We start from the raw sequence: 269,028 nt of genomic DNA on the forward strand, positions 1-269,028 counted from the left end.
ACTCTTTGTGTCCCCATGAATCATAGCACGCCAAGCCTCCCTGTCCATCACCAACTCCCAGAGTTTACTCAAACTCATGTCCATCGAGTTAGTGATGCCATCCAGCCATCTCATACTCTGTCGTCCCCTTCTCCTGCCCTGATCCCTCCCAGCATCAGGGTCTTTTCCAATGAGTCAACTCTTCGCATGAGGTGACCAAAGTATTGGAGTTTCAGCTTCAGCATCAGTCCTTCCAATGAACACCCAGGACTGATCTCCTTTAGGATGGACTGGTTGGATCTCCTTGCAGTTCAAGGGACTCTCAAGAGTCTTCTCCAACACCACAGTTCAAAACCATCAATTCTTCAGCACTCAGCTTTCTTTATAGTCCAATTCTCACATCCATACATGATCACTGGAAAAACCATAGCCTTGACTAGACAGACCTTTGTTGGCAGAGTAATATCTCTGCTTTTTAATATGCTGTCTAGGTTGGTCATAACTTTCCTTCCAAGGAGTAAGCATCTTTTAATTTCATGGCTGCAATCACCATCTGCAGTGATTTTGGAACCCAAAAAATAAAGTCTGACAGTTTCCACTGTTTCCCCATCTATTTGCTATGAAGTGATGGGACCAGATGCCATGATCTTAGTTTTCTGAATGTTGAGCTCTAAATCAACTTTTTCACTCTCCTCTTTCACTCTCATCAAAAGGCTCTTTAGCTCCTCTTCACTTTCTGCCATAAGGGTGGTGTCATCTGCATATCTGAGGTTATTGATATTTCTCCCGGCAATCTTGATTCCAGCTTGTGCTTCTTCGAGCCCAGCGTTTCTCATGATGTACTCTGCATATAATTTAAATAAGCAGGGTGACGTTAGTGGTACTTTATTTTAGATATATAAACAATGAGGAAAAGGTATCAGAAGCCATAATTTCATCACCAAAGAAGTGTACAAAATGTTTCTAAAAACTAACATGTTCCAGTTGTTCAAACTCATTTGGAAATCTATCATTAGTTTGGTACTCTGATGCTTTTTGTCTAAAACATAACTTGGGGAGAGGGAATATTTTCAGAGAAATAAGTTATATTAAGTTATAAAACCCAGCAAAAATAAGAGTATGTGACTAGGGAGAATGTTGTTGCTCGTTTTTTTTTTTTTTTTTCACTAAAAAAATTACTGAGATATAACTTTTGCATAACTTTAAATAGAAGACAAAGTCAATCATCATGAGACTAAGAACATCTAGAGTAACTTAAAAAGAGTTTACTACAATAGGAAACAATCTTTTATGAATTCACACGTTATCTATGATAAATTTCTTATATATGGTAATAAATTTGTTATTCACAGTGAGTTTCTATACAATCTTTTGATCCATGAAATCCCACATCAAAGTTCTCAATTAAACAGACTTTTCACACTGCTGGTTCAAAATTCCACTTTCCAGATTCTAGACCTCTTCTTCCCACCCAAGGCCCCAACATACTCAGAATTTGAAAGTAGAGGCTTAGCTGTCTTGGGACTCAAAACCAATAAGCACAAGCCCTGTAATCTGAACTTTGAAACAAGCATCTTACATCAGAGTAAGAAAAAGTATAAGGTGCTGCAAATGACAAATGTTGGGAAAGATGTGGAGGAAAGGGAACCCTTTGTACACTGTTGGTAAGAGTGTAAATTGGCACAACCACTGTGGAAAATAGTATGGAGGTTTCTTTAAAAATAGGACTATTATTGTTGTCATTGTTCAGTCACTAATTCTTGTCTGACTCTTTGTGACCCCACAAACTGCAGCAGTCCAGGCTTCCCCATCCTTCACTGTCTCCCAGAGTTTGCTCAAACTCATGTCCATTGAGTCAATGATGCCATATGACCTAAAACTACAATATGACCTAGCAATTCCACTCCTGGGTATTTATCTAGGGAAAAAAAACCCACTCAAAAGTTAATTCCAAAAGATACATGCACTCCAGCATTCATAGCAGCACTATTATATACACAAGATATAGAAGCAATCTAATGGTCCATTGACATATGAATGAATAAAGAAAATGTGGTATATATAAGAAGAGAATATTACTCAGTCATAAAAAAAAGATGAAATTTTGCCATTTGCAACAACATGAATGGACTTGGAGGGCATTATGCTAAATGAAATGTCAGGTAGACAAAGACATACAATGTATGATATCATTTATGTATGAAATCTAAAATATATAAAAAACTAGTGAATGTAACAAAAAAGAAACAGACTCACAGATATGTTGAAAACAAATTCACATTTACCAGTGCAGAGAGGGAATGGAGGAGGGGCAAGGTGAGGGAGGGGATTAAGAGGTACAAGATATTATGTATAAAATAAATAAGCTACAAGGATATATAGTGCAACACAGGGAATATATTCAATATTATTTACTAACTGTTAAAGGAATATAAGCTTTAAAACTTTGAATTACTCTATTGTATCCCAGAAAGTTATACAATATTAAAATCAACCAGACCCCAATGAAGAAAGGCATTAGATGCTACATATGAACTTCTGAAAACAGGTCAGAGGAAAATACAATTCCTCTTAATAATAAAGATAATGATACAAGTAAATATATTTTATTATGTATTTTACCATTATCCATTTTTATGTCAGCAATTTCAGTGTGATTAAAACAAGGTTTTGGAACACCATTCTGACTTGCATCGTTCTGAGACAGAAGTTCTAGAATATTTCCCAAAATATTTTCCCATAAAAACCAGTCCTGCCTACAGCAAAATGGAGTATCCAAAGGAAAAATGGAAATATTGTGAAAAGTTAAAAGATCATGTATTGGACTTGTTATGACCAGCTGACATTTTGTGATAAAACTTACTAAACATATTAAATCAAGATGGGGATTGAAGGAAACATGCTTTAATTTACTTATTAGATAGACGTGGTTTCATTAGGAATCTATTTGAGTGCAGTTAATAGAATACACAATTGATGGTGTCTTAAGCTGTAAAAACATTTACTATTTACCCTACACTTCATTGACCAAAAGTGGCTCTCGTTCCAACAGAACTGCTTAACTTTCATCCATTTTAAAATGTATTTCCCAGATGTCTTTTTGGAAAATTTTTAAAGGATGGAGGTTTTGCTACTAAATGCCACTGTCAAATTGAGGTCCCTAGTCCCTACTAAGAGAATGAACAGGGTTTCCCAGCTGCCTGAATGATTTGCTTTTCGCAGAATGAACACAGGTTGGCTTCTTGAATTTGCTCCCAAACATTTACCTACTCTCTGAACAGCTTTTAATGGAGGCAGAGCTATGGCAGAAGAAACAGCCAGACAGACCTGGTCCCTGCCAAGAATTAATAGAGGACAAGCTGCTGGCTCCATCCTCCAAAATCAGCTCTAGAAAAACTACAGATGCTTGAGGAGAACAGAGATTGCATGAATCAATAACACAAAAAAAGATAAGATAAACCCAGAGTCTGATGTCCACCATAAACAGACTTGAGTGAGAGCTGGGTAGCTGAAGCCCAGGAATGAGAAGTGAGAGAATACATACATTAGTTGCTAAGTCCTGTCCGATTTTTTGTGATCCCATGAAACGTAGCCCGCCAGACTTCTCTGTCCATGGAATTCTCCAGGCAAGATGATTTGATTTACTTGATTTACTGGAGTGGGCTGCCATTCCCTTCTCCAGAGGATCTTCCCAACCCAGGGATCAAACCCAGGTCTACTGCACTGCAGGCGGATTCTTTACCATCTGAGCCACCTGGGATGTATTGAGAATAGGCTGTAGGAAAGCCTTTTAAATTCTGTTCTTGCCTCAGCTCAATTTGTCTTTAGAGACTCTTTTCTTGACTGTATATCACAGTTATCAGTAGCAATCACTGAGGCCATTTGTGATCACCAAGAGGAAATGTCAGAGCAGTGTACAAACCCAGCTAGGGTAGAGAATTTGGAAAAGAGATAGCCCTACCCATCCTCAACACTTCAAAGCACAGGGCTGTGGATTATAATCCTGGAGGCTGTCTTCTCTGATGCTACAAGAGATTCAAGATAGTGGATAACAGGGTGAACCATGAACTTCCAGATGTTCAATCTGGATTTAGAAAAGGTAAAAGAACCAGATCAAATTGTCAACATCTGCTAGATCATAGAAAAAGCAAGAGAGTTCCAGAAAAACATCTGTTTCTGCTTTATTGACTACATCAAAGCCTTTGACTGTGTGGATCACAACAAACTGTGGAAAATTCTTCAAGAGATGGGAATACCAGACCACCTGGCCTGCCTTCTGAGGAATCTGTATGCAGGTCAAGAAGCAACAGTTAGAATTGTTGCTAACATGGAAAAACAGACTGGTTCCAAATTGGGAACAGAATACATCAAGTTTGTATATTGTCAGCCTGCTTACTTCACTTATATGCAGAGTAAATCATGCGAAATGCCAGGCTGGATGAAGCACAAGCTGGAGTCAAGATGGCTGAGAGAAATATCAATAACCTCAGATATGCAGATGACACCACCCTTACGGCAGAAAGTGAAGAAGAATTAAAGAGTCTCTTGATGAAAGTGAAAGAGGAGAGTGAAAAAGTTGACTTAAAACCCAACATTCAGCAAACTAAGATCATGGCATCTGTTCCCATCACTTCACGGCAAATAGATGGGGCAACAATGGAAACAGTGACAGACTTTATTTTGGGAGGCTCCAAAAGCACTGCAGATGGTGACTGCAGACACAAAATTAAAAGACATTCCTTGGAAGAAAAACTATGCTCAACCTAGACAGCATGTCAAAAAGCTGAGCCTTTACTTTGCCAACAGAGGTCCATCTAGTCCAAGCTATGGTTTTTCAAGTAGTCATGTATGGGATGTGAGAGTTGGGCAATAAGAAAAGTTGAGCATCAAAAAATCAATGCTTTTCAACTGTGGTGTTGTAGAAAACTCTTGAGAATCCCTTGGACTGCAAGGAGATCCAACCAGTCAGTCCTAAAGGAAATCAGTCCTGAATATTCATTTGAAGGACTGATGCTGAAGCTGAAACTCCAATACTTTGGCCACCTGCTGGAAAGAGTTGACTCAGTTTAAAAGACCCCGATGCTGGGAAGGATTGAAGACAGGAGGAGAAGGGGATGACAGAGGATGAGTTGGTTGGATGGCATCACTAACTCAATGGACAAGAGTTTGAGTAAGCTCTGGGAGTTGGTGATGGACAGGGAGGCCAGGCATACTGCAGTCTATGTAGTTGCAAAGAGTTGGACATGACTGAGCTGCTGAACTTAACTGATTGAAACCGTCCACCTTGGCCAGGCAAGATAATAACCCCTGCATAAGACGTTTCAAAACAGGAAGTGTATGGAAGCATCAGTGGCTCAGTGTCCTACCCTTTGTGATCCCATGGATGGTAGCCTGCCAGGCTCCTTTGTACATGGATCTCTCCAGGCAATAATACTGGGGTGGGTTGCCATTCCCTTCTCCAAGGGATCTCCCTGATTTGCACCCAGGTCTCCTGCATTGCAGGCAGATTCTTTACCATCTCAGACACAAAAGAAGTCCCAGAGGATGGAGCAAGCGGGAATTATTAGTGAGGGCTCTATGGTTCCTGGGCTCCTCCCCTCTCCCCTTCCTAGTCTGCTACTACTGGCACTGACTAGGGACTTGCCTTCAGCCTCTCTCAATATTACCATAAAGAACAGCTGGTAACCCCAGAGGAGCAAGAACACACACGCTCAACATGATAAACAAGGCATCTGAGGAGTATAACATCTATTTTTTTAAGTGAACAAACTGGAAAACATACCATTTGAAGAAGAATCATTAGAACAAACAAAATTGTTTTAAATTAGGCATGATAGATATTCTTTAGGAGATAAGGGATAAAATGAAACAAGGACAGAAAAAAATTTTTAAATAGCCCAATGGAAATATTAGACATGAAGATAGAGCAGTCAAAATAAAGAATATAGTGGATCAGGGTAATAGCAGGCAGATACTTTAAAGATGACTTGCAAGAAAACTGAGATAAGGCAATTCCGCAAAAGGCAGCCAAAAGGATAAAATGAGAAAAACTTAGAGCTATGAAAGACTAAAGTAGAATTAGCAATATCAACATAAAGAGTCTTGAGAGGAGATGCAAGAAAAGCTTTAGACAAAATTCAACACCCAGTGCTTGCTCCAGCAGCACATATAGTGAAATTGAAATGAAACAGAGAAGATTAGCATGGCCCCATGTGCAAGGATGACATGCACATTTGTGAAGCATTCCATATTAAAAAAAAAAATTCAACACCTCTTTATGAAAAAAACTTTCCAAAAAGTGGACATAGAGGGAACATACCTCAACATAATGAAGGCCGTATATAACAAACCCACAGAAAACATTATTCTCAGTGGTGAAAAACTGAAAACATTTCCTCTAAGATAAGGAATAAGACAAGGGTGCCCATTCTCACCACTATTCAATATAGTTTTGAAAGTCCTAGTCAGGGAAATGAGAGAAGAAAAAGAAGTAAACAGAATCTAGATTGGAAAAGAAATGAAACTTTCACTGTTTGCAGATGACATGATACTATACATAGAAAACACTAAAGATGCCACCAGAAAGTTACTAGAGCTAATCCATGAATTCAGTAAAGTCACAGGATAGATACAAACAATACACAGAAATACCTTGCCTTCCTATACAATAACAATGAAAAATCAGAAAGAGAAATTAAGGAAACAATCCCATTCACTATTGAAGTAAAAAGAATAAAATACCTAGGAATAAACCTACCTAAGGAGACAAATCACCTATGTGCCAAAAACTGTAAGACACTAATGAAAGAAACCAAAGAAAGACACAAACAGATGAAGGGATATACCATGTTCTTAGATTGGAAGAATCAATGTTGTGACAATGTCTACTACCCAAAGCAATCTACAGATTCGATGCAATCTCTATCAAATTCCCAATGGCATTTTTCATAGAACTAGAGCAAAAAAAAGTTAGAATTTGTATAGAAACACAAAAGGCCCTAAATAACCAAAGCAATCTTGAGAAAGAAAAATGAGCTGGGAGAATCAACCTTCCTGACTTCAGACAATACTTGCAAAAATACAATAATTAAGACAGTATTGCACTGCACAAAAACAGAAACATAAATCAATGGATATAAATCCCAGATATAAATGCATGCACCTATGGGCACCTTATCTTTGACAAAGGAGGCAAGAATATACAATAGAGAAAAGACAGCCTCTTCAATAAGTGGTACTGGAAAACCGGACAGTGACATGCAAGAAAAATAAAATTAGAGCACTTCCTAACACCATACACACAAATACATTCAAGAAGATTAAAAACCTAAACATAAGGCCAGGAACAATAAGACTCTTGGAAGGAAACATAGGCAGATTACTCTTTGACGTGAATCGAAGCGAGATCTTCTTTGACCCACCTCCTAAAGTAATGGAAATAGAAACCAAAATAAATAAATGGGACCTAATTAAACTTAAAAGCCTTTGCACAGCAAAGGAAACTATAAACAAGATAAAAGACAACTCTCAGAATGGAAGAAAATAATTGTAAATGAAGCACTATATACAAGAAGTCCATGCAGCTCAATATCAGAAAAACAAACAACCTGATCAAAAAGTGAGTGGAAAACCTAAACTGACATTTCTCCAAAGAAGACTTACAGATGGCCAACAAACATATGAAAACATACTCAACATCTCTCACTATTAGAGAAATGCAAATCCAAATTACAATGAGGTATTACCTCACACCAGTCAGAATGGCCATAATTTAAAAATCTACAAACAATAAATACTGGAGGGGATGTGGAGAAAAGGGAACCCTCTGCACTGTTCATAGGGATGGAAACTGAGACAGCCACTATGGAAAACAGTATAGAGCTTCCTTTAAAAACTAGAAAAAGAACTACCACATGACCCAGCAAATCCACTACTGGGCATATAGGAAACCTGAGGAAACCATAATTGAAAAAGATACAGGTACTCCAATGTTCATTACAGCACTATTTGCAATAGCCAGGACACAGAAGCAAGCCAGATGTCCACGGACAGATGAATGGATAAAGAAGTTGTAGTATTAACATGGAGAAGGAAATGGCAACCCACTCCAGTGTTCTTGCCTGGAGAATCCCAGGGACGGGGGAGCCTGGTGGGCTTCCGTCTATGAGGTCGCACAGAGTCGGACACGACTGAAGCGACTTAGCAGCAGCAGCAGCGGCAGTATTAACATATACATGCAATGGAACATTAGCCATAAATGATATGAATTTGAGTCAGCTGTAGTGAGGTGGATGAACCTAGAGCCTGTTATACTGAGTAGAGTAAGTCAGAAAAAGAAAAACAGATATCATATATTGATGATTACATGTGTACTAATGAACCTACTTGCAGGGCAAGAATAGAGACACAGACCTAGCAAACAGACTTGTGGGGAACTCGTGGGGCTGCACCTCTGAAGGAAAATAACAAATGCTGAGGGCTGTGCTCAGCAGTTGGAAGGGGCTGCTGACTGGCTTCTTTCTCCAGGTGGGAACATAGAATGGGCTCCACAGCCAGTATGGCTCATTGTCTGGGAGTCAAAAATGGGCAGAACTGCTGATCAAGCTCCTTGTACAGATGGGGCCACCATCTCGGCTCTACAGATGGACAGAGCCACTGACAGTGATCAGTGCTCAGGCACCACTGCCAGCAGGAATGTAATCCACCACAATCTATAGGCTGATTGCTAGAGGCCCCTCCTTGCTGCTGTTTTTCTTTGTAGGGGTCCAGCCCCACCAGTTCTCAGGTGGTCCCTATGAGGCCAGACCAAAATGGGTCTCCTAGGAAGCACAGGGATAACTGGATGTCCACTTTAGGATCCTTGTAGCCCCTGAGAAACCATGGGCCCATGGGGTGGGGTGAGGCTTCTCCATGTGGAGCTGTGCCATCCTGCAGGAGGAACGAGGTAGTCAAAGTGAAAAATGTTTCTACTGCTCTTCTAATGCAGGCCTTGGTTTCTGTGGTCCATCACACTTAAGTCTCATCCCTGGGCTGTGAGATTTTCACAAAATATCTTGTCCATAGACTGTCGCTAGTTCATCTTTCTGTGAAGACAACTCAAACTGAAGATCACCTATTCTACCCTTTTGCTGATGGTCTATGTTTCATTAAGAATATCATAAATTTATTGAAAATACCAATAGCCATTCTTACCTATAGGTAAATCATACAGCTGTACTGTTTTGATTTGATAGGTATTTTAATGACTTTTTATACAAAAACTATCTCTTCAACACAGTCAGCAAAAACAAGACTGGGAGCTGACTGTAGCTCAGATCATGAACTCCTTATTGCCAAATTCAGACTTAAATTTAAGACAGTGGGGAAAACCACTAGACCATTCAGATATGACCAAAATCAAATCCCTTATGATTATATAGTGGTACAAAGAAATTGATTCAAGGGACTAGATCTGATAGACAGACTGCTTGATGAAATATGGACAGAGGTTCGTGACATTGTACAGGAGGCAGGGATCAAGACCATCACCAAGAAAAAAAATGCAAAAAAGCAAAATGGCTGTTTGAAGAGGCCTTACAAATAGCTGTGAAAAGAAGAGAATCGAAAGCAAAGGAGAAAGGAAAGATATACCCATTTGAATGCAGAGTTCCAAAGAATAACAAGGAGAAATAAGAAGCCTTCTTCAGTGATGAATGCAAAGAAATAGAGGAAAACAATAGAATGGGAAAGACTAGAGATCTCTTCAAGAAAATTACAGATACCAAGGGAATATTTCATTCAAAGATGGGCACAATAAAGGACAAAAATGGCATGGACCTAACAGAAGCAGAAGATATTAAGAAGAGGTGGCAAGAATACATAGAAGAACTGTACAAAAAAGATCTTCATGACCCAGATAATCACGATGGTATGATCACTCACCTAGAGCCAGACATCCTGGAATGTGAAGTCAAGTGGGCCTTAGGAAGCATCACTATGAATAAGAGGTGGCAAGAATACATAGAAGAACTGTACAAAAAAGATCTTCATGACCCAGATAATCACGATGGTGTGATCACTCACCTAGAGACAGACATCCTGGAATGTGAAGTCAAGTGGGCCTTAGGAAGCATCACTATGAATAAAGCTAGTGGAGGTGATGGAATTCCAGTTGAGCTATTTCAAATCCTAAAAGATGATGCTGTGAAACTGTTGCACTCAATATGACAGCAAATTTGGAAAACTCAGCAGTGACCACAGGATTGGAAAATGTTAGTTTTCATTCCAATCCCAAAGAAAGGCAATGCCAAAGAATGCTCAAACTACTGCACAATTGCACTCATGTCTCACGGTAACGAAGTGATGCTTAAAATTCTCCAAGCCAGGCTTCAGCAACACATGAACCAGGAACTTCCAAATGTTCAAGCTGGTTTTAGAAAAGGCAGAGGAACCAGAGATCAAATTGCCAACATCCGCTGGATGATCAAAAAAGCAAACGAGTTCCAGAAAAACACCTATTTCTGCTTTATTGACTATGCCAAAGCCTTTGACTGTGTGGATTCCAATAAAATAAATTTCAGAAAATTCTGAAAGAGATGGGAATATCAGACCACTGGACCTGACTCGAGAAATCTATATGCAGGTCAGGAAGCAACAGTTAGAGCTGGACAAGGAATAACAGACTGGTTCCAAATAGGAAAAGGAGTACGTCAAGGCTGTATATTGTCACCCAGTTTATTTAACTTATGTGCAGAGTACATCCAGAGAAGGCAATGGCAACCACTCCAGTGTTCTTGCTTAGAGAATACCAGGGACAGGGGAGCCTGGTGGGCTGCTGTCTATGGGGTCGCACAGAGTCGGCCACGACTGAAGCGACTTAGCAGCAGCAGAGCACATCATGAGAAACGCTGGGCTGGAGGAAGCACAAGCTGGAATCAAGATTGCTGGGAGAAATATCAATAACCTCAGATATGCAGATGACACCACCCTTATGGCAGAAAGTGAAGAAGAACTAAAGAGCCTCTTGATGAAAATGAGAGAGGAGAGTGAAAATGTTGGCTTAAAACTCAACATTCAGAAAACTAAGATCATAGCATCCGGTCCCATCACTTCATGGCAAATCGATGGGGAAACAGTGAAAATAGAGAGAGACTTTATTTATGGGGGCTCCAAAATCACTACAGGTGGTGACTGCAGTCATGAAATTAAAAGACGCTTACTCCTTGGAAGGAAGGTTATGACCAACCTAGCCAGCATATTAAAAAGCAGAGACATTACTTTGCCAACCAAGGTCTGTCTAGTCAAGGCTATGGTTTTTCCAGTGGTCATGTATGGATGTGAGAGTTGGACTATAAAGAAAGTTGAGCACCAAAGAATTGATGATTTTGAACTGTGGTGCTGGGAAAACTCTTGAGAGCCCCTTGGACTGCAAGGAGATGAAACCAGTCCATCCTAAAGGAAATCAGTCCTGCATAGTCATTGGAAGGACTGATGCTGAAGCTCCAATACTTTGGTCACCTGATGAAGAGCAGACTCACTGGAAAAGACCCTGATGCTGGGAAAGGTTGAAGGCAGGAGCAGAAGGGGATGACAGAGGATGAGATGGTTGGATGGCATCACCAACTTGATGGACATGAGTTTGGGTAAACTCTGGGAGTTAGTGATGGACAGGGAGACCTGGCATGCTGCAGTCCATGGGGTTGCAAAGTCAGACACAATTGAGTGACTGAACTGAACTGAACTGATCTTTTCAACAACTGTGCAATTCTTGTTATTTAGTCACTCACTCATGTTTAACTCTGCGACCCTATGGACCAGGACTGCCTGGCTTCCCTGTCCTTCACCATCTACCGGAGCTTGCTCAAACTCATATCCATTAAGTCAGTGATGCCATCCAGTCATCTCATCCTCTGTTATCCCCTTCTGTTCCTGCCTTCAACCTTTCCCAGCATCAGGGTCTTTTCCAGTGAGTCTGTTCTTTGCATCAGGTGACCAAAGTGTTGGAGCTTCAGCATCAGTCCTTCCAATGACTATGCAGGACTGATTTCCTTTAGTATTGACTGGTTTCATCTCCTTGCAGTACAAGGGACTCTCAAGAGTTTTCCCCAGCACCACAGTTCAAAATCATCAGTTCTTCAGTGCTCAGCTTTCTTTATGGTCCAACTCTCACATTCACACATGACTACTAGAAAAAACATAGCTTTGACTATACAGACCTTTGTCAGCAATGTCTCTGCTTTTTAATACACTGCCTAGGTTTGTCAGAGTTTTTCTTCCAAGAAGCTAGTGTCTTTTAATTTCATGGCTGCAGTCACCATCTGCAGTGATTTTGGAGCCCAAGAAAATAAAGTTTGTCACTGTTTCCATTGTTTCTCCATCTATTTGCCATCTAAGTGATGTGTAATTCTGCTGCTGCTAAGTCACTTCAGTCATGTCCGACTCTGTACAACCCCATAGACGGCAGCCTACCAGGCTCCTCCATCCATGGGATTTTTCCAGGCAAGAGTACTGGAGTGGGTTGCCATTTCCTTCTCCAGATGTGTAATTCTAGGTAAGTGCAATTACTAACTTTAGACATTTTATTATATAGAAGGGTAGCAATAGATAAATTAAATATTGGCTTGTTATGCTCATTCCACTTATTTCAACTCCACCCACTTTCCATCAGGTATGATCCAAGGAAATGAAATATGGAAGAGCAATTGAGAGGCACACGCTTTGTTTCCAGGCTGAATGTTATAGAGAGTTCAGCAGTCCTGACTAGGTCCCTGGAGTGACAATCCTGCTGACTCTGCTGTGGACTGACCCTGCTCACATTCTGGAAATATTTATCCACTAAAACACGTTCATCACCTTCTACCAAAATGGCTGCTGGAGGCCCAGGAGTGTATAATGTCTGGACTTTTTTCTTTTTATTCTAGTAACTTGGTTTCTAAGTAAAAGAGAAGGCAGTTTGCTAAGAAGTCATTCCATAACAAAGAAGCTTTATAAGTCCATTCACTCTACCCAGAAAAAAAGTGGAGCCTGTACTGAGATTAAATATCAGACCACATCCTCTGTCACATGGCATGGTATGGAGTAATGCCTGATCACTGGCACCAGATGATAACTCTGTGGAAAGAGTCAGTCATTTATCCGTTTAGGGGGAGTAATTAAAAAACCTAATGAAGCTAATTCTTCAAGAAAAAAGGCCAAAAAAAAAAGAAAAAAGAAAAAAGGCCAAAACCAATATATCCTGCCAGGCATACAAAGATGAATTCCTGATCCACCCTCCACCCACCCTCTACAGACACACACCCACATACACAAACACACACACACACACACACACCAGTCCATTAAGAAGGCTGTACCAGAACATGCTGCTGGCACAGTCCCCAAGCCACACAGCACAGAGCCCGGAAGGCACCAAAGTTTGGGAATGCCAAACCACATCCCAGGATTTTCTAGTTTATTCTCGTTTCTTTCTGCCCTTCAGGTGGAGGCCAAAAGAAGAACACTCTTTAGCTGAATGATGCTTCTCACTACCACTGCCAGGACAAATCAACTCTATCCCTCACCTGGGTGGGGAAAAAAATACATTTTTCCCTAAAGCTTATAGGGCGTTTGTGCTCCCTTGTAAAAAAAGATGAGGCAAAAATTAGGAAATCCTAATAAAATGAGTCAATGGCAATCTTAAGATCAACTTCATTCTCATTTCCTCAAATTTGTTTTTACAAAAATCCATACAATTTTTACATAAATCTTAAAACCCATACATTTATTTGGCAGGAAGAAATCCAAACCAGGAAATTTTACAAATAAGAAGTTCCCATTTTGAGGGGCATGGCCAGGACTTGAACCTACATGTTCTGACCACCTGTCCAGAATTTTTTCCACTTTACTATGTTGCTTTTCTGATAATGATGCATACAAATATTTTGAAGATAATTTTTAAAGAAAATCTCATTAAAATCATGTTTTAATTCACAACCAAATAATTTTGCTGAGCAATTATTTAATAGAACACATCTGTGTCTCCCTGTAAAGCCATCAGTGGTATTTACAGCCTTACTTAAATAAACACAGCAGGAATAAATGAAATTAACTAATTTCCTGCCTTGGATTTGTATTGTATAAGTCAAGTTTTTCCATGTATTTAGAAAAAAAATCAGTTTAATGCTTATTAACAGTGAGAAGCTAAGAAAAATGAAAATTTGTTTTCTTAAATATTGAAGGTATGTGTTATAGAGAAAGTAGAAAAGACCTGTTATCTAATAAATGTGATTACCTATGTCCAGAGACCCTCCATCTGAATTAGACATCATATCCCATCTTCATTTGTCATGCTGCTATCACAATTCACAGTGATGCCACTGTAAATGTTTTGACAGCAACTTTGCTCACTAAGCATTGTCATTGTTCTGTTTATTCATTGTGGTGGCTTTAAAAAAGAGAAGGAAGAGTAAACTGACTGCATCTACAAATGAAGCATTAGCCTTTCACTGTCTTCTATTGCAAATTCTTCTGTGAGCACACTTACCAAACCTAGTGTCTGTGCCAAGACAATAAACAGATAAAAAGGAAAACAATGGCCTGCAGCTGGGAAGAAGAGCAGAATCAATGTATGCTTTGACTTAGAAGCATGAGTTCTGATTAAAACAAATGATTTAAAGAAATCTTCAAGTTTGGCCACAAATTTCCCAGTATGCTTGGATTTGCCAACTTATGTCATCAATGAGGGTCTAAATTAAAGGAAAATTCCTGTATTGACTAGACAGCTGTCTATTCAATAATGAAAGCTGTTGGAAATTATCTTCTATCTCATATTCCCTATAAGCTCTTCCTATAAATGACTGAGCCATAATCAGCTCATCAATTAATGTGCTTCACAATGGCTTAAAAGGATGTCCTACTTTGTCTTAAAAAATGTTTTAACATGTCTGTTTACATGCACATACTATATTCTCTCTGTTTTTCTTGTTTCCTCTTACAAAGAGCTCACAGAATTACAGAGGCCCCTTGAGACCATCAGTCATCCAATTATGCCACTTGACTGTTAAGAAAACTGAGATAGAATCTTACACTTGGTCCATTTTTTGTTTGCTAACATTATATCGCTTTTACCCATTCTCATTACTAACCACAATAAGTTGTGATCATCCAGCAGTAACATAATAAGTACCATAATAAAAACAGCTCAAGTTTCATTACCCTACAAGAAATTATACTTAAGCAGTTCCAGCTCTTAACCAACTGGTCCAGTTCTAAAGAAATATTTAATAATAAAATTTTAACTCAACAAAATATTTGACTGTCTCCTTATAGCTAATTGCGATTGCATGTAATTCATTTGTTTATCTATTCAACCCACCACTTTTTGAGTACCAGGCAGTGTTCTAGGAACTGGCAACCATACTATGAACAAGAAAGTAGACCACTGGATAAGTAAATTAATAAAGGAATTTGTGTCTTTTCAACTAATGACAAAGACCACCTAAGCAACAATGCAACAGAAAGTGATTGCTTCAGAGATGTGGAGGATGGGACAACTTTAGGTTGAATGGACAGGGAAAGTCAGTCTTTCAGAGAAATTACCTTGAGCCTAGGCCTGAATGACAAAATGCAGGTAGGATGAACATTCCAACAAAGGAGGCAAAGTAGAGTGACCTATGAGATGGTATACATGCCCTTCTTTCTATGTAGCTCTTCAAACAGCTGGATGTGAAACAAACTCTCTGCCTCCAGGCCTGCTTCTGGGCAAAACTGGATGTAGGCAAAATTTGTCATTGGAATCTAACATCCTTTACCCACCCTCCTGAAGTCCTTCTACCTACCCTTTATTGATGCCTAAGGCTGTATCCCCAAATCACTCATCATCACCTTTCTCTTCCCACCAACCAGCAAGTCCTGCAGGTAAAGTTACACTGAAATGCAGGGCTTTTCAAACTACTCCAGTGAAAACCCCACTGCTGAGGGGCATGAATCCACATGTGGGGCTCAGCACATGTCTGGTCTGTGCTGTGTCCTTCAAGGCAGATATGGAAAATATAATAAAAAATATCTGGCTCTCCAGAAATGTAGAATCTAACCAGAAAGCTTCTATGTACAGACAACCATCAGAGAATCTCAGAAAGCTATTCCTTAACCGTGTAATAGAGACCCACACCATGGTTAAGTCGCATTAATAAGAGCTCCTTAAAAAGGAAGCATCATCACAGGTAGACAGTGGCTGTATTAACTTAGACATATTATTTTGATCATGTATTTTTCAGTTTTGCCTTCCTTCCTCAAAGATTAGAATCACATTTAATATTTCTCTATAATTTTAAGCTCCTCCAACCATGTTAAACATCCCAGAGGCTATTTCTTACTAACTAGATAATTTTGAGAAAAACTCTAACCTGCTATCATAATCAGGTTATCCAAGAACTTCATCAGTTTCATGTAAGAGCCATACTTGACTTTATTATCTCATTATCATTTTACCCCATTTTACAGAGACAGGAACTAAGACTTAGAGAAATCCCATGATGGTCTAAGATAAAGGCAGACTTGGATTTTGTGTTTTTTTAGTTTGTTTTTTACACCAAACTGAAGCATGACTGTTTGCAATTTATTTTTCTAGGTATAATATGTGCAATGTTGGCATAACGTCAGATAACCTTAAAAAACAGCTGTTAAGGGTGAGTAGGGGCAAATGCTTTATAAGATCTAACCAAGAAGCATTAGAATGAGACTTCAGAGGTAGATAGTCTGAGCTAGGAAGACTGGCAGACAGCATACACCATTCATAACATAATCTGAAGAGGCCAATTTTATCATTTTCCAACTTATTTTCAAACACCATTGAAATTATCACCCATAAACTGAAGGGCTACCAAACATAGCTAAAATGGGAAGTGTAACCACTAGCATGACACTTAACTGCCTCCACAATGTCATTATAGGATATGTGAGGTGGACTGTCTGATCAATTAATTCAATTCTAGCTCCATAATTGCATGGTCAGTCAGTTTAGCACAACTGAATGCAAGAAAGTTCCATTTGAAAAGAAAAGTAAAGGGGCTTCCCTGAGGGTTCTATGGTAAAGAAACTACCTGCCAACGCAGGAGACACTGGTTCGATCCCAAGTTGGATTACTGGTCCAGGAAGATCCCACAAGCAACTGAGCCCACACGCCAAAACTGCTGAGCCCTCAGTCTAGAATCCACGAGCCACAACTACTGAAGGCCGTACACTCTAGACCCCATGCTCTGCAGCAAGATGGGCCATGGAAATGAGAAGCCTGTGCAGCAGTGAAGACCCAACACAGCCAAAATTAAATAAATAAAAGTATAAGAAAAGAAAGGTATAAAATAAATGGCAACTGTGTTTTTCAAATGCATTAAATGTACCAGAAGTCAATACGCCAATAAGTGAATCATAAATACTTGAGATGTTAGGATTGTGCATGATCTACTTTTCCTCCTCCTTATTCTTTCTCTTCATAATTTTCTTTATTTTCTATGTTTTAATAATAGCCACATTACTATTATAATACAAACATGTTTTTAAACAAGAAAGGCTTAGTTGATGAGAACATGTGACAATAATAAGATCTCCAAGTTCAGTTGTTCTTTGAGACTCATAAAGCCCAGAATCATAGGAGGTGCCATTTTTTACCAGGAAGGCTGTTCATCTCAAGTCCATGTCCACTCTGGCCTCTAAGACAAGCTATTTGCTCAATTTCAAAGCTATCTGAGATATTTTGGTAAAAAAAAAAATATATATATATATATAAATGCAACAATTAATAAACTGGTACATGTTTGCTAAGTCACTTCACTCATGCCCAACTCTTTGCAACCCTTTGGACTGCAGCCCACCAGGCTCCTCTGTCCCTGGGATTCTCCAGGCAAGAACACTGGAGTGACTTGCCATGCCTTCCTCCAGGGGATCCTCCCAACCCAGGGATCGAACCTGAGTCTCTTATGTCTCCTGCATTGGCAGACAGGTTCTTTACCACTAGCACCACCTGGGAAGTCCAATGAACTGGTAATAAACTGTTCATGTGGAGAGCGTTAAGTGAAACTATTGAATCTGGCTGGTTGGGGAAGAGATTGAGGAAGAATAGACACTGAAGATGTAGCTGCATTCCCTGCAAGAGGTCAAGGGCTCTAAACAGCCCAGCATGAACCACGTGAATCATGCACTCCGAGCAGAGAATTGAAACTTGTTTACAAGTGCCTGGTAAGGAACTGGACTTTGAGAGAGCCTTTGATGAAACTTGGCTTGACTTTCTCAGGTCTGAGAGCATGGCATCTGGGGTTTGTTTACACAGATTGGGATAAGGAGCAATTTACATCTCAAATACATATTTGCTTTCAAAAGAATCAACTTCAGATGGTTTGGAGGTTTTATTTGAAGCCCCCGCCAGGGAAGCACTCGCATCCTTCAGTTCTGACTGTCACAAGGGCAGTGGTGTTTCCATAGGTGTTCCAGGGTCCTAGTATCCCAGGAGCCAAATATCATGCAGGGGATAGTTGCACACAACCAAGAATTGCTCTGCCCAAAATGCCAATGTCCTGAGTAAAATAAACCAGCCACAAAAAGACAAATACTTATGATGCCACTTCTACAGGATGCCGAGAGTAGTTAAACCCATGGCGACAGAAAGCAGAATGGTGGTTGCCAGGGAATAGCAATACAGAAGAATAAGGAGTTATTAGTGAAAGGTACAGAGTTTCACTCTTGCAGGATGAAGAGCTCGGGAGGTGGGCCGTGGTAACAGGTTTGCCACCATGTGAATGTATTTAATACCACTGAGCTGTAAACTTACAGTTAACACAGTAGATTTATGCTACATATATTTCACTGCAATTAAAAATAATTGTTAAAAATGCAGTGGCATCTCCAACTAAGACACATTAAATTTCAACCTAATCCTGAATCTATCAAAATGAACCTCAGAGCCAAAGAACAGGCTCTGTTATCTAGGTCACTCAGCACTGACCAGGGCTATAGTTCTAGCAGCTCATCCATGCAGGGCCCAGGGCCAAAGAGGTTAGTGTCCCATGAACACTAACCCTCCATTGCAGCTCACATTCTTGTGAGATACATGAAGAGACTTCATTCCTTTCAGTTTAAGAACTCAGAGAACATCTCATTTGGTTCCAAATGTTATTGTCTGTATAAAAATCTTTTTAAATTGTAAAACAGTGTATAAATAAGTTACTGTACTTCTTACTCAGTACAGACTCTCCATCCAATTCCTGGCAATTAAGACATTCTACCATGACCAGAATTGGAAGGGCTTTATCTGGCAGGGCCTAAGTTTCTCAGGACACAGTAGTTATACATTAAGGAGGAAAAAGACAATTCACTTTGCATGATGGCATGCACTATCAAAAATGTAGACTTTTACACATCATAAGGGAAAATATGATGCCTGCAGGAAAATGGGAAGATACTCAAACAGCAATTTCTAAAGAAATACAACTGGGCAGACAAATGTATGGGAATGTGTTCAACTTCATTAACAATCCAAAAAATGCTAATTAAATAATTAAGATATTTAGGTTCTTTGACAAGATTAGAAATGATGTCACTGGACTAGTAGCCCTCTTCTTCCCTTCCTCAGATGAAAACAGAGAATAAACTTGTTGACCAAGAAAACTCTTTGTTGAAATCATCATCTCACAGACTGCAAAGAGAGAAACAGGAAGGAGCATGTACTTTCCTATTCCTTCAGCCCCTAAAGTATATTGATCTGGAAACAGGAATAAAAATAATTCTATCCTGAACACAAAGACAAAACAGCCTGCATATTCTAAGACAAAAATAATAATAATAATAATAATAACTTTGTTTTCTGTAGGAGTTTAGACTATCCAGTGCCTGAGAATTAAAGCTTAATCTTGGGAGATCCCTGGGTACTTGCTGGGTTTCACAGGAGTAATGGGGAGAAAAATCAGCCCACTGCCTACCCATCACCCATCACAAAGGACCCGAGGCTGGAAAAAGGGGCTCCCCTCTCACCCTCAGCCTGCTGAAAGAGACTCAGGCGTCAAACCTTCAGAGAAAGAAAACCTTAACTTCTTTCTCACTACTTGCCCTTTGAACTCCAAGAAATTCAGATAGTAAAGAATCTTCCTGCAATGCAGGAGACCCAGGTTCAATCCCTGGGTTGGGAAGATCCCTTGGAGAAGGAAATGGCAATCCACTCCAGTATTCTTGCCTAGGGAATGCCATGAACAGAGAAGCCTGGCGAGCTACAGTTCATGGGGTCACAAAGAGTCAGACACGACTGAGCAGCTACACTTTCACTTTCACTAAGTACATTACTTTATTTCCCCCTTCCTTTGTTTAATTCCCTTTTTCAAATTGCCTGGGCCCGTTAACAAGGTTGCAGAAAACTAGTTTCATGGGTCTTGGGGAGACTGAGACACAAGATATATGGAAAGGGTCTCCACTGAAGTCTGGGGGTAGGTACAGGGGTAGGCAGCCCGATGAGGGGATCACATCCAAACGTTCCAGCCAATGGCAAGTGCCGGCGATTCTGCAAATCTCCTTTGGGTAGGAGCTAGGTCCTCTTCATGCCTGTGTTGTTCATCAATAGACCCAGTGCCTTATCTGTAAGCACAGCTCAGATCCACTTTCGTGGTAACTATCAAGTAACACTTTCCTTTAAATTATGTAAAAATTGACTCTTGTTTTCCTCCAGATATTCCCCTTCTAGCAAAGAACTCAGTAAATCATGATATTTATTTATTTTTTTTTTTTTTTATTTTTATTAGTTGGAGGCTAATTGCTTTACATCATTACAGTAGTTTTTGTTATACATTGAAATGAATTAGCCATGGATTTACATGTATTCCCCATCCCAGTCCCCCCTCCCACCTCCCTCTCCACCTAATCCCTCTGGGTCTTCCCAGTGCACCAGGCCCTAGCACTTGCCTCATGTACCCAACCTGGGCTGGTTATCTGTTTCACCCTAAATAATATACATGTTTCAATGCTGTTCTCTTGAAACATCCCACCCTCGCCTTCTCCCAGAGTCCACAAGTCTGTTCTATACAACTGAGTCTCTTTTTCTGTTTTGCATATAGGGTTATAATTACCATATTTCTAAAGTCCATATATATGTGTTAGTATACTGTAATGGTCTTTATCTTTCTGGCTTACTTCACTCTGTATAATGGGCTCCAGTTTCATCCATCTCATTAGAACTGAAATCATGATATTTAAAATACTCAGTGATGGGTTACAAATGGCCCTGGGGACAGAAGTGGGACAATCTCTTGAGACAAAAACATCCCATCCCCACTTCTCCTGGAGCGAACTACGCACAACCCAGTTTTAGTTGCGATACTTCACATCACTTATGGACTGTAAGGCTGCATTTCATTAGGAGATGGCTGGGAATTTATGTCAATCTGGATTCTGGTCAGGTTCTCAAAGCCAAGTGCTGACAGTGGATGAGACACTTCATGCCCAGCTCTCCTGGAATGAAAGAAAACAGCCTGTGTCTATAGAAAACAGGTGGACATTATTAACATGAGAGCCAAATATTCATTGGATAAAAAGTAACTTCTCTCCCTTCACAGGAGGCAGAAGATGAGCCTGTCAGGAAATGCTCTTTAAATCAGGGCTTAAAAAGTTGGAGAAGTTGCAAAATTCTCTTCATTACTATCACCTCCCTGGAGTCCACAAAACCATTTAACAATGACACAGTTAGTGGCTTTGGTGCCATTTGGTTTTGAGAAATAAGTGGAATCCCCTGATGTAATATTTTCCTTTATTTAAAACATTAGCTATTTGTCAAGAGTGCTGTCGTAGCACCAGATGTCTAGAACTACCTTCGGGATGGATCAGATCTCAGGCCAGAAGGGCATCTTTCAACTACTGAGAGGGAAAAACAGACATGCATTCCAATGCTCTGTGTCAGAACAGCTCAGGCATGCTAACAATCTTCCATGACATCTGCTATAACCACTCCCCTGTCACCTAATAAATGTTTGTCCTTTGACCCCACAGGCGACGTGCCGTCTCCCATCAGCAGCCATAAATGAGGAGAGAAGGAGATGAAGAGTATTCCTACATCCACAATCACAAGTTAGGATGGATAGACAGCAGGGCCAGTGGGATGCAAAAATCCCACCATGCATTTGTGATTGTGTGTGCATACTAAGTGGCTTCAGTTGTGTCCAACCCTGTGCAACCCTATGGACAATAGCCTTCCAGGTTCCTCTGTCCACAGGATTCTCCAGGCAAGAAAACTGGAGTGGATTGCCATGCCCTTCTCCAGAGGATCTTTCCAATGCAGGGATCGAAACTGTGTCTCTTACATCTACTGCTCTGTGGGATTTTTGCATGCCACTGACCCTGGCACCTATTCATTTTAATTACTGGAAATGTCTCAAAAACATGTTCTTTGTCCCGCTACCTCCTTGACCAGAATTATTGGAAGAGCCTCCCCAAAGTTCTATATCCACTCCAAATCAACTCACATACCACTTGTACTTTTATCTATAAAAAGAAAAAAGTTTACACAGTTTACTTCAACACTCTCCAGCTCAATAAGAAATAAGGTATTAACTAATTAAATAGACAGCAACAGTAAAAACACTACCTGTAGAGTCCGAATGCCTCACCACAATGCCCAGTCAAGCCCCACCCTGTCTCCTAAGTGCCTGCCCACAGATGCTGTGACTGGAACACAGAACTCACCTCGATGCAGCTGAACACGGACACAGTGGGGTTGGAATTGGGTCTCTTTAGGCAAATGGGACCACCTGGACTACCTGAAGTGGGACTGGGTCTCTTTAGGCATTGGTGGACTATTGCCTCAGTGAAGGTGAGGGTCTTCAGCAAGCCCGGCCTTGAGGAAAATGAGAGGCAAACAGGGAGCAGCCTGAGTAAGACTATGAGCTGCCTCGGCAGGAATGTGGGGCTTCCACTTTGAATTAAAGAATGAATGAGATATGGGGATGGGCTGAGCCAAACAAGGGGCCTCAAGGCACAGAGATAGCCTCAAGGCACAGCTGCAGAGCTGAACCTTAACCTTGCCCACCTGAGGGAAGTTGCAGTGGAAAGAGGCAGTTGTGCCGTGGGTGCTCCAGCAAAAGCTAGTGAACCTCAAAGGCAGAATGGGATGAGGATTCAGTCATAGGTTAGTACAGATTCTCATACACTCCTTTAGCCTGCTGTGTCTCAGCCATGTCTGCAAGGAAGCAGAGTTCTGTGTGCTGCTGAGAATTCTCAAGTTCTAGATCTAACTCTTCAGTGCCAGAACTAGGTGAGCCGCACGGGACAGGCTGCACAGAAAGTCATTATGTGATTCAAAGAAGGGAGCTATAGCAAAAGCAGCCAGTTTGTCAATGTGTCTGCAGTCACCCACTAGCAAGGGCTGGCAAGTGGATTTTACATGTAATCAATCACACATGAGTTTTTCCCGGTGTCTCAGCAGTAAAGAATTCACCTGCAATGCAGGAGACCTGGGTTTGATCCCTGGGTTGGGAAGATTCCCTGGAGGAGAGCATGGCAACCCACTCCAGTATTCTTGCCCAGTATTCAACCCACTTCAGTATTTAACCCACTCATATGAAGAGAGGAGCCTAGCAGGCCACGGTCCATAGGGTCGCAAAGACTCAGACACAACTGAAGCCAACTGAATATGCATGCACACACAGATGCAAGAGAAGCCTTCCCCAGGAGGGGGATTTTACAGGTCTAAGCAATTCCACATGAAGAGGTAGGGATACAGCCACTGGGGCACAGGACCAAAATGTCTGCACACAAGAGAGGATGGAAGGGCTGCCATCACTGCAAATTTCTAAACTTTGCAAGAAGACAGAAATGTCTCAGGTACCACTTTCTATGAGTGGAAACAAGGTGGATTTTTCCTCCAAACAACATGGGTGAGCAATTTCCACCAGTTGACCTTAAGTTCATTCACTGCTGTTTCTGGACAACTGGTATTAATCGGTATCCCAGAGAAACTAAAACCAAGTTTTTGTTCTTGTTTTTTGGTTGGTTGGTTAGCTGGTATTGTTTTGTTCCATCTAGTCTCCTTGCGTCAGATACTATTGGGTTTCTTCCATATTGGGAGCAGTGCTATGGGGCTCTATTGACCCGTTGGACTTGTTTCTAAAAGGAGGTTTGTCAGAGAGTTGGCATCAGAGTTTCTGAAGCTTGAAACAATTGTACTCATTCATGTGAGTGACACATAAGGTCTAGGTGTCTACACAGGGGCCAAGAACTTCTGAGACAGAGTCAAATGAGAAATGGGAAGGACTGTAGTTTCTTTATACTTTTGACTCACAAAGCCAAGATAATCTAATTTGGGACCTTAATATCTTGCAATATGGGTCTTTAATTTCAGGGAATTTTATAATTGCATAAATTTAAATTCATATTTTGGACATCTCTATATTGCTGTAGAAAGAACAAAATTAAGACCTGCTTTAGAAGCAAAGGATCTCTGCCGGGTTTTATTATTGGATATATTTAAAAGTCTTATTTAATTTCTCTGAAACATCAATAGATGATGATGACACACAGCTGGATAAAAGTTAGAATGGGAATAAGAACAGAAAATGATTTTCACTCTTGGACACAAAGTTTCTTTTTATTTAGTTAATATATTTTTTAACTGACTTCTATATCTTCCGGGTCACATTTTTATATTGCCCACCACCCATCCCAGAATAAAACCTTAAAGAGCAGCAGTTGGTCATAAGGGGTGGCTATGTGAAAGTGGGATTAGGACTATCCTGAAAGAGAGCAGAGAGTCTCAGTTAAAGGGGATAGCTATGCCCCCAATGGACCCTGAGTTTAATGGTTAAACCTACTGATCAAGGGGAACAGAAGGAAGAGGAATATTAGAAGGAACATTTCTCCACACTCTTGTTTCCTCCCAAGTGAAGGGAGCACCACTGGGCTGACACTTCTGACCCTCTGCTGCCCCGTCCCTCTCTCAAAGCAAGGGAGATGCAGTGACTTAGGGCAATGTGAGGGAGCATGCCCACTTCAGGCCTTTCCTCCTCCTAAAAATTAAGCCACCTGTGGACATCAACCACTGAGCTACTCCTACGAGAATAGGTTAGCGGAGCTTTAGGCTCTCACGCTAAGCTAGAATCTCGAATCCAGTCGTTCCTGGAAATGAAGATGGTACCTTGGTTTCTCGTGTTACTCCTCTGTTTATTTCCATTTGTTCAGCGCTAAGGGAGGGTGGTGGCCTCACTGTTTGCCAAAACCTCACAACTGCTCTAACATACCTGTCTGCTAAAGTCAGGCCTGTTATTGAGTCCCCTCTCCTTCTCCAGTTCAAGACTCAGCAGCTCCACAGATCCCTTCCTAAACATCCAATGTTTAGGAAACCACCCCCCAAAGGCCACTCCAGCATTAATATTAATGCGGGCCTATTTCACATGGCTTTATCTTATTTTTCCAGGATGTCTATTTCCTGAGCAACTGAAACCCTGCTTATATTTATTTGTAATTCCTTTAACTTTGTGGCACCCAACATAATGTATACCTGTTAGAAGCACTTGATAAATTATTAGATGAGTACTTTCTCTGCAATTCTCTGACATCTAAAAAAGGCTGAGCAGTTTCCTTTCTGTTTTATCAGAATACAATCATTTCAGAAATCTGAATGTTTGGGCTGCTGCTGCTAAGTCGCTTCAGTCATGTCCAACTCTGTGCTACCCCCATGGACAGCAGGCCACCAGGCTACAAAAGGCAAAATTGCTTAGGAGTGTATTGCTCTTTGTACTATGTGTAAATTGTGTGGAAAATTAATTATATATTTATACAAACTGAACCTCAGAAAAATTTTGGTGTTCATTTAGTACTTGTCAACTGAGCACCTACTAAGTACCTATCCCCAAGTAAAGCAGATACAAAGAAGAAAATTAGAGCCTGGCCCTCAGGGAGATCATCTTTGAGATGAGATCTCAAAGTGTGGCCTAAAGATGTCTCATCAGAATCCTCTGCTGGGACTTCCCTGGTGGTCCAGTGGCTAAGGCTTCGAGCTTCCAAGGCAAGGGAACTGGGTTCTAGTTCCCTGGTCAGGAAACTAGATCCCACATGCCACAACTAAGAGTTCAAAGTTGTAACTAAACATCCCACATGTTGCAAATGAGACCCGGCATAGCCAAATAAATAAATAATTTTTTTTTAAATCCCTGTTGTAAAACACACAGACTGCCAGGTATCAGGCTTTGCTGGATCAGGACTTCCTGGAGTGGGCCCAGTAACCTCTGAGTTCCCCAGATGTCCTCAGGCACCCTGAGAGCCACTGCCAAAGGGCAAGATGGAGATGAGTAAGTACTGTGATGGGGTTACGAACCCAGCACTGATCTGGACTGCTTTTCAGGAGAAGCAGAGAATCTTCTGGAGCAAAGTCATATCTGAGAAGAGATTGATAATGCACAATGAGTTAAATGAATGACAAAAGGGAAAAGTAGTTCTAGCAATCAATGGAGTTTTTTGTTTTGTTTTTGTTTTTTCTAATCTGCAGTGGTTCTTATTCCAGGGGGGGGGAAAATCACCCAACAGGATGTTGCTGGGGTTGCTGTGGCTGTTTTTAATACCTATTATGAACACATCCTTCCATTTAATTCACACAACAGCCCCTCAAAACAAGCAGAGCTAACATTATTAAACCTATTTTACAGATAAAGAAACAGAAGTGAATAGTTGGTCTAGTATCACACATCTGAAAATGCCAAAACTAGGATGAGAACTGAAGTACCTGTGTTCTGATCCCAATACTTGTGACTTGTATGGCATGCTATCCCTTAAAGAATTTATACCAACTTCAAAAACCACATTACCATCCAATCTCCTCTTCTCATTAAGGGTTCAAAGGGATTTATACATGCTAGATTATCTCTGATGTCCACCCAAGCACTAAAATTCCCCAGATCTGTGAAAAACTTTAAGCCTTGTTAAAGTAAGAGTTAAGGTCACCACTAATAGATTCATTCATGAGACACTGCCCTTAGTTTTCAAGCATGTGTTTATTTTCAGGCAAAAGCCATGGTCAAATTAGGAAACACCAGCTGGAAAAGAAAATCAAAAATTAATGTTAGATTCAAATAAGAATGCAGAGATAAAAGGAAGGACCACTATGACTATTGTGACATGACATGATGTCATATGAATATTATTTAAATACTAGTAAATTTTTAAAAGGAAACTCATAGAATTAGTTCTGGTTTTGAATCATTGGTTGCAGTTAAGACACAGCTTTTATTTTGACCTATTTCAATCTGACAAATGAATAATGTAAAAGACATGCCCAGCTTTGTCTTTCAAAGATCCTTGGTATTTGCCTCAGGTGTGAATATTTTAAATTTGTGTTCATTTTTAATTTTTAATAATTTTATTTGTTTCAATAAGATGGTCTTAAGATTGGGGGTGGGAGGAAGAAAGCAGGATAAGGCTTTCAATATGCCTTTTGTATCATTCAATATGCTTTCAACTTAACTAAAAACTTTGGCTCAGTTGATTTAATCAATAAGGAATTTATTATCTCACATAGTAAAAAGTCAAAATACAAAACAGTTCCAGGACTGATTGATTTAGCAGCTCACTGGCACCATAAAGATTCAGGCTCCTTCCCCTTTTTTGTTCAGCTATCTTCAGCAGAGTCACTTCAGCCACAAGCAAGTGGAAACCAGTTTCTAGGCACGATGTTTTTATCACAATGGCCAGACATAGACTGGAAACTGTTTCTTCTCATTTTATCAATGTGTTCAACTTTTCCCAGAAGCACTCCCACAAATTCCCTCTCATCTCATTGGCCAGAATTTTATCTGATCCCCTGCCTACAGCAATCACTAGCAAGAGGAAAGAGGCCACTGTGATTGCACTTGACTGATGGTTGTCACATGAGACTACAGATACCCACTTCATCATCACACCCTCTTACATCTCTCCACCCCCTGCTCACAAAGGGGATCTAGAAATATTTGGGAGCATTTTTATTCATCATGGTGATGGGAGGTGATTTAGACAATGAAGATCAGGGATGTTAAATGCCTTGCAGTGCCTGAAATAGTCCCACAAAATAAACAATTAACCTACCAAAAATGCTTAATATATCCACCACCCACCTTTGAAGATCACCGACATTGGACCCTGAGCTGGATATGGGTCCTGCCTTTTCTGAGGCGCATAATCCTGTGGTGGATGGATCCTTCAAGGACATCAGTGTTCTGCTGCTGAAGCAACTTTAGTTCCTGCTTTGCAGTGAAAGCAAGTGATACCTTTAAGAGAAGAATACTGGAAGCAAATTCTAGGTATTCTTTCCTGATGAACTCTTACACATCATGTCTTACAGAGATTTCACATGACTTTATATCAATCAGCACTTCAAACATGATACATGTTAGGAAAATCAATGTTCCAGTCAAACAAAATGGTGGAAGGAGAATACTTAGGGCATTTTTGGTAGGTTAATAATTTCCTGGGACTTTCATGGATTGCAGGCCATTTAACATACCTGGTCTTCATTGTCTAAATTCCAGACTATCTCTCATCACCATGACAGCTTGAAAATGCTCCTTCATACTTAGTCCCTTCTGTTTGGTCAAGAATGATAATTTCCAGTACCCTGCTTAGTTGTGAAATGGTATGTTATGCTTGTCCTTGAATTGCCACATGGAAAGTATATAGTTTATTTATTCATGAGTGCCAGCTTTATCCCATTAAAACAGCAAAGCACTATGAGAGGTTGGCCGTGGAATTTGGAATACATCTGCACTAGGCTGACGGACAACAGGGGCTGGGCTACATGGAAGCAGTGAGGTGGGGAAGCTACACCTGGCTGGCAGAACTAACACACCCTGTTCTGACTTACAGCGGGAGAGAACAGATCCTAATCTCTGCCAGTTCTGTTTGTTTTCCTTTTCTCCAACTTTTGTGTCCTTTGAGTTGAGCTCTGGGTAACAATGATGAAAGATTACAGTTGATGAAAATGAAGTCATATTGTCTTTAAATATTTAAAATCTGGTCAAGACATTTTTCTATGGTTCCAATGAATTGGACCAGGATAAGGGGGTGAAAGCAGAGACATTACTTTGCCAACAAAGGTCCGTCTGGTCAAGGCTATGGTTTTTCCAGTGGTCATGTAGGGATGTGAGAGTTGGACTGTGAAGAAAGCTGAGCGCTGAAGAATTGATGTTTTTGAACTGTGGTGTTGGAGAAGACTTTTTTTTTTTTTTAGTTCTACTATTTTATTGCTACCAACCCATCTCCCTCCACCCTCGTGCACACATGCTCAGTCATGTAATCCCATGGACTGCAGCCCACCAGGCTCCTCTGTCCATGGACTTTTCCAGGCAAGAATACTGGAGTGGGTTGCTATTTCCTTCTCCATGGAGAAGACTCTTGAGAGTCCCTTGGACTGCAAGGAGATCCAACCAGTCCATCCTAAAGGAGATCAGTCCTGGGTGTTCACTGGAAGGATTGATGCTGAAGCTGAAACTCCAATACTTTGGCCACCTCATGTGAAGAGCTGACTCATTGGAAGAGACCCTGATGCTGGTAGGGATTGGGGGCAGGAAGAGAAGGGGATGACAGAGGATGAGATGGCTGGAAGGCATCACCAACTCGATGGATATGAGTTTGAGTAAACTCCGGGAGTTGGTGATGGACAGGGAGGCCTGGCGTGCTGCAAATCATGTGGTCGCAGAGAGTCGGACACGACTGAGCGACTGAACTGAACTGAGCTAAGGGGGTGAAAACTATAAGGAGGTCATTTTCTAGCAGTCAAGAGTTTTCTGAAGATGGAAAGGTAAGCCTTAAGTAAGGGTGAGGATGTAGGTTTGGCAATCTTTGTTAAGACAGAGGTAAAGAATTTGGGGCTAGATGATCTTTAAAGTGCCAGAAGCCTTCTAGCCTAGTGATTAAGTGACTTAATGAAAAACTTATTGCAGGGAACCAATTCCCACTCCCCACTACCTGGTCCCATACTTCACAGTGGATTTCATCAGAGTTCTTCAGTCCAAATCCAAAAGATAATGCTAATTTATACCACTTTAAAAACCAGTACAAAAACAGAAATAGACCCATAGACATAGACCATAACCTCTTAAGGTTACCAAAGAAGAAAGGGGGGAGATAAATTAGGAGTTTGGGATTAACATATACACACTACTATATATAAAACAGACAAGCAATGAGGACTTACTGTATAGCACGGAGAACTATACTCAATATATCACAATTACCTATAAGAGAAAAGAATCAGAAAAAGTATATATATATATGTGTGTGTGTGTGTGTGTGTGTGTGTGTATACATATCTGAATCACCGTACTATAACCTGAAACTAACATGACATTATAAATCAACTATACTTTAATAAAATAAAGAACTAGTACATTGTGGTTGAACTGAAAGTTTTAGCTATATAAAGAGAAAGGGGATGCTTAGAACATCTTGCTCATATTAAACCAGTGTTCAAGTAACTTTCACTATTACATGATAAATACCTAACCGAATAATATGTTCAGAAAATTTTTCACAAATCAAATCCAAATTTGTTCAAACACTCTGCCTAGTGTAGACTTTGGGAACCAATCCAAAGATCTTCTGAATCACATGCACTTCCAAATTGTCTGTCTTTTATAGTCTTCAACAATTTTTGGCATCTCTGGTCATTTATTAAAAGCATCACCTCATATATTTGGAACACTCCCTTAGAAAGTTAGATATTTCACACCTCTACATAGCTATTGCAGATATATGTGATATTTCTTTTAAAATGATTAAGTGACTTTTTAGAGCTCCAGTTAGAAAAAGATGACATGAAAGTCATACTTACCTGGGATAGTTTTACCAACTACTTACAAATCCATTTATCCTTTTCTGTTTTAAGAGAGATAGAGTTTAAATAATATTCTTTTTCCTAAGTACTATACATTCATAAGTGTATTTAGGAAAAGTAGATGAGATTCATAAATTATTTATGAATAATTTAGTAAAAGTCCATTATATAATGCTTCAATAATACTCAAACTGAATTGGTGATTTAAAAAGAAGACTAAATTAAAATAAACCAGTCACAAAAAGACAAAGACGTTATGATTCCACTTACATGAGGTACCAAGAGCAGTCGTATTCACAGAAAGAAACTAGAATGGTGGTTTCCAGGTGCTGACGAATAGAGGAACGGGGAGTCCTTATTTAATGGATACCTGTATTCTCACAGAATGAAAGGGTTCTGGAGATTGCTTGCACAAAAATATGAATATGCTCAATATTGCTCACAGGTACACTTAAAAATAGTTAAAATGGTAAATATCATGTATATTTGACCACAATTAATAATTTATAAATTAAAAAAAGATAGAAATTCATTACTAACCTTGGCTACTGAAAAGGTATAGAAGCAATGTCACCCAAAAGCAGCGGGCACACTTGACACCCAGATCTTGTTTTCTAAATGCCATTTCTAATTAAAAGGAGAGAGGCTGACTTCAGGGAAAGTGTAACTGGAATCTGAAATATATTATTGTGCCAGCAAGCAAGGTAGGGCTGAAAAATTGATCAGTTAGTCAGCCAGTTCAGTCTCAGTCCAGTTCAGTTCAGTCGCTCAGTCGTGTCTGACTCTTTGCGACCCCATGAATAACAGCACGCCAGGCCTCCCTGTCCATCACAAACTCCCGGAGTCTACTCAAACCATGTCCATCGAGTCGGTGATGCCATCCAGCCATCTCATCCTCTGTCATCCCCTTCTCCTCCTGCCCCCAACCCCTCCCAGCATCAGGGTCTCTTCCAATGAGTCAACTCTTCGCATGAGGTGACCAAAGTATTGGAGTTTCAGCTTCAGCATCCGTCCTTCCAATGAACACCCAGGACTGATCTCCTTTAGGATGGACTGGTTGGATCTCCTTGCTGTCCAAGGGACTCTCAAGAGTCTTATCCAACACCACAGTTCAAAAACATCAATTCTTCAGTGCTCAGCTTTCTTCACAGTCCCACTCTCACATCCCTACATGACCACTGGAAAAACCATAGCCTTGACCAGACGGACCTTTGTGGACAAAGTAATGTCTCTGCTTTTTAATATGCTGTCTAGGTTGGTCATAACTTTCCTTCCAAGGAGTAAGCGTCTTTTAATTTCATGGCTGCAATCACCTTCTGCAGTGATTTTGGAGTCCCCCCAAAAAAAATTCTCTGTTTCCACTGTTTCCCCATCTATTTCCCATGAAGTGATGGGACTGGATGCCATGATCTTAGTTTTTTGAATGTTGAGTTTTGAGTCAACTTTTTCACTCTCCTCTTTCACTTTCATCAAGAGGCTTTTTAGTTCTTCTTCACTTTCTCCCATAAGGGTGGGGTCATCTGTGTATCTGAGGTTATTGATATTTTCCCAGCAATCTTGATTCCAGCTTGTGCTTCTTCCAGCCCAGCATTTTACATGATGTACTCTGCATATAAGTTAAATAAGCAGGGTGACAATATACGGCCTTGATGTACTCCTTTCCTAATTTGGAAACAGTCTGTTGTTCCACATCTGGTTCTAACATTGCTTCTTGACCTGCATACAGATTTCTCAGGAGGCAGGTAAGGTGGTCTGGTATTCCCATTTCTTTAATTTTCCATAGTTCATTGTGATCTACACAGTCAAAGGCTTTGGCATTTAAAAAAAAAAAAAAAGGCTTTGGCATAGTCAATGAAGCAGAAATATTTGTTTTTCTGGAACTCTCTTGCTTTTTCAATGATCCAAAGGATGTTGGCGATTTGATCTCTGGTTCCTCTGCCTTTTCTAAATCCAGTTTGAACCTCTGGAAGTTCACAGTTCACATACTGCTGAAGCCTGGCTTGGAGAATTTTGAGCAATACTTTGCTAGTGTATGAGATGAGTGCAAGTGTGCAGCAGTTTGAACATTCTTTGGCATTGCCTTTCTTTGGGATTGGAATGAAAACTGACTTTTTCCAGTCCTGTGGCCACTGCTGAGTTTTCCAAATTTGTGGGCATGCTGAGTGCAGCAAAATAGCTCAACTCGAATTCTATCACCTCCACTAACTTTGTCCATAGTGATACTTTGTCAGGCCCACTTTACTTCAGACTCCAGGATGTCTGGCTCTAGGTGAGTGATCACATCAATGTAGTTATCTGAGTCATGAAGATTTTTTTTTATATAGTTCTGTGTATTCTTGCTACCTCTTCTTAATATCTCCTGCTTCTGTTAGGTCCATACCATTTCTGTCCTTTATTGTGCCCATCTTTGCATGAAATATTCCCTTGGTATCTCTAATTTTCTTGACGAGATCACTAGTCTTTCTCAGTATGAAAAGGCAAAAGTATATGACATTGAAAGATGAACTCCCCAGGTCGGTAGGTGCCCAATATACTAGTGGAGAAGAAAGAATGAATGAGAAAGAATGAAGAGATGGAGCCAAAGTGAAAACAACACTCAGTGTGGATGTGACTGGTGAAAAGTAAAGTCCAATGCTGTAAAGAACAATTTTGCATAGGAACCTGGAGTGTTAGGTGCATGAAGCAAGATAAACTGGAACTGGTCAAACAGGAGATGGCAAGAGTGAACATCAGCATTTTAGGAATCAGTGAACTAAAATGGATGGTAATGGGTGAATTTAATTCAGATGACTATTATATCTACTACTGTGGGCAAGAATCCCTTAGAAGAAATGGAGTAGCTCTCATAGTCAACAAGAGTCTGAAATGCAGTACTTGGATGCAATCTCAAAAAAAATAGAATGATCTCTGTTCATTTCCAAGGCAAACCATTCAATATCAGAGTAAGCCAAGTCTATGCACCAACCAGTAACACTGAAGAAGCTGAAGTGGAATGGTTCTATGAAGACCTACAAGACCTTCTAGAACTAACACCCAAAAGAGATGTCCTTTTCATCATAGGGGACTGGAATACAAAAGTAGGAAGTCAAGCAACACCTGGAAAAACAGGCAAATTTGGTCTTGGAGTACGGAATGAAGAAAAGCAAAGGCTAACAGAGTTTTGCCAAGAGAACACACTGGTCATAGCAAACACCCTCTTCCAACAACACAAGAGAAGACTCTACACATGGACATCACCAGATGGTCAATACCAAAAATCAGATTGATTGTATTCTTTGTAGGCAAAGATGGAGAAGCTCTACATAGTCAGCAAAAACAAGAGCAGGAGCTGACTGTGGCTCAGATAACAAACTCCTTATTGCAAAATTCAGACTTAAATTGAAGAAATTAGGGAAAAACCTCTAGACTATTCAGGTATGACCAGAATCAAATCCCTTCCGACTGTACAGTGGAAATGACAAATAGATTCAAGGGATTAGATCTGATAGAGTGCCTGAAGAACTATGGACAGAGGTTCATGACATTGTACAGGAAGCAGTGATCAAGACCATCCTCCAGAAAAAGAAATGCAAAAACTGATGAGAAATTTTAAAAGGACACAGTAGCCTATCTAATAGTGCCCCCAGTGCCCAAACTTGTGGTGATTGTAACACCAACATGAATCTTGAAAACTATAGATTTTAGCACATTGAATACAAATAATGCATAACCTCATACTTCTACCAAAACAAGCAACAAATTAATTAGGAGAAATGTTCTTTAAAGTAGAAAGTCAACTAATAAATGTACCGGGAATTTGGAGCTAGAATGTTACTGTTTTCAATCTTTATACCAACAATTGTTTCAGGCAAGAACTCACTGGATGCTGGGTGCAATTTATTAATTGCAAAAAATGCAATGAAGAAATCTGGAGGAAACCACCCTGGCTTAGTTGAATATCATTAATAATAAAATATAATGGAAAATAATATGAAAAGAAAATATATTTATATATAACTGAATCTCTTTGCTGTATACCAGAAACTAACACATTTTAAATCAATTATACTTCCAAAAATTAAATTGATTTGTTTTAAAATGTATTACTTTTAATTAAAATTGACTAATTTTTGAATAATTTAGTAATGTAAAATAATAATATGACAAGCTGACATTAGATACTTCCTGTATAATTCAGTGAGGACACAGTACCACTTACACAGTAGTACTGCTGCCAAAGATGCATAATCTGAACAAAAATGCAGGTCAGACAAACCCAAATTGGATGATATTCTGCAAAATAACAGGTCTTTCTTCTCCTGAAATGTCAGTCATAAATGCCCTCAAAAAAAGCTGAAAATATTCCAGATTAAAGAAGATTTGAGACATATAGCATGCTATAAATGTTAATGTTGGCACAGTGGCAAATTTTGAATAAGGGCTATATTTAGATAATATAATGATTTTAACTCTTCTCAATTTGATTATACTTATTTTTAGGAACTATTGACTTTAGTAGGAAGTACAGAATAAAGCCTGAGCTTCATGCAAATGATTATATGCAAATATATATTGTGTAATATTTACATTATCAAGATAATTAACATATCCCTCACCTCACACAGTTAACATGATTTTCTGTGGTGACAACACTTGAGATATACTCTCTTAGCAAATTTCAAATCTATAAAATACATTCTGTTTTGAAATTTTTTAATTAGAATATTTAACAGAAAAATAAAAATAAGAAAATAACAGAATCAACAAATGCTTGTTTTCCATTCTTCTTTTCTTTCTTTATAACTTCTCTTTTAGTCGATCTACACCACTGGTTCTCATATGATGATTAAGGTTATGTAAAAAATTCCATGCTCTGAGAATTCTCCTGTGGTCCAACAGTTAGGGCTTCAAGTTCCAACTGCCAAGGGCCAGGGATCAATCCCTGGTCAGGAACCTGAGATTCTGTGAGCTGTACAGAGTGACCAAATATATATATATATATATATCTTGTTTTTAGGAGCAAAGAAAATAAGTAAACATGAAACATGTAGATGCATACACATTGAGAAAAGAAAGAAAGAAAATGGGCAAAGTGTTAAAAAATGGTGAAATTAGATGAACAGTTTGCATGAATTCATTTTTCTACTCTTGCAAGGTTTGAAATTTTTTCAAAATAACCTGGCCCCAAACACTGGAATTTGGGGGTAATAGACTGACAGTTTTGTTGTTTGCACAATTATAATCTGCATTGTACACACAAAGGATATGACTACCTTTTGTTAAATCTGTACTTCTAAATGTCAAAAAAAAGCGGGGGGGCGGGGTGGGCGGAACTGGGGTATAAATCAATTTTTGTCTAGTCTGTTTGAAACATGAATTCTATTTGCTTAAAATTAGGGCTTTACCCCTTTTTCTGTAAGTCTTTTGTGAGTCTGTGTAGAAATAGTTCTCTTTAAACCCCAGTGAAGTGCATTCTCTGGTACTAACTACAAATTTGGTTTCATATTCTACCTAGCAACCTGAATAAATTGAAATATCTCTGAAACAGAAAAAAGAAAGTTTAAAATTATAAAATCTGACAACAATGTCACAAATCTTAATGCAAGACCAAGCTTCTCATTCCTAAAATATGACTTTAAAATTTGTACATCTTGAGATGGACTTTCTAACAGCATTTTAAGAATATGATCACCACTTATCATTATTCTCCTTTATTGAAGTATGGTTGATTTACAGTGTTGTGCCAATCTCTGCCATACTGCAAAGTGACTCAATTATACACATACATACATTCTTTTTAAAATTCCTTTCCATTATGATTTATCACAGCATATTCAATATGATTTCCTGTGCTATACATCAGGACCTTGTTGTTTACCCATTCTAAATGTAATAGTTTGCATCTACCAACCCCAAACTCCCCATCCACCCCTCCCCTCCCCCAGCCTTGGCAACCACAGTCTTTTCCCTATGCCTATGAGTCTGTTTCTGCTTTGTAGATAGGTTCATTTGTGCTATAGTTTAAACTCCATATATAAGTGATATCATCTGATATTTGTCTTTCTCTTTCCAACTTACTTAGTGTGATAATCTCTAGTTGCACTCATGTTGCTGCAAGTAGAAGTATTTCATTCTTTTATGGTGGAATAGTATTCCATTATATATATGTACCACATCTTTATGTCAATGAACATTTAAGTCATTTCCAAGTTTTGGCTATTGTGAACAGTACTGCTATGAGAATAGGGCTGCATTATCTTTTTTAATTACAGTTTTATCTGGGTATATTCCCAAGAGTGGGATTGCTGGATCACATGGTAATTCTATTTTTAGTTTTCTGAGGAACCTCCATACTGTTTTCCATAGTGGCTCTACCAACTTAAATTCACACCAACAACATAGGAGGGTTCCATTTTCTCCACATCCTCTCCAGCATTTGTTATTTGTAGGCTTTTTAATGATGGCCATTCTGACCAGTGTGAGGCGGTTCCTCATTATAGTTTTGATTTGCATTTCTCTAATAATTAGTGATGTTGAGCATCTCTTCCTGTGTCTCCAGGCCATCTTTATGTCTTCTTTTTTTTTTTTATTTTAAGAAATGTCTAGTAAGATCTTCTGCCCATTTTCCAACTGGGTTATTTGTTTTTTGCTGTTGTTTTTTTTCTTCTTGTTCTTGAGTTGTGTGAATTCTTTGTATATTTTGGAGATTAAGCCTTTATCTGTCACATCATTTGCAAATATTTTCTCCCATTATGTAGGTTTTCTTTTCACTTTTTTAAATGGTGTCCTTTGTTATGCAAAAGCTTGTGAGTTTGATGAGGTTCCATTTTTTTTAATTTTTGTTTTTATTTTTATTGTCTTGGGATACTGATCTAGAAAACATTGGTGTGGTTTATTCGTTGTCTGAAAAGTGATGTCTTTGCTTTTTGATATGCTGTCTATATTTATCATAGCTTTCCCTCCAAGGAGCAAGTGTCTTAATTTCATGGCTTTAGTCACCATCTACAGTGATTTTCAAGCCCAAGAAAAGAAAATTTGTCACTGCTTCCACCTTTCCCCTTTCCATTTGCCATGAAGTGATGGGACCAGATGCCATGGTCTTAGTTTTCTGAATGTTGAGTTTTAAGCTAGCTTTTTCACTATCCTCTTTCATCTTCATCAAGAGGCTCTTTAGTTCCTCTTCACTTTCTGCCATTAGAGTGGTATCATCTGCATATCTGAGGTTATTGATATTTCTCCTGGAAATCTTGATTCCAGCTTATGATTCATCCAGCCCAGTATTTCACATGATATACTCTGCATATAAGTTAATATAAGCAAGGTAACAATATACAGCTTTGATGAAGTCTTTTCCAAATTTGGAACCAGTCCGTTGTTCCACATCTGGCTCTAACTGTTGCTTCTTGACCTGAATACAGGTTTCTCAGGAGGCAGGAAGGTGGTCTGGTATTCCCTTCTCTTTAAGAATTTTCCACAGTTTGTTGTGATCCACAGAAGACTTTAAAGACTTTAGCATAATCAATGAAGCAGAAGTAGATGTTTTACTGGAATTTCCTTGCTTTTTCTATGATCTAATAGATGTTGGCAATTTGATCTCTGCTCCTCTGCCTTTTCTCAATCCAGCTTGTACTTCCAGAAGTTCTCAATTCATGTACTGTTGAAGCCTAATTTGAAGGGTTTTGAGCATTCCTTTGCTGGCTCGATGGTGTAGTAGTTTGAACACTCTTGGACATTGCCTTTCTTTGGGATTAGAATGAAAACTGACCTTTCCAGTCTTGTGAGCACTCCTGAGTTTTCCAAATTTGCTGGCATATTGAGTGCAGCACTTTAACAGCATCATCTTTTAGGATTTGAAATAGCTTAATGGGAATTCCATCACCTCCACTAGCCTTGTTCATAGTAATGCTTCCTAAGGCCCACTTGACTTCGGACTCCAAAACGTCAGTCTCTAGGTGAGTGACCTCACCATCATGGTTATCTGGGTCATTAAGATCTTTTTTGTATAGTTTGTGTATTCTTACCATTTCTTTTTAACCTCTTCTGTTTCTGTTAGGTCCTTACCATTTTGTCCTTTATCATGCCCATCCTTGCATGATATTATTTCATATAAACTTTTAGATTATTTATTCTAGTTCTGTGAAAAATGTCATGGGTAATTTGATAGGGATCACATTGAATCTGTAGATTGCTTTCAATAGTATTGCTATTTTAACAATGTTAACTCTTCCAATCCAAGAGTATTTCTTTGAACCCTCTTTTATTTCTTTATTGATATTTTATTGTTCTCAGCATATAAGTCCTTGGTCAGTTTTGTTCCTATTTTATTTTTCTTGCAATTATTTTTTTAGGAAATTTTCTTCAGCTCTTTGGGTTTTTTGTTTTGTTTCATTTTTTGCTGAAGCTTTTTATTTTTTTTTTTTTTTTGTTTATTTATTTTAGTTGGAGGCTAATTACTTTACAATATTGTAGTGGGTTTTGCTTGCAATTTTAGAAGTTTTTTTTGTTTGTTTGTTTGTTTATTTTACATTCTTTTCCTGGTAATTCATTGCCAGTATAAAGGAATGCAACCAATTCTGAATGTTAATCTTGTATCCTGCTACTTTGCTAAATTCATTTATTAGATCTAGTAGTTTTAGTGTGGAGTCCTTAGAGTTTTTCTATACATAGTGTCATATCATCTACATATAGTGACAATTTTACCTCTTCCTTTCCAATTTTTATTTCTTTTTCTTGTCTGATTGCTGTGGCTAAAAAGTCTAATACTATTTTGAAGTGAAGTGATGAGAGTGGGCATCCTTATAACTATTCCAGATTTTAGTGGGAAGGTTTTAAATGTTTCATTATTCAGTATTATATTGGTTGTGGATTTGTTGTAAATAGCTTTAGTCATGTTAAGATATGTTTCCTCTATTCCCATTTTGGTAAAAGTTTTTATCACAAATGAATGTCGAATTTTTTTCAAATGCTTTTTTTTCATCTATTGAGATGATCATATGGTCTTTTACTTTCCTTGTTGTTAATGTAGTGTATTACATTGGTTGATTTGCATATGTTGAACCATCCTTGTGAACCTGGGATGAATCCCATTTGTTTGTGTTATATCATCTTTTTTTATGTGTTGTTGGATTTGGTTTGCTAATATTTTGTTGAGAATTTTTGCATCTATATTCATCAAAGATACTGGCTTGTAATATTCTATGTTGGTGGTATCTTTGTCTGATTTTGGTATCAGAGTGAGGTGGCTTCATTTGAGAGTGTTCCTTCCTCTTCAGTCTTTTGGAAGAGTTTGAGAAGAATCTGTGTAAGACCTTTGTATTCTGGGTAGAATTTATGATTCCACCTGGTCCCAGACTTTTGCTTGTATGAAGTTTTTTATTACAGATTCTATTTCACTTCCAGTGATCAGTCTATTCAAATTATCTATTTTTTCTTGATTTAGCTTTGGTGATCTATATGTTTCTAGAAAGTTGTCCATTTCTGCTAGGTTGGCAAATTTGTTGGCATATAATTGTTCATAGTATTCTCCTATGGGTTTTTTTGTGCTGTACTATCAGTTGGGATTTTTCATTTTTCATTTCTTATTTTTATTTATTTGGATCCTCTCTCTTATTTTATTGGTGATCCTGGCCAGAGGTTTGTCAGTTTTGTTTATGTTTCCTTATTCAGTTCAGTTCAGTTCCTCAGTCGTGTCCAACTCTTTGCAACTCCATGAACTGCAGTATGCCAGGCATCCCTTTCCATCACCAACTCCCAGAGTTTGCTCAAACTCATGTCCATTGAGTTGGTGATGCCATGCAACCATCTCATCTTCTGTAATCCCCTTCTCCTGCCTTCAATCTTTCCCAGCATCAGGGTGTTTTCTAAGGAGTCAGTTCTTTGCATCAGGTTTAAAAGTTTTTCTTGAAAAAAGATTATTTTATTATAAAATTATATTAAATATAATATTAAAATATTAAAATAAATTTATAATATTACTGTTTAGAGCAAATACTATATAATCTGTAGGATGTCCTTCCCAAAGTCAAAATTTATAGCTCTGGTTTTGTAGGATCCTAATTATACCTGTGATATACCTGTGATATAATTAACAAATGGTTCTCCAGTACACTCAGGAATTATGACAAAAACAGAAGTGATCTAGATAAAGATAAAGATATACTTCTGATAACATATGTAATGAAAATTTAACTTCAAAGGGAATTCTATGTAAAAACTACATGAGATGTTATAGGTGCCAAAAGAAAATTCAAATAATCACTCAAGTCTTTCAGACAGACTGAGCACTGGGGGTCACAAACTTAGTTCAGGGCTTTTCCCAGGGTATACCCTCCACATGTGCACACAAGGGCTTCTCCACCTCAGCACTGTGGATGTTTGGGGCCAGAAAATTCTTTACCATAGAGGACTGTCCGACATGTTATAGGATGCTTAGCAGCATCCCTGGCCTCTCCCCACTAGAAGCCAGTAGCATGTCCCTCCACCCTTCCCTAGTGACAACCAAAAATGTCTCCAGACATTGTCAAGTGTCCACTGGAGAGAAAGGCAAAAATCACCCCATTTGAGAACTGATGGTTTTAGACTGACTGACAAAAAAAAAAGAAGAGATAAGTGTTTGCTAATTCTACAATGTTCATGTCATGGTTTTATCTATTAAACATCTTAATTTTTTTATTTCAAAATAAAATATACAATAAAATATTACTCAACCCAAAAAATGGATAATGTTGGGTCATTTGCAGTGACATGGATGGACCTAGAGTCTGTCATACTTACTTCTTCTGAAGTAAGTCAGAAAGAGAAAAACAAATATTTTATATTAATACATATATGTAGAATCTAGAAAAATGGTACAGATGAACCTATTTGCAGGGCAGGAAAGAGATGCAGACACAGAAAGAGAACATGTAGACATGCCAGGAGTGGGAAGGGAGGGTGGGATGAACTGGAAGATTGGGATTTACATATATATCCTACCTTGTATAATGTAGATAACTAATGGGAACTTGCTCTAGAGCTCAGGGAGCTCAGCTCAGGGTTCTGCAATGACTTAAATGGGAGGGATAGAGAAATAGGAGGGAGGCCCAAGAAGGAGGAGATTATATGCATACATACAGCTGGTTCACTTTGTTATACAGCAGAAACCAACATGACATTGTAAAGCAACTATACCTTCAATAAATAAAAATATAGAGAATTGTAAAAATATTTTTTTAAAAACCCACATTGTATTGCAGACTTGAAATTTGCCAAGAGAGTATATCTCAAGTATTCTTACCACAAAAAAGAATAGCTATGTGAGGTGGAGTGGGTTGCCATTTCCAGCCCCAGGGGATCTTCCCAACCCAGGGGTCGAACCCGGGTCTCTTGCATTGCAAGCAGACGCTTTACCATCTGAGCCACCAGGGAAGTCTAAATTGTAAAAATATTTTTTAAAAAACCCACAATGTACTACAGACTTGAAATTTGCCAAGAAAGTATATCTCAAGTATTCTCACCACAAAAAAGATTAGCTATGTGAGGTGATAGTGTATTAATGAGCTTGACTGTGTAATCATTTTATAATGTATACACATATCAAAACATCACCTTGAAAACATAGCATTGTACACCTTTAAATATATACATTTATCACTTCAAATGTGTATATATATTTATCACAGTTTTTGTTTATCAACCATCCATCAATAAATCTGGGGGAAATTTTTCAGAACAGAAGTCAAATCTCTACAATTATTCAAAGTAGAATTGGTACATTGAAGCAAATGAAAACAACTTGAAGCTTTATAATCTTCCTAAACCACAGCCCTCATTCCATACTTCCCCTAATTTTAAAAAAAAAGTGATAGTTTCTAACAAAATAAGTTTAAAATCCTAGCCTTGCATTTGAGACTCCACACAATTTCACACCAACCTATCTTTCTAGGCTTATCCTTAAAAGCACCTGCTTGATCAAAGCTTCTTAGAAGGGGCCCTCAGGTATCATACTCAATTCCAAATCCCCAAAGCAGTAACTTTGCAGCCTAAAGTGGCTCTTACTCTCTTCTGGGTTGTGTAGGAAGTGTTGCAATTCCAGCAAGGGATAAAAATAATTACAGAGATGATCAAGAAATTAGCCAATCACATGATATTAATTTGAAGAGGTGGATTAAGTTCTGGTATTCATAAGTTTTGTAATCATTGTATTACTTTATGTATATTTCATTTTTAAAAGATGCTTTAAAATACCACACGTGATCTGATATAACAAGAATGTGAATTTTTCTTTTTTATTGGAATATAATTGCTTTACAATGTTGCGCTAGTTTCTGCTGTACAACATCATGAATCAGTCACATGTATCCATATATGCCCTCCTTCCTGAGCCTTCCTCCCACACTCCCATTCCATCAGTCTAGGTCATCACAGAGCTCCGGACTCCCTGTTAGCTAATTAGCTAATTAGCTCCCTGTGCTAATACATGAGCTTCCTGCTAGCTAGCTATTTTACACACGGTAGTGTATATATGTCAATGCTACTCTCTCAATTTTTCTCCTCCTTTCCTTCCCCCAGAGTAGGCCATGGCACCCCACTCCAGTACGCTTGCCTGGAAAATCCCATGGATGGATGAGCCTGGTGAGCTGCAGTCCATGGGGTCGCTAAGAGTCAGACACAACTGAGTGACTTCACTTTCACTTTTCACTTTCATGCATTGGAGAAGGAAATGGCAACCCACTCCAGTGTTCTTGCCTGGAGAATCTCAGGGACGGGGAGCCTGGTGAGCTGCGTCTATGGGGTCGCACAGAGTCAGACACGACTGAAGTGACTTAGCAGCAGCAGCAGCAGTTCCTTCCCCCATTGTGTCCACAAGTCCATTCTAAGCATCTGCATCTCATATCTATTCTTGCCCTCCAAATAGGTTCATCCATACCATTTTTCTAAATACCATATATATGTGTTAATATATGATTTTGTTTTTCTCTTTCTGACTTCACTCTACATGATAGGCTTTGGGTGAAATTTTTAAGCTTGCTTTACAATAGTTATTAGACATTTATACACCTGTTGCTGTAAATTTATATTTATATGATGGATTGTGCTTTTTAAGGGCTTCCCTGGTGGCTCAGAGGGTAAAGTGTCTGCCTGCAATGCAGGAGACCTGGGTTCGATCCCTGGGTCAGGAAGATCCCCTGGAGAAGGAAATGGCAACCCACTCCAGTATTCTTGCCTGGAGAATCCGATGGACAGAGGAGCCTGGTAGGCTACAGTCCACAGGGTCACAAAGAATCAGACATGACTGAGTAGCTTCACTCATTCACTCAGTCACTATAACATGCATATAAAAGGGAATTTTTAGGACCTCAAATTTTTCTGATTACATAATGCTTAACAGTACTTAACGATAAATAGATTCATCTTGTTATATTCACTTTCTCCTATATGTCACAGTCCAAACTGTCAGTATTAAGAGTTAAGTTACAAATGCTTAATGAAAATGCCAGCTTTACTAGAACTGCATCTAATCAATCTTCAAAGTTAATGGGCGAGGTGGCCCCAAGATGGTGGAGAAATAGGACGGGAAGACCACTTTCTCTCCCACAAATTCATCAAAAGATCATTCGAATGTTGAATAATTTCCACAAAACAACTTCTGAATGTTGGCAGAGGACATCAGGCACCCAGAAAGGCAGCCCATTCTCTTCGGAAGGAGGTAGGACAAAATATAAAAGACAAAAACAGAGACAAAAGATTTAGGGATGGAGACCCATCCTGGGGAGGGAGTCGTGAAGGAGAAGTTTCCACACAGTAGGAAACCCTCTCACAGGCGGGTCTGTGGGGAGTTTTGGAATCTCAGAGGGCAACATAACCGAGAAAGAAAGAAAAAAAAAAAAAAACCAGACCACAGAATACATGCCTAACTGCAACTGCCAGTAGAGAAGTAGCCCAGATGCTCTGGGCCACCAGCAAGCAGGGGCTAGTCAGGGAGGCACAGGCTGCATCATTGGTCCTTAGGGTAAGGACCAGGCCTGAATGCCCTGAGGACAACCAGAGGGAGCTAATGTGAGATAGCAACCCAAACCGCTGGATCACCAGAGAGACAGAAAAAAAAAGATCTTTCCCACGAAAGGCTCTAACGTGCAGCCTAGCATGCTCACAGAACAAAGGATTGAGCAAATACTATAGGAGAGCTAGCTGGATGCATATAGCGCCCCCCCGCCCCCCGCCCCAACCCCAGAGGCAGAGAGGCAGGCCTGTGATAACCAGAGCTGAAAGGCAAGGGGCTTCTGCAATCTAGGACACAGAGACGGCACTTCCACCAAACTGTGAGCAGACTCCCAGTTGCTAACTACATCTTTCTGGGATCCTGGATGGTTGACACCTGCCAGGAGTGTCACAGCCTGAAATCAGCTCCCCAGAGGAGACACACATCATGCCTGAGATGATGCTCTCACGGACATCTGGGAAACTGAGTGGCCGGGACTGGGGAGGTGATGAAGATGCACGGCCCACCTGGGATAGTGCATTTGCCAAGCACCCAGTCACCTGAGCTGCTTGGACCTGGGGAGGGCACAAAATGCCAGGCCCAACCGGGTCTGTGCCCTTGCAGAGCACCTGAGAACCTGAATGGCTTAGACCTGGGAAATGCACAAAATGCCAGGCCCACTTGGGACAGTAGCCCTTCAGAGCATGCAAGAGCCTGACCAGTGTAGACCTGGGAGGCACACACTGCCTTGGGTGTAGCAAACCCAGTGTGGGCCATACACTGCAAGCACTCCCCATGCAAAACAGTGATATTTGTTTGTAGTATCCCTCCCTCCCCAAAACACAGCTAAACAAGTGAGCCTAAATAAGTGACCACCTTCGCCCCCTTGTATCAGGGCAGAAATTAGACACTAGAGACTTGCAAACACGGAAAGCTGAAATAGACAAAGAAGAGGCAACTGCTCTGGAAGCGACAAGTACAACAGATTAAAATCCTGCAGTTAATATTGACTGTGCATTGGAGGGGGCCTATAGACCTTGAGAACAAGTACAAGCTGGAACAAGGAATTATCTGAAACTGAACTGACCCCACACTACCCACAACAGCTCCAAAGAAATTCCTAGATATATTTTTATTATCATTTTCAATTTTTTTAAAAAATTTAAGTTCTTGATTACTCCTTTAATTTTCATTTTTATAACCTACTATTACCTTGCAAAAAAAGACCCTATTTTTAAGACAAATGTCATTTTTTTTTATTTTTGTGATTGATTTTGTTTTGTGTATTTTATATTGTGTTTTTGAGAGTCAAACTTCTATTCTAGATTTTTAATCTTTGCATTTTGGTATTTGTTATCAATTTTGTACCTTTAAGAATCTAATTTTCAGGTTGAGGGAGGATCTAAGATGGTGGAGGAATAGGACTGGGAGACCATTTTCTCCCCAAAAATTCATCGAAAGAACATTTGAACACTGAGCAAACTCCACAAAACAACTTCTGATCGCTAGGAGAGGACATCAGGTGCCCAGAAAAGCAGCCCATTGTCTTCAGAAGGAGGTAGGACAAAATATAAAAGATAAAAAGAATCTAATTTTCAGTATCCATTTTCACTTAGGGGTATGGTTACTGTCTTGATTGCTCTCTCCCCTTTTGACTCTCCCTTTTCTCCCCCAGGTCACCTTTATCTCCTTCCTCCCCCTTCTCTTCTCTGCTCAACTCTGTGAATCGCCCTGGGAGTTCTGGGCTGTGGAGAAGAATTAGGGAACTGATTACTGGCTAGAATGCTCTATCCCCTTTTGACTCCTCCTCTTCTCCTCCTGGTCACCTATATCTCCCTCATCCCTCTTCCCTTCTCTATGTAACTCTGTGAATCTCTCAGGATGTGCTAGGCTATGGAGAGCACTTAGAGAATTGATTAATGGCTAGATTGCTCTCTCCCTTTTTGACTCCCCCTCTTCTTCTCCTAGTCACCTCTATCTCTCTCTTCTCTTCTCTGTGTAACTCTGTGAATCTCTCTGGGTGTCCCTCGCTGTGGAGAATTGTTTCACCATTAACCTAGATATTTTATTATCTGTGCTGTATGGATGGAGAAGTCTTGAGGCTACTGTAAGAGAAGGACTGAAAGCCAGAGGCAGGAGGCTTAACTCTAAAACTTGAGAACATCAGAGAACTCCTGATTCCAGGGAACATTAGGCAAGAGCTCACCCAACTCCATACCTACACTGAAACCAAGCTCCACCCAAGAGCCAACAAGTTCCAGAGCAAGACATACCACACTAATTCTCCAACAAAGTAGGAACACAATGCTGAGCATTAAAAGACAGGCTGCCCAAAGCCATGCCAAACCCATAGACACCCCAAAACTCACTAGTGGACACTTCATTGCACTCCAGAGAGAAGAGATCCAGCTCCACCCACCAGAACAGACACAAGCTCCCCAGCCAGGAAACCTTGACAAGTCTCTAGTCCAACCCCACCCACAGGGAGCAGATTCCACAACAGAGAGGAACCATGAGCTTCCAGTCTACAGAAACGGCACCCAAAACACATCAATGTCAACAGAATGAAAAGGCAGAGAAATATTCAGCATGTAAAGGAATATGATAAATACCCACCACACCAAACAAAAGAGGAGGAGATAGGGAGTCTACCTGAAAAAGAATTCAGAATAATGATAGTGAAGATGGTCCAAAATCTTGAAAACAAAACAGAGTTACAGATAAATAAACCAGAGACAAGGATTGAGAAAATGCAAGAAATGTTTAACAAAGACCTAGAAGAAATAAAGAGTCAATCAATAATGAATAATGCAATAACTAAGATTAAAAGCATTCTGGAGGGAACCAACAGGAGAATAACTGAGGCAAAAGAGAGCATAAGTGAAATGGAAGATAGAATGGTGGATATGAAAGAAGCAGAGAGGAAAAAAGAATTAAAAGAAATGAGGACAACCTCAGAAACCTCTGGGACAATGTTAATCACCCCAACATTTGACTCGTAGGTATCCCAAAAGAAAAATGAAAGGGCATGAGAAAATACTTGAGGAGATAATAGTTGAAAACTTCCCTAAAATGGGGAAGGATATAGCCACCCAAGTCCAAGAAACCCAGAAAGTCCCAAACAGGATAAACCCAAGGTGAAACACCTCAAGACACATATTAATCAAACTACTGAAGACCAAACACAAAGAGCAAATTTTAAAAGCAGCAAGGGAAAAGCAACAAAGAACACACAAGGGGAACCCCATAAGGATAACAGCTGATCTTTCAATAGAAACTCTTCAGGCCAGAAAGGAATGGCAGGATATACTTAAAGTGATGAAAGAGAAAAACCTACAACCAAGATTACTATACCCAGCAAGCATCTCATTCAGAAATGAAGGAGAAATCAAAAGTTTTATAGACAAGCAAAAGCTGAGAGAATATAGCACCACCAAACCACCTCTTCAACAAATGCTAAAGGATCTTCTCTAGACAGGAAGCAGAAAAGGTTTATAAAATCAAGCCCAAAACAACAAAGTAAATGGCAACAGGATCCTACTTATCAATAGTTACCTTAAATGTAAATGGGTTGAATGCCTCAACCAAAAGACAAAGACTGGCTGAATGGATACAAAACAAGACCCCATATATGCTGTCTACAAGGGACCACTTCAAACCAAGGGACACATACAGACTGAAAGTGAAGGACTGGGAAAAGATATTTCATGTGAATGGAGACCAAATATCAATACTCATATCTGATAAAATACACCTTGAAATAAAGACCATAAAAAGAGACAAAGAAGGACACTATATAATGATCAAAGGATCAATCCAAGAAGAAGATATAACAATTATAAATATATAGGCACCCAACATAGAAGCACCTCAATATGTAAGGCAAATGCTAACAAGTATGAAAGGGGAAATTAACAGTAACACAAAAATAGTGGGAAACTTTAATACTCCACTCACACCTATGGATAGATCAACCCAAACTAGCAAGAAAACACAAGCTTTAAATGACACAATGGACCAGATGGACCTAACTGATATCTATAGGGCATTTCACCACAAAACAATGAATTTCACCTTTTTCTCAAGTGCACACAGAATATTCTCCAGGATAGATCACATCCTGAGCCATAAATCTAGCCTTGGTAAATTTTTAAAAATTGAGATTATTTCAAGCATTTTTTCTGATCACAAAGTGGTTAGATTAGAAGTCAACTACAGGAAAAAACTATTAAAAATACAAACATACAGAAGCTAAACAATACGCTTCTGACTAGCCAACAAATCATGGAGGAAATCAAAAAGGAAATCAAAATATGCATAGAAACAAATGAAAAAAACACAGCAACCCAAAACCTATGGGATTCAATAAAAGCAGTATAAGAGGAAGGTTCATAGAATACAGGCTTTCCTCAAGAAACAAGAGTAATAGCAAATAAATGATCTAACTTTACACCTAAAGCAACTAGAAAAAGAAGAAATGAAGAACCCCAAAGTTAGTAGAAGGAAAGAAATCATAAAAATCAGAGTATTAATAAATGAAAAGGAAACAAAGGAGACTATGGCAAAAAATCAACAAAACTAAAAGCTAGTTATTTGAGAAGATAAATAAACTAGACAAACCATTAGCCAGACTCATCAAGAAAAAAAAGGGAGAATAATCAAATCAGTAAAATTAGAAATTAAAATGGAAAAATCACAACAGACAACACAGGAATATAAAGAATCATAAGAGACTACTATCAGAAACTATGTGCCAATAAGATGGACAACTTGGAAGAAATGGACAAATTCTTAGAAAAGTATAACCTTTCAAAACTGAACCAGGAAGAAACAGAAAATTTTAACAGGCCCATCACAAGGACAGAAATCTAAACTATAATCAAAAATCCTCTAACAAACAAAAGCCCGGGACCAGATGGCTTCACAGGTGAAATCTACCAAAAATTTAGAGAAGAGCTAACACCTATCCTACTCAAACCCTTCCAGAAAATTGCAGAGGAAGGTAAACTCCCAAACATATTCTATAAGACCACCATCACCCTAATACCAAAACCAGACAAAGATGCCACACACAAAAAAGAAAACTACAGGCCAATATCACTGATGAACATAGATGAAAAAATTCTCAACAAAATTCTAGCAAACAGAAATCCAACAATATATTCCAAAGATCATCCATCATGACCAAGTGGGCTTTATCCCAGGGATGCAAAGATTCTTCAATATTCTCAGATCAATTGATGTGATATATCACATTAACAAACTAAAGAATAAAAACCATATGATCATCTCAATAGATGCAGAGAAAGCCTTTAACAGCATTCAACATCCATTTATGATCAAAACTCTCCAGAAAGCAGGCATTGAAGGAACATACCTCAGCATAATAAAAGCCATATATGATAAACCCACAGCAAACATTATCCTCAATGGTGAAAAAAATGAAAGCATTTCCTGTAAAGTCAGGAACAAGGGTGCCCACTCTCACCACTCCTAGTCAACAAAGTTTTGGAAGTTTTAGCCACAGCAATCGGAGAAGAAAAAGAGATAAAAATAATCCAGATTGGAAAAGAAGAAGTAAAACTCTCACAGTTTGCAGGTGACATGATCCTCTACATAGAAAAACCTTAAAGACACCACCAGAAAATTACTAGAGTTAATCAATGAATATAGTAAAGTTTCAGGATATAAAATTAATGTACAGAAATCCCTTGCATCCTTATACACTAACAATGAGAAAACAGAAAGAGAAATTAAAGAAACAACCCCACTCACCATTGCAACAAAAAGAATGAAATACTTAGGAATAAATTTACCTAAAGAAACAAAAGACCTATATATAGAAATCTATAAAACACTGATGAAAGAAATCAAAGAGGACACAAACAGATGGAGAAATATATGTCATGTTCATGGATCAGAAGAATCAATATAGTGAAAATGAGTATACTACCCAGAGCAATCTATAGATTCAATGCAATCCCTATCAAGCTATCAACAGTATTTTTCACAAAACTAGAACAAATAATTTCACAGTTTGTATGGAAACACAAAAAACCTAGAACAGCCAAAGCAATCTTGAGAAAAAAGAATGGAACTGGAGGAATCAACCTGCCTGACTTCAGACTATACTACAAAGCTACAGTCATCAAGACAGTATGGTACTGGTGCATAGACAGAAATATAGATCAGTGGAACAAAATGGAAAGTCCAGAGATGAATTCACACACCTATGGACACCTTATCTTTGACAAAGGAGGCAAAAATATACAATGGAGAAAAAACAATCTCTTTAACAAGTGCTGGGAAAGCTGGTTGACCACCCGTAAAAGAATGAAACTAGAACACTTTCTAACATCATACACAAATATAAACTCAAGATGGATTAAAGATCTAAATGTAAGACCAGAAACTATAAAACTCCTAGAGGAAAGAATAGACAGAACACTGTCTGACATAAATCACAACAAGATCCTCTATAACTCCCTCCCAGAGTAATGGAAATAAAAGCAAAAATAAACAAATGGAACCTAATTAAATTTAAAAGCTTTTGCACAACAAAGGAAACTATAAGCAAGGTGAAAAGACAATCTTCAGAATGGGAGAAAATAATAGCAAATGAAACAACTGACAAAGAATTAATCTCCAATATAAACAAGCAGCTCATGCAGCTCAATACCAGAAAAATAAATGATCCAATCAAAAAATGAGCCAAAGAACTAAACAGACATTTCTCCAAAGAAGAAATACAGATGGCTAATAAACACATGAAAAGATGCCCAACATCATTCATTATCAGAGAAATACACATCAAAACCACAATAAGGCACCATCTCACACTGATCAGAATGACTGTCATCAAAAAGTCTACAAACAATAAATGCTAGAAAGGGTGTGGAGAAAAGGGAACCCTCTTAAACTGTTGGTGGGAATGCAAACTAGTACAGCCACTATGGAGAACAGTGTGGATATTCCTTAAAAAACAAAATAGAACTGCCAGACAACTCAGCAATCCCACTACTGGGCATATACACTGAGGAAACCAGAATTGAAAGAGACACGTGTACCCCAGTGTTCATCACAGCACTGTTTACAATAGCCAGGACATGGAAGCAACCTAGAAGTCCATTAGCAGACAAATGGAAAAGAAAGCTGTGGTACATATACACAATTGAATATTATTCAGCTATTGAAAAGAACATATTTGAGTCAATTCTAATGAGGTGGATGAAACTGGAGCCTATTATACAGAGTGAAGTCAGAAAGAAAAACACCAATACAGTATATTAGCGCATATGTATGGAATTTAGGAAGATGGTAATGATGACCCAGTATGCAAGACAGCAAAAGATACAGATGTAAAGAACAGACTTTTGGATTCTGAGAGAAGGTGAGGGTGGAATGATTTGACAGAATAGCATTGAAATATATATATTACCATATGTGAAACAGATGACCAATCCAAGTGCAATGTGTGAAACAGCAATCAAGTGGGTGCAATGGGACAACCCAGAGGGATGAGATGGGGAGGGTGGTGGGAGGAGGGTTCGGGTCAGGAGGACACATGCACACCGGTGGCTGATTCATGTCAATGTATGACAAAGACCACTACAACATTGTAATTAGCCATCAATTAAAATTAATTAATTTTAAAAAACAAAAATAGAATATACTGATCTATTACCTGCACTAATAAAATTAAACGTGCATTTAATTTCCAATTTTAGGGCATTAAATACAAATAACTACAAGACTGCTTCAGTACTGTCCTAATAGAATCTGGAAGACAAACAGCTTTGTGGGTCCTGACTACCAAAAATTCATTATCAAGTACTCATTATATGAAAAAAAAAAAAGATGTTGTGGAACAAATAGCTCAAGCATTTGAAAGAAATTTAAGGCTGTAACTCTTAATACTCTTCCTTCTTTTCATACTATTATATTAATAAATGACTAGTATTTGTTTAAAAAAAAAAGTTAATGGGCATCATTTCCTAGAGATGTAGAAAACCCACTTTATATAAGGCAGATGATTTCTCCAAAGATATTTGCCAAGCTTAGCACTCAATCAGAATTCACAGTTTTTATTTTTGTAACTAAGTTTAATTCTTTGATGTTATAGTTTGCCAATCTTTGGCCAATTTAGGACTTCCTAACTTCTGAATCATATTGAAGCATATTAAAAAGCAGAGACATTACTTTGCCAACAAAGGTCCGTCTGGTCAAGGCTATGGTTTTTCCAGTGGTCATGTATGGATGTGAGAATTGGACTGTGAAGAAAGCTAAGGCCGAAGAATTGATGCTTTTGAACTGTGGTGTTGGAGAAGACTCTTGAGAGTCCCTTGGACTGCAAGGAGATCCAACCAGTCCATCCTAAAGGAGGTAAGTCCTGGGTGTTCATTGGAAAGACTGATGCTGAAGCTGAAATTCCAATACTTTGGCCACCTCATGCAAAGAGTTGACTCATTGGAAAAGACCCTGTGCTGGGAGGGATTGGGGGCAGGAGGAGAAGGGGATGATAGAGGATGAGATGGCTGGATGGCAGCACTGACTCCATGGGCATGAGTTTGAGTAAACTCCAGGAGTTTGTGATGGACAGGGAGGCCTGGTGTGCTGCAATTCATGGGGTCACGAAGAGTCGGACACGACTGAGCGACTGAACTGAACTGAACTTCTGAATCAGACCCCAAAGAGGTCAAATTTAAATAATCAGGAAGAAGTCCATCATTCTTGGATCAAATATCTTGGGAAAAAAAATAACGTTTTGGGACCCCTGCCAACTCTGAGATTCTATGTTATGGGAAGGAAAAATAGAGGCATTATGTTTCCCCTTTAGGAGGAAGAGAACTTGATTAGAATTCTGAATTTCATCTCACCTTGAACATTTGAAAAGTTGAACTAATCCTCTAAAATTTTGGTCCATCATCCAACTATTGTAGTGTGTGCTATTTAGAAAAGGATAACTCATTTGGGAAATGGGACTGAAAGATTCCCTTTTCTATATAATAAAGATGGAAATAATTGCTCCAAAGTGGAAGACATTCTTTAATTTTGGCTTATGCTACTATAGAGTTTCTCATAATTGAAATGTGTATAACAATTCTATTTCTTACTTTTTCCACATAAAAAGTAGAGAAACTTCATAAAGTAGATGGGTAATAAAATTAGAATTAATGCACTCCAGGCAAAAACAATTATTTTACTTGCATTGGAGAACAAATTTCATTTCCAAAGTTCCAATTATTTAGAATAATTCACAATATTTCCCATTCTGATATCATTTGCAAGCTCTGGGGATTAAAGAGGCCAAATATAAATTTGACAAAGAATTTTTCCTGGAACTTAAAAGCATACATTCAGTACAATAAAATGAGACATAGCCAGAGAAGAATGAGATCAATTCAAGAGAAACAGCATGTGAGAGAATTTAAATAAGTTTTAAAGAATGTGACACCATATTATTTCATTTAAAAATATATGTATATGATTTCTCCCTTACTTATTCTGATATAACTGATATTATCCTTTAGAGGAAGAGAACTTCGTTAAAACTCTTGATTTTATCTCAACTTAAACATTTTAAAAATTGAACTCATTTGAAAATTGTATAATGGTCAGTTTGCTAATGGACAATGACTTGAATATTACAGAAATCCTCTTCATGAAAAATTTAAAAGAATTGAAAATAGAATTTGGAAAACATGCACCTGATAATGTTTGCCTTGATAACAACTTATGCACCCTTTTCCTTCTTAATACATGGAACTATGGGGCACATTATTTGTCTCTAGAAGCAACATCTAGATGCATTATGCTTTAACATAATTACTATAGGATTGTAACCATGCTTTAAAAGGTAAGTACTCCTCCAGTTTTGCAGCACTACTCATTGAAGAGGCTGTCTTTTATCCACTGTGTATTCTTGTCTCCTTTGTCAAAGATAATGTGTCTATCAATGTGTGAGTTTATATCTGGGCTTTTGTGCCAGTACCATAGTGTCTTGATGATTGTATCATTGTAGTATAGTTTGAAGCCAGCTCTGTTTTTCTTTCTCAAGATTGCTTTGCCTATCCAAAGTCTTTTGTGTTTCCATACAAATTGTGAACTTTTTCTGTGAAAAATACCATTGGTAGTTTGATAGAGATTGCATTTAATCTGTAGATTGCTTTGGGTAGTATAATTATTTTCACAAGATTGATTCTTCCAGTCCAAGAATATGGTATATCTCTTCATTTGTTTTGTGTGGTCTCTGATTTCTTTCACTGATGTCTTATTGCTTTCTACATATAGGTCTTTCACCTCTTTAGGTAGGTTTACTCCTAGGCACTTTATTCTTTTTGTTGCAATGGTGAATGGGGTTGTTTCCTTAATTTCTCTTTCTTATTTTTTATTGTTAGCATATAGGAATGCAAGTGATTTCTAAGTATCAATTTTATATCCTGTGACTTTACTGTGTTCATTGATTAATGCTTGTAACTTTCTAGTGGCATCTTTAGGGTTTTCTATATATGATATTGTGTCATCTGCAAATACTGAGAGTTACTTGTTCTTTCCCATCAGGATTCTTTTTATTTCTTTTTCTTCTCTGATTGCTGTGGCTAGGACTTTCAAAACTATGTTGAATGATAGTGGTAAGAACGGGCACCCTTGTCTTGTTCCTGCTCTTAGAGGAAATGCTTTCAGCAGTTTTTCACCATTGAAAATAATGTAAGGTAGATTTCCTATATCCCCTTTATAATTCCAGCTTATAGCAGCTTTAATGAAAATGAAGACTAAACTACCTATTGCCTGTCACATTCGTATTACCTTGAAAACTCACCCAATCTGCTAAGCAGAAACTAGTTAATTGGTGGTAGGTAGAAGGATAAAAGGAGAGTAAAAGGATTGAAAGGAAGAATATGGAAAGCATTTAAGCCAGGAATTTTAGACTTGGAAACACCAAATGACAATACTAGATTGGAACACAAAATCAGAAATATGCCCAAGCCTAGAGCAGAGATCTACAGGTACCCTAAAGTTGACTATGAAGGCCAATGACAGCTAATGCACACCAGTTCTGCATTCCATGTGCTGTCATTCATGCAGATCTCACAGGTGTCTTCACTTAACTAGAGTTTACCTTAAAAAAATTGTTTGGTAGTCTGATATTACCCATTCTCCTCACATTTCTTGCTCATGAAAGTCAACCGTCTATGATTGTTATTTCAACAGGGTAAAGTTTTGCCTCCCAGATTCATTGCTGGAAATTATAAGGCTAGTCTCTCCTCCTTCAGGAAATCACCCAAAAAAAACCTAGGAAAATGAGTAACAGAGAGTTAAGCTCCACGGTTAATAAAACTCAGGGACTTTTATAATTCCAGAACACAGTATGTGAGAATGGGCTGCCAAATACATTGAAAGTCTAACAGAGATTTGGGAAGATATCCAGCAAGGAGGTATTTAGCTAAAGATCTCAAACAAAGTTGTCAGAGGACAGGTCTCCCGGGCCAGTGTGACAACCTGAGAGGGTGGGAAGCCTGGGTCAAGGAGGAGAAGGGAAGGTAGGGGTAAAGAAGGAATTACTCAGATTTTCAGGAAGTTTTCAAAAGGTAGGGCAGAGTAGAATACATTATGGATAGCAATGTGGTTGACAGTCTCAAGTAGCTGGGAGAAGAGAAAACCTCAAAGAATTTACCCACACAACCCTGTATCATAAAGAACTTGTAGTGCAAAATTTCTACAAGCTTGAACCTTCTATAACACACGGTGCAGAAATAACTCTACTCATTTAAGATTGAATAAAGAAGAAATAGGGTTTCCCAGGTGGTATGAGTGATAAAGAACCCACTGCCAATGCAGGAGACATGAGATGCAGGTTCAATACTTGGATTGGGAAGATCCCCTGGAGGAGGGCATGGCATCCACTCCAGTATTCTCACTTGGAGAATTCCATGGACAGAGAAGCCTCTCAGGCTACAGTCCGTAGTCTCAAAGAATCAGATATAACTGAAGCGACTTAACACACAAGCATTCAATGAAGAAATAAAAAGGAATCATTGAATAAATGTCACTAAAATACAACCAAAATGTTTGTGGGCTAGGGAGGAAGGAGAGACTGGGGAAACAAATGGCGAAGAATACTCATAGAACAAATAAAAGCAAATTTTAAAACTTAACAAATAATTACTTCTGCAAAATAGAAGCTCAAAGCAAAGATGCAAGAGTTCAGGCAAGACGATCCTTACTAAAATTTCAAAAATGTGTTTTGCAAAAACTTAAAAATCCATCCTAAAATTTATATGGACTTGCAAGGGACCCTGAATAGCCAAAACCATCTTGAAACAGAAGAACAAAGCTGGAAGTCCACACGTTCTGATTTCAAACTTTAAAACTATGATACTAGCATAAACACAGACATTTAGACCAATGGAATAAAACATGGAGCCCAGAAATAAACCCTTACATATATGGTCAAATAATTTTCTACCATTGTGTCAAGATCACTCAATGACAAAAGGAGTCTTTTCAACAAATGATGTTGAATAAGCTGAGTATCCACATGCAAAGGAATGACCCTGGACTCTTACCTTACACCAAACACAAAAACTAACTCAAAATGGACCAAAGATTTCAATATAAAAGCTAAAACTATTAGAAAAAAAATAAGGAAAAAAACTTCATGATGCTGGCTTTGGCAATGATTTCTTAACTATGATACCAAAAGCACATTAACAAAAGCAAAAGAAGATAATATAGACTACATCAAAATTTTAAAATTTTTTGTATCAAAGGACACTGTCAATAGGGTGAAAAGGCAGCACATAGAATGGGATAAAATATTTGCAGATCACATATCTGATAAAGGGTTGATATCCAGAATATATGAAGGACTCGATGAGAGCAACAACAATTTTTAAATGAATAATTGAATAAGCATTTCTCCAAATAAGATATACTATAAGACAATAAACTCATGAAAATATGCTGAACATCACAAATCACTAGGGATCTGTAAATCAAAACCCAATGTGATTCTATTTCACATTCATTTGGATGGCTTTTGTAAAAATAACATAAAACAGTAAGTGTTGGCAAAGATGTGAAGAAATTGGAGCCTTTGGGTATTTCTGGTGGGAATGTAAAATGTTGAAGTTGCTGTGGAAAAACAATATGGCAGTTTCTCAAAAAACTAAACCTAGAATTCTCATACGATCTGGCAATTCCACTTCTGGGTATATACCAAAAGAATCGAAAGCAGGGATGCAAAAAGATATTTGTACACTCATGTTTATAGCAGCATTATACAAACAGCCAATAAGTGGAAGCAATTCAAGGGTCCTTAAATAGATGAAAAAATAAATGAAATGTGCTATATGCAATCAAGGAAATATTGCTTAGCCTTAAAAAGGAAGGAAACCTTGACACATGTTACAATGTGGATGAACAGACATTATGCTAAGGGAAATAAGCCAGTCACAAAAGGACAAATACTGTTGGTTTCACTTATATGAGGTACATAGAGTCATCATATTCATAAAGACAGAAAGTAGAATAATGGTTGCCAGGGGTTGGGGGCAGAGGAGAATGGGGAACTGTTAACGGGTACAGAGTTTCTGTTTAGGAAGATGAAAAAAGTCCTGGAGATGGAGGCTGGCAACGATCACACAACAATGTGAATGAGTTTAATGACATTGACTGAACCCATTAACAGTGGTTAAAATGGTAAACTTTATGTTCTATACATTGACCACATTAAAAAAGTGACCAGTTGTAAATGATGAGTTCAATCAACTAAGCAAAAAAGCAAAGGACCAATGCCAAGGGCAGAGTTACAAATGGTCCTATGAAATGGATTGACCAAATTGCAACTAGAGCACTTGAGAGAACCAAGAATTCCATCTCTGGGGTCTCCCTTATTCTTCCTCTTCAGTGAAGTCCTGATTTATATCTCCTCTGTTTGGGAGAATAGCCAACTGCCTAGAATCTCTTGGGCTCAGAGATTTGAGAAGGAACATATTGGCCCATATTTGCCCAATCAGCTGTGAAAGCAAAGACATGTGGTGTGAACTTGGCTATTCCCACTATCACTTGGGCTGGGGTGTTGGCGGGGAGACTGGGGGAGGGATGAAAGTTTATCAAAAAAGAAGCACTGTGAGCTGAACATGGGGATGTGCCCTGCAAGTCCACGTACAGATGTAACTTCTTTCGCCTTCTCAACTTCCTCTTTTTCTCTCCGCACCCCTTGCTCCAGGTGCAACCCACTTTCTTCAAGACTCTCAGACCTGCCATGCTCTCTGATCCACACACATGCCTTAAGTAAAGTGCTCTGCCCTGGGATGAATTTACCTGTCTCAGACCTCTTTTACCAAGGGTCCTGCCTCACCCTCTGCAACTTGAAGCAACTTGTTTGGCTGTTACAACACTGTAAGTTAGTACACTGTCCTTCAGGGATGACTTTGTTTCAGAGGCGTTTCTGGATATAATTAATACTTTATTTCTCTGGATATAATACTTTATTTCTCTATGCCATTAACAAGTATATAAGGCAGACACTCTTCTATACCCCTCAAATCGTGCCATGTGGAAAAAGTGACATTGGCAAGGGAGTTGAACAAACAATTCACAAAGATACTTGTAGGGCCCAAAAAAATGTTATAAATTTAAAGTTATATATGTATAAATAATTCTTACTGAAACCATCTACCATAGTCCTATATAAATTATGTTATTATAGTGAAAGAATAAGACTTCAAAGTAGTAAAACATCTATTATTAAATTAACTACCAAAAAAATGGTTTCCATAGAAAAAGAAACCAAAACAGTACAAATTGCATAGAGGAAAGAGTTTGAGCAAATCAAAGCCAGATGATGAAAGCTAAATACTAAAGAAAGAAAGAACGGTACACAGATGGCTCAAGAGCAGAACAGAATCAGCAAAACAAAACTCAGGGACACAGAGACCAAATTTATCCTGCTCCCAAGTTTTCAGGAAAGCTAACTAATTGGAAAGACATCCACCCTGAACTGCAAACTAGTCAACAAGGGCATTGATATAACTCACTGGCTAAGCACGTGGGCACCGGAGACAGTGTTGCCTTTGAAGAAGCTGTATAACATTGCGAAATGACTCAATAACTCTAAATTCATCTTTAAACTCAGGACCCTAATAGTACATTCATTTGATTGCTGGATGGATAAAGAGGTGATGTATGTAAAGGACTTTTCACATTTAGTTAAGTACTAAATAATATTTCAATAATCATTAGCTTCATTATTTGAAAATAGTGTTAATGAGTCAAATAAATTTGACACCCCAGGTCACATTATTCTTGAGTATGTATCAGAGTGATTTTTTTTTCATCCCCAGTTCTCACTGTATGGTTGCTCTCCCCAAACCAGTCACTTGTGTGTATGTAATCACACCAGAACCTAAGGGATGGTGAGTAAAATTTGCAGGATTTAATTTAGGTTCATAGGGCTCTGTGGAAGTCAGGTGGATGCTGGTAGGGGAAAGAGTTGTGAAGGGGTTAGGAGCCTGCACTCTGGAACCAGGCTGCTAGGACGTGAGTCAGGCTCTCTACCTCCTATCGTGTGATGCACACATAACCTCATCAGCATCTGCATCTGTAGACTGCTCCTATCTTAAAAGGCATATGGAAGGTTTACCTGCCATAAAACATGTGAAGAATCTAAAATGATGCTGACACATTGCAGGCAGTGAGCGATGTCAGCTGCGGCTCGGGGACATGCGCTGCTCCAGGGGGCTCCCTGCTGGAGCGAGTCTGGGAGAACAGACAGTACCACACAACGGTTTTCCTTTGCACAGAAACACATGGCGTCAATAATCTGTGATCATTAAGTAATCGTCATCAACATCTTGGTGTTTCTTTCCCAGGAAATAAAGTACACCAAGGAGGAGAAAATGGGACATCTAGCTATCCCTGCTCAGTGCCCTTTTGTCTGGAATTGAGATGACTTCCTTCTTTCATGTCTAACTAACAACAGAGAGGATTTTGCCCTTCAGTGTACTGTCCCAAGAGAGAGAATAAGGATGTGATGTCACCCAGCCCACCATTTCTTGGTGACAATGAAAGGACTCTCTCTCTCTCACACACACACACACACACACTCACTCCCTCTAAAGCACTCACTTTGTCAGACCCCCAGCCTTGACTGTGGGGCCAGCAGGAAAATCTATGTCAATCCCCTCAACCAATGACCCACACAGCTCAGGGTCCCCAAGTACTTGTAAGAATTCCTCTTTCCACACAGGGCTGCAGACCGCAATTTATGTCTAATATTGTTTAGCACTATCCTGAGTAGAAATAAAGAGTCGGTGCATGCATGCATGCATGCCAAGTCCTTTAGTCATGTCCGACTCTTTGTGACCCCATGGACTGTAGCCCACCAGGCTCCTCTGTCCATGGGATTCTCCAGGTAAGAATACTGGAGTGGATTGTCACGCTCTCCTCCAGGGGATATTCCTGACTCATAGATCGAACACATTGGCAGGTGGGTTCTTTATGAGTAGTGCCACCTGGGAAGCCCAAATAGCTGTTGACTATATCCTGCAAATTCTGCCTCACGGCAGAGGAACACTTGGCCAAGAAAGTGGAAACCTCCCCACCCTGGGCAGTGTCAGAACAACTTGGAGCCTGGAAACCTGAGCTTTAGCCCCACCCTGACTTCAACCCTGTGACTTTAGGGGCATCATTTGATCTCTCAGAACCAGTTTTGGTTTCCTCACCTAATTGGATGAGGGAGTCAATTCTGAGTTAATAATAAATAAAGATAAATCACCTACATGATCTCTGCATCCTAATACCTGAGATTTGAAAGAACTTTTTCAAGGAAGAAGATTTGAGGGTAGCTCACTGCAGCATTTTGTGGGGAAGGAAACATCACTGCCCCCTCTTTCCACATGTCCTGTTCTGAGTACCTGAGAGGACTCAGTCAACCTTCACAGTGGCAATGAACAAGGACTCTGGTGGAAACACAGGGCTAGACCTGTGACTCTGACATCCAAATTCCTGCTTTCAGTGTCTTGTATGTGAAAGCTATCACTTCCAAACTGCTTCACAAGGAGGCATTGTTCTCATCTGGAAGTTTAACTCTTCCTTAAATTCCCTCCAACTGAAATAAGGCCAAAGCATTTATAAACCACAAACATCTAAGGGAGAACAGGAGGAGAATAAATGGGCAACTAAGTATTCACTCCAGAGTAAATAGTGTGATTCCCTCATCTTCAGCCTCCTCTTTGCATCCCAGCCTTCCCTTCCTATCTGGGAGCACCATCAAGCATGTCCAAATGCCCCTAAGAGACCCGTCCCAAGAGACCACCACCAAAAGAAAGGCAGGAGTTCCCACCTCCTGATTTCTATCTTCCTGTCTGAGGACCCACAACTTGCCCCCAGGGAATGACAGCCACCTTTGAAGAAGAGATGTAACCCCTGGCTTCCCTGGTGGCTTAATCATAAAGAATCTACCTGCCAATGCAGGAGACATGGGTTCCATCCCTGAGTCAGGAAGAGATTCCCTGGAGTGGAAATGGCAACCCACTCCAGGATCCTTGCCTGGAAAATCCCATGGACAGAGGAGCCTAGCGGGCTACAGTCCACAGGGTTGCAAAAAGTCGGACACAATGAAGTGATTCAACAACAACCCCTGTCTGGAACTTTGCTCACCAGGAAAACCGTATCACAAACAAGCATTCACTTTAGAAAAAGGAAGAAGAATTGAGATCCATGGAGGGAGTGTCTCTCCATTACAATGTCAAACTTTCCTAATAGACAATCCTCCCAAATGAGAGGGGTTTCCTGGATCCCCATAAAACATTCTTATACAAATAAACTGGTCCATGATGAAGAAGGGTGGGACAGGGTGGGGCTGGATAGGGGGTGGTGGGCCTGGTGATGTAAGCAAAGACAGGCTTTGAGAAGCTCACCGGGCAACCAAACCTCCACTGATCAGTCCATTTTGCTATCTTTTCAGTTATATTTGTTCCTCTCCAGTTTTGATTACAAAAGAAGAAACATTAAGAGGAAAAACTATATTCAAGCACAAAGCAAAAGTCGGTGGGGAAATACAGTAATTAATATATGTTAGAAGATTAATAGAGACTCTTTGACTCCATCAGAAGATTAAAATTTCACAAATTCCAGGTCAAACTTGACTTGCTGTAACCTATTCCCTAAACAATACAAGCTGGGAAAAGGATAATAGAATATGGTAACAGTATTTCTTTCTAAACTGTGAAGGTTAATGAGCTCTCAGGTTTGGAAAAATCAGGATTTACATTTATAAAATCAAAAAGCAGCTCCCAGCCTGGATATATCTTTTACTCTAAAAAAATTTTTTTATTTATAAATTGTGTACACTACAAAATAAGCATCCTTCTATGGTAATAAATATAAAGGATATTTAAGTAACTTTATTATCTATTTGGAGAAGGAAATGGCAACCCACTCCAGAATTCTTGCCTGGAAAATCCCATGGACTGAGGATCCTCGTAGGCTACAGCCCATGGAGTCGCAAAGAGTCGGACATGACTGAGCAACTTCACTTCACTTCACTTCACTTCATTATCTATTTGCACAGAAAGTAGAAAAAAGATTCTCAGATCTCATTTCATTTAAGTACACATTTTTTAGAAAGAAGAAGAAAGAAATTCAGTTCAGTACAGTTCAGTCGCTCAGTCATGTCCGACTCTTTGCAACCCCATGAATCGCAGCACGCTAGGCCTCCCTGTCCATCACCAACTCCCGGAGCTTACTCAAACACATGTCCATCGAGTCAGTGATGCCATCCAACCACCTCATCCTCTGTCGTCCCCTTCTCCTCAGCCCCCAATCCTTCCCAGCATTAGGGTCTTTTCCAATGAATCAGCTCTTCGCATGAGGTGGCCAAAGTACTGGAGTTTCAGCTTCAGCATCAGTCCTTCCAATGAACACCCAGGACTTATCTCCTTCAGGATGGACTGGTTGGATCTCCTTGCAGTCCAAGGGACTCTCAAGAGTCTTCTCCAACACCACAATTCAAAAGCATCAATTCTTCGGCGCTCATCTTTCTTCACAGTCCAATTCTCACATCCATACATGACCACTGGAAAAACCATAGCTTTGACTAGACGGACCTTTGTTGGCAAAGTAATGTCTCTGTTTTTTAATATGCTATCTAGGTTGGTCATAACTTTCCTTCCAAGGAGTAAATGTCTTTTAATTTCATGGCTACAATCACCATCGGCAGTGATTTTGGAGCCCCAGAAAATAAAGTCTGACACTGTTTGCACTGTCTCCCCATCTATTTCCCATGAAGTGATGGGACTAGACGCCATGATATTAGTTTTCTGAATGTTAAGCCTCAAGCCAACTTTTTCACTATCCTCTTTCACTTTCATCAAGAGGCTTTTTTGTTCCTCTTCACTTTCTGCCATAAGGGTGGTATCATCTGCATATCTGAGGTTATTGATATTTCTCCAGACAGTCTTGATTCCAGCTTGTGCTTCCTCCAGCCCAGCATTTCTCATGATGTACTCTACATATAAGTCAAATAAGCAGGGTGACAATATACAGCCTTGACGTACTCGTTTTCCTATTTGGAACCAGTCTGTTGGTCCATGTCCAATTCTAACTGTTGCTTCCTGACCTGCTTACAGGTTTCTCAAGAGGCAGGTCAGGTGGCCTGGTATTCCCATCACTTTAAGAATTTTCCCATCTCTTTCACAAGGTTTATTGTGATCCACACAGTCAAAGGCTTTGTGTTAGTCAATAAAGCAGAAATAGATGTTTTTCTGGAACTCTCATGCTTTTTCGATGATCCAGCAGCTGTTGACAATTTGATCTCTGGTTCCTCTGCCTTTTCTAAAACCAGCTTGAACATCTGAAAGTTCATGGTTCACATATTGCTGAAGCCTGGCTTGGAGAATTTTGAGCATTACTTTATTAGCATGTGAGATGAGTGCAATTGTGTGATAGTTTGAGCATTCTTTGGCATTGCCTTTCTTTGGGATTGGAATGAAAACTGACCTTTTCCAGTCCTGTGGCCACTGCTGAGTTTTCCAAATTTGCTGGCATATTGAGTGCAGCACTTTCACAGCATCATCTTTCAGGGTTTGAAATAGCTCAACTGGAATTCCATCACATCCACTAGCTTTGTTCGTAGTGATGCTTTCTAAGGCCCACTTGACTTCACATTCCAGGATGTCTGTCTCTAGGTGAGTGATCACACCATCGTGATTATCTGGGTCATGAAGATCTTTTTTGTACAGTTCTTCTGTGTATCCTTGCCACCTCTTCTTAATATCTTCTGCTTCTGTTAGGTCCATACCATTTCTGTCCTTTATCGAGCCCATCTTTGCATAAAATGTTCTCTTGGTATCTCTAATTTTCTTGAAGAGATCTCTAGTCTTTCCCATTCTGTTGTTTTCCTCTATTTCTTTGCATTGATCGCTGAGGAAGGCTTTCTTATCTCTCCTTGCTATTCTTTGGAACTCTGCATTTGGATGAGAATATCTTTCCTTTTCTCCTTTGCTTTTCACTTCTCTTCTTTTCACAGCTATCTGTAAGGCCTCCTCAGACAACCATTTTGCTTTTTTGCATTTCTTTTCCATGGGGATGATCTTAATCCCTGTCTCCTGTACAATGTCACAAACCTCCGTCCATAGTTCATCCAGCTCTCTATCAGATCTAGTCCCTTAAATCTATTTCTCACTTCCACTGTATAGTCATAAGGAATTTGATTTACGTCATACCTGAATGATCTAGTGGTTTCCCCTACTTTCTTCAATTTAAGTCTGAATTTGGCAATAAGGAGTTCATGATCTGAGCCACAGTCAGCTCCCCGTCTTGTTTTTGCTGACTGTATAGAGCTTCTCCATCTTTAGCTGAACAGAATGTGGTCCACTGGAGAAGGGTATGGCAAACCACTTCAGTATTCTTGCCTTGAGAATCCCATGAACAGTATGAAAAGGCAAAATGATAGAATACTGAAAGAGGAACTCCCCGGGTCAGTAGGTGCTCAATATGCTACTGGAAATCAGTGGAGAAATAACTCCGGAAAGAATGAAGGGATGGAGCCAAAGCAAAAACAATACCCAGTTGTGGATGGGACTAGTGATAGAAGCAAGGTCCGATGCTATAAAGAGCAATATTGCATAGGAACCTGGAATATTAGGTCCATGAATCAAGGCAAATTGGAAGTGGTCAAACAGAAGATGGCAAGAGTGAACATCCGCATTCTAGGAATCAGCGAACTAAAATGGACTGGAATGGGTGAATTTAACTCAGATGACCATTATATCTACTACTGCAGGCAGGAATCCCTTAGAAGAAATGGAGTAGCCATCATGGTCAACAAAGAGTCCGAAATGCAGTACTTGGATGCAATCTCAAAAATGACAGAATGATTTCTGTTCATTTTCAAGGCAAACCATTCAATATCATGGCAATCCAAGCCTATGTCCCAACCAGTACCGCTGAAGAAGCTGAAGTTGAACAGTTCTATGAAGACCCACAAGACCTTTTAGAACTAACACCCAAAAAAGATGTCCTTTTCATTATAGGGGACTGGAATGCAAAAGTAGGAAGTCAGGAAACACCTGGAGTAACAGGCAAATTTGACCTTGGAGTACAGAATGAAGCAGGGCAAAGGCTAATATAGTTTTGCCAAGAGAACGCAATGGTCATAGCAAATACATTCTTCTAGCGACACAAGAAGAAAGAAAGATGGCGCTAAATTGTGTCTGACTCTTTCAACCCCATGAACTGTAGCCTGCTAGGTTCCTCTGTCCACGGGAATTGGACAATTGGGAGGCTTTCCTTTCCTCTAATCCTCTTCTGCCCCCTAGTGGCAATGTATTTTATGTACTTTTGTTCCAGCTTTATTGCTGCTGCTGCTGCTGCTAAATTGCTTCAGCTGTCGGACTCTGCGACCCCATAGACGGAAGCCCACCAGGCTCCCCCGTCCCTGGGATTCTGCAGCCTTTATTGAGGAACTGATAAATAAAAACTGCATGTATCAATATTTAAGACATGCAATCTGATGATTTATGTATACATTGTGAAGTAATTACCAAAGTCAACTTAATATGATTACCTTGTTTTTGGTGTGATGGGAATACAAGATTTATCCTTCAAAGTATACAGCATACTATATAAAACACACTTTGTATACAATATAAAGCATAATTTGTTTGTATAGCATGTACACAAACTTCAAGTATACAGTTCAGTATTAATTATAGTCATCGTGCTGTATATTAGATTTCCAGAAATTATTTATCTTACAAACTGAAAGTTTGTGCCCTTTGACCAACATCTCCCCATTTTCTCACCCCCACCCCCTGGAAACCACTGTTTCCTGGAAACCCTGGAAACTCTCTGGTGCTATGAGCTGTGTTTTTTGAGGTTTGGGAGGAGGGGGGTTGCATTTAAATATTTCACTGTTATATTTCCACCACCAGAGTAGAGTAGCTCTGGAGAGTTAGCTCGTTATTTTATGCCTATTATAAACCTTAAAATCAACTTGATAAACACATTTGACTATGTAATAAACTGCATGGTCATTTTAGAATTTAAATATTGTATATTAACTTACAATATCTCTACCTCAAATATTTTCCCTGGAAAACTCCAGAGAGAAATATTCTAGGAAAAGGACATTAACGTACTGGTCTAAAGGTTTGGAAAGCAGAGAATATCATGCCCTCTTCTACAATTCTAAATATGCATCATCATGTTAAAAATCAGTCCAACAGCAGTGACAGTTTTTGTGATTTCCTAGACTTTGGCGTTAACCACTCTTTGTATGTTAGACTTACTGGTTTCTGGTAAACTCACCTTGGGAAATGTCAGCATGCACGCTTTGTTTCCAACCCGTTGTTTGCTCCTGAGAATGGCTAAGAATTTCCTTCCTTGTTATTCTTCTTCCCTTATCACACTGATCATTCCCCACTGTATTAACTTCAGTTGTTTCACTTGAGGACTTGACACCAGGTTGCCAAGCTGATGCACACTCCCTACCTAGGACTGCAGCAGGCTCTCAAGATCAAATCTTGGAACACCATTCAGCAGTAAGAGGGATCAAACATACACAGGACAACATAGATGGTCTTATGGGCATTATACAAATGGGGGAATAAAAGACCACATGCTGTATGATTCCGTTTGCACTGCATTCTCAAGATGACAATTAGAGAGATGGAGACAGATAAGTGGTTGCCAGGGATGAAGGGAGGAGAGCTTCCCAGGGGCACTAATGTTAAAGAATCTGCCTTCCAATGCGGGAGACATAGGAGATGCAGGTTTGACCCCTGGGCTGGGGAGATCCCTAGAGAAGGAAATGGCAACCCACTCCAGTATTCTCGCCTGGAGAAACCCATTGACAGGAGCCTGGTGTATTACAGTCCATGGAGTTTCAAAATGTCAGACACAACTGAAGTGACTTAGCACAAGGGAGGAGACAAAAGCTGTGGCAACAAAACAGGGGAGGAGTTCCTTCGTGGTGATAAAAGGGACTTGTATGTTGCTTGTAATAGTAGTTATTCAGATCTACATGTATTAGTCCATTTGAGCTGCTCTAACAAAACACCACTGACGGAGTGGCTTATAAACAGCAAACATTTATTTTTCATAATTCTGGAGGCTAAAAGTTCCAAGATCAAGGCACCAGTAGGTCTGGTGGCTGGTAATGATCTCTGGGCTTCCCAGGTGGCTTAGTGGTAAACAATCTGCCTGTCAATGTAAACAATGAACCTGTCAACCTAGGTTCAATTCCTAGATCAGGAAGATTTCTTTGAGTAGGAAATGGCAACCCGCTTCAGAATTCTTGCTTGGAAATTCCATGGACAGAGGAGCCTGGCAGACTATAGTCCATGGCATCTCAAAGAGTCAGACACAATTGAGCACATACACCACACCAAAGAAATCTGCCACAAAGTCAGACACATTGGGCACAACCAGTGGTCTCGGGGGGTCTTGGCCTGCAGCAGCCTGAAGTGGGGCTTCAGTTCCCCCCAGAGGTTGAATCCAGGTTGCAGAGGTGAGGGTACCAAATCCTAACCACTAGACCAGTGGTCGGTGCCAAGTCCCTGGCCATTTGGTTTTGCAGAAAAGAAATCCCCACAACAGAAAGTAGTGAAACGTAAAGTGTTTATTTGCAGGAAAAAGAGTACAGTATGTATGGGGTCGCATAGAGTCAGACACGACTGAAGCGACATAGCATGCATGCATGTGTGGATAGACACATAAGCAATCTCAGAGGGAGAGTCCCTGAGTCACATGCTTGTGGCAGTTTAAATCACTTACATGGGCATTTCTTCCAGGTTTCCTTTGGCCAATCATTTTGATTTGCCTGGTTCACAGTCCATATTTGGTATATCTCAGGATCCTCCCATATGTGGGCATGCATCTCTTAGGCAAGATAGATTCTACCGCAGGGGCCTATGGGTAGAGCGTCTCTTGACATCACTCCCCTTTGACCTCCAAGGAGACTTTCTGGACTTTCAAAGAGGTCTCCTGACTGAGAATGAGAAATATGTGGTCTGGGTATAGCCAAACCTCACCTCTTAATTGTCCTGCTGTTTTCATCTAGGGGGTTTTGTCCACAAGGAATGAATCTACTATTGCTTTACCCTGGTGGGGGGCCATCTACCTCCTACCTCAGTTAAAGGCTGCTTCCTGGTTCACAGACGGCAGGTTTTTCTCTGTAACTTCACAGGGAGATGAGGGTATGGGAATCTCTTGGACCTCTGTGACAGGGCACTCATTCCTTATGACTAACCACCTCCCCCAGGCACTACCTCCAAATATCTTAGGGGTTAGGTTTCATAATAAGAATTCTGTGGGGACACATTTAGACCATGTACATGTGACAAAACATCCTAGAATTATACACAAAGACATAAGGAAATGAATGCATGTGAAAAGATCATGAAAACACAACCTGTCTAGTGAATTATGCTGTGCCATCCTGGCCTGCACAGGGCACTGCAGTCGCTGAGGAAGCCAGCAGAGAGGCACAGAAGACCTCTGCGTATGACCTCACAACTTCTTATGGGCCTATAATTATTTAAAAATAAAAAGGTTTTTAATCAAACTCCACACCAAGGATTTTGTTATTTGAATTCTATAAGAGAATAGAATTTGACACCCCAAAATATGTCTCTTTTGCACATTATTTTCAGTTGTTTATTTTCTAAGAAACAGTAAATGTGGACAGACCCTGATAACAAAGAATAAGTTACATTTTTGTAAGAAATATTTGCATTTACAAGAGAAATCTTTATCTGGTACCTCTGTACCAGAAAGAGGAAGATGACCAAGTCTCCAGAACGCTTATCAGTGGAGACGAAACTGACTCGAATCTGCATCACAACTTTATCCTTGCTGACTGTGCCTCTCCAGGTCGCCTCCTGTAACTGCCCCCATCCTCAACATGCTCTTTTGTCTTTAGCCAAGAGTGGTATTTCAGGTGAGGGTTTCAGCCATTCTGTTGAGTTAGTGAATTTTCCTGGGTCTTGCCTATGTATACATGCCACTAAACCTTTGTTTCACTGTCTCCTGTTAGTCTATTTCATGTCAATATAATTCTTAGACCACACAGAAGAATCTAGAATGGTAGAGGAAAATTTCTTTCTCCCCAACAATTCCCTTGGAGTTTTCTAAGTTCCTCTAGATTACAAAACAAAAAAGAAGAACCAAGAGTAGAGCACTGTGTAGGAATAATTAGATAACATATTGCTGCCATTCTTTGCATTGGTGAATTACTCTAGGGTCACACTGAAACGGGAATCTGAGTTCTTGTCTGCGGAGCCAAAGAATAGAACCCAGGAACATGCAGACGCTCATGGTTGCAAGCGAATAGGATTTATTAAACAGGAAGAAAGTACAAAGCTCTCAGTATAGATACTGAGAGGGGGTAAATAGTCCTCCCAAGGTGGGACTTGCAGCAGTTTTATATCCTTCCTTAAATCACATTATTTCTAACCAATCAATTTAAAGGTCAAGATACTTAACATCTTTAAGACTTCTTTGATCCTTGGATTAAGTCACCACCCTTTTTCATGCCCCCTGTCCATTTTATCAGATGTATGGATTTAAGATTAATGATCACCAGCTGTTTTTCCCTCATGCATATGGAGAATTTAATTACTGCCCTTGCCTGGATCTGAGTGCTGATAATTTATCAGACTAAAGACAAATTCCAGGGATTCAGGAAAATGGAGAAAGGTATTTACTGAAAATGAGACCAAGTTCTATACTGACTGCCTAGTATTTCTACCTCAATACTATGTATTGTTTCTGTTCACTGGGAATTCAATGAGATAAAATAATCCAAAATGGAATACCTGATACACATACACATACACTTTCTCTAGTCTTTTTTTTTTGTCTCAATAAGTGCCTCTCCTTCATTTCCTAGACTTTTTTTTAATTTTTAATTTGTACTGAAGTATAGCTTATTTATAATGCTTTAGGTGTACAGCAAAGTGATTCATATAGAGAGAGTCACCTATACATATATAGACACCTATATATATATATAGAGAGAGAGAGACCTATATATATTACAAGATATTGAAAATAGTCCCTGTGCTAAACAGCAGGTCCTTGTTGTTTATCTATTTTATATATAGTTGTGTGCATATGTTAATTCCAAACTCCTAACTTGTCTCCCCCAACCCTAGTTTTTTACTCTTTTCCTCACTTCCTACAGCCAATCTATTCTGAAGTCTTCCTGATAATACCCCCAAAATACCACATCTGCATTTTAAAAATATAGAAAGGGAAACAAGATCTCAAAGGAGACTGAGACAATGCATCTGACAGGTAGGAGAAAAATCAAGGGTGTGTGCAGACACAAAAGTTGAAGGAAAAAGAAGATTCAGATAGGAGAGTGGTCCACAGTATCAAATGCTACTAAAGATGTCAGGAAGAGAGGAAGGAGACAGTCCTCTAGACACAGAGATAAAGAAAGGAGCTGACCACTTTATTCAGAGTGGCCTTGATAGAGTAAGTCCAGGCTTCAGTGGTTTGAAGAACAGATGAGACGTAAGGAAGGATAGATAATAAATGCAGAATATTCTATCAAAAAGTTTGACTCTGAAGGAAGAAGAGATAATAATGGCTGACAGGGACACAAAGTTTTTAATATGTGCAAGCCTCAAGATATTTTAAAACTCTGGTAAAGAGTCATCATTACTTTTTTCACAATAGCTTTTGTTTTATAATTATTTTAATAGTCCAAAAGTTATTTAGTAATTAATAACTTGGAAAGCGCCAGTTGAAAGTAAACAGGACTTTCCAAGATGGTGGAGGAGTAGGAGGACGTGGAGCTTGCCTGTCTCCACAAACACATCAGGAAAATATCTACCAATGGAACATGTCTCACAGAGCACTGCTGAACGCTAGCAGATGTCAGACACCTTAAAGAGCAAGATCCCCACATAACGGGTAGAACAAAAGAAAGAAGAGAGGAAGCTGGATGGGACCTGTGCCCTCAGCAGGGAGCTGAAGGTGAGGAGAGGTTCCTGCATCTAGGGACGACCCCTCACAAACACAGATGTTAGATGGGACAGAAGGGGAGATTTGGGCATGAGGAAAATGCAGCGGAGAATGCAGCGGAGAATGCAGCAGGACAGAGTGAGGCCTATGCAAATAGTCCCTGCCACAGCCCTGTGTACCCCAGCCTAAGATGGGTGTCCACCCGCGCGGAAGGGTGGGGGTGGAGCTGGGTGCTGGAACGTGGGGTTTGGAGAGCAACCCGGGGAAAGGGACTGCTGTTGACCATGAGGAGACGGGAGTGAGGAGCTCCACAACCAGAAGTGCTCGTGGGGGAAGCCTGGACCTCTGTAGAAGCAAAGTGCCATTACTGAGAGACGTGCAAAGGGCAGGGCTCTCCTCATGCTCCGGCCCTTGCCTCCTTGGGCACATGGGAGGGCTCCCACTGGAGTTGACCCGTGGTCCCCCTCCATCGCTTCCTCCGCCCTGTCCCTACTCACTCTGATCCCCAACTGACAGGCTTTGGAGTTCCAGTCGCTACCCCAGCACCCTCCCACCTGGGCAGCCCTCCCGCCCCAATAGTCAACTTGGATGCTTCCTGCCTGATGGGCTTCTGTTCTCTAAGGGGATGGTCCCCACTGAGAGGTGGGGCTGAAACCACAGCTGAGCCGCAGGGGCCATGTGACTGTAAAAGAGCTGAAGTCTCTCCTCACAGCTGTGTCAACTGTGGAGCTACACCTCCGCTGAAGGCTTCCTAAATTTAGTGCCTGGGAAACATCTGAAAGATAACAAGTGCTCCTGCAGCTGGGAAAGTTCTGACTCTAGCAGCTGTGGGCTCTGTCGGCACGTAGACACGGGGGCTGGGCAGGGTGGAGTCTGAGCTGCCTCCGCAGCTCCCATAGCAGATCCAGGTGCCTGACTGCAGCAGTCCTAGGACCTGCCTCAGTGGCGCTGCATTGGCGGCCCGGTGAAAAAACGCCCGAGAGTCACCAGGGTCAACCGCCAGCATTCCCACGGTGAAGGTGAGGCCGGGAGCAGTGTCAGCAAGACTCTACTTTGTGAACCCACACAACAGAGCCCATTCACGCGGAACAGCCCCAGAGGAGGAACACGCAGCGGCTTCCCTCCCAATGGGAGCACTCCAATCCCACCTGCCTCCCACCACAGATCAGAAACACATCTAAGAAACAAATCTGGGGACGTCTGCTCCAGCAACTAGGGAACAGACCCCACCTCTGACAGGACAGAGAGAACCACAGAGCAAAAGGAGGCCCCGCTCAGTATCCAGGGCAGGCTCTGGTCACACCACCAGTCAACACCCCCTACCAAGGGAATAATGGCACAAGCCTCTGGACCAGCCTTACCCACCAGGAAGCAGACACCAGAAGTAAGAGGAACTATGATCCTGCAGCCAGCAGAAAGGAGACCACAAACACAGTAGTTAGACAAAATGAGACACCAACAAGTTGTTGTAGAGGAAGAGGCGAAGTAAAAAGCTACGAAGGACAAGTAAATGAGGAGGAGAGAGGCAATCTACCTGAGAAAGAATTCAGAGTAATGATAGGAAAGATGATCCAAGATGTCTAAAACAGAATAGAGGCCTGGATTGAGAGGATATAAGAAATGTTTACCAAAGACCTAGGAGAACTAAAGAACAAAAAAAGACATGAACTATAAAATAACTGAAATGAAAAATATACTAGAAGGAATAAATAGCAGAATAATTGAGGCAGAAGTGCAGATAAGTAAGCTGGAAGACAGGTTGGTAGAAATCACTAACACAGAATAGAATAAAGAAAGAATGAAAATAAAGGACAGTCTAAGAGACCTCAGGGACAACATTAAATGCACCAATATTCCAATTATAGGGGTCTCAGGAGAAGAAGAAAAAGAGGCAGGGCCTCAGAAAATAGCTGAAGAGATGATAGTCATAAACTCCCCTAGATTGGGCAAGGAAATAGTCACTCAAGTCCAGGAAATGCAGAGTCCCATACAGGATAAACCCAAGTAGGAACACACTGAGACATATAGTAGTCAAACTAACAAAAATTAAATACAAAGAAAAATATTAAAAACAACAAGAAAAAAAAAAAGCAACAAACAACATGGGGGGATTCCCCATAAGGTTATCAGCTGATTTTTTAGCAGAAACTCTGCAGGCCAGAAGGAAGTGGTATATTATATTTAAATAGATGAAAGGGAAAAACAGACAACCAAGAATATTCTACCCAGCAAGGCTCTCATTCAGATTTGACAGAGAAATCAAAAGCTTTATAGATGAGCAAAAGCTAAGAAAATTTAGCACCATCAGACCAACTTTGCAATGGATGCTAAAGGAAATTCTCCAGGCATCAGGGAGGAAAAGAAGCCAAAACTAGAAACAAGAAATAACAAATGGGAAAGCTCACTGGCAAAGGCAAACATACAGCAAAAGCAGGAAATCACCCATACACAAATATGATATCAGAACCAGCAACCATGAGAAGACACTACAAATGCAGAGAGTGGAATTGAAATTAAGACATCAGTGACTTAAAACAAACATATATATAAAACTTTATCAAAATCTCATGGGAATACTTCTTGAAAAATAACTCCTTTGGTTTTGTATAAATATATTTCTGGAAGTATGTTTTCTTCATTGTTTTAGTTTGACTAAAGCAAAAAAGGAGGCAGTTTTAAATCTTTTGATCAAGGTTACCCCATATCATTAAATAAAATTTTAAAAATCCACTGACTGTGGGTATTGAAGGATGGATTTTTTTAAATGGAGTATAATTGCTTCACAATGCTGCTAATTTCTGCTGAAAAACAAAGTGAATCAGCTATACGTGTGCAGCTCAAGGAGTCCCTCTTGAGCTTCCCTACCACGTATCCCCATCCCACCACTCTAGGGCATCACAGAGCACAGAGCTGAACTTCCTGTACTTTATAACAGGCTCCCAATTGTTGTTCAGTCACTCAGTCATGTCTGACTCCTTGCAACCACATGGACTGCCGCATGCCAGTCTTCACCATCCTTCACTATTTCCTGGAGTTTGCTCAGACTCACATCCATTGAATCAGTGATGCCATCCACAGTCTCAACCTCTGTCTCCTCCTTCTCCTCTTGCCCTCAATCTTTCCCCACATAGGGGTCCTTTCCAATGAGTTGGTACAGGTGGCCAAAGTATTGGAGCTTCAGCTTCAGTCCTTCCAATATATACTTAGGGTTGGTTTCCTTTAGGACTTACTTGTTTTATCTCATTGCAGTCCAAGGGACTCTCTCAAGAGTCTTCTCCAGCACCACAGTTTGAAAACATTAATTACTCAGCCAATTCTTCAGCTCAGCCTTCTTTATAGTTTAACTCTCACATCCATACATGATTACAGGAAAAACCACAGCTTTGACTATATGGACCTTTGTTGGCAAAGTGATGTCTCTGCTTTTGAATGTGCTGTTTAGGTTTTTTGTAGCTTTTCTTCCAAGGAGCAAGCATCTTTTAATTTCATGGCTGCAGTCACCATCCACAGTATTTCTGGAGCCCAAGAAAATTGTCTGTCACTGTTTCAATTGTCTCCCCATCTACTTGCCATGAGATGATGGAACTGGATGACATGATTTAGTTTTTTAAATACTGAGTTTTAAGGTTCCCACTAGCCATCTATTTTATACATGATAGTGTATACATGACAATCCTATATTATTGTTTCCTTACATCATTGTGAAAAATGAGGGCATTGTAATTCCAAGACAATGTGCTTATAATTGATCCCAGTGGTCATTAGATGGCTATTATTATAGAATTCAGCCTACAGAGGTCAAAAGTTAAAGGATTACACACATAATTTGACATATTGGTTTCCATTTTGTTTTCACATAAAGTCCTCCATTTTCATCCAGACTTTTAGTCATCAGTTACCATGATGTAAATAAAACACAGTGAATTTTACAAAATTTTTCACCATAAAGGGACTCAGTCTAGGTTCACATAATCTTTTTATGATGCCATGTACTATACTGTGTTTTTTTAAATGTACATTATGTAAAGAATGTAAAACTCAAAGGCAAAGAGTATAAATTTTTAGTAAAGTACTTCAATGACACACTGTCTGTGCTCAATAAATTTTAAATAACAAGTGAAAAAAAAATCTCATGGGAAATACAAACCAAAAAACTACAATAGATACAAACATAAAAAAGAAAAAGCAATCCAAACACAACACTAAAGATGGCAATCAAACCACAAGAGAAGAAAACAAAGAGGAAGGGAAGAATAAAGACCTACAGAAATAAACCCAAAACATTTAAGAAAAATGGCAATAGGAACATACATATCCATAATTATCCTAAAGGTAAATGGATTAAATTCTCCAATGAAAAGACAGACTGGCTGAATGAATACAAAAAAAAAAGACCCATACATATAAAGTGTCTATAAAACACCACTTCAGACCTAGGGACACATAGAGACTGAGAGTGAAGGGATAGAAAAAGATATTCCATGCAACTTGAAACAAAAGAAAGCTGGATAGCAATACTCACATCAGACAAAATAGACTTTAAAATGAAGACTGTTACAAGAGACAAGGAAGGACACTGCATAATGATCAAAGGATCAATAAAAGAAGAAGATATAACAATTATAAATATATATGCCTCCCAATATTGGAGCACCGCAATATATAAGGCAAATGCTAACAGTCAAAAGGGGGAAATCAACAGTGACACAGTAATAGTGGGGATCCTTAAACACCCCACTTACACCAGTAAACAGGTCACCTAGACAGAAAATCAATAAGGAAACACAAGCCTTAAATGACATATTAGACCAGTTAGACTTCAGTTCAGTTCAGTTCAGTTCAGTCACTCAGTCGTGTCCGACTCTTTGCAACCCCATGAATTGCAGCACGCCAGGCCTCCCTGTCCATCACCAACTCCCAGAGTTTACTCAAACTCATGCCCATCGAGTCGGTGATACCATCCAGCCATCTCATCCTCTGTCGTCCCCTTCTCCTCCTGCCCCCAATCCCTCCCAGCATCAGGGTCTTTTCCAATGAGTCAACTCTTTGCATGAGGTGGCCAAAGTACTGGAGTTTCAGCTACAGCAGCACTCCTTCCAATGAACACCCAGGACTGATCTCCTTCAGGATGGACTGGTTGGATCGCCTTGCAGTCCAAGGGACTCTCAAGAGTCTTCTCCAACACCACAGTTCAAAAGCATCCATTTTTCAGAGCTCAGTTTTCTTCACAGTCCAACTCTCACATCCATATATGACCACTGGAAAAACCATAGCCCTGACTAGAAGGACCTTTGTTGGCAAAGTAATGTCTCTGCTTTTTAACATGCTATCTAGGTTGGTCATAACTTTCCTTCCAAGGAGTAAGCATCTTTTAATTTCATGGCTGCAGTCACCATCTGCAGTGATTTTGGAGCCCAGAAAAATGAAGTTTGACATTGTTTCCACTGTCTCCCCATCTGTTTCCCATGAGGTGATGGGACCAGATGCCATGATCTTAGTTTTCTGAATGTTAAGCTTTAAGTCAACTTTTTCACTCTCCTCTTTCACTTTCATCAAGAGGCTTTTTAGTTCATCTTCACTTTCTGCCATAATGGTGGTGTCATCTGCATATCTAAGGTTATTGATATTTCTCCCGGCAATCTTGATTCCAGCTTGTGCTTCATCCAGCCCAGTGTTTCTCATGATGTACTCTGCATATAAGTTAAATAAGCAGGGTGACAATATACAGCCTTAACATACTCCTTTTCCTATTTGGAACCAGTCTGTTGTTCCATGTCCAGTTCTAACTGTTGCTTCCTGACCTGCAAACAGGTTTCTCAAGAGGCAGGTCAAGTGGTCTGGTATTCCCATCTCTTTCAGAATTTTCCACAGTTTATTGTGATCCACACAGTCAAAGGCTTTAGCGTAGTCAATAAAGCAGAAATAGATGTTTTTCTGAAACTCTCTTGCTTTTTCGATGATCCGGTGGATATTGTTAATTTGATCTCTGGTTCCTCTGCCTTTTCTAAAACCAGCTTGAACATCTGGAAGTTTTCGGTTCACATATTGCGGAAGTCTGGCTTGGAGAATTTTGAGCATTACTTTACTAGCATGTGAGATGGGTGCAATTGTGCGGTAATTTGAGCATTCTTTGGCATTGTCTTTCTTTGGGATTGGAATGAAAACTGACCTTTTCCAGTCCTGTGGTCCCTGCTGAGTTTTAAAAATTTGCTGGCATATTGAGTGCAGCACTTTCACAGCATCATCTTTCAGGATTTGAAATAGCTCAACTGGAATTCCATCACCTCCACTAGCTTTGTTCATAGTGATGCTTTCTAAGGCCCACTTGACTTCACATTCCAGGATGTCTGTCTCTAGGTGAGTGATCACACCATCGTGATTATCTGGGTCGTGAAGATCTTTTTTGTACAGTTCTTCTGTGTATTCTTGCCACCTCTTCTTAATATCTTCTGCTTCTGTTAGGTCCATACCATTTCAGTCTTTTATCAACTTAATTGCTATTTATAGAGCATTTCATCCAAAAGCAGCAGAATTCACTTTCTTCTCAGCTGAACACAGAACATTCTCCAGGACATATTACAAATCAAGCTTTGGTAAATTTAAGAATATTGAAATCATATCATCTTTTCCAACAACAACACAATGAGATTAGAAATCAATGACAGAAAAAAACATAAAAAACACAAACACATAGAGGCTAAAGAATACATTACCAAATAGCCAAGGGATCACTGAAGAAACCAAAGAGGAAATCATAAAATACCTAGGCACAAATGACAAAAAAAAACACGAAACAGCAAAACCTATGGTACATGGCAAAAACAGTTCTGAGATGGAAGTTTATAGCAATACAGTCTTCCCTCAAGAAACAAGATAAATCGCAAATAAACAAACGAACCTTACGACAATAGTGGTAAAAACCTTCCGGTCAATGCTGGAGACGTAAGAGGCACAGGTTCGATCCCTTGGTCAAGAAGATCCCCCGGAGGAGAGCACAACAACTCGCTCCAGTATGTTTGCCTAGAAAATCCCATGGACAGGGATCCTGATGGGCTATGGTCCATAAGGTCACAAAGAGACAGACATGACTGAAGTGACTTAGCATGCACAACCTAACACCTAAAGCAACCAGAGAAAGAAGAGCAAAACAATGTCAGAGTTAGTAAAAGGAGAGATATCATAAAGATCAGAGCAGAAATAAATGAAATAAAGAAAATAAAAAATTAATGAAACTAAAAGCTAGTTCTTTGAGAAAATAAACAAAGCTGATAAACCTTTAGCAAGAGTCACCAAGAAAAAAAGGAGAGGACTCAATTCAATAAAATCAGAAATGAAAAATGAGAAGTTACAGCTGTCACCACAGAAATGTAAAGTATCATAAGAGACTACTACAAACAATTTTACACCAATAAAATGGACAAACTTAGATGAAATAGACATATTCTTAGAAAGATACAAGCTTTCAAAACTGAACCAGGGAGAAATATTAAGAACAGACACAAGTACTGAAGTTGAAAATGTGATTAAGAAACTTTTAACAGGGACTTCTGGTGGTCCAGTGGCTAAGACTCTGGGCTCCCAAAGCAAAGGGCCCAGGTTTTATCCCTGCTGAAGGAACAAGATCACACATGCCACAGATAAGACCCAGCACAGTCAAATGAATGAATGAATGAATGAATAAAATTTTTAAAAAAAAAAAGAAATTTCCAACAAACAAAAGTCAAGAGCCAGATGGCTAAACAGTTGAAGTCTATCAAATGCTTAGAGAATAATTATCCTTGTGAATCTATCCTTGTGAATCTAACCTATCCTTGTGAATCTCTTCCAAAATTTGAAGAGAAATGAACACTCAAGGCCACCATCACCCTGATACTAAAATCAGGTAAAGATAATACAAAAAAAGAAAATTACAGGCCAACATCACTTGTGAACATAGAAGCAAAAATCCTCAACAAAATACTAGCAAACTGAATCTAACAATGCGGTAAAAGGATCATATGTCATAATCAAGTGGGATTTATCCTAGATGCAAAGATTCTTCAAAATATGCAAATCACTCAGTGTGATACACCATATTAACAAACTGAAAAATAAAAACTATATGATCATCTCAATAGATGCAGAAAGAGCTTTCAGAAAAATTCAGCACACGTTTATGGTGGAAAGTCTCCAGAAGTAGGCACAGAGGGAACCTACATCAACATAACAAAGGCCATATGTAACAAACCCACAGCAAATATTCTTCTCAATGGTGGAAACTGACAGCATTTCCTCTAAAGTCAAGAACAAGACAAGGATGTCCACTCTTACCACTATTATTCAACACAGTTTTGGAATTCCTAAAAACAGCAATCAAAGAAAAAGAAAGAAAAGGAATCCAAAATGGAAGAAGTAAAACTGTCACTGTTTGCAGGTGACATGAACCTATACATAGAAACCCTAAAGATGCTACCAGAAAACTTCTAGAGCTCACCAATGAATTTGGTAAAGTTGCAAGATAGAAAATTAATATACAGAAATGTCTTGCATTCTTATATCTAACAACAAAGGTCAGAAAGAGAAATCAAGGAAACAATTCCATTTACCATAGCATCAAAAAGAATAAAATACCTATGAATAAACCTACCTTAGGAGGCAAAGACCTATACTCAGAAAAGTATAAGATTATGATGAAAGGAATCAAAGGTGACACAAATAGATAGAAAGATAGAGCATTTTCTTGGTTTGGAAAAATCAATATTGTGAAAATTATTACACTACCCAAAGCAATCTACAGATTCGATGCAAACTAGCAATTGCATTTTTCACAAAATTAGAACAAAACATCTTACAATTTGTATGGAGACACAAAAGACCCCAAATAGCCAAAGGAATCTTCAGTTCTAGAAAAAGTGAAGCTGATGGAATCAGGCTCCCTGTCTTAAGACTATACTACAAAGCTACAGTCATCAAAATAGTATGGTACTGGCACAAAAACAGAAGTATTGATTAGTGGAACAGGCTAGAAAGTCCAGAATAAATCCACACACCTATGGTCACCTAGTCTATGACAAAGGAGGCAAGACAATACAATGGAGAAAAGACAGTCTCTTCAGTAAGTGATGCTGGGAAAACTGGATAGCTACATGTAAATAAGTGAAATTAGAATAATTCCTAATACCATACACAAAAATAAGCTCAAAATGGATTAAAGACCTAAATAAAAGGCCAGCTGCAATAAAACTCTTCGAGGAAAACATAGGCAGAACACTCTTTTACATAAATCAGAGCAAAATCTTTTTTGATCCACCTCCTAGAGTAATGAAAGTAAAAATAAAAATAAACAAATGGGACATAATTAAACTTAAAATCTTTTGCACAGCAAAGGAAACCATAAACAAAACAAAAAGACAACCCCTCAGGATGGGAGAAAGTATCTGCAAATGAAGTAACCAGTAATGGCTTTATGGAGAAAGTATCTGCAAATGAAGTAACCATTAATGGCTTTATCTCCCAAACAGTTTGTTCAGCTCAATATCAAAACATCAAAATGAATCAAAAAAATAAAATGGGCAGAAACCCTAAATAGACATTTCTCCGAGGAAGATACACAGATGACTAAAAAGCACATGAAAACAAGCTTATCATCACTAATTATCAGAGAAATGCAAATCAAAACCACTACAAGGTATCACTTCACACTGGTCCAAATGACCTTCACCAAAAATCTATAGACAATAAGTTGTGGAGAGGATGTGGAGAAAAGGAAGCCATCCTACAATGTTGGTGGGAATGTAAATCTGTACAGGCACTATGGAGATCAGTATGGAGTTTCCTTAAAAATTAAAACTAGAGCTACAATATGGTCCAGCAATCTCAGTCCTGGGCATATCTGTAAATTAAAATGATACATACACCTCAGTTTTCATTGCAGCACTATTTATAATAGCCAAGACAACCTAAATGTTGTAAACAACCTAAATGTATATCAACAGAGGAATGGATAAAGAAGATGTGGTACATAGAATATTACTCTATGGAATATTCCATATAGTAATCCCATAAATAATATGGAATATTACTTAACCTTAAAAAAGAATGAAATCATGCCATTTGCAGAAACATAGGTAGACCCAGAGATTTTCTTTCCGAGTGAAGTAAGTTATACACATAAGGATAAATATCATATGATATTGCTTATATGTGGAAGGTAAAAGAAAAGGTACAAAACAGGATTAGAGTTACAGATGTAGAAAACAAACTTATGGTTACTGGGGGTAACAAGATTGGGGACAGATAAATTTGGAGATGGGATGGACATATATGTGTTTCTATATATAAAATAGATAACTAATAGGGACCTAAATCAAATCCCTTATGACTATACAGAGGAAGTGAGAAAAGATTTAAGGGACTAGATCTGATAGACAGAGTGCCAGATGAACTATGGATGGAGGTTCGTGACATTGTACAGGAGACAGGAATCAAGACTATCCCCAAGAAAAAGAAATGCAAAAAAGCAAAATGGCTGTCTGAGAAGGGCTTACAAATAGCTGTGAAAATAAGAGAAGTGAAAAGAATAGGAGAAAGGGAAAGATATTCCCATTTGAATGCAGAGTGCCAAAGAATAGCAAGGAGAGATAAGAAAGCCTTCCTCAGCGATCAATGCAAAGAAATAGAGGAAAACAACAGAATGGGAAAGACTAGAGATCTCTTCAAGAAAATCAGAGATACCAAGAGAACATTTTATACAAAGATGGGCTCAACAAAGGACAGAAATGGTATGGACCTAACAGAAGCAGAAGATATTAAGAAGAGGTGGCAAGAATACACAGAAGAACTGTACAAAAAATATCTTCACGACCCAGATAATCACAATGGTGTGATCACTCACCTAGAGACAGACATCCTGGAATGTGAAGTCAAGTGGGCCTTAGAAAGCATCACTACGAACAAAGCTAGTGGATGTGATGGAATTCCAGTTGAGCTATTTCAAATCCTAAAAGATGATGCTGTGAAAGTGCTGCACTCAATATGCCAGCAAATTTGGAAAACTCAGCAGGGACCACAGGACTGGAAAAGGTCAGTTTTCATTCCAATCCCAAAGAAAGGCAATGCCAAAGAATGCTCAAACTACCGCACAATTGCACTCATCTCAAATGCTAGTAAAGTAATGCTCAAAATTCTCCAAGCCAGACTTCAGCAATATGTGAACCGAAAACTTCCAGATGTTCAAGCTGATTTTAGAAAAGGCAGAGGAACCAGAGATCAAATTGCCAATATCCACTGGATCATCGAAAAAGCAAGAGATTTCCAGAAAGACATTTATTTCTGCTTTATTGACTATGACAAAGCCTTTGACTGTGTGGATCACAATAAACTGTGGAAAATTCTGAAAGAGATGGGAATACCAGACCACCTGACCTGCCTCTTGAGAAATCTGTCTGCAGATCAGGAAGCAACAGTTAGAACTAGACATGGAACAACAGATTGGTTCCAAATAGGAAAAGGAATATGTCAAAGCTGTATATTGTCACCCTGCTTGATCAACTTATATGCAGAGTACATCATGAGAAACACTGGGTTGGAAGAAGCACAAGCTGGAAGCAAGACTGCCTGGAGAAATATCAATAACCTCAGATATGCAGATGACATCACCCTTATGGCAGAAAGTGAAGAGGAACTAAAAAGCCTCTCGATGAAAGTGAAAGAGGAGAGTGGAAAAGTTGGCTTGAAGCTCAACATTTAGAAAACTAAGATCATGGCATCTGGTCCCATCACTTCATGGCAAATAGATTGGGAGACAGTGGAAACAGTGGCTGACTTTTTTTTTCTGGGCTCCAAAATCACTGCAGATGGTGATTGCAGCCATGAAGTTAAAGGACGCTTACTCCTTGGAAGAAGAGTTATGACCAACCTAGACAGCACATTAAAAAGCAGAAACATTACTTTGCCAACAAAGGTCCATCTGGTCAACGCTTTGGTTTTTCCAGTAGTCATGTATGGATGTGAGAGTTGGACTGTGAAAAAAGCCAAGCGCAGAAGAATTGATGCTTTTGAGCTGTGGTGTTGGAGAAGACTCTTGAGAGTCCCTTGGACTGCAAGGAGATCCAGCCAGTCCATCCTAAAGGAGATCAATCCTAGGTGTACATTGGAAGGACTGATGTTGAAGCTGAGGCTCCAATACTTTGGCCACCTGATGCAAACAGCTGACTCATTGGAAAAGACCCTGATTCTGGGAAAGACTGAGGGCAGGAGGAGAGGGGGACAACAGAGGATGAGATGGTCAGATGGCATCACCAACTCAATGGACATGAGTTTGAGTAAATTCCAGGAGTTGGTGATGGACAGGGAGGCCTGGCATGCTGCAGTTCATGGGGTTGCAAAGAGTCGGACACAACTGAGCAACTGAACTGAACTGAACTGAATGGAGACATACTTATTAGCACAGGGAACTCTACTCAATATTCTGTAATGGCCTATATAGGAAAGGAATCTTAAAAAGAGTAGATATATGTATGACTCATTGGAAAGACCCTGATGCTGGGAAAGATTGAAGGCAGGAGGAGAAGAGGACAACAGAGAATGAGATGGTTGAATGGCATCACTGATTCAATGGTCATGCATTTGGGCAAATTCCTGGAGATGGTGAGGGACAGGTAAGCCTGGTATGATGCTGCAGTCCATGGGGTTGGGAGGAGTTGGACATGACTTGGTGACTGAACAACAAACATGTATATATACATGTATATGTATTAAACTATCTTAAAAATAATTTTTTAAGAAAAAATAAAGTAAAATGCACAATAGAAGAGCTATAAGTTGGATCTGTATTCAGGACCTTGCTGCTGCTGCTGCTAAGTCGCTTCAGTCATGTCCAACTCTGTGCAATCCCATAGACGGCAGCCCACCAGGCTCCCCCACCCTGAGATTCTCCAGGCAAGAACACTGGAGTGGGTTGCCATTTCCTTCTCCAATGCATGAAAGTGAAAAGCAAAAGTGAAGTCGCTCAGTTGTGTCCGACTCCTAGCGACCCCATGGACTGCAGCCCACCAGGTTCCTCTGTTCATGGGATTTTCCAGGCAAGCGCACTGGAGTGGGGTGCCAATGCCTCCTCTGATTCATGACCTTATTGACCTCTAAAAGCCTGAAAAGCAACCCCTCAGTAGCTCTTAAGGAAGTGCTCTGAAGAGGCAGGGAGAGAAGCCAGTGTATGCGTGATCTTTGGATAGGGAGTACATGATGTCAAGCACACATCTCAGTAAAATTCCACTAGTCACCAGCAACAGATATCTCAGTTAATGATTTTAGTGCTTTTCTATGTGTGGAAAGATGCAAGAATCTGGGTTTATTAAAATTCTCCCTAAGATATACATAACACTATCTAATGGGCCTGTTTTTCCAAAACACAGAGTACCTATCCTATTTTTCACCCTGAATTCCTTTCAGGGTATACTGTCAATCTATGACTGAAATGCTAAAGACTTAGTCCTTCCAGAACTGGATGGTAGGCAATATTCTTTTACAACATTCATTACTTAGTTAAAGCTAAGAAGAATTGAAATCTTGCTCCTGCAGACTTGGGCAAGGGCAATTAGAAGTTAGACAATGCAATAACACATAGAGACACATTTGCTCATAACTTTATAAATTAAGGAGAACTTTGTATTTAGCACTTAAAACACATGTCTTAAATATCTATAGTGGGGGCTTCCCTGGTGGCCCAGTGGTTAAGAATCCACCTTGCAATGCAAGGAAAACTGGTTCAGTCCCTGGTCCAGTAAGATCCCACATACTTCGAGGCAATTAAGCCCATGTGCCACAACTACTGAGCCAGCGCTCCGGAGCCCTCAAGCTGCAACAACTGAACCCAGGTGCTGCAATTACTGAAGCCCAAACACCCAGAGCCTGTGCTCCACAAGGGAAGCCACCTCAATAAGAAGCCTGCACACCACAACAATGAGTAGCCCCAGCTCGCCGCAACTAGAGAAAGCCCGCACACAGCAGTGAAGATCCACCATAGCCAAAAAATCAAATGACTAAATAAATCTTAAAAATATATACATCTATAGTGAGGATCAGCTAAAATTCTCCAAATACCATAACTGAAATTTAATAAGGCACCTGATGGTTATGCTCAGAACAAGTCCATATTTCTCCATCTTCTATATTTCTTTCTTTCCATCCTTCCCCCCTTACCTCCTGTAACTCCATTCCTATAGTTTATTTATTCATGTGGATACGTTCTTAATTGCAGTTACATCAAATTCTACCAAGTAGTTAAACATTTATGAATATCTAGTAAGCTAGAGGTAGTGTTTGGGGCTGTAAGAGATGAAACATGAGTGTGATAAGACGGCAATTAGTATCTGCCATATTACAGTTTAGAAGAATGCCAAGGCCTTTAGTACATATCTTTATGATTATTATTTTCTTATTATTTATAAGTATACAGTTCAGAACCTACAGAATACTCTGGACACATGAACTAGATAGCATTTACCATAAATATGGAAACAGAGAAAGTCTGTGATATAGGACGAGAGCATTGGTTCAAAATGTGGTATGTGAATCAAGACTGTGTGCGTGTGTGCACGCACTCTTTGAGACCCATGGACTGCAGCCCACCAGGCTCCTCAGTCCATTGGATTCTCCAGGCAAGAATAGTGAAGTGGGTTGTCATGCCCTCCTCCAGGGGATCTTCCCAACCCAGGGATCGAACCCACCTCTCATGTCTCCTGCATTGGCCAGCAGGTTCTTTACCACTAGTACCACCTGGGAAGCTACTAACACCAATAAAAACAATTAGTTCAAGTCCAAGGCAATATATTAATACTTAAAAGCTAAATTGTACACTGAGACCCTAAATTAGCCATGGTAAATTCCCAGCTCAGGTGCCACCACCTGGCCCTGCCTCCCCTACAGACATTCACAGCTGACTCTGGCTCTTATGCTCAAGAGGTTCCAACTCTTATCAGTGGGTCCAGGTTGTGTGTGCACTCAGTTGCGTCCAACTCATTGTGACCCCTTGGACCATAGCCCACCAGGCTTCTCTGTCCATGGAATTTTTCTAGGCAAGAATACTGGAGTGGGTTGCCATTTCCTCCTCCAAGAGATCTTCCCGACTCAGGGATCAAACCTTCATCTCCTGCACTGGCAGGCAGATTCTTTACCACTAGCACCACCTGGTTAGTGGCCTCAAAATCCCTTGCAGAACCCCTCCAGACCATCATTATCAAATGATTATAGCTAGTATTCAAGAGAGCTCTATTCACCATCACTGTCTCAAATGGAGAGCAGCTCCAGTCTTCCTGCCTGGGAGTGAAGGGGTGTGGGCAGGGATGCTGAGAGCAAAGGATAAATGTGGGCGCTTAGCCTTCAGTGCTCGGTCAACTGCTGTTCCTGAATGCCTGGTACTTGCCAAACAGAAGTCCTGATTTTCCTCTTAAATTGCAAAGGTAAAAAAACAGAAGTTGTAGAACTTGTCCCCAGAACTTAACCTCTCTGGGGAGCTTATTAGTTTCTTAGGACTGCCGTATCAAAGTACCACAAACCAGGTGGCTTAAAATCACAGTAAACTATTGTCTCACGGTTCTGTAGCGCGGAGTCTTAATCCAAAGTGTCAAAAAGACGTTGCTCCTGAAAAGGAGCATTCTGAAGGCTGCAGACGGATGCTTCCTTGCCTCTCTCCAACATCTAGTCTTTGGGCACTCTTTGGCGTTTCCAGGCTTGCAACCCCATAACTCAAATCTCTTCCTTTGTCATTACGTGGCGATCTCCCTCTGGATCTCTGTCTTCATGCAGCCGTCTTCTTTTATAATGCAACTACCCTATTTCCAAATAAGCTCACATTCTGGAGTACCGGGGGTTAGGAGTTCCACATGGCTTTTGGAGAACATGATTCAATCCGTAACCAGGGCTCAACCAGAAAACCTCTTCACCCCTACCATTTTTAATAATGCAAAAAAAAAAAAATGCAATGGATAAGATACCAATTTAAAAAGCGTCAGCCCCCAGTGATCATGAGCCTCTGCTTAACAATTCTAAGGACCATGAAGTTCCAGCACCTGAAATTGATTCCCCCTGACACCTGCCCAAATCGGCCCACTTGTAACAATTCTGCAATGTGAGCTTGCAGGTGGCAGCCTCTGGGATATTTGAAGGAAAGTGTACAAGTCCACGTGGTTTCTTTCACCAGCTCAGTGTCCCTTCCTCTTTCATCCTGACACCTTTATGGCTGATCTGTCCCGTATGGGCTCCAGTTGGTCTTCCTTCTTAAACTGTGATATTAGTCACCAGGCAAAACACCCTGAAACATGCAGGGTATACTGAAATGAGTCACGTCCCTTGTTGAGAAACTGGAGGCATTTGCTCTCTTGTCACTGACTCGGAAAAAAGCCATCCGGTCTTTTACTGTGTGTCCTGCCAGTTGATGTCCCCCTCATGCTGAACGTACGCAGTTCTCCAAACTTCGAGAAAATCAAAGAGAGTAAAAGTCTCTACCCATCAGAGCAAAGAATCTTCCAAAGTCCTCTCATTATTCTTCCCTGGGGACATGACCTCACAGGTGAACAGACAGAAGAGAGAAGGCTCTGGCTTTCAGCTCATGGGACGTGAAGAAGAAGCTGAAGGCAAAAGGGGAGACACAGTGCTTGCCTGAGAGGGAGTCACTGACAGAGAAAGCGAAAATGATGGGAACTTCAGGATGCAGAACAGATGGCAGACATGGGAAGAAAAGGGAGGCTTAGGGGTGCCTCAGGGACGCACCCACAATGTGCTCTGCCAGGTCAGGAGGGGTCCTCGTGGGCACGTTGCAGAGTTCGGGAGGTGGTGCCTCACGTTCCAATACAGTCAGTGGGATCAACAAAACTAGATCAAGGGGTACAATACCCCCATATGTGAACCTCCATAATCTGGATTCATCACTGGTAACCTTGAATACAGGCTTCCCAGGTGGCTCAGTGGTAAAGGATCCACTAGCCAATGCAGGAGATGTGGGTTCCATCCCTGGGTCAGGAAGATCCCCTGCAGAAGGGGATGGCAACCCACTCCAGTATTCTGGCCTGGAGAATCCCACAAATAGAGGAGCCTGGTGAGCTACAGTCCACGGGGTCACAGAGTCAGACAAGACTTAGCGACTAAAACAATAGCAACAACCTTGAATACACCGTTACCTGAACCTTCTTCAAGGACCCATTTTGAATCACCTTAGCAGAAACGATGTCCTGGCAGGAGTAGGAAGGAGAACCCATCCACCCCAGCACAGCACCCCATCTCGTCCACTGTGAGAATCAGAGATGACGTCAGAGCACTGTGAGCTTCAAAGGGACCCACCCAGAAGGAACAACTCAACTGGAGAGTGGGAGAATTCCTTTACTTTCTACCCAATGTTACGCACATCAGCTCAGTCACTCAGTCGTGTCCGACTCTCTTCGACCCCGTGGACTGCAGCACGCCAGGCCTCCCCATCCATCACCAACTCCCAGGACTTTACTCAAACTCATGTCCCCTGAGTCAATGATGCCACCCAACCATCTCATCCTCTGTCATCCCCTTCTCCTCCTGCCTTCAATCTTTCCCAGTATCAGAGTCTTTTCCAACGAATCAGTTCTTCGCATCAGGTGGCCAAAGTATTGAAGCTTTAGCTTCAGCATCAGTCCTTCCAATGAATATTCAGGTCTGATTTCCTTTAGAAAGGACTGGTTTGATCTCCTTGCAGTCCAAGGGACTCCCCAGTCTCCAACCTAAGTTTTCTCGTGTTGAGATACAGATTTATTTGTTGATCTAAATATTAATATCGTCTCAGTGATTCCAATGACTTAAGGAATTCATTGACATTGAATTGAGACATTAAATTAATTAACTAGAGTCATGAAGCTGACTCAGTGATCTAGAAGTTCCCAGCATCATTTAGCTAAGGAATTTCTCAAATTTAGAACTGCTGATATTTGCCCCTCTTGATACGTGCCCTTTGTTGTGGAGTCAGGCACTGCAGGATGTCTAACAGCATCCTTGGTCTCTACCCAGTAGATGCCAGTAGCACTGTGTTCAGTTGTGACCAAAAAAAAAGAAAAAATCTCCAGTCATTGCCAAGTGTCACCCAGTTGAGAACCATTGTATTGTCCTTAGCGGGCTTCCCAGGTAGCTCAGTGGTAAAGAACCTGCCTACCAATGCAGGAGATGCAGAAGACGTGGGTTCAATCCCTGGGTCAGGAAGATCCCCTGGAGTAGGCAATATCTGCTGGCTCCAGTATTCTTGCTTGGAAAATTCCATGGACAGCAGAGCCTGGAGGACCACAGTCCATGGGGTCCCAAAGAGTCAGACTGTGTAGGCATGCATGCTATCTTTAACATTTCACAGAAGCCTAGAAAATTTGTGGCAAGAAAAGTGTTAACACCAAGGAGAAATCAGGAAAATAAACCTGAAATGTTGGTCTGCGGACGCAAGAGTCCACGCCTCCATTTTCCTGGGTATACAAACTGAGCATTCCATGTGCTCAGTCCCTCAGCCGTGTTCGACTCTGTGGCCCATGGACTGTAGCCCACCAGGCTCCTCTGTCCATGGGATTTCCCAAGCAAGAACACTGAAGCCGGTTGCCATTTACTACTCCAAGGGATCTTCCCAAACTAGGGATCAAAACTGCATCTCTCATGTCTCCTACATTTGTAGGCAGATTCTTTACCACTAGCGTCATCTGGGAAGTCCGTGCATTCTGTATTTCTGCACAATTTCCAGAAGCTAAGTGAGTCCTCACCTCACATCTTTCACTTGTATATCACTTACCTCTTCACACATCCCACTCCAACAAGTGCAAAGAATGAGGAGGGAAGTGAAGGCTACTGGTGGCCAAGTTTCTCTCCTTTCATTATGTCAAAATCTAACACAATAATCACCCCTCAAATCTACTCTCAGACATCCCATTCCTCTTCATTAAATAGGTTTAGGTAAAAGAGATGGGCTATACATATGATACAAAATAAAAACAGCACTGGTAATAAATCTATGGAAATTTTCATTTTTATTGATAAAACATGATTTTCTATTGAATACATAATCAAGTACAATTAACAATATAACAATACTCTAACATTTAAAATTTAAGCTTTCAGAATCACCCTGGTTCAATATATAAAGCTTTAGTTTCTGTGAAAATGTTTTATTTCAATAGTATCCTTCTTATATGCCAACAAGGTCTTAAAATAGATTTGTGAATAAAATTTTATAAAGCCTACTGTGTACAAAAGAAATTGACTCTACCACATCAACTGCACCTCAGTAGAAATCCAAAACATAAAGGTTTGAGGGACCAGAATACAGCCACATTCTATTAACTATATCAAAGATAAATCTTAAAGATCTATAAGTGGAACATGGAACTATGCTCTACCACTGATTCAATACCCTGACAGAAGAGAGGTAAATCATGGTCTCGTGATACAGAATTTTTTCTTAAATATGTACCAATATCATCTTTATTACAAAGACACACACATACCAATGTGTAAGTGTCCTGTGAAGTGAGAAACTCAGAAATCACCCAGGAAATGTCTATTTTCCTGTATTATAACTATTGAAATGAAATGGCAACATTTTATGGAATGATGCATGTGGCACTCTTATGATGAGGCACATGAAAACACAATTCAATGTCTAGAAATAGTTTTGAAACAAGCCTACCCACAACTGATATATTTATTAAAAATGTATATTTATTGCTTAGTTTCCTGAAGAAAGTAGTGATAAAAATAATTGTACCTCAAATTACTCCCAACACAACTTAAGATATTTAATATTAACATGAATATCAATTGAGTAGATGACAGGAAATTTTTAAGTTCTAAAATGTGCTATGCTTTACTGGAATTTGAAAACAAACAAAAAATAGAATATTCTTCTAATAGAAGCCTTTTAGGGTATATAAGTGTATATATACTTATATACTTAGGGTATATAAGGTTCTGAAGCTTCTCCAAGAGTCAGTCCACTAACTGTCTCAAATTTACAAAATGCAAGAAAATTATGCACCCAAGAAAAAGTAATGGCACCAGGACCCATGGGAGCTACTTGACGAACTCCAAGTAAGTACTGTCTTTATGATAAAGAACCTTGTCAGGGAGCTATTTACAACATATTTTTATAAAAATCAATATTAAACTCCAATAAAGCAAATTAGAAATGAGGTTGTTACAAAAAACTCCAGATTACATGCTGGAAGACTAATAAAATGGCTCCTTTAAAGAATGATAAAGAAAAATCATAGCTCCAATTTTTAAAACTGGATGGTCAGAAACGTTGAATGACATCAAAATGAATGATATCAGAATAACTGAATTGAATCAAAATAATCAAAATAAAGATTACTAGCATTCTGTTGCCAGAATATTTGTAACTAAATTTAACATAAAAAGAAATTATGGTTAAATATAGCCTTTTTAAAAAAAATATTACACTCAGGCTCAAAAAATGGAAACAGGGAGAATTACGCTATGTACAACTCTGAAAATTCCCACATGTAGAATATAGCATTGCATATGTAAGCAACAAATTGTTAGGCAATAAGCATATATCTGGATTTTAACACAATGTTCCACAGATTATAATATAACCAAAATACTAAACCAAAGTTATTGTTAGAGTATTTTTAAAATCTTACTAAAGTATAATGGACAATACAATAATAGGAATTTTTTCATTGACCCAACATATTTTAATGGGTCTTAATTACTTTTTTAGAATTATAACTGAAGGCAGTAACGTGTTGAAACCAAATATAATAGTGTTGATCTGTCCTTGAATTTATGTGGCTACTAGTTATTCCCAACATTCCATGTCTGGAACCTCTGGTCAGTCAAAACTGGAAGCAACATATGCTGGTGTCTTAATAATGAGGTTCCCACTCGGCAGGAAAGAAGGAGAGACTTCAGATTTGTAGCAGTAAGTGAAATTGAGGGCACTGGAGAAGTTTCACCATCAGGAAAGTAAAAGGCACAACAAGGTTTCTAATTGTTACTCACAGCATGTGAAGAAGAGTTAATAATGTCGATTCCTGCTACTACTGCTCTCCTTTAACCCAGATGCCTGTGGCTTTTTTGGACCCTCTTCATCCCAGCCCACGGCTGTCACAGAGGCTGCCTCCGAGCAGCGTGATGGAGGAAGACGCAGGCATCCCCTCTGCCCGCGCACCTCCAACCATGGACCGCCCCGCCCCACTGCGTCCCCTCCTGCTCTTCCTCCTCAATCCCATCCTCCTCCTCACCTTCAATACGTTTTAATACATCTGTAATGTATTTTTAACATTAAAATATTAGTTACAAGGTAAGTGTTTAACCCAAAACTCTGAAATAATTCACAAAAAAAAAATCAGATCTCTAGTTTTTAAATGAGGAAATACATTTTTTAAAATGTACACCATCTTTCAACGGCTTTCCATTCTTGTGTTTCCTAAGATTCTATACTTGAAGTCTGGAATGAACAGTATATACAGAATCGAAAGCTATTGATGGGTAGTCTGAGTTTCTCTGGGCAGCGGGGTAGGGGAAGCGGGATCCTTTGCCAATATCCTCCTCCAAGTTCATTTTAAGATACTTTCACCTCCAAAGAAGTCCTAACATATAAAAGCCAAAAATCCCACACAGGAAAGCCCAAACCCAAGTGTCTTTTTCAGATCAGACTGTTTCAAAGGGGTAACACAACTAAAAACTTTTCCCCACTTGAAAGTATATACAAGAAAATTATATATTTGTTATTTAACTGCCTTCTCTCCATAGACCATCCTCTAAGGACCTATTTTCTACATTCAGGATTTAAGCTTTAAAAGCCTGAATATTAGTAATTCCTACCTTTGTGTCCAAAATATCCATAAGCAACCCATGAATATCCACTCCACTGTAATTTCTTTAAATTCACTAAAATAAAAATATTCTTTTCAAAATTCACTTTAAAATATATTATTTGTATATTTTAATTTTGGATTTATTTTTAAACAGCTGAAAATAGTATAACGCAGCTTCTTTGGAGCCCATGACAATTACATTTCTACATCCCCTTGAGATAAATGCTGAGTTCAGGAGTAAAATTAAACCACTTTTTGAATTTAGTAAAAGATCTTTACATTTTTTGATGTATCTAAAATATTTCAATATTTTTCAATAGGAAAGAAGAAAGAAAGAAGGCAGGGAAAGGAAGAATGAAAAAAGAAAGAGGTGACAAAAGAAGACAAACAGAAAAAGGAGAAGAAAGGAATCTTTCTTTAAAACGTCACTCACATAAAAGAGTATTATCCTTCTGAATACCAGGTAACCAATGAGCCAGATGCTCAAAATTCAAGAATCTTCTGTAAGGTTCAGAGCAAGCATTAGATGTCAGTGGACAGCTGGTGGTCTGACGCTCAGACACCTGAATCTAGAAGGTTCCACAGGACCCTGGCCAACACTGTACAGTGCTTCACCCCTCTCTGACCCCCATCAAACCCCAGCTTCTTTCCCAGACCACAGGGAGGTCAGTCTGCTGCATCTCGTTCAGGATTCGGTTGTGTCCCCCTGGTGGCTCAGATGGTAAAGAATCCTCCTACAATGCAGGAGACCTGGGTTCAAGCCCTCGGTTGGGAAAACCCCCGGGAGAAGGGAATGGCTACCCACTCCAGCAATCTTGGGGAGAATGCCATGGACAGAGGTGCCTGGTGGGCTACAGTCCACGGGGTCGTAAAGAGTCAGACATGACTGAGTGACTAACACTTTCAGTTTCCAACTGAGCATCCCCCATGAGTTGTCACATGTGTCTCCTGGTCTAGGATCTTCTTGTCCAAGTCCCATAAGGCACATGTGGCAATGCTCTCTGACCCTCAGCCTGAACAATCCTGCATGTGGGGCTGGGTTCACAGAGAACATCACCCAGGGCTCCTCTGATCACTTCCCAGTGACCCCAACCTCTGAGCCATGGGCAGCACAGCAAAGCCCAGTCTCTCTGCTTCCCTCCAGAGGGAAAACAGGCGAAAAGCAAGGGATAGGGTATGCAACTACATCTGGAGTGGAACAACATCACTTTCCTTAAAAAAAAAAAAAAATCACCACCTCCATCCTAAAGAAAAACACTATATCTGATCAAGAAAGATGTAGAGACCATGGGGTTCCCAGGGGGTCACTAGTGGGAAAGAACCTGCCTGCCAATGCAGGAGACGTGGGTTCAATCCCTGGGCCGGGAAGATCCCCTGGAGGAGGGCATGGCAACCTCCTCCAGTAATCTTGCCTGGAGAATCCCATGGACAGAGGAGCCTGGCAGGTTCATAGGATCAAAAAGAGTTGGACAGGACTGAAGCGACTTAGCACAGCTCAGCACAGCACTGAGGCAGCTGGGATGGGTGGGGTGGGCAGGGGTTTGGGGTGGATATGGAAGGCACAGAACAAGCTCTTCCCTTGGGCCTTTTCACGGCTACTACTAAAGCAGAGACTGACATACAGCAGTGCTTAAGAATCCAGGCTCACTCACTTCTTCTAAAAAATGAAAAGAATCATCTAAAATAATGCATTTATTCTGGAGAAAACACCACCTCCAAAAAAAATCCTAAAAGATTTTAAGAGGGGAAAATAAAAGAATACAGCTGCAATAATTCTTATTTTTTTGTTCCACACAGAAGTCAGGGGGGAAAGAAAAGATCTACGCAGCTACACATACAAGGACCTGTTGTTATTAATACGTCTCCCCCACTTCTACCCGCCTCCCAACTCATAAAGAGAAAAACATTTATTTTCCAAACCGAGGTAATATCTGATTATGACGACAAGACAGTCACGTGTGGCTTTTGGAAATGCAAGTGTTTCATGGAGTCTTCAGGAAGCAAATCACGGCCAAGGCTGCAAGGAGAGCAGAAGCGCGGGGCAGAGGAGGAGGAGGCGGGCGGCCAGGCGCGGGAGGCCGGCCGGGGCCCGCGCGCAGGGGCCGCAGGCGAGCGCGTCCCCGCAGAGGTCACAGGAGGTCAGCTGCGCCCTGGAGTTGTAGCTTCTCACCGCTCGCCGCCCTGTTCAAAGAGGCAGACGTCGCTTTAGATGCCTCCTGCGTTTGGAAACGGGTACTCTGCCAAAACTTAAGAGCCTATCGATACACTTTTCTGAGTTTTCCATTCTTCACATAATCTTATTTTTCTTTACAAGAAAAACAGCAAAACTGCCAGGAGCCCAAACTGCGAAGCAAGTCCAAGAGAGAAACGGTGCTTTCAAGTGCAATTTCTGTACCACCAGCAGCTGGCTGGCATTAAAAGAGGAAAAAACAGACCCCAGCTGCAAGGCTCAGGTCAAGCGCAACCTGAAACCCTTCCTGGAAAGGGAAAGGCTGTACCTTGAGGGTGTTTTAGCCTCCTTGAGACTTCATTTTTGGACGATATTTTCTATGCCTTCAAGTAAAGTTCTAATCCTTAGAACTACTGAAGAGAAATGTTTACGTGGACTTTATTTTAAAAGGCAAAAATGTGAAAAGAACTCTGTGTGACGCCTTGTTCCAGCGTCTTAAAATGTTAAGCTCATAGTCTCTAAAACTACTGAACTTGAGTATATTTTATAGTACAAGCTAATATTTTAAAAACTATATAAAGCACCAATAGCATTATAATAAACTTACTATAAGGCATAAATGATTTTAATTTTTACAGTTTTTAAGAAACTTTCTATTTTCAAATTCCTTCATGGCTTTTCATTGTTTTAAATATTATAAATATGCTTTCTGACTCTATAGAGTTTTTCAGAATGGGTTTTATTATCGTGATCTTACCCATGTTGTCATTTTAAATGCCCCCCAATACATAAGTCATTTTCCACAAAAAAAAACTTTATGGAGACTGAATCTTTTTTGCTTCTTAAATGTTTAAAATATTCTCCATACACCTGAGAAATATCAGTTGGAGAATCTTTCAACTAGATTAAATAACAAATTTGGATAAATTTGTTATTTTGTCACTGAGTCTCTACCTGAGTCTTTCATCCTTTCATCAGAAAAAAAAAAAAAAAATGCTGCATCAGTTTGTCCCGTTAATGTCCCACAAGAACTGGGTGAATGCTCTACCCCAACTCCAATAGGAAGCAAAAGAAGAGAGGAACTGGCTTGTTGACTTAGAAGGAGAGCAAGGTGGTGCTACCTCTTGAATACCCTGCAGACTCCAACCATGCGAACAGGTCCTCATACTCTAAAGTGTAATTATCTACAGCTGCCTGGGACATGAAAATGTTCACGATTCTCATGCATTCTGATGATTCTGAGCCGCTAGGAGTGCTCATTCAGGACGAATGTGATTACAAGCAGAAATGTTAGCCTGCAGGTCTCACACTGGTGAAAAATCACTCCCTGACTGAACAGAGACTTGTCCTGATCAGCTTAGATGACCTCCAAACCAGATCTCTGCTTTCACATAATAAATTTCTAATATTTTATAAAGTAAAAGTTACCAGTAAAATCAAAGCAGCTCAAGGTATTTTTCAGACTATATTTTTCTTGAAATGATAAAAAAAAAAATCTGTTATAATAAATACATTTTAGCAAAACAAGACTCCCTTAGTGAAGAAACAGCTAAATCCCACTGAGGTTTGCCAACACGGATGCTGTTCACGTTCTCTCCTGAAGAAGTCTTGTTTTAAAACCAGAACCAGATGGAGTGGGTGCTTGGAACAAGAGAAGAACCTTGGAAACAAAACATAACTGGACTCTCTGTGTCCGTTTTGTAGTTGTTGCTTTTTTTTAATTTTAACTGTGAGTTGAAAACCTTAAATATTATGAGCAAAAACATCATTTTAATATATGCAAAATACTATCTTGTGATTATATTTTGTAAATTATCAGTTGTCTTCATTTAAATGGAAAGCTCACCTCCTGCTGCACCACCTCCTTCACTACCCCCAACTATACCCTCCCCCACAAAACTAATTCAATAGAAGGCCACTTTGAATGAATGAAAGCCTGGCTTAACTCCTAAAGTACTGGGAACTCCAAAACACACTTACTTGGTTCATAGTAGTCCACTATGGACACTGAAGCATCTTGTGTATTTGACACTCTAAAGCTTCTCACAGCAGGAATATCAACACAAAACTGGGTTTCATTTACCTTGAAAAATACAGAAGACTTTTAAAGGGATGGCAGGCTGTGCTCATGATAAAAGACATTTCTTTCTCTTATCATTTATCAAACAGTTATAGAAATTAACATTTAGGCAGCATTTCTACACACCCAGTACTGTGGTAAGCACTGTACATAAATCACATCATTTATTTTGTAAAACAATCTTTGCATGATCAGTATGGTTCTTACTTCCATTTTACCAAAACAGATACTGAGAATTAGAATGGATAAGGATGCAGGAGCCCAAGGTGCATGCCCCTGGCCTTGGTGCTTCAGCGAAACCGTTCTCTCAGGCTTGCACTCCATCCCGGTTGCTGCTACTGACTCACCCCAGTCCCCTTCTCTGGAGAATCACCCTCAGCTCACGGGAGCCACCTCATCCAAGAAGTGAAGTAACCTCAGAGTCAGGGGAGAGCAGTTCCCAACCAGTAACTGACCAAGATGGGGTACAAAAGGCCAGCCTCTTTGCCTCCAGGAAAGGTATTTAATGCCAATCTGGCAAACAGTACTGGTTAAGGAATCTGAAATTAATAAATTCCTTCAAACATTTCATTACATACCAATTAGCAGGAAGCAAAAAGTAAAATTAATCAGTCAAAATGTAATGGACACTAAAAATAGCCATTAACAAGAACATCAGAGACACAGGACAAACTCCAAACCTAATTACATTATTAAATATAGAAACATTAAATGCATTTTTCAAACCCTAAATTAGGCCCATGACTGTCAAGCAGTATTTAAGATATTAAAATTACTGGACAGCAAAAGAATCTAGAGACTTTGAATTCATTTTAACAGCTGATTAACCAAAGTGGTTTTTGAAGTCTTAAAACAAGGAGAATATTTAGGAACTAGCTTTTTAAAAGTAGAGTCACTGCTAAAGCAATATAATTCTGATTCACACTTTGCAAAACTGGAATAAGATACATACATATTCCCGCCTCGTAACATGAAACCCTAAGAACACTTAAAACTCAATTTCAACTCCACATATAAATTTCATATAGATGTCAGAAGAATACACTTACATGCCAGCAGTTTTGAGACATAACGAGTCTTGAATTCCATACTAATCTTTCTCACAATATTTTATGCACCTTATTCCTGAATCAGTAATTTTCATACAGCAATGGGAAGAGTACATGAAAATTATATGATGTAATTACATTATTTAATAACTTAGTGTAAAGACCAAACCTCTGAGAATATTCTATGATTTAAGCAGCTGACTTTGCAGTGCAGGAATGTTAACCCCTTTGGGATGTATTAAACGCTTTTTCTCTCATGAACGCACCCTGTGCTGGGTCTTCACTGCTACCTGGGGCTTTCTCGAGTCGTGGCAAGCGGGGGCTACTCTCTAGCTGTGCTATGCAGGCTTCTCACTGCAGTGGCTTTTCTTGTCGCAGACCACCAACTCCGGGAGCTCAGGTTTCTCTCCAGTTGCAGCTTATGGGCTCTAGAACGTGGGCTCAGGAACTGTGGCACATATTGCCTCACGGCATGTGGGATCCTAGTTCCCAGACCAGGGACGGAACCCAGGTCCCTTGCACTGGCAGCAGGATTCTTAACCACTGGACCAGCAGGGAAGTCCCTCATGAGCATTTTAAAACATGTAATTAAAGCTTTCACCATCAGCAGCATTTAAATAAACATGTTCAGCAATTCCTTGAAGCACAGGAGTTCTCTATTTGAGATCTGGACTATATTTCGGAAAATACGTCACAACAATTTCTGTGTTGAACATCTCGTATGAAATAATAATTCCATTATCAAGACTTCCATTAGGCTCACCATTAATAGTAATTCTCTTTAAACCAATTCTATAATAATGTCTTGTTAGTGTTGACAACAGATGGCTGCCATGTGAAAGGCACTCGGGGCGCCAAACGCCACAATGACGACGTCAAGGAAACGCGGGAGGTGAACGCACTTCTGAGCACAGGAAAGAGTGGTGTCGTCGGTGGTTGCCGAGGGGAAACTCGGGCGTCAGTACTTACAGAGTCTAAGTAGAGGCTGAGCTTCCCATGGTCGTGTTCGACTTTTCTCACAGTATCGCTCAGGGGAATGGCGTCTGAGGACACAGTAAAACCGCTGAGCAGGCTGACTTCCATAAGGGCCATGCCGCTTCTGGCTGGTCCCAGAAACCTAAATCAAGGGTGACAGGAGAGACAGAAACCCTTTAGGAAAAACCTACAGCTGTTGGCAAACTATCTGCATATAGAAATTTAAACTGCCAAGTGTTACTCCAGATATTTACTGTTTCGTTGAAGTAAGTTACTGTAGAAAACTGTAAAAAGGTGACCCTTTCTTTACAGGTCTGAAATTCCTATAACTTTCAACCACATGAGGAAGAGAACAGTGGGTCCACTTGTCAGCCAGCATGAAATGCCTACAACGCTGCTGGCTTAGGCGCCTGGGCTGTAATGAGGGCAACCTTTGCCCCTTCAGCAGGCAACTCTGTTTTCCAGTGGTTGATTCCAAATTGCATTGCATTTTTCATTTTCTCAAAAGTTGACGGTACTAAGTTCTCCGGCTCAAGGCCAGGAACTGAAAAAGAGGCATCACTTGACCAGTTAGCGGGAGATGGCGGCCAAGTCTTCAACAACCTGTTCTTCATCTGGTTTTAGAAAAAGAAGACCAGTAGGGAAGGTCCTTCCCTTTCTTCTCCCACATACGTGGAGCAAATGTTGTATTTTCTTTGGTCACCTTGGGAGAATGACAAGCCTGGGAAAGTTTTATTACACGGCTTCTTTTCTAACCCTGCTGTACACATTGTGAGCATCAAAGCATCTGGGCACCAACAACATTTTGTCTCCTTTAAAATAAATATTTTTCTAAAAAAGACTAGGTGGCAAGAGCTTTTAGTTTGGATCTGAAGGAGCCCAGTGTCATTATGGAAAGGAGTTTGTCTCCAAGATGGAGGTCTCAGCATCATTCAGTTAAGTTCCTGTTGTCCTTTAAATGGCAAAAGCAAGAAGAGCCAGTAGAAAATCTCACTTTTCCAAGCAGCAAACTGATGCCTGCCAAACATGACTGATTGAAAAGCCATACAGTACAAGTGCTGACTGTGGCTGGCTGGCAACCCCAGGCAGTCAAAACCATCTGCTGGTAATGTGCTCAAGAAGAGATGCTGCTGAAAACCAATATGGGCATTAAAATTGGAAGGGTTTTAGAGATGAGAAAAACAGCCAACCTGCCTAGATTCGATGACTGCAGTGTATCATCAGAAGTGCCTTAGCTGACCTGGTCTTTCCACCAGCCAGGGGTAGAACTTGTTAAATTGCCATGCCACAGAGAAACCCTGTCTGAGGTGAGTAAGAGCTTGGACCTTACTAACGAGAATAAAGAGCCTGAAACACCAGTTTTTCTTTTTATAAAGTGTCACTGAATGAATTCATTTAGAATGCTATTTGTATCTCATAGCAGATTTTTCTCAGAAAACTAGTTGCAGAGTCTAGATCCTTTTTGTAAAGCCCCCAACCCTGATTAAAACACCTTCTCCAGATCCTACACACACACACACAAAGATATAGATGTCCTCTACATAGCAAAGTTTATTGCCCATCTGACTCCTGATGCTGGAATAAGATTTGGAATTGTGCATTTTTACATGAGCCCCTTATAGTGAAGCCCCATCATGGTCTGAATCTCAGTTTCACTTTATTTTCCTCTTCTGTGTCTCCACCTGACCTCCCTAAGAGGTAAAATCCATCTCATGGCCCCATAAGAACAATTTGCCCTTTTCAAAACTAGAATTTTATTGATTTTCTCTAAGCAGCTCTTTGCAGGAAACCACCCTCCTCAGGAAAGCTCTCTTCTTGTCATTTTAGCAAAGCTGCATTGTAACTAACCTTAAACCAGGCGCCCCCATATTCTGCTCACCTCTGGCCAAGCACACTTCTCAAATCTTTTGATCACACAGTATCTTGCCTAGCCTGTTGGTTCTTTCCATAGATCAAAGGAGTACAAATGAAGAATAAATAATTAACAGATGACCAGATCTCTTTCCTAGCTTCCCCTTTAAGTAATCTCATGAACAAACTATATGAACAAGACAGCATCTAGAGAAAGATCATAAGAAGTAGACAAGCCTGCATGCACGGCAAGGTGGTGATGGCTCCGACTCCCACCTCAATGACCGACAGACCGTTTTCCCAGTTTCCCTTTAAAAACCATTACTACTGAGCAGAATCCTCAGAGCTGGTCTCAGGACATGAGTCCACCTTCTCCCCAGACTGCCAGTTTTTCTTATTAAAGCATCTTTCCTTTCAACCAGCAACTGTCTCCTGAGTATTGATTTCTAAACAGCCAGCAGCCAAACCTGAGTTCAGTAACATTGTTTTCAGGAATCATTTTTATTAATTTTTGTCTCCTCTTTCAAATAGTAAGTACTGTGAAGATAAGGCTATATCTTTTTGGCTAACCTTAACATTCCAAATCCTGACACTACATAATGGAAACTCAGCCAATACTTACTGAGTGAATGAATGACTGAAGGAGTGAATGAGAAAATCAGGGATAATAATAGCACCAACTTTATAGAATAACTCTAAGGATTAAATGAGTTGCATGTGCAAGTCATGGTGCAATGCCTAGCACGTAAGTTTGTGATAAATGCAGATGCTGTGCTGTGCTTAGTCACTCAGTTGTGTCCGACTCTTTCTGACACCATGGACATTAGCCTGCCAGGCTCCTCTGTCCACGGGGATTCTCCAGGCAAGAATACTGGAGTGGGTTACCATGCCCTCCTCCAGGGGACCTTCCCAATCCAGGGACCGAACCCAGGTCTCCCGCATTGCAGGCGGATTCTTTACTGTCTGAGCTACTGGAGAAGCCCAAATGCAGGTGGGTGTTGTTTAAATAATAACGATAATAACTTGATGTTATTTGGAACAGAGCCCAGTTTCAATCTTAGTGAAGGATAATGGGAGTCCTACTTTCTCAGCTAAAAAGGAAGCCACTGCAGAGATTCTGATATTCCCGTGCTGCTGGTTCAAAATGCCCAAATAGGTGAGGAAGGGGGCAAACACATGTGGCAATTTATACTAAAATCAGGAACAAGGAGACTCAAGACAGTAGGGATGGCAGCAGTAATGAAGAAGACTGGGTTCAGGCAATGGCTAAGAAGATTGACCACCTGGAGGAACACCTAGAGACGACCTTAGGAGGACCTGGAGGTTCAGTATCACATCAGTGACATCCAGCCCACCAACAGTCCAAGGTCAATCAGATGCTATAGTAAGTGTTAGCCATTCAGTCATGTCTGACTCTTTGCAATGCCATGGTCAACTCCCGCCAGGCTCCTCTGTCCATGTAATTCTCCAGGCAAGGGTACTGAAGTGAGTAGCCATTCCCTTCTCCAGGGGATCTTCCTGACCCAGTGATGAAACCTGGGTCTCCTGCATTGCAGGCAGATTCTTTACTGTCTGAGCCACCAAGAAAGCCCAATCAGACACTATGGGATATTTAAAAAGGGCAGGCAGCAGCTCGTCAAGATCAGTGCATAATAGAGTAACACCGAGCTTAAACAGTAGATTGACAAAGAAGAAACTATAAAGTCTCTTGATTCAAGAACTTTCTGAAGGAGTTGCTCTCAAACTGCTGTATGCATCAGAATAAGCAAGAAAGCTGAAGGTGGCTTCATAGACCCTGAATCTGTGAAGTTAGTAGTCTTGAAGAGAATACTTTTTGCTTAACAAGATCCTCAGATGCTCTGGACACAGACCAAATTTAATAGTCACTTTATTAAATGCTCCCAGAATCTGTGAGTGCCTAAATATCCAATGCAAAGATCTTCTAAATTGGAAATATTTCACTGTATCTTAAAAAAACTAGGCTCTTCATTGAATTTGCACTTTTATGAAGTTCTGAGTTAAGTGCGTAACACAAAAAGTTAAATGTGAACCTAGAATAATTGGTTAATGGAAAAATGACCAACAAAAAGAAATAATCAATTTTTGAGTATTAATCATGATTCATTAAGGCTTTTGAATGGAAACAGTGGCAGACTTTATTTTCTTGGGCTCCAAAATCACTGCAGATGGTGACTGTAGCCACAAAATTAAAAGATGCTTGCCCCTTGGAAGAAAAGCTATGACAAATCTAGATAGCATATTAAAGCAGCAATATCATTTTGCCAACAAAGATCCATATAGTCAAAGCTATAGTTTTTCCAGTAGTCATGTACAGATGTGAGAGTTGGAACATAAAGAAGGCTGAGTGCCAAAGACCTGATGTTTTTGAACTATGGTGCTGGAGAAGACTCTTGAGAGTCCCTTGGACAGCAAGGAGATCAAACCAGTCAATCCTAAAGGAAGTCAACCCTGAATATTCATTGGAAGGACTGATGCTGAAGCTGAAGCTCCAATACTTTGGCTACCTGATGCAAAGATCCAACTCACTGGAAAAGACCCTGATGCTGGGAAAAATTGAAGGCAGGAAGAGAAGGGGACGACAGAGGATGAGATGGTTAGACAATACCACCGATTCAATGGACATGAGTTTGAGAAACTCCGGGAGCTGGTGATAGACAGGGAAGCCTGGTGTGCTGCAGTCCATGGGGCCACAAAGAATCAGACACGACTGAGTGACTGAACAACAATTAAAGTTTTTATAAATTAAACCTAAGTTTCATTAAACTTTTCTATGAAAACTTTCTATGAAAGTTTATTATAAATACAAGAAAAACTTGCAAATATTGATAATTTGGGCATGTGGAGAAAGGTTTAAATACACTTAGCATTCTAGTTTGTAATCAGAAATATATTGTGTAACTGAAATCTTTGCTAAATGTAACTCCTTATAGTAATACAGTTAGATAACTATAGTTATATAATTAAATATATAAATAGTCATATGCTGCTGCTAAGTCACTTCAGTCGTGTCTGACTCTTTGTGACCCCATGGACTGTAGACCACCAGGTTCCTCTGTCCATGGAATTCTCCAGGCAAGAATACTGGAGTGGATTGCCATTTCCTTCTCCATAAGTAGTCATATATATTTAATTATTCAAATATATTTCTTAAGGAGGAAGAGGGAGGACTTAGATACCAACCTTGTGCACACATTCAAATCCAAGTGATTGACATCATCTTTATTATCTTTTACAGCAACATCTAAGTCAAATGATTCCTGATCTTGGATAGATCTTCGACTTTTAGAAGATCTGGAATTTTTCACATTATAAATTACATTAAGCTGCAATAAATAACAAAGGAGCATAAGTAATAAGTCATTAGCAATAAACTGGTTTAATTTTATATTCTAAAAATTAAGTAATGATTCTCTGGGATAAACTCAACTAAATTTGTAATTTTCAATCTAAAAAAATTTTAGTTTTACCAGCTAGCAAAGTATCATTATTACAAATATAATTATAAAAGTAAATAAACAATGATTTTTAAAATTGAGAAAAATTGTTAGGTAGTATTCAAAATTTCATAGATCATCGTGGACAATATTCACAGATATTGTTTTTTTCAAATACTGTAAAACATTCCCATGAGGAAACAAGATAAACTATTGCCAAGTTTCTTGAAAGCATCCACTAATTTCTAAGGTCTTTTGCCCAGCTGGAGTCATTTTTCACAAACTGGAACTATTGGTAAGATAAATCAAAATATCTTTATCCAAAAGCCTTGGTGGAACAGAAACCTATTCAACTGCTAAGGCTTCTTTTTGATTATACAATGTTTTTCAAAGATGATGAAATAAATGATGGATTTCAAGTCAACTGGGTCTTTATATCCAAGAAATCTTGCAGTTTATTTCTAAAAAATAGCTTTGCTTTTTATCACTCAAAAGGGGTCAACACTACTGCAAACCTGAGAGTCTTCCTTGCCCTGCTTTTTCCAGAGCACTTTCAAAAACATTAACTAAAGGAAATGTCAATACCTATTTCTGGGTAACCAGCTTTTTTGCCATTTTCTTCTCCATTATAAGAAGTACCTATTGGTCCCTACTTTGTTTTCTTCATGTTGATACAGACAAACAACTGGTGAACATTCCCACCAGTAGGTACCAGTAGGTACCAAATTTACTGCTGTGTCCTTAGACCTCATATAAAAATCACTTGACTTTACCTATACAGTAATTTATTATATTTGGTTTATCAAGAATGAATTCAAACCAATTTGGTGGTTTAAATAGGTATAATTTTTCAAGCTTATCTAAAATATCCTGTGTATTTACTTTTGGATTTATTATTCACATCAAAAGATAGCTTGAGAATGAGTATTTTCACATGGTCTTTGTTGGTAAAGAGCAATACAAGTTATTTACTCTTTCCTCTTTCTATCCTTTTCATCGAATACTGTTCCTTTTAATTGTGATTTTTTTTCCCTGTTTAAAAGAAAACATTTACTGTATTTTGAGTATTGTACAAAATAATCTTCACATTATTCTTAAGTTTCTAAATTATACCTGACTGTGTGCCCTAAGCATTGTGTCTTGGCAAAAGCATCTGTTCTCTCAACCAGGAGAGTTATACTGGTTTTTGAAAAAGTAGCTTTTCTGTACAACAGTCTTTTTAAAAAACTTTCTCAGGGTTTCCCTGGTGGCTCAGTGGTAAAGAATTCACCTGCCAAGAGTCTACCAGGAGACACGGGTTCAATCCCCGGGTTGGGAAGATCCCCTGGAGAAGGAAATGGCAACCCACTCCAGTATCCCTGGGAAATCCCACATGGACAGAGGAGCCTGGCGGACTATAGTCCATGGGGGTCGTAAAAGAGTCGGACACGACTTAGTAACTAAACAACTTTCTCAGTAAAGCTGTCAGGGTTTGTTTGGTTTGTTTTTTCTAACCAAGTACGTAGTACATAAAAACCATGGGGACTTAAAACCATGTTATTGGGATGCAAAATAGGTTTTAAGTCCCCATGATTTTCATGTATTATTAAGTAAAATAACTTCCATTCAGTATTTTATATACTACCTCCATTTAACTGTATCCCAGTTACACCATAAAGGGTAGATTTCTTTGAATTTCCTTCCTATAGTAGAGCACTGAACATATTATGCTCTAATTGTTTTATTTACAATAATATAAAATTTTACATCAAAGGGACACATTTCCTATCTTCAAGTCAATTACTTATAATACCATGTTGACCTTCATATTGTTAGATGAATATTAAGAAATGGTAAGTAAAACGCTATATATTTATCAAGTCACAATAGAAACTCTAGCCAGCATTATGTCTGAGCTACATTTTCACACACAAAAAAGGTGAGAGTTCCCAACAGTTCGCATGACTCATTTGGAGGATTTTAACCCTCACCTCAAAAAGTATTTAATACTCAAGAAATATTCTTCTGACACATTTTCAACTCATATAATTGCTAGTCTACTTACTAGCTAGTAACAGCTCTAACACTTTTTATTAAAGATAGTGATTTATTTTGCTGTCATAGAAATAAACCTTTAATAATTTTGTCATCTAAGTTCAAGATTTATCAGTGCCTCAAAGAATTATTATAGCAAGTCATATTTAACAAAACAAAAAATAAACATTATTACATACCTGACAAATAGCATATCCAAAACCATTTGCAGAAATATTCACTGCAGTTGGCTGTACTACAGCAAGCTGTATAAAAGTGGGAAAAAAGTAAATATGACTAAGTATCCATATCCAGGCCCTCCCAGCCAGCACAGACCACTGTTTTCCCTCATCAGGAGCATGAGCTGTCTGCACTCTAAAGCTCTAACAACTTTACATGGAAAATACATAGCTAGTAGGAAGCTCAGGGAGCCCAGCTAGGTCTGTGATAACCTAGAGGAGGGAGATTGGTGCGGGGAGACGCTCAAGAGGGAGGAGATACATGTACACATGTAGCTAATTCACTTTGTTGTAGAGCAGAGACTTACATTACATTACAGCAGAGACATTGCAAAGCAATTATACTTCAATAACAAAGTCTTTAAAAAAATTTAATTTAAAAAAAGGACTTATTTTACACAGGTCACTATGAAGGTCAATTTTGATGATGATAAATAATTATTATGACAAAATTAATACCTTATATGTGTTTTGACAATTAAAAATACTTTTCTGCAAATAATTTCATTGGTATGTAAATATACTGAATTATGGTCAGTGTCTCCAAAAACGTTACTAATTTCTGTTCATGGTTTAAATTACCTTCGGACATATGAAAATTAGATAAACAAGAATCCATAAAATAATAATGATTATTAGCAAGTTGTAAGCAAAATGTTAAGATCACACACTTCTTTTTCTTTTTTTTAAACTGAAGAGAACTGATTATTCCATAAAAAAGAATAGATCGCAGCTTGCCTATTTCTTTGTCTAGATAAATCACTTAGATACACATATGCTGGTTTTCATTAGCATCATGGAAATTAAGCATTCTGTAGCCTGAAATGTTATCGTTCAGCAAATAAAAAATACATATTCAATAAATAAAAATACAGTTCAATTACTCTCCATAATGCCTAAATAGACTCTGTGTTTTTTCCTCTACCTGTTTAATCAAAAGCGCACATGAATCAAATTGCTGCTTCATCTTGTGTGTAAACAGAAGGCATCACACAATTATTTTTCAAGTCAATAAAATCCTCCTTCCTTCCCCACTCACCTTACTTCCTCCCACAAATATTAAACAGTAAACAAGTATTTTTCTTTAGACCTGGATCAGGCAAGATAGGAGATTAAAAGCAAGAAGTTGTAAATACAGTCCAGTACTGATACAAGATTAATAAAGTGTATTTTGGGGTATAATTTTTTTAAAAAAAGAACTTTACACAGCCCACAAGTCAAAGGCTATGGGTAAACCAGACAAGAGGGGTGAAGGCAGAGGAAGCGCACATTAGTGCTATGGAAGCCCTTCTGTAGGGACTGAAGCAAGAAAGATAAGAATCAGAAGTCATCCCTTCCTCCTCAAGACTCCCTTAGCATCCAAGTCCCTGGCCTTTCTGAGAACACAGTGACATGCAATCACTGATCCGGACCAACACTATTCCTTCCTTCTCCTTTGCTATCACCCTTTCTCCCTCAGGTTCTAGTCTTGAAGTTACTGCTTTCCTCCATTACCCTCAACTTCCTGCAAGGTTAGCCAAGGGAATAAAGTTAGGGTCTAGCACAGTCCTTTATCCCATTTTTAAGGAAAAAATTCTACTGCTGGTTCTATCAACTCCTAAGAGGAATGTGGTGCAACCAAAAGGAACATAGTCTTTGAAACAACGGGTTCAAATTCTAGCTCTACTGTTACTAGCAACATGACGGTGGGCAAGTTACTTCAACGCCCTTAGCCTCAGTTTTATAATATGTATAGTGGGGATAAAAGTACCTGCTTCTTAGTCTTGGTTTGAAAAGTAAATACAATATAGCACACATAAAGAAATCTGGCACACGGTCTGCAAAGAGGAGGAGCTCAAAGGGTGTTCATTCATCTCCCAATATGACAGGACCCATGTTTTCGCCTTTTCCAAATCTTTGCAAAGTTCTCATCCCCTTCTCCCTTCCCCCACTCAGCAAATTCAACCACAAGAGGGTACTCCTTCCTGTCAGGACACAGCTCTGGAAACAAGTCTTTGTTGAAGTCAACAGAAAGAAAATCATCAGCAGATGGGATCACCTACACAGATATTCAGATAACCACCCCCTTGTCCACACCTCTGCCATCTGGAGAAGAAAGCGGTTCTGTGTGTCAATCACAAACTTCACAGGACTCAGTGAACTGGGCCCCTCCACAGTCACTCGGATATTTGTCTCTTCTACATTCATTAAAGCTGCAAATTCAGATAGGGCCTTCAAGGCCACAATGGTGTCCTGTTGAGGGGATAAAAAGATTTGTGCACATAAGCATATATTAAGGCTTCCAAAGAGTAAATTTCAGTAATGTTTAGGATACCACTACACACTCATCCACCTTTCTTGGGTGAGGAGCTCACCTAGGTCCACCTTTGAATTTGATTGACCTGGATACAGGAAAGACTCAGAATCTGCTGACTAGAGCTGAGATCCTACTGTACCAGATACCACAGGTGGAAAATGGCTACTAAGACAGGGAACTAATTTATCCTATATAAGTATCAGATATGATGTCTATATCAATGATGGGAAAAAATTAAAATTAACAACAAGTCTTTAAAGTTACTAAACTTTTAAACTGCCATGTAATTGTATGAAGTCATGAAAAAAAGGAACCACATTAGTAAATATATATATATATATTCCATTCTAAAAACCAGTCAATCCTAAAGGAAATCAACCCTGAACACTCATTGGAAAGATTAATGCTGACACTGAAGCTCCAGTACTTTGGCCACCTGATGTGAAGAATCGATCCACTGGAGAAGACCCTGATGCTGGGAAAGATCGAAGGCAAAAGGAAAAGAGGGCGGCAGAAGGTGAGATGGCTGGATGGCATCACCGATTCAATGGACATGAACTTGGGCACACTTCAGGAGATAGTGAGGGACAAGGAGGCCAGCATGCTGCAGTCCATGGGGTCACAAAGAGTCAGACATGACTGAGCAGCTGAACAACATGTACATTTAATTTTTTATATAATTAGTTTTGGGCTTCCCTGGTAGCTCAGCTGGTAAAGAATTCGCCTGCAATGCAGGAGACCCTGGTTCAATTCCTGGGTCAGGAAGTTCCCCTGGAGCAGGGATAGGCTACCCACTCCAGTATTTTTGGACTTCCCTTGTGGCTCAGATGGTAAAGAATCTGCCTGCAATGCAGGAGACCTGGGTTCAATCCCTGGGTTGGGAAGATCCCCTGGAGGAGAGCATGGCACCCCACTCCAGTATTCTTGCCTAGAGAATCCCCATGGACAGAGGAGCTTGGTGGGCTACGGTCCATGGGGTTGCAAAGAGTCAGGCATGACAGCACAGCAGAGCAGAATTAGTTTTACATATATCTAGTTATTTATATAGGTAGATAGCTAAAGAAATTGAAAGCGATCCTCACTCACCTGGGTAGATGCAAAACCTCCCAAGCTATTTCTCTGCCTGCTAAGCCACCTCATAATCGGAATTCCCTCAGGAACCTGATGCTGCAAGAAGTGTGAGAGCAGCGCATAGGCTGCAACTTCAATATCCAGGGAGCTCGGCTGCCAGGATTCAGACAGTCTGGACACCGATGACACCCAGAATTGCAGGCCTCCTGCAGGAGAAAAGTGGTAACAGTCTGGCCAATTACAGAAAAATTACACTTGATACCACTGAACATTCCTACACTGGTCCAAGTTCTCCTTGACTAGCATAAAAATACACATATTTCTATACATGTGTATATTTCTGCCAAGCAAATATATGTATAATCACACACACAAATAAACATGAGTCTTCTTAAACTTATTAAATTTATAAATTTTCATCCTTTTCCTATTACTTATATTTGAGAACATTTTGATGAAAATATTTTCCCAAGAGAAATTCCATATGTCTGGCTCAAGACTAAACAGCTATAAATTTTTTTAAAAAATCATAGTATATTCCAGACCATCCCAAAATATTTTCGGACACGTTGGAAAGAAACGTATTCTGGGAATCTGCCATTAAGCAGCTCTAACATTCTGGGAAACACTCCTTTTTCCATTATCTGAAAGTTAGTGTTATAAGTTCAAAATCCAAGACCCCAAGAAAAAAATGAGAGACCCTGGCCAGCTCAACAATCTTCCTAGAGATAGTCCTGCTAGCCCCCGGGAGAAACATCCTACTTAGTACCCACTTCCCCTTGTCTCAAATATTACCATTTAGATGATGATTACATTTGAGTGGAAGGTAACACAACTACCACTTAGCCAAGCAGAGAAGCAGAGATGTCAAGGATTACTTCAGCCTCTATGATATAAACCTTCTAGTCCCCAACACTGCAATAGGTAATAAGGATTTAACCTAAATTACTGCTAACAACCTGGGTTCAATCCCTGGGTTGGGAAGATCCCCTGGAGGATGAAATGGCAACCTGCTCCAGTATTCTTGCTCGGGAAATCCCATGGACAGAAAATCCTGGGAGGGCTACAGTCCATGGGGTCACCAAGAGTCAGACACGACTGAGGACACACGCATTGCTAATAATAACACAATATTTTTTACAGTCTCAGAAGCCTCTAAAGCACTTTCCATAATTAGCCTGTTTTGAATTCAGAGAGATTCAAAATCAGTCAACATCACCTAAAATTATTTTTGCCCACCCCATCCTCTTCCACCACACACACACACACACACACACACACACACACACACACCCCTGGATCCCTGACTATAGAGGGCATTCAGGAAGTAATAACACATGTACTTTTTGTCCTACTGTAGCCCACAAGCAGTGCTCATTCCAAAACTGTTAAAAAATCATACACACAGCTTGCTAATGGCATTTATGACATTTGCATTTCTATTAGCATTTTAATTCACATTTTTTAACACGTGGTAAGCCCTGCACATTACCTCATTTAATCCTCATACCAGTCCTAAAAGAGGTGTTATTCCCCTCTGACAGATAAGGAAACTGAAGCTCAGAAAGATAACCGAACCAGAATTTGAGCCCAAGTCTTTCCAAAAACCATAGCCTTAATGATCACTCAAGGCCACCAAACCAGAAATGGTATCAGACAACTTGAAGGGTAACAGACACAAGGCAGAACATGTCTAAAAGAAGGAAACACCCAAAGCATGAAACTCTCTAGAAAACCCTTGGGGAGAGTCGCAGCAGGGTGACCATGTCAACCCATCGTGATTTTACCTGCATCACATTTTCAAGCCATTCAGATGTAAGTGTAATCACCTTCATACCTGGTGTACAAAACTTTCTCATGTCATGCACACATTTCATAATGCACGGGGCTACACGTTTTACCTTCTTGTTCTGATCTCCAAGTCAGCATATCCAAAGCTTCCTTGGCTTTAGGGCTCCTCCCAGATGACAGAGCGTAAGTTACAAGTGCCAGGGTGTAATTGTCGGAAATCCCCCTATCGAATTCAGACTCCAAAAAGTTGATAGACTCTTGCACATCAATATTAGGCTGGAAAGAAAAGAATACACATTTTACTATTCAACATAACCTGTCACCACACACATATTTATATAAAAAGTATTTTCAAACATTCATTCAAAAACAATTTCAGTGCCTATTAAGCACCTGACTTTGTCCTAGACAATGGAAATCACCCTGATCACCAACAATTAAAGATCTGCCATGTATTTTGAAGATAATACCATTTTTCAGGTTTTACAAGCAAATAAGCACCATTCTGTAGAGGGAATAAAACATAAGAAGTGGTGCTTTTGCCAGTGTTTCTCCCACTGACTATCATGAACTAAGAAGAGGACATAAAATGTATCCTGAGAAAGATACTTCACATATATGATCTAAGGTACTGAAGCTCTAAATTGAGGGGAAAGATTAAATCCTACATGCCGAGTACTAGGCTAGGAAAACTGCAGGATCTTGATATTGAGAATGGCTGCTTTCGATCATTTGCAGTCGGCAATAAGCAGTAAAAGGCATCAATCACTGAGACAGCTCTAGAGCAAAATTAAGCTCATTTGCATAACTTTCCAGGCACATCCATCCTTACCCAGACATCCATGCCCACTTAACATGCTTTTCAGAGTGTGGGTGTACTTTTTACTTGGGCTTCCCAGGTAGCACTAGTAGTAAAGAACCCGCTTGCCAATACAGGAGACATAAAACATGCAGGTTCGATCCCTGGGTGGGAAGATCCCCTGGAGGAGGGCATAGCAACCCACTCCAGTATTCTCGTCTGGAGAATCCCATGGACAGAGAAGCCTAACAGGTTATAACCCACAGAGTCACAAAGAGTCAGACATGACTGAAGCTACTTAGCACACACACCTGTATTTTTTACCAAATTAGACATTATAATTGCTCCAGGGTATTTAGAAATTTTTTTTAAAAATCTTTAACAATCTAAGTTTGCTAGAGCACATTCCCAAACTCTGAAGAATTTTCTGTCCTCTAAAAAATTAACTTTCTAATGATAAAATATGTGTTGACTTATCTTACAATAACAAGAACACAATATTACAAAGCATTTTTAGAAATCTCTTAGTTTACTCAAAAGAGTGGGTTGATATTTTCATTCTTAGCTGTTAGAATGTGTCCACAAATGCAAAGCAGAAGAGTACTCCAATTCAAGACTTCAAATGTGATGGAATATTGCAAAATTCTTTGTTTCCAGACATGTATTTGACCCATCAAGACCCACCTTTCTTGTGATTTCCCACCCATTATTTATTAAAGATTAAATACCTGATACTTTTTATATCCCAGGAGAGATGTCACAATATAAGCCGTAAGAGTTACAGGACTTTTATTGCCACCTTGAAGCTCACTGTGGATCACTCTTCCTGGCTCCCAAAATTCACCGTTGGATTTCTGATGTCCTTTGAGCCAAGTATATGTTCTGTGTAACACATTCTGATCAATGTCTATGTAAGGATCAGCTTCAAGGAAACATCTTAAAACAAAAGCTGACAACCTTGGGGAAAAGGGGGGGGGAGAATTACATAAAATACACTTTATAAAATCCTCCAAATTACACCAAGCAAGAAAATACCAACAATAACACATTTCCCCCATCAAAAGATTCTCCAAAGGGCCAATCACTGAAGAAGGAACAAATGGACAGAAAACCACCACAAGACTCAAAGTAAATGACTCAGCCAGGCAGAGGGTACAGTTTCCCACAAGTGTGGCCGGAAAATTCCAGGTCAGCTCACAAAACAGTAAAGAACCTGGAAATCATCTCATCCCACCTCATTATTTTATAGGCTGAGAATCTGAAACTCAGAGAGAGTTAAATAAATGGTCCAAGGTTATTCACCTGTGGACTGTTCTGGGTATTTACCTAGGAAGAACTCATTGCACATTTGGTTCAACCCCAAAGCAATGGATGAAGTATGTTTAGTCCACAGTCAAACTGTAGTACTTTTAAGTAGAGCAAATGGATATTTCTATCCTACAGGACAGCAATCAGCAAATTACAGTCTGTGGGCCAATACTGTTTGGGCCAAATACAGCCCACCGTCTCCTTATATGTACCTCTTCCCACCCCTACCCTACACCTAAAATGGTTTTTGTTTTAAGGAGAAAAGAAGAGAGGGTGAAGGGAAGAAGAAAAAACATGCAACTGAGGTTCTATGTCCTAGCATATTTACTATCTGACCCTTTAAAGAAAAAGTATGCCAATCTCTGCTACAGAACACTAAATATTGAGGTGATAAAGAACATCAAGCAATAAAACATTGAAACCTTTCTATTAATGGGTCTATAACCTGACTCGTGCCAAAAGAAAATCTGAAGCAGATCTGTTTCATCCTATAAAAGATTTAGTGTGGTAAATATTACTAATATTCAACATGATGCAGTTCTCTTTAACTTTGGGTATGTAGAAGAATTCACTTCCAGGCCCCAATGAAGTTAGGCATGGCCCCAGGACCAGCTCTGATCACGATAAAGTGATAAGAAATCTTATGGCTGAAGCTTTTAATTGCCAGCGCTGGATATCCCAGCCTTCTGTCCCCAGACTGAGGCTCTGGGTGAGACAGGGAGATTGTGGCTGAAACAAAGGTGCAGAGCCCCCTGGTGACCCAGAGTGGAAATGCAGCATGCGCACAACGTTTGCTAATCAACTACTGAGATTTAGAAGGTTTTTACCACAGCACACTTTAACTAACTCTACTGATACAATTAGCCTGTCTTTTTCTGAATGTAAACGAAGTTGAAGATAGTTCAAGAAGAGAGTAATCATTCAAAATCAGCCACACAGAGCTTTCATTCTGGAGGAAACTCTGAATGTTCATTATTTAACCCCCTCACTGTTTTTTCACAAAAAAAAATAACCTTAAAGAAACTACATTGACTGTATTACCACAAAATTCATGTTGAATTGTCTCAGATTAAAAAAAAAAAACTGGACTCCCCAAGTGGTCCAGTGGTTAAAACTCTGAGCATCCAATGCAGGGAGTATGGGTTCAATCTCTGGTCGGGGAAATAAGACCCCACATTCCGTACAGTGAGGCCAATAAATAAATAAATAAAGCATTTTTAAAAGTGATCTTTAAAAAAATCTTAAAATAACTACGTCCCAATACCCTGTATTTCTAACCAATTTTTCTTGCCAGCTGCACCATCATCATAAAGTATTTTATTGCTGCCTTTCCCACAAAAAAAAAAAAGAGAGAATTTATGACTTATCTTTTCTAAATAAAAAGTGTTTTTATTGGTGTTTTAAAGCCATATTTGAAAGGGAGAATCTCTTTTCAATTCAGGCTCTGGAAAACACAGGCTCCAAGCAGATACAGAGATTCATCTGTCAATTTCATGGCCATCATGACCTAATAAGAGTCCGTTCTGTGATATGAACTTGTTCCACTAGCAGAAACACTTACCAAGTGCTTCCAGAAGGGTCATCGTTCCCAAAAGCACTGAAAGAGCCATCTTCCCTCTGATAGAGCAGTTCTCTCTGGTAACCTGAAGACAACAAAGCAGATCATCAATGTGATCAAGTTGCAATGAATGGAAGTTTCTGATCACGACTTCACATTGAGGGGACATGGGCAGACAATGGGAAAGAAGACATGAAGTCAAATAACACTGAATATTTTCCATATTATGTACTGTGGGGGATTAAGAACATCAGGACTTTCCAAGTAGAATGTACAAATTGAGAACTGAGATAGCCCCAAACTGAAATAAAATCAGAATACCATTACACAGCCAACATTTCTAGCCATTCAAAAGCAGGTAAAGTAAGGACTCTCCTGGTGCTCCATCAGCTAAGACTCTGCACTCCCAATGCAGAGGGCACAAGTTTGCTTCCTGGTCAGGGAACTAGATCCCACAGGCTGCAACTAAGACTTGGTACAGTCAAATAAATAAATAGATAAATAAATAAATATTTTTTTAAAAAATAAAGCAAGTAAACTAAAAAGTGGAGTATTTAAGTCTGGCATTAACTACAATGGTTTCAATGCTTGTATGCTAAGTTGCTTCAGTCATGTCCAGCTCTTTGCAACCCCATGGACTGTAGCCTGCCAGGCTCCTCTGTCCATGGGATTCTCCAGGCAAGAATACTGGAGTGGGTTGCCATTTCCTCCTCCAGGGGATCTTCCCGACCCAGGGATCGAACCCAGGTCTCCCTCATTGCAGGTGGATTCTTTACTGTCTGAGACACCAGGGAAGCCCAATTCAATACAAAATAAGTAAGTTAGCCAACACTGACTGTGTGTCAGGAACTGGTCAAAGCCCTTTACATGTATAACTCTGGTACTCCCACAACTCTATGATTATCCCATTTTTCAGAGATGAAGAGACAGGAACTCAGAATATGTCATGTGCAAGGTCACGCACTGGTAGGTACTGAAGTTAGGCACTAGCCAAGGTCAATCTGTTTCCAAAAGCCACTGCTTCCTACTAATTCACTAAGCTCTCAATAATTAATATATGAAAAGTCCTTTCCCGCTACCCCTCCCTCCAGGAACCATAAGTTCATTCGATGTAAGTCTGTTCCTGCTTTGTAAATAAGTTTGTTTGTATCATTTCTTTTTAGATTCCACATATAAGGGATGTCATATGCTATTTCTCTTTCTCTGTCTGACTTACTTCACCCAGTATAACAACCAACAAGGACCTGCTGCATAGCACGTGGAACTCTGCTCAATGTTACATGGCGGCCTGGATGGTAGGGGAGTCCAGGGAGAATGGATACATGTACAGGTATGGCTGAGTCTCTTCCCTGTTTGCCTGAAACTATCACAACATTGATAATCAGCTATACTTTAGTAGAAAATAAAAAATTTATATATATATAAAAAGTCCTTTGCACAGTACCTTTTACATGCTGTCAAAAAACAATAGACATCTCTCCCTAACATGGGTGTAGAAAATGACTTTCTAACCACCTAAATTTAAGAAAAAAAAAATTGACAACAGCAACAAAATTGTTTTAAACTTTCCCATGGCAAAACACTAGAGGCAAAGTTGAAAGACAGATGATAAACTAAAGGGAGGAGAGGAAGGGAAGGGGAGAAAAGGGAAGGGATGCTCCAGGTCCCCCCATCACTAGAGGAGGTGCTTCTGCGGAAAGATGGACCAGCCTGAGGTGAGGACCTAGTGCCTCCCTGAGTCACATCAGCGGCAGTTCCCGGATGGGTTACTGTGAAACCTTCAGAGAGATGAGATCAGCGCTTAGGGAAATCACCCCTCAGGTGGCTGACCTCCCACCATCACCATTAATATCAACAACGGGCACAGTTCTTTCGCCAGGAGCAGTCAGCCCAGAGGAGGTGGATGACTCGCAGATAATCTCCAGGTATGGAGTGCATTTCCTGAGCTGGTTTAGGTGAAACCGAGACTCCAAGCCTCTAGCTGTGCTCCCTGGGCAAAAGAGGAGGGAACCAGAACCAAGTGGATCTCCAGTGAGACATCCTTCCCTGTCTGAAGCCACCCATGCATCATGAGAGAACCCATGGCTACTTGTTCTCCAAGCCATCCAATTCCATAAGAGAAACGACAGCACGCTTGGCTGTAAGGTTTATTGTTAGTATAGTAATCCAGTGTTCCAGGGTAGTCACCTAAATTGGAGACTTTTCATCTCCAGGCGAGAAAGGCAAAAACATGGTTTTCTCCAAAAGTTTATGAGGAAGTAAGTGTTTTGCCTTTACGTTCATAGTTTTATGAAGAGCTCTTGCATTAGAAAGTAATATATAATCAGAATTAACAGATGCTTCTAAAATTTAAAATAATGATGCATGAACTGTTGTTTATAAAGGGTCAGACAAGATACATACATTGCGGGTCATGAATTTTCTTTGGAATAGCCATGAATGTAAAATATTTACAATTTATCATAATAAAGAGGAAAGTACCACTCATAGAAGCACATAGAAAAGTAAAGTTCTAAACATAATTTGTCTTAGTTTATCACAAGTGTCACAATTGCATACAAATAGAAGAATTAAAATCAGCTGTTTATGGCTGTATAAATATCTTTCTCTGGCAAAAAAAAAAAAAAAACTGATTAAAATATTCTCTATACTAAAAGAAAAATATTCATTATCAACTTCCTTACTCTTTCTGACATGAAATGGACAGTGAGAACTTCACCAACATTTTCTTTTTAGCATTTTTACTATTGCCTCTAGCCATTCTTGTGAAGGCCAAATGCAGCATCAGAGTTCTGAAACCTATTATTCCCTGTCTTTATTTCAACAGAGAAAATATAATGTGTTTTCAACTACATTTGGTCTGAGTCTTACTTGAAAAACTGAGCTGCAGGAACTACAATTTAAATATTTGAACAAGTTTTCATTTTATGATTCTAGTTTTCTTTTTGACAGTAAAAGATACTTCATTCAATGATGCAGCTATTGTTTAGATCAAAAAAACTACAAGGTTAGGTCACAGGGCTCCTGGGCCAAGCATGATTTAAGGAAAACCATGTGCTGTTCACAAATGATATTTAATAATATAAACATGACTTGTGTCAAAGCCACTTTAATCCCTTAAAAAAATTAAAACAACTATGGTATGTTTTTTAAAACTTTGGCAAACATGATAGCAAAGGAAAAACAGAGTCTCTGAAATGAGGCACTGATCTCATAATGAAAATCATGACACCAAGAAGTTTTTGTCCACTATTTTATAACTAATGTAATTTAGTTCATCATGTGAAAAGATGCATTTTTGAGGAGCTCACTGGAGAAGACTCTAGAGAGTCCCTCGGACTGCAAGGAGATCATACCAGTCCATCCGAAAGGAAATCAATCCTGAGCATTCATTAGAAGGACTGATGCTGAAGCTGAATGAAGCTCCAGTACTTTGGCCACCTAATGCAAAGAACTGACTCATTTGAAAAGACCCTGATGCTGGGAAAGATTGAGGGCAGGAGGAGAAGGGGACAACAGAGGATGAGATGGTTGGATGGCATCATCAACTCAGTGGACGTGAGTTTGAGCAAACTCCAGGGGACAGTGAAGGACAGGGAAGCCTGGCGTGCTGCACTCCACGGGGTCACAAAGAGGTGCACATGATTGAGCAACAACAATAGCTGGACTGATTCCCATCAGCCACTTCACCAGCTCAAAAGGTAACAGGTTCAAATCCCTAGTCACATTTCCTAGTTCATAAAAACCCGCCAGAGCCAGGTAGACACCGTGGTGGTAAGAAATAACCATGCATCGTGGAAACACCTGAGAGATCTTCCAGACTCAACCTCCACATTAGGGTGATCAACCGAAAGCCCAAAGAAGTGAATGCTGATACGGATGCCTTCACCTATTCTGCACATACTGAAGGGCCCAACCACGGAGAAGAGATTCAAGCAGTCCCCACTGTCAGGGAGTTTACCTTCTGGAGCAGGAGACAGTCAGATAATGTGGAAAAACAAGAACATTTTACATAATGTCAAGTGTGATGAAGAATATATTAAGTGGTATAATTTAAGAATATATTAAATGGCATAATTTAAGAATATATTAAATGGCATAATTTAAGAATGTATTAAATGGCATAATTTAAGAATATATTAAATGGCATAATTTAAGAATGTATTAAATGGCATAATTTAAGAATATATTAAATAGCATGATTTAAGTCAGAGCTACTGACTTAAGGGAAGGCCATTTTGCAGAAAACACCACCTGGGTGACCAGAAAGAGCCAGCCCTGGAAAGATCGGGGAGGGGGAGAGCACCCCAGGAGAAGGCAGGACAGGTGGAAAGACCCTGCGCACCGTGGACCTGGGGGTGCCTAGACATGGCGGGACAGAGCCCCGGGGGGATAATTGCAGGAGAAGTGAAAGAAGGGTCCGGTGTTCACTGAGGGCCTGCAAGCCCAGCCCGGGAATCCGCAGGAGAATTTAAGGAAGTCTCATGATCTTGACATTATCCAAAGATACTTTTTATTATAAAATATGCAGAAACTGTATTAAAGGAAGGTGAACAGGTTGGCTAAGAGTGTTATTTAGAAAGCCCTGGAGTACCTGGGGGCAACAACATGTCAGAATAAAGCCATCAGCCTGGGATGGAGAGAGCGGAGGAATTTCACACTTGTTTCCAGAGGCAGAACAGACAGAATTTACTTGCTGACCTGAGACCCTATCTCCTAGTTTAGATGCAACTAAGTATATTATAGCTGACAGTGCCTGGGCATTTACTATGTGTTAAAATACTTCATTTAGTCTTCAAAACAGCCCTAAGAAGCGGGTACTTATTTACCCATGTCTTACAGGTGGAAAGACGAGGCTATGGAAACCAGCCCAGAGCAGGAGGTGCGGCTCAGAGCCCAGGGCTGACAGCCCCCACCAAGGCCAGAACCAGGGCTCCACCTCCCGTGCTGGGGGACTTGCCCATCTCACAGCTCCAAGGTTCTTCATTCTGCCCACACAGCCTGTACTGCCCTCTGGCGGCTCTACGCCCTCTAACAACCAGCAAATGCAATGCAGCGCTGCTTTGAAACTGCAGTCTGGCACCTACCTTGCCGGGACAGGCGTGGGGGACCAGCACTCCTTTTAGAACAAAAAAAAAGGATACTGAAGATTTGGAGTGTTCATTTTTTAGGGCATCTGTCAATACTAACCCACAGCAAAGTGGCTAGGACAGAAACTCAAATTCTTAAGCCCTTAATGGGCTTCCCTTGTGGCTCAGCTGGTAAAGAATCTGCCTGCAATGTGGGAGACCTGGGTTTGATCCCTGGGCTGGGAAGATTCCCTGGAGAAGGGAAACACTACCCAGTCTAGTATTCTGGCCTGGAGAATCCCATGCATGGGGTCGCAAAGAGTCGGATACGACTGAGCAACTTTCACTCCAAATGGTTCACACTAGAAAACTTATTCTGTCTCTTTAAAGCATTAATATTTGATTGGCCAACAGTCCAGAAACACATAAAATATGCAATCAGTGGCATTTCCTAAAATATTTCACTTTATTTTATTTGTTGTTGTTCAGTCACTAAGTCATGTCCTACTCTTTGTGACCCTATGGACTACAGCAGGCCAGGCTCCTCTGTTCTCTACACTCTCTCAAAGAATGTAATGTATCAAAGAATATCTCAAAGAATATAATATATCAAGTTATAAAGCACCAGTCTAGTGCCTCCATACTCTCTACTTGAAACCAGCCAAACTACATTTCAAATACAAGTCAGAATCTTGTCTTTAAAAGATGCAGCGTTATGAAAAATAGTTTTCACTCATCTCCTTAACTATAACTATTATGGCGCTATGCCAACATCTCACCTGATTTTAGTGTGGCATCCACTATACCAAGAGTCCCTGGTACCACTGCTTCAACTTAATTAAAAGATTAAGGCAAGCTTGTTAGTGATTTGGCTAACTTTTGCACAGTTAAGAATTAGAAAACTCAGGAAAGACATTATTTTAATGTGAGCTTTTCTTTCAGGTTCCCTCATTATAAATGGACACGTTTATCCTAAACTAACTTCTGTGTAATAATGATAATAACTTACCCTGTTACCCTGTTTCCAATAAGCTTGCCTCTTGGAAAAAAGCAGCTCCTGTATTTATATATTTAAAATATGACTGAGTCACTTTAAAAATCAGCGGATTTTATCAAGCAAACATAGTTCATAGATCATGAAGGCCATTCCAGGTAGAGGACATGCAAAGATGCATTACATGAAGACCATAAGTACTTGGAAATCACAGAGGAAATGTCTTATTATATAAGTACCATTTCTCCTGAAACATTAATAACGTGTGTTTTCTGCATACATGATAGAACGTTTGATATTTTTACCATTCTCTTTAAATAAATGAATAGCTAAACTGAAAAAAACACGGCTGATTCACAAACATATGCAGAAAGGAGAATAAGTTTTAAGGGGCAGCTCAAGGCAGAAAGTACCAATTGCTACATCTTTGAGAATTTCCTAGAGGACTGAAGGACCTGGGCATGAGATGTCATAAATTCCTGCAAAGTTATCAGTCGCTCAGTCATATCCAACTCTCAGTGACCTCGGGTACTATGGCCTGCCAGGCTCTTCTGTCCATGGAATTTTCCAGGCAAGAATACTGGAGTGGGTCATCATTTCCTTCTCCAGGGGATCTTTCCAACCCGGGGATCGAAACCGGGTCTCCTACACTGCAGATTCTTTACCATCTGAGCCACCAGGAAGCCTAAATGCCTGAAACACCTGGCTCTAATCTGATGGAAACTCTACCACCATCTCCTTCGCGCAGAAGTCGGGTCACACCCAGCCCTGACCCCAATCCCCGGCCTCCCTTAGGTCTGTCCTCCCACGCAGCCCCAAGCCTTGCACTCAGCCCGTGTCTGCCCACCTAGCCAGGGGGTGCTCAGGAAACTGACTGCAGCTCAGCTTCTTGGATCTAACATCTCACAACTCACTCTGGTCTAAACTGACACCCGAGATTCTAACCTCTGGCCTCTCCTTCCCTACAGAGGCCATGGGCCTCCCTTCCTATTTTTTCAGAACTCCCATTGAGACCTCTTGCATGTTCGTCATACTGAAGAGTCTTGGCCCAATTCCTGGTCCTCCTCCATCCTCTCCTATTGCTTCCAATAACCTAAGAATACACAGAAGAACTGTACAAAAAAGATCTTCACAACCCAGATAATCACAATGGTGTGATCACTCACCTAGAGCCAGACATCCTGGAATGTGAAGTCAGGTGGGCCTTAGAAAGCATCACTATGAACAAAGCTAGTGGAAGTGATGGAATTCCAGTTGAGCTATTTCAAATCCTGAAAGATGATGCTGTGAAAGTGCTGCACACAATATGCCAGCAAATTTGGAAAACTCAGCAGTGGCCACAGGACTGGAAAAGGTCAGTTTTCATTCCAATCCCAAAGAAAGGCAATGCCAAAGAATGCCTAAACTACTGCACAATTGCACTCATCTCACACACTAGTAAAGTAATGCTCAAAATTCTCCAAGCCAGACTTCAGCAATACGTGAACCGAGAACTTCCAGATGTTCAAGCTGGTTTTAGAAAAGGCAGAGGAACCAGAGATCAAATTGCCAACATCCGCTGGATCATCCAAAAAGCAAGAGAGTTCCAGAAAAACATCTATTTCTGCTTTATTGACTATGCCAAAGCCTTCAACTGTGTGGATCATAATAAACTGTGGAAAATTCTGAAAGAGATGGGAATACCAGACTACCTGACCTGCCTCTTGAGAAACCTGTATGCAGGTCAGGAAGCAACAGTTAGAACTAGACATGGAACAACAGACTCATTCCAAATAGGAAAAGGAGTACATCAAGGCTGTATATTGTCACCCTGCTTATTTAACTTATATGCAGAGTACATCATGAGAAACACTGGGTTGGAAGAAGCACAAGCTGGAATCAAGATTGCCGGGAGAAATATCAATAACCTTAGATATGTAGATGACACCATCCTTATGGCAGAGAGTGAAGAGGAACTGAAAAGCCTCTTGATGAAAGTGAAAGAGGAGAGTGAAAAAGTTGGCTTAAAGCTTAACATTCAGAAAACTAAGATCATGGCATCTGGTCCCATCACTTCATGGGAAATAGATGGGAAACAGTGGAAACAGTGTCAGACTTTATTTTGGAGGGCTCCAAAATCACTTCAGATGGTGATTGCAGCCATGAAATTAAAAGATGCTTACTCCTTGGAAGGAAAGTTATGACCAACCTAGACAGCATATTAAAAAGCAGAGACATTATTTTGCCAACAAAGGTCCATCTGGTCAAGGCTATGGTTTTTCCAGTGGTCATACATGGATGTGAGAGTTGGACTGTGAAGAAAGCTGAGCGCTGAAAAATTGATGCTTTTGAACTGTGATGTTGGAGAAGACTCTTGAGAGTCCCTTGGACTGCAAGGAGATTCAACCAGTCCATCCTAAAGGAGATCAGTCCTGTGTGTTCATTGGAAGGACTGATGCTGAAGCTGAAACTCCAGTCCTTTGGCCACCTCATGTGAAGTGGAAAAGACCCTGATGCTGGGAGGGATTGGGGGCAGGAGGAGAAGGGGACGACAGAGGATGAGATGGCTGGATGGCATCACTGACTCGATGGGCATGAGTTTGAGTAAACTCCGGGAGTTGGTGATGGACAGGGAGGCCTGGCGTGCTGCGATTCATGGGGTCGCAAAGAGTCGGACACGACTGAGCGACTGAACTGAACTGAACTGAACCTAAGAATGTTGCAAAGTAACACTATCTTCTGGCATTCTGAGCATGGACTTGGAAGCCAGGCCATCCAGGGGAACCATGGGGAAGTTATTTAGCCTCCCGTACCTCAGTTTTCTCATCTGCAAAATGGAAGCAATAATGGTACTCCTATCTCCAAGGGCTTTTGTGAAAATTAAATTACAATATGTGTAAAACAGGGTAAGTTATTATCATTATTACACAGCAGTTAGTTTAGGATAAACATGTCCCTTCATAATGAGGGAACCTGGAAGAAAAGCTCACATTAAAATAATGTCTTTACAGAGTGTTCTAATTCTTAAGTGTGGAAAAGTTAGCCAAATCACTAACAAGCTTGTCTCTATTGGCATTTAACCCATTCATTGTTTTTAAAAAGGTTTACAAAAAAGGTTTAAAAAAATTGTTAGAAAAGGTAGGATGGAAAGTGTTCATTCAATTTGTAGATTATACTGAACAAGCAGTTTCCTATAATTTTGACCAATTTTCTCATCAGTTTGGTGGACAGCAGGTACCCCAAATGTGCAGAATGATAAACTCAGCCATACAGAGATCTTACTTCTTGTTGTTTAGTCGCTAAATCATGTCCGACTGTTCTGTGACCCCAGGGACTGGGGTCCTCTGTGCATGGGATTTCGTAGGCAAGTATACTGGAGTGGGTTGCCATTTCCTTCTCCAGGGCATCTTTCTGATTCAGGGATTAAACCAGCATCTCCTGTATTGGCAGGCAGATTCTTTTACCACTGAGCAACTGAGATCTTGATAGCAGTGCCCTAATGGAAGCACAAAGCTGAAACCGTGACTCTGGGTGGCCAGCTTTTAGAGTCTTGGGAAAAAATTTTACATTATTACTGTTAAAAATGCCTCACAACTTTCCATTTTCTCCTAAGTATGGACATTAAGAGTATGGACTCGGGGGCCAGACAGTGAGTTCAGACCCCAGCTCTGCCACTCACCTATGTGACCTAACAAGTTAGGCAACTTTTCTGTGCCAGAATTTTACAGACTTTTGTCTGTAAGAAGAGGAGGACAATGACCATACTGACTGTGACCAGTAAGTAACATATTATGTAAGGTGCTTAGAACACTGCCTGCCACATTTGTAAGCATCAACCGATGTTAATGATTGTTAATAGCAACTTGTAGACACAGAGCATCTGTGCGTCTGCAAACAGCAGCAGCCTCCCCAGGGCGTCAGGGCAGAGTTCTCATGTTTTCCGTGTGGCCAGGAGGGGACCCCACACTCACTTTTCCCTCCTAGCCCCCTGCCACTTGTAATGTTAAACGCCCCCACCATGTGACACCATGCCTGTTTACCACATACAGACTTTCTCCACTGAACACGGACTTCCCTGGGAGGAAAGGCCTGACTTCCTGCGGCCTCAGCACGGGAACCGACCCTGGTCCCTCAGAGATACTCCAGAAACGTGGAATGACTCAACGAATATTCATTCCTTCAGATTTCTGTTGTTGTTCAGTCACTAAGCCGTGTCCAACTCTTTGCGGCCCCATGAACTGCAGCACACCAACCTTGCCTGTCCTTCACCACCAGATGTTTTAGTGGCTTTAAATTTCCAATCCCTTACGAAAATATAAGCCCCTCCAGGATCAAACTCCTTTAACAAACATCTTCGCAGCAGTCAGTGAGCCCGACGCTGAGGACAAGCAGTGACAGCTGTCAACACTTCCAGCACATTCCACGCCATCTCATGTCACAATCACACAGCAAGGACAAAACCTGTCCATTCTGAAATACAGTCTAGAGTCAACTCTGACCGAAAACAAACCAAAAACAGAAACAAATGCATTTTTACAAAAAAAAAAAGTGCATTTCTAAAATGCTTACCTTGCCTCATAAAAGAAAGGGCTTTTTCTTTTATATTCTCGGTCAGTTGTTTCTTTTTAGTCAGATAATCCAAAACATAAATATTTGGAGCAAAATTTATCATGTTCTGTTCACCACAGCCATAAGGCATCCGAATCAGGGAGGCTAGGCCATTGATAGACGAACCAAGAATATCTCCTGAAAGCACAAGATATTTATCAAGGTCAGCAAATCCCCAATAACCACACCGCCTAACGGCAGAGAGAGCAGAAGGCACCCAACACTGAAGCAATATGACTGTTCCACTGCCAGGAACACAGGAGAAACCACATCAGGCTTTTAGGAACACTGGTCAAATAAATGATAATACAATGGTACTGAACTTGCAGATTATGCGACAAATTAGGAGACTTTTAGCTCAAAGATACAGCACACATAAGCAAACTGTGAGTTTTTTTTAAATTTCTAACCGAAATGTCAGGATTTGCATCAGGAAATCATCATTCTTATACAGGGAAGAAAAGTTTTACAATTAGTACTCTTCACATAAATAGAACTTTATTTTGACTTCCTTACTAATACACTATATAAATTCTTGAGAAATGATGTTCTAAGGGCAGGGCTTGTTGTATTTTTCCATGTGCTCTATTTATCAACAACAAAGTGGAACTAACTGGTATATATGTTTCAATGAATCTCAGGATCAAAATGGGTTAAAAGTATTCTTCAAAGTTAGTAACATAAAGTTAAACAAAACACACACTTACCTACATTCCTCTACCCACATTCTAACACCATGACTCAAGAAAATAAGTAAAAATTTAAAAATGTAAAGGCTGAGTTCTAATTTTGACCTCATTATGGTTGAACTGTATAGAGAAGAATATTTGTCAGTGTGGTTTATTTTAAAAACTTCACCATTCCAAGTCCAAATACCTATTGAAAACTTGCTCCTAAAAAAATGAATCCAAATAAGAGAGGAAGACTTTCGTATGTGTAGGCTGCAGAAACGCTAGCGTACCATGTCTTAAACTTTAGATGTTAACTCAGAGAAGTAAATACTAGTACAGGTTTTGTTTCTTATTATTACCACCACCACACATTATGCTTTTAATATTCAAAGTGAACATAAACTTGGACTTTTAATAGTCAAAGAAGCAAGCCAATATTCACCAAATAAAACACAAATAGGTTTTTTAATAGCAAATTAAAAACCAAACAGGTTTTTTAAATAAATACTGTATAAAAATAAAACTTGAAAAAAACATTATTTTAAATCAAACTTTAAAATTAAACTTCAGAATATTCAACAACCACAGGCAGACTCATTCTAATGTAAGGAAAGATGGTACACACTCAAACTTCAAGGCTCTTGGGTGGAAGGGATAGTTAGGGAATGAACATGTATACACTGTTCATATGTATATGTATAATACAAATCTTATAAATGGATAACCAACAGGGTCTTACTGTATAGCACATGGAACTCTGCTCAATGTTATGCAGCAGCCTGGATGGGAGGGGAGTTTGGGGGAGAATGGATACATATATACATGGTTGAGTCCCTTCACTATTCACCCGAAACTATCACAACATTGTTAACTGGCTATAAAAGAAAGTAAAAGTCGCTCATGAGCGAGTCAATTCCTAGGCAGGTTGATAAGAAGTCCAGGGTCCCCGAGGAGGAGAAGGGGGTCTGGGGCTCTCAAGGAGGAGATAGGGGTCTGGAATTCTCAAGGAGGAAAGGACAAACGTTTTTTCCTACATTCCTCAGTAAGGATAATATAACAATAATGTATCCTGCTCAAGGACATTTTTCTCCTTCCTGAAAATCTTCTGACCAATCCTGTTATCTTAAAATGCATATTATGGGAGTGGGTCTAGTAAGATCTTTACAACCTTGAGACATTCTTTTGATTTACTGTAATAACCAATTAAAAAAGCATTTAACTCCCTTGCTAACACTATCAAGGGGGGCATTCTCCATTCCCCTTCCGATGTCTATGTCAGAAGCTTTCCCCGTTCCTTTTCACTTTAATAAAACTGCTACACAAAAGCTCTTGAGTGATCAAGCCTGGTCCCTGGTCCCGAAGTTAAATCCTTGGCGATCACAAATTCGACACCGTTCACCGTAAGCTATCACTCAGTCGTGTCTGACTCTTTCCGACACCATGGACTGTATAGTCCATGGAATTCTCCAGGCCAGAACACTGGAGTGGGTAGCCTTTACCCCAACACAAGATAAAAAGTTTAAAAAGAAAAAACTTCAAGGCTCTTCCCTCTGTATGTGTGTACACACGTGACACCATCTCCCAGCACCCCACCACTGTGGGAGGTGTTTAAGCAGAATGTATTCTCCTCAATAGAGAGTTTATTTATTTCTTTGTAAGAATTATATCTAAGTCTCCCCAAAAAGCCCCCTCTAGAGGGACTGGTTGTTTGGAGTAATAATAAAAAGCACTACACCTGCAGGTGAGATTCAAAAGAAAAAGTGCCTTAGGTCTTGACACCTCAAAGACCTAACAAATTATTTAGATGTCATTAATCGAAACATTTCCAATACTTGGGCTACCTGATGCAAAGAGCTGACTCATTGGAAAAGACCCTGATGCTGGGAAAGATTAAGGGCAGGAGGAGAAGGGGACGACAGAGGATGAGATGGTTGGATGGCATCTTCATCTCAAGTTGGAGCAAACTCCAAGAGATAGTAAAGGACAGGGAAGTCTGGCATGCTGCAGTCATGAAGTGGGTCACAAAGAGTCAGACACGACTGAGCGACTGAAAAACAACAAAATCTAAACATTTCTTTCAGTTATTTGTAAAGCACAACTATACAAATAAGCCATTTCTGTGGAAGTTCTAATAGTTGAAAGTCCTTTGGGGTTACCAAGGCAATTAGGAGAAGGTGACTAAGTCAGTGGGTAGCTTTCAACGGTACAGGGTACTTGCGTTCTGCACAGAGAACCGCTCAAGGCAGTGGTCCTCAACTTCTGGTTGTCAAAAGCACTAGCAGTACCTTTTCAAAACATGCATGTCCTAGCCATAGCCCAAGGGAGTCTCACTGAGTAGACTGGGAGTGGAACCCGGATATTCGCACATTTTCAAAGCTCCACAGAAGGCTGTGATATTCACCAGTAACTGAGAGCCACAAAGGCAAAACAACTCCTCCTTCCAGCCACACAACATTGTGGTCTGGCTCCTCAAAGAGTGGACTACACACCAGAAGCATCAGCAACATCTGGGAGCCTCTTAGAAATGCAGAATCCAGGGCCCACCCCATGCCTACTAAGCCAGAATCTGCCTTCACACAGGGTCCCCAGAAGATTCATGTGCACTTGAAGACTGGTCCAGAACTGGTCCAGAAGAACTGGTCCAGAACACACATCTTATTGCCTTTCTACTGGAATCAGCGGTTGGCAGCAACTAGAAAAAGTTTTATTTAACTAGGATTAAATAAGAAAATATACCTAAAAAGGACCTACTGTATAGTACAGGGAACTATATTTGATTTCTCGTAATAAACTATAATGGAAAAGGATCTGAAAAAATATATACATATACATATGTATAACTGAATCACTTTACTGTTCACCCAAAACAGTGTCAATCAACTGTACTTCAATTTAAATAATTCATTAAAAAAGAAAATGCATGTACAAATAAATGAGAAGTGGGTATTATCATATACAAATAAACCAGTGGTGAGGGTGATATACTCTGTTCTTACCGATTGCAGTGATCTGAACCCTCTCACTGCCACTCACTGTGTGAGGAGGAAAGGAGAAACTCAGTGTTTTCAGGGTAGTTTGGAGCGTGCTGTCCGTCAAATCTAGCAAGATGGATTGTGAATATGATTTTTCTATTCCTTCAGCCTGTTGATAAAAAGTAACACAATTAACATGGTCTCTATTCCTCTGTTTAGAGAAAACTATAGGCAGATAATGAGTTAATCATCTGGCCTATCATGGTTAGATAAGTACCTACAAGGTCTTGATTCTTGGTTCAAACCCGTTAATAAATGTTTACTTTCTCTTTAAATTAAAGAAAATAGTTCATGGAATGGCAATGGAAATGATAAAGAAGATGAAAAGGGGATGAGAAACCCTCTGAAATAGGTCCTTTTATTATTCAAAGAAATTAAATACCTTGTCCAAAGGCACCCTTGACAGAGCTGGGATGAAACCCAGGGCTGCCTCCCTCCAGAACACAAAGGCTTATCCACTATGCTGAGTTGCCTTTTTGTGCATACTGTCTTCTCTGAAAAAAACCTACAAAACCTATTCTACCTGTACTGAGGAATTCCAAAATTCAAAATCTATATATCAACTTGGCACAATTTAACAGGATTCCAATGTCACGCAGAGTGTAAATGTAACCTGCTTTATAATCATATTATAAATTTAAATAAGACATTGGCAATTACCTCCAATTGCGTGATATATTTTTACATTTAGATGAGAAAAATATTAGGCATTCCTGGAGGGTGGAGAAGATAGGTCTTGAAAACAAATTTAACCAGGAAAAAAACCATCTTCTGCTTCCTTTTCAATTATGTATTTCCATTTTGTTTTAGACTTCAAGTATTTACCTTCACTAAAATCCTCTGGGTGACAGCATCAGAAGCAGTAGGTGAAACAGCTGTGACCGTGATGGGCACTTCCCCCAGACGTGTTGGCCTGATGGGGAAAAGAACAGTTGCCCCATCCTCACTGGGAACCAGAATGGTCTGCTGGTGTCCCGTGGCATTTATTTCATTCGAAGCCATTAGAATATCAAATGCACCACTTTTCTCAATGATTACCTTAACCTGGAAGAAAAACAAAGTCATCAAAGGTTCTGTATAATAAATTGCTCCTCAGTAAAATGTTGCTTTGTGCATTCATGCTAAGTCGGTTCAGTCGACTCTTTGCAATCCTATGGACTGCAGCCCGCCAGGCTCCTCTGTCCATGGGATTCTGCAGGCAAGAATACTAGAGTGGGTTGCCATGCCCTTTTAAGCGTGGTTAAATCTGTGAGGGCCAAGACTAGAGAAAAATGAAAGGTTCAGCCAAGAAGAGGGTGTAAAGGTAACAGGATAAACCTAGTTCTTTCCCACGCTTTTTCCACTACCTCAAGACAAGCAGGGAAATGCCATTCTTCAGGTCTAACATTAAACTCCCACTAATATTAAATTATCTCATTTTCTGAAGGTTGAGTTATTTCATGTCCTGGTACTACCACCAGCCTGACTCAACTGTGTCATCCTGGGACACTAGTCCCATTAGAAAAACCTGAGGCAAACAAGATGAAATGTCATTACACTCACTGAGAATCTCTAAAATTATTCCAAGAAAAGTACGACTCAGACACTAGTCCTGAGGCACATGTTGGTTGTAAACTTTCGTAGAGTACTTCAAAGTTGCAGGCTCATCAAGAAGAGCATTTCTCTGGACGTTAGACTTTATGAATTGTTTTTCCCACTTATTTTCTCATCTGTTTCTCAAAATATTTCTTATCTAACAGATGACTAAACTGCAATTAAGTTACCTGTCATTAAGTGAACAAGCTATATACTGAATCTGGGCCTTCTGACTCCAGATCTTTTGCTCTTTACACTATACCATGTTGAGAAAATTAAAAAGTAAAATTAGAAAATAAGAACCAGTTTATTCTCTAGACATAGTGCTTAGAGAGATGATGGCATTTTCGGGTAGTAAGGTTAATTACAACCCCTAGTCTGGGGGTGGGGGTGGGTGTGGGGCAGGAATCATTTCATTAGCGCCACTATGGGCACAATACAAAGAGTGGGCCTACGGCTGCCTTACAGGGAACTGATTGGCTGAGGGGACACCAGGCCAGGACTCAAAAAGCAAAGCCTTGGAAACAGAATACACTAACACAGGAAGCTCAACCATACCCTATGACAACCTAGAGGGGTAGGAAGGTGGGGGCAGGGAGGGGACATATGCATATCTATGGCTTATTCATATTGATGCATGGCAGAGCCCAACACAACGTTGTAAAGCAATTATCCTCCATTTAAAAATAGATTAAAAAAAAAAAACAGAAAATACTGTACAAATATGGGGACCGCTAGCCTAACAGCATGAGTGAGATTCCTCAGGGAAGACACCTTAGTTCCAAACCAGTCCTTGAAAGGAATAAATTCTTGCCAGTTGCAGTGGGCACAGAATGGCAGTGTGAAGTCGCAATACATCCTCCATGTGGGAGTGGAGTAGGGAAAAAATGTGGGGAGAAAGGGGCACGAAAGAGAAAGAGATGTCAAGAAATGAAGTTGTGGGGCTAAAGCAGAGAACCCGCACTAGAAATTAAGGGGAGAACGCCCAGACATGCCAGCAATATCCTTCAACATTAACAAGCTGAAGAAATGGTGGGCAAAGTATGGCTATTTTCAATATTCCAGAAATGTAAAACATTTTTAGATGCCCAAACACTACATAACCCAATGCCAGCATGCTTTCTTCATTTTTCCTGACATGTAAATGATGAGCAAACCTTTTAGCACATTACCTCAGTGGCATCTTTCAAATAATTGAATATGGTTACTTCCAAAGCAAATTCTTCACCTCTGATGACAGAGTATGGAAGATTCAAAAAAATGAAAAATGGTTGGAAGGCTTGGAGCTGGAAAGAACACAATGAATACAGATTTTATTTAAGTCCAGAGCTTCATTCACACTTACACACTTAAATCTCACAAAACCTACAACACTTATTAGCAGCTTCGCATAGAAATGTCCTCTTGCCTACCAACAGAAAACCACAATCTATCCTAAATAAACAGGGGCATATTCCTTTGATTTATAACTCAGTAATCACTATGTTTTATGAAATTCCTACTAGGAACCAGGGACTTTATACAAATTACTTCATCACACCTATGTAGGAGAAGTTATGGTCATATTTTACAGAAAAGAAACATATTTTACACAAAGGAAGCTCAGCCGCCTCTGTAACTGGTACAAGAGCACACTGCTGGCCAATGCAAGAGCCAGAAGTGGATCCTGGAATGTCTGAGGCCATAGCCAAGTTCCTCTTCTACTACTCCGCCATGCCGATTCCACCATTCTGCTTTTAAAGCCATTGCCCAAATGAAACCGCATCTGTTTCGATTCCTGTGAAGAGCAAATGACCTTTTGCCTACTACCGTATGGACTGTAGCCCACCAGGCTCCTCTGTCCATGGAATTCTCCAGGCAAGAATACTGGCGTGGGTAGCCATTCCCTTCTCCAGAGGATCTTCCCGACCCAGGAATCAAAGTGGGGTCTCCTGCAGTGCAGGCAAATTCTTTACTGTCTAAGCTACCAGGGAAGCCCAACATATAAACATATACATATATGTTGGTCACCCAAACTCTGATAGTGTTAGCCAAGCTTCTCACTGGCAGCAGTTAATTCTCTCTTAGAAGTTTATTTGGAAATCTGTGCAAGTCTCAGACTATCACAATGAGGTGCTCCTGGCACTTAGCAGATGAAGGTCTGCGTGCTCAGGACAGTCCCAGACAGTGAAGAATTGCCCTGTGTTCCTCATGATTCTTAAATGTCCTTTCATGTACACAAAGCCCCTGCTTATAATAAGCTGGACTTACAAGCTAATTACAACACATATATAAATCCAAAGCATCTGTCAATACACAACTATTTTTAAATCAAGAGGAAACTGCGCTTTGTTTTGTAACTTCACCAAAATTTATTCACTATTTCAAAACTTTCCATCACCACAGGGAGCACCACTCAAGTTTTTGTATTGCTAAAACAATACATGTATATCAAATTGCATTTTGCAGCTCTTATACACAAGGTACCTATGTACATACAAGGTATACTGTGTACCGCATAAATATTCAAATATGTTACTATGCTTTCCTGTGCAACTATGCCCAGCCACTTACATACTTAAAAGTTTATTATTTTATTATACATTACTTTCCTTTTATTTCTCCTTGGTATTTCACTTAGAGCATCTTACTGATTTTTTTTTATTAAGGTATATTAAATTTTCTATGCATTTTATTTGCATAGATGGTTGAGGGACAAAACAAAATATCTTTTTTAAAAACCAACTTCATATATGACAGAGTTGAAAGCTACTGGTTTCAGACCAATCACAGTCAAGACATTCCTCCTGTCAGTGACGGTTTAGGGAGCGACATGGGATGTAATTTGACCAAAAAGTTGTGAAGGAATGTTCACTATGGGACATTCTGAGTTCTGCTCATCCTTAAAGAGGACATTCTCTCTCTTCTGGCCTTTGGAAGTAATTGGACTCAGTCAACAATAAACTTCCTCTCCAAATCTCAACACAGAGCTAGCACAGTTAACAGTTTAATGCAGTTCACACTTGAAAATGTAAAACAGATGAAAAACAAAAAGGAAATGCCAAGAAACCTTCAAACTATGATCAACATCATAAGCAATCACTTTTTTAAAATCCACTGAGGACCTGATGCTCTTTGTTTCATGGCATTGTACCATCTATAAGCAGCCCTTTCGTATACTACCTCCACTGGAGCAGTTGTTAGTCCAAGACCTAAATCCTCAGAGATCACAAAAGCAGTTGCAACCCAAGAAGTGATAGAATCAGGCACAGTAACTTCGAATTCTTGGTAAATCCTGGAACTGAAGTCAAGAAAAACATAAAAGTCACAAAATCAAGAACAGAAACACTTCAAAATAGGCCAACATAACCTAAACCATGTTTTGGAAGAATTTCCGTTTTGGAAAATTTTAATTTTCCAAATAATTTACATATCTAAAATTTTTTGTAAGATTTAAGCATAAAACAATACATCCCAAGTTCTCAAGGAACAGATCATAATAAGGTCATAATACTGCATACTGATCCACATTCCAATAAAAATCTTTCTACAATATTTATATCTTTAAGACAAGCATCATTTTCAAAAGTGTTATATAGATAATAAATATCCTTTTCCAAATTTAACTCCCATTTGTTTCTCTCAGTATGCATAAATTTTCCCTCTGTATTCTTGTCAATGCTATTATTTGTTTTTGGAGGTTTGACTCATGTCTTATTTCAAATTTCCATAAATAGCTGACTCACAACATACGCAGATTTCATGATTCAACATTTTATGTTGAGTCATCACGCCAGGTGGCACAGAGTTTGTTAGCTAAGTTGAGTTCTTTTCAATGCCCACACATCTTCTGCTTGTGGCTCACAGGAATGTCTAATAGGGCGCCACAAGGCAGAAGGAATAATCATGAGCGCTTCCCACCCCAAGCAACAAAGGAACTCCCAGAAGTCTTTCCCCAGCGAGAACCATGTGACTTCAGGGAAATTAAAATCATCCTTCTTTAGAAAAGGCCTGTCCTCTCCTTGATGATCCTCTTACTGCCACAATTCACATACAGCTTTATTAAATACTATGCACGTGTGTGTTCAGTTGCTCAGCTGTGTTCAATTCTCTGTGACCCCACAGACTATAGCCCACCAGGTTCCTCTGTCCATAGGATTTTCCAGGCAAGAACAGTCGAGTGGGTTGCCATTTCCTTCTCCAATTAAATACTATATTTAGATACAATTAATATCATTCTTTAAAAACTCTTGGTCTATTTAGTTCTTTATCACACTATATTTATACTGAAACATTAGAAAGAGGGCAAAACTTACTTAAAACTAAGACCAAACAAAATATATACAGGCAAAGAACTTTAATCTGTACCCCATGTTGGTGTCTAGCCATATCCAAGTCTCCGGAAAATGCTTTCGCACACGTGGACTGCTACCCAGAGAAAAGTCATGAAGATCTACCAAGTAGCTTTCATTTTCGTCCACAAACCTCTCAGCCAACTCTACGCTGTCATCTAAAAATAAACATTGACAACTGTTAAGGGAAAGTCACGGTAGATAATGTTCATAAACCTAGTCCACCGAATTACAGCATCTCTCAGCTGACAAGGCCTTTACAGTTTGTCTTCTCCAATCCTTCTCATTTGACACCTGAGACCCATAGCAGTCATGTGACTTACCCCAAGCCACACTGTCACTTATGGCAGAGCTGGGAAAAAAAGTTCTCTGGCCCTACAACCAATACCTAAAAAACTACTTGCAGTTCAGCTGCAAAAAAATAAGTTAAATCCCATTTTTAAAAGTTATCTCCAATTCTGCTATTCTCCTCTTCTTAGATTCCTAGTGCTGAATGCCTTTGGCTATACCTGCCACAAGACACTACAAAAATCCAGCTTATTAGCTTTTTTTCTTACAAAACAGTCACACTGACACACAGATATTGGATCACTTATCTCTATTCTTTCAACTTTTCTATAAGCCTAAAACTATTTCAAAACAAAATGTTAAAAAATAAAATTATACTGAAGAAGTTACCAAAGATACAAAGATAAATGCAATGAGCTCCACCCACTGTCTACGGAGAAGGCAAACAAATACATGAATGATAGTCCACTCAGGCGAAATGTCTGCCATGCAGAGAACAGCTGATTTTACATAGAATCTGAATAATGAAAAGGGTATGGCTAGGGAAGAAAATCCATCTTGTGTTGTTTATTGCATTTCATTTTCCTTATGTCTTCAGATAAAGAGAATCCCATACAAGGTGGTGCAGGGGCGGGGGGGGGGGGGGGGGGGGGGAAGCTAAGTACAAAGGCATGTCCAGAATATGGCAATGCTTATTAGGGAAGAGTGGCATAAAATGAGAACAGAAAGAATGCATGGGTCCAGATTTTAAAATATCAGTTATCCCATGCTGAAGGATTTGGACTTGATCCTTTAAGCAGTGATGATCTACTGAAGGTTTTAAAATAAATTAAAAACGTGATCTATTCCATGTTTTATAATGGTAACTCTGGTCTCAATAAGAACAGTGGTTTAGAGATGAGGGAATGGACGCAGGAGAAAAAGAAGGTTCCTGAACTGCCCAGGGAAACACATTGACCAGGAGCTGGGGCCCAGAAGAGGAAAGGAAGGACAGCCTTGAAATAATTCTGCTCGGCCTCCCAGTTGGATGAGCTCTGTGTGTGCCCACAGCACTTTCCCTCCTCATCACACCCCTCAGCACACTCTTCTACCTGTGTGCTGGTTTGCCCTACTAGACCAAGCTTGAACTTCCATTGCCTCTGACATGCCAGGCACATATTAATATCATCTACTGATAATAGGTAATTGCAGATTTCTGAGTACCAAACATGTGCGAGGCACTTTGCATGCTTCTGAATTTAACCTAACAATCCTGTAATAGAGGCAATATTATTAATACTTATAATTCAAGGAGAAACCTGAGGTTTAAGGAGCTTAATGAATTTCCTCAGGGTCATAAAGCCACTACTGAAAGTCAGAAGTATTTCTTGGTAAATTCCTTTCTTAATCACTAGGCTGTTCTGCATCTGGCAGCAAGGAAAGAATCAAGGATGAATTTTGGGTTTCTGATGCAAACATGTGGGTAGATGGTGATTTCATTAACAGATACATGAGATCATATCAATTCAAGAGCTCATTTATCAGTCATATCATATTAGGGAAGGGCAATGGTTTGTGACACATAGAATTTAAGGTATGTGTGGGGCATCAGGGTGCAGAATCAGGAGGGGTAAGATAAACAATCAAGGTGTTCCAGAGTTGAATTTAATGGGGAAGACGTCATGGAAGGACCAGGGATGAGGGGAGAATTCTACCAAACTGACTGACCACGTGGTCCAGGTTGTCGCTGCTGTGCTGTTGTTTAGTCATGTTCTAGCTGTTTGGCAACCCCACGGACTGCAGCCCACCAGGCTCCTCTGTCCATGGGATTTCCCAGGCCAGAATACCAGAATGGGTTGCCATTTCCTTCTCCAGGGTATCTCCCCTATCCAGGGATCAAACCTGCATCTCCTGCACTGGCAGGCAGTTTCTCTACCACTGAGCCACCTGGGGAGCCCGTGCTCCAGGTACTAGGGGCAAATATGGGCAGAAGGAGTCAGTGACCAAAAATAACCAGGAAAGGTCAAAACCAAAGAAGACACGTAACAGAATCAGGGGAGTGAGGGCACATACAAAGCAGAAGGACAGGCATTTGAAACGTCAGGGGTAGATCCATGGTAGGTGATGACATGACCTATGACTACTGTTGCCATGGTGATGATCACATGACAGTAGACGGGCCACCCACACCTTCAAATCCCCCAAGAAGACAAAGTAGTCAGACTCTGACCCTTCTGCCAGAGTCATTAATAGAGAGAGGCAAAGGGAAAGTAGGTGACTGAATGTTGATTAAAGGATACATGATTGAAATTTTTGAGCTTCAAATGATAAGGTGCTTTTAACTGAGGACTGCTGAACAATGGTCTTGAAGTAGCCAAGAAAATACTGAACTTTATACACCTGCTGGGGGTGGGGGGGCTTCCCTGGTGGCTCAATGGTAAAGAATTCACCTGCCAATGCAGGAGATGTGGGTTCGATCCCTGGGTCAGGAAGATAACCTGGAGAAGGAAATGGCAACCCCACTCCAGTGTTCTTGCCTGGGAAATTCCATGCACAGAGGAGCCTGGCAGGCTATAGTCCATGGGGTCCCAAGAGTCAGACACACCTTAGCAATTAAACAACAACAACATGTACCTTCAGACCGTGAACCAGAAGAGAGGCAGAAAAATTAATGTCAATTACTTGAAGGTTTCCAGGAACACAATATACCAGTAAAAATATCAGGTGTCTTCTGTTACAGTGATAAGGTAGAAGGTTCTCAGAAAAGATAAAGATTACAATAAGTGTTACTAACAATAGAATGAGTATGATAGCACCAGGATTTGATAAGTAAACATAAACAAAGCTGGGTAAAAGCTGAGACCAACAGAGAGAGCATGGAAAATCAGATTGGTTGGAAGGCTGCCCAGGACAAATGATTACAAGAAGAAAGCTAAAAGTGCCAAGTGTCTTTAATACACAGAGATCATAATGACTTCATAAAATCTTTAAGACTATAAAATTGTTCTTAAAACTTCAGGACAGAGGCTCAGGTGTCCTACAGTGTCAAGAACCAACCCCAAAATGGAGAGTCTGGAGTTTAGTGGGGGAACATGGGGTAGAAATTAGGGGATTCATGAATAGAAACTATGATAGTTCTGTAGTCTTTCGAGATGATTTCATATCATTTTACCTGAAAGAAGTGAGAACAGCTTCTAGAATTAATCATTCTCATTTATACATTTCCTTCAGTCAAAATATTTTATGGGGACCTCCCTGGTGGTCCAGTGGCTAAGAATCCACCTTGCTATGTACGGGACAGGAGTTCGATCCCTGGTCCAGGAACTAAGATCCCACATGCTTTGAAGCAACTAAGCCCCCACATCACAACTACCCAGTCCACGAACCACAACTAGAGTCCCTGCACCACACGAAGGATCCCACATGTGACGGAGACCCCACGTAGTGCAACTAAGACCCAACCCAGTCTAATCAATCAGTTAATTTTTTAAAAGAAGTTAAAATGAACAATTCAAGTAAAACGCCTTATGAATTTTCCTTAAAGCACATCTTTTAATTAGTTGGGTGGTCAAGTCTACTTTGCAATCCAGGGAACAGGGATGTGCGATGTGATCCTGCCTGGGAAGAACTCAGACTGAGGAGACGTGAGTGTGTGAGTGTGTGTGTGTGTGTGTGTGTGTGTGTGTGTGTGTGTACCGCATACTTCATGGCATCTGGGCTATTTTCTAGCTGAACAATAAAAAGCCAGAGAACAGAAATGTTTCAAAAACATGCTGCCTCCTTTTAACTAATTCCAAAGTAACATCGCAGTTTACAATACAAATTGGAGGCATAAGATCTTTCAATATGTCCAGAAATACAACCATGTCAAAAAGTTACAGAGAGAAAATGGAAAGTAATCATTAGAAAGATCTAAACAAGAGCTGAAGAACACTCCATGTCATGGCCCAGATGTACTTCCAAGTACATTAAACTTCAAACACTATAGGATAAAAGAACAGAAAATGAAAATTACATTATCTATATTCAACCAGAATGTATTCATACTTACATAAGTAACTATAAATACCTGAGATGAGAGACTTAATTACTTAAAAAGCACTTTGCCAGATTTCACTTACAAACACCGTCAATGTAATCCTTCACAAGGTTTGCATCCGTCAATACCCAGAGGCCACACTCCTAGAAAGAATCATTTTAATTTTCGTTTAAAATATAAGTTTAAGCGCCCTCTAAATTGTCAGTTGCCTATACTCCTAATTCACTCTTGCTGTTTTGTTTTTGTGTCACATGTGAAAATATCTCCCTTTGCTTTTTTAACTCTTGCTCATTTTTGAGAGTTTAAATACATACATGAGTATACAGTCTCTCACAACAAGACACACAGCCACACACACAAGCACACGAACACACACTCTCACATGCAGAAAGAGCTATTTCAAAGTCAAGGAAAGTGATATAAAAGAAAGAAGTTACTTGTTTAATAGTAATTCCATTATTTCTCTAATGATGAATTTACTCATTTGCTTTTAAGACTAGAAGGATGACCATCTTTCAATTTCAAATTACACTTATATAACACACTGCACTTCAGCAACTGAAGTTAGTTTTGTCGCAATAAATATATTAATATCTTTTCAAATTATATATATATATATAAATTTTCAAATTACATAGCAAACTAAACATACCTGAAAGACTGCAAAAGAATTCATGAACATGCCTAAATAATATCCTGTGTTATAAAGTTCCAATTCATGGACCACCTAAGAAAAAGATAAAATATACAGAATGAAAGCATTCATATCAATGTGTTCTGCCCTCTCAACATTTCTGATATGTACTGTGAATAAAAGACAGGTACACCTGCTTATCAAATGTACTACATCAAATAGACTATATGCTTATCAAATTTGAAAATGACACAAATGGAGGAATAATGAATATGTCAATGCCATGTTCATAATTCAATCAGCCAAAAATACACTTCTTCTTTAAACTAATTTTTATTCTGTTCAGTAATCAAGAGTTCCTAAGAAGTGTGGGCTTGTTGACAAAGCCAACACGTAGAGATCAGCATTAAAAATGAGTCATACTTTTGACAAAGATAAAAAGGGTCAATGTGATGGTTAACATAAGACCTTAAAAAATGTCGGTTAAGAATCCAAGTCAGTTCTAGCGAGGTGGATGAACCTAGAGCCATTTATACAGAGTGAAGTTAAGTCAGAAAGAGAAAAATTAATTAATGCATATTTATGAAATCTAGAAAAATGCTACTGATGAACCCATTTACAGAGCAGGAATAGAGATGCAGACACAGAAAACAGATTTGTGGACACAGCGGGGAAAGGTGAGGGTGGGATAAATTGAAAAAGTAGCATTGAAACATATACATAACCATGTGTAAAATAGCTAACTAGTGGGCACTTGCTATATAACACATGAAGCTTAACCAAGTGCTCTGTGATGACCTAGAGGGATGGACTGGGGGATGCTGCGGGAGGGAAGTTCAAGAGGGAGGGAACACATGTATACTTATGGCTGATTCACATTGTTGGACAGCAGAAACCAATCCTTCAACTAAAAATAAATTTTAAAAAATTTTGCTAAGTGAAGTAAAGCAGATACAAAAGGACAAATATTGCATGATTCCACTCATGTGAAATATCTAGAATAAGTAAATTCATAAGATCAGAATTTGATTAGAGGTTACCAGTGTTGCAAAGGGAAGAAGGTAATGAAGAGTTATTGCTTCATGGTCACAGAGTCTCTATTTAGAATGATGAAAATTTCAGAAATAAACATTGATGATGGTTATACAATATTATGAATAATTAATGCCACTGAACTATACTTTTAAAAATGGTCAAAATGGAAAATTTCATGTTATATATATTTTACTATGTTAGAAAAAAAAAGTTAGGATATTATAACCCTTTGGTAACTATTTTGATACATTTACCTCAATTACATTAGCATTAAGATTGGGAAATTAAGACAGTGAAAAGAATTATGGACAATTTTAAGTTTAAAAATATATCAAGTTTAACATTCAACACCCAAACCACTGCTTCTGCTTTACTAACAATAGCACTGCTACACCCATGGTAAGGAAGCATGATGCTAGAACAGGCATCAAAAAGAAAGCAACAGAATGAGAAAACAAAATTCCATATCTCAACAAGCTGTCCAATATAGTTAGCCCAACTATAGACAATGAAGCCAGAGCCAGACAGGATGAAGAGGAAAGTTTTTCATTCCATAACTCCAACTCTGCCACACAAGACCTATATGTGCAAAGCAGGTGTGAATCAATGGAATTATCTAGGAAGAAGCATCTCTTGCATACGGAAGTCCTCTTTTCCTCACTGGTTCAGTGAGAAAGCTGCAGCAAGGGAAGTCTGGTATCTGCAGATTAGTCCTGGAAGATGTAGGACACTTAAATTATTCCAAGGCATTCACAAGTCTCTGGACAGCATACATAAATTTAACAAAAATGAAAGAAAGGAAAATGGTCCATTATCATAGGCTTCTGACTCCTTCTTCTACAGCCAACACTTGAGAAATACGAAAAGCAAGCAAGAAACTTATATGAGTAGAACAAGAAAACCCTCGGAAGAGGGAAGGGTATCTCCAGTTGAGGTGTTGGAGGACGCAGATGGCAGAAAGCTGATACATGCAGCAGGCTGGAAGAGGCTTTTAAATTCTACTTGTGCTTCTCTTCAGGAGGTAGCCTTAGGACAATCATTCCTGGCAATTCACTGCCAAAACCAGCAGGCAGCGGGCAGGCAGTCTGCTGATAATACCAGGATATTAATGGCCAGGACAATACCAGCTCAGCACCTCTGCCCTTCAGATGTGAAAGAACCAGGAAACATTTAGACAGACCCCTGGCCTTCAGGCATTCACTTTTCCTCCCCTCCTCCTCCAACCCTCTGAGCTGGTGGGTCATCACCTCAGGAGATTACCTCTTACTGGGCTGCTTTTCCCTAGGAGCTTAAAAATGAACCACTGAGTGGAAGGGGGCAGCACATAGGGAGAATCAAGAGTAGTTCTCTATTCCCCTCTCTTTAAACTGACAAGAATTACACGGATTGGAGCCTGGTATTCAGCCTTCCCCAACAGATAGAACAGCTGCCAAATCAACTAGATATCCAACAAGTATAGTTTCCATAAAAGACATCCAATCAGACAACATACAGCATGTGAGGTGAATACTGAAAAGTCAGCTCAAGAATTTAAAATAAATATAGTAAATACAGATAAGAGAAAATATTAGCAATATAAAACAAGGAAAAAAACAAATGAAAATAATACCGATATAATAACTGACATAAAAGTAAGATATCTACCAACTGAAAGAGTCAATTGAGGAACTCACCCACAGAAATACAGAGAAGACAGATGAAAGAGACAAAAAAGCATAAAACAAGAAGCTAAGAAATATGGAGGAAAAAAGTAGACGTGCTAATCTCTGCCAATCTCTGAAAAGGATAAGAAATGGAAAGAAGAGGAACTATGGGAAGAAATAATTTCCAGAATGAAAAAATTAAGGGACAGCATAGACTGAAGAGGCAATTCACCATGACAAAGAACTAAAATTCTATACAACAGCAACATGATCTGGCCAGGGTTGGGGAAGGAGGTGGAGACAGGGAGAGACAAAAACGATGTGTTAAGAATATGAGGGCACACCGAAATGCTTGACTTGTCAGATAAAGATAAAAAAAAAACCAATAAGGATAAATAAACATGAGTACAATTCATGAGATAAGGACATCTATCATGGGAACAAAAATAGAATGTGTAATTTCCAAAACCATGGAAAGAAGAATAAAAGAAACAAAAAGGAAGTAGTCTAAATTATAAAATAAAAAAGCAGAAATAAGTCCTAATTAGAACAAGGACTAATTTGTAAATGGGTTAAATAAGTTTATTAAGATACTGTCAGATTAGATTTTTTTAAAAAAAAAGAAAAATACAATAATATACTATTTACAAGATACACTTAAAAATGTACAGAAGGTTGAAAATAAAAAGATGGGAAAACATACCACTCAAATGTGAAACAAAAGAAATCTTGGATAGCAATCTTATATATGACAGAATTTAATGTAAATGCACAGTGAGTTATAGAGACAGAGACGCAGGGAGAGCACAGGTGTGTGTATTTCTGTGTGTACACATATATATGGAAGAAAAAATGAAATAATGTATTTATTAAGATATTTAGCAAGTTGTAAAACAAAAGACAGTATCATCAGTTAAATCAAGTGCAAAATGCTATTGATTTTTTAGAATAAATAATTTTTTAGAATAAATGAATTTAAGTAAAGTCAAGAGAAAAAAGTGACCAATGGGTTTTAAAGGATATTTTTTTAAAAAGAAAATGAGAAAAATTTGCTGGATAGGCTTAAGAAAAATACATAATTTTTCTCAAATGGATTGATTTTACAACAATATGTCCAAATTAGCCTATACACATATATCTTTCTTCCTGAAGTGTTGTTAATCATTATAGTTAGTCAATCAATGGATATAGTTCATACAGTCTACATTTCCACTGCCAAAGATATATAAATGACTTATAAATAAAAATTAAATGACTGATGAATAGGGGATTAGATTATGTAACACTAGATGTTCATATATTCCTTGACTTGTACATTTTCTGAAGATTAACATGATTTCACTCCCTCAACACACTGCAAATTCCTGATTCAGTGAGGACTGTAGTTATTTATAACCATCATGCATAACCAAAATAGAAAGTATTTTACAATTACCTAAAGCTCTCCCCAGTGTCATTCATAAATGTGCAAGTCCAATTTCTAGTACTTTTTCAAGTGTGTTCAGTTAAAATATAGTTTGAAAATGAGGGGAAACTCTAGGTGACAATTTTCACATAAGACAGCAAAGACAGTTGACCACAATAGACTCTTTCCAGCATAACAACTGGAATGCAGATCCCTTTCATTAAGAAGCTTTACTATTATTGACTTATACTTGAAAAATGAAATTTCCTTTAAAACTTGAAGTAACACAGTAAAGTTGCTTTTTTTTTCTCTTTCAATGTGTATTTTTGTAATGAAAAAAATGGCTAAACTCACATTTTCCATTGTAATATCATTTGAGACATTCATCAGGTTCACACTCTTGTCGACAGCCACGATACCAACTATTGAGTCTGGCCGTGTCACAGAGATCCTGAGAGAGACTTTCTCAGATGGTTCAGCATTGGCTTTACTCCAAAATAGCTGTATCTAAGAAAGTGAAAAAACAGAATTGATATAACACACTTTTTTAACGCATTTCATGTGTCTTATCGATAGCAGATCAGTGACAAAATCTAGCAAAGAGTCTACACTGTCTTGACTCAGGGACATTCCAAAACTGTCCACAAGTCTTTTCCAGGGAAAGGAGTAAAAACAAACTTCACTCCCACAGTGTCCTCAAGTCATGGAACCTCTCACTGGGGTGTATATCAAAGTTTTCCTTTACTTCTCTAACCTTCTTCCCTTTCTCCGCCTCCCACCCTACAGCTGCTAGCCGGTACTGGAGAGAAGACAGTGTCTGCCACACCCAGGGAGGGTCAGTATCCACGGGCAAGGACAGGAACGTGCCTGCACGCTGGCCACCTGCACTCAGAGGTGAGCGCCTGCAAGTAAGAGCCCCTGAGGACACACAGAACTGCCTGCGCTGGGCAGGGGTGCCTTTCCCCAGGAGGAGGCCATCAGACCAAACACGTCAGGCCCACTGCTCTGTGCCTCGATGGCCGCCTCAACCTGCTGTCATCAACCCTCAGCAAAGCACAGTCCCACTGGTGCTTCTTAAAGAGCATCAATCCTCTCACCCAGGGCTGGACCTAATGGCTTTGTCAGAAGGCCTCTTCCTCCTAGGAATGTTTATCTTGCCCAGCTCTATTCCAACAATCCCATGCCCCAGTGGCTGTACCACCTGATGAAGATGGCCTTCATGAATCCCTCAGCTTACTTGAATGTTAGACAGGCTTCTATCTGACATTAACTACCTGATTTCCCTTTCCTTAGAAAATCTGCAATCGCAAATGTTTTCTCTGCTCCTTTGAGATGTAAACCTTCTCCCAGCTTCCTGCTAGTTTTACCAGCAGAAAAGTCTTTCTCAAAGATCTGGGAGCCATCCTTTTGAAGTGTCTTCATTCAGTCACTCAGTCATGTCCAACCCTTTGCAAGCCCATGGACTGCAGCACGCCGGGCTTCCCTGTCCTACACCATCTCCCTGAGTTTACTCAAACTCACGCCCATTGAGTCAGTGATGTCATCCAACCATTTCATCCTCTGTCATCCGCTTCTCCTCCTGCCTTCAATCTTTTCCAGCATCAGGATCTTTTCCAATAAGTTAGCTCTTTGCATCAAGTGGCCAAAATACTGGAGCTTCAGCTTCAGCATCAGTCCTTCCAATGAATATTCAGGGTTGATTTCCTTTAGGATTGGCTGGTTTGATCTCCTTGCAGTCCAAGGGACTCTCAAGAGTCTTCTCCAACACCACAGTTCAAAAGCATCAATTCTTCGGTGCTCAGAATTTTTTATGGTCCAAGTCTCACATCCATTGAACCATATACCAACTTCCCAGGTGGCTCAGAGAGTAAAGAATCCACCTGCAATGCGGGATACCTGGGTTTGATCCCTCAATTGGGAAGATCCTCTGGAGGACATGGAACCCAATCCAGTACTCCTGCCTGGAGAATCCCATGGACAGAGGAGCCTGATGGGCTACAGTCCATGGGGTCACAAAGAGTCGGACACAACTGAGCAACTAACACTCTGACATCCATACATGACTACTGGGAAAACCATAACTTTGGCTATGTGGACCTTTGTTAGCAAAGAAATGTCTCTGCTTTTTAATATGCTATCTAGGTTTGTCATAGCTTTTCTTCCAATGAACAAGCATCTTTAAATCTCATGGCTGCAGTCACCATCTGCAGTGATTTTGGAGCCGAAGAAAATCAAGTCTGTCACTGTTTCCACTGTCACTTGGTCTATTTGCATTGAAGTGATGGGACTGGTTGCCATGATCTTAGTTTTCTGAATGCTGAGTTTTAAGCCAGCTTTTTCACTTTGAAGTGTTAATCATCAAGAAAGAGCCTTGATTGATCTCCCAGTCTCTGTGAGTGAATAGGAGCCTAACTTATAAACTCACAGATGGCCTGCTCACATTGACCAATCCCTCCCCCAACGTCCTCCAATACTTTTTCATTAACTCACCCCAGTATTTAAAAACCTTCCTGCCTTCTGTTTCAGTGGAGTTGAGTTCCGTCTCTCTCCCCTACTGCAATAGTCTTAAATAAAGTCTTCCTTCCCTGTTTAACTTGCCTGTTTAACGATCTTTTTTTCACATGCCTCTTAAGCCACTGTGTTAGGTTTACTCTTCTCCACTGATATCTTAAATAAGGTGAGAGGGGAACGCATAATATGCAAACCTTGCACTTCTCAGCCTTTACTCTGCACTTCAGTGACTCCATAGCTCCAAACTGCACTTCTGTGCTGACAATTTCTGAAACTACATCTCTTGCCTCTCTACATCCCACACGTTTATTCCACAGTCATTACTGAACATCCACAAAGATTCATTAATTTTCTTGTGTTTAAACATATTTTATTTCCAAATACATAATTTCTTTTGGAGTAAAAGTGGTAAACATTATCATATAAAAATTGAAGAATTATCTTTGCAAACACAACCAAAACTAATTCCTTACAGCTCATACTAAGAAGTTTCTTGGAAGTATGCTATTTATACACACTGTTTCCTCAAAGCCTCTTACACAGAAACATTTTTTAGAACCTGCTCTCACTTTCAGAGTTCTAGAAAAAATATGAATTTCTAACCAATTTGTTTTAACGATACTTTTCTAAAGAAATACTACATTTTGCAGACTTTATGAATATGAAGTTTTCTTTTTAAACATCATTACCTTAAATCTTACCTTATTTTTAAAAACGAGCTGAACAGGAATTTTCAGAACATCATTTATAATTTCCCCATCATCTTCAATATAATACACAATGATACAGGCTTTTGGGGCCCAAGAATTTTCTGGTGTTAAGGAAAAGGTTGTTGAATTTTGCTTGCCTACAGCCACCAACTGTCCCCTGGACACAACCTGAAAAGAAGAGTACACGAGTTTCATTTTGTGCTAAAGAAATCTCAATACCTCAATATCAGCTATGCTTTCATAATTTTAAGCATACATACAAATTCTCGAGTCAAGCCAACATCAAATCCTTTCTGAATACACACACCCACAAATAAACTTTCCTGTCTAACACAGGGCATATACGCTGGTCACTAGAAAAGGAGAAGATAAAGTAACCATCACGGAGGCAAGAGCAACTCAGCAGACAAGAATCTATTCCCGAGTTTAAGGAACGCAGAGCACCACTGAGAGAGGTGGATTAGCAAAATGACAAGGCTATGGGAGCAATTTTCTTTTTTTCTTTCTTACGTTTTATAATTTTCTACAACGAACACAGGGCTTCCTGGCGGCTCAGACAGTAAAGAATCTGCCTGCAATGCAGGAGGTCCAGGTTCAATCCCTGGGTCTGGAAGATCCCCTGGAGGAGGGAATGGCTACCCACTCCAGTAGTCTTACCTGGAGAATCCCATGGACAGAGGAGCCTGGCTGGGGTATAGTCCATGGGGTCACAAAGAGTCAGACATGACTGAGCAACTAACACACACATGCACACACATAATGAACATATGTGGCTTACCTCAAAAAAATATAAATTTTAAACATAATGCAAGGTGGTTTCATTGTTCATCTTAAGTTGGAAATACAAATATAGGTAAAGAAAGAAAAAAGATAGTTTGATTTCAGTATAAATGGGCAGCTTAAAAAGGAATGAGGCTGATTTACAGCAACATGGATGCACCTAGCATGATAAGTGAAGTAAGTCAAAAAGAGAAAGACAAAAACTGTATGATATCTCTTCTACGTGGAATCCAAAATATGACACAAAGGACTACCCTGGTGGTCCAGAGTTAAGAATCTGCCTTCCAATGCAAGGGATGCAGGTTTGATCCCTGGTCTGGGAAGGTTCCACACGCCAAGGAGTAACTCAGCCCGAGCTGCAACTACGGAGCCCGCGCACGCAGAGCTGGTGCTTACAACAAGAGAAGCCACCGTACTGAGAAGCCCAGGAACTGCAAGGACCAGCAGCCCCCACTGACTGGAACTACAGAAAGCCCACTCCCAGCAACAACGCCCCAGCACAGCCAAAAATAAATACACAAATTTTACAAAGATTTTAAAAAGAAACAGAAACAGACTCACAGACATAGAGAACAGTCTTGACGTTTCCAAGGGGGAGGGAAGGTAGAAGAGGGAAGGGCTGGGAGGCTGGGTTGCAAACTACTATATATAAGATGAATAAACAACAAGGACCTACTATATAGCACAGGGAGCTATAGTCAACATACTATAATTATAACATAATCCATTATGGAAAAGAAATTGTCAGGAAGCATTTAACAAGAGGCCTCCTGTGTGCTGTTGTGGATCTGTCAGGAACCCTCTGGCCCTCATTGATTCCTGAATATTCAGGAATTAAGAGGAGAGGCATGCCTTCCCCGGGGCTGAGGAATCCAGGCATTTCTCATTATGGTGATAAGTACCCTCTTCCTTTTTATGAGCCAAAGGGTAAAAGGTGATTGTTTGCAACTCTGTCTTTGACAGGGACCGTCTTAAGTTTTGTAAATCTGTAATTTTAATCTTTATCTTTGCTGAGAATAACCACCTTGTAAGACAGTATATATGCACACACCATGTTGATTAAAACACCTTTGCTCCATCAGAGCTTTGATCCCCGTGTCTTTCTTTCTCTCTTTCTATTCCTTCTCTCTCTCTCTCTCTCTCTCTCTCTATTTCTGGCTGATTCCTTGGAGCGCGGAGGCCCGCTGAGCTCACTTTCTCGCCCGGGCTTCTGAGACCCTCTCGAGCGCCTTCACCCGCTCGAGAGGGCGCCCGGTGCCTCCGTGCAGCAGCGCGAGCCCTAAGAACAGGGTTCTATTGGCTTTCCGTGTAAACCAGGGGATGTCAGCCTCTTTCTCTCTCCTACTCTCTGGACCACCAGGTTCCGGTCCATTAAAGGACCAACCGGAATAAAATGTTAAGTTCTGTAAAGTAAATTTATATGCAACTTAGACATAGAAAAGTCTGTAAGAATGTACATAAATACTATATCCTGTGCATGTATAATATGCAAAATATGTTTTTGTTAAGTGTGAGGCTGAATTTTAAAAATCAGTAAGTTCAGTTTAAACATAAGATAGACACTATGTCAGACGATTCTACAATAGATCATAAATTCAGATTGTGTAAGAGATTACCAGGGCTTCCCTGGTGGGTTAGCAATAAAGAATCTACCTGCCCATGCAGGAAACATGGGTTCGATCCCTGGTCGGGAAACATTCTGCATTCTGTGAAGCAACTAGGCCTGTGAACCACAACTACTAAGCCTGTGCTCTAGAGTCTGGGGGCTGCAACTACTGAGCTCAGAAGCTGCAACTACCGAAGTCCGGGCACCCTAGAGCCTGTGCTGAACAACAAGAGAAGACCCTGCTGTCTGCAACTAGAGAAAAGCCCCCATAGCAACGAAGACCCAGCACAGTCAAAAATTAATTTAAAAATAAAGAAAATTATTTTTTAAAACAGATTACCATGTAACTTAACTCCTTCAACTGCTTGTTGCCAATAACCACCAACTCAAATGGTGATCCCACCTAGGAAAAAAATTTAATTAATAAATACATATCAATGTCAAGACAGTTCAATTATATTATCATTAACACACGATTGCAAGCCTTACCTTTATATTCTCATCTTTTGCTTTCAGCTGGATGTAGGTTTTACTAGGAGACTTAAACATACCATGAACTGCCATGTTACTTATACTATCGAGAAAAGAAGCCTATAACAAAAGAAAAGGGAGCCATGAACTTTCATCTTCAGAAGCATCAGGATACGGAATGTGACCAGACTGGACAATCAGTGAAAGGCAAATTCACTTTCACTTTTTTTCATACAGCAAACAATATACTCCCCAGACATTGGATCATCATCATTTTATAGCTTATACTGTAAAGAAACTGATGGCTGTAAAATGTGTTAGATGATCTTCTTCATCATCATCTAAGAGGAAAAAACACAGTCCTAACTTATTTCCAAAACAAAGGTGTGTTCTCACACTTTCCAGAGGAGATTTCTCACACTGTGAGAGGAGAGGAAAAAATGGAAAAGGAATCCTTTCTTCTCCCCACAACACAGAGCTCAACTATCAGCAAGAAACAGAATCAGCTCACTCAGTCCACCGCTGGGGAGAGGAAAACTCAGACAGGCCACACTGTGGCAGGGCTGAGTAACCCAGAAAGAGGGAGGGGGATGTAAAAAATATATTCCCCTTTCATTTTCAGCTCCTGCCAAAATACAATTCCAAATGATTGAAAAGCACCTAGACTGGAAGTTGGGAGTGCTTCTCCATCATGTCTTCCGGTCACTATTTTACTGTGTTCTTCAAAATGAATTTACAAGGAAGCATTCAGTCTAACTCAGCCACCGCCATTAAATCCCTTTTAATCCCTCCTCCCGCTCTTTTAAATAAAACTATGTGTCCACTTCCTGTGCACTTTAACCTCCCAACCAGTTGAGTGCCCGCCACCAGACTGCAATTTTAATACTGTTGTTGCAGGAACATAATGATGGGAAACACATGGCACCTTCACTTGTAGCTCGCTGGAATCATCCAGGATTGGAAATTCGATCTTGAAGATTCCATTTGCGGGGACAGTATGATTTATGATCTGGACAGCCCCTACATCCTGATTTCGAGTGTCCCATCTGCTCCAGTACTCAGTATAGTTTCTCTGAGTCACCATTAAGACTACATTATTTCTTCTTTCTTCAGGAGTCAGCTGATGACCATCAGAACGGGTTACCTTTACCTAATTGTCAAAAGAAAACACTGTGAAATCAGGTAAACAGAAGCAAAGGATTTAAGTTTAATTGAACACAGTTTCCATCTGTGCTGTTCCCAGGAACCTGAACTCTCAAAAGTCATCAGCAGTCCCCTAACTTCCAGGTTCAGAGGTCTCTCCAGGCAGCCTCCACTCCACTTTTTTTTGCCTTCCACAGCTCCACAAAACCTCCTTCACTCCACACCTCTGTTTCTACATCGTATCAATGTCCGTTTTGGTTCCCCTTCCCTCTCTCGAATTGTGGGAATTTGTCAAAGCCTCATTATCATTTAACCTCAAAGGTCTCAGCACTCCTGCTGCCATCCTGACCTAGCTCTGGAACTCACACTCGTACCTCCAAGCCCTCAAGGAAATTTCTACCTGTACAATCCCATTGTCTCAAATTTAACACATCTAAAACTAGGAAACCATCTTGCTTTCCTGTTTGTTCTAATATCACAGTTCTACCATACTTAACATCTGTGCATTGCCCATCCCTCTTCCCACCTTCCCAATCTGATGCCTACCAAGTCCTAAACGTCTTTTACAAGCTCTCCAGCCACATCCACCACTGCCAGGCTCCTAAGCCTTCATGCCAGGACTACCACCCTCCTCCCACACACAGACCCCACCAGTCACCCTGGAACCCAGCTTTTGCCACATCCCTCCCATGTTCACGAGGCTCCAAGCTCTTCACTGTGCAGAGCACGTAAGACACGGAGGACCCTCTGCGATCCCCGCGGAGCACGTGGGACACGGAGGACCCTCTGCGATCCCGCAGAGCACGTGGGACACGGAGGACCCTCTGCAATCCCCATAGAGCACGTGGGACATGGAGGACCCTCTGCAATCCCCAAGCTTCACCTCCTGTTTCCTCTCTGACCGGTCCCAGACATGAGCTATCTGCAGTCGCCACCAGGTCTAGTCACTGACACCTGATTGCACCGTGACGTGCCACCCAAAACTCTTGCTTTGGGTCTCAGCTCATCTTGTTGCCCGCTCCCAACTGACACACTCAAACACTGAAAATGCTGCTGATCTTGCAACCAAGAGCTTAAATCTTCCCCTTCCAACGACCCCCACCCCATCCCCCAACCAGTTCTTCTTCCCTGAACTCTCTTTGTCCCTCCAATCATTTGGATGTTACCATGTGCAGATTCCTAGGTGACAGTTTCTGCAGATTTCTTTATAACTATCCTTTCAAACTGTCTGAATTATAAGATTATTATTAGGAGCTAAAACTTTTTTTCTCACTAGATTACCAGTTTATTGTAAAAGGATACTGAACAAAATGAAAAGGATCGATGTTCAGGCCAAGGAACCAGGAAAGGGCCCTCTCTGAGCACATTCTTTCCCCCAAATCTCCACAGTCACCAACCTGGAAACTCTAAAACTTGTCTTGATCTGCTCAACAGAAACTGACCCTTTTCTCTTTACACCAGGGGCTAGCAAACTATGGCAGGCAGGAAGACCAAATCCAGTCTCTCTGACATAAGGTTTTACTGGAACACGGCCACCTCCCTTGGTTACCAAGTGGCTCCGGCTGCTTTCATGTTACAATGTCAGAGTCGCACAGCTGTGACTGACCACGTGGCCCACAAAGCTAAAAATATTTACTATCTCGCCCTTTGCAGAAAAAGTTTGCCAGTTTTAAATCCCTACAGAAATGTGTTCATGACACATTTATTCTGCCTTGAATTACAGCCATGTGTGTATTCTCTTGTCACCATCACAAATACTGTGAATCCAGGACTGGGGCTGGGGTCTTCCTAGGTCAGTAAGCCCCACCCAGCAGCATGCCTTGCAGACTGTCAAAATTCACTTGACCAATAAATGTTAACGCAATATTCTCTCAAAAAAGTGAGACTGAATTGATAATTTTTTAACTTTTGAAGGCAGCCTGCAGCATGGGGAACCTTAGTTCCCCAGTTAAGGATTGAACCCATGCCCCTACATTGGAAGGCAGAGTTTTAACCACTGGACTACTGGAGAAGTCCCAGACTAGATGATCATCTTCAATGCTACATCTTTGCTAGAACTAAAATTAGTCATAAAAATCAATTTGAAATTTGAAACTTTGAAATTGAAATTTTTTACTAGCATCTAAACCCTTCCATTAATTTCTAACATATATTACTTATTAAAATACTTTGAATAAAATATATTTTGGAAACTACTTTTTAAAAGTAAATTAGAAAAAATAAAATTAAAAAAAAAAGTAAATTAGATAGAGGTCATTTGGAAACAATTCTGTGTGCCTCGTATATCTAAAGGGGAAAAGTAACTTATCTACTTTGGGCTTAAATTTTTTTGAAAACCACTAAAAGTACTCTCTCCCATCCTGTTTCACTAAACTGAACTTACTGCTTTAGACCATTATTAAACATGCCAACTTACAGTGGCTGTGAAGTTGAGAGATGGCTTCAAGACAGTAGCATAGTCAAAAAATTCAATGATGTAATCGTGCTGCTTGAAAAATACATTGGAGCTTGCATTTCTTGAGATACCTGTTTTGGAAATTGCACCCTTCAGACAGTTAAAGTAATATATAACCACCAGCTTCGATCCACCACATCTCTCCATCTGAGCTACTTCCCAAAGGGTTAGGATATCAGAGCACAGAAGCCTCTTTGGCTTGGCCACAAAAAGGAACATCAGTTCTATTATGTCCTTTGTGGATCCCTTCTGAGCACTATCAGAGCCCCCCATCAATGACATGTGCACCCAGGCCACTGACAGAATAGTCTTTTTGTACTTCTAGGGATTGATGAAAGCCATTAAAATAGCAACAGAAAGATCCAAGTAATTAACTTTTATTTTATTATTAAAAGAGAACATGGTCTAGGAAGAGGTGAGATTTCAGAGGACATTATTTTTAAAAAAGTTAAAGGAGGATGGTTAGTCAGCTAAAAAGGTAGCCCTTCCATGTAGTTTTCAGGTTGGAAAAAACAGTAGAGATGGAAAAAATTATGAATACCTATCACAGGTGGTTGAAGCACAATTGTTCAAAGAAAATAAGTTTCCCCTTCATTATGAAAACATTCTGCAAGTTAGACTAATATTCATGACAATTTCAGCACTAAATAGCATCCTTAGGCAACAGTGCCCTCAAATGAACATGCTAATTATATAAGAAATGATAGAGCGGCACATCATACAGAGCTTCGCCTGTGCTTCAAAGTCTACAAACCTGTAAGTGATTCTGTCACTGTGGCTAAGATTTCTACTGGCCCAGGAGAAGACAGGTACATGTGTTCAGAAGGTCCATCCGAAAACTCCATTACCTTTTTCATCTCTTCATCATTAAAAGAGAAGTTTGCAGATCCATTTATCTGTTTTGTTAAAAAATTTTCAATTTCATTCTTCACTTTAGCACTTCAAATTTTAGAAATAAAATTCAAACTAAGTCACAACAATACAAAGGTTCTATTTCCACTTTAATTATTTTAATAAATAGGCAAATTCTCGTTTGTCCAATGATAGAAAGCTCTTGATTTTCTCATGCTCAACTTTTTGTTAATTCGGTATGAAATCTTATTTCTGGGGAATGTATACATAGTTTTTCCCCATTACAGGTTAAAAGATATCTGCAAAAGTTACCTTCAATGTTTTTGTAATATTTTTCTTCACACCCCAGAAGGATAAAGGTAAAAATGTAAGTGTTAGGTCTCCTTTCACAGGCTTCCCATATGTATACCTGAAAAATAATAAACAGGACCTAACTTAAAAGAATTATATTAAAAACATGCTCTTACTACAAATTTTTAAAACTAAAACATAGGAATGTGCTGAATAAATGGTGATCCTTGATACTAAGTCTCCAAAGTGGGAAGATTTTTTACTACAATACCTCAAAACAGTTCACAACACACACACTTTACCCAGCCTCCTGGAGAAAATCTGATCATAACTGGAAGTGACAGTTTCCTGTTGAAAGATTTCTTAAAAGATTATGAAAATCTTTTATTCTTAGAAGTCTGGACTGGCCCATTAACTGCATGCCCAGGAGACTTTGTAACTTTTGAACATTTTAAAATGTTTTTCCTGCATGTTTCAAAAACCATCAGGGTTTATTAGACCAACACACCAGGGCACCAAATGTGCTCATAGCTATTGAAAATTCACTTTTTGAAAGAAAATTTAAAATAAGAGCAAATTATCCATATAACCAAAATTATCTTCTTGAGTCAAGAAGGTATCACTCTTGCTGATTTGCATTCTACTTTTTAACTGTATCGTCTCTCATGAAGGGAAAGTCTCTTTGTGTAAAGGAGAGGCAGTCTTTGGTAAATCATTTTACTGTCAGAAAGCCTTCTGTAAATGCGTTTCCTGGGTTCCTTCCATCTCTATTACGAAATGCTCAGCCAAACATGAAAGCTAATTTTATTTTGCACTCTAAAAATGTGACTGTTAACTCCTGCTTCCTGAATCCCTCATCTGGATCACAGAAAACATCCCCTTGTCTGGATCAACTCAACTCAAAAACTGATAATAAAATATAGCATATTCCAAAATTTAAAAAATAAAACAGTCCATCTTCAAATGTACCACCCTTCCAAACAAAAACAATAAAGTTAGTGGAAACCCCCAGATAGCAATATCAGCATCAAATTCATATGTTCAAAAGAGTTCTCAAAACCTAACTCTGCTTGTATCTTGTTAAAAATTAAATAAATGCATAACTAGAACACCAGAACATCATTATTTTAAAAGTTATATCACATGATAGTACAGGGAGCTGAGAATTCATACATTATTTAAAGTACTGTCAGACACAAATATTTTTAATTTTGATTTAAATGTGACATGGATTTAGTTTTCCAAGTCCCAAGCTGATTTATTTATGATAATCATGAAACAAGGATACTGACATTATTGTGCTAAACAGAATCTAGATGCTTTGGGGAATAAACTAATCATTCAGAGAGTAACAGTTTAACTTTTAAAAAGTATGTCAAAGATATTCTATGATATCATTAACAAAACAAGGATTTTTTTTTTTTTCCAGAAAACAACCATAGCACAATAGGTTTACAAAATAATACCTAAAACAAGTGAACCTATCATTATAATTCATATATTTCTCCCCACCATTTTTTCCATGTCATTTCCGGGATACAAATATCTCAACTCATCAAATAATAACTATATCTTAATAAGCCTTAGATTATAAAAACAATACTTTTGAAGTTCTACTGTCCACAAATGTTATGGAAGTAACTAGATGTATGCCATGTTATTTTCTTTACAATCCTCTTAAACCTAGTATGATGAGAAGAAAAAATCTATTATTTATTTTAATGAGGTGGGAATAGTGAGCAGATGTTCACATCAAAGCTAATAAGCATATGCAGGTTTTTATTCATCTCGGCTAAAAATTTTGAAACTAAAAGAGAGTGTTAACCTTCTGCTCCAGGAAATTTCCAGTAACCCTCTGCACATCAGCTATACTTTGATGGGATAGATGGCCACAAGCAAAAGTAACCAAAATTGTTGTCATCCGCTCATAGAGAGGACTATAAGAGCTAATCATTTCTATAACTTAATAACAACTGTCCAAGTGGCAAGACAACAGAACTCATCTTTCAAAGTACACATAAGAGACAACTGGATTTCAAGTCCTTCTCTTTACTCCCTAATTTGGTGACAAAACCAAAACTACTGCCCATACACCTTAATTTAGTTCACTCAAAATAAGAGGCTTTTGATTAGATATAGAGGCCTCTGCTATGCTACACACAGCTTGAAACTGAAATCTTAGGAGTCACATTGTTTTATCTATGTACTCTTTCAATGGGCATTTATTAGAAGCCCACTCCATGACTGACACTGTGCAGTGCTAACCACAACACAGATCCACCCTCAAAGAGGTGATCAAGCCACGTGGTCTAAGGACAGAAGCTTGGGGACAAGAAGCCACACACTGAAATCACCTATGTAAAGGCGTCTTGGGCAGAAAAAGCATTGCGCCTTCTTGGACGCACAGGTAAAATCTGGGGAGAGACTTTGGGAGGGGAGATGAGGGGCTGAGCGAGGTGTTTCAAAAGACTTGAAACTAGAAAAGAACCTGGTAAGAAACACTAAAAATTCTGAACTTCACCCTCAAGGCAGTGGTCTGAAAACTTTCATGCAAAAGGGCAACAGAATTAGCTTTGTTTTTTCAGTCTAAAAAGAACGCAGAAGTGGTAGGGATTTGGGGGAGAAGAGGAGGAGGAGAAAGAGAGAAGGAAAAGAAGAGGAGACAAGAAGAAGTCTGGATGCAAAGTACAGAAAAGACTAAATGTCGCCAAAATGGAGGCAGGAAACACTTCTAAGAAACTACAACAGTAGCTGAAGAAAGAATGAGACATTGGCCTGAGTGAAGGAGGTGCCAGTGGAGAAAAGGGGATGGATTATTTGAGAGATATTAAGGAGAGAGAGGGCTTCCCTTGTGGCTCAGCTGGTAAAGAATCTGCCTGCAACGCAGGAGACCTGGGTTCGATCCCTGGGTTGGGAAGATCCCCTGGAGAAGGGAAAGGCTACCCACTCCAGTGTTCTGGCCTGGAGAATTTATATAGTGCATGGGGTCGCAAAGAGTCGGACACGACTGAGCAACTTTCACAAGGAGACAGAACCAGCAGCACTGGATGCTGACTGGCTGTGAACCGAGGGAGTCGGAAGAGTACAGCTGAACCAGGCAGCTAGAGAGAGGGAGGTCAGTCCACCAGGAGAAGGGTGCAGAGAACCAGGGCTGCAGAAGACAGCCTGCTTCAAGTATCTGCGGGACAGCCAGTGGGCGATGTCCAGTGAGCAGCGAGACATAAGGATCTGATTGTCAAGCCAGAAATGAAGGCTGGAGATACAGATGTTGTTGTTGTTGTTGTTGTTTAGTCACTAAGTCATGTTGGACTCTTTGGGATCCCATGGACTAAAGCCCGCCAGGCTCTCCTGTCCATGGGATTTCCCAGGCAAGAATACTGGTGTGAGCTGCCATTTCCTACTCCAGGGGACCTTCCCGACTCAGATATCAAACCTGTGTCTCCTGCATTAGCAGGCATATTCTTTACCACTGAGCCACCAGGGAAGCCCAGTATGGATTCAGGTTTCATCAAATTATCAATAGGAGCAGAAGCTCTGGCCATGGAGAAGAAAACTCTGAGTAAATGCGTAAAAATAGAAAAGAGAGCCAAAGATGGAGCTCTAAGGAATAAGAAGGTTTTCAACGTGGACATATTCTGCAAAGAGCCTCAAAGGAATAACCAAAGGAAAAGGAGAAAAGCCAGAAAGAAAATGAGAGGACAGCAATGATCAGTGCTGCAAGGCGGGGCAAAAATTTGTAACAGCCTAAGAAAGCAGCCACAAGGTGAGGCAAGGAGGAGGCTTTGTGCCGTAGTGGAAGCAGTTTCGATCCATGGTGAAGGAGAAAAGCAGGACGCAGGGGGCTGAAGAACAAACAGGATGTGAAGAAGCAGAAGCAGGCAGCTGGAACTCTACAAAGAGGTGAGAGATGGGGCAGCAGCTAGAAGGAGGCCGGATAATCAGAGAGGGTTTGCTTCCTTCAATGACAGACACGTTTAAACACAGAGTGAAGATGCCAGCAAATAGCAGAAGGTTAAAGACACCAAATGGAAGAATTCAGACACAGGTAAGAAGCGAAGTGGGCCAGGATTCTCCCGACAGGAGACCCAGTCCAAGGCAAACTGGAAGGATGAGCCTGAAGGAAGGGGAGATGGGTTCTCAATAGACATAGGATGATGGCAACTTTATCATCATCACCTCCATCTCCTCCAGGACACAGTATTTATAGATTAGGTCTATGTCAATTTTGAGAGACTGGTAAAAGACCTTGCTAGTCAAAAGGTTTCCTGACACTGTTGCAAAGTTGAAAATTACATACACAATCTGAGTAAAAGCAGACCCTCCAGAAACGCACTGGTAGACTGAGAACTCATGAATGCTGGAGTGGAGAAGGACCGTTTATCCACAGACCTCAAGCAAAGGGCCTCCTCAGCCATCTTGAGAGCCACCCATTTGAACTCACACATAAGATCTGAGCTGCCCTGGGCCAGACTGCCTTCCTCGGCCCCCACTGTGGACACCCCCAGGCAACTGAAGCCTGAAAGAAGGGGTAATAGGAAGGAAGTCCTCGGAATGGACTACAGGCAGACCTCATTTTATTGTGCTTTGCTTCATTGCACTTCACAGATATTGTGAAGTGACAGATGCTGTGTTTTTTACCAACTGAACTTCTGTGGCAAGCTCGCAATAAGCAAGGGCTTCCCTGGTGGCCCAGATGGTAAAGAATGTGCCTGCAACGCAGGAGACCTGGGTTCAACCCCTGGGTCAGGAAGATCGCCTGGAAAAGGGAATGGCTACCCACTCTTTTTGCCTGAAAAATTCCACAGTCAGAGGAACCTGGTGGGCTACAGTCCATAGGGTCACAGAGTTGGACATGACTGAGCGACTAACACTTTCACTTTTTGATACTCAAGTCTACTGGTGCCCTTTTCCCAAAGCCATCTGCTCATTTCAAGTCTCTGCGATATATTTTGGTAATTCTCACAATATTTCAAGCTTTTTCATCACTATTATATTTGTTGTGGTGATCTGTGATCAGAGATCTTTGATTTCACTACTGCAAACACATTACAATTCACCAAAGGCTCGGATGATGGTTAGTCCTCTTTGAGAATAAAGTACTTTTTAATCAAGGTAGTTAGGTTGTTTTTTTAGACATAATGCAATTGAAGTTGAATGGGACCCTGTGGGGCTCCTGGGCACAAAAACCTTTCTGTGTCCCCTTTCCTGCCTTCCAAAGGACATGTTCAAGCAGCTGTTAATCCGGGAAGGGAGAGGATGGCAGAGACAAGGGACGAGCAGTCAAGAAACAATAGTGCAGCCTTGGGGCAGGGTCCTGGTTCTGCCTCAAGGGATACACAGAACAGTGTCTTTGAGCTCTTCTGCAGAACTAAAACCCCCACCAAATGGAAGATCTTAACTTCTTGAAGATGCACTCTTCATTCCAGGTAAGGTCACAGTTCGCCCACCATCACCTGACACCAGAGGATCCCTGCACTGAAGGAACACCTGCCAAAACCTTGGCTCTCTGTGCACCGGGGTCAAACAGAAATACGCAGACAGAGTAAGGAGGAAAAGGGAAAAGCGGCTTTACTTTGCCAGACAAAAGGGGAACACAGTAGGCTAGCGCCTCAAGAACTGTGCCCCACTCTCCCTGGTGAATAGGAAGCAGTTATATAGTCAGGCTTCCCTGGTAGCTCAGATGGTAAAGAATCTGCCCCACAACTGTTCCCATCTGCCCTTTGCATTTATTTATTTTTGGCTGCCCTGGGTCTTTGTTGTTCCACGTGGGCTTCCTCTAGTTGCTCTGAGTGGGGGCTAATCTCCAGGTTTCTCCTTGTGGTGGCTTCTCTTGTCGCAGAGTATGGGCTCTGGAGCTCAAGGGCTTCAGCACTTGCAGCTCACAGGCTCTATAGAACGCAGGCTCAGCAGGTGTGGGGACCGAGCTTAGTTGCCCATGGCATGTGGAATCTTCTCGGACCAGGAATCGAACCCATGCCCCTTATATTAGCAGGTGGTTTCTTAACCACTGGACCACCAGGGAAGTCCCCCAAAGTCTGCCCTTTGGAACTCAGGAAAGGTCATGGAGGCTGGAATCTTGCCTACAAGAAATGGGGACAGAAAGCCCCTGGGCCGGGAGGTCCCCAGGGCTCTGCTTGGCATGAGGAAGAGGCTGTTAGTGTTGTGGCTTCAAGGGATTTACCCTCCCTGAAAACTGTATAATAAATTTTCTAGACAGTTACCACAGTTTAAGAACCACTGTTTTAACTAGTTGTGTTTAAATCCCTGGCACATGCCTGAAAACTAAAAACAGAAAAAAGAAGATATCCACTTTCATCTTAACCCATGTGCACACAGATGGTTTATGTGGATTTGCAGTCACTAAGTTTTATATGTGTTAGTCAAAGAATTCCAAATAAAACCCAGACAGAATACTTGACCTTCAGCTAAGATCAAGAGCAGGATAATAATATGAAAAAGTAGGCATTTATGTGTTTTCTAAACCATAAATCCAGCCGCAGTACCCACATTCACACTGGAAGCTACCTCTTAGTTGAACTAGCCTGGTATACAAATCGTAGACACATTTTTGCCTTTATGTCACATGGATTCACATGATTTGTTTGCAAGAAGAACCTAAAACAGGAGTCCTCAGATGTTTTGGTATGTGAACTCACTGCCCATGCTTGCCACTGCCACAGACACCCAACAAGAGAGGAATACTATGAGGAGACAGTGGTGACGTGGGGTACAGTTGTTACCAATTATTACAGATAAATTCTGAAACTAAATAAATTTCACAAACTTGAGTACAGACATTGACACATAACTTCCCTGGTGGTCTGGTGGTAAGAATCTGCCTGTCAATGCAGGGGACACAGGTTCGATCCCTGGTCCAGGAAGATCCCACATGCAAAAGTACACCACAACTACCGATTCATGTGCTGCAAGCACTGAAGCCCGGGCGCCTAGAGCCTATGCCCTGCAACGAGAGGCCACCACAATAAGAAGCACACAGACTGCAATGAAGAGTAGCCCCTGCTCGCCACAACTAGAGAAAGGCCCCCTGCAGCAACAAAGACTCAACACAATCAAAAATGAAATGCATAAATTTAAACCCTGGTGGCTCAGAGGGTAAAGAATCTGACTCCAATCCAGGAGACCTGGGTTTGATCCCTGGGTCAGGAAGATCCTCTCAATAAGGGAAGGGCAACCCAGTCCACTATTCTTGCCTGGAGAATCCCATGGACAGAGGGGCCTAGCAGGCCAAAGTCCATGAGGTCACAAAGAGTCGGACACAACTGAGAGACGAACACGTACACACATACACACACACACACACATACACAAAATAAATGCTGCACGGCACAGCCTTTCTTGGGAAGGAAAAGCAAGCACTTCTCCAAAAGAGCTCCAGAGGACACCAGGAGTCTGCTGAGGTTTACTGGGCCCGCTCTCTGGTCTGGGAGAGGAGATGCAAGTGACACAGAGGAGGGACAACTGAACAGCAAAGGGTACTGCAATGCTCCATCAGGTCCCAGGTCCTCAGAGGGTTAGGTGGGACCCCAGCCCACAGGCTGCACTCCGAGGAGGCCTTAGCCACCCAGGCCAACTCCAGCCCACTGACAGGTAGCCAAGGAGGGACCCATGTCACAGGTGTCGCCCCAGCCAAGTGCTTGCAAACTCTGGGAGATGGGGAGGGACAAAAAAATTTGAAACTAAATTAAAATGTTTAAATGCTACAAGAAATCAGTGCTGGATTTACTTGAGGGCAAATTCACCCTATACTTTGAAGAGCCACTGGTCTGGAAACCCGAGCATGCTTTTTGCTTCAGCAAAACAAAGTGCCGTGCTCTTCAAGCCAGTGGATCAAAAATCATGAAATCATGGAAGCCACTAGACAGAAGTTACACAGCGGGGGGGCTGGAAGTCTCTGTATACACATGCTGAAATGGATGATGAATGTGACTTACTGATGCATCTGCCAACTGCAATAAGGGAACCAAGTGAAAAAAATGTGTTAGTCGCTCAGTCACATCTGACTCTTTGCGACCGCATGGACTGTAGCCCGCCAGGTTCCTCGGTCCATGTATTTCTCCAGGCAAGAAACTGGAGTGGGTAGCCATTCCCTTCTCCAGGGGATCTTTCTGACCCAGGGATCAAACCCGGGTCTTCCACATTGCAGGCAGATTCTTTACCATCTGAGCCACCAGGGAAGCCCCAAGGGAACCAATCCCCTCCCCAAGTCTCAACATCCATTATTGACAGAGAAAATAATTAGCATTTAAAAGAGTAAGTTGCCTTAACCCATGTCAGCTGAATGAGGAATAAATAAAGTGTTTTTTTTTTTTTTCAATCCTGCAGAATCTGTAAGGTAAATCTCTTGACTAGTCTTGGAAAGATATGAGCCTATGGGGACTATTTTAGGATCGGATCAGCTTAGAAGCAGAGAAATGGCTGCAAAGACCTGTGCAGACATGTTCCGTGCCTAATTATTTATTATAAACACTTGCTTCCTGTCCATTGGGGTATTTTAACAAGCAACATGTTGCACTCATGTTCTGGGGTATATAATGAGCTCTCTGTCATGCAGTTTCACAACAGTTTGTAGTCATAAAAAGCAATATAATACTTACTTTGCGGTGACAGTACCATTTAAACTCTTAGAATTTAAAGAACAATATAATGGTGTCTGCAAAGCAACTTCAAACTTTGGTAATACTGGAAAAGAAAAGCAAGAATATTTTAAACAGTCCATTTGCCTCTCATTTTACAGTTTAACAAACTAGTGAATAGAACTGTTCTAAAGGAGTTGGTATTATTTAAAGTTAAATTCATTAGGCTCCAAATACACATTAACACATAGATGAAAGTACTTCACTCCACTCAAAAGCTAAAACCCCATAAGGCTCGTGATGAGACACTGAATGGGGAGGGCTGCTGTGGACACTCATGTCTGTGAAGTCTCCCACTGGCAGAATCCAAACTGTATCCAGATACCTAACAAGGACATACTGTATAACACAGGAAACTCTTCTCAATGTTATGTGGAAGCCTGGGTTAGAAGGAGTTTGGGGGAGAATGCATACGTGTACATGTATGGCTGAGTTCCTTCACTGCTCACCTGAAACTATCACAACATTGTTAATCGACTGTAGCTCGGATACAAAATTAAAAGTTTAATAGAAAAAATTAAAAATAAATAAATTGCATCCAGAACCCTAGAGGCACAGCCATCTGCGTGCTAGAAGACCCGGCTTTTTCATTCAATTGTCACCCATATTATTTGATAAATAGGTACTTCTGAGGACTTTGTTCCAATTTGGTTTCTAAAAGCACATCCTGACTCTTACTCTCCTTCTGCATGCTGATATACATGCATTCACAGAGACCCTGCATCCTTTGAGACCATCAAAGGCAAATCTGGTGACAGTCTAACCCAATGGAATCCCATGAAGAGAAAGTTGTGTACTAGGATTTCTAGTTAATTACTAAGATATGGCTACAAGTAATGATGCTTTTCTTGTGCAACAGGTACTGCTTCCTGAAGATAACCCCAAAACTAGAAACCCCTACTTTGGCTAGCTTTATATAACTCAGCTATGAAATATTTTATAAATAGTAGTATTATTTAATGCAATCTGGTTGGATGGCATCACCAACTCGATGGACAGAGTTTGAGCAAATTCCAAGAGATTGTGAAGGACAGGGAAGCCTGGCGTGCTGCAGTTCATGGAGACACAGAGAGTCAGACATGACTTAGTGACTGAACAACAATAACAACAAGTATAATTAAGCTGTGAAATATTTTATAAATAGTAATATTATTTAATCCAAAGCACTTCACTGGAGTTAAAAGAAAATACTTCCTACCAATCTAAACAAATCTATAGAAATAATTCTCATCTTTAACCTCACTGACCAAGGAAATAGATTCATCTCATAACAATTAGTAAAAGAGACAAAACAAGATGACCAAGGAATCGGCAGAACAGGAGAGCCTCCAGCTCCAGGTTAAAGACCCTGGAGGGCCCGGACACTCCAAGACCAAGACCAGTCCAGGACTCTGCACCAGCACAAAAGTCGGGGCCACCCAGGGGTGGAATCTCCTCAGAACAAGGAAACAGGAAATCACAATGTCCCCTCCACAGTTATCAGAGGTTGGCAATCCATCCTGCCTCCACGACATATCTCCTTCAACAACATACAACCACCCAGAACCACTCCTACATGACATAAAAACAGCCTATGAGAGTCACAGCCACCTCTGACTTATTCCTCGAGATCAGGGCTGTCCAAAAGAAACAAAATGTGAGCCATGTGGTGTCCTTTTATATGTTCAGCAGCCACATTTAAAAAAAAAAATCAGGTGAAATTAATTTTTGCAACATTTTATATAACCTCATATATCCAAAATATCATTGCAACATGTAATCAATATAAATAATTATTAAGGAGGTATTTTTCTTTATTTATACCATCTTCAAAATTGGGTATTTTACACGCTTAGAGCACATCTCCATTTGCATCAGCCACATTTCAAGCATTCAATGTGCTGAGTGACCCCTGAACTGGACAAAACAGTTCTAGATCAGAGGTCAGTAAACAAAGACCAGCATGAGCTAAGAATGGTTTGTGTGTTTCTAATTGGTTGGGAAAAAAAAATCACAAGAAGAAGATTTCATAACATGTGAAAATCATGTGAAATCAAAATTTCCACATCCATAAATAAAACTGTACTGGATCACAGCCACTTTCACTTACATATTGCCGACGGCTGCTGCGATGGCAAAGTTGAGTAAAGACAGCCATGTGAGCCACAGAGCATAAAGTTTTCCTATCTGGCCATTTATAGGAAAAAGCTTTGCTGCTCCCTGTTCCAGCTGATCATGAAACTGAGCTGTGACAACGCTATGAGAGACACGTGGACCGGAGCCACAAATGTGCAAGCAGATGACTTTCCAGAATTTCTAATGCCCGAATGAGACACCCTCTCAAAAAATAACACACGTCACACAAAAGAGCTTGTGTACAACTTCAGAACAGTTGTTCAAAGTGTAACTAATATGGGACCCTATGCACTCACTCTCAGCTTTCCTCTTCTCCAGGCACCAACAAAAAAACGCTGGGTCCCACATTGCTTACACCTACGTGTTTCCAGCTACAGTATTACAAAAGTGGCGCCTGCAGGAAGAGGATTTACCCAAGTTAAACCCGGTCTTTACTAGTGTTGACCAAGTGAAAAGTGGGAAAATCAGGAAATCACTGAGGTTATGCTTTAAAAAATAATGGTAATTTTAAACATGATCACAGCAAAAGACAAAAGCAGGCTAACTGTGCATAAGAAAAAGAGTAGGATCATGGGACTATAGGCAATCTCATTCCCACTTTACTCTTTATAATGATCTTTTACAGATAAAAAAAGTTCAGACCTATAAGAAATATCAGGATTTTACCTCCATTGGGGTTTTTACTTTAAATAATATACATCCGAGAAATCTCTCTTTTCCCTATGGAAAGGAACAAATACATTTTCCTTCAAAATAAGTTGAAGAATTCTTACCATATTCTGAAACCTGAAATGACTGATAATATGTCTGGTCCTATCGGGAGAAAAAAAAAAGACAAGAAAATAAATGAGTTTCTATTTAATTACTTCATTTGTTTACTCACCTCACAAAAATATTTAGAAAAAGTTTTAAATTACATTTATAATTATTTAATGAACAAAACAATTTATTTCAACTTACAGAAGTTTATTTTTAATCACCTGCAACATAAAGTCTGTGAATTTCATGAGTTTTTCTTAACAATCCACTAACATAAAAAGGTGACCTGTCTCTTTAATTCACTGCGGTCACTGAAACAAACTGCTTAACCTGACTTTCCTCATTTGTGAAATGAGAACAAAATTAAATCAGATAATTTATGAAGCATGGCAAACTAACAAGAAATGACTTCAAATTTGGTTTGTATATCCCTATCAAAGTTAACCAGTGAAGAAAATAAAATTATACATTATTCAAATATATAAACTAGTCCAGGATACAAAATCATCATGGACCAATACCCTTTATCTTCCTAATTGCCTGAAGTATTTTCTACTATAATCCTTAAGTCAATATACTCTACCCTATTTTAACAGATATCATTTCTTTTTCCAAGATCAACAAGAAAACGTGTGACATCCCTTATTTGTAGAATCCATAAAGACATGATACAAAAGAAGTTATTACAAAACAGAAACAGACACACAGACTTAGAGGAGGAACTTCTAGTTGCAGGGTGCAGGAGATGGGCAGAGGGACACTTAGGGATTTGGGATGGACGTGTACACACCGCTATTTTAAAATGGATAACAAGGACCTACTGTATAGCACTTAGAACTCTGCTCCATGCTACGCGGCAGCCTGGATGGGAGGGGAATTTGGGGGGAGAATGGATACATGCATATGTATGGCTGAATCCCTTTCCTGACCACCTGAAACTATGACAACAAGGTTAATCAGCTATACCCCAACACAAAGTCAACGTTTAAAAAACTTTTTTTAAACAAACAGAAGGAGCTTTCCCCAAAGTAAACAACAACAACAACAAAGAAAATGTCTGGCCTAGAATATCTTTTTTCCCCCCAACTCCTCATATTTCTTTTTTTTTTCCCATTTATTTTTATTAGTTGGAGGCTAATTACTTCACAATATTGTAGTGGTTTTTGCCATACATTGACATGAATCAGCCATGGATTTACATGTATTCCCCATCCCGATCCCCCCTCCCACCTCCCTCCCCAACTCCTCATATTTCTATCTGTCCATTCCTAATCATAGGTGACACATTAAACAGAACCACTTCAATATAGCTAAGAAATTCTACTAAAGAAATGTATATTCCAATTCTGATTCCCTAAGTTTACCAAAGCAAATAAATAACATATTGGCTTTTTAAACAATCATTATTTGTTTAATCTAAAGCAACTCTACATCTCCTAAACTAATATGATAGTATAAATCAACTATACCTCAATAAAAAATAAAATTTTAACAAATAAAGTGCACAACAGCAATTATTTTTTAATCCTTAAAGGATACAGTTCATTTCAAAGTATAAGACAAATGAAACTACTTACACTTCAACAAAATAATTGTCTAAAGCTTGGCTTCAAGGCTGTCATTTAAAGTAGATCCCAAAGACACTGTGTTGATCAGTCTTTAAGAATCTCACATTTGTCCCTTCTATCTTAAAGTGTTTTCATGTCACATACAGAAATGGTATAAATCAATGGTTTTAATTCATTTATGAGTTTTGATTTGTTATCCCCAAAAATCAAATCAAGAAGGTAAACTACCTGTAATTTTACTGATAACATAAGAATTCTAGTCTTTAAATTACTTTTTGCTTTATGACTGGTAAGGCTGTGAACAAGCAATTTAACAATGATGTCTGCTGATCAAGTTAAATTCATATAGCAAATGCCAAGTGAGTATCCCATGTAAAACATGGCATGAAGCTCTGTAAAAGTTAACTACAGCCCTCAGCATCAGTCTCAAGATGGAGCAGACACAGTCCAGAGCAATTCTGCAAGGCAGATAGTACCCTAGACTTTCATGCACTGGGCTTCTGCTCTCAGCTCCCTACGCTTGACTGACACACACTTCCACCTCTAACCTGCCAAGACCTAGATCAAATAGTACGTGCTTCCCTGGATCCCCGATCTAAAAGTAAATCTCTTTAATATCGTATGACATCCCTTCTATGTGGAATCTAAAAAGAAATGATATAAACTAACTTATTCACAAAACAGAAGGAGACTCACAGACTTAGAAAACAAACATGGTTGCCAGGAGGAAGGGATAGTTAGGGAGTTTGGGAAGGTCATGTACACACTGCTCTATTCAAAATGGATAACCAACGAAGACCTATTGTATAGCACCCGGAACTTGACTCAATTATGTGCCAGCCTGGACAGGAGGCTGGCATTATCCTTCTTTAGGGAAGAATGAATATATGTGTGGGCTTCCCAGGTCGCGCTAGTGGTAAAAAACCCACCTACCAATGCAGGTTAGACATAAAAGACATAGGTTCCATCCCTGGGTTGGGAAGATCCCCTGGAGGAGAGCACAGCAACCCACTCCAGTATTCTTGCCTGGAGAATCCCATGGACAGAGGAGCTGGGGAAGCTGCAAGTCCATGGGATAGCACACAGTTGGATACGACTGAAGCGACTCAACACACACACAGATACATGTATGTGTGTGGCTGAATCCCTTCACTGAGCACGTGAAACTACCACCACATTGTTAACTGACTGCACCCCTGTAACAGGAGGAAAAGGGCCAGGGCACAACTTTTGAAAGAATGACATAGCCCAAGGACACGACACAAACTGGTTAAAATCAAGTGAGTCCAAGATGGCAGATAAGTCGACCTTGAGTAGACCTTGACCCTCAATCAGCAAGCTAAATGACACAACCAGAGGCGCCAGGACAGTTCCAAGGCACTGTCAAAAGACCAAGGAGTGGGCGGTGGCCCAGTCCCTGGAAATCTCCACCCCTTCCCAAAACTAGTTGGAATAATCCTCCCACTCATTAGCATATGAAATCACTCATCCTAAAACTAACCAGCCCACATTTCACAGCCAGCACTTGCCCTCTGTGATGGCCCACACTCTGTCCGTGGAGTGTGCTTCTCTCTGAATCTAAATAAACCCATTTCTTACCTATCACTTTGTCTCTCACTGAACTCTTTCTCTGATGAGACATCAAGAACCTGAGCTTCATTAGGTCCTGAAACCAGTCACTGTGGGTTTTGGCTGGGTTTGAGTCCCAGCCACGTGGGTTCAAGTCCCAACCTGAAGTAAATGGTTTCACCCCAATACAAAATAAAGAGTTTAAAATTTGGAAAAAAAAAAAAAATGAAACTAAAATAAAAGTAATCTCTCTGCCTCCTTGCACTTCAGCCCTTCTTCATCACTTTTTACCCTGTATCCTAAATATTTAGGTACATGGCTTCCCTTGCTGCAAGTTCCTTCATGGCAAGGTCCATGTTGGATCATGTTTTTACCCTTCATAGTTTATCCCTTGACAGGTCAACTTAAGAGTGTCTGATACAAAAAAGTTCTCAGAATAACATGTTTTATATTGAATAAAAGTGCTAGCTTTGACAAATGTAGAAAATTAATTTATTTGGGCCTCCTTTAAACAGCCTCGAAACCAACATTTAGGCAATTATTTAACACAAGTAGTTACATTAGATGACATTTGAAATGAAGTCTCCCTTCCTGCCTCCTACATTACCAATCATCCCTGACAATACCTGGATTTTCCATCTCTTTGTTTACTGTCTCCTCCCCTTCGTTCTGTCTATAGACGTTGTTATATCTTCTGTTCTCCTTGGTACTCGTGAGTATGTTTCTGAATCACTCCTTGTTTCCTTAATGGTCCTTTCTGATCTTGAAACATTGGTCCTTCCCATCCTGAGCCCCGTGCTCTTCCCATAAGTTAGTTCATCAACCCTCATGGTGTTAACTGCCATTTCTACAGTGTTTACTGTAGTGTTTATCTCAAGCTGGAGATTTAGACTCAAATACATCTTCTGGACACCTCCACCTGAAAGATCTAGAGAAAGTTCTGAACTTCTGGATTTCCTTGGTGGTTCAGTGGTTAAGAATCCACCTGCCAATGCAGGGGGTTCAGTTCAGTTCAGTCACTCAGTCATGTCCTACTCTTTGCGATCCCATGGATTGCAGCACACCAGGCTTCTCTGTCCTTCACCGACTCCCAAGCCTTGTTCAAACTCATGTCCATCGAGTCGGCGATACCATCCAACCATCCCATCCTCTGTTGTCCCCTTTTCCTCCCGCCTTCAATCTTTCCCAGCATCAGGATCTTTTCCATTGAGTCAGTTATTCACATCAGGTGGCCAAAGTACTAGAGCTTCAGCATCAGTCCTTCTAATGAATATTCAGGACTGATTTCCTTTAGGATGGACTGGTTTGGTCTCCTTGCAGTCCAAGGAACTCTTAAGAGTCTTCTCCAACACCACAGTCTAAAAACATCAATTCTTCAGCACTCGGCTTTCTTTATGGTCCAACTCTTATATCCATACATGACCACTGGAAAAACCATAGCTTTGACTAGACAGAGCTTTGTCAGCAAAGTAATGTCTCTGCTTTTTAATATGCTGTTTAGGTTGGTTATAGCTTTTCTTCCAAGAAGCAAGTGTCTTTTAATTTCATGGCTGCAGTAATCATCTGCAGTGATTTTGGAACCCAAGAAAATTAAGTCTCTCACTGTTTCCTTTGTTTCCCCATCTATTTGCCATGAAGTGATGGGATCGGATGCCATGATCTTAGTTTTCTGAATGTTGAGTTTTAAGCCAATTTTTTCACTTTCCTCTTTCACTTTCATCAAGAGGCTCTATAATTCCTCTTCACTTTCTGCCATAAGGGTGGTGTCATCTGCATATCTGAGGTTATTGATATTTCTCCCTGCAATCTTGACTCCAGCGTATGCTTCATCCAACCTGGCATTTTGCATGATGTACTTTGCATATAAGTTAAATAAGCAGGGTGACAATATACAGCCTTGACGTACTCCTTTGACAATTTTGAACCAGTCCATTGTTCCATGTTCAGTTCTAACTGTTGCTTCTTGATCTGCATACAGATTTCTCAGAAGGCAGGTAAGTTGGTCTGGTAATGCAGGGGACACAGGTTCAATCCCTGGTCCAGGAAGATTCCATACGCCTCAGGGAAACTAAGCCCATGTGCTACAAAAAGTGAGGCCCATGTGCCCTAGGGCCCATACTTCCCAACAAGGGAAGCCACTGTAATAAGAAGCCCACTCACCACAAGTACACATTAGCCCCTGCTGGCCAAAACTAGAGAAAGCCCATGCTCAGCAATGAAGACTCAGCATAGCCAAAAATAAAATAAATAATTTTGTTTTAATGTCCTGGACTTGTTTATCTGGAGTTAGTCTCTACCAGGGAGCTTTTCTTGATCACCTCTCCCCATGTTGGATTAGATGCCCTTCTCTCCCAAATATCCATGTATAACTCAGTCACTTTACTTAAAAAAAAAAAAAAAATAAAAATATATATATATATATATATATATATATACTTTAACCATCTGCTTTGTGATCATCACCTGGAACAGATTATGAAGCCACTGGGGGTACTGCACTTAATTCAGTGTCCTTTCAAGGTCTGTTGAATGAATGTACATATTAATGAACGAACACACTGAATTTTGTCCCCAGGCTGGTTCTTACCGGGGTCCCATCAGATTAGCCTCAGTTATCTCACAGCATCTCCTGCAAGAAAGTCAGAGCCTTCAGACTACCTTGACGAGGCACAGCCATCAGCCAAGTGACCCATGAAGTAACCTTAACTCTCTGCGCTGCATTTGGAAGGAATATGAATGTCTGGGAGTGGAAGAAAACAGTCATCACTGAAAGCTGAAGAAAATGTGGGAGAAAAAGGCTTCTTTCCATTGTCATTTAAATTGTTCCAATAAATCAATAAATCATCTAGTGACTGAGTGGTGACAATGTGCTCTGTACCAGATGCGGTTTTCCCAGGATGTTTATAAGACGTGACATGCAAATCTAGAAGGAAATTATTTTACTGTTCCAGGGGTTTAATAAGTTTCGGCATTCTCAACATGTGGTCATTAGGCAATCAGGCCATACCAATTTTCACAAGTTTAATACTTTTTTATAAAATATTTTTACAAAATATACAACCAGGAATATAGAAGATACTGAAATACTTTAAATGAATAATAATTCAGAGAATCAGTAGCCATTTATGCCATAGACAATGAAGATAACCACAGGAACACTTTCATTAGTCCAGAAAAGGTTTTTGCAAACTGTTTCTATAAAAGGCAAAGCAGTAAATATTTTATTAGCCTTTGCAAGCCATATGGTCCCTCTTACAACTTCTCAACCCAACCAGAGACAAGACAAACAAACAAGACTGGCTGTGTGCCAACAAAACTTTATTAACAGAAACACTTGCTGGGCTTCACGCGGTCTTTAGGCCAGGGTTTGCTGAACCCCTGGTCCAAAAACTAAAATTTATTTCCATTTTGTTCTGCTATATCTAGCTGAACTCAACTAAATTTGACTAAATCAAACTAAAAACAGGAAGCAAAAAACAACCCTAGACCTTTTGTAGGAGGTAACGTTCCATTTACTAAACTTTCCTTCACTTTCAAAGCAGTTGTGTCCGACCCTTTGTGACCCCATGAACTATAGCCCACCAGGCTTTTCTGTCCATGGGATTCTCCAGGCAACAATACTGGAGTGGGTTGCCATGCCCTTCTCCAGGGGATCTTCCCAGCCCAGGGTTGGAACCCTCATCTCTCATGTCTCCAGCATTGGCAGGTGGGTTCTTTACCATTAGCACCACCGAAGCAACAATCTGCTTCAAAATGAGTTTTTATTATTTATTCTAGCTTGTGAAACAGCTTGTGCTCATTCACTCTACCAGCAACCAGAGAGAGAAGCTGACCTGCAGGCTTAAATACTTGGGCAGCATATCTTCTAAGCAAACACCTTTCCAGGAAAAAAAAAAAAAATAGAACTCACCGAGGTCTTCGGAGCTCTGCTTTCTTTAATACAGTTACTGTTTCCAGGGAGAAAGCACTCCCTTAGGAAACCTGCTCTTCAGCTCTTCAGCACACATGTTCATCTGTATTACATGTGAGCCCATCTCAGTTAGATTTCTAAACAACTTCTAAAGCAGAATGGAAAAGAAGAACCCGGAGGTGCTCTTGGGTAATCTCTGGACTTCTTTATCCCTTTATCCCTACATCAATAGTTCATGGTGATGGTGTACATTATGGAAATCAATCAAATAAAAGGGGAAAGAGAGAAAACAGACTATTTTTACTACCTTCCTAAAAAATCTGCTATGACTACAGAGCAAATTGGAGACACATGAATTACTAAGACCTCTATTCCAGTTACTGATTTCCCTTCTCTAACCATGAAGCCATCCAACTGCTATAAGAGGGCTTTTATTTTTTAACAAACCTCAAAAAATCTGGCACACTACCTGACTGCTTAAAGATGTATATTTTTAAAACTGCAGGTCAGCTTCTTTCAACTCTTGCTGCTGGAATAAAAAGAAATGCCAGAAACAGAATTAAAGGGTTGGATGAACTCTTTTTTGTTGCACATTTATGTTCATTTATGAACATGTTAACTTCGCAAAAATCTGCTTTAGCATTGATCTCCAGTGTCTGGATTTAATTTTTATTTAAAGATTAAGAAAGGCACTAAAAGTTTTTACACCCACACATAACAGGTTGCTAAAATGGAACTATTTCAGACTCAGTTTTGGCTCTGCCCCCTAAGGCGGCAGAGACCAAATACAGCCACATATCCAAGCCGGGAATGTGCAAGACTAGCAGGCAGGACTTGCAAAAGAGGGCTCAAAAAACTGGTCTTGCAGCTCTTCACCAAAAGAAAACCAACTTGAAAGGAATTTTAAGAGAAAGTTTCTGATGTGCTAGGAGTCTCACAAACCCTACCCCCAGAGATCAGGTGGGAATTGCTTGCCCCTCACTTCAAGCCTAAGGAAAAGGGCTTCAGTCCGACAATCCAGAGAGCTGGATGCCTGCCCCGGGGAGCGACCTCAAGCTGCAGTGGTCAGGCACTTGACATGCCCCAAAATCCTGCTACAGCTAAGTCACTTCAGTCGTTTCCGACTCTGTGCGACCCCATAGACGGCAGCCCACCAGGCTTCCCCGTCCCTGGGATTCTCCAAGCAAGAACACTGGAGTGGGTTGCCATTTCCTTCTCCAATGCATGAAGGTGAAAAGTGAAGGTGAAGTCGCTCAGTCGTGTCCAACTCTTAGCGACTCCATGGACTGCAGCCCACCAGGCTCCTCCGTCCATGGGATTTTCCAGGCAAGAGTACCGGAGTGGGTGCCATTGCCTCCTCCGGCCCAAAAATCCTAGAGAGAAAAATACTGCTGCTGACCTGCTGCACAGAAGGCTGAGCTGGAAGAGGGTGCTGCACTGAGTTTCAGGGAGCAAAGAAAACAGGAGCTTTTCCCCTCAACTGAACTGACTCATTTGAAAAGACCCTGATGCTGGGAAAGATCGAAGGCGGGAGGCGAAGGGGATGACAGAGGATGAGATGGTTGGATGGCATCACCGACTCAATGGACATGAGTTTGAGCAAACTCCGGGAGTTGGTGACGGACAGGGAGGCCTGGTGTGCTGCAGTCCACAGGGTCACAAAGAGTCAGGCATGACTGAGCAACTCAACTGAACTGAACTGAATGTGCAAAAAAAGAGAGGGCCAGCATAAGGCTGCTTCTATCCTGATCAAAACCAGCCTCCAGAGACCTAAGGCAACCCCAGGAGATGCAGCCAGAGGTGTACTGCAGACAGCCAGGAGCTGAAGATGTAGCTGTTAGGACAGAGCCAGCCAGAGGAGACAGTCAAAAGCACAGAAGACAGTTTGGATGAGAAACCTCCCAGCAATGATAGGGGTGCTCCAAAGAACCCACAAAAGAGCTCTAGGAAGAAAAGGTGTTCGTTTTAAATGCCTGCCGAGCCCAGAAAGCTCTGATACCAGTTGACGACACTAGTACCTTAAACCGCATTAAACATTTTTATAGAATAAATATTGAGCTGCCCAGGTGACGCTAATGATGAAGAACCCACCTGCCAATGCAGGAGATCTAAGAGACTCAGGTTCGATCCCTGGGTCGGGAAGATCCCCTGGAGGAGGACATGGCAACCCACTCCAGTATTCTTGCCTGGAGAATCCCATGGACAGAAGAGCCTGGTGGGCTACAGTCCATGGGGTCACAAAGAATCAGACAGGACTAAAGTGGCTAAGCAGCACATGCACACAGAATGAACATTAGCAAATTCATGTGCCTCACCCTTATATGTATGAGTTTTTTATCCCTCGCCTCTCTTCCCTCCACCTGATTAAATCCTGCAGGACTGCAATGCATCCTCATGAATGAGAGATAGGTGGCCAGAGCAGAGAAGATCTGAGGTGAGAGAGGAGGGCTGGACATATTAATTACTGAAGGCAGAATTCTGTGTGTATACATGTAACCAAAAATGACAGGACATTTTATCACCAAAGAATAACCAGAAAAGTGGTGGGATTTCCACCCCCCACCCCATTTCAGGCAGTGTGCACTTCAGTCATTTCTCTAAGAAACACAATATATATCTCTTGATGCTTTTGTGATTTACTAGCTTTTTAAGTTCTTTGCTAATTATATGGTAAAAATTAAAGAGGGGGAAAGATGAGATATTACATGATTACTGTTCTGTAGGTAATTAAGGCTAAGGTCTTCCCATGTAGCTCCAGTGGTAAAGAACCTGCCTGCCAATGCAGGAGACACAAGAGAGATGGGTTTGATCCCTGGGTCAGGATGATCCCCTGGAGAAGGGCATGGCAACCCACTCCAATATTCTTGCCTGGAGAATTCCATGGACAGAGGAGCTTGGCAGGCTACAGTCCATGGGGTCGCAAAGACTCGGACATGACAGAAGCAACTTAGCAACATCATCACCATTAGGAATATTAGTAGGGATCTGAGTAAAGCTAAAAATAGAGAAATTTCCTGTTGTATATATTAGGTGGGGAAAAACACAAGTCAGTAAACATCTAAAGATGATAAGACACAGTTCCTACTTTCAAGTAGGGTCAGGGAAGCTTACAGGCAAGGAAAGCTTCATTTAAGGTTGCTAAGAGCTCAGGCTTCCGTGGTGGTCTAGTGGTTAAGAATCCGCCTGCCAACCCAGGGACACAGGTTCAATCCCTGATCCTGGAAGATCCCACATGCCACAGAGCAACGAGCTACTGAGCCCACATGCCCTAGAGCCTGTGCCCTGCCACAAGAGAAGCCAGGCAATGAGAAGCCTCCTCCCTCTGCAACTAGAGAAAGCCAGTAGGCAGCAATGAAGACCCAGTGCAGTCAATAAATAAATAAACTTTTTTTAAAAAAAGAATTAATGCAAAAAACTCTAGACTGAGGAGTCATGAGACTGTGGCCAAGTCATTCTAACTATAAATTCCAGTTCCCTCAGCTATAAAGTAGAGGATTTTGATCAGAGAACTTGCAAGCCTCTTCACACCTTAAAAGTCCACGTAGCAACCGGATGGAGGTGGAGTGACTGACTGCAGGGCTGAGAGGGGGCCGGTGGGGTGGGATGGGGGTGGCCCGGGGATGAGAGCTAGGGGACAGGCTGCAAAGCTGGCAGCAGGCCCCGTGGGGCAGGAGCCTTGTGGGTGTGAAACCCAGTCCCGCAAGAAGTGAGCTCCTTTACTGAGCTTATGACTAATCCCTCTATCTGAAACTTATTCCTTTCCTGTCCCCTCTGATCTTGAGCCTGTGCTAGCTAAACACTAATCAACCAGAGTCAGATGACTAAAATCATGGTGGTTGTTGATAACATCATTGCTGTCCTAAAACTGATATTGTGGACATCGTCATTAACACACAAACTCAGGCTGTTTCTCCGGAGCAAGATGAGCTTACAGATGCCTGAGCCACGGATTACAGGGCCAGAGAACTGTAAACCAGAGACATCCTGACCCTCAAAACTGCAAATAAAGAAACGTCACAAAATGACCATTAATCTCAGCCTCCTTGTTCTTTTCCTTAAGAAACGCCCCAATTCACAGACCAGGTTGGAGTGGCTGGTCCCCCCACTCCATTGCTTAGAGCCCTGCAATAAGCTTCTCTGCAAACACCATCCACAGCAACGAAAGATCCCACATGAAGCAATGAAGGTCTTGGGAGCAATGACGAAGAACCAATGCAGCCTAATTAATTAATTAATTAATCTTCTTATAGATTCACAGATGTAGAAAGCAAACTTACGGTTACCAAAGGGGAAGGAGGGGGTGGATAAATTAGGAGTTCAGAATCAACAGATATAGATAAGCAACAAGGACCTACTATACAGCACAAGGAACTATATCCAATACTTTGTAATAACCTATAATAAAAAAGAATCTGAAAAGGAATAGATATATGTGTGTATAACTGAATCACCGTGCTAACACCTGAAATTAACATGGCATTGTAAATCAGCTCTATTTCCATTTTTAAAAAAAGATGCAATTCTAAAAAAAAGAAATTAACATCACAGAACTAAAAAAGAAATTAATCTTATGGCTCATAACACCAAGCTTATACAGTCTGCTAGGTGACAGCAAGCTAATCCTCAATAAATACACTAATGGACATTACATAGTCCCTACCAGGCAACCCATATGCTGTAACATGAGTCTCCCAGACCCAAACCCTCAATCCATACCACAAAGCGCTGCCTGCAGTGGTCGGAATCTGAGATCTTTTGGAAACAACCCAACTTATGAGGAAGTGACACATGTGACTCGAAAATCAAGTGAGAGAGCTGGGCATCCACCCCACCACTGCATCCAGCCAGTCCTGGTTTTTTAAATACTTATTTCTTATTTATCTATCTGACTTCTCCAGGTCTTAGCTGCAGAATATGGGATCTAGTTCCCTGACCAGAAATCGAACCCAGGTCCCCTACATCAGAGCACAGAGTCTTAGCCACAGCGGACCACCAGGGGAAGTCCCAGCCATCCCCGTCGGCATCTGCATTCAAACAAAAAGGCAACCATCTCAAAACAGCAATTGCTGCACATATTAAACAGTTCACTGTTACAGAGCTGAAAGTATCAGGAAATCTAGCTTCCAGTCCTGACCCTACCGTAATACCACCTGAATTCAACTAAGTCACTTAGATTCTTCCTCCATCAAAAGAGGAGATGGGTCTAGGTAAGAGGCTCGCTAAGATCCTCTCTAGCACTAAAGCCCTGTGAGATGTGCTGATGGGCTTCCCCATTTCATTGAGGATCAGGACATGCTAAAATCTGATCCCAAAGTTTTCTGACTGAAGAGAGTGGTCGGAAAGAGACCATGTGAGAGGAAGGGCATCCCAGGAGTAGCTTCTAGAAAAAGAACAAGACAAGGAACTCCTCACATAACTAGCCTGGAGCCAGAATTTAATAAAATGCGCACCCCCAAGGACTGACAATAGCAGATCAAATGACCCAATAAAGTCACAGGAATAAAACAGCACAAAACTTGTGTGTGTGCATCTTGAATTTCACAAGAGACCAGGACATTCAGCTCTTGACTGAAATCTTTTTTAATCTTCAAATCAGAAAGTGCAGAACATTAATCCAAAAGGCCTGTTTCCTACTGGCCTGTAGGTGCATCAAATACAGTAACTATGTACATACCCTCAAAATGAAAATACATGAACATATCTCCACTAAGTTGTAGTCTCATATATAAGAGTGGGACTATAAGTCAAAGAACTTCCCAAAGGATAATGACCAGTAGCAACAGTCTAGGAGAAACCCTCAAAATGAAAATACATGAACATATCTCCACTAAGTTGTAGTCTCATATATAAGAGTGGGACTATAAGTCAAAGAACTTCCCAAAGGATAATGACCAGTAGCAACAGTCTAGGAGAAACTGTTCAATCACTCCATTCATTCATCCATTCTGTCATCCTACAAGCATAAATGAGCTACTACAACAGGACAGAATAAAAGCGAAAATTAATCATATGGAACTCCTGTCTTATGGAAGCAATCCAAGTGCCCATTAACAGATGACTGGCTTAGGAAGATATGAGATAGATAGATATACATGTGTATATATATATATATATATATATATATATATATATATACAATGGAATATTAGTCATAAAAAAGAATAAGATACTGCCATTTCCAATAACATGAATAAATGTAGGGAATTTTACGATTAGTTAAATAGGTCAGAGAAAGATAAATACTATGATACACTGTATGTGGAATCAAAAATAATACAAATTAATCTACATACAAAACAGAAACATACTCACAAACAGAAAACAAATGTATTATTATGAAAAGAGAGAGGGAAAGGGTAAGAGACAAATCAGGAATACAGGACTGAGATACAAACTATCAATACTATACACAAAACAGACAAGCTGCAAGGGTTTATAACACAGGAAATTTTACCCAATATCTTGTAATAACCTGTAATGGAATATAATCTGAAAAAAGACAAACCACTACGCCATATACATATGAAATTAACATAATATTGTAAATCAACTATACTTCAACTAAAGAAAAAGAATTTGAGTCTTCAAGGAGCTCAGAGTCACTAAATTGCGACTCACAGTCTATTAAATGAGGCAGTCATATTTTGTAAAACTACACTGATCAAAGTTTGGAAAGATGAAACAAATTCTGGAAATTGATGGTGATGCTTTTACAACAATGTGAATGTACTTGATGCTACTGAACTATAGCACTACAACTTAGTGAACTTAAAGGCTAAAACAGCAGATTTTAGGTTATCAACACCTTACCACAAAAAAAAAGAGAGAGAGAGAGAAAACTACATGAGTAAGTGCTGCAGTATAGATGTTGTGTAAAAGCACCCGGGGAAGAATGCAGAATGAAGTGCTTGCCTTCACCAGTTGATACTCTAAAATATCGAAATTCTAAAACTGACTCCCCCTTCCTTTTTTCAGTGCACATGCAAGCAAGAACTTAAGATCTTCCCCCTGTAAAGGCAGCCTTCTTTTAAGCAGAGCTGGCAAAAGGATTTGGGAAGCCACACCCACAATCCAGAGAGAATGTACTATTAGGGGCTCCTAATAGTACATAGTCACAGGGGCTCCGTGCCCTGTTCACTCATCATCACCAGCCAGAGGCGGTCACCAGATGCTACTTGTAGAGTGCTTCAAGTGTCCAAACAAAGATGTGTTTTTTCACAAAGGACAATGGCTCCAGAAAAACCTTGACAGCAGAAGCAAACTCACCAGGGAACAGCTGAGCAGAAAGATAAGCAGAGGCAGAAAGAGAAGGAGAACCTGAAAGGCTGTAGGAAGGCAGGCGGTGCCCCGTTACCTGACCTTCCAGAGCCACCAGCTCAGGAGAAAGGAGATATCATTGTTACCAAGAAAGGAACGATTCCGTGCCGGCTGCTTTTAACTACACAACTTTACACCCACAGACCAGCACACGGGGCCCCAAAAGAGTGATCTCAGGCCTCGGGGCTCCCGTGCTTTCTGCCGTCTGTTTCTCGTCCGCTAGCCTAAGATCAAAACAAGGGCTGAGAAACTGCAGCCGGCTACAAACCAAAGAGATGATGAGGTCGTCTGGCTCAGGGGCTCCAGTGCCAGCCGTGCCTCCAATCTCCAGGGCAGCTGTTGCAGAAACAGAGTGTGCCCCTCAGACCCGCGTTAGGAAGTCCAGGCTGCCAGAGGGCTGTGCAGAGCTCCTCGCCTCCAGGGGAGGTAAGCAGCCCAGTCTCACCACCAGGGCGCTCACAGAAGAAGTCAGGAGCTGGCCTTCCCCCTGACCTGACACTGAAGAGGCCAAGCTGGGGGCGCAGAGCCGCACTTCTCAAACCACAGCCCTACAAACAGACAGGATTTCCGAGAGTGCTAATGCTCCTGCTGCTGCTTAGTCGCTCAGCCATGTCTGACTCTTTGCGACCCCATGGACTGTAGCCCACCAGGCTCCTGCGTCCATGGGATTTGCCAGGCAAGAATATTGGAGTGGGTTGCCAGTTCCTCCTCCAGGGGATCTTCCTGACCCAGGGATCAAACCCGTGTGCAAAATGCAGATTCCTAGGTCCCTGCCAGCAGTACTGACTAGCGGTCTAAGGGTGGGGCCTGGGCTGTATAACCTGAACAAGAGCTGCTGTCAGCGGAGTCTCAGGCATGCGCGCGCTCGGGAATCAATGCTAAGTTTCAGCAGCGGGAGCCCCCCCCAACCTCTCTGGGAGGAAAGACAGGTTGTCTGACCCCCACCCCTCCCCCCAGGAAAGGAGGGCACAGATCTATGACATCCGGTAGCGGGGTTCTCTCTGTGACTCTGCCCTTCCTTCAGGTCCTCAGAGGGCTCTCACTGACACCTGGAACTCTGGGCCAGCCTACGATGAGTACACGGAGAAGGCCGTTTGGCAAGACTCCTCCGACCTCCTAGAAGCCTGGTGTTCAGACACCAACGCCAGACTCAAGAACTTCTAATACTGCCTTATGGGGGACTTCCCTGATGGTCCAGTGGCTGAGACTCCATGCGTCCAATGCAGGGGAGCCGGGTTCAATCCCAGGCCAGGGAAATAGACCCCACATGCCACAACTAAGACCTGGCACAACTAAATCAATAAATATTTTTTAAAAAGCAGAGGAGGCATCTCCTGGTCTCTCAAATGTATTTTTAAAAAAAAGAAGAAGAGAAAGCTCTAAAACTGCCTTCCAGGAACCTGGAATAACAATTTACAATCACATATGTCAGAAAATTGGCATCTAAATCTGGAATATACATACAACAGAAGCTTATTCATCATTAAAAAGGAAATTCTGACACACACTGTAACATGGATGAACTTTGAAGACATTAAATTAAGTGGGTTAAAGTCACAAAAAGACAAATACTGCATGAGTCCACTTCTAAGAGGTACTCAGAGGAGTCAAAATCACAGAGACAGGAAGAGGAACGGTGCATGCCTGGGGCTGAGAAGGGGAAAATGGGCAGTGACTGGCTAGTACATACTGAGTTTCCGTTTTGCAAGATGAATAAACTTCTGGAGACGGATGGTGGTGATAGTTGCACAACACTGTGAATGTATTTAATACCACTGAACTGTACACTTAAAAATACTTAAGACAGTAAATCTCCTGTTATGTACATTTTACTACACACACAAACACACACAAATAGGGAGCAAATAAAAAATTTTGCTACTACTTGGGAGAACTAAGGATACCAGTCAAAAGATAAAGCAATTACTACACAAAAATTCCAGTACAAGCAATACCTAACTTTTAAAACAAATTATCTTCCCAGGATAGTTAGGGAGTTTGGGACAGGCATATACACACCACTATATATGAAAAGTAGAACCCACAAGGTCCCATCATACAGGACAGCAAAGTCTGCTCAATGTTCCACGGCAGCCTGGGTGGGAGGGGAGTCTGGGGGAGAGTGGACACCTGTATATGTCACCAGGCAGGGGAATTTCACCTGGGAGGAGCACCTCTGAGGGGAGGGCCCGGGGCTCCAGGAAGTTAAGGGAGACCCGATGGAAAAGGGCCGGGAGAGGGGGAAGGGAGCAAAGTGTGGGACAGCTGGGCGGGACTGGGATTGTTCTCAGGCGCAGTACAGTCCCCAAGGCAGCCAAGAACTAGTCTCATCCAATGCAACCATGCAAATTAAGTATACACATAAATATCAGGCAATAAAGTCAGCTTTCTAACTAAATCTTACTAACTTTAAGAGGGTTTAAAAATAATAATCGTCAAGACTTGCTTTACAATACTGCCACTCTGATTATCTGCACATCACTACGAATCAAAGCTCTGGGAAGTCCTGTATTTTTAATACATTGTCCTTCAGTAGTAATACTATGATCATGCCATATTTTCTCTAGAGACAAAAATGGAATTTCAAAACGCTCTCCCAAAAATAGTTATTTTCTCCTCCCAAAGATTTATACCGAGAATGGTCACTGCCTTGAGAAAATAAAAATATGGTCTATAATGGTTTGTTGAAATAATAAATATATTTACTCTATAATCATTATTCACAGCTAAAAGGAAAAGAATTTAATAATAAGCAACAGAGTCGTGGATGCTGTGCCGAAGTCAAGGAGAGAGAAAAAACCAGAGACCAAAGCTTGGGTTGGGTTGCTTCCCCGAACATTTCTTTGACTATACTGACCTCTGGTGGCCATTGGAGGACCTTTTTTTTTTTTTTTTTTTTTTTGAGTGAATTGGACTGGACTGGACTGAGCGACTTTTTTTTAATAAAATGGTCTATTTTCCCTTGGGTTTCCCTCGTGGCTCAGTGGTTAAGAATTTGCCTGCCAACACAAGAGACAGGGGTTAGATCTCTGGGTCAGGAAGATCCCCTGAGAGGCAAATCGCAACCCACTCCAGTATTCTTGTCTGGGAAATCCCACGGAGGCTTTGGTGAGCTTGGCAGGCTACACTTCATGGGGTTGCAAAACAGTGGGTCATGACTTAGTGACGAAACGTTTTGCATGCCTTAACATTGTTATCACCTAGGGGAATCCTTTCACAATGTCCATGCATATTAAATCATCACACTGTACACTTTTAAATATCCTACAATCTTATCTGCCAATTACATCTCGATAAAGCTAGAAGGAAAAAACATCATAACACCAATAACAAGTTCCTAATCAATATGCCTGTCTTCAGAAGGATAAAGATGTTTATAGAATGTGTAAAGGGAACATTACATTTAGCAACGTCTTGAACATTAGTTCAAGACCAATGACTGTCATATAGTTTTCATGCATCCACATAACAAGCACACATTGACTTCTATCTTCTGCAAAAGCACTGTGCTGCGTCTCAAAGATACAGGGAAATAAGCCTCTGCCTCTCAGGTCCTGCTGATGGAGTGACAGGAATGGACCCAGAGACCCACAGCGTGCTACGAAACCGTCCAGAGGGGCCAGGCCATCACAGACGATGCCTGAGGATAAATGCCAGGAGCCAGAAAAACAGCAGGAAAGTGGCTTTCCAGGCAGAGGGAGCATGAAGGCTCTGGGACAGAACAGACTGGTCAGTTTAGGAAGCTTAGGGGATAATATGTCTAAAGCACAGGGTTTAAGAGTGAGAATAGCCTTTAACAAGGCCAAAGAGGTAGGCAAGGACAAGATTTTGTGAATGCTTTCTAATTTTTCAAGCACTTAATTTCCTTAAGAACATTTACTTTTTTTTTTTTTTTTTGGCTATTAAATCAATAACACAGGTCAAGTCCACAAAAAAAAAAACTACTGCATCAGAAATCCGGTCATTCTTTCACCCTACAGTCTCAGCCTTTCTCCACTCTTCCAGTCTCCTTTCTCCTCTGGTGCATATTCTGTGCACCACTCACTGAACAAATCCCTCAGAGGCTGCTACCACAAGGCTGAGATGGTCCCATTCAACCACTGTGCGGAGGTGGCTTCTGAACAAGCCAGAGGTGGACATGACCCAGTGTCCCAGCCATAAGCTGCCAGCTCCGGTGCAGAGGCTTGACTGCAGGACCCTGAGGATGATGGTTACTAGGCTGAGTCAGTGTGCTCAGCCCAGACCGAGCCCAGAGAGGATGAGCAGAGCAAGGGGACGGGCTGACTGCAAGGACAGAGGGGGCCGCTGGCCCCAGAGCATAGGCGCTCAGCTGACAGCAGACACCACCCTCTCTGCCCCCTGAGGCCTGAGCGAGACTCCCTCTGGGGGAACCTGACGGGGCTCACGACAGCGCCTCATGCGTCCTCTGCAGCTGCGTAACCTCAAGTTCTTCCATCACCCTCCGGTCACTTAACTTTTATCACGTTAGTCGTCTGCCCCACAATAGTCTTTGAAGACAAAGATCAGCTGGTTAGCTTCCCAGTATCAACCACAGCACTAGAAGCTCTCAACACGTATTTGATGGACAACGGATGAATGGATGGATGGATGGATGGATGGATGGAAGGATGGATGGACAAATGGCTGGCTCCTGGGAAAACTGCAGTGAAACCCAAATGGGGGGACATAGAATAAACTCCTAATACCTTAAAACTCACACCGTGCTTCCTAACCCTCAGCTCCCATCCTCCTGGACCTGCTCGAGTTCCCCTGCTCTCCCCAGCCCCCAGGCCCCGGGCCTCTCCTCCACCCTCCCGCCCTCTACACAAACCCTCCTCTTGCCCAGATCTCACGGAACACCTACCCTGACCTCCTTCTCTACAAGCTCAAACGTCTGTGCCACTCAGAGCTCGCCGCCCCGCTCTCTGCCCACAACTCCCTCCGGGCTTTCTGGCTTCCTCTGCGGCACAGCCTCGCCACGAGCCTAGCCTGCACTTCACCCCCAGGCAGATGCTCCAAAACTGTGTGCTGACTAAGGGGACTTAGTTCTGCTTTTCAGACGTGGCCCCTCCAAAAAAAATGCTAACTAATTTTTATTTTATTTTTAATTTTATTTTTGAATTAAATTTTAAATTAAAATTTAAATTAAATTTAATTTTAATTTTAATTAAATTAAAATTAAATTTTAAATTAAAATAAGTACTTGGTACTCTTCCCTCAGCTCGCATGCTAATGAATGATTATTCCTTCTAATAAAGTGGTTCTCGGATGGAGAATGTGTGTGTGCATTAGTAAGTCACTCGTGTCTGGCTCTTTTGTGACCCCCATGGACTGTAGCCTGCCAGGCTCCTCTGTCCATGGAATTCTTCAGGCAAGAATACTGGAGTTGAGCTTCTGTCAGGGAGTGTTTGACGGGAGGGTTCCTACGTGCTGTCTCTCATGAGTCCTTTGGCCCTCTTCAAGCGGAACAGCACGCTGCTCCCAGGGACTGAGGTCATTGTGTGAGGCAGGCTTGGGTCTCCTTTAGTAAACATTCTCTTTAGGACAAAACTGCTTAGTCTTGCTCTCCTTTCTTGAGATATGGATTGCCTCCTGACCTTGTGACTAACATTACCCCTTGTTCCCTTGGTAACGGTTGCTGTACGTTTGGTTTTCTGATCTCTATCATTCCCGAAAGAAGTTTCTTGTACCACAGCCTACATATACTCATAGGAAAATCATTAAAGCACCTTTGCTCCATCAGAGCTTAGGTCCCCGTGTCTTTTTTGTCTCTCTCTCTCCCTCTCTCTTTCTGGCTGATTCTCTGGAGCGTGGAGACCGTCGTGCTCACTTTCCTGCCTGGGCTTCTAAGACCCTCTCGAGAAGGCACTTTGTGCCTCCACCCCCTCGAGAAGGCGCCTGGTGCCTTTGTGAGCGATGCAAGTCCTGTGTCAAGGGCTTTATTGGTCCTCTGCATAAACCAGGGAATATCAGCCCCTTTCTCTCTTTTACTTTCTTATCGTCGACTCCGTACCACCAGGTTCCGGTCCATTAAAGGACCCCAACAAGTTTCCATTCCCTTCTCCAGGGAATCTTTCCAACCCAGGGATCAAACCCAGGTCTCCCGCATTGCAGGCAGATTCTTTACCATCTGAGCCACCAGGGAAGCCCTCTCCAACGGAGAAGGGAAAGGATATTTTTCAAAGGGGACATCTGTCTGTAGACATCTCTGGTTGTCACGACCTGGAGGGGGAGAAGCTATTGGTGTTTAGCAGGTATAGATCAGAGATGCTGCTAAACGTCCAACAGGACACAAGCCGACTCCACAACAAAGAATTTTTTACTGTAACGCCAAAAGGGAGAAGCCCTATTCTAACAGCCCTATTTTTTAAAGCTCCTACTTGTGAATTTATATATATTTTAATAAATTCCAAAGAAAAAAATCAGAAAAAATTCAATGACTTTTCAAACACCACCGAGTGATGCTCCAGAGAAAACCTGCGGCAGAGACGTGGATGGCGTTCTAGTGCCCCTAGGCTGCAGATCTCAGAGCAGGGGAGCTGGCAGAAAACACGGGAAGCAGGTGGAGGAGCCAGACGGAAAGAAGGATGGGGAACAGAAGATTGATGCAGCTGTCTAAGGTCACTGGAGATTTTTTTTTTTTTTTGCATTGGGGTATAGCTATGACAAACCTAGACAATGTATTAAAAAGCAGAGACATCACTTTGTCCACAAAGTCCATACAGTCAAAGCTACAGTGTTTCCAGTAGTCATGTACAGATGTGAGAGTTGGACCATAAAGAAGGCTGAGCACCAAAGAACTGATGCTTTTGAACTGTGGTGCTGGAGAAGACTCTTGAGAGTCCCTTGGGCAGCAGGAGATCAAACCAGTCCATCCTAAAGGAAATCAATCCTAAATATTCATTGGAAGGACTGATGCTGAAGCTGAAGCTCCAATACTTTGCCACCTGATGTGAAGAACAGATTCACTGGAAAAGACTCTGATGCTGGGAAAGATTGAAGGCCAAAGGAGAAGAGGGTGGCAGAGGATGAGACTGTTAGATGGCATCACCAACTTGATGGACATGAACTTGAGAAAACCCTGGGAGATGATGAAGGACAAGAAAGCCTGGCATGCTGCAGTCCGTGGGGTCCCAGAGTTACACACGACTTAGCAACTGAACAACATTAGATGATTAAAAATGTTGTGATAGCTTCAAGTAAACAGTGAACGGACTCAGCCATACATGCATATGTATCCATTCTTCCTCAAATTCCCCTCCTATCCAGGCTGCAACATAACACTGAGCAGAGTTCCCTGTTCTATACAGTATATCCTTGTTGGTTATCCATTTTAAATATAGCAGTGTGTACATGTCCATCCCAGACTCCCTAACTATCCCTTCCCCCCCATCCTTCCCCACTCAAGCAACCATAAGTTCATTCTCTAAGTCTCAGGTCTATGGCATTTTTAAAACAAAGATGACTCTCATCAGGAGTCATCATTCTGACATAAGATTTGCCAAATCATAGCTATGTATTCATTACTTAGTTTTAAAATACTCAATGAGTGCAATAACTAAGTACAATAAACAACATTTAATCAGCTTTATACTAAAATATGAAATGTTTTAACCTTCAAATGTTACATAAAAAGAACATGATTAAAACTCCAATATGTTACAAGACAGGCTAACCCATTGATAACAACAGCAAATTAAAAATAAATCACTTAAATTATCTAGATACTCATATTAATATTTTTTCTGTTAACTGAAATAAATGACTTTAGAGATACATTCCCCACCAGATTTATTTAAAACATTTTAACTTTCCCCTCCTCCACCTACAAAATGTATGTATGTATACTCACATTCACTTGAACTTGGATGGACCAGTCACCAAGTATTGGATGGGAAGATAACTGGAAAGTTTTAGAAACAACTCCAAGATCACTTTTTTCTGATAACCACTGTTGGATCAAATTTGACTTCGGATCCTACAATGAAAATCATGTATGTTAACTATATAAAACCCGCCATGGACATGTGGATCCTACCTGGTTATAAATAAGGTCCCGCAGTACCCCCAGGCACATGCAAGATGGGGGAGCTCTTGGAAAATGCCAGCTCCATATTGGGCAAACTCTGGGAGATGGTGAGGGACAGGGAAGCCTGGCATTCTTTAGTCCATGGGGTTGCAAAGAGTCAGCCACAACTTGGCAACTGAATAACAACAAAAATACTACCAAAAAAGGCAAATAAAAGTTAGTTTTTTCATCATATTCTCCTGAGCATATCTTTATTCTGCTCTGCCTTTTAGTTCTGGGCACCACATTTCCTTCCACATGAAACACTACAACATGTCCATCTCCAAACCCATGCTTGCTGCTCTTGCTGTAAAATAAAATCCCACTGTGGAGATAAGAGGCCCCGTGTGTCTGGCACTCAGCCTTCTCACGACCACTCACACATCATTCAGTCACTATGACTCTCCTCCAGAGTCAGATTAGCCTCACATGATGGCTGAGAAAAGCAGCCCCCTGAGAAGTTAGATAAGCCCTCAGCCATATATAGCTGGTCTAATGTCAGGGCACCAACACATGATGAAATTGAGGCTTCGAACCTATGTGCCTTTTGATTCAACAAAAGTATGTCACGAAGGTGCTTAACCAGGAGAATGCATGAAAAACACCTGAGTCTTCCCAGGCTCTCCCAGACCACGTCCCCATGCGCAACATCCATCCAACCCAACCCCAGCCCTGTCCCTTTCACATCTCTGCAATTTGTCTCCTCCTTTCCATCCTCACATTCAGCCACCATTTTCTAACTGCTGCAGCTCATCTCTCTCCCCTAGTCTGGCCCCGCCAATGCATCTTCCCCGCTGCCAAACACAAACCTGAGACCGAGGCACGGTGGCGGAAACGCCTGGCACAGCTCCTGGCGTGTCACAATAAACATTGGCTATAAGCACAACACTAGACCGCCAAGTAACGATGATTCCTGCTTGCCTACAGAATGAGAGCTACATTCCTTTGCATAGTTTGTTGTTGGGTATTGCTAACTCATGTCCACCTGTTCTGTAACCTCATGGACCATAGCCCACCAGGCTCCTCTGTCCATGGGATTTCCCAGCCAAGAATACTGGAGCAGGTTGCCATTTCCTCCTCCAGGGGATCTTTCTGACCCAGGGACTGAATATGAACCTCCTGCTGGGCACGCTGATCCGCCAGGGAAGCCCTTGCAGTTTACAGGGCTCAGTAAGCTGACCCCAGCTACTGTTCTAGGCACATCTTCCTCCCAACACACAGATTTGATTGTAATTTGCTCCAAATGCCAGTGTACCTAAGCCTCTACAATTGATGCACGGAAGGCCCTCCCTTCCTTGTCCAGCTGCTGAAATGAGCTCCAAAGTCTCCCTTCTCCACATGCCTCCAACAGGCAGAAGCCACCACTTCCTGGAGAAACCTCAGGACATCCGGAGTTCACCCTTCTTGACATGTGATTAGTGCTCAAGGCTCTCACTCGCTATCTAGGTTTTTTGGTGCTTTTGTCCTTGTTACTTTTGGGTTTGGTGTTTCTCTGTTCCCTGGACTATGAACTCCTGGCAGTAGGGATCAAATATTTCTCCATTTTTAATTCCTATGCTCTGACTCGTGGTGGAGTTTGGGTCAGAAGAAATCTCTCTCCTCCAGCAGGAGACAGTGTGAAAGTCAGGGTGAGAACAATGCTGACCACTGAGTAAGTGGTCTAGTAAGGCAGAAACCAACTGTTAAAACAAAAGACCACAAGCAGGTCAAGAATCAGAAGGTCACCACGCTTGGCAAGCCCTGGCACAGGCACTGCCATCAGAGCTGGCTCTCCCACCCACTGCCAGGGCGTGACACCCAGAGCTCAAAGGATCAAAAATGAAAAGCTAATACAGAAAGCTAATAAATACATGCTGTCAAATAATTAAGGAAATGCAAGTGAAAACAATGAAAGGCCATTTTTCTTCTGTCACACTGACAAAAAGAAAAACGAATTCCCCGGGTTGCTGAAAATGTAGGCAAAGAAACGCGTACAGTCCACTGATGTATTATTTTGGTGAAGGTACCCATTTTTCCCACAGCCCTACAAACAAAGGAAACCCACACTGAAGGCTTCGATGACCTAGAGGACCTGGAGGGTTGCGTGTGAATGAGATAAACCTCTCTCATTTCCCAGGCCAGTCTAGGACCTGGGCATGTCACCAACCAGGAAGACACGAGAATGGAGAATGGAGAAAGGCCAGAGGTCCTCCCAGGAGGATCTGAACAGGTGCACCACAGCAGAGCATTTGCACGTGGTCACTTCCACATGGGACGCTTCCACTTCCACTGGGACGCACCCAGCACAGCGAAGTGTGATGTGAACAGCGGCCCTGTGGCAGACGGAAGAGTCATGTGGCTGGAGACGCAGGGAGAGTGGTCCCCCGCGCTCTCTGAGTCACCTCCGCACGGCTCAGGCTCTCCGTCAGCTTCCTCTGCGCAGCACAGGGCCTGCTGCCTGTGCCACACCCTCTCGAGCAATAAACTCACCCTGGCTAGAGAGGGCGTGGATCTCCGCCACTCTCCGGAGTCCCGGATTATGCACAAGGTGGCTCAGTGGCAAAGGATCCCCCTACCAGTGAAGGAGACAAAGGTTCGATCCCTGGGTTGGGAAGATCCCCTGGAGAAGGAAATGGCAACCCACTCCAGAATTCTGGCCTGAAAAATCCCATGGACAGAGGAGCCTGGTGGGCTAAATCCATGGGGTCGCAAAGAGTTGGACATGACTGAGCACAGCGCACACACACATTAAGTGTCTAGCACGTAGAATTAAAGAAATGTGGTGGCCCCTCCTCTGGCCAAGGATGAGGTTCTGGGTTTGCCACCACTGCTCCAGGCCAAAGTTTCAGAGCACAGCCACAGACAGGATGGACCCCAGGCCAGCCGCCATGCCCACAAGACCATCCACCTGTTCCAGAAGCAACAACCTCATGAGGAAGGGCAGCCAGGGTAGAAAACTGCCAGCCGGTGACCATCACACTATTGTGCCCAGTCGCCTCAGTCACGTCCGACTCTTTGTGACCCCATGGGCTGTAGCCCTCCAGGCTCAGAGCTCTGTCCACGGAATTCTCCAGGCAAGAACTGGAGTGGGTAGCCATTCCCTTCTCTGGCGGATCTTACCGACCCAGGGATCGAACCCACATCTCCTGTGTCTTCTGTATTGCAGGCAGATTCTTTACCCACTGAGCCACCTGGGAAGCCCCCAGTCACACTGTCCAAGACACTTATATTTCCATTGTGTAAGGACAAACTGGTTGGAGGCGCCAGAATTAGGAGGAAGAGGCTTATATTACCGTAAATAGGCCCCTGAAGCCCCTTTGCTTCCTGAGAAAGCCAGTCAGTAGATCAGGGGAAATAACCAATGATCCCAGAAAAACACCGAAGTGCCTGAATATGCTATGATGGTCAATATTTTAGGTACATCCTACAGTGAGTCATTCTTGGCTGGGCAACACGGGCCCCCAACAGTTGGCCTCGTGTAGATCCAAGATGCATTCTCCACACTCGCCTGCAGGGCGCGCTGTGCTAGCAAGTACAACGTGGTCCACATCAGGGGCTCTCACTACACTAAAGACCTACTTTTTTCTGGGAAATTTTTCCAAGAAAAATGTAGGAAATATCACAGTCTGGTGAACTGGGCCCAAAGGACTGTTTTCAGAGGGAGGAGGGCAGGGTCCCAAACACCGTGGGTTCCTGGTAGAATTTCAGTCTAAATTCTCCTCCCCAGGGCTTCCCTTGTGGCTCAGCTGGTTAAGATCTGCCTGCAATGCAGGAGACCTGGGTTCGATCCCTGGGTTGGGAAGATCTCCTGGAGGAGGGAAAGGCTACCCACTCCAGTATTCTGGCCTGGAGAATTCCATGGACTGAGGGAACGGCTACCCACTCCAGTATTCTGGCCTGGAGAATTCCACGGACTATACAGTCCATGGGGTCGCAAAGAGTCGGACACGACTGAGCGACTTTCACTTCACTTGACCAAGAAAGCCCCCCACCAGCCAGGCCAGCAGGATCCCTCAGAACCAGAAGCAGCAAGAGGAAGTTCTCTCCATGCGCTTCCAGGAAAGACGAACGTGTCAGGCCAAGTCCAAAATCTGAGAGATGAGCCCAACGAATGCACAGAACAGAATCAGCAGGGTTCCTTCTGGGTTAACACCTGGAACAGACCATTTATCCAGGGCTGACTTTTATTCAACTGAGATAGAAAACAAGCAGATCTAATGCAAACAACCAGACACAGACAGACATTCGCTTCTGAATCCTCCTTTTACACAGAGCGTTCGGTATTTGTGGACAAAGGATGAAGGACAGTATGAATGGCATCCATAAACTCCATTTAGAAAGTTACATGAATTTAGAAATGCTGTTCACTATGGCGACCTGCTTTATTCCAACACAGCAAAGGCAGAAATTCACAGAGCTGCAAATTCTGAAATAATACCAGTGCCATTCAAGAAACATGCATCGAACATGCCAACCCATGTGGTATTCGCTACAAACGTATCCTAGCTTGAAGAGAGTCCCAGAAAACTGGGTTGAGTTGCTCACCCTATTTCTATGCCATTGATCAAATGTCTAATATTCTCCTCGGCTTACATGTAGAAAACCAGGTCCACCTGGATCTCAGCCATCTTCAGCCTGGTTCTCACCAGAAAGCACTCAGTCTGCTAACCACACTGCTTTCAGAGCTTGGAGTGTTCCAGCAGCAGAGGCCAAAGACTTCTTGCCAGAAGGGGCTCCTATAGCTAATGTTTAGTGAGCATGTTCTATGTGCTGGACACAGTTCTAAATGCTCTACTTGAGCCACCTCACATAATCCTCACAAAAGTATTATTATTTTTACGCATTTTACAAATAAGGAAACCAAGAATCAGAGATGTTGATTCATTTCCTGAAGGTCACAGAGCGAGCACATCTAAGCACTTCTTAGAGCACAGAGCGATCCTTCTAAAACGTGAAGTCAAATCGTACCATTCCTCTCCTCAGAATTCTGCAGGGAATTTTCATTTCCCTCACAGTAAAATCCAAGGTCCATATCATAGCCAAGAAAATCCCATACAGCCCCTCCTCCAGTCAACCTACTCATACCTGACTTATCTCCTAATATTGTCCCCTCACTTCCTGGGAAATAGTGCACTGGTAGTTCACTCCCTTCATGGCCCTAACAAGTTCCTACCACAGGGCCTTTGCATATGCCATGCCCTCTGTTTGTAGAGTCTACTATTTCCTGTAGGTCTCTGTTTCAATAGGACTTCTCTAACAACTCTGTTGAAAACAGCAAACACAAGGTCTTTCCCTCTCTTTGACACATACATACACTTATTCCTTTTTATATATATTTGTATGTTAATTTATTATTTGTCCACTACCCACCAGGATATAAGATCAGTGTGAGCAAGGACTCACCCTCTGTATCGAGGTCACAGAGGTTTAACAAATGTTTGGCAAATGAATTAATCAATGAAGAAACTGGGACCAAAGCCCAAGCAGGCTGACTCTGGAGCCTGAGCTCTTAACCCATGCTCTACCATCCCCTACCTAGGGAAACCGTCCCCACGTCAGGAAGGGAGCTTAGCCACGTGACTCCTCAGTCGTCCCAGGACCAACAATGTCAGCAGAACTTCCAAGAGAGCTCCATGAGATGGCCTGAACCCCCAGTTTCATTTCCACCTGGCACTCACCTTAATTAGAATGTTTAAAAAGGTTTTGTAAGGCTTAAAATCAGAGAAGAGTGTAACAACACGAAACTTCACTTCCTGCTTTGGTTTATATAGGGGCTTGTCTGTTTGAATGAAGACAGTCATTCTCTTGGTCTCAAATGATAAGCGCGTACTATTCGAGAATAAAATCTCATCCTGGGCACGTCCGGTGACACGGAGCTCATACATCTCATCGGCACTGTTCAGAGGTAGCTAGGGGGAAAAAAAAAAAAAAGACATCATATGTATCAAGGTCTCATCGTTTTACCTCAAAAATGTTTTTAATTGTAAGTTAGAATTGAAGTTTTAAATATATAGTATTATCAAAAGTAATTGCAATGTTGAAAAATGTGCCACTCCTGGGCACCACAATTAAAAAATTTGTTTTCCCTCTTTCAACATCCTGGAGTTTGCTCTGTAGTTAATTCTCAAGGTTCCTGGACTGCAGGAGCCTCGCCCCACAGGCCTGTCAGCAGTCACCTTCTGACTTCCTATTCCAAGTACAAACTCTTCTGCACGTACAGTCACTGTGAGTCAGAACACCCTTCAGCATTCACTTCCGTGCCTTGCCCTGTCTGAGGCAGCCCAAAGGCACATTTGCACAAGACTGGTCTTCTTGCCATTCTCTCTCCAGGATCTCTTACCTGTGCCAAGAGGCACTCCCTTGCCCCACCTTGTGCATCGCGCCATAGTCCTGGTCCATCTGATGGCATTAAGATATTGTTACTGTTTCTGTCACTAGTGGAAATCCTACCTTCTAGCACTGACAGGCCAGAAGCCACACTCAGCAACTTACACACGCTGTGTCGTTCCACTCACAACAACCCTTCAAGGGGATGCTGTTAACAAATGCCAGGTTACAACCAGGAACCTGGGGGCTTGGAAAAATGAAAGAAGTTGCTCCAGGTCACTGGCTGAATTCAGACCTAGGATGAGCTATATACTCTAACAAGAGCCTTCGTGTGGTGGTTTTAAAATATGTCCACACTGCTATATTTAAAACAGAAACCCAACAGGGACCTACTGTCCAGCAGATGGAACTCTGCTCAACGTTATGGGGGAGCCTGGTTGGGAGGGAAGTTTGGGGGAGAAATCCATCCACGTATCCAACATGTGTATGTATGGCTGAGTCCCTTTCCTGTTCATCTGAAAATGTCACAAGGTGGTTCATCGGCTATAGTCCAACACAAAATAAAAAGTTTTTAAAAAAAAAACACATCCAAATATTCTTTGACCCTCCTCCTTGCAAAAGTGGGAGCCTAAATCTCCAGTGACCTGCTCCTCAGGAGTGGAATGAGGCTGCGTCGTTGACCAGATACCCTCTGCCTGGCTCTCACTTTCTCGGATCCGAGGCTCTGGGGGAAGTCAGCTGCCATGCGATGAGGACACTCAAGAGGCCCGTGAGAGGCCCACGTGGGGAAGGACAGAGGCCAACAGCCACAGCCCACCTGCCAGCCGCATGAACAGCGGCCTTCCCGGGGCCCCCCAGGCCCGGGGACGCCTGCAGACATCAGCGACTCGGACACGGGAAGTGCCGTCTCCTGAGATCCCACATCAGACCCTCTCAGCTACACAGCCGCCTGCTTCCCGACCCACAGAAACTGTGGGAAGTAATAAAATTCTCTGACTGTTTTACACCAGCGTTTGGGGACCATAGGTTACACAGCAGTAGATAACTAGCACACCTGACTTGTAGTTCATCTTCATATTCCTAAACCTGAGATTCTGAAATGACGTTCTGCCTCCTTTGGGAAAAAATAAGATTTGCCCACAGAGGGCTCTGAGGAGAGTCTCCAGCAATAGCAGCCACCAAAAAGCCAGGAACACGGATAAGAATATGAAGGAAACGTGATGAACCACCGACGCGACAGGGAGAAAAGTTTCGATGTTTGCAATTTATGCGGAAAAGCATTTTAAAAATAAGATGAATTCATGGATGGAGAAATGAGTAGATAGATTAAATATGTGATAAAGCAAGCACAGTAAAACGTTAACAGTAGACTCTAAGTGGTAGCTACAAGACTGTTCACTTTGAAAGTCTTTCAGGTTTTTTGGATATTTGATATTTTCATAATAAACTGTTGTGAATGAAAGTGAAGTCGCTCAGTCGTGTCCAGCTCTGCTTCTTTGCAACCCCATGGACTGCAGCCTACCAGGCTCCTCTGTCCATTGGATTTTTCAGGCAAGGATACTGGAGTGGGTTGCCATTTCCTTCTCCAGGAGATCTTCCTGACCCAGGGATTGAACCTGGGTGTCCCACATTATAGGCAGACGCTTTACCGTCTAAGCCACCAGGGAAGTCTAATAAACTGTTAGGAGAAACAGTCATATCACCCTCAAATGATCTCTAGTACTGAGTTTTGCTTTCCTTTAATAAACATTCACTGAGCACCTCCGAGCTTGGAATTCAACACAAACCAAAGATGTACACCCAAGGGGGCTGAGAACCTAGCCTAGCACTTGCATCCTCCTATACTATTCTCTCACATGATGCTTCAGTCCTCAGATTCTTTTAAACGTAGTGTTCAATACTGTAAGCATGTACCCAAGAGTACATGTCAAAGTCGCTCAGTCATGTCCAACTCTTTGTGACCTCATGGACTATACAGTCCATGGAATTCTCTAGGCCAGAATACTGGAGTGGGTAGCCTTTCCCTTCTCCAGGGGATCTTCCCAACCCAGGGATCAAACCCAGGTCTTCCACATTGCAGGTGGATTCTTTACCAGTTGAGCCACAAGGGAAGGTAAGCAGGAAAATATATATTCCAGGAGCCAGCATATCATTTGCTTGGATATGCCACAGATTTATAAACAGCTCATGCTTTAAAAATATGGGATTAGATGGAACGTCTCTCCATGATTTGGGTATCATTTTTAGTGGCACAGAGGCCCCAGGACAGACAGTAGATTTAAGTAGTATTAGTGGCTCAGTCGTGTCCAACTCTTGGTGACTCCACGGACTGTAGCTCACCAGGCTTCTCTGTCCATGGAATTCTCCAGATAAGAATACTGGGTTGCCATTCCCTTCTCCAGAGGAATCTTCCCAACCCAGGGATCGAACCCAGGTCTCTGCATTGCAGGCAGATTCTTTACCATCTGAGCCACCAGGAAAGCCCCAGTGGATTAAAGACTTATACCAAATTAATGATGCAGAGGCCTGCAACTAAAGACTTATTAACCATGAAGAGTCAAAGAGTTAGAGAATTAGAAGTGACACAAAGGTGTCCAAGGACTTTTCCTGCCTTCTATTCCATCCTCCTTCGGGGAGTTGATACACAAGAGGAGACAGTACTGACTCTCTGCTCCTTTCAGTTACCCTAATTCTCTTTTTCAAATCTCGCCTGGTAGAAATCCCACCTCCTCATACGTAAAATTTGGGCAATTTAGGATCCTCAAAGCCTCGGGGCTGATCCTAGGGCTGGAAAGTCAGAGATGACAATATGGACTTGTCAGAATGGATCTGGGGTGTCCCCATGAACCGGGGGGCATTCCTACACGGCCCAGGGTGTCACCTGTCACTGTCACTTCGGGTGTCAGTACAGACCTTGGCCCTCCACTGGTAACAGTGGAGGGACATAGTGATAGGATACTGGAGAAAACACTGGCGATGTTAGGCAGTCCTCATGAAAGAGTCTCCCTGTGCCAGGCCCGCACACTCAGTGGTAACCTGCTTCGGATGGTGGTGAGGATCAAAGGTAGTAAACCTCCTGAATCTCCTGGTAAACTGCCTCCCGCCTTCTCCCTCAATTACTGAAAAGAATTCCCAGGCCTGGTAATAAAGGGGTTCCTTATCTCTTACACAAGAACCAATTATTTACCTACAGAGATTTTGGATCCTATGTGTTCAGCTGAAGTCGCAGTACTGGGGAAAGACGTGGTTCCCAGAGACAGACACTGTCTGACGGCTGGACGAGAGGCTGGGGGTGTATACTCCCCAGGACTTAGATCAACAGAATATCAACCAGCACCTGAGTTGAGCACTGTTGATTCTCAGTTACGCTGTCTATTCTGGGTATACATCAACACAAACTCTCCAGGCAGATGACAGCTCTCCACCCAGAATACACGACAGAGGAATGCTCAGAAAGTTCCTGATGGACAATAAATGGATTCCTGATTCTAATCTGGCCCATCTAAAACCATCTCACCTTCTCTGGAAGATTAACTGTCTTAAGGAAACTGAGACAACACAAGAGTATTTAATACTACTTTATTTCACGAATAACTCCAGTTTCCAAAAGTAAGGGCAATTTCAAATAACTTTCTAAATAAAATTGAGAAACTTAGGATGATAGTTTCTGTTTTAAAATATATTAGTAATTAAACATTAAAAGCATTCTAATTTTATTAGGAGGTTGGGATTAACATATACATACTATTATATGCAAGATGGGGCTTCCTGAGTGGCTCAGTTGGTATAGAATCTGCCTGCAATGCAGGAGACCTGGGTTCGATCCCTGGGTTGGGAAGATTTGGAGAAGGAAATGGCAACCCCCTCCAGTATTCAAGCCTGGAGAATTCCATGAACAGAGGCTACAGGCTACAGTCCATGAGATCAAAAAGATTCGGACATGACTGTGCAATTTCCACTTTCATACGTAAGATAGATAATCAACAAGGACCTACTGTATAACAGGGATCTATACTCAATATTCTGTGACAATTTATATGGGAAAAGATCCGAAAAAGACTAGATATATGCATATGCATATGTGATTCACTTTACTGTATGCCTGAAACTAACACAACATCGTAAATCAACTCTACTCCAATATAAAATTTTAAAATTTTAAGCATTTTAATTTTAAAAGCCACTCCCTCATTTTAAGTTTTATTACACAGAGAATAACAGAAACTTTTTCTAGCATATTTTATACAAAAAACAACCTTTATGTTAAGCATAAATTGCTTTTTTTATTTACTTCTTATTGAAGGCTGATTTTACTATATCAGAAGCAGAAACAATGAGCCAGTCAGATATTAAAATCAAATATTAAAAACACATGTTTCAATACAGCCAAAATATTCATATTTTGCAGCAAAAATTCATGAGAACTTTAAAAACTAATTTTAAATATTATATAAAAGTACGCTTTTAAAGACAGGTCTATTTTCATCGAAAACTCATAAAAATGCAGAACCTTCTATTTTTGCCAAGCATTATCAAATTTTCCCAGACACTTTATGACTAAGTCTTTAAAGTTCTGTTTTACTAAAAAAGGATCTAGTCCTAAATACAAGCTCTAGTAAAATTTTCAACAGGTAATTGTTATATCTACATACAACAAAAAAAAAATGTTACAGACAAATATGAGATATTGGGGTGAGTATTTCACATAGTTAAGACTTTAAAGAATAAGAGTAGGGCTTCCCTGGTGGTCCAGTGATTAAGAAACCCCCTGCCAAGGCGGGGAACACAGGTTCGATCCCTGGTCCAGGAAGATCCCACACGCCTGTGTGCAGCTGAGCCTGCGTGCCGCAACTACTGAGCCTCCTCTCCAGAGCCTGTGCCCCCAACAAGAGCAGCTAGTGCAGAGAGAGGCCTGCGCACCCCGTCTAGACCGCAGCCCTCGTCCGCTGCAGCGAGAGAAGGCCCGCGTGCAGCAACAAAGACCCAGGGCAGCCAAAAATAAACTTAAAAATTTTTTTTAATTTAAAGAATAACAGTAGTGAAATTTGCAGCTAATGATAAATGGGATGAGTACAGTTTAGAGGGGGGTTACTGGAATCCCAGCCCAAGTGCTCTGGTCCCACCCACACGCCTACTCCTGCCAGTCTTACCACCCTCTAGCCAGTGCAGCTGTGGACTTCTTTGAGGAAAGCAGTTACTGTGCTTCAAGCTGTCCTTCCTGAGCTTAAATCTCACCCCCTTCTGCTATCAGACAATTAAGTCACACAGGATTTATTTTAATCTTCTCATTGTAATACTCTTTCAACAGAGTTAGGGACACGGGCATGAGGAGCCAGTACCTAACATCTGAGGTCGTATTAACACAGTCTACTACCTTATTGTCATTAAGTTTAGGTTTTTTTTAACCCCACTCTGTCTACTTATGCCTTCACTTCCCCTGCCCCTACTTTCTATTATTACAGCGTATATTTCTTAGTAAGTAAGTACAAACATACTAGGTATGAAATATAATAGTTATGAGAGGAGTATGTCAAGGCTGTATATTGTCACACTGCTTATTTAACTTATATGCAGAGTACATGATGTGAAATGCCAAGCTGGAATCAAGACTGTCGGGAGAAATATTGGCAATCTCAGATACGCAGATGATACCACTCTAATGGCAGAAAGCACACAGAAACTAAAGAGCCTCTTGATGAGGGTGAAAGAATAGAGTAAAAAACCTGGCTTAAAACTCAACATTCAAAAAACTAAGCTCATGGTCCCATCACTTCATGCCAAATAGATGGGGGAAAAATGGAAACAGTGACAGATTTTATTTTTAGGGGCTCCAAAATCACTGCAGCCATGATTTTAACAGTGACTGCAGGCATGAAATTAAAAGACACTTGCTCCTTGGAAGAAAAGCTATGACAAATCTAGAAAGTGTATTAAAAAGCAGAGACATCACACTGATGACAAAGGTTTATATAGACAAAGCTACAGTTTTTCCTGTAGTCATGTACAGATGTGAGAGTTGAACCATAAAAAGGCTGAGCACTGAAGAATTGATGCTTTCGAACTATGGTGCTGGAGATTCTAAGTGTCCCTTGAACTGCAAGGAGATCCAACCAGTCAATCCTAAAGGAAATCAACCTGTATATTCATTGAAAGGATTGATGCTGAAGCTGAAGCTCCAATATTTTGGCCACCTGATGCAAAGAGCCAACTCACTGGAAAAGACCCTAATGCTGGGAAAAAATGAAGGAGAAGGAGGAGGGGGTGGCAGAGGATGAGATAACTAAATAGCAATACCAACTCAGTGGACATGAATTTAAGCAAACTCCAGAGACAGTGAAGGACAGGGAAGCCTGGCATGTTGCAGGCCATGGGGTGGCAAAGAGACAGATACAACTTAGAGACTAAACAAGATCAAGGACTTTTTATAACAGATTGTTTGTGCTCAGCCATTCAGTTGTGTCTGACTCTTTGCAACTCCATGGACTGTAGCCCACCAGACACCTCTGTCCATGGAATCTTCCAGGCAAGAATACTGGAGCAGGTTGCCATTTCCTACTCCAGGAAAGAACTGTTTGGGAGCACTATATTCTCTAAGAGTGTGAAAAGTGTGAAAGTATTAGTCACTCAGTCATGCCCAACTCTTTGTGATCCCACTGACTGTAGCCCACCCCCACCCCCCACAACAAGGCTCCTCTGTCCATGGAATTCTCCAGGCAAGAGTACTGGAGTGGTTGCCATTCCCTTCTCCAGGGGATCTTCCCGACCCAGGGATTGAACTGAGGTCTCCTGCAATGCAGGCAGATTCTTTATCACCGACCCACCAGGGAAGCCCATTCTCTAAGAACTCCCCCTCAAAATGAATGTGATTTCTGAATGTGCTTGATAAGCAACCTTCAAGAGGTAATGGAGAACCTGGCTTATCGGGAGATGCTGACCCTACATAAGTGTGTAATGTGTCAAGGTCAAAGTCGTGACACATCTAGTCCCAGAAAAGTGGATGCTGTGTTTAACTATACATTAAATGTGTGACGCTCCAAAAGAAAACAGTTGTAAAGGACAAACTTCCAAATCAAAGCTATGAGAAGTAGGACTAGTTCACAAGCAGCATTGAATAACCAGGTTTCTTGACTCTCTCAAACTAAAGAATAACTCTTCCCACTGCTACAGCAGATGCCACAGCATGTCTATACCTCATTTCACCTCCAAGGTAGCCTCTATGAATCAGGCTACACTTTTATCCCCTTCTCCAGGGCTGGGACCATGGTGAGGTGAGCCAGGCACTTGCCTCAGGTGCAAAATTTAAGAGTGTGCCAAAAAACTCAATAATCAAGAAACTCAATAATAATAGCAAAAAACTCAAGAATAGCAAAAAACTCAATAATAAATAGCAAAAAAAATACAAAATTATGAAACAAAAACAATCAAAATTTTAATCAAAGATAGGATCAGTATCAATTACTGATTTTTGTTTGTTTGTTTTGCCTCAAGCAGCAATTCTGTTCAGCGAGGCACTGCCCTTTTCCAGGACAAAGAAACTGGGAGGAAGCAATAATGACACACCCAAGACTGTTGTGCTCATTAGGGCAGAAGCAGGACCAAACCCACCCAGGTCCCTGTGTGAATAGTCCAGGCCAGTCCCCTCAGTGACGTTCTCTATCTTACAGGAGGAAAATCTCCACTATGAGTCTGAAGATGCTAATAACCAATCTCCCTGGAGAAATATTATTCTTAAATAATCTGAAGGTGGAACCGAACTCAAGCCAAACTCACAAGGCATGTAAATCAATACGAAAGCCAATAAAATCTGAATTTATTTATTTCACTGACACAGTGTATATTTTTAAGAAATTAATAAATTTCAATAAATTTTAAATTTTTAAAATACTTACTGATGGAAGAATAAGTGTCTTGAAAGACCCTAAAAAGGAAAACAGGGAAGAAAACAGTCATAATTTGAATATGATGATATAACATAAAACTCATTAAGACTCTCCTAATACTCTTTAGGATATAGAGGGTACCATAAACTTACAAAATCACAAATTTATTTAGCCAAGCCAAAACAATTTTATTAAAGCCCAGAACCCCTGAGAGATTATTACATATCCTTGTGCCAAAGAGTTAAGATCAAAAGGTTAACAGTGGATGAACCTCTCCCTAAAAACTAAGTTCTGCTTCTCTTCTCCACGTTCATTTTCGGTGTCAGCGTTGCTGCTGCTCCTGTTTTAAGGTTATACACGTTTGAGGGACACTTTATACAGTGTACAGAAGGAAGCTGAGGTTCATTCCTAATGAACATTTCTCATACACTCATGACAGAGAAAAGGAAGGCATTAGTCACATCAGGGGTGAGCTGGGACTCCTAACTGACCCATTAGTATTAAAACGATGCAGACTTTTTTCATGTAAGTTACTAAACAAAGACTGCTAATTTAACTCATGCCAACTTCTCATCAAATCTATTTACTGCTAGGGGAAAATGTTCCAAGTTAAAAATAAAAGAGTACTTATTCGAAGTTTCCATTTAAGTGACATGAATTTATAGGTGGTAACAGGCCCTCAGTTTCTTCATTCATTTAAGAAACACTTATTAAGGGCAACCCAGTAAACAAGACAGACACAGCCCCTCTCCTCCTGAAGGCCACAGGCGTCTAACCCCGTGGGAACAGACAGGCATAGCATGCAGCTGGGGTCAGGCCGGTGGCTTCTGAAATCAGACTGCTAGTCCTGTCCTTGACATGTTACCTAATTCTCCAGGTTCAATTTTTTTATCCACAGAGCTTCCCTGCTAGTCCAGTGGCTGAGTCGGTCTTACAACACAGGGAATGCAGGTTCAATCCCTGGTCGGGGAGCTAAGACCCCACAGGCTGCACAGAAAGCCATCATGCTGCAACTAAGATCCAATGCGGCCAAATTTTAAAAATAAATACTTAAAAAAAAAAAAAACTTTGAAATCAAAGAGCTACATAAATGGAGAGACACTCAATGTTCATAAATAGAAAAACTCAACTATCAAGACATCAGTTCTTCCCAACTTGATCTTTAGAGTCAAGGTAATCCTAATCAAAATCCCAGCAAGTGATTTTATGGATATCAACAAACTGATTCTAAAGTTTACATGAAAAAGCAAAAGACGCAGACTAGCTAACCATACTGAAGAACAAAGGTGGAGAAGTAATGCTGCCTGACTTCAAGACTCTATAAAGCTACAGTAATCATTCTGCCTGGAGAATCCCACGGACAGAGGAGCCTGGGAGGCTACAGTCCATGGGGTCGCAAAGTGTCGGACATGACTGAGCAACTTCACTTCACAGTAATCAAGACCAAGTGATACCAGCAAAAGAACAGACAAACAGATCAATGGAACAGAACAGAGAGCCTAGAAATAGACTCCATAAGTACAGTCAGCCAAGTTTTTTAATTACTTGTTACTGGAGAACAGTTGTTCTACAATGTTGTGTTCATTTCTGCTGTATGGCAAAGCAAACCAGTTACACCTATACACATATCTACTCATTTTTAGATTTCCTTCCCATTTAGGCCACCATAAAGCACTGAGTCTGGAGGAGGGCAATCCACTCCAGTATTCCTGCCTGGAGAATCCCATGGACACAGGAGTCTGGTGGGCTGCAGTCACAGGGTGGCAAAGAGTCGGGCACAACTGAATGGGTTTGGCACGCACACAGGGCACCGAGGAGCGCTTCCTATGCTACACAGAAGGTTCTCATTCGTCATTATTTCATACACAGTAGTGTACATAGGTCAATTCCCAACTTCCCAATTCATACCATTCCCCCTCCCCCGAGTAACCGTAAGTTTGCTCACTGTATCTGTGACTCTATTTCTGCTTTGCAAATCAGTTCACCTGAACCATTTTTTTCTAGATCCCACCTACAGGCAGTTTTAGGTGACAATTTTTTCTCTTTATGATGTACGTCACTCTGTATGACAACTGCTAGGTCCATCCACTTCTCTGCAAATGGCATTACTTCATTCTTTTTTACAGTCCGGTAATATTCTATTATACATCTGTACCACATCTTCTTTATCCATACCTCTGCTGAGCGACACTTAGCTTGCTTCCATGTCCTGGCTATTGTAGAGAGTGCTGCAATGAACTTCAGGATGCATATATCTTTCTGAACTATGGTTTTCTCTGGATATATGCTCAGGAGTGGGATTGCCTGGATCATATGGTAGCTCTATTTTTAGGTTTTTGAGGAACCTCCATACTGTTCTCCATAGCGGCGGTAATCAATTTACATCCCCACCAACAGTGTAGGAGGGTTCCCCTCTCAGTACACCCTCTCTAGCATTTGTTGTTTGTAGATTTTTGATGATGGCCATTTTGACTGGTGTAAAGTGACACCTCATTGTAGTTTTGATTTGCGTTTCTCTAATAATTAATGATGCTGAATATATTTTCATCTGTTTATGGGCCATCTGAATGTCTTCTTTGGAGAAATGTCTATTTAGATTTTCTACCCATTTTTTGATTGGGTTGTTTGTTTTTTTTATATTGAGCTGCATGAGCTGTTTGTATATCTTAAAGATTAATCCCTTGTCAGTTGGTTTATTTTAAAATATTTTCTCCAATTCTGAGGGTTGCCTTTTCCTTTTGTTTATTCTTTCCTTTGCTGTACAAAAGCTTTTAAGTTTAATTAGGTCCCATTTGTTTATTTTTGCTCCTAATTTCATTACTCTAGGTAGTCAACTTATCTTTGACAGAAAAAAAAAAAGGATTTTAGGACAGTAAAAATACTTTGCACGATATTATAATGATGGACAAATGTCATTATACATTCAACAAAACCCATAGAATTTACACCACCAAGAGTGAATCTTAATGTAAAAATGTAAACTATGAAGTTTTGGAGATTATGAAGTAACAACACAGGTTCATCCTTGGTAAGAAAAAAAATGTACCATTCTTATGAGCAATATTGATAATAGGGAAAGCTAGGCATGCATGGTGTCAGGAATAATATGGGAAATCTGCAAAAATAATTTTTCATTTATGAGAATGTTCAGCTTGAACATTATGATGATAATGGTCAGATAACTGAACGTTCAAATAAATAATGGAGTATAGCCTACAGAATAAAATAAGAGTCTATGAATTTATGCTGGTATATAATTTAAATGAGGGAGAAGAAAAAGTTATTCTTTTTTTACTATTTTAAATTAATTTTATTGAAGGATAGTTGATTTACAATGTTGTATTAATTTCTCCTGTAGAGCAAAGAGATTGTTATACATTCTGAAAAAGTTATTCTTTACCATAGAATTCCAATTAATAAATGTAGAAGGAATCATGGAATTAGAAAATTTCACAACAATTATGATAATAACTGATTAAGACAAATTACCAATCTTGTGTGTATATGTGGAAGGACTAAGGCTCGTGAGAAATAATAAACTATGGTTGTTTGAAGCTCCTAAGTGTTGAATGGTTCATTCACAGCAATAGATAACTGGTACACATTTGAAATAAAAAAAGATTCTCTAGCAATTTTAAGTATTATTATCCTTATTTTACAAATGAGAACCTGAATCACAGAGACCTTAAGTGAGTTCCCCAGTCACATAAAAGAGAAGTAACAGGGCCAAGAGCCACTGCCTCTGTTTCTACCAGCAGCTGTTCTTCTGCTCTTGTATTCTACCCACCTTTGATTACATAAAAGCTGCACATCCTGGGTAGCTTCTTTGTGTATGCTCCTTACTCCCTCAGTCAGACAGGTTCAAAATCACAATCTTCTTGGACTCCCTGCTCCCCTCGACTCTACGTTAATCATCACGGGGAACCTAGACACTATTCCATGATGTTTCTCCCCGCCCTTATAGGAGCTGCAGTGGTGGAGCTCATTAAACAATTCATATAATACAAGAACCTTCTGAAAAGGAGATACACACTGGACAATTTCTCAGCTCTTTTTATCACTTCTTCACACTACACAGTCTTGATACATTTGAAGTTAACTTCAAGATTGGAAAAACTCACCTTCGAAGGAAACAACCACATGTGTCTAAGATTGGGTTCCCTGGGAAGCTGATTCTGAGATGGTGATGAAAGAGCAGGGCGTCCACCTGGGGCCAGCCCTGGAGAAGAGGGGGTTGTGGAGGCAGGACTGGGGAGGAGGAGGGAAGGAGCTGCAATGCAGGCTCCAGAGACATCCATCGGGAGCCCTCAGAAGCCAATCTGACCCCTGAGAGCTGCCCCAAGTAGGGCTGGTGGGGAAGCTGGGCCTCCCCCAAGGAGGGTGCAGGGCGAATCTCCCTGTGGCTGCAGTCCCCAAAGAGTCAGCTCAGAAGGCAGTGGGCTGCAACATCCCCCAGCGATTTCAGAGAATAAGTCTTTATCCCTGATGCGCTGGTTCTGGGAGGGAGACGATGGCACCCCACCACAGTGTCCCACAGTGGAATAAAATCAAAAATATTAAACTGCAAGGAGCTCTTCCCCAAACAAACCAGCACATGTGATTATAGAGAGTCACTGATTTTTCACATCTTTAAGATAAACCATCAAGGTTGCCTATTTTGTCAGCCCCTGACTGGAGGAAACAATGTGCTTCCTTTCTACCAGGGCCTGACAAGCGAGTTACCTCCCGTCACTGGCAAACTCACAAAGACTAAAGACTGCGAGTGTGTGTGAGTGTGTGCGCGTGTGCGTGTGTGCGTGTGTGCTGGGGGCAGGGGACAGGGAGTAATTTATTTTTATCTACATGACACTAAGCAAGGAGAAAATAAAAAAGCAGCTTCGAGTCTACAATCCAAATAAATCCGGTAGGTTGATTAATAGGAGGTCAAGCATTTCAGCAATGCAAAGCCAGCTACCCAGATTTGAAGTGCAGGAAATCCCATTCATGGAAAATTTTTTTTTTAATTGAAGATAATTGCTTTACAGAATTTTGTTGTTTTCTGTCAAACATCAATATAAATCAGCCACAGGTATACATGTGTTCCCTCCCTCTTGAACCTCCCTCCCCATCCCACCCCTCTAGCTTGATACAAAGCCCCTGTTTGAGTTCCCTGAGTCACAGGGCAAATTTTAACGCAGCTCTTCATAAAGTCAAAGTTTTGAGGATCTTCTCATCAGAGAGAAGTTGGAAGGGGGGGTAGACTGCAAACCTGGGTCTCACTGCTCTGACAGGTGACCATGTCCACCATAGACCCAAGAAACACACAGCTGCCCCCAAAAGCTGGGGTGCAGAAGAAGAGAGATCTGCCTACGCCTAAATCTTGCTGGATTTAGGGAGTGACTTGAAGAATGTGCACAGAGATCCAACTTAAAGCCCTCTCACTTGTTCCATGTGTCCTTATTAAAAGGTCAACTTCAAGTACTTGACATTTTTTTTTAACTTGCTGTCTTCCCTCTAAATTTACAAGGGCAGCTTGGAATCTCCCAGGCAGTGGGTTAAGTCTTATTTGAAAGTCCTAACATTCTAGCAATAATTTACAGCAGCCAAATATAAAATTAAGAGCAGTGTGGTAAGAGTGCCAATGAGAAACAGTCATCTCTTTCTCTGGGGCTTCTAGGTTGAAGATGAAATAGATGGTATCTGCAAATTGTTGTGAGCATTTTTTTCTCCCTTTTGCTGGGGCCTTTTGCTGAGACTCAGACACAGGAAACAGTAACTACCTCCCAAAAAGCTGTATATCACTCTTAATCACTGACTAAACATACATTCTGTTCTGTGAAGCCCTTATCAATGTTATCACAGATAACTCTGTAAAACTCAGATCATTTTTGTGTTACCACCACAGAAAGTCGATCTTGACATCCTCCAGTGCTTTGGCCTTCCCAGAGCCACCAAAACCACTCAAAAGAAACCTTGTTTTAAAGCTTCACACTTGGCACAGTCCTGAGAGCTGGCCGTCATTTGATTTACAAATAGAGTCAAAGCTATTTTTAAATCGTGTAATAAGCATACTCAAAAACTAACCTTTCCTTAACTTTTTAAACACACTCCATTATGCCATAAGCTGCCTCTTCTGACATCTGTGCTCACCAAACAGCTCTGCAGAAAATCGCTGAAGGAAGGAAAGTGTGTAATTGGAAATCCAACCCGGTCCGGAAATATTCTCTACGGGAAAAAAATGGTTTTCTACCATGTATGTGCCTGACTTAGTGTTAACTGGTGAATTACTTTTGACAGTTCTCTGCTGTTCAGTAATACACAAGAAAGAACTTCAGGAAATCACCTTTTCAGCTAAAAAGTTTGACCTCTTTACCAAGTTATTAAATATTCTCTCATCAATACCCTCATTATTCAGCATTTTCTTTGATCACAAATGGACAAAGTGGTAAATGGGGTTTCCACCACAAATGTATGGAAGGCAAAACCTTAAAAATGTGATCCTGCTTCATGATTTAATGTCATTTTTAAGCCAAGGAACTCTTCAGTGACCTAACTCATTCTAGACAGAAAACAGAAGTACTTCAAGCAAAACAAAACAAAAATATGTCCTGTGGTCCCTTACATACTTCTTTAATTTTTTTTCTCTCCTGCCTCTCCTTGCTTACAAATTTCTTTTCTTTTTAAAGAATTTTATGGTTTTAGTTATTTATTTATTTATTGGCTACACTGGGGCTTTGCTGCTACCGCAGGCTTTTCTCTAGTTGTGGCGAGGGGGCCGACTCTCCAGCTGTGGCGCGGGGGCCTACTCTCCAGCTGTGGCGCGGGGGCCTACTCTCCAGCTGTGGCGCGGGGGCCGACTCTCCAGCTGTGGCGCGGGGGGGCCGACTCTCCAGCTGTGGCGCGGGGGGCCGACTCTCCAGCTGTGGCGCGGGGGCCCACTCGCCAGCTGTGGCGCGGGGGCCGACTCTCCAGCTGTGGCGCGGGGGCCGACTCTCCAGCTGTGGCGCGGGGGCCGACTCTCCAGCTGTGGCGCGGGGGCCCACTCGCCAGCTGTGGCGCGGGGGCCGACTCTCCAGCTGTGGCGCGGGGGCCCACTCTCCAGCTGTGGCGCGGGGGCCGACTCTCCAGCTGTGGCGCGGGGGCCTACTCTCCAGCTGTGGCGGGCGGGGGGGGCCGACTCTCCAGCTGTGGCGCGCGGGGCCGACTCTCCAGCTGTGGGCGCGGGGGCCTGCTCTCCAGCTGTGGCGCGGGGCCCTGACTCTCCAGCTGTGGCAGCTGTGGCGCGGGGGCCTACTCTCCAGCTGTGGCGCGGGGGCCTACTCTCCAGCTGTGGCGCGGGGGCCCACTCTCCAGCTGTGGCGCGGGGGCCGACTCTCCAGCTGTGGCGCGGGGGCCTACTCTCCAGCTGTGGCGCGGGGGCCGACTCTCCAGCTGTGGCGCGGGGGCCGACTCTCCAGCTGTGGCGCGGGGGCCTGCTCTCCAGCTGTGGCGCGGGGGCCTGCTCTCCAGCTGTGGCGCGGGGGCGCGGGGGCCGACTCTCCAGCTGTGGCGCGGGGGCCTGCTCTCCAGCTGTGGCGCGGGGGCGCGGGGGCCGACCCTCCAGCTGTGGCGCGGGGGCCGACCCTCCAGCTGTGGCGCGGGGGCCGACTCTCCAGCTATGGCGCGGGGGCCGGCTCTCCAGCTGTGGCGCGGGGGCCGGCTCTCCAGCTGTGGCGCGGGGGCCGACTCTCCAGTTGTGGCGCGGGGGCCTACTCTCTAGTTGTGGCACACAGGCTTAGCTGCTCCGAAGCATGTGGGATCTTCCTGGATCAGGGATCGAACCTGTGTGTCCTGCATCGGCAGGTGGATTCTTTACCACTAAGCCACCACGGAAGCTCTACCAATTTCTTACTAAGAGTTTCATATACAATGTTTTGTTCCATTTAGACTGATGGAGTGTAAAATAGGTCAAATGAAAGCCCACTAAAAATAAAATAAATAAAATGGTACAATATATACTAATTGTTAGGTTCTATACAAACGAAAAACCAATTAAGCCAAGCTCTGGGCTGCTAAATATACAAGCCATTCATCATGTCAAGGTCAGCAATCTATAGCCCACAGGCCAAGTCTGGCCCATGCCTGTTTTTGTACAGTTCATGAACTAAAAATAGTTTGCATTTTAAATAGCTGGGAAAAAATTTTAAAAAAGAAGAATGTTTTGTGACACATGGAAATTACACGAACTCCAAACTCAGGGTCCACAGATAAATTTCTGTTGGCACACGAGCACGCTCCTTTCACACCGTCTATGGCTGCTTGCCACTACAATGGCCGAGTAACTGCAACCAAGACCACAGGCCAGCAAAACCTACTGTGCTGACCATCCGGCCCTTTACAGAAAAAAGTTTACTGACTCCTATAGTATGGTGTTCTTTTTAGGAGGATACATATTCTCCTTCCTCAAAGGGTGAGGAGTAAGGCTGAAGGCCCACTCCAGTCAGAATCAAAGAGCCATCAACAGAGACAATGGCAATTTAAAAAAAATAAGATAAAATAAAATATAGACACACCTGGCCTCATGCCACAGGCTTGTGCTCACAAGGGAGGCACCAGGGCAGAATGTGTGCTGGGAGATGCTCAGTACAAGATAGCTGACATTCCCAAGTGTTTACTCTGTGCCAGGCACCGTGGTGAATGTCCTAAAGCAATACACCACAAAAAAGGGAAAAGAATAAAAATTTTTAAAATAAACCAGAAAAAGGAAAAAGAATAGGGTGAAACTAATTTTAATAACATTTTATTCACTCAGTCATGTTCAACTCTTTGCAACCCATGGACTGCAGCCCACCAGGCTCCTCTGTCCATGGGATTCTCCAGGAAAGAATACTGGAGTGGGTAGCCATTCCCTTCTGTGATGGATCTTCCTGACTCAGGGACCAAACCCAGGTCTCCCACAGTGTGGGCAGATTCTTTATCATGTGAGCTAACGGGAAGGCCCATGTAACCAAAATATTGCCAATAAATGTGTAATCCTTATTTTTTAAATGAGGTTTTTTTCCTTTTTAATTCATTTTTTTACTGAAGCATAATTTCTTTACAGAATTTTGCTGTTTTCTGTCAAACCTCAACATGAATCAGCCATAGGTATACACATATCCCCTCCCTCTTGAAGCTCCCTCCCATCTCCCTCCCCATCCCACCCCTCTAGGTTGATACAAAGACCCCTGTTTGAGTTTCCTGAGCCATACAGCAAATTCCAGTTGGCTATCTATTTCATATATGGTAATATAAGTTTCCATGTTACTCTTTCCATACATCTCACCCTCTCCTCCCCTCTCCCCATGTCTATAAGTCTATTCTCTATGTCTGTTTCTCCACTGCTGCCCTGTAAATAAATTCTTCAGTATCATTTTTCTAGATTCAGTATATGTGCATTAGAATACGGTATTTCTCTTTCTCTTTCTGACTCACTTCACTCTGTATAATAGGTTCTAGGCTCATCCACCTCATCAGAACTGATTCAAATGCATTCCTTTTTCTGGCTGAGTAATATTCCATTGTGTATATGTACAATAACTTCTTTATTCATTCAACTGTTGGTGGACATCTAGGTTGCTTCTATGTTCTAACTATTGCAAATAGTGCTGCAATGAACAATGGGATACACGTGTTTTTTTCAATTTCGGTTTCCTCAGAGTATATGCCTAGGAGTAGTATTGCTGGGTCTTATGGTGGTTTTATTCCTAGCTTTTTAAGGAATCTCCATACTGTCTTCCATAGTGGCTGTTAACAATTTATATTCCCACAAAATTATTGAAATAATTATTATCCCACCATTCCCAAATTTTTTAGTTTTGATACACTTTTTGGCACTAAAAGTATTCAAAATCCAGTGTGTATTTTATACTCACAGCTCATCTTTATATGCACGAGTCACACTGCAAGCTCAAAAACCACACGTGTCTAGTGGCTACCAAAATGGACAGGGCGACTCTAAAGCATCGTGTCCTTTAATCCTCACAACAGAGTGTGAGGTAGGCACTATTACTGTTGCCTCTATGCAGATGAAGATGCTGAGACTAGATGAGATGAATGACCTTCCCAAGGCCAAACAGGTAGTAAGAAGCAGTGTAAGGGCCCAGTTCCAATGTGTCTAGTGAAAAAGTGCAAGTCACTCAGTCGTGTCCAACTCTTTGCAACCTCATGGACTATATAGTCCATAGAATTCTCTAGGCCAGAATACAGGAGTGGGTAGCCTTTTGCTTCTCCAGGGGATCTTCCTAACCCTGGCATCGAACCCAGGTCTCCCACATTGCAGGCAGATTCTTTACCAACTGAGCCACAAGAGGAAAATGCAATGTGTCTAAGGAGTCCCCATTCGAACCCACTGTGTCTCCCAAACTGCATAGGACAGACCCAGCTAGTTCTTCTAAAATATCAGTCCAAAAAGCCTCATACTCCCTCCCTGTCACGCCTCTGTAGCTTACTGCACTCTCAAGTTAATATCTTGACACACCCATTCTTCCATAGTTTCTCTTATCCATGTGTTTTCGGATCAAGTCCCTATGTAGCCCTTCAGACGAGCATCCATCTTCAAACCACCAGGCTCATTTGCAACATTCACACCACATTCCCAGATCCCTTGCATGGCAGACACAGCTAATCCACCTAGTCTCTACTTCAGCAAACCCACACTTTATTTGAAAACAACATAAGTGGCCTCTATCACCAACTTGAGTTGGCCCGTGACCTGCTTTGCTTCCCTGTGGGGAGCATGAGAGAACAGGACCTTTGTGCAGTCACCAAACATTAAGCCACCAATTTTGTGTTGTTTACAATTTGATGCCTAATGAATGAATGGAGTTCGCAAAATAGTAAATGCCCCGTCTTAACTATTGGAGAAGGATATGGCAACCCACTCCAGTATTCTTGCCTGGAGAATCCCAAGGACAGAGGAGCCTGGCGGGCTACAGTCCATGGGGTCGCAAAGAGTCGGACACGACTGAGCGACTTCACTTCACTCACTAACTATATTCCTGAGGAGGTTTAAAACATTATTTCAGCAAAAATTAAATTTATAATAGTAAATCATTTCTGCCAGTTACATTTGCATAAATGTAAACTCCTAAATTTGTCCGAAAGAAGCTACCAAGCACTCTTAACACACGTCCCTCCTTGTTTGTTTCCAAGCACTTTACCTCTCTGGTTTTCAGATTTTAATTCATGAATTATTTCTTCAGAACCAAAGACCCACAGACCTGCCCACCAGCTCCCTACTCCTCCACCTCCGCCAAATCCTTTTTGATCAGTTTCTTGGATTCCACTCTTGCAAAGGAAGCGAGTCAACTCATGGATTCTCCTAAGGGGAATGAGGACAGAAGAGACACAACAGGCCTAGGACCCACTATAACTTCCTCTCTTCCAGTTCTATCACTGCACCTTTGGTATGAGGTCCTCGCAGCCCAGACCAGGATGTGAGGAGCCACAAGTTCACTTCTTCTCCCACTTACAACCACAGTGATAACAAAATGCCTCTACCCCATCCCCTCAAGCTTCAAACGAGGCATGTGTGTGTGCTAAGTCGCTTTAGTCGTGTCCAACTCTTTGTGACCCTATGAACTGTAGCCTGCCAGGCTCCCTTGTGCATGGGATTCTCCAGGCAAGAATACTGGGGTGGGGTTGCCATGCCCTCCTCCAGGGGATCTTCCCTACCCAAGGACTAAACCCATGTCTCCTGCATTGGCAGGTGGGTTCTTTACCTCTAGCGTCACCTGGGAAGCCCCAAGGGAGGCATCCTTCCACACAGACAGCTCCCCTCTCTTCTCTGTTCTGTGCACCCTCCCCTGATGCCAGTACTAGTATCCGCCCTTCCTGCATCCCACTAGCCCACAGTCCAGCAGGGACCCAGGTTAGGGCAGCACCAGGGAAAACCCCCAGTTCTGTGTTTCTCTCCTCAGGGAGCCACGACTTCTAACATTTATCCCCACTTTCTACAAAGAGATAACAGATCTGCACAGTGTAGAGGTAACTATGGCAAGGTTTTCTAAAACCATATTTCAGTTTTATTCATCTCAAGCTGATACTTCAAAACATTTCTCTCTTCCGTTTCTTTCTTATATCAAAGGAAAAAGTACCCTTTTAACTATAATCCACTTACCCATGCTCCTAAGCATGACCCCACTTCTTATCCTAAATTATCTACCCCTGGCCTTTACCTCAGTACTGTGGTGTGTCTTTTTAATGTCTATGTATTTATTTCGGGCTGGGCTAGGTCTCTGAGGCTGAGTGCAGGTTGCCTCTAGCTGTGCTGCGAGGGGTTCTCCTGTTGCAGAGCGTGGACTCCAGGGCTCGAAGGCCTCAGCAGCTGTGGCACAAGACTCGCTTGCACTAGGGTTTCCCTAGTGGTCAGTTGGTAAAGAATCTGCCTGCAATGCAGGAGACCTGGGTTCGATTCCCCGGTCAGGAAGATTCCCTGGAGAAGGAAATGGCAACCCACTCCAGTACTGCTGCCTGGAGAATTCCATGGACAGAGGAGCTGGGCAGGCTACAGTCCCGTGGGATCACAAAGAGTTGGACACCACTGTGCAATTTTCACTTTCACTTTTCATGTGGGATCTTCCCAGACCAGGAATCAAACCAGTGTCTCTTCCGTTTGCAAGGTGGATTCTTAACCACTAGACCACCAGGGAAGCCCCTCTACTGTGTTTTTAAAGAGACAATCCACCTCTCTTTCAACCATCAAACTTCCGCAGAGTGATATTTGGTCTTTGCAGTGGTGTACTGCAAAGGTGATATCTGAATCAAAACCTGGAGCAGCTGAGTCATGAAGACATCTAGCGAGTGCATCGCAGGGACAGAGATGAGTAACTGTGAGGCCCTGAGGTGGCCGCACTCGTGCTGTGTTGCAGGACCTGCATGACCGCCTAAGAGGCTGCAGAGTGAGGTGGGGGGTGTGTGAAATGAGATCAGACACATCGTGTAGGGTTTGCAGGCCATGGGGAGGCTGGATGTATGCTAATACTGAGATGGGGGGTGGTGACAAACTCTGGCCTGCTTCCTGGCCACTGGATTGAGGACAGACTATAGAGCGATATGTGTGGGTGCATGCATACACTCAGTCATGTCCGACTCTGTGGCCCCCTTGGACTGTAGCCCACCAGGTTCCTCTGTTCAAGGGAATTTCCAGGCAAGAACACTGGAGCGGGTTGCCACTTTCTACTCCAAGGGATCTTTCCAACCCAGGGATCAAACCCGAGTCTCCTGCATTGGCAGTTGAATTCTTTACCACTGGGCCCCCTGGGAAGCCCCATAGAGCCATCAGTGGGGGCGGCAGGGAGCTGGGGGGGGGGGGGTGACGATCAAGGAGGCTACTGCAAAAACTTTTTTAAAAGAAGAGTGGATTCTACATTTTCTGATTATATTTCCCCACCGCCCATTTATTACTAAAAACTTGCTTTTGCTCCCAACAGTCAACTTAAAAGCATTCATTCACTGGAGGCTCACCAATGCCCTTTTCTCGGTCCTTTTCTTCTCTGACCTTCTAAGACACTTCACAGTTAATAAAAGGAAGTTAATAAAAAACTTCCTTCTCGGTACTTCTTCCCTTGGCATCTGAGACATCTCAGCATCTCCAACCCATCCCTGTTCTTGGCTGCTCACTGTGCAGCTGTTTGATTGACTTCTCTTCCACCTCCCAAGCTCCAGTCATCGGCCTTGTTCTTTCCATAAGCATTATCTCTTGGGCATGCCACGCCTTCCCACCAACACTTGGAATATTGTCTGCCTCTGTGAAAACAATGCCTTCAACTCTCTCCCCGGTTACAATTTCAAAACTATCTGCTAGGCCTCTCCGCCAGGGTGTTCCCCCACACTCACCTAAAGCAGAGAGTAACATCTTCTCAGAAAACATATACACACAAAGCTCTGTCTCCTCAGTCCTGCCACTCCCAGCCCTGGGCACTTTCCTCTGGCACACCCTTCCCTTCTCTCATCTGCGAAGTAACTGCCACAAAATGCCAAATATATCAGCAGAGGTGGAATGCTCATGAATGGACATCTGTACAGTGCTGCACGTAAAATGTAACAGAACCAGGCAGAGGGTCACACACAAGAAGCACTACTCACCAACCACACTGAACTTTCTAAACAAATAAGAAATCAAAATTCAGCCTCTGCACTTTTAATATTACACTTTTCCTTCTGCCACCTCTGAAACTTCCTTCCTTCTGCCCTGCCCACCCCATTCATTCACGTTTCACACACAGCAAATAATCCGTGTCACTCAGTCGTGTCCAACTCTTTGCGACCCCATGGACTGTAGCCTGTCAGGCTCCTCTGTCCATGGAATTCTCCATGCAAGAATATTGGGGTGGGTTACCATTTCCTTCTCCAGGGGATCTTCCAAAGCCAGAGATCGAACCCAGGTCTCCCACGCAATAAATAATAAATTAGCAGGGGGAAATGTTAATAGGAAAACAAGGAGTTCCAACATTGTAAAGTCTTCTTAAGGCATAATGGATCAAACAGCAACCCCGCCCAAATTCTTACAGGATCTGATTTCTGTTTCCACCACAAGCCCTCAATGACTCATTCTGTGTCAGAAGAAGAGCAGAACGTGTTTAACTTGGAGTTTAAAGAATCAGTCTGTTCACTTTCAACTTCACTCCATCACTGATTCATAATCAAATGCCAAGACATGTTTCTCCATTGCATTAAATTAACACCAAGGTTTAGGGCTGGCGGCCGCCTGAAAGGCAAACAGGGAAATCTGGGCGGGGCCTTCAGCTGCCTTGAATCATCACAGACTTGCGAAGGCTTGCCTCTCACTCTCAGGCTTTCCAGTACTTGGCTGGTAACAATCCATGAGAATCCTTTTAACTGAAGTGCAGTTGTTCTCATTTTAGCACAGCTGAAACTCACTTGTGGTGGTTGCTCAAAATAAAGTTTAGATTCCCAGACATTACCCATGTCTTGAGAGGATGACCATGAATCTGCATTTTGAATAAGTATGACTCACATTTTGAGAATCACAGCAATAGAATTTCTAAAACTAGCCTGGCCCCCAACCCACGCAGAACCATTAGTCCATAAAGAGCAACTCCACCTTCAGCTGAAATAGGAAACTAGCGCAAAGATGCAGGTAAGCATTTTTCAACTCCTTAGTTAGCCATATTTTGTTTGTATCAGATAAAGCAACATCTGCAAATATATCCTAAATCACACACAGTTCCCCATATGTCAGGAGAGTTTCCTAGAGTATAATGGAAGAAGCACTGGATTGTAAATCTGGGGGCCTATGATCTGTTTCCAGTTTCTGCCACCAACAGGCATTTCACCTTGGGCAAGTCACTACACACCACCCCTCAATCTCCTCAGCCATGAACTAGGCGATTGACTTGGCTCATCTCCCCCAAATTCTACGAAGCTCAGACTAAATCAGGAGGAGAGCTGGCACTGCAGCTTGCAACTCTTAGATCCAGATTAGATTTCATGAGATCCAACTTTGAATTACCACAAGCAAACGAGAAAAAATGCTTTTCACAGAAGACCGATACCACATTGCATCAATATTCCAAAGCAGAGCAACCAAAAAATATTCCATGTTCTTCCAGGCAGTGGAAAACCTTCAAATTCAGAACCAACAGAACCATCAGAACCAACTTCACATTCAGGCGGTATATACCATTTACTGTGTTAATCCAGGAAAATTATTCTCTCTCAGCCTCAGTCTCATCTCTAAAGTGAAGATAATAGTGCCTTCCTCCTTGGGTTATTGAAGTTAAGATTGTGCATTAATCTCCACACTATAAGGAAACTCAGTACTTAATATGTTACATCCCTTCCCACCCCCTCCTGCTGCTGCTAAGTCGCTTCAGTCGTGTCCAACTCTGTTGACCCCATAGACGGGAGCCCACCAGGCTCCCCCATCCCTGGGATTCTCCAGGCAAGAACACTGGAGTGGGTTGCCATTTCCTTCTCCGTGTGAGTATCTTTTATAGAGTTCCCAGTTCAAGATCATCCCAACATGTGACCAAGAATTGCCTCTGACATGATTGCTGCCATCATCTTCCAATAACAGTAGGTACCACCTCCCTGAATAGGTCTTCTGTGTTTAAGTGCTCTAAACATGTTACCTCATTTCATCCTCACAATAACTGGGTAATTGTACAAAGCAGAAACCACTGCGCTTCAGACGATAAAACCGAAGCCCAGTGAGAAGCGACAGCCCACAGACACACAGTCACCGATGGGAGGGCATCAGGTAGCCTGGCTGCAGAAATCAAGCTCATTGTGAGCACACTCTGGTCCTCTCTCCTCAGGCCCCACCTATCTATACACATTACACACAATACCAAAGACATGTGAATGAAGAACCCACACCCTTTAAAAATAATTCTCATGTCGCTACAAGTTCACACTGAGCTCCCCTGGCACATTGCCTGTGAAAACCTTCCCGAGGAGACCTGCCCACATAGCACACTAATTCATCTATGCTCATGAAAACCGTGGCACTGATTTTTATCAACAAGCCATGAAATGTATGCTCCGGAGCTTTGTTTCCACCAGAAAGCCATCCAAACCGAACTGAATGAGTTTTTGAGTTCTTCAACCAACATCTCAAATTTTAAAATACTGATTTCTCATCCCAGTGGATCGAGATAAAAAACAAAAAAATCCACAGTCGATGGGAGAAGACAAGAATGTTTCATCCTTAAAAAATAGGAGATAAACATCCCGTTAACTCTCCAAGATTTTAGGGCAAGAAGAAAAGGCAAGTTATTAAAGGATACAGACATACACAGAGTCCATCTCACCCGAACCCTTCCGTGGGAGGATGGAGGCAAGCTTGGTGTCAAAATTAAATAAGCAGGGCCTCCAGGCCAGGAGATACCCTCCTGAGCACTCAAGTTAACAGTCAAGATTTTCTGTTTAGTAGGGTTTTTTTTCTTTTCTTTTCTCTTTTTTGGGGGGAAGAGGGACAGAAAAGAAATTTTATTAATTTATTTTTAATTTTATTTTATACTGAAGTATCATTGATAAACAATGTTGTGTTAGTTTCAGGTGCATAGCAAAGTGATTGGTTACACATATACAGGTATCTATTCTTTTCCAAATTCTTTTCCCATTTAGGTTATTACAGAATATTGAGCAGAGTTCCCTGTGCTATCAAAAAGTCTACAGACAATAAATGCTGGAGATGGTGTGGAGAAAACAGAGCTCTCCTACACTGCTGGTGGGAATGTAAACTGGAGCAGCCACTAATGGAAAAGAGTATGGAGATTTCCTACTTTTTTTTTTTTAATTTTTTATCAGGGGTATGTGAAACCAGTGACAATTCATTAGTGGAGGAAAAGGGTATATTCTTCATTATTTGAGGTAAATCTCTTTCAGGAAAAACAATGAAAGTTTACAAATAAACATGTCAGACTGTAAAAAGAGAATGGGAAATAAAACAGAAATTATGGTTTTAAGGACATCAAAAATAATTCAATTACTTCACATGCTTTAAGAGTTGGTTCTTATTACCTGTGAATTCAAATGTTCTTAACATTTTTTTTCTTGATTTGGTGTGGAACTCCCGGGCAACAACACACAATAAAGGAAGAGGTAAAAGACCAAAAGGTAAGAAATAAGGGGACCGACTCACTCTCCAACCAACAGATAGCCTGATTTGATTTCAAATCTCCATAGCTGCTCCATCTTCTCTTCTCTAGTAACTACTTCCCACTAAATTTTATCAATTCTATTTATTCAACTAGTTGTTTTATACTATTCACCACAGAAATGATGATAATGATGGTGGTGATGATGATGGTGGTGGTTCTAATAACAAGTACACTTCCATGTCTGTACTCTTAGAGAGAACTCCTCACAGTTTATTAGAAACACATTTTTCTCAAGGGCTATTGTTAATCAAAAAGTAAATACATAAAAATAATTGACCCCCTATAAATATAGAATTGATATATTTACAAATGAATAAACTAACTGTAATGCAGTCCAGGCTACTGGCCTCAAGGATGGAAATGTAAACAAAATTCTCCCCATATATACCAAACAAATAAATGAGTTTTTCCTTAAGAACAAGCCATACTTTTCTGATTTTATTAAGGTCTGTGCTAAGCCTAGTCACTAAGTTGTGTCCGACTCTGTGACCCGAAGGACTGTAGCCCGCCAGGCTCCTCTGTCCATGGGATTCTCCAGGCAAGAACACTGGAGTGGGTTGTCACGTCCTCCTCCTCCAGGGGATGTTCCCAACCCAGGGATCAAACCTGAGTCTCTTTACATCTCCCGCAAGGGCAGGCAGGTTCTTTACCACTAGCGCCACCTGGGAAGCCCATTAAGGTATATGCTGCAATTCAAATGCATTCTGGTTATGGTGAAACACTGCCCTACCCAAGGAATTTCCAAGAACAGCCCAGCTGCTAGAAACAGCCACTCAGAAATAGTCCCCTCCTAACCCACCTCTGCTAGAAGGTGAAAGTGAAAGTGTTAGTCACTCGGTCGTGTCCAGCTCTTTGGGGCCCCAGGGAGACTGCAGACCGCCAGGCTCCACTGTCTGTGGGATTCTCCAGACAAGAATGCTGGAGAGGGTAGCCATTCCCTTCTCCAGGGGATCTTTCCGACTCAGGGATCAAACCTGGGTCTCCCACATTTTAGGCAGATTCTTTACCATCTGAGCCACCAGGGAAGCTGTCTTTTCTTGGCAGTAACCTCTTGGAGGCCCCCATGAGAAAATGATGAAATAATCAGACCTAAAATGTATTTAATTGCTTGTGTTTAGATGGCAAGAAATAAAATGAATCCTAGGAAGATCCAGGCCCCATTAATTTAAAAAAGTCCTTCTTGATCTACATATTGTTACAACTGGAGAAATCAGATAAAACAAAGGATGTGAAGACAGAGAGGGAGAAATGTCTTGATCCTTAAGTCCTAACCTTACAGGAAGCATCTGTTCTGAGAGCAATGACTCACAACCCCTGATAACAAAGTTAACATTCTCCTTTGAAACAGGGAGCATGCTTGCAATGGTATTTTCAATGAAACAGCCCCTGAAAGTAGTGCATTTTCTTTCTTTTTCAAAGATCCATTAAGCTCCCAGGATAGTGCTGTCCGCCCCTCTTTAGCCCTGTGTTGTCTGCTGTGACTTGGTATTTCAGTATTTCCTTTAGCCATTATCCTAAGGCCAAGATTTCATCCATTTTCAGAATAAATAGTTCAATAATGAAAGTAGAGGTTGGCCCCCATGTAAATAGTAAACGATGCTTCCGGCATCTTCTTCTTCAATAGTATTTCTACTCACAATATGCACAGCTGTTGTATATTGAGTGTCTAAAAGGTACTAGATGCTGATTTTAACTTTACACTATCCCCATTTTATACATGAGGACACTGAGGCTCAGAGCACATAAGTAACCGGCCTAAGATCACACAGCTAGTACTAAGACTCAATCTCGGACCTTAGGCACTAACATTTCTTCTCCAAGGACAAAGCCTCCCACTTTCCTGTCTTTCCTATACAAAACACAAAGTGGCCTGGCCCCTGCACGCGTCACCTCTTCCAGCTCCAAATATACCTTCCCAGTCAGTCAACTTCCCAGTGCAGAAAGAATCTCAAATGAAAATAAACTGTGATTTTATCTTATTTCATGATGGTATTAATTTCTCTATGCTGGTAAAGGGTAAACATGTATATAATGAGCTACTGTGGAATCTCATCCACCCTTCATTCTGTGCCCTTAAATTATTCTCTTAAAAGATAACTCTCAACATTATAGGAATTTATGCCTCAGTTTCTGGCCTACGACTAAACCTGTAATCATGCTTCTAGTTAACAGTGTTTATAGGTGGGTGGTAGGATTACAGGTGATTTGGGTTTATTTTCTTTACTTAGTGTTTTCCAGGTTACCAGCACTGAGTATATATTACTCTTTCAATTAGAAAAAATTAAGTGTTGGTTTCATTGTGAAAAAAAAGAGTTTATATATTTAACTCTTTACCCCTCAAAACTATTTTGCCCTTAGTATTGAAAAAGAAGATATTCATTGACCCAATTTAATCCTGGGCCTAGTTAGAACCCAGATTTAAAATAAGAGATGTGGGTTCTTTTACAAATGGCTTCCACTTTTACATTATTTTTCTTTTTTTCTTGTCACTTAAAAAACTAAAACATAGTCTATAAAACTAGATTTTAACTACAGTTCTTCTTTTACTTCCCATGGGCCTACTTAGTAAAATCCTCTGCACCCAATAAAGACAGATGGTTACACACAGTTTATATAAACCATATGCAAATATGGTCTTGTGTCAGACTTTTAACTATGCCCATTCCCTCTTCTGGGCACACACTGTCCTACACTCCCAGACTCCTGTGAAGCTCAGCGTGGTCATGAGAGGAGGGGTAATATGAGCCATGTCCAGGCCTGGCCCACAAGAACCTCCCACAGGAAGAAATGCACATTCTTGCCCTACAGACTTCGAAGCCACATACTGAAAAGGACAGAGCCACAAAGAGGAAGGAACCTGGGCCTCAGGACCTCCCCCTAGAAGAGCATCCCAGGAACATCACTTTGGACTCCACATAAGTAAAAAACAAAAGTGTATTGTTTAAGCCACTGAAAATGTGGGGCTTCTTCATGACCCTATCTAGCATATGGCTTTATTCAGTCAGTTCAGTTCAGTCGCTCAGTTGTGTCCAACTCTTTGCGACCTCATGAATCGCAGCACGCCAGGCCTCCCTGTCCATCACAAACTCTTGGAGTTTATTCAAACTCATGTCCATCAAGTCGGTGATGCCATCCAGCCATCTCATTCTCTGTCATCCCCTTCTCCTCCGGCTCCCAATCATTCCCAGCATCAGGGTCTTTTCCAACGAGCCAACTCTTCACATGAGGTGGCCAAAGTATTGGAGTTTCAGCCTCAGCATCAGTCCTTCCAATCAACACCCAGGACTGATCTCCTTTAGGATGGACTGGTTGGATCTCCTTGCAGTTCAAGGGACCCTCAAGAGTCTTCTCCAACACCACACTTCAAAAGCATCAATTCTTCGGCACTCAGCTTTCTCCACAGTCCAACTCTCACACCCACACATGACCACTGAAAAAACCGTAGCCTTGACCAGACGGACCTTTGTTGGCAAAGTAATGTCTCTGCTTTTTAATATGCTATCTAGGTTGGTCATAACTTTCCTTCCAAGAAGTAAGCGTTTTTTAATTTCATGGCTGCAGTCACCATCTGCAGTGACTTTGGAGCCCAAAAAAATAAAGCCTGACACTGTTTCCACTGTCCCCCCTTCTATTTCCCATGAGGTGATGGGACCAGATGCCATCATCTTAGTTTTCTGAATGTTAAGCTTTAAGCCAACTTTTTCACTCTCTTCTTTCACTTTCATCAAGAGGCTTTTTAGTTCCTCTTCACTTTCTGCCATAAGGGTGGTGTCATCTGCGTATTTGAGGTTATTGATATTTCTTGCACACTCCAATTATTAATGCGGATGTACAGATGTGAGATTTGGGCCATAAAGAATGCCGAATGCCAAAGAATTGATGCTTTTAAACTATGGTGCTGGAGAAGACTCTTGAGAGTCCCTCTGACAGCAAGGAGATCAAACCAGTCAATCCTAAAGGAAATCAACCCTGACACTCACTGGAAGGACTGCTGCTGAAGCTGAAGCTCCAATACTTTGACCACCTGATGCAAAGAGCCAACTCAGTGGAAAAGACCCTGATGCTCGGAAAGATTGAAGGCAGGAGGAGAAGGGGATGACAGAGGATGAGATGGTTGGATGGCATCAACAGCTCAATGGGACATAAGTTTGAACTCTGGGAGATAGCGAAGGGCAGACAGTGTGCTGCAGTCCATGGGGTCGCAAAGAGTCAGACATCACCGAGCAACTGAACGACAGTTATTACCGCAGAAGGGTGAGACTCTGCTGTGTCTCTTACCTTTTTCAAAGATTCCTTCTGCCTCCAGGACAGAGACGGAGCGGTTCGCCACCATCTTCGTCAGCTCCGCCTTCACGGTGACCTGTGAGGGACTGTGTTCCAGAAGCTCCACCCCAATGGTCACATTTCCTCCCGGCCGGATGATCCCAGGGACTGTCACCAGAAACCTGGGCCTAAACAGTTCCCAACAACAAGAGAAAAATGAAGCTTCTTATCCTTACATCTTCATTCTTTTGAGATCCTCAAATTTCATAGATGGTGAGACAGATTCCCTATACAATGTCAACTGTAACTGCTTCAATTAATGTGGCCCCACTGCTCCATTTAGCAACTGCATTGAAAGGCTGTTGAAAAAATAATCATCCCCCTAAATCAATTTTTGTCCTGTTTTATTGAGATAAAACCGACATACAGCATTGTAAAAGTTTAAGGTGTACAGATAACGATTTAGCTTACACACATTATGAGATGATTATCACAATAAATTTAGAGAACATTCATCATCTCACATAGTAATGAAATTAAAGAAACAGAAAAATATATTTTTTCCTTGTGATCAGAACTCTAAGGATTTACTCTCTTCATAACGTTCATTTATAACATACAGCAGTGTTAGTTATATTTATCATGTTGTACATTCCCATAAATCAATTTTAATGCAGTAATGCATTCACTGCTAGAAGATGGCCTGTGTTAGTATTTCCATTTTATTTCCATTTTATAAACCACAAATAGCACAGGATAGCTTACACTAAGACATGCAGAAGTTATTGGCAAAGTACAAGCCTCTAAACTTCTTTATAGAAGACATCATCCCAGGGTAATTTTTTTTTTCTTGGCTTAAACACACAGGCGCGCGCGAACACGCACGCGCACACACACACACAGACACACATACATACACACATGAATTTTGCTTGTTTCTTATTCAAACCTTTATGTTTGGGCATCTACCCAAGAAAACATCATCTAATCAACATCACTGATTAAAATATGCCATCTGAAATTAAACTATCTGTCGGCGGTGACATTTCCAGGTGGAGCAGACTACAAAAAGTTGCTAAAAGAGCACTTTCTCTGCCCAGACCAGGGATTAGGGCTACAGCGCAAACCCCTCTGAGGGGGAAGGAAGTGCATTCCATTACTTAAGCGTCTCACTGGTTATCTTCCTACGAAGTCTGCACCTGAACCCATACTTAACCACCTCGGCCACACCTTATCATTGCTAAAGTTGAGACATCTCGTTTAGAAAAAATATGCATACATGTCTTTAAAAGAAGGCACATTACTTGGGGGTGGGGGGAGGGTGCAAAAAGTCGAAACAAACTCAGAGGGAGCGTGGACTAAAAATAAAGTCTTCAGAAAGCAGTCCTGGCCGGAGACGCTTAAACAACCTCGTGGATGGAGAAAGTTAACTGTCCCCGGGAGGACCGAGCTGAAGCGACGCAGGCTCAAATCTCCAGGCCGAGGTCCGGCTGGGGACCCCCGCTCCCCGCCCGCCCCGCGCGCCCCGCGCTCCTACCCGGGGACGGCGGCCAGCGCCGCGCTCCACACGCAGAAAAGGCGGGCGGCGGTCACGAGCCTGGGGCCCCGCATCTCGGCGCTGTCTGCGCGGCGGCCGCGGGCTCCCGAGGAAATACGCGGGCCCGCGCGGGGTGTGGCCTCCCACCGCCTCCCGGCTTCGCCCAGACTCCCGGCTCAGCAGAGAGCGCTGGGCGCGCCCGCCGGCCGAGCGAGGACTCCAAACCGAGCCGGGGCGCGGCGGCTCCACCCCTCCCGCCGCATCACCGCGGCGCTCGGCGGCGCCCCGGCCGACACCGCAGACCCGGGCGGGAGGCGGGAGGCGCGCGGCCCGCCCGACCTGGCGCGGCCGCCCCGCTCCGCCCCCCCCCGGCCACCCGGCTCCGCGGGCTGTTTACACGAGCGCTCCGCCGGCGATGCCCGGGGGTCGTAAACAGGCCCCTCCTTGTGCAGAGAAAAATGCACGGCCGCTCTGGGAGGTGGGAAAAAATCAGTCATTGTCCTCCAGACTGTGAGTCAGAATCTCAGAGAAAACGGCAAACACACACCAAACAGGCGTGTATTTGCTGGTAGCCGTTGAATGTGTATGAATCAATAAGCCCGGGAGAAAACTTTTTTTCCCCCTTGAAACAAAATGTCATGTATATAGTTCGCTTCTCCAGGAAAATGTGGGTTTCTCGGTTTTAAAAAAATAAACTAAATGGGAAGAAAATTCTGGCACGTGTGAGAGTGAGGTGCTACTCCCTGAAACCCTAAGAAGCAACCGTGTGGGGAGATGCTTCATACTCTGGGCTGCCGCTGAACACTTCGGCTACAGAAGGTATTCATTAGCACCGTGAAGCTTGGAGCAATTTGTTTAAACACAGGGTTAGGGCGGCTCTCCTGTCCCCAAGGAAGGCCAGTGGCCCAGGGTGGCCCGCAGTTCCTGAGCCCCAGCTCCTGGGTCCTGGCTTGGCTGCAACTCCTTCCCCGACTCCTTGGCACTCTCACCATCTTCAGATGACTCAGGTTTCACCATGACTACACCATAAAAGCGGGGAACTGCCAGGAACCGTTGGAAAACGGGCACATTCAGTCCCTGACAACTTCAGGTTTCTAATTCACGGAGAAAAGCTTCAGATGGTGACCGTTTAATACGGGGCAAAATGCAAAAGGAAAAGAGGTCATCAGAAGGTTGCCTCTTCACAAATCTATGTGCTAAAAACGGGGGAAAGTAGCACCTAGACAAACTGTGGTTTGGGAGTCCAGGAACTTGCTTTCCTCCCTTTCCTGCTCCACCCTTTTTCACCCTGCTGAGCGGCTTGCAGAGGTCCCTGTGTCCTCATGGTTCCTACACGCTCCTATCTTTAGTGGCTGACATCCTGTGCAGGCAGGGCTCGGGTGAAGTGAGAAGGGTTGAAGGGGATCATCGGGTACACACTCTGGTCTCCTCACCGCTGTAGTACAGGGTTGAATGAGGGCTCTGTCCCAGCCTCCATCAGTGCTTCTCAGGCTCTAATGTGTATGAAAATCACAGTAAAATGCAAATCCTGATTCAGCCGGTCTGGGACTGAAATTCTACTTCATTTCAGCATACTGTGGGCTACAGAGGGTCTACCGGTAAACTCTGTCTGTGATGAGAAAAGGAAATCGGGAAACTGGAGAAAATTCTTTCCAAGCTTCACTTCAGAAGATGGATCAATCAATTCAGGTTCATTCTAGAGGCAGGCGGATATAAGAAGGACTCCAAAAAATTAGTTGATAATGTTGCATCCCCAGAAGATGTCTAGAAAAGTTTAGAACCACCTTGCTGTTTTATAAAATGAAGTCTGTGCATATTTTAAATGATGTGACCTCCCTGCTCATGCCTTCCTTCTTAGAATACACACAAGAAGCTTAACCATGCAGAAATTTGGCCATGTGGATTTGCAGAAATGAGGCACAGACTGGGCTTCCCAGGTGGCGCTCGTGGTAAAGAACCCATCTACCAATACAGGAGACATAAGAGACACAGGTTCAATCCCTGGATTGGGAAGATCCCCTGGAGGCGGGCACAGCAACCCACTCCAGTATCCTTGCCCGGAGAATCCCACGAACAGAGGAACCTGGAGGGCTACAGTCTATCGGGTCACAAAGAGAAAGACAGGACTAAAGCAACTTAGCACGCACACACACATACATTATATATATATATATATATATGCACTGAACAAAGATTTGAAGGATATTCATCAAAATGTTATCCATATCCAGGCAATTACCTGGACCTGCCAAACTGTCTACATATAAATATATATATAACTTTAAAAAATAAAACAATAAAAATGATATTGTTTTAGTTAAGTAGTCTTTAAGGGAGCATCTTAGAAACTCTTTGGAATAAAATTCATGAATCTTGATACAAAAAAAACTAAGTATGTTTCTCCCATTAAAACTGAATCGCCTTTGGCATAAGAACCTCACACTGTTCGCATATCCCCCCTGACATGTCTTTAGTATGTGGTTCATTGAGAAAAGCAGAATCAATAGGAGACAAATTCTATGCAATTATGGGAGTTTGTGGAGCAGTTGTTGATTCTGCATCTAGGGTTGAGTGAACTCACTCTAAGTCAGCCAGGGGAAAAAAGCTACATGTGAACCACAACAAGGAAACATGAGGGTGAACTGGAACGCATGTGTCTACTAACACCTCCAACTCTGATGTCATGGGTAACCTGCAGAAGAAGCCAGCTAAATATGTACTTGGCCCAGAATTCAGAAAAGCTTAAGGCGGAGACCCCCTGAGAAGCGGAGGACCTTGGGCCCCACTGCCGCCCCACACCCACCAAGTCAGCTAGCACGGCAGTAACAATCTGGGCTGGTGGCCAAGGCCTAGCGCCCTGCACAGACCTTCAGAGTGAAAACTATAACTTCTGCTTCAAGCTGGCTTCCAAATTCACATAGAGTGTCTCTTGTGGCCAACACCAACTCATAACCATACAGGGAGGGGAATTCTGAGAAATTTAGCTTCATCTTAGATAATCTGGCACAGTACGAAGCTACCAAAGGCCATGCCTCATCCACTTGGCTTCTGAATATACCCATTTTAACCATACTTAACTTCAACAAGAGACAGAAAATTCATGCTTTCCCCCAACATGATGCAACTATCCCTCACAGAACCAAAAATGACCCTTCTTCCAAAAGAGTATACAAAGTCTTTCAACTGTTTTTGGACATTATCGGTGCCTTTTCTAGCTGAATCACATTCTCCCTTTGAGAGCCTGTAACTTTAAACCTAAGGTTTAAGATTAACTGCTATTAATATATATTAGATGGTAGAAAATTGAGAAGGGAAAGAAAAATATTAGTTTACATATACAATATTAATTAATATTATATTGAATATATATTAAATGGTAGAAAATTGAGAAGGGGAAGAAAAAATTAGTTTATATATACAATATTAATATTATATTAAAGCAATATTTATATAATACACATATAATATATAGGTTAATATATTAATATGATAATATTAATTATTAACATTAATGTAATAATATAGTGGTGGTATATTAATATATACTATATTATTGATTGATATATTGATACAATAGTAATATTTATTTTATTATATATTACTATATTAATAATATGTTATAATATATATTATATAAATGCTAATGATAATAAAAATATTCTATATATTATATTTATATTATAATTTTGCATGATCAGTCGCTAAATACTGTCAGGCTCTTTGCAACCCCATGGACTGCAGCCCCAGGTTCCTCTGTCCATGGAGTTTCCCAGGCAAGAATATTGGAGTGGGTTGCTATTTCCTTTTCCAGGGGATCTTCCTGACACAGGAATTGAACCCTCATCTCCTGCTTGGCAGGCTGATTCTTTACCACTGAGCCACCTGGTAATTTTACTAAATAATAATATATATATATATTATATATATGTAAATATAAGATATATAAATATTGGTTGCTATTATATATTAACCAATATTTTTCCTTCCCCCTCTCATTTCTCTACCATCTAATGTGTTAGCAGTTAATCTCATACCTCAGGAATGAAGTGTGTGTATGTGTGTGTATATATATATATATATATAATACATACGTACATATATATGAAATTGAAAGTGGCTCACTTGTGTCCTACTTTTTGTGATCCCATGCACTAAACAGTCCATGGAATTCTCCAGGCCAGAATACTGAAGTGGGTAGCCTTTCCTTTCTCCAGGGGATCTTCCTAACCCAGGGATCCAACTCAAGGTCTCCCGCACTGCAGGCGGATTCTTTACCAGCTGAACCACAAGGAAAATATGTATATATATATACTTTGATATATATAAGAATATATACATGTATATCAAAACAAGAAAGAATTGCAAGTAGCTATTACAGTCTTTATTTCTGCTACTCGTCACAAGCCTGTATTTATAACTAACTTCTTCTACTATCTATACCTATGCTCTCAGTAATCACCTAGGCTGGCATGGCTCTCTGCATGGTGGAGTGACCTAGATCTTCACTCCTAAAGGGTCTGAAGCATTACCAGTCCTCTGCATATTACATTGTTGTTTTCTATTGATTTTTAACCACAGGACCTGGGGAGACTGAGAGATGCCCCAGGATATCTTCTGCATTCCAGAAATACTCCTTACTTCCACTGTGTAGTGGCAACTCCTCGACAATCAAGAGCATTCAGTCCCTCCAGCCAGTAAAGCAACCGCTTCTGTGGCCACTGTTTTGGCATGAGGAGCCCCAAGTGGCCAGGGTCAGCTGCCAGTCTAACCAAACTGCTGCAGTGTCACCTTGTGGAAACATGCCTCTCTTGGGAACTCAGAACTCTAAACTGGCAGAGTCTGATGTGGAAATAAAAAGCAAAACTTTCAGCAGTGGTCACTAGGGGTAATAGAGGAGCCGCTCTCATTTCCACCCTCTGCTCTCACACCAGTGAGGCTGGTTTCGGGAGAAACACTGAAATATTAGTTACTGATTTACAGAATAGTCTGCATCCTCAAGTCTGTTGTTGATTTTTACACATTCAAATTGTATAAAATTTAAGAAATATTATGTATGAAATGAATGTTTACTTACACTTATCATCTATTTGAGAACTATTTAGATAGACTCCTACACAGAACACCAGAATCTTTCTAACTCAAAGCAGAAGAGGAAATTATTGTGCAGAAGACAAGGAATGATATTGAAATTAATTAAGAATAATAATAATGAGCCTTGTTCTTAACTTTCTTTATGAGATTTCAAAATTTAAAATTAGAATTCTGTGACCCACCAAATTATCAAACAAGAGAAAGAATGAAAATATTTTCAGAAATGGAATGGCTTAGGAACTTTGCTTCAACAAACTCTTCTTAGGAAGTTACTTCAGGAGGACATATTTAGCAAACCAATGATAGAAGCCAAGAAAAAGGAAGACATGAGATTCAGGGAACAGTATTATAACCCCAGAGAGCAATAATGAGAGAAGTTCCAACAGGAAGAAGAATTCTAGGAATAAGGCCTCAAGGGTAAAAGGGACCTGAATAGAATAGATAGACGTGATAGGAAACTGGGGGAGAATTTTGAGGCTATGATAATGTAAAATTGTGTAACAGTGGGAAGGAAATTCAGAAACTCTAGGGAAAAGAAAAAAAATATAGATAAAAAAGGAAATATAACCATAATTCATTAGTTGGGTCTGTAGTAAACAAGAGTTAAATAAAGTTATGTATGGTTTACTTATCTATAACTTAGCATCAGTCCTGTGAAAGGGGCACTATTAAACTCTATCCTGCTTTTCCTACATGAACTGTATCACTGGTAACCAAATGGGAGACACGGGAAAATTTCTCATTTCAGAAGTTTTCCAGCCAGTAAAATGTAAAATGTATGTTAGAATTAGCACCATATCACAACCCTTGGCGAATTAATAGATCTAGACCAGTGTTATACAATAGAATCTTCAGTGAGGATGGAAATGCTCCATATCCACCTCAGTACTGTAGCCATGAACAACATGAGGCTCCTGAGCAATGGTCATGTGGTTGGCATACCCAAGACACTGAGATTTTTATTTCGTTTGCATTAATTTAAATTTAAAGAGCAAGCAACATGTGACTACTCTATTGGATTATGTGGGCCTAAACAATAATGATAAAGGGCTGCTATAGGAAATATCCAGATACCCTGTCTCCCTATAGAAGAACCCAGAACCACCTAAATGGTCTTGTCAAAAGACTGAACCTGAATCTGATTCCCAATTTGCAAAGAAATATAGAGGAACATATTAAATACCTCAGGGTTGTTGTTATTTAGTCACCAAGTCCTGTCTGGCTCTCTGTGACCGCATAGGCTGCAGCAGGCTTCCCTGTCCTTCACTATTTCCCAGAATTTGCTCAGAATCATGTCCACTGAATCAGTGTTTTCCAATAAGTCGGCTCTTCACCTCAGGTGGCCAAAGTACTGGAGCTTCAGCCTCAGCATTAGTCCTTTCAATGAATATTCAGGGTTGATTTCCTTTACTAGATTAACTAGTTTGATCTCCTTGCTGTCCAAGAGGCTCTCAAGAGTCTTCTCCAACACCACAGTTTGAAAGCATCAGTTCTTTGACACTCACCTTTCTTTATGGGTCAACTCTCTCACATCCATACATGACTACTAGAAAAACCATAGCTTTGACTAGACAGACCTTCGTTGGCAAAGTGATGTCCCTGTTTTCTAATATGCTGTCTAGGTTTGTCATAACTTTCCTTTAAAGGAGCAAGTGTCTTTTAATTTCAAGTCTGCAGTCACTGTCCACAGTGATTTTGGAGCCCAAGAAAAGAAAATCTGTCACTGCTTCCAATTTTTCCCCTTCTATTCTCCATGAAGTGATGGAGCTGGATGCCATGATCTTAGTTTTTTGAACGCTAAGTTTTAAGCCAGCTCTTTCACTCTCTTCTTTCACCCTCTTCAAGAGGCTTTTTAGTTCCTCTTAACTTTCTGCTATTTGAGTGTTATCATCTGCATATTTGAGGTTGTTGATATTTCTCCTGGCAATCTTGATTCCACCTTGTGATTCATCCAGCCAGGGATTTCACATGATGTACTCTGCATATAAGTTAAATAAACAGAGTGACAATACACAGCCTTGATATACTCCTTTCCCAATTTTGAACTGTCCTTTGTTCCATGTTCAGTTCTGTTGTTTCTTGACTTGCATACAGGTTTCTTGGGAGACAGGTAAGGTGATAATCCCATCTCTTTAAGAATTTTCCACAGTTTGCTGTGACCCACACAGCCAAAGTGTTTAGCTAGTCAATAAAGCAGATGTTTTTTCTGGAATTCTCTTGCTTTTTCTATGATCCAACAGATATTGGGAATTTGATCTCTTGTTCCTCTGCCTTTTCTAAATCCAACTTGAGCATTTGGAAGTTCTCAGTTCATGTACTACTGAAGCCATTTAACTTGAAGTATTTTGAGCAAAACCTTGCTAGCGTGTGAAATGAGCGCAACTGCGTGGTAGTTTGAATGTCCTTTGGCATTGCTTTTCTTTAGGACTGAAATGAAAAATGGCCTTTTCCAGTCCTGTGCCCACTGCCAAGTTTTCCAAAATTGCTGACATTTTGAGTGCAACACTTTAACAGCATCATCTTTTAGGATTTTAAATAGCTCAGTTGGAATTCCATCACTGCCACTAGCTTTGTTCACAGTAATGCTTCCTAAGGCCCACTTGACTTCACATTCCAAGCTATCTGGCTCTAGGTGAGTGACCACACCACTGTGATTATCCAGGTAATTAAGACATTTTTTGTATAGTTCTTATGTGTAGTCTTGCCATCTCTTCTTAATCTCTTCTGCTTCTGTTAGGTCCTTACCTTTTCTGTCCTTTATTGTACCTATCTTTGCATGAAATGTTCCCTTGGTATCTCCAATTTTCTTGAAGAGATCTCTAGTCTTTCCCATTCTATTGTTTTCCTCTATTTCTTTGTATCATTCACTTAAGAAGGCTTTCTTATCTCTCCTTGCTCTTCTCTGGAACCCTGCATTCAGTTGGGCGAGTCTTTCCCTTTCTTCCTTGCCTTTGGCTTCCCTTCTTTCCTCAGCTGTCTGTAAAGCCTCCTCAGACAACCACTTCACCTTCTTACATTTCTTTTTATTTGGGGTGGCTTCGGTCACAAGGCTGTGATCCATGAAGGGGAAAATACCTCAGGGATGTATTAGCAAAATCTAGGCTGTGGGATGCTTTATCAAACAATCAAATTTCTTCAAAAAATAAATTGTAAGGAAAATAAATATAATTGAAAGAAACTAAAGGTTTCAAGAGACTTAAAAAACAACACTTAATGACAAAGTATGAATATAATTTGGCTCCAGATCCAAACAGAACACTGGCAAAATAATTGTTCCATTTTGAAACAGTTGAAATTTTGCACAGTGACTAGGTAATTGATGATATGACAGAACTGTTATTAATTCTTCAGGCTGCAAATACAGTCTTAAGTAGAGTTCCAGAAAAACATCTGCTTTATTGAGTACGCCAAAGCCTTTGACTGTGTGGACCACAACAAACTGAAAAATTCTTAAAGAGATGGAATACCAGACCACCTGAGCTGCCTCCTGATAAATCTGTCTGCAGGTCAAGAAACAATAGTTAGAACCGGACACGGAACAACAGATGGTTCCAAACTGGGAAAAGAGTACGTCAAGGCTGTATATTGTCACCTTGCTTATTTAACTTATATGAGAAATGCTGGGCTGAATGAAGCACAAGCTGGAATCAAGATTGCCAGGAGAAATATCAATAACCTCAGATATGCAGATACACCACTCTAATGGCAGAAAGTGAAGAGGAACTAAAGAGCCTCTTGATAAAAGTGAAAGAGAAGACTGAAAACGTTGGCTTACAACTCAACATTCAAAAAACTAAGATCATGGCATCCAGTCCCATCACTTCATGGCAAATAGATGGGGAAACAATGTAACAGTGAGAGACTTTATTTTGGGGGGCTCCAAAATCCCTGCAGATGGTGGCTGCAGCCATGAAATTAAAAGACGCCTGCTCCTTGAAAGAAAAGCTATGACCAACCTAGAGAGCACATTAAAAAGCACAGACATTACTTTGCCAATAAAGGTCTGTCTAGTCAAAGCTATGGTTTTTCCAGTAGTCATGTATGGATGTGAGAGTTTGGACTATAAAGAAAGCTGAGCGCCAAAGAATTGATGCTTTTGAACTGTGGTGTTAGAGAAAACTCTTGAGAGTCCCTTGGACTGCAAGGAGATCAAACCAGTCAATGGTTAAGGAAATCAGTCCTGAATGTTCACTGGAAGAACTGATGCTGAAGCTGAAACTCCAATACTTATGCCACCTGATGTGAAGAACTGACTCACTTGAAATGACCCTGATGCTGGGAAAGATTAAAGGCAGGAGGAGAAGGGGCCAACAGAGGATGAGATGGTTGGATGGCATCACCGACTTGATGGACATTAGTTTGATCAAGCTCTGGGAGTTGGTGATAGACAGGGAAGCCTGGCGTGCTATAGTTCATGGGGTCGCAAAGAGTTGGATATGACTGAGCAACTGAACTGAACTGATAATTTTAAAAGTGTTTTTATCTTTTAGAAATACATACTGAAAAAAAGAAATACTTCCTGAAATAATTGTGGGTGAAATTTGTGATACCTGGGATTTGCTTCAGAAATAATACAGGAACAAATTCAGACACATTAGGATGGCTATTATCAAATAAATAAACCACAGAAAATAACAAGCATCGGAAAGGGTATGGAGAAACTGAAATCCTTGTGCATTGCTGGTAAGGGAAGTTAAAGTGCAACCATGGTGGAAAAACTGCATGGCATTTCCTTAAAAAAATTAAACATTAAAAAAAAAATTAAACATAGAATTACCATAAGATTCAGTAACTCCACTTTGGGGTATACATCCAAAAGAATTGAAAGCAGGAACTCAAAACATATATTTATACACACTTGTTCACAGAAGCACTGTTCACAATAGCCAAGGGGTGAACTCAGCACAGGTGTTCCTTGATGAATTAATGGATTAAAAAAATGTGACTTATTCATACAATGGGATATTATTCAGAAAAGAAATTCTGGCACATGCTGCAACATGTTTGAACCTTGGTGGCATTATGCTAAGTGAAATAAATAAGTCACAACAGGACAACTATTGCAAGATTTCATTTATATCCATGGACAGAGGAGTTGGCGGGCTACAGTCCATGCGGTTGTCAGACATGACTAAGTGACTGAACACATACCCCCAGAGTAGTCAAATTCATAGACATAGAAAATATATAATATTGGTGGTTGCCAAGGGCTAGGGAGAGTGGGGCATGAAGAATTATTGCTTAATGGGTAGGGAGTTTCAGTTTAGGAAGGATAAAAAGTTCTGGAGATAGATGGTGGTGATGGCCACAAATCAGTGTGAAAGTATTTAATGCCACAGAACTGTAAAAGTGGTGGGAGTGGCACATTTTATGTTATATATGAAAAGTGAAAGTTGATCAGTCGTGTCCGACTCTGTCTAAATAGCCCATGAAATTCTCCAGGCCAGAATAGTGGAGTGGGTAGCCTTTGCATTCTCCAGGGGATCCTCCCAACCCAGGGATCGAACTCAGGTCTCCCACATTGCAGGTAAATTCTTTACCAGATGAGCCACAAGGAAAAAATAAATAAATATATATACACTCTGATATATATAAGTATATATACATGTATACCAAAACATGAAAGAACTGCAAGTAGCTATTACAATCTGTATTCTTGCATTGCAGGCGGATTCTTTACCAGATGAGCCACAAGGGAAGCCCAAGAATACTGGAGCGGGTAGCCTATCCCTTCTCCAGGGGATCTTCCCGACCCAGGAATCAAACCAGGGTCTGCAGCATTGCAGGCAGATTCTTTACCAACTGCCCTATATGTTATATATATATTTTACTATAAATAATAATAATACAAGAGGGGACAAGCAGGTTGGGCCAGGTGGAATTATATAGAATTATAGTCAAGGGTTGTTGAGGCAGGTGAGGGACATGTGGGGATTCAATGCACTCTTCTCCCTACTTCCATATGTTGACATTTTCCATAATGAAAATATTTTTGTACCAAAACAAGATTTATACAAAGATACAAGAGAATTCAGTTTAAACTAAAAAATAAAAACAGAAAAATGGCTAATAATTCTCACCAGAATAATGTAATAACAGAGGACATAAAGATTATAACCAAAAATTTTGTCCCCAAAATTACCACAGCCTAAGAAAACTATCTAGTTAAGATCTCAATGAAGATATGGAAAGCCAGCAGAAAAGCTGGAAACTGAGCTAGAAATGCCATGAAGGAAAATTTCCCATTTAAAATGGCTTTCACTGAGGAATTCCATGGCGGGTCAGTGGTTAAGAGTGCCACAGTTTCACTGCTGAGGGTGCCGGTTCAATCCTTGGTTGGGGAAGTAAGATCCTGTAAGCTGTGCTGTGTGGCCAAGAAAACTAAAATAGCTTCTTCTGAATGGAGTATAACCTTTAAAAATTGTGAATTGCTATTTCATACACCTACAACTTATGCAATATTGGGCATCAACTCCACTCAATAGTATAGTAGTAAATAGTAAACAATATAAAAATAAATAATAATGTAAATAATAAAAATAAAACAGTTTCCCCTGGAAACAGACAACATAGGTAAAGGGGGCTGTTGGCTTTTCTTTTGTTTTTCCACTAAGTCTTGTAGAATTATTTTTGTCTTTAAACTTCATGCAAATGTGATTTTTTAAACACTGAACTTAACTTTTATATTGTCTGTATTTTTTTTTATGTTGTCTGTATTTTTTAAAAGCGGCAGAGCCAATACACTGTGTCAGGATTTTTAAACCTCTTCAACATTATACACACACCAAAAGTTAACTGTCACATCACCGATTTTTGCAAAAGGAAAATGTATAAAGGAAAAAGAAATTTTAAATTATATAAATATAATTACATAAATCTATGTGGTGGTGGTTTAGTTCAGTCGTGTCTGACTCTTGCAGCCCCATGGACTGCATGGCTCCTCTGTCCATGGGCTTTCCCAGGCAAGAATACTGGAGTGGGTTGCCACTTCCTTCTCCAGGGGATCTTCCCAACCCAGGGATCAAACCATGTCTCCCTCATTGCAAGTGGATTCTTTTGCCGCTGAGCCACCAGGGAATTCCACACATAAATCTGTATCTAATAAATTTAGAATGTAAACCACTTAATCAGCATTCAAAAATAAAAATGACTTGAAATGGAAACAGACAAAGCAGAATCATGACTCCGCCGGTATCCCTGAGTTTGTGGTTCCCAGTTTTCCTCGGTGGTAACCTGCCTCCCGATCTGACTCAGTTCTGATATTTCATCCACCTTGGCTTCGGTTGCTCCACCACGCAGTCCCCACCTCGAGGCTCATCCTGAGCCTGCGTTCATTCACGCACACTTGATCGTTCTGGCTCTGCTCCCCTCCTAGGCTCAGCTCACCCCCAAAAGCCCCACAGTTGCTGCGCTCAGCTCCTGACTGTTACAGGCAGCAGATACACACTCTGACTCCTAGATGACCCCACCACCACCACTGCCAAACTAGTCTTGTGTGTGGGCTCTCCCAGAAGGAACACGTTTTCATTTTAGATATGGAAAGAAATCAGATATTAATAAGGCTTTCATTTCAGATGCTTCTTTCAATTACTGAAATAATTTGGCTCAGACGGTAAAGAATCTGCCTGCAGTGAGGGAGACTGGGGTTCAGTCCCTGGGTCAGGAAGATCTCCTGGAGAAAGGAATGGCTACCCACTCCAGTATTCCTGCTTGGAGAATCCCATGGACAGAGGAGCCTGATGGGCTACAGTCCATGGGGTCCCAAAGAGTCAGACACAACTGAGCAACTAATACTTTGATTTCAGATGCCTCTTTCAATTATTGAAATAATGTATTTTTGCATACTGCCTATATTTCCCCCTCCTTTAATCTTTTTTCCTTTTTTCCAAATAATTATCTAGGCACAACCCATGGATCAGGGACCATCAGGTATTTTGTCAGAATTCCTGGACGTTAGTCTGAAAGACAGAGAGAACAAATTGACTCCGGTATCCTGTATGTCCCGAGGAGTCAGAAAGCAGCAGAAACTGACTGAAGATGGCAAAGAAAAGGGCATGCTCTTCATTTGCAAGATTAGAGAATGAGCCGGGGTCTTCCTTCAGAATTCAAAATAGACTCCCTTGCATTTCCCTCCGTGGAGATATGGTGGCAAAGAGAACCAGAGCCATGGGGCTTCTGCACAAAAGGTGGCCCACACTCCTCAGCCATGGCCCCAGGAAGGCCAGCACAAATGCAGAGTGAAAGTGCAGTAACTCCAACACTACCCTCTACCCTCTCTCCTGCAGGCCTCAGCAGGCCCCACCCAAGAGTGTGCCCATGAAGCCAAGAAAAGTCAAACTGAGAGGGCTTTGTGGCAAGGTTTTGTTCCTTACTTCTGTCACTCTCACTCTTCTTTTTTTTTTTTTTTAACTTAAAGGCTAGGAGTTATATAACAAGTTAAACTCCCCTTTTGTTCCCTTCTTCAGTCCTATTCCTCTCCCTCACCAGATATTGGATCTAATCTGTCCAGAATCAAGCATCACTGTAACTTTGAATGCATTCTTCCATTCAGTACTCTTACTAGTGAGGTTGAATATATTTTCACATATTAATTGCCTGTCTATTTTATTTTACTTTTTGGTGGGTAAGAAATTCTCTTTAGGACTTCTCCGATGGTCCAGTGGTTAAGAATCTGCCTGCCAATGCAGGGGCCACGGGTTCAATCTCTGCAGAGAAGATTCCACAGCTACAGGGCAACTAAGCCTGTGTACAGCTACTGAAGCCTGCACACCCTAGGGCCTGTGCTCTGTGATAAGCGAAGCTGCTGCAATGAGAAGCCCATGCACCACAACTAGAGTAACCTCAGCTCGCCGCAACTAGAGAAAGCCTGAGGGCAGCAACCAAGGCCCACCGCGGCCAGAAATGAAGAAATAAATCATTGTTTTTGAAGAAATTCTCTTTAACCTTTTTCTCAGTAGAAAGGTATTTGGTACAATTAGGTGTATCTTGGTATTCTGTTTTCATCTTCTGGAAACCGCCTCATGAAGTCCTTTGTTCAATTTGTGTTAGGTTGCCTTTTTCTTACAGATTTATGAGTACTACATATAGTCTGGTGCTACATACAACTTCCTGGTGGCTCAGACGGTAAAGCATCTGCCTACAATGCAGGAGACCTGGGTTTGATCCCTGGATAAGGAAGATCCTCTGGAGAAGGAAATGGCAACCCACTCCAGTTCTCTTGCCTGGAAAATCCCATGGGCAGAGAAGCCTAATAGGTTACAGTCCATGGGGTCGCAAAGAGTCAAACACGACTGAGCGACTTCACTTTCACTTTCTTTCATATAATCTGGATGCTAAAATGTTATCTTAGTATATAAATTACAAATACCTTTCTTAGCCTCTCTTTTTGTTTACTGTCTTTTGTGGTACAGAAGCTTCTCGTTACAATGTGTGCAAATCTATCAGACATACTTAGTGGGTTGTGCTTTTCATATCTCCTGTTAAACAAATAAGCTTTCTACTGCAACCCATAAAGATAATCTTCTATATTTTCTTCAAGTACTCTTAAAGTTTTACTTTTCACATTTAGGTTTTTAATTCACCAAAACTTTTTATGTACAGTGTGAAGAAAGTATCAAAAATTCTATTTTTCTCATGAATCTACTGTCCCAACACATATAATAAATGAGCAATCTTTCTTCCATTGATTTGTATTGCTACCTGTATCAGGATTTAGCTGGAAACATGGGCAACCAGAATTAATGACATTTCCCAGCCTTACTTGCAACTGGTGTGGCCATGTTCCGGCCAATGAGCTGTTAGTGGAAGTAATGTGTGCACCCTTCTGGAAATGTCCCCAAACAGAGGAAGCATTCTTTTTCCCTTCCTTAACCTCTTTCCTGCTTGCATAATGCTGCTTGCAGACTTGCTGGTTGGAGTTGCAGAAGCCATCCTGAACCATTAGTTGAGTTTAGAAAAGTAGGCCATGCACAGTGGTATAAAATGATATAAGTCTAGGGGCTTCCGTGGTGGCTCAGTGTCCACCTGCCAATGCAGCAGACACGGTTTGATCCTTGACCCAGGAGGATCCCACATACCTCAGAGCAGCCAAGCCTGTGTGCCACAACTACTGAGCCTGTGCTCTAGGACCAGGAGCCACAATTGCCGCAGTCCACGTGCCTCAATTACTGAAGCCTGTGCACCCGAGAGCCTGCGCTCCAAAGAGAAGCTTCTGCAATGAGAAGCCCTCACACCACAACTAGAGAGAAGCCCCAACTCTTCACAACTAGAGAAAAGCCCGCACAGCAGGGGAGACCCAGCACAGTCAAACATAAATAAAGAAAATTATTTTTTTTTAAGATAAAAACCTAGGTCCCTGACTTCCTCTGGACTAACAGGTAAGAGAGAAATAAACAATATCTTGTTTAAGCCATTGCTATTTTGAGTTTTTTCCCTAATACATCACATTTATATCAATGTCCCATAAATGCTTCAGTCATTTTTCTCAGTGATTATTTCTCTTCTGTTGATCTGCCTGTCTATCATTGGACCAGATACCACAGGCTTTAACTAATAAAATTTTGTATTGAGTTCTGGAATCTAATAGGTAAATCACCTCTTATAGTACCTTTACAGAATTGTTTTTGGCTGAACTTTGACTATTATTCCTCCATATGAACTTTAGAATCAGTCTTATTCCATGGGGAAAAGAGTGATGGCATTATTATTTGAATTTTTATTTAACTAATAGATTAACTTAGGAAAATGAACACCTTAATGAAACTGAAGGTTCCCATACTTGTGAGGGAGGAGGTATGTGGGGGCTTCCTTAGTGGCTCAAATGGTAAAGAATATGCCTGCAGTGCAGGAGATCTGGGTTTAATCCCTGGGTCAGGAAGATCCCCTGGAGAAGGAAATGGCAACCCACTCCAGTGTTCTTGCCTGGAGAATCCCATGGACAGAGAGGAGCCTGGCAAGCTACAGTCCATGGGTCACAAAGAGTTGGACAGGACTGAGCAACTAAACAACAACAACAGGAAATATGTGGGCCCCTGGGCTGAGCAGTTTGAGTTTGTCAAGTAAACTGGAGCTTTGTTTTCCCTAAACATTCTAAGGATAAAGTTAATGGCAGAAGCTGGGTTCTGCTGCCATAAAGTAACAAGATGACCACTCCTGAGGTCAGGGAAACCTCCCTGACTGTACATGTGCAGAAAGACTGGGGGTTTCAAAAAGGAAGGGGGACATCACCCCAAAATAAATGTGGTCAAACCTCCCACAGGCCTTTGTGCTGGAATCCATCTTGGTAAAAACACGAACACTCATATTGTGGAGGACCCTAAAACAGGTCAGATGAGGGAAAAGAAGTGAGACAGTTGGCCAGAGAAGAACGAAGACGTAGAGGAACTGCCCTATATAAATGATTAAACCGCCTCTTTACTTCACTACTTTTTATTAGGTAAGATGCCCATACCCTTTCTCTTTGGGTGTGTATTTCTGCCTTGTGTGTGTGTGTGTGTGTGTGTGCACTAAGTCCCATCCAACTCTTTGCGACCCCATTGACTGTAGCCCACCAGGCTCCTCTGTCCATGGGATTTTTCAGGCAAGAGTACTGCGGTGGGTTGCCATTTCCTCCACAAAGATGGAACCTGTATCTCTTGCATCTCCTGCATTGCCAGGCGGATTCTTTACCACTGTGCCACCTGGGAAGCCTTGCTCCTGTCTTAAATAAATAAACTGTTTTTCTGTGTGCTCTCCCACATATTGTGCTCCATCTCTAATAACAAACTTTAGACCTGTTTTTATACTTTTTGCCTCCTTGAAACACCCATGCTTTCAAATGGGGGCAAAAACAAGGGTAAATTTGCTTCTAGCCTCTAACCCCTGATAGACTAGTGGTTAGGGTTCCTGGTTTTCATCCAGGATGAAAGTGAAAGTGAAGTTGCTCAGTCATGTCCGACTCTTTGCGACCCCACGGACAGACTATAGCCTATCAGGCTCCTCCATCCATGAGATTTTCCGGGCAAGAATACTGGAGTGGGTTGCCGTTTCCGGGCAGGGAAAGAAGATTCTGCTTCAAGACTGCTCACTATCGTCTCTCAGAGATCACATGGGCATGATATAACTCTGCATCTGTGTTACTATTTTGCTACAATGACATTTTATACTTTTTCTCAATAAAGGTCTGCATATAATTTGTCAGATTTATAATCCTTGATATTATTGCAAATGATATTTTTAAATTGCATTACCTAAGGGATTGTATTACAGTTGTTGAGTCGCTCAGTCATGTCAGACCCTTTGTGACCCCATGGACTGTAGCCCACCAGTCTCCTCTGTCCATGGGATTTCCCAGGCAAGAATACTGGAGCAGTTTGCCATTTCTTTCTCCAGGGGATCTTCCTGACTCAGGGATCAAACCTGGGCTTCCTGCATTGGTAAGTGGATTCTTTACCACTGAGCCACCAGAGAAGCCCCCCCTAAGGGGTTATTGATGGTATAAAAAATACAATTAATTTTTGCATGTTGATCTTGTACTCACCATTCCTGCTGATCTCTTATTAGTTCCAAGAGTTTATCTGTATAACCTCTTGAATTTTCTATTAAAAGTTGGTCCTCCACACACCTGAAACTAACACAACATTGTAAATCAACTACATTTCAATTAAAATTTTTTGAAGTTGGCCCTCCATATCTGCAAGTTCTGGACCCACATGTTTAACCAACCACAGATTGAAAATACTTGAAAAGAATTTTCCAGAAAGTTCCAAAGAGCAAAACACGAGTTTGCCAGGAACTGACAACTACTTACATAGGAATTATATTTGTACTTACAACTATTTAGGGCTTCCCTGGTGGTTCAGACTGTAAAGAATCTGCCTGCAACACAGAGACCTGGGTTTAATCCCTAGGTCAGGAATGGCTATCCACTCCAGTATTCTTGCCTGGAGAATTCCATGAACAAAGGAGCCTAGTGGGCTCCAGTCCATGGGGTGACAGAGTCAGACATGACTGAATGACTAACACTTTCACTACAACTATTTACATAGTATATACATAGTATTAGATATTTTAAGTAGTCTAAAGGTACTTTAACATATGTAAGGAAGGATATACATAGATTATATGCAAATATTATGCCATTTTATATAAGCACATCCTTAGATTTTTATATGAGGTCACCTGGAACCAATCCCCAGTGGACACTGAGGGACAGTTATAATTAGTTTCCATCAAGCAACCCTAGGGACATGAAAAAGAGTTTAACTGACTTGATGGTGACAGCGTCAGGGTCTTGAAACCCACTAAGAACAGGCAAGAAGTCTGGGTGCCAGTAGTAGAGCCTAATCAGCAACACGGTGATAGAACTAGCAAGGAAGAGCTGGAATTCTGAACAAGGACACAAGCTGGAACACCCCAGGAGGACACGCTAGCACTGGGCCCGCAGACAGGGCCTGAAACAGAGCTGGGGCGGAGGAGGGCAAGGCAGCCTAGGGTCAGGAGTAATTCGGGCGTCAGAGGCACCTCCACTCCCACAGATCATTTACCGCAGATGGGTGTGAACCAAAACTAGACTGTGTCCAATCTGAAGACAAATGGGGACAAGGTGACTCTGTTTTGATGGAGACGCTGAAGGCCTGTAGGCAATACCACTTCAGTGCAGGAAAAAAACAAAATACAGTGAAAGAGAAAAGACCTGGCTCCCCACCCGCAGCGGACTCCTGGAAGCCAATTTAGATGGAAACTTTTGGACTTCTCATAAACACTGAAAAAGGAGGTAATTTTGTGGAGGTATATTGTCTCTCTAAGGACGGTAGTTAATAGACCCTTCTTTTTATAATTTCCCATCACCCACTTCTGGGTTCTTTGGTGTTTTTTTAATTTTCATTACAGGACTCAAACTTTTAGAGTGTGACCCCTCTGAGTTCTAGGCATCTATATAAGGGGACCCTTGGGTCACATTACAATGGTATGGAAATAACTCTATTACCTGGAATAGGATGCTTAGTCTTTCGTGTTTGAAGGTCTAAAAGAAGAAATAAGGAGGAAAAGGTAACTGGGTGACAGGTCCATAAGGTGACAGACGGTTGAATTCATCCAGCTTGCGTTCTGAATCTTGGAAAAGCCTGCGTGCCCCTCTGACCAGAGAATAGGCCAGACGCTGAATGCTGTCGTTTCCCAGGGCACTGTCGTTCTGCATCAGCCTGCCACCTACTGGTCATAACAACCGATGCAACATGTTACTGGTATCTCCACACGATCCAAACAGTATAACCTCATCTTTTTCTGTGCCTGGGAATAAATGCTTTCTGGGTCAAACTGAGGAGGAGAGAGACGTAGACATCCCTGTAACAATATGACAATGACAAAATAATTACTGATAAAAACTCTAAGAAGACAAGAAAAAAAATTCTTAGAAGATAAGAACTATAACTCTTACATTTGTTCTATAATTAGGAGTCTACCTAAGACACGTGTTTTAATGTCACCTGCTTCAACATTTAGTGAAATGGACCGTCAACAGCCTCCGCTTACACCACAATTAGTCACGGGAAATGTGAGGAAGCACAGGAGGATGAGATCACAGGGATTTTAGGATTCCCACCCAGGTGGTGGATAGCCTTGTATTCATTACTGTAGACAACACCATGGACAAAAGAATTCCAATTTCCCTAACTAAAAATTGGAGGTGACCTCAGCTCAGTGCCAAAAATACCTTCTGCTTGTACTCCTGGAGAAGACTCTCCAAGACCCAAAAGTAGGACTACGTTACTTATTCTGTGCAGTTTCCATTGTACTGAGAACTTCGCTGTGAAAAGAGGTTGCCAGGGGTCAACACCACAATTCTCGGAGTAGACTTGAGGGATCTCCCAATGTCGGGTGTCTCCAGAAGCAGCCAGCCACCAGGCAGACCCTGGAGTAGTGTTGAGTAGCAATATCAGGCCCAGGCTCTAAATCTGAAGTCCCACACATCAGGGATCCCCAACCTCTGGGATCTAATACCTGATGATCTGAGGTGGAGCTGATGGAATAATAATATGAAAAAAGTACGCAATAAATGTAGTGCATTTAAATCATCCCAAAACCACCCTCCCAACCCAGTGTGGGAAACTATCTTTCACGAAACTGGTTCCTAGTGCCAGAAAGGTGCAGGACCGCTGTTGTACAGCAAAGCCATCTATCACAGGGACCTTTCATGGCCAGTTCACAGCTTCACGTCTAGTGTATACACAGTCAAAGGGCATCATCAACTCAAAACTCCATGACGCGGACTTCCCTGGTGGTGCAGTGGTTAAGAATCCACTTGCCAATGCAGGGGACATGGGTTCGATCCTGGTCTGGGAGGATTCCACATGCCGCGGGGAAACTGGGCCTGTGTACCACAGCTACTGAGGCTGCACTCTAGAGCCTGTGTTCTGCGACGAGAGAAGCCACCACAATGAGCAGTCTGTGCACTGCATCTAGAGATTAGCCCCTGCTCACTAGAGAAATGGAGACGGCAATGGCACCCACTCCAGTACTCTCGCCTGGAAAATCCCATGGACGGAGGAACCTGGTAGGCCTCAGTCCATGCGGTCTCTAAGAGTCGGACACGACTGAGCAACTTCACTTTCCCTTTTCAGTTTCCTGCATTAGAGAAGGAAATGGCAACCCACTCCAGTGTTCTTGCCTGGAGAATCCCAGGGACGGGGGACCCTGGTGGGCTGCCATCTATGGGGCTGCACAGAGTCAGACACAACTGAAACGACTTAGCAGCAGCCGCAGCAGCACTAGAGAAAAGCCCACACAGCAACAAAGACCCAGCACAACCAAAAACAAATAAATAAAATTATACAGAAAAAATGAGAGACCCCCTTCCATGTAGGAATGGGTCTGAACTGCACCACCAGCAGGTTTGCCTAGACTGAAGGACAGTTTCCATACAAATACTAGACATCGCGATAAAAATTCATCAATCCCCAAAAATATATATGACATGGGAACTTTAGTGATAACAATAGACGTTATATTTTAAGGTCTTCACTAAAGGAGATCCTCATTTTTTTAACATAGTTTGTTGCTTCCAACCAAATAAGATGTGTTTTTTAAAAAAAACACAAGAAGTCTGTTTCTTGGGCTTCCCTGATGGTCCAGTGGTTGAGAATCTTCTTGCCAATGCAGGGGACACGAATTTGATACCTGCTCCGGGAAGATTGCAGATGCCATGGAGCAATCAAACTCATGCACCACGACTGAAGCCCATGCACCTAGAGCCCATGTTCCACAACAAGAAGCTTCCACAATGAGAAGCTCACGCACAGCAACTAGAGAAAACCCACAGGCAGCAATGAAGACCAAGAACAGCCAAAAATAAACAAAGAAATCTTAAAAAAAAAAAAGGACATCTGCCTAATAACTCAGTTTTCAATCTGTCTGTGCATCAGTCCATAGATCACCAACAACACCGACAATACTTTCCACATTACCCTTTAAAACGCAGAAATTAAAGAGTAATAAACTATAGAGTAGTAGAGCCTTCATTTAGAAAAAACTATTTGTCAAGAGAAATTATTGCTTCAAGGAACAGGAACTATCATGGCCAAGATATCAACTGTGAACGAGAAAGTAAGATGCTCTGATAGAACCCACCGTGAACTGACTGTAAATCAGACATTTCCTTTGTGCTCTTATTATTCCTAAAGGGAGTTACAACATGGCTTCTCCAAAATGTATACTTAGCCTTAAGCAATTTTAGAAAGTTACATTTTCAACATTTTTTTTAATGTGCACTAAAAGTCTATTGAAAAGAACTAAAAAGACTTAACTCCACATTGGCCAGAGGTTTTTTAACCCTATCAGTTAATGTGAAATCAGGCAAATTTACAAAAAAGAGAATCAAATCTGTCATATGAAATATGTGAGGAATTCCAAAAGATCATAATGCCTGTCTATCCCTTGTAGGCAGTATGTTTTAAAGCACTAAATTGAACTGTTAATAATATAAAATATAGTGTAATCTAGTGGTAAAGAATCCGCCTGCCAACACAAGAAATGCAAGAGACCCAGGTTTGATCCCTGGATCAGGGAGATCCCCTGGAGAAGGAAACGGCAACCCACTCCAGTATTCTTGCCTTGGAAATTCCATGGACAGAGGAGCCTGGTGGGCTACACTCCATGGGGTTGCAGAGTCAGACACGACCCAGCAACTAAGCACGGTAGTATCTTAAGGTCTTTCCATCCAATAGGTTCTCAGTTGTGTGTTCTCTTTCAAACATGAAGATGATACTAAATTTCTGTCAACAAACATGTACTTTACACATCATGAATCTGTCAGAATGTGAAAATTCTATAAAATAAATGGCCTGGTTTCTTTAACAGATAAATGACATGGCCAGGGGACCAGAAAGGTGTAAAGCTATTACAGATTAAAAGAGACTTGGAATGCTCAACATCCTATGTCATTAAAGAGGTGCATTAAAGAGCTGCAAATCTAACCAAGGAGACAGCACTACACACCTATTAGAATGACTGAACTCCAGGACACTCTGGACAGCACCAAACACTGGGAAGCATGTGAAACAGCTGGAACACTCGTTTAGTGCTGGTGAGGATGCAGAATGGCGCAGCCGTTTTAGAGCGTTTTCTGTTGTTCAGTGCTTTCTTACCAAACTAAATCACATCTTATCATGTGACCCAACAATCATGCTCTGAGGATTTTACCCAAATGAGTGGAAAACTTAAGTCCACACAGAAACCTGCATGTAATAATATACAGCAGCTTTATGCATAATTACCAAAACTTGGAAGCAAGATGTCCAAGATGTCCCTCAATAGGTAAATGGATAAACAAAGCCATACAATGCAATGGTATTCACCAATACAAAGAAATCCATCATCAAGTCATAAAAAGACATGAAGGAACCTTAAATGTGTGAACGCTTATTGCTAAGTGAAAGTAGTCAGGATGAAGAGGCTGCATATTATATGATTTCAACCATATGAAAAAGGAAAAATTCTAGAAACAATAAAAAGATCATTGGTTACCAAGACTTGGGAGAGAGCAAGGAGGAAGAGATGTATAGAGCACAAGGGATTTTTTAGGGCAGAGAAATTATTCTACATGACACTGTAATGCTGGATATATGACATACATTTGGCAAAACCCATAGACCTGCACAGTACTAAGAGTGAACCCTAAGGTAGACTATGAACTTTAGTTAATACTAATACATCATTATTGGTTCATCAATTTTAACAAATGTATCACATCAATGCACCAGTGCAAGATGTTAATAATAGGGGAACGGCATGAAGGGAGGAAATAAGGGAACTGTCTATGAATTCTGTTCAGTTTTTCTGTAAACCTAAAAATGCTCTAAGAAATAAAATCTATTAACTTTTTAAATAAGAGAAACAACCAATTTTTATTTTTTAAGTTAATTAAATTTAATTTTTTTAATTAAGTATAGTTGATTTACAATATGGTGTTAGTTTCAGGTATACAACATACTGATTCAATTTTTTTGTAAATTTATTTCATTATAGGTTGTTACAAAATATTGGGGATAATTCCCTGTGCTACAAACAGTAAATCTTTGATGCTTATCTACTTTATGTATCTTGAAGAAGGAAATGGCAACCCACTCCAGTATTCTTGCTTGGAGAATCTCATGAACGGAGGAGCCTGGTAGGCTTACCTATTAATCTCATCTTCCTAATTTGTGCCTCCCCATCTCTCCATCCCAATCCTATTTGGTAGCCATAAGTTTGTTCTTTATGTCTGTGAGTCTGTTTCTGTTTTATCTATAGATTCATTTGTATTATTTTTAATATTATTATTAAATAATATTTTGTATCATTTTTATATTCCACATATAATTGATGTCATACAGTATTTGTCTTTCTCTGACTTATTTCACTAAGCATAATGATATCTGGGTCCATCCATGTTGCAGCAAAAGGCAATATTTCATTCCTTCTTTTGGCTGAATAATATTCCATTTTATATATATTAAATGTTGATGGGCACTTGGGTTGCTTCCATGTCTTGGCTATTGCAAATAGTGCTGCTCTGAACACTGGGGTGCATGTATCTTTGCTAAATAGATCTTTTGTTTTCCAGATATATACCCAGGAGTGGAAATGGTGGATCATATGGTAGCTCTATTTTTAGCTCTTTAAGGAAATTCCATACTGTTTTTCATACTGTCTGCACAAATTGCATTCCCACCAACAATGTACAAGTATTCCCTTTTCTCCACACCCTCTCCAGCATTTATTATTTGTAGATTTTTTGTTGTTGTTGGCTGCACTGCATGGCTTGCAGGATCTTAATTCCCCAATCAGGGTTTGAACCTGGGCCTTCAGTAGTGAAAACTTGGAGACCTAACCTCTGGACCACCAGGGAAGTTCCATTTTATTGACAGACTTTGTGAAAATTAATTTTTATTGGAGCATAGTTGATTGAAAATGTTGTGTTAATTTCTGCTGTAAAGTGAATAGTTATATACATCCTCTTTTTTTTAGATTTTTTCCCCATGTAGATCATTACAGAGTGCTGAGTAGAGTTCCTGAGCTACATCATAGGTTTTATTAGTTAACTATTTTACATGTAACATTGTGTGCATGTTGGTCCCAGCCTCCCATTTATCCCTCCCACCACACTCCCCTCGGTAACTGTAAGTTTGCTTCCTACATCCGTGACTCTATTTCTGATGGCAAATAGGTTCATTTGTGTCATTTTTTTTAGATTTCACATATAAGCAATATAGTATGATAATTGTTTTTGTCTGACTTACTTCACTCAGTATGACAGTCTCTAGGCCCGTCCATGTTTCTGAAACAACATGGCATTGTTTCTTTTTTTTTCTCCAAAAAAAAATTTACTGTGGCTTACAGGTTCTTAGTTTCCAACCAGGGATTGAACTTGGACCCAAGGCTCTGAAATCACAGAGTCCTAACCACTGGACCACCAGGGAAGTCTTATAATATTTGTAGATTTTTTTTATGATAGCCATACTAATTAGGGTGAGGTGATTGATACCTCACTGTGGTTTTGATTTGCATTTCTCTAATAATAATGAGCATATTTTAATGTGTCTATTAGCCATCTCTATGTCTTCTTTGGAGAAAATGTGTATTTAGATCTTCGGCCTATTGTGATCGAGTTGTTTTTTGATACTTAGTTGTATGAGTTCTTTTATATTCTGGATTTTAACCCATTGTCTATTGTATTGTCTGCAAATACTTTCCCCCAGTCCATAGGTTATTTCATTTTGTTGATGGATTCCTTTGCTACAAAAAGCCTTTTAACTTTAATTAGGTCCCATTTGTCTGTCTTTCCTTTTTTTTTTTTTTTTTGCCTTGGGAAACTCATTCAAAAAAATATTGCTACAATTTATGTCAAAGAATATTCTGCCCATGTTCTTTTCTAGGAATTTAATGGTGTCATGTCTTACATTTAGGTCTTTAAACAAGTTTGTGTTCATTTTTGTGTATGGTGTGAGGTTGTGTTCTAATTTCATTGATTTCCATGTAGCTGTCCAGCTTTCCCAGTAATTAAAGAGGGTGTCTTTTCTCCATTGTATATTCTTGCCTCCTTTATCATAGATTAATTGATTGTAGGTGTGTGGGTTTATTTCTGGGCTCTCTATTCTATTCCACTGATCTATGGATAAAATAAAAGACATCTTTGAGACAACTGGGAGAATAAGTATTAGATGATATTATTATTGGAATATTATGCTTTGGGGCTTCCCAAGTGGCACCAGTGGTAAAGAACCTGACTGCCAAAGCAGGAGACTTAGGGCATGCAGGTTCAATCCCTGATTCAGAAAGATCCCCTGGAGGAGGGCATGTCAACCCACTCTAGTACTTGCCTGGAAAATCCCAAGGACAGAGGAGCCTGGCGGGCTATAGTCCATAAGGTTGCAAAGAGTCAGACACGACTGAAGCGACTTAGCATGCATGCATTGTGATTTTAGTGTAATAACAGCACCATCATTTTTAACTTTTTACCTGAAATGTAGGAAATGATGTCTGATAATTGGTTTTAAATAGTCTGGTGATGGTTATGGAGTAATGGGGGACAGGGAGACACAAGTTAGTTGAATGGGAGATAGATGAAACAAACTTGGCAAAATATTGATAATCATCAGAATCAAATTACTTGTCAATAGTAGTTTATTATTCTATTCTCTCCACATTCATGCATGTTGAAATTTTTCATAATGGAAAGTTTATGCTAAGGCACATATTTTGAAATGTTTTTTAAGGATTGTGCTGATCTGTTTCCCTCACGTTGTCATTCAGTCGCTAAGTCATGACCGACTCCTTGGGACCCCACAGACTGAAGCACGCCAGGCTCCCGTGTCCTTCACTGTCTCCTAGAGTTTTGAGTCAGTGATACTATCCAACCATCTCATCCTCTGCCTCCATCTTCTCCTTCTGCCTTCAACCTTTCCCAGCATGACTGAAGGGCATAACAAAGCAGATTAGAACACAGGCTGGGTTTTCACTTAGGACCACCTACTGCACAGCAATAGGAGGGGACTAGCGGGGGATGACTGGGTCTTAGGTAGTAACTGGAATTCCTTTCCAAGTTTAATGTATTGGCAGTCTAATCCAAAAGTAAAGTAATTTCCTTAACCTGCATCATAGCATTCAATGTATACATTCCCTTGCCTAAGCAATAAGAAAAAAGCCAACAATGATTCTTAGACACAACTGAAGCTATCATTGAAAGTCCCTTCCAAGCTTCACAAAGGTAGGATAGCATTCATTTCTTTAAATCTGCATCAAAACATTTCATTAACTCATTCTTATGCCTAAGTAGGGGCTTCCCTGGTGGCTCAGTAGTAAAGAAGCACCTGCCTCAGATAAAAGTACTCCCCATGGTCCCACCCTGTAGTTCCAATAAAAGACAGAGTCTTCCTTACCAGTTCACTCATGCTCTTCTCCAAGTAAACGGATGTGTGGGGTCCACCTCTGTTGACATCACCGTGGCTAAGCTGTCAGTTTGGCTACATGAGAGACAGTAGTGTGACAATCCAGCAGTAGACTAATGAGATTTTTTTCCCAAATAAATACATGTGTGCCACCCTTCTTGCTTCTACTTGAGCTTAGTCTCCGGCATTGCCGTGCAGACTAACTCATGTAGAAGCAAGAAAGGAAACCTTACACCGCCAGACAATTTTTGGAGGTCTTGTGAGATTAAGCAAGACCAATAAAAATAAAAAAAAAAAACCAAATAAATGCAAATTAATGAAATAGATAATGCAAGTTTTAACAGGTTAAATATCTTTTCTCCAGTTCTCTCAAAATACTTTCAGAATGTTTCTTTGTAAAACTCTATGAAGAACCAATTCTTCACTCCTTCACACAATCTGGTTATTTTATAGACACATTTTGTATGTTAAAACTGTGACCTAGTTTGACTGCTTTCCTTTGTATGTAATGATACTACCACATAGCATTATTAACTGTATGTCTTGTTGGTGGTTTTTATTTTAGTTGAAGGGCTTAATCAATCATGAAAACTCTGAGTTTTGGTTTTGCCTTAGCTGTTGTTATTGTTTGAATTTTTGTCTTTTGGTGCTTGTTTCTTTAAACAAAAAGAGGTCTAATGATAGAGACTGGAATCATTTCATCAATTGATGTAACCGGTCCTGATGAATTTGTTTTTTAAAAGAAAGGATTAAATTTAAGATTCTGATTTACTAGCATTATAGCTAATAATTTGTAAGATTGTGGTTTTTATTCCAGATATACTCAATTAGAAAGATAATCTCAACATAACTGCATTTTTCTTTTTACTTAAATTACTGGTACAGAAAACAAGTATAAATGTGTCCTATTAAAAAGAATAGCTAAATTTGTAAGTTTACGTCTTTCACGAATACTGGGAATTGCTCAGATTTTTTTAATTGATTTTTAATTGGAGGATAATTGCTTTACAATGTTGTGTTGACTTCTGCCACAGAACAACATATCAGCCATAAGTATACATATACCACCCCCGCATCACCCCTCTAGGTCATCACAGAGCTCTGAGCTGAGCTCCCTGTGTTAAACAGCAACTTCCCACTAGCTGTCTACGTTACACAGAGAAGTGAAAAGCAAAGGAGAAAAGGAAAGATATTCCCATTTGAATGCAGAGTTCCAAAGAATAGCCAGGAGAGATAAGAAAGCCTTCCTCAGTGATCAATGCAAAGAAATAGGGGAAAACAACAGAATGGGAAAGACTAGAGATCTCTTCAAGAAAATTAGACATATCAAGGGAACATTTCAGGCAAAGATGGGTTCAATAAAGGACAGAAATGGTATGGACCTAACAGCAGCAGAAGATATTAAGAAGAGGTGGCAAGAATACACGGAAGAACTGTACAGAAAAGACCTTCACGACCTAGATAATCACAATGGTGTGATCACGCACCTAGAGTCAGACATCCTGGAATGTGAAGTCAAGTGGGCCTTAGAAAGCATCACTACGAACAAAGCTAGTGGAGGTGACGGAATTCCAGTTGAGCTATTTCAAATCCTGAAGATGCTGTGAAAGTGCTGCACACAATATGCCAGCAAATTTGGAAAACTCAGCAGTGGCCACAGGACTGGAAAAGGTCCATTTTCATTCCAATCCCTAAGAAAGGCAATCCCAAAGAATGCTAAACTACCGCACAATTGCAATCATCTCACACGCTAGTAAAGTAATGCTCAAAATTCTCCAAGCCAGACTTCAGCAAACGTGAATCGAGAACTTCCAGATGTTCAAGCTGGTTTTAGAAAAGGCAGAGGAACCAGATATCAAATTGCCAACATCCACTGGATCATCCAAAAAGCAAGAGAGTTCCAGAAAAACATCTATTTCTGCTTTATTGACTACACCAAAGCCATCGACTGTGTGGATCACAATAAACTGTAGAAAATTCTGAAAGAGATGGGAATACCAGACCACCTGACCTGCCTCTTGAGAAACCTGTTTGCAGGTCAGGAAGCAACAGTTAGAACTGGACATGGAACAACAGACTGGTTCCAAACAGGAAAAGGAGTACGTCAAGGCTGTATATTGTCACCCTGCTTATTTAACTTATATGCAGAGTACATCATGAGAAATGCAGGGCTGGATGAAGCACAAGCTGGAATCAAGATTGCAGATGACACCACCCTTATGGCAGAGAGTGAAGAGGAACTGAAAAGCCTCTTGATGAAAGTGAAAGAGGAGAGTGAAAAAGTTGGCTTAAAGCTTAACATTCAGAAAACTAAGATCATGGCATCTGGTCCCATCACCTCATGGGAAATAGATGGGGAGACAGTGGAAACAGTGTCAGACTTTATTTTGGGGGGCTCCAAAAATCACTGCAGATGGTGATTGCAGCCATGAAATTAAAAGATGCATACTCCTTGGAAGGCAAGTGATGACCAACCTAGATAGCATATTAAAAAGCAGAGACATTCGAAACATGTATATTATCTAGGGTGAAACAGATCACCAGCCCAGGTTGGGTGCATGAGACAAGTGCTCGGGCCTGGCGCACTGGGAAGACCCAGAGGGATCGGGTGGAGAGGGAGGTGGGAGGGGGGACCGGGATGGGGAATACATGTAAATGCATGGCTAATTCATTTCAATGTATGACAAAAACCACTGCAATGATGTAAAGTAATTAGCCTCCAACTAATAAAAATAAATGGAAAAAAAAAAAAGCAGAGACATTACTTTGCCAACAAAGGTCCGTCTGGTCAAGGCTATGGTTTTTCCAGTGGTCATGTAGGGATGTGAGAGTTGGACTGTGAAGAAAGCTGAGTGCTGAAGAATTGATGCTTTTGAACTGTGGTATTGGAGAAGACTCTTGAGAGTCCCTTGGACTGCAAGGAGATCCAACCAGTCCATCCTGAAGGAGATTAGTCCTGGGTATTCATTGGAAGGACTGATGCTGAAGCTGAAACTCCAGTACTTTGGCCACCTCATGCAAAGAGTTGACTCATTGGAAGAGACCCTGATGCTGGGAGGGATTGGGGGCAGGAGGAGAAGGGGACGACAGAGGATGAGATGACTGGATGGCATCACTGACTCGATGGGCATGAGTTTGAGTAAACTCCGAGAGTTTGTGATGGACAGGGAGGCCTGGTGTGCTGCGATTCATGGGGTTGCAAAGAGTCGTACACGACTGAGCGACTGAACTGAACTGACTGAAATGAATACATGTCTCAATGTACAAATTCAGAAAGCTTAACAAATTGGAAGCAAGATAAATAATGAATGCACACTTAGATGCATAATAGTGAGCCAAAAGAGCACAGAGTCAAAAAGAAGATACTAAAAGCAACTAGAAGGAAAAGACAGATTAACTAGATTAGACAGATTAACTAAAAAGGGATACCATTTAGTCAGACACCAGACTAATCAATGATCAAAAAAAAAAAAAAAAAAAGGGAAAATGTGGTCAATTTCCTAAGAGGAAATATTCAAATTTTGACTTGTAAAACATCAAACTGTAATTCAACAGTAAAGAAGAAATAGAGGTTAAAAAAATACCTTAAAAATGAAAATTCAGCTATTCCTCTATGAAAGGGTTAATCATAGCCCTATTTTAAAAAGTAGCAAACTCACATGTCATCTGAAATATGGCTGAATTTATATAAACTTGTATATGTTTATATAAGGAAAAATTAGGTGCTATTGTGCTCATTGGTAGGTTATAGGGATGCTGTAAAACTTTTTAATATCCAGATCCCATTTTCTCAGATTATTTTTCCTGTTATAAAGTAACAATTAGTTTCTAATCCAGTATATCCTTCATTAGTCAGAAAATATGAATGTATTTGTGCAGAGAATTCTGACCAAAAAGGATCATCAGGAAGAGCTGACTCAACAGCACTGTGGTTTCACACACTAGTTAAAAGAACAAATTTGAGCCTTAATCTTCTAATCTGCCTGAGTCGTTCAATTTTAAGTTGCTTTACATGCACTTTCAGCTTATTTCTGAAGGTCATTCTGTTTCTTGTGGTTCTTATGTGATTTTCCCAGCTGATTCACTATCTGCTTCACTGATAATTCACATTTGCAAAACCTGACTTATTTTAAATTCCCTAAAGTCAAAGAGATAAAACCACAACATGTCTTCTAAATTTTTCAGTGTATTTAAATGTTATATATCAGTCTTTTCCAGGATTTTCCCAGAGGCAAAATTACTTATGTCTCTTTTTCAAGTGACTGCTTTTTCAGCATCCATATAGCAAATAAAAGAAAGGAAACTGACAATGAAAATGTCATATAATTTATAGTCAACAACTAACTTTATATATTATATATCTATCACTGAAATGACTTCCAAGAGTAAGCAAAATTGTACTCAAAAGTTTTAAGATGCAAAGATAATGAAGGCGGTGTCGAAAATCAAGAAAATTATGAAGAAGCACCACCATCCTAGGGGCTCTGAATTCTAGAAAAGGCAATAAATCTAAATTGCCATAGTGCATCTCACTGAGCTTGGACAATTTACTTCATTCAATTGTCATGCATTAGTTCCTCTCTTTTAAATGGTTATAATAACCACATATCTATGGGTATATTACAATAATTACCCAATTGTTATGTTAGGTTGTAAAGCACCAAGAAAATTTAAATCGTGCTATAAAAATAATTGAGTGCATGCTGTCAGGTAAACATGACAAAAACCTATTCACATTTACCTGCCTTACTTTGTTTACATTCGATCATTGTCTGAGAACATCTGTCAGTACAGCTGCATGAAGGAAACAGGATATGGGAAAATATGTCCAGACTGTTCATTTTTGAAATTCCTTTCTAAAAATATGATCACTCGTCCTCTGGAATACATTAATCATATACCACTGGTTCTCTAGAAAATACACATTTTAAAAAGTCCTCTAATTCATAATGGTTAGAGAAATATTTGTACTTCCTTTGCACAGTAATTAAGAAATATTTTCTTCAAGGTACATTTTATTTATAAACTCCTTAGAGGCAAAAATCATGTTTATTCATTCATACACTTTCATAGCAACCAGGTCAGGCCCTCAGCATAGTATGAGGTTCCATAAATATTTCTTAAGTTGTTCTGTCTGCTTAGAGCTGGAGTGGAAGATAAGTAAGCCAAGGTTCCTATCTTCAAGGAATGATTCACACACTATAAACAGCCTTGTTATAGCACAATGTGTTAATATAAATGTATGGACAATGCACACGCGAGCATGAGAAAGGGAGAGGTGGCCAAGAGATCTTTAAAGAAATGTGACATTTTAGTCTACAGACAAATAAGAACTCACTATGCACAAAAGAAGTAGACAAAGAAAACATGACGTGTAGTCCAACGTGTACAGCACCCAGCGGGTGCAGAAGTGGTGGAAGGTGGAAGGAAAACGGGGCCAGTCGGTAACGGTCTTGCATTCTCCACCAAAGTATTTAGATTTTATCTTCTAGACAATAGTCTCCAAAGTGGGGGGCACTCACTGCAGAGCATATGCAAACTGATCCAGGGAAAAATCAAAACATCTATCTCTATTTATATTTTGTCATCTCCTTTTTGAGTGTTCATTGAGTATATATATATTCATGTGTAATTTACAAAGAAAAATATACAAATTGGGTCCATATTCAGAATTTTTCATGATGTAGTACACAATCAAAAGATATGAAGACCCAGGCAATAAGTTATCATTAGAGGGTTTTTTAAAGGAGTAACAGTATCAGACCTGTATTATGCAGAGACAGCATTAAGGTACATGCAGATGATACTTTAACAGGGAAAAGGAGAAATATTTTTTTCCAGCTTTGTTGAAATATTGACATATAAGTAAGCTTAAGGTTTACAATGTGACAATTTAACACATGTATATATTATAAAATGATTTAACAAGGTTAGTTAATATCTCCCATCCCCTCACATAATTGCCTCTGTGTGTATGTATTGATAATATTTAAGATTTATTCTCTTAACTTTCAAGTATTCAGTACAGTACTGTTAATTATAGTCACCATGATATACATTAGGTCCCTTGAACTTATTTATCTTGTAACTGGGAGTCTGTACCCTTTGACTGACATCTCTCCATTTTCCTCACCCCACTGCCAGCCCTTGGCAACCACCAATCTACTCTATATCCGAGTTCAGCTTTTAAATTTCAAATATAAGTGAAAGCATACAAAATTTGTCTTTCTCTGTCTGACTTACCTCACCTAGCATGTCCTCAAGATCCATCTATGGTCTCACAAAAGGCAAACTTCCCTTTTCTATATATCTGAATAATATTCCATTATATTTTCTTTATCCATTCATTTGTTGATGGACACTTAGGTTGTTCCCATATCTTGGCTATCGTGAATAATGCTACAGTGAACATGGGAGTGCAAACTTTTCTTTAAGACCCTGACTTCCTTAAGATATATATCCAGCAGTGGAATTGCTGGATCATACGGTAGTTCTAGTTCTAATTTTTGAGGAAAAACACTGTTTTCCATAGTGGCTGCAGCAATTTACACTCACATCAACAGCTTCACCAACATCTGTTATCTTTTGCTTTTTGACAACAGACTTTCTAACAGGTATGAAGTGATATATAGTGGTTTTTATTTGTATTTCCCTGTAATTAGTGATGTTGAGTATCTTTTTATGTATCTATATATGTCTTTACCATATATATGTCTTCTGTGGAAAAAAGTCAACTCAAATCCTTTACCCATTTTTTAATCAGACTGTTTGGTTTTATGCTATTGAGTTGTATGAGTTCTTTTACTTATTATGGATATTAACCCCTTATCAAATAGGTTGTTTGCAAATGTTTTCTCCCACTCTTTTTATTTTGCTGACTGTATCTTTTGCTGTACAGAAGCTTTTTATTTTAATGTAGCGCCACCTGTTTATTTTTTATGTTGTTGCTTATACTTTGGGTGTCATGTCCAAAACATCATGGCCAAGACCAATGTGAAAGAGCTTTTATCCTGTGTTCTCTTCTAAGAGGTTTTACAGTTTCAGGTCTCACATTTAAGTCTTTAATGTATTTTGAGTTAATTTTTGTAAATGATGTAAGATAGGGGTCCAATTTCACTCTTCTGCATATAGTTATCCAGTTTTTACAACACCAGTTTTGAAATGGCTATCCTTGACCCACTGAGTATTACTGACACCCTTATCAAATATTAGTTGACCTTATAAGTGGGGGTTTATTTCTGGGCTCTCGATTCTGTTCCATAGGTCTATGTCTTCATTTTTATGCCAGTACCATAATGTTTTGAGAACTATCGCTTTGTAATAAAGTTTGAAATCAAGAATTGTGATGCCAGAAAAGAAGTATTATAAGGAAAATCAATATTCTTAGAGTAGAGAGAAACCTTATACTCAATAGAAATTTTCCTACAAATCCTATCTTTTTAAAATATTTTAACACTCCTCCTTGAATAATTACATTAGGTCATTGTTTGAAGTCAGGCTGAATGGTAGTACCTAAGGTTTTAGTGTCTCTCCTTTGCAAAAATCTATTGGCTGAGCAAGTACTTGGCCTAACACTCTATGTAAGTTACAAAGATAATTTGAGAAAAAAATGATCATTGGAACTGAACTTTACAGAATTCTGTAAGGACAAGATCTCCAAAATGGTGGAATATATAATAATGTGATACAATTTAAAGAAAATAGTTGCTAAATCCTAGAGATTCAAAACCATAAAATGACTAAGAATTCTGAAATTAACCCAAAGAAATAAACTCTCAGATGATTGATTGTCAAGTTTGGTAAAAATAATAATAATTAATTAAGACATTAAATAAAGTATCTCAACCATTATAGCTTGATAATCATCATTTGTGATTATAATTATTTTAGAGGAAAATCTAGGATAAAGGATGATTATATAGGGTGACACTGTTCATCCAAAAATTCCTTTACCAATTTTACTATTTCTAAATTTAGTGGTTTCAGTATTTGTCTCTCCATTGAGTTTTTTACACCCTATATACACATATCTACTTGAAATTTCACCTTGGTAGTTTCACCAAGGCCAACATGGCAAAGCACTGTGAAATATGATAAGCACAGTGAAAGAACCAGAGTTACGAACTTCTCAGCTCACAAAGATAAATGAGATGTGATACCAGTTCCTAGGACACCAACAGCCACAGAAAGGAACTAAAACAGCTGCACAGTCAGCCACTATCTATATAATTCTGGACAGAAAGTGATTTGTATTTTGAAAGAGGTATAATAAAAATCAAATTGGAGTTCCTCTGCACTGTTAGTGGGAATGTAAATTGAGGCAGTATGGAGGTTCCTTAAAAACTAAAAATAGAGCTAGCATATGACCCAGCAATCCCATTCCTGGGAATATATCTGGGGAAAATCATAATTTGAAAAGATACATGCACCCCAATATTCATAGCAGCACTATTAATGATAGTCAAGACATGGAAGCAATCTAAATGTCTATCGGCATTGGAATATTACTCAGCCATTAAAAAGAATGAAACAATGCCATTTGCAGCAGTGTGGGTGGACCTGGAGATTGTCATACTGAATGAAGTCAGTCAGGGAAGGAGAAATATTATACAACATCCCTTATATGTGTGCATGCTCAGTTGCTTCAGTCGTGTCTGATTCTTGGTGACCCCATGGACTGTAGCCCGCCAGGCTCCTCTGTCATGGGACTCTCCAGGCAAGAATACTGGAGTGGGTTTCCATGCCCTCCTTCAGGGGATCTTCCCACCCCAGGGATCAAATCTGCATCTCCTTTGTCTCCTGCATTGCAGAGGGATTCTTTACCCACTGAGCCACCTAGGAATTCCACACATGTAAAATCTAAAAAGAAACAGTACAAATGAACTTATTTATAAAACAGACTTACAGACTTAAGAGAACAAACTTAATAGTTGCCAGGGAGGGAGGATGGGAGGAAGAGATAGTTGGGGAGTTTGGGATGGACATGTACACACTGCTATATTTAAAATGGATAACCAACAAAGATCTACTGTATATAACACATGGAAATCTGCTCAGTGGTATGTGGGAGCCTGGATGGGAGAGGAGTTTGGAAGAGAATGGATACCTGTATATGTATGGTTGAGCCCCTTTGCCTTTTACCTGAAACTATCACAACATTGTTAATCATCTGTACCCTAATACAAAATAAAAAGTTAAAAAAAAAAGATGTGGTACATATATACAAGGGAACATTACCCAGCTATAAAAAAGAATGAAATAAAGCCATTTGCAGCAACATGGATAGATCTAGAGATAATCATACTAAGTGAAGTAAGTTACAAAGAGAAAGACAAATGTTATATGATATCACTTATATGTGGAATCTAAAATATGACACAAAGGAACTTATTTATAAAACAGAAACAAACTACCAGACATAGAAAAAAAAAAACCTATGGTTACCAAAGGGGAAAGGGAGTGGGAGAGGAATAAACTGGGAATTTGGGACTAGCAGATACAAGCTAATATACATAAAATAGGTAGGCAATAAGGTCTTACTGTATAGCACAGGTAACTATACTCAATATCCTATAATAAGCCATAATGGAAAAGAACATAAAAAAGAATGTGTGTGTGTGTGTGTGTGTGTGTGTGTGTGTAACTGAATCACTTTTCTGTACACCAGAAAATAACATGACAGTAAATAAACTACATTTTAAAATATATAAATAAGGGAGTTCCTAAGATGGGTAAGTTCATTTTCCAAAACAAATTTAACAATAAAAATGACAATAGCTAACATATATTGAGACTTACTACCCATCATGTAGTGCTTCCCTGGTGGCAGTAAAGAATCCACCTGCCAGTGCAGGAGCCACAGGAGACACGGGTTCAATCCCTGAGTGGGGAAGATGGTCTGGAGAAGGAAATGGCAACCCACTCCAGCATTCTTGCCTGGGAAATCCCACGGACAGGGAGCTTGGTGGGCTACAACCCATGAGGTAGCAAGAGAGTTCGACATGACTTATCAACTAAACAACAACCCATCCTATACCATGACTTGCATGTATTATTTCTCATAATAAGAAAATGAGTTGTTTAACAATAATAGTTGTTTCTATTATTATCCCCACTTTATGGAGGAAGAAAACAGTCTTGTGAACTAGGCACTGATCAGAAGACATTCTTTTTCCATGCAGACAGAATTTGGAGGAAAAGTAAGCCCTCACATGGCCTGCAACCGTGCTGTCCCAAATGGCAGCCCAGGCCACATGTGGTTATCAAACATTTGAAATGTGGCTAGTCTTAATAAAGATGTGCTGTAAGGTTGGGTGCATGAGACAAGTGCTCGGGCCTGGTGCACTGGGAAGACCCAGAGGGATCGGGTGGAGAGGGAGGTGGGAGGGGGGACCGGGATGGGGAATACATGTAAATCCATGGCTAATTTATTTCAATGTATGACAAAAACTACTGTAATGATGTAAAGTAATTAGCCTCCAGCAAATAAAAATAAATGGAAAAATAAAAAAACAAAAAAAAACAAATGGGACCTAATGAAACTTAAAAGCTTTTGCACAACAAAGGAAACTATAAGCAAGGTGAAAAGACAGCCCTCAGATTGGGAGAAAATAATAGCAAACGAAGCAACAGACAAAGGATTAATCTCAAAAATATACAAGCAACTCCTCCAGCTCAACTCCAGAAAAATAAAAAAAGATGTGCTGTAAGTGTAATACACACACCACATTTTGAAGATTTAGAACCAAAAAAAAGAATATAACATATCTCATTAAGTGGTTTTTGGTTTTGATGTGGATCATTTTTAAAGTCTTTATTGAATTCGTTACAATATTGTTTATATATTGTTTTGGTCCAGAGTCATGTGGGGAGTCAGGTGGGATCTTAGAGGAAGCTAAAGAAACCCCCAGCGCCTCATTGAAAGGCAAAATCTTAACCCCTGAACTACCAGGGAAGTCCCTCATTAAGTGTTTTATATTGATTAGATATTGAATTTGTAAAAATTTTGATAGATTTTATTAAATAACATATATTATAAAATAATTTCACTTTTTCTTACTTTTTTGTTTCTGAAGTTTTTAATGTAGCTACTAGAAAATGTTAAACTACATATATATCTTGCATAATATTTCTATTAAACAGCACTGGTTTAGAGTGCTGGTAAAGGAAGAAATTACTGATCAAAAAATAAATAAACAACCTCAACAACAATCTTTTATGGCAGTGACCAGGAACTGAAGGCCAGACACAAGGAAGTAAAAGGTGTTACCTTATACTTAAAAAAAAAAATTCTCTTGGGAAGATAATAAAAGGAAACAAAAACAAAAGTACCTCCTCTGGGCCTGGAATCAGTGACAGAGTAGCAATAAGTACACCCAGCAGCATCTTGGTTTCTAATATCACTGTCCTTGGAGAAATGGCAGGAGCGGAGACTATTCAGGATGAGCTGCAACAGCTTGTAATACCAGAAACTAAGGTAGTGCCCAAAAAATACACAACAGGGACATATAAAAGGGATATAGGAGCCAACTGAAAGGACCACTCAATTACCAAAGCTGGAACAATCTGAGCAATAAAATGAATAACAGAGCGTTGGATTATAACCCAAAGGATAAAAAACCATGAGTCCACATTAATATAAATAAATGATTGAATAAATAAATATATGGGGGTGGGGAGCGACAGATTGGGAGTCTGGGACTGACATGTACACGCTGTTTTATTTAAAACAGATAACCATGGGAGTTACCTGGCGGTCCACTGATTAGGACTCCTCGCTTTCACTGCCTTGGCCCAAGTTCAATCCCTGGGTGGGGAACTAAGATTCCACCAGCAGCGCAACGCAGCTTAAAAAAAAAAAATCAACAAGGTCTTACTGTCTAGCACAGGGAACTCTCCCCAGTACACTAGAATAACCTAAATGGGGAAAGAATTTGAAAAACAATGGTGCATGTATACATGTATAACCGAATCACTCTGCTGAACACCTGAAACTAACTCAACATTGTCAATCAACAACACTCCAATGTAAAATAAAAAATTTTAATAAATAAATGAGCCTCAAATTTTAAATATATGTATACATAAAATAAACAAACAGGGGAGGACAGACACATTTCCGATACAAAAGAATTCTGTCCCTCAAAGAGATGAAGCATAAAGTCCCTACCCTTCAAGTACAGGCTGCACATACTGAGAGAAAGGATGGAATGGGAGGGGAAAAAAGAGGAATTTGACACAAGGAAAAACCTGACAAACACCACCTCAAGCATGTGATGAAGTGTAACACCACCAGTGATAACCATTAATGATAAGCTATGCTGACAGCACATTCTCTTGAAATTATGTGATGACGATGGCACTTTACCTCTGTGGTCTTTCTTCAAAACCCGTAACTCCAGTTTAACTACAATAAAAGCATCCAACAAACCCAAACTGAAAGCCTTTCTACAAATTCTACCAGTACTCAACAAAACTTTCAAGGTCAGCATAAACAAGGAAAATCTGAGAAACTGTCAGTCTAGAGGAGTCCCATGAGATACAATGATTAAATATAATGTGGCATTCTGGATGGAATCCTAGGACAGAACAAGAATATTAGGTAAAAGCTAAATAAATCTGAATATAAAGTATGAATTTCCATTAACAACAACCTAACAATGGCTAATTAGTTGTTATCAATGTATCATACCAATGTAAGATATCAGCTATACTTCAAACAAGACAAATGGTATGCAAAACTCTCCCGATTAGCTCCACAACTTTTCTTTAAACTTAAAACTTTTAAAATAAAAGAGGTAGGTTTTTGTTGTGTTGTTTTTTTTTTTAAGGACCTCTTGTGGTTTGAAAACTTTCAAGTTTTTGTTGGAATCTTTCTGGTTCAAATCCTTTATAACCTTGCTATTCAAAGTGTAGCCAGCCACCTGTGAACTTCCTAACACTACAAAATTCTGACAGGCCAGAATCCACCTCAGAGAGTTTAAAATCTACATAATTTCAGAAACTAGGTCTGATTTGTACTAGTTTTAACGTGATAGCCTTCCCAGCCGTTACCCATGCAGAGGTTAAGAATTCCTTCAGTAATTGCCACCCTCCCCTCTGGACAAAGATGACCCCTCTCATTTGTTACCACGTGGACCTCACCAAGCGCCTGACCTGGCTGATTCAACTTATGGCTTGTGAGTTTCTTCCCCGCTACAAGGTCATCTACTATGCCTTTATATCTCATCAATCTCCAGTTCCCAGGATTACTGCCGGTGGTCACACACCCCAAGGCAAGATAGTGCATTTTCCTAGCGCTTCTCCCTTAGAGTCAGCAAATGCCAGGAAAACCTGTTCGAATTAGACCTGTGGAGACGTAAGTCAGATGATTGCATAGGGTGAACCATAGGAAACTGCTGATAACTGGGTATTTTGACTGCAAAGTAGGCAATTACACAGGAATGAATGTTTCTATTGCCTGTTTTCCACCTTAAAAGCTATCCTAGGGACAATATGCTGTCACGGGCAGAGAGTACTGGGGTTGCTAATATCCATGGCAATTTTCCCTTGTGGCTCAGCTGGTAAAGAACCCGCCTGCAGTGCGGGAGACCTGGGTTCGATCCCTGGGTTGGGAAGACCCCCTGGAGCAGGAAATGGCTACTTACTCCAGTATTCTGGCCTGGAGAATTCCATGGACTGGATAGTCCAAGGGGTCGCACAGAGTCGGACACGAC

The 269,028-nt window shown here is 40.9% G+C and overlaps 1 protein-coding gene and 1 non-coding gene across 2 annotated transcripts; one reads left to right on the top strand and one right to left on the bottom strand.

Annotated features, from left to right (window-relative positions):
- Positions 1–6,126: 6,126 nt before the first annotated feature.
- LOC139029743 (U6 spliceosomal RNA) lies at positions 6,127–6,234 on the top strand. The gene has a single exon (XR_011481948.1). It is a non-coding gene; the product is annotated as a U6 spliceosomal RNA (small nuclear RNA).
- Positions 6,235–91,158: 84,924 nt separating this feature from the next.
- CD109 (CD109 molecule) lies at positions 91,159–228,663 on the bottom strand. The gene is made up of 33 exons (XM_070480792.1): positions 228,321–228,663; positions 226,799–226,971; positions 204,903–204,931; positions 196,365–196,595; positions 190,492–190,617; positions 168,290–168,329; positions 165,363–165,447; positions 156,769–156,865; positions 156,359–156,500; positions 155,566–155,675; positions 152,932–153,156; positions 152,025–152,126; positions 151,876–151,938; positions 149,141–149,317; positions 146,283–146,435; positions 141,864–141,938; positions 141,294–141,354; positions 136,922–137,063; positions 135,737–135,854; positions 133,747–133,860; positions 131,825–132,043; positions 130,964–131,108; positions 127,258–127,434; positions 116,650–116,731; positions 114,509–114,737; positions 113,092–113,257; positions 111,206–111,396; positions 109,900–110,055; positions 107,785–107,850; positions 105,318–105,460; positions 100,260–100,407; positions 98,142–98,244; positions 91,159–96,172 (listed from the first exon to the last, which is right to left on the bottom strand). Exons 1-33 carry the CDS (start codon positions 228,392–228,394, stop codon positions 95,997–95,999), a joined length of 4,338 nt encoding a protein of 1,445 aa, XP_070336893.1. The 5' UTR covers positions 228,395–228,663; the 3' UTR covers positions 91,159–95,996.
- Positions 228,664–269,028: the final 40,365 nt, after the last annotated feature.

This window comes from Odocoileus virginianus, chromosome 19, assembly GCF_023699985.2.
Source record: "Odocoileus virginianus isolate 20LAN1187 ecotype Illinois chromosome 19, Ovbor_1.2, whole genome shotgun sequence".
In the NCBI taxonomy this organism is placed as follows: domain Eukaryota; kingdom Metazoa; phylum Chordata; class Mammalia; order Artiodactyla; family Cervidae; genus Odocoileus; species Odocoileus virginianus.

Coding starts and splice junctions, on each gene's coding strand:
- CD109 (XM_070480792.1), bottom strand. CDS start 228,394: ATGCGGGGCCCCAGGCTCGTGACCGCCGCCCGCCTTTTCTGCGTGTGG. Junction 131,109..131,824: donor CCCAGAGGATTTTAGTGAAG/GTAAATACTTGA, acceptor TTTTATCAACAG/GCTGAAGGAATAGAAAAATC. Junction 96,173..98,141: donor AGTGGACTACTATGAACCAA/GTAAGTGTGTTT, acceptor CTCTTTGAACAG/GGCGGCGAGCGGTGAGAAGC.